At 42.9% G+C, this 288358-nt stretch overlaps 8 protein-coding genes and 2 long non-coding RNA genes across 10 annotated transcripts; 5 read left to right on the top strand and 5 right to left on the bottom strand.

Moving 5' to 3' along the window:
• Positions 1–22634: 22634 nt before the first annotated feature.
• On the top strand, positions 22635–43167 carry oaz1b (ornithine decarboxylase antizyme 1b). Its single transcript, XM_056290605.1, is given in 6 exon segments — positions 22635–22851; positions 34806–34857; positions 34859–34945; positions 39619–39794; positions 40438–40523; positions 40691–43167. Coding segments are annotated over 6 exon segments (657 nt in total). The 5' UTR covers positions 22635–22726; the 3' UTR covers positions 40822–43167.
• LOC130121732 (uncharacterized) lies at positions 28695–33127 on the bottom strand. Its single transcript, XR_008811089.1, has 4 exons — positions 33063–33127; positions 32842–32920; positions 31949–32280; positions 28695–28724 (listed from the first exon to the last, which is right to left on the bottom strand). It is a non-coding gene; the product is annotated as an uncharacterized LOC130121732 (long non-coding RNA).
• An 8028-nt stretch (positions 43168–51195) lies between the features above and the next one.
• Positions 51196–137240, bottom strand: LOC130121935 (E3 ubiquitin-protein ligase UHRF2-like). The gene is made up of 16 exons (XM_056290917.1): positions 136974–137240; positions 126139–126552; positions 90970–91319; positions 69387–69605; positions 67756–67865; positions 66974–67160; positions 60831–60954; positions 59446–59553; positions 57750–57854; positions 57129–57235; positions 56109–56271; positions 54616–54753; positions 53665–53896; positions 53314–53462; positions 51700–51798; positions 51196–51603 (listed from the first exon to the last, which is right to left on the bottom strand). The coding sequence occupies exons 1-16, from the start codon at positions 137124–137126 to the stop codon at positions 51457–51459; spliced, it is 2805 nt and encodes a 934-aa protein (XP_056146892.1). The 5' UTR covers positions 137127–137240; the 3' UTR covers positions 51196–51456.
• A 1093-nt stretch (positions 137241–138333) lies between these two features.
• Positions 138334–149865, top strand: LOC130121580 (uncharacterized protein KIAA2026). Its single transcript, XM_056290426.1, has 11 exons — positions 138334–138401; positions 139406–140155; positions 141035–141235; positions 141363–142999; positions 143237–143298; positions 143486–143575; positions 144201–144316; positions 144477–144676; positions 144814–146309; positions 146421–146859; positions 146996–149865. The coding sequence occupies exons 2-11, from the start codon at positions 139446–139448 to the stop codon at positions 148972–148974; spliced, it is 6930 nt and encodes a 2309-aa protein (XP_056146401.1). The 5' UTR covers positions 138334–138401; positions 139406–139445; the 3' UTR covers positions 148975–149865.
• Positions 149866–150337: 472 nt separating this feature from the next.
• mlana (melan-A) lies at positions 150338–152551 on the bottom strand. Its single transcript, XM_056291228.1, has 4 exons — positions 152463–152551; positions 152186–152282; positions 151006–151113; positions 150338–150406 (listed from the first exon to the last, which is right to left on the bottom strand). The coding sequence occupies exons 1-4, from the start codon at positions 152549–152551 to the stop codon at positions 150338–150340; spliced, it is 363 nt and encodes a 120-aa protein (XP_056147203.1).
• A 10177-nt stretch (positions 152552–162728) lies between these two features.
• On the top strand, positions 162729–219849 carry LOC130121498 (nipped-B-like protein B). The gene is made up of 47 exons (XM_056290316.1): positions 162729–162789; positions 164054–164200; positions 170536–170701; positions 179603–179730; positions 181746–181848; positions 181983–182146; positions 185242–185384; positions 185472–185562; positions 185703–186203; positions 186312–187511; positions 189264–189392; positions 189677–189859; positions 190279–190350; positions 190435–190524; positions 190642–190742; positions 190855–190941; positions 191015–191246; positions 194207–194358; positions 199546–199626; positions 199752–199852; positions 199991–200120; positions 200215–200297; positions 200619–200751; positions 200900–201043; positions 201156–201242; positions 203293–203513; positions 203612–203714; positions 203797–203895; positions 204001–204147; positions 205826–205960; positions 206051–206149; positions 206259–206312; positions 206468–206576; positions 206681–206817; positions 207060–207194; positions 207307–207400; positions 211145–211299; positions 211385–211475; positions 211658–211831; positions 211960–212150; positions 212428–212535; positions 212649–212849; positions 215195–215341; positions 215787–216100; positions 216222–216396; positions 217184–217372; positions 217460–219849. The coding sequence occupies exons 2-47, from the start codon at positions 164137–164139 to the stop codon at positions 217817–217819; spliced, it is 7803 nt and encodes a 2600-aa protein (XP_056146291.1). The 5' UTR covers positions 162729–162789; positions 164054–164136; the 3' UTR covers positions 217820–219849.
• Positions 211947–213234, bottom strand: LOC130121499 (uncharacterized). Its single transcript, XR_008811076.1, has 3 exons — positions 213164–213234; positions 212682–212831; positions 211947–211985 (listed from the first exon to the last, which is right to left on the bottom strand). It is a non-coding gene; the product is annotated as an uncharacterized LOC130121499 (long non-coding RNA).
• A 1987-nt stretch (positions 219850–221836) lies between the features above and the next one.
• On the top strand, positions 221837–257372 carry nup155 (nucleoporin 155). The gene is made up of 34 exons (XM_056290602.1): positions 221837–221935; positions 222386–222618; positions 228267–228404; positions 228526–228622; positions 229572–229642; positions 229724–229816; positions 231420–231692; positions 231783–231856; positions 235995–236086; positions 236225–236322; positions 236428–236595; positions 238031–238131; positions 238246–238416; positions 239737–239847; positions 239955–240049; positions 240143–240228; positions 241818–241959; positions 242155–242221; positions 242320–242435; positions 243880–243977; positions 244722–244855; positions 245086–245277; positions 245585–245723; positions 245800–245935; positions 246021–246174; positions 246261–246365; positions 249054–249208; positions 251617–251746; positions 251865–251978; positions 252132–252252; positions 252375–252485; positions 252821–252957; positions 253106–253212; positions 255778–257372. Exons 1-34 carry the CDS (start codon positions 221904–221906, stop codon positions 255914–255916), a joined length of 4230 nt encoding a protein of 1409 aa, XP_056146577.1. The 5' UTR covers positions 221837–221903; the 3' UTR covers positions 255917–257372.
• A 108-nt stretch (positions 257373–257480) lies between these two features.
• Positions 257481–260579, bottom strand: LOC130121581 (uncharacterized). The gene is given in 7 exon segments (XM_056290427.1): positions 257481–257486; positions 259317–259506; positions 259508–259578; positions 259580–259830; positions 259931–260118; positions 260120–260507; positions 260510–260579. Coding segments are annotated over 7 exon segments (1164 nt in total).
• Positions 260580–264039: 3460 nt separating this feature from the next.
• Positions 264040–280666, top strand: zdhhc8a (zinc finger DHHC-type palmitoyltransferase 8a). Its single transcript, XM_056291013.1, has 10 exons — positions 264040–264143; positions 273279–273400; positions 273506–273663; positions 274524–274696; positions 275644–275746; positions 276035–276126; positions 276218–276341; positions 276540–276654; positions 278632–278744; positions 278880–280666. The coding sequence occupies exons 1-10, from the start codon at positions 264040–264042 to the stop codon at positions 280161–280163; spliced, it is 2388 nt and encodes a 795-aa protein (XP_056146988.1). The 3' UTR covers positions 280164–280666.
• The last annotated feature ends 7692 nt before the right edge of the window (positions 280667–288358 follow it).

The raw sequence follows: 288358 nt of genomic DNA on the forward strand, positions 1-288358 counted from the left end.
GTCCCTGAGGCATGTGCCGTTCAATCTGAGAGGACCTGTGGAGAAAAGATCAAGGAGCTTCTGGACATGGACATTATCGAGCGTGTGGAGGGCGCCACACCATGGGTCAACCCAGTAGTCGTAGTACCCAAAGCGAAGAAAGAGATCAGACTGTGCTTAGACATGAGGCAAGCAAACACAGCAATAGTTCGTGGCAGGTGTCCGATCCCCACTGTCGACAAGCTGCTGCAAGGAATAAACGGGTCAGTAGTATACAGTAAACTATATCTCAAATGGGGGTACCTGTTACGTCTCGCCGCTCCACACCCGCTCTGCAGTGTAACCTTGGCCAAGGCTCAACGTCTCCCCGCTCCACACCCGCTCTGCAGTGTAAGCGTACCCGGAGCTCTGCCAACTCCACCTGATGCCTGTTTCCTCGTTACCCCTCCACTCACCTGTTGGCAATCACCTCCCTATATCTGGCTGTGTCACTCTCAGCTTGTTGCCAGTTCGTGCCGTTCCCTGGGAGAGTACTTGTGCTTGTCCTGCTCATCGAAGTTTGTTTACTTACCTGGATCTTCCCTGGAGATTTCTCTGTTGGACCTTCCTCGTTGCTCCCCTTCCCCTGTGCGCTGCTTTCCGTTTACGAAGAGGATTTCTTCACTCCAGCGTTGCTGTGATTTTCCGTTCTCCTTTGGTATCCTCCTGTTTACCCCCCCCCCCTCCTGCCTGGATTAAGGGCCGACTCCACTGTTCCCGGATTAAAGGGCGACTCCACGGTTCCCGGCTTAAAGGTGGACTTCGCGTTTCCTGGTGAGAGTGGACTTCCTGAGTTTTCTCTTCAATAAATTAGCCTGTTGGTCCCGCTATATTGTGCCTTCTGTGTTTGTGCTCTTGGGGTCGGGTGCAAACCCTAACAGTACGAACTGGCCATGACGACCCCAGCCAGCACAGACGGCACACCCACAGCCAATCCGGTGCAAGCAGCCCTAGTAAAACAAATTCAGATTACCAACGCCCATTCCCAGCAATTACAAGAGGCTTCGGTTGCTGTGCAGGGTCTCCAGTCTCAAGTTCAACCCCTGCAAGCTTCTGTGGAAGCTTTAGCTGTCCAGCAGGCGGCGATGGCGAGTCAGCAGGCAGAGATCATGCAACAACTGCAGACCATTTCAGCAGCTCTTGCCAACCAGCAGCTGAACCAGCCTGTACCGCCAGCAAGTGCGCCCCCTGTGGCCGCCGCTCCAGTAGATCCTCCGGTTCCTGTTTATTTACCCCGTGGAACCATCATTACCAGTCCACGCCCATTTGACGGTAACTTTGAAACTTGCTCTACCTTCATTATGCAGTGTGAGCTTGTTTTCACACACCAGCCCACCGTGTTCTCCAGTGATGCTGTTAAGATCGCTTACGTGACCAACCTGCTCAGTGGTCGAGCAGCGCAGTGGGCTACGTCTTCTTGGTCCATGGGGGCCAGCTACTGTAACTCTTATAGAGACTTTGTCGCAGAGCTACGTAAGGTTTTCCACCATCCGGTAAGCGGTCGGGATTCTGACTCACGACTGAATAACATCCAGCAGGGCGGCGCCAGCGTCACAGATTACTCCGTCGACTTCCGCCTGGCTGCCGTTGAGAGCGGATGGAATGACCAGGCCCTGCGTGCCACTTTTCGTAGAGGATTGAGCGAGGCGGTGAAGGATCAACTTGCTACCCGAGAAGAACCCTCATCTCTGGATGACCTCATTGCTCTCGCTATCCGCATTGATGGACGTATCCGGGAGAGAAAGCGTGAGAAGGCCTTGCGTGGAACTTCCTTCAATCCCAGAACTATCTCTGCGTCAGACCGAACCGCTGTTCCCGTTTCCCCGGCCAATCCCTCCTCTGACTCTTTCGCGACAACGCCACCTGGAGATGTAGAAGAGCGGATGGAGGTAGGACGTGCTAGACTTACTCCTGCTGAACGGGAGAGCCGATTCAAGGCAGGTCTTTGCCTGTACTGTGGTCTTAAGGGGCACCGACTCCGCGACTGTCCCTCACGGCCAAAAGATTAGGCTTACCAGGACCAAGGGAGATCCTAGTAAGCCGCCTTTCCTTCTCCCGTGGGTCCGAATCTCGCGGCCATCTTGTTCCTATTGCTTTAGTCTGGGCGGGCCAGAGACTTTCCCTTGGAGCCCTGATTGATTCCGGAGCAGATGATAGTTTTATGGACCTTGACTTTGCCTCGCAGGCAGACATTCCCCTTGAGTCTCTTGGGACCCCCATTGATGCGTTTGCCTTGGATGACCGGAGATTAGCCTGTATCACACAGCGGACCGTCCCCGTTACTCTCACCGTTGCAGGTAACCACACAGAGACAATGCAATTTTACATCATACGTTCCCCGCTTAATCCAGTTATCTTGGGACGCCCCTGGCTCAGACACCATGAACCCCACATCTCTTGGTCCACAGGCACAGTCCTTGGATGGGGCTCTACTTGCCATGCCCAATGCCTTCGTGCAGCTCCTAGTGCTACGCCTTTGAGCTCGCCTACTCCCCTGCCTCCTGATCTCTCCTCCGTGCCCCCTGTGTATCATGACCTTGGTGAGGTATTTAGCAAGACCCGTGCTAAGTCACTCCCGCCTCACCGCCCGTATGATTGCGCCATTGATCTCCGTCCTGGGGCTACTCTTCCCAGTAGCCGCCTCTACAACTTGTCACTCCCTGAGAAGGCGGCCATGGATGAGTACATCACCGAGTCCCTTGCTGCAGGTCTCATCAAGCCCTCGTCTTCCTCTGTTGCTGCAGGGTTCTTTTTTGTGAAGAAGAAGGACGGGGGACTTCGACCTTGTATTGACTACCGGCAACTGAACGCAATCACCATTAAGAACAAGTACCCGCTTCCACTTATGAGTTCGACTTTTGAGCCTCTCTCACAGGCGACCATCTTCACCAAGCTAGACCTGAGGAGCGCTTACCACCTCGTGCGAATCAGGGAAGGCGATGAGTGGAAGACCGCCTTCAAAACACCCCGAGGCCACTATGAGTACTTGGTGATGCCGTTCGGACTCACAAACGCACCAGCAGTGTTTCAGGCGTTTATGAACGACGTACTCCGTGACATGTTGGATGTGTTTGTCGTCGTTTACCTGGACGACATCCTCATTTTCTCCCAGTCTCTTGAGGAACACGTCCAGCATGTTCGCAGGGTACTGGAGCGCCTCCTCCAGAACCAACTCTACGTCAAGGCGGAGAAGTGCCTGTTTCACTCCCCCTCTGTGGATTACTTGGGATTCATCGTAGAGAAGGGACGGACCAGAGCAGATCCCCGCAAGGTCCAGACAGTGGTGGACTGGCCGGAACCTACCAACCGTAAGGAGCTGCAGAGTTTTCTAGGGTTCGCAAATTTCTACCGGAGATTCATTCGCAACTACAGCCAGCTGGCAGAACCGCTTACTGCGTTGACCTCCCCAGCCAAACCCTTCATCTGGTCTCCTGCTGCCAGCTCTGCTTTCCAAGTCCTCAAGACAAGGTTCACCTCGGCCCCAGTGCTGCTCCATCCTGACCCCAAGAGACAATTCGTGGTAGAGGTTGATGCCTCGGATTCAGGCGTAGGGGGGGTGCTCTCCCAGCGGTCGGCTGAGGACCAGAAACTCCATCCTTGCGCCTTTTTCTCCCGCCGATTTCTGCCGGCCGAGCAGAATTATGACGTTGGAAACCGGGAGTTACTGGCTGTAGTGGCTGCTCTGGAGGAATGGCGCCACTGGCTCGAGGGCGCTGAGCACCCGTTTCTCATCTGGACGGACCACAAGAACTTGACTCACCTGAGGGCAGCCAAACGTCTCAACAGTCGTCAGGCTCGGTGGGCTGGCTTCCTTAGTCGTTTCAACTATGTTCTGACTTACCATCCTGGGACACGCAACGTAAAGGCTGACATCCTGTCTCGGCTACACCCGAAGGAAGGCGCATTTGAAGAGCCTGAACCCATCCTCCCTGCGGCTAGAGTGGTCGGTGTGGTCACTTTTGGTCTTGAGTCGGCTGTTCGCACTGCCCAACGTGCTCAACCCGGTCCGAGTAACGTGCCACCCCGTCGCCTCTTCGTCCCAGATGCTGTTCGGTCTCGAGTTCTTCAGTGGGGTCATAGCAGTCGTTTCTCCTGTCACCCAGGAGTTAGTCGTACCCAGTCGTTCATCGCTCGGCGCTTCTGGTGGCCAACTATGCGGGAGGATGTCAAGAGCTTTGTAGCGGCCTGCACTGTTTGCGCCCGCAGCAAGGCCTCTCACCAGGCGCCATCTGGTCTGTTGCAGCCACTCCCTATTCCTAGCCGCCCCTGGTCTCACGTGGCTTTGGATTTCGTTTCCGGACTACCACCTTCTCGGGGAAACACTGTGGTTCTCACCGTCATAGACCGTTTCAGCAAGGGCGTCCATCTGATAGCCCTTCCCAAACTTCCTTCGGCTGCTGAGACCGCGGACCTCTTGATGCAACATGTCTTCCGGCTTCATGGCCTGCCATCAGATGTAGTCTCCGATAGAGGTCCTCAGTTCACCTCACAAGTGTGGCGTGCATTTTGTAAAGGCATCGGAGCCACAGTAAGTCTGTCTTCGGGCTACCACCCCCAAACAAATGGTCAGACCGAGAGGGCAAACCAGAGCATGGAGACAGCGTTGCGTTGTGTATGTAACAGCAAGCCCTACACCTGGAGTGACTACCTACCGTGGGTAGAGTACGCCACCAATTCCCTGGTCAGCTCTGCATCTGGACTTTCTCCATTCGAGGCATCCCTGGGGTATCAACCTCCCCTGTTCGACCCACAGCAGGATGAAGTGGCCGTTCCCTCCGTACAGCTCCACTTGCGACGCTGTCAGCGTGTCTGGAGGACCATCCGGACAGCACTGCTCAAGGCTGGGGAGCGCGCTCGCAGAGGGGCTGACCGGCGACGTACCCCTGCGCCGGAGTACAAGAAGGGACAGAGGGTCTGGCTGTCCACGAAGGACGTTCCCCTCCAGACAACCAACAAGAAACTCTCGCCCCGCTTCATTGGTCCTTTTGAAGTCCAGAAAGTCCTGAGCCCGGCAGCTGTTCGGCTGAAGCTGCCTTCCTCCATGCACATTCATCCTGTCTTCCACGTCTCTCGAGTTAAGCCCGTCTCCAGCAGTCCTCTTATGCCCCCGGTTCCTGAGCCTCCGCCTCCGGAATTTGTAGATGGTCATCCTCAATGGAAGGTCCGCCGGCTGCTTAAAGTCCGGCGCTGCGGCCGCGGGTTCCAGTATCTCGCGGACTGGGCAGGTTATGGACCTGAGGAGCGCAGTTGGATTTCGCGGAAGCTCATTATGGATCCCTCTCTCCTTGCCGACTTCTACCGTGCCCACCCGGGGGCGCCAGGTCAGTCGCCAGGTGGCTCCCGTAGAGGGGGGGGGGGTACTGTTACGTCTCGCCGCTCCACACCCGCTCTGCAGTGTAACCTTGGCCAAGGCTCAACGTCTCCCCGCTCCACACCCGCTCTGCAGTGTAAGCGTACCCGGAGCTCTGCCAACTCCACCTGATGCCTGTTTCCTCGTTACCCCTCCACTCACCTGTTGGCAATCACCTCCCTATATCTGGCTGTGTCACTCTCAGCTTGTTGCCAGTTCGTGCCGTTCCCTGGGAGAGTACTTGTGCTTGTCCTGCTCATCGAAGTTTGTTTACTTACCTGGATCTTCCCTGGAGATTTCTCTGTTGGACCTTCCTCGTTGCTCCCCTTCCCCTGTGCGCTGCTTTCCGTTTACGAAGAGGATTTCTTCACTCCAGCGTTGCTGTGATTTTCCGTTCTCCTTTGGTATCCTCCTGTTTACCCCCCCCCCCTCCTGCCTGGATTAAGGGCCGACTCCACTGTTCCCGGATTAAAGGGCGACTCCACGGTTCCCGGCTTAAAGGTGGACTTCGCGTTTCCTGGTGAGAGTGGACTTCCTGAGTTTTCTCTTCAATAAATTAGCCTGTTGGTCCCGCTATATTGTGCTCTGTGTTTGTGCTCTTGGGGTCGGGTGCAAACCCTAACAGTACCACGAGCTAGAGTTAGAACCAAAATCACGAGACATAACCACATTCACGACCCTCAACAGCACATACAGGTACAAGAGGCTTATCTTTGGAGTCTCCTCTGCTTGTGAGCAGTATCAACATGAGATCACTACAGCGTTGACAGGCATCAAGGGTGTTGAGAATATCTCGGATGATATCATCATACATGCCTCGGACCAGGAGACTCACGATAAAAGACTACACACTGTACTTCAAAGGCTACAGGATTGTGGTCTCACCCTCAACGCAGAGAAGTGCCAATTCAATATGGACCAGATGGTGTTCATGAGGATTCTTCTGTCGCAGAAGGGCATAGGCCCAACAGCTGAAATGGTGAGAGCTGTGGTGGAAGCCAGGGAGCCTGAGGCGCTGCCAAGGTGCGTAGTTTTCTAGGCTTAGTGAGCTACAGCAGTAGGTTCATACCTCAGTTCACATTGGTCTCAGAGCCACTCCGCCAACTAACAAAGAAAGACACACCTTTCCACTTCGAACTGGAACAGAAGGAAGCATTTAAGACACTAAAACAGGGACTAGCTAGAGCAGGGACGCTCGCTTACTTCGATAAAAATGCTCCGTCAAAGTTATTGCAGATGTAGGCCCCTGTAGGTATAGGTGCTGTACTTGTCCAGGAACAAAAGGGAGAAATTATACCAGTTTGCTATGTGAGTCGTAGTGTATCAGCATGCGAAAGGAGATATTCACAAACAGCGTGAAGCCCTAGCACTAGTATGGGCGTGCGAGAGACTTCACCCTTACATATGTGGCATGAAGTTTGATCTAGTTACAGACCATAAACCACTGGAGGTAATCTACAGCCCATGATCCCAGCCATGCACACACATCGAGCGGTGGGTGCTGAGACTTCAGCCATATGACTTCAAGGTCGTCCACATACCAGGGAAACAGAACATCGCTGATCCGCTGTCACGGCTGCTAGGAAAGACAGCAATGGAGGAATCTCATGGAAACAGGTCAGATGAATATGTGAGATTCGTCGCGATGAATGCAACACCAAACGCACTTACCATAAGGGAGGTGGAAGAAGCATCAGCAGGAGATGTGGAGCTGAGGGAGGTGAGGAAGGCTATTCAGAGTGAGAGTGGGTGTTTTGATAGATGTAAGGCATATGTACCGATAGCAAACGAGCTCTGTACAATAGGGTACTTAGTTCTCAGAGGGACACGTATTGTCCTGCCTCACTCACTCCGCGCAAGGGCACTAGCTTTAGCTCATGAAGTACACTTAGGTATAGTAGGCACGAAACAACACCTAAGGAGCAAAGAGTGGTGGCCTGAAGTCGACAAGGCTGCAGAAAAACACTGCAGCCTGGCCAGACATGCCGGAGCCGCTGAGACCTATGACACTTCCTGATGGGCCGTGGCAGGAGGTAGCTACAGTCTTGTTGGGTCTATTACCCACTGGACATTCAATACTAGTAGTTGTAGACTATTATTGTCTGCAGAGAAGGTCATTGATAGTTTAGAGGCTATCTATAGCTGCCATGGACTACCACTTACCTGTAGAACAGATTGTGGCCCGCAGTTTATGTCAGAGGAGTTTCGGCTATTCTGCAAGGAAAACGGAATTCAGCACGTTAAGACAAAGCCAAAATGGGCTCAAGCGATTGGTGAAGTTGAGTGACAGAATGCCTCCCTCATGAAGCGCATTCGCATTGCGCAGGCCGATGGACTGGACTGGAAGCGCGAACTACGCAAATATGTCACCATCTACAGAGCCATTGATCATCTACCAACAGGCAAGAGTCCAGCCAAGCTACTGTTCAGTTGCAAAATGAGAGGGAAGTTGCCGGATCTTTCCACAACACGAAATGATTTGGACGCGTGTGGCCGCGATGCTGAACAGAAAGGAAAGGCCAAGATGTATGCAGATGAGCACCGCCGAGCAAAACCCTCAAACATAGAGGTAGGAGACCAAGTACTCTTAAAGCAAGAGAAGGTAGATAAGTTCACTACACCTTTCAACAAAGTCCCGCACACTGTCATCAACAAAACAGGAAACAGTGTGATTGTTCAGTCGCCAACGGGCACCAGGTATTCAAGGAACACCACCTGTGTAAAGAGATACCTACCTGAGAGATACCTACCTGAAGACCAAGCTCCGCTAGCACAGGATGCTGCACTCCTGCAAAAGGATGAGAACAGTAGCCCCACAATGGCGCCCCAAAAGATTCCCGAGCTGGAAACACAGATGAGCTGGAAATATAACTCTTTTACGGTACAGAATACAGAATACACTTTATTTGTCATTTGTACATACATACAATGAAATTCACTCTCTGCGTTTAACCCATCCTAGCTGTGTAGCTAGGAGCAGTGGGCAGCCGCCGTGCAGCGCCCGGGGAATGGTTTACTCTTGGTTTACCCTTTCCGGGTACTGACATTGGGTAGACTGTGCCGGGGGATTAAATTACTTTTCCCAGATCTAATGGTTCTAGTTGGTCCCCAGTGGACTTCTTTAGCAAGTTTGTCTTTAAACTTTTTGGGTATTGTTTATTTATTATCTGCTCAAGCTTTTTCAACTTTTTTTTTACATAGATATGGTTAATAATTATATCCAAAAGGATGTGAAATTGCATAATTTTGTTGAAAAATGTAAAATTAGCAGCATTATCACTTCCCTCATTAACAAGCTTTCAGGTGCCCTTAAGCCTTACACTAAATCCCAGCAACCGTGCTGTGTTTGTAGTGAAGCAGCTCCCAGGTGTGAATGTTGGTAAACATGAGAAAATGACTTCATTGTAATGTGTATCACAAGGTACATATGAATTTCTACCAGAGGAGTACAAAACAGTTTTTGAGGTACACATTTCAATTTTTCAAAGTTTAAGACATGTACTTTGAATTAAATAAGGTGCCAGAGTGCATTAAAAAAGTATCAAAATAGAGCTTGTTTATCAGAGGGGGGCTCAAATGCCCCTGCTGTGCTGTAGGAGATGCAATCCTTTGGATGAGACGTACCTAGGTCTTGACTCAGTGTGGTCATTCAAGATCCCATGACACTTACCTCGAAGAGTAGGGGGGTCCCCAGTGTCGTAGCAAAATTCCCAACCTGGCTCTCTCCATCTGGCCACCTAATCATCGCTCCTGGGTAATTGGCTCAATGATTCCTCCCTCCCCACCTCAAGCTGATGTGTGGCGCAAAATGGCTGCCGTGCATCACCCAGGTGGGTGCTACACATTTTGGTGGTGGTTGAAGTGAGTTACCCCCTTCAATGTGAAGCCCTTTGGGTGTCTAGAAAAGTGCTATATAAATATAATATGTTATTATTATTATAAAGTGGATTTTACCTTTTAACTGTTATACCTCTAAGCGGTCCCGTCTAGCAGTGAATAAGACAGGCTACAGTGTACACAAGCCTGTTAGAAGTAGGTCGGTGCAGCGGAGAAAGCATGAGCTGCCTGATAATTAAACCTCCTGTATGAGGTTTGTGCATGAGAGCAGATTGAGGTGCAGTACACTCACGTTCATGTTGAAAATATGGAATAATGACCATTAGTAAATCATGATTTACAACTAACTTGATCAATTAAATAGTTGTTTTTTTAACACTTGTGCAATAACCAAACGTTTTGTTTCCGTGTTTTACGTTTTTCTTTTCTTTTCTGATGTTTCTCTATGGGAAAGTCATCTTAGGTACCATAGCATGAAATTGGCCTATTTTGGCCTACTTTCTGTTGGGAAATCAATTTATCAGTATTATATTTTATAACTAATGAACAATAAATCCTTTCATTATGAAATGACACAGTTGGTTTATAAGCTGTACGGAGTATTTAAAACGTTGAATGGAGTTCCTACATTTTTCACTGACTGACATCCATCCATCCATCCATTATCCAAACCGCTCATCCTGCTCTCAGGGTCGTGGGGGTGCTGGAGCCCAGTAGTCATTGGGAGGCAAACGGGGAGACACCCTGGACAGGCCGCCAGGCCATCACAGGGCCCACACACACACACACACACACACACACACACACACACACACACACACACACACACACACACACACACACACACACACACACACACACACACACACACACACACACACACACATTCAAACCTAGGGACAATTTAGTATGGCCGATTCACCTGACCTGCATGTCTTTGGACTATGGGAAGACCCCAGAGCACCCAGAGGAAACCCACGCAGACACGGGGAGAACATGCAAACTCCACACAGAGGGCGACCCGGGACGACCCCCCCCCAAGGTTGGACTACCCCGGGGCTCAAACCAGGACCTTCTTGCTAGCTTCCTTCGTGCTAACCACTGCTCCACCGTGCCACCACTGACTGAAATATAAAATCTGTTGAGGTAGACATAGATTTAACTAACATCTTTGCTATTTGACCAAAATTTGATTGAATGGTAAAAACAAATTAGTGTTAATGTTTTAAATAGGGTCTCTGATGACCTTTGCAAATTTAATTGCGATCTCAAGTAATAATAAGCTCAGATATAAAATGAAAAGTCACAGGCCACACTTACTGGGAGTATCTAAGACTAAATCAATCCATCCATTTTCTGAACCGCTTATACTGCTCTGAGGGTGGCGGGAATGCTGGAGCTTATCCCAGCAGTCATTGGGCGGCAGGCAGGGAGACACCCTGGACAGGATGCCAGACTGTCACACAGGGCCGACATACACACACACACACACACACACACTCCCACACCCACACCCACACACACATTCATACCTAGTGACAATTTAGTACGGCCGATTCACCTGACCTATATATCTTTGGACTGTGGGAGGAAACTGGAGCCCCCGGAGGAAACCCATGCAGACATGGGGAGAACATGCAAACTCCACACAGGACTACCCCGGGGCTCGAACCCAGGACCTTCTTACTAAGGCAAACACGCTAACCACTGTGCCACCGTGCCGCCCAGACTAAATCTTGGATTGTTAATAGTACTGGGCCCACTAACATGTATAGTAAATTTCATGACATTTGGTCAATACTTTCATTGGACATAAATGTCTGGAATTTTGTGGCATCCCCAACATGAAGATATTGTAATATTTCACACATGCTTATTGAGCACCCTGGCCTTCATAACAATCAAGCAAGATGTCAGTGAGTTTTAGTCATTTTTCTTTAAGGCCACACATCTTTTTTTCATTTTTATTTACTAATATCAAAGCCATCTATCAAAATGTCAAAAATTCCTCCACGATTTAGAAACACCACCAACCTTAGATGACATATGCCAAAAGGGGTCGACATCGAATCAACTTCCTTGGAGGAGAAAGAAAAAGAAGGTATTTAAAAAAAATCAAAAGATGTTACAGGCACTCCAGCTAGCTTCGACCTCAGGCCTGATATTAGCAATACTGTTAGCATAGCTTGATAATGTGGAGTTTATTCATGTCCCTGGAACCGCCCGGTCCATACCAGAAACCCGATTTGTTCTATGCATGTGTCATGTTCTTCTACACTTGTGCCATGTTGTTATTCTCGGTTCGCACAGGTGCAAAGTAAGCATGGTTAAGGTTAGGGTTAGGTTGAGTTTATAACAAATTAGGTTTCCAGTATGGGGATTGCACGTTTGAGCAGGCCTCCGATTGCGTGGCCTAGTTTGCAGTCACCCCTTCTGGCTACCATTTTCTGTGCTCAGTAGCCCTGTTGGTAGTGCTGTTGGCCAGCCTGTCCCTTCTACCTCTTTGGTCACTGCTAAGCAATGCACGCTCGTAATAGTAGACTCCATTATCCGCTGGATAAGATTAGCATCGCCATCCACTGTTCACTGTTTACCTGGGGCCGGGGAGACTGACACTGAAGTAAATCTTAGGGTGCTGCCTGGCATCATGTAGACAGAAACAGGGTACTGAGGCACATGAAGCACACACTAGTTATAGTAATATTGTTATTCATGTCTGCACCAATGATGTTAGGATGAAACAATCTGAGCTCACAAAGAAAAACATAGCCAGGACTTGTGACCTTGCCAGAAAGATGAGTTGGCATCGATTAATTCTATCTGGCCCTTTGCCCCTGGGGGTACTGATGAGATTCATAGTAGGCTATGAAGGTTGCTAAACTCTCTATACTGGTTGAATTGGGCTCAGCCACCATGGGCATCTGGTCAAACATGAGCTAACAACTGGTTCCCTTTAGCACTTTATTTGCGTCACTGATGATTGAATTATTTATGGGCGGCACTGTGGCGCAGTGGTTAGCACGGTCGCCTCACAGCAAGAAGGTTCTGGGTTCTACCCCCGGGGCTGTCCAACCTTGGGAGGAGGTCGTCCTGGGTCATCCTCCATGTGGAGTTTGCATGTTCTCCCCGTGTCTGCGTGGGTTTCCTCCGGGTGCTCCGGTTTCCTCCCACAGTCCAAAGACATGTAGGCCAGGTGAATCGGCCACACTAAATTGCCCCTAGGTATGAATGTGTGTATGTGTGTGTGTGTGTGGGCCCTGTGTGATGACCTGGTAGCCTGTCCAGGGTGTCTCCCCGCCTGCCACCCAATGACTGCTGGGATAAGCTCCAGCATCCCCGCAACCCTGAGGGCAGGATAAGTGGTTCAGATAATTGGATAATTGATGGAATGGATGGCTGGATAGTTGAGTTACATCCTCAAGTATTATGAATGTGGTTTAGCATAATTCACACACAATCTATGCATTAGTTCACTCAACAGAGCAAAATGAAATATGTCTCTTAATCCCAAACTCAGAGCAACACTACTATACCTCTATATTGAGTTATGCTGATTGGCTGACAGGGATTTCCATGGACTAATCAGAAGGCAGATTACACTGGACAGCAAAATTTTTCAAACGTTTTGCTTCCTGAAAAAAAATTAAGAGTATGACAGACAATGTCAAGCTGAACACAAAAATAATTTCAGATTTGCTGTATCGTGTAGGAATTTGGAGAAACATTAAAATAGCTTTTATTGAATGTAACATGCTTAATCGCATAATGATGCTGACACGTTGTGTTAGTTCAGCTGAGCGTAAAATGTTTTGCAGCTGATTCTCGTTTGTACTCATCATCCAGTGCCTCTCGTGTCAGTGTCCAGCAGTAGTCAGCCAGCACTGATGGATTCCAGTTGCCCTGATACCTCTTTTCCATGGTCGCAGTGTCCAGCTCAAACCGTTCACCATGTTCATTACTGACTTCACCAATATCATTTTCAATGGCATCTTGCACATCATGGTTTTGTATGCTTTAAGCGTGTTGTCAAGCAGTTCAATGTAGTTTGGTGCTCTGTATTTGCCACGGAAATTCTCAACATCCTTAAACAACATCCTTTTCCAAATATCACATCTCAGTTGCCTTCAAACCCCAAAACATGCTGCACCAGAAATTGGTCCACCTCAAGGATCGGGTCCCCCTGCACAAACAGAGCAATAAAATGTATGCTGTTAAGCGCTGGTGAGCCCCTGAGAAACAGGGAACAAGCCGAAAGAAGAAGAAGATTGGACCAAAGCTTGGTCCAGTAGGCCAACGTATGGTGAAAATGGAGGAGTTATGATTCAGCCAGGAGGTGCCGCTGCAGCAGCTCCCTTGCTGTCAGAAACCAAGGGTGTTCCTCTTGCAGTTCCATCTTCAACCTGTAGGAATTGTTCCTTCTTTGATGAAATGCATTCGTTGGAGCTGATGTTGTTGTAGTTTCTGTTTTCTGTCCACCAGGGGACGCTATAACCGGTTGCAGTGGAGAATGTCCACTACGACAGTCCAGTAAGTCATCCACTTTATGAATGCTAACCATGGTAGCAGAAGGCGCCGCTATTTTAGGGCAGTTGAGAAACGTTTGATTAACGTGGCAAACCCTCCACCCTATGGCGTCCCAGACTCCCAGCAAGCTTTCATGATCCGGATCAAGGAGTCCTAAAGGTGCGGGAGGATCTATTAACTCATGCAGTAACTCAAGATGAGCTTTTTAAAAGGAGCCATCTTGTGGCCATCTGGAGTCAAACTCAGCCACATGTTCACAAAATGGCATTGTAAAATGGGCCGTACCTGTTATTTCTCCTACCAAGGCCTTGGGCGTGGTTTGTCTTACTTTTTCACAAGTCTTGCCCGCATTCGGAGAGACTGCAAACACTGAAACACTTACACACTTTTTCACTTCTCTATTGTCTGCTTTTCTTTTCCCCCCACAACTCGACACTTTCAATTTCCGCCGCCCGCTTGCCATGAACTTTCGCTGAGGCCCGAGCTTTGGCTGTTTTAATTTATGCCTGAAATCTCTTTGCTACCCTTTTTCTCAGAGTCCTAAGAGGGGCATGGTTGAAACTCCCGTATTGAGCAAATCCTTAATTTTTATGCCACCTTTGCGACAGAGCCATACCTCTCATGCGTCGCCTCAGCTGGAGCCTGAACGGTTTTCTGACAACAACTATTAGCACACATGACATACGGGCTTCCTCTAACGCAAGGGTTCAAACAAACACACAAACAAACAAGTAAGTAAATAAATAAATAAGAGCGTTCTAGCGGTGGCGAAACCTCTATCACACACACACACACACACACACACACACACACACACACACACACACACACACGCTGCCTTTCTTTCACACAGAGAGAGGAAGGGGATACCCACACACATGACTCTGGGGTTTGAAAAAAACACTGCCCCTCTCTCTCTCTCTATTTCTCATGTACCCGGGAGGGAACACACACACACACACACACACACACACACACACACACACACACACACACACACACACACACACACACACACACGCAGCTGCTGATACAGACACACGAACACAAAAGAGCTCTCTTTCTTTTTCTTTTTTTAACACACAAGACCCAGCCTTCTATTTTTTTCCTCTCCTCTGCTAGGCTTCTGTTTTTTTCTTCTTCCCCCTTTAACACGCAAGACCTTTTTTCCGCTTCTAACACAGACCTAACCTTCTATTAACTACAGTGCTTTGCGAAAGTATCCAACCCCCTTGACAGTCATCACTAATCTCTGGATAATAAAAGATACATCTTCCCCCTGAACAATCTCATTTTTGTGAACCCAGAAGCTCTAACAGCATGTTCCCAAAACCAAAATAAGTTATATATTTCACTGACTTTTTGTAAATACATTAAAAACTAAAATATAGTGCTTGCATAAGTATTCAACCCCCACATATCAATAATAATAATAATAATAATAAATCAAACTTTTCTAACACTCAAAGTCACTTTACAATAAATGGGATGAAACAAGACAACAGATAAACATAACACAGACATACAGGGGTGGATGGGAAGGGAGGCTACAAGAGGGAGAGGTGGCAGCCACACACGACGCCAGCAGTACTCTCCCACTTAAATGCATACAAAAGGGCAAGAAAAACAAAAAACAACAGCACAGTGGATGCAGATTGTCTGTAGGGGTTTACTCCCGTAGCCTATTCCTCTCCCGAGGTAGCCACTAGGCGGTGGCACTATTTAACCCATAAGTGGGTGCTGGTTCGTGGGCATCAGGGAATAGCCACACACTGGGCCTGCGTACCGCATGTCTAGGGGCCAGACCTCCTCCGAGTCCCTTGTAGTTCAGCCAGGGTCCAAGATGTACCCAGTTACCGTGTGTAGACGGACTAACGTGCTCAGTTCTCCATTTCTGCTTGCCAGCGGTGAAGGTTGAGAGTGAGATGTGACAGGCACAGAACACTATACCAACACACTCGACACTTCACAACAACCCCACTTCTTACACAAGAATGTCAGACACAATACTTTGTAGAGTACGCTTTTGCTGCAATAACAGCCATGATTCTCTTGGGGTGAGTATGTACAAGCTTTGCACATTCTTCTGAAGCATTTTTTTCTTTTTGGCAGAATGTGTACAGGTCTTGCAGGTTGGTGGGATGGCGTCTCTGGACTGTGATTTTCAGTCTGTGCCACAGATTTTCAACGGGGTTGAGGTCCGGACTTTGACTTGGCCGCTCCGAAACGTTCACTTTTTTGTTGCTGAGCCACGCCATTATTGCTTCAGCCTTGTACTTAAGATCATTGTCCAGCTGGAAGGTGAACCTTCTCCCAAGCTTCAGCTTTATGGCAGCTTTATGGACATATTTAGCTCCATCCATTCTTCCCTCAATTTGAACAAGGTTCCCAGTGCCTGCAGATGAAAAGCAACCCCATAGCATTGTGCTGCCGCCGCCATGCTTCAGTGTAGGGAGGGTGTTTTTTAGGGCACGAGCAGTGTTAGGTTTGCGCCACACATAACGCTTTGAGTTTTGGCCAAAAACCTCAACTTCTGTCTCATCTGACCATAAAACCTTTCCCCACATCCTAACTGGGTCTCTCTCATGCTCGGTAGCAAACACCAAGTGTGTTTTTATATGCATAGTTTTGAGCAACAGCTTCCTTCTTGCCACCCTCCCATAAAGGCGAGATTTATGGAGAGCCCGTGATATGGTTGACTCATTCACATTTACTCCAGTTTCAGCCACTGACCTCTGGAGCTCCTTCAAAGTGATTGCAGGATCATCTGTGGCTTTCCTCACCAGCCCATGTCTTTCTCGGACACTTAGCTTGAGGGATGGCCTGCCCTACAAGGTGTCTGGGTGGTGTGATACAGCTTCCACTTTCTGACAATGGATCCAACAGTGTTCTGTAGGACATCCAAACACCTGGATATTGTTTTGTATCCCTTTCCCACCTTCTGCATTTTAATCACTCTGTCTCTTACTTCAGTATTCTGCTGCGTTGTCTTTATTTTCTGATGGCATTCACGCCTGGCTAATGACCTTTACACAGAGTGCTTTTCATACCCATGAACGAGATCGTTACTTTAATATCTTACAGGTGTAAACTAATTATGTCCAGTTGTATTAACCTGAGTTTGTTTTAGGAATAATTTGTCATTTGTGTAAACTTGGAGCTTTCAGAGCACAAGGGGTTTGAATAGTTATGCAAGCACTATATTTTAGTTTTTAATTTATTAATAAAAAGTCAGTGAAACATGGGGGCATCCGGGGAGCGCCGCGACCATTCCTTTGCATACCAACATGGGTATCACCAGTTCGAATCCCCATGTTACCTGCGGCTTGGTCGGACATCCCTACAGACACAATTGGCCATGTCTGCGGGTGGGAAGCTAGATGTGGGTATGTGTCCTGGTCGCTGCACTAGCGCCTCCTCTGGTCGGTCGGGGTGCCTTTGGGGGGGGGGGTAACAGAGGAATGACATGATCCTTCCACGCGCTACGTCTTCCTGGCGAAACTCTCATTGTAAAACACAATAAATAAGTGAATTTTTGGGCTTAAGAAAACAAGACAAACAACAATGAATTGGACATTAGACAACTGCCCAATGAATTTGAGTTTATCTTTTTTATTTTTTGTTTTTTCTGCGCCTAAAGGCAGGTACAACCAAACTATAACCAACTGCTGCTTTTCTGTGATAGGCTACTGTGAAATAATCTTTCACATATTCATGTATCCTAAAAAAAACACATGCACCAGTGCAATCTAATGTTTGTGTAGGCTTTATTGATGATGCTGAATGTATTGGAGCGACCCTGTACTGCTGGGAGTTCTGATTAGCGGAGTCAGTCTATCACTGTGGAGTCAGTACGATCACTGTGCAACAGACCAGACAAACTTCATCTACTGTTCGGGTAGAACAGAGACTTTTCTTCATCTTGTGTTTTGTGCTTTGCGGAAAGTTGGCTGTTTGGATCAATACCGGCGCCCCGGTGGCTCACCTGGTGGAGGTCATACCACATGAGTCCTTACTGCAGCTGCCTGGGTTTGAATCCGGCTCAGGCCCTTTAGGGGTGGCACAGCGGTGCAGTGGTTGGCATGGTCACCTCACAGCGGGATGGTCCTGGGCTTGGTCTCCGGGGTTGTCTGGCCTTGGGGTACTCCGTGTGGAGTTTGCTTGTTCTCCCCTGTCTGCATGGGTTTCCTCCGGGTGCTCCAGTTTCCTCCTGCAGTCCAAAGACATGTAGGTCAGGTGAATCAGCCATACTACATTGTCCCTAGGTGTGAATGTGTCGGCCCTGTGATGGACTGGCGGCTTGTCCAGGGTGTCTCCTCGCCTGCCGCCCAATGTCTGCTGGGATAGGCTCCAGCATCCTGCAACCCCAATTGGGATAAGCGGCTTGGATAATGGATGGATGGATTGAGTCAGTCTGTCATCCCCCTGCCAATCATGGGAATGCATGTTATATTGGTCAGTGTGGGTGCCTGTGGTTGGTGGAGCAGAGGGGGGGATGGCTGGCCCGCTGGCTACTCATTGGTTTGTTGTTTTAGTTTTTGGAGGGAGATGTTGTTGCACCTTTTACTTTTTTCTCGTCGCTGTTTCGAATGATTTTAATAAACCCAAAGAATTCGAGGATTGAACTTGTCTCCAACTCATAATTGACTCACTACACTGGTATCAGGGTGTACTGCAGTGGGCTTGGAAGAAGCCAGCAATGGGGGGGGGGTGCAGATGGTAATTCCCATGGGCCTGCAGGAGGTGGTCTTAAGGCCATGCATGGAGCCGCAGGTTCTGGGCATTTTGGAGTTACTAAGACACACTGTTGCCTCCACCAGGGTTTCTACTGTGGTCAGTGCAGGAGAGATGCGGAGGATTTTTGCCACCGCCGTGACCCCTGTATAGCACGTAAGGGTACCCCTGGTCGTTCCCACGATCTGCTCCAACAGTTTCCACTGGAGGCCCCAATGGAAAGCGTGGCAGTGGATGTAGTGGGTCCGCTACCTCACTCAGACAAGGGTAACTGCTATGTCCTTTCCGCCATAGACTAGTTCACAAAATGGCCAGAGGCGTATGCCCTCCCAGACCAGGAGGCAGAGACAATCATAGATGCCCTGGTGGAGGGCATGTTCAGCCATTTTGGAGTGCCGGAGGCCATGCACAGTGATCGGGGGAGTAATTCTGAGTCCCGGATGTATGCTTTCATGTGCAAGCGTCTGGCCATACACCCGCACCACCCCTTGCGGCCCCAGAGTGAAGGCTTAGTGGAAAGATTCTATCGCACCATGGGACAGCAGCTGGCCATCCTCACTTCGGAGCACCAGTGGGACTGGGATGAGCATCTACTCTCGGTGCTCGAGGCGTGTTGCTCTGCTGTTCCTTCACGCTTCAAGCTAGCCCACATTTTTGCCTGGGAGCAGCAGCAGAGAGCCAGTGTGAGGCAAAAATGGAACTATGATGTGAAGACACAAGGGAGGCAAGCAATTGAGGCAGGAGGCAGATGTGACCCTGGCACTGGTGAGGGGCTGGCTGGAGATGGGGTGGCACCCCAAGGGGACAGAGGTGGGGTCAGCGCTGGGGCCCAAGGTAAAGGCCTACTACTCTCAATGGGGCAACTTTGAGCTCCATGACGGGTTGGCGTACCGGAGGTGGCAAGCTCCCGGTCGAGGGAACGGCCTCCTGCAACTATTGGTGCCCCGTGTGCTCTGTTCCCAGGTTCTCCAGATGGACCATGGCTCGGTGGGGACGGGGCACTACAGGAATGCCAAAACCCTCCACCGCCTCAGGAGGTGGTTCTACTGGCCTGGCTATCGACGAGACATAGAGTTGCATGTGCACTGCTGCAACTCCTGCGCCTCCCAGAGGGAACTAACCCAGCACTCCCACACACCACTGCAGCAGTACTTGGTGTTCAGGTCCCCGCACAAGCCTGACATTGCCAGGGGAAAAGAGGTGTACTACTTCGGTCTACGACTGTACCTGCCAGGCCCAGGCCAATTCCAGAGCATGGCAGACAAGGACCTATGACACACGGTGCATTGGTCAGGCTTTCGTGCGAGGAGACAAGGTATGGGTGTATTGTCCCGTTCGCAAGAAGGGGATTTCCCCCAAACTTCGCACCCACTGGCAGGGGCCCGGCGAGGTTGTGGGCCGGCTGTCTGAGGTGGTGTACCAAGTGCGCATGCCCAGCTGGGGATGCATGGGGGTGCTACACCAAGACAGACTCGCCTTATATGACCTCCTTGCTGCGTCAATCAGTGTGACTCTCCTCCAGCTGTGCTTCCTGTGAGCCCCAGGCAGCCTGTTTGCCAGCGACGGCACCCTGAGCATATAAGGGACTATGTGTTGGGTGATGGGGTTGTTGAGGACGACTGATCCCTCAGGTGAGGGCTATGTAGCGACCGGAGAGGGCGGTCGCTCTGACTGTCAGCAGTTCTGCTCTGGGGGAATGCAAGGGATCCTGGGATTTTTAACGTTCATGTTAAAATTGTTGTTTTAGTGATGCTGTTCATGTTTTGGCTATTTTGGTTGTGTTGTTTGTTTGGGGGTTCGACTCGGACTAAGTAGACAACTGTTTTACTGACTGACTGACTGACCGCAGGACTGTGACTGAGACTAACGTTTCTGGCAGTGACCTCGAGGGGGGGGGGGAATCATTGTTTTGTAGCCATTTTTGGTGTGCAAATGAAAGAGCATTCACGGGGTCATGTGGTGTATGAGACATGGGAATTGCCATTAAAATGAAATCTCTGGCTCTCGATTCCTTCTTCCACGGTAGCTCGCCACAATATGTTGCCGGGCAGTGGCGATTTTTGTTTCTGTAAGGACATAAAATCCGTTTCATGTTGTCTGAAGAGTATGCAGATTTCCCTCTCAACCTGTCACTGATTTCACCAATTATTCTTGTCCTCCTTGGTTAAAGATGCGGTAATCGGTGAAATCACCTGAAGGAAAAATCCCTCTTGGCACTCGGTTGCATTTGTCCACTGTTGTTCATGTAATTCATATTATGGATGAATTTAAATCGACATGATCTTTTTAACTCAGAGGAACCGCGCAGAGGAGTAGCATAGCTTTTTACCTTGAATGATGATTTATTTAAACAGGGTATAACGTACAGATAAGCCATTGCCAATAATCTGAAGTGATCAACAAATCCACACATCAAATAGCGACCAAATCTCCATATCCATCAGATTACTTGTTACATGTTAGAAAAGGAGTAGGAGGAAGTATACACTTATTTTTTCCTACCCCTTCTCACCTACTCTTGAGTTAATTCAGCTACTATACGTTTCAAACTCAATTCCCACTGTACTGTATAGTTCAAATCCACTGCAAGTTGTGCTGCACAATACAAACTCAACTACTGTGAACAATAAGAGGAAAAGAAAACACATCAAAAACACTAGACTAGTGTGTGTGTGTGTGTGTGTGTGTGTGTGTGTGTGTGTGTGTGTGTGTGTGTGTGTGTGTGTGTGTGTGGGCCCTGTGACGGCCTCGCGGCCTGTCCAGGGTGTCTCCCCCGACTGCCGTCCAATGACTGCTGGGATAGGCGCCAGCATACCCGTGACCCTGAGTAAGGATAAGTGGTTTGGATAATAGATGGATAGATCAAAAACACATGAGAGAAGGAGAAACAAGAAAAGAAAAACACATTGTATTGTCATGTACCAAGAATAAACAGATCTCAATGCTACGTACAACCCAAATATCCACTCGGAGTCATAGAAGGAAAAATGAAGAAAGAAAATATAATAAGAAATGTTTAGAAATAAATGCATCTTAGAAAGTTTATCACAACTCTTCGTCATCCCTATGTCTCTTGATAATTAGTCCTTTGTACTTCTTCTTGTACTTTGTTTGAGTTCCATGCTCAAACTGTTCCACAATGTTACCCCACAGATTGAGATGCTCATGCTATTCAAAATTCAAAGCTGTACGAACACATAATTTCTTGAAGTTTAATTTCCTTCTCAATCTATATTCCCCTTCTCTATCTGAGAATATTTGTGTATATTACTCGGTAGCAGATTGTTTCTTGCTTTGAATATTATTTGTGTTGTGTTAAATTCTATTAAATCCCTGAACTTCCAGGCACTTGACTTCAAAAATAGCTTGTTTTTCACAATATCCTACATTATTAACTACCCTTATGGCTCTTTTTTGTAGTATACATAATGGTTGTAGGTTGGTTTTGTACGTGTTACCCCACACCGCCACACAATAGATCACATATGGTAAAATAAATGAACAATACAGAGTGTACAATGATTTATGATCCAGAATGTGACTTGCATTTCCCATGACTGCAATGCTCCTCGCCAGCTTTGCTCGCTCATATGTTATGTGAGGTTTCCAGCAGATTTTGTGGTCTAGTATCACACCTAGGAATTTATTTTCATATTCTCTTTCTAGTCTGGACCATGCCAATCACTGCTTTTACTTTGGTGTTTATTTTATAATTTCAAAACAACATAAACATTGTTTTGTCCAGATTTGAGGACTTTTTTTTTTGTCAAACCACCGTTTTAATTTTTCCATTTCTGTTGCGGTCACCTCCAAAAGCTGCTATCAGATTTTCCAAAAACCTTTTGGAAATACAGCTTTCTCACGCAAGGACGACGATTCTCACGACGAGATTTACGCAAACCATGGACGTGATTAACTGCGAGACCAGTTCAAATATGCACGCCAACAAACGCCTGCTACGACTATCTTCCCCATGTCTGCTGTCGGATTTACATTTCTAATTAGTGTTAGGTCATTTATTATCTTGTCATCTGTCATATTTAAAACGCTGTGAACATCATTTTCAGTGGGCACGTCTCCAAGGCGAGATGGCTTTTACTTTGAATTTCCTTAAAGAAACTGCAGGCTTGCGTTTCCCCTAATCTGCGTAGCCAAACGGACGCTGCTGACTTGGTCTATTCTCGGTCAACCCTGTTGTTGAGTCGTTCCCCTGCCGACTATTGCGGAGTGCAGCCAGCGCGTCGTGTCTCTATCCGAGGCCGGATGGTAAAATCCAACCTCCAGCGGATCCTAAATAGTCATTGCTTTGCCCGTGAAAAAGAAGGAAAACAACAGCATTTCACTACCATGGTGGATTTGAGTAGTAGCATTTGTGACATGATTGGCAAGTAAGTGAAACGTTGGGGGGAAAGAAAGCTAGCTTGCAGAAGGCAGATGCTATCCGCGGCGTGGGGGATGGGCATGTGAAGTTGCGATAACGTTATCTAGCTTGGTAGCTACGGAAGTGCGAAAGCGGAGGATACGGGGGGGTTATAACTGGAGTAAACAATAGCCTGTCCTTTTAACCGTCTTGTTTTCAATTCGTATTATTTGCGAAGGTGTTTTACGTATTTTCCCTGAATGTACATTTTACGTATTTTCTCCGAATGCGAATGTCTCTTCAACTTGGATGCTGACAAAAACGCTCTGTCCCATTTGCATCAGTTTCAAGGTAGCGAGGTACAACTTGAGTAATTGAAAATAACTTCCCAATTCATCTCGGGTCAAATTCCGTTGGCGTCGTAAACGTTTGTATGGGACTGGGTACAGATAAAAGATTTATTTTAATTGTTATGTCTTTATGAAGCCCAAAGTAACGGGGGAACTAGCCACAACTAGGCGTTTTATTTGAATCTGTCGTCAGGTATGCCACCGAACCATCCGCACGGCGCACTGCACTGCATTTGAATTTACGAAATGCGCTGTATAGACTCAGGCTACGCTCACTAATAAGCTAACGCTGCTGCCGAGGCGAAATTCGTATTTTGCCATGCCAAATATGGGCAGTGCAGGATGTGACGCACACGGAAATCAGTTTGTGGCGTTGTGGTCCGTCTGAGTAGTCGTGGTTTTCGGTCACGCAAGAGCGGTCGGTTTTACGACCGGAAAACGTACACCGAAATCCAGGCAAAGATAAATAAATGTTTCACTTAATTGTCTCACTTGTTCATGTTATCATAGTTTTATGGGCAAACACGAAGGAAGAACATGGTTGTACAAGCTGTGTTTGTCAACCGCGAAATATGAACCGATGTCAGTAATACGTTTTCCGTTTATCAACGTCCGATGACTGGCTGTCGACTCACTGCCAGCCAGGCAGCATCTCTTGAGGAGCGGTTTGTAGCTTTCGCGTGTAATGTCGTACAATACCGGCAGGTTAGACACCGTAACAATGGAAGGCTCCTCTATTCCAGGCACACTAAAAAAAATTGCAGCCGAGTCGGCTCAACCAGACTCCTTTGCAATTGGTTGAAGCTGCGAATTACTCATTTCTATTTTTTTCTTACTTTTGTCATGGCTTACTTCTATTTTTTCGTCTATTTTTTTTGGTTTATCTGGTTAAGTGTGTATTAGAAAGCATGAATAAAACAACAAATTCGTACTAAAAAAGACATTAGACATTGAATTTTTACAAATAAGTAATAATAATAATAATAATAATAAATCAAACTTATATAGCGCTTTTCTAACACTCAAGACAAAGTCCCTTTACAAGACAACAGATAAACAAACAAAAACATACAGGGGTAGATGGGAAGGGGGGCTCCGAGAGGGAGAAGCGGCAGCCAAACACGACGCCAGCAGTACTCTCCCACTTAAACAGATACAAAAGGGCAAGAAAAACAAAAAACAACAGCACTGTGTCTAATAAGGCGTCTGTATGAGAAAAGCTTGGAAAGTCCATCCACCCATTATCCAACCCGCTTATCCTGCTCTCAGGGTCACGGGGATGCTGGAGCCTATCCCAGCAGTCAATGGGCAGCAGGCAGGGAGACACCCTGGACAGGCTGCCAGGCCGTCGCAGGGCTGACACACACACACACACATTCACACCAAAGAACAATTTAGTACGGCTGATTCACCTGACCTGCATGTCATTGAACTGTGGGAGGAAACCGCAGTACCCCAAAGGAAACCCACGTAGACATGGGGAGAACATGCAAACTCACTCCATACAGAGGACGACCCAAGACTACCCCCAAGGTTGGACTACCCCAGGGCTCGAACCGAGGACCTTGCTGTGAGGCAACTACGCTAACCACTGCGCCACCGTGCTGAGCTTAGAAAGTTAACACACAAAATAATTATTTTAATGAAAAGTCAATTTATCAAACAGATGTTAAATAATTAGGCCTAATTAATTAGTTACATCATAAAATAAAATGTATGGTCTATGTATTTATGGCAACTTAACAAGAGGCATTTTATCCATCACACGCCTCTCGAGAGAGCTTGTTACAGCCCGTTTGAACTCTGTTACCTTCAGAGATTCTCCAGCTACAGGTTGTAGGTGCCTGTACATGAGGTTGTGTGTCACCGATAAACCGCTGAGATGCACATGTGTGTCTCACTCCAGAGTGCTGTCGTCACACACTTCAGAGATCTGACTGCTGGCAACATATCTTCATTGTCTGCCAGGTGTCATCAGTAAGTTCCAGGCTCAGTGCATCACCGATTTTGGTGACATTGCTGTCTGACAATGTGGCCGTCACCGCCCATGGTTGCTCATGCAGCTGGTCCAGCATGTCGAACACCAAATTTTGGTGTGTGCGAAATTACTGTATCAGTTTGTGGTTAGGCAAACTCTGAAACTCTTGCTTTCTCTTCAAAGCATCTGTTGCAGTGGAACTATGGTGAAAATGAGGCACTAAATGGCTGCAAGCCACCACCACACGGCTCATATTAGCGCTACCACAACCATAATTTATGGCAAGCTGAAGTGTATGGGCATAACAGCACAATGATTCCCATTCTTCTACCAAAGTCTTGTTTGCAAGAACCGTGTTCTTTGCATTATCATGCATGCATGCACGGACTTTTCCAATCAGTCCCCATTCTTCAGTGACAGTTCGAAGATGTGCGGTGATTTTTTCGGCCGTGTGTCTCTCATCTGTGCTGCGAGTTTGTAGGACAGCAGTTTTGATTTCTAATCCCTCCATGTAGGAACATGATACAGTTATATAAGTCTGTTGTAAGGGCGGTCCACCCATCAGTGGTAAAGGCCATGTTGTTGACAGCACAAAAGGTCTGATTTTAATTCCCCAACTTTGTTGCTGTGTTCTTTCTCAACCCGCGCTGTAATTGTCTTCCATGAGATCATGAAATCCTCCCTCCACAACAAAATTAAGGGGTTTCATCTCGTTCATAATCATTGAAGTGATGAGCTGTGTTATCTGCTCCTTTACTGAACTCACACTTGTGTTGAACAGTAACAAAGGATGCCATACTTGCTTGTTTTCCTTCATCGAGAGATTTGTCATGGTGCTTTTGTTGCGCATGATATCTCTTTGTCGTCGTTGAACTAGTATAACAGTTTGATGCCAAATATCTTGCATTGACCGTAATGACGATCAATCTCTTCAAAATATTTCCACACTCTGCTGCGTGTTCTCTTTTGTGCTGCCGCCATGTTTACCGGGTCCCCCAAAACTTCCAAGATCCCACTGCTAATCTCAGACCACCAATTAAAATAGAACAGAATGCTCCCTTTAAAAGGTATTTGGTTTTTGAAAATATTAATATCAATAGCTAAAGTAATCAGCATGCCTAAAAAAAAGTTGACATTTCAATTAACAGATTAACCATGCCCATCCCTATTACCTACTTAACAAAATAAAAATGAAACTATTTTAGCTTCAGTTTTTTAGCGGCCGGTTGTAATGAAAATGACTTACGGGTGTCCGCTGTCAGTTGTTAAATTGCGTATATTGGCAACAAGAAATATAAACACGTGTATTCAAACTTCGATGGTGATGTTGTTTGTTAGCTCACTATGACTGTGGCATCCAGCATGATCTAAAATGGCCTTTGCCACTTCACACTGCCAGATACAAATAACCCAGATGGGTACTACAAAATCCAACATCCTCGGTAAGTGTCTGCTTCCAGCTGATCTGGAGCTGTCGAGGGTCAACATATTTGAATTGTGGCACTGATCACTGATGTTGACTACGTGGCATATGTCTTATGTGCATTGCCAATAACCCTAGAGTAGAACCATAAAGCTTGGCAATCTTATGTTGCTCAAGTGCTCAACCCTCATATACACTGGCCATAATGAAGACTTTTTTTTTGAAAAATTACTACCTACCTGTTTTTGTGATTTAAATTATCAACTGTAAACAAGGTCAGGTGACTGCAGTCTATAGTGTACTCTACTGTTCAAACATTTTCATGCTGGTTACTGACCTGGTGTACGCCCTCTCGACCATAAAGATCCGCAGGTGGCGCCCTGCTGGTTATTCCCAGGTCTCGGTTTGTTACAAAGGGTGATCGGGCTTTTGCTGTTAGAGCCCCCACACTGTGGAACTCTCTTCCTGTTGAACTAAGACAAACCATGTCTCCAGCTTCTTTTAAATCTCATCTTAAAACTTTTGTTTTTATGAAAGCTTTTACAAATGTTTGATATGTTTTTATTTATTTATATTATTTTTGCCTTGTCTGGTTTTATTTCTTTGTAAAGCACTTTATAACATTGTTTTAGAAAAGTGCAATATAACTAAAGTTATTGTTATTGTTATGTCATTACTGCAGTTAGCAGGTACAGCCAGAAACTCTACACAATATTGAATCATTGGATTTATCATTGTTTCAAATTTAGATACCTTCCACAATACTGTGTGGTTCAATTCACATGGCCTGTAAACTTTATTGAATTCAGACAAGGCAAATAAGATTATATCTACCTCACTATCAGTTAATAATAATAATAACAATAATAATAAGATCATAATAATGAATAAGCCCTGAGACATAACAGACTGAGGAGGTGTCAAATAGGTTAATACTGAATACCTTAAAGTCTGCTGTAGAAAACGGTACTGGAACTACCATAGGTGATTGAGACAATGTAAGTAATTGTTGACAAATGCAACAGTTAGTAAATTTATAAGACGTGGCCTATTTTTTTCATCTTAGATATAACCAGATTTACCCTATAGGTATCAAAGTGCCTTACAGGCATTAGAGGGGTTTGAAAGTCTGAGTGGCTACTGTGGAGATAGCAATATCTTTACATATCTGTGATTGATGCCCTGGCCAATCTGCATCTATACGGCAAGTGGGTTTTCCATCTTTTTGGCACCAGACTGTGGACTGTTTCAAGCCCTCATCTGTAAGTTGGTCTGTAACTAGCACTTTACAGTATCCTGTTCCACTTGTAGCATCACGATAGTGATTGCCGTTTATCCATGACCAATGAATTTTGTCTGGCTGACCAGGGTGAACTGTAGGGTTTATGGTTAACAGCTATCTCTATCACACGTGTCTCTCCTACATAAAAAAGACATTAAACTCCTGCCATCTGCAACTCTGGCAATTTGGCTGTGGTGAGGGCGAAAGGTGGTGGATGAGAATGTAACAGGGGTTGTTGTTACAACATTTTTATCTTGTAGAGAATCCAAAACCCATAAAACGGGACCGACAATCAGAATAGTTATTATTGCGAAACAATACATCGTTCTCCTGAGACCAAACCCCATTCTCATAAAAGGATGCCTGCTTGCTTGCCTGCTGGCCTCATCACTACAAAGTGTCTCAACGGTGCCTTATTTTAATCAGGATCCATTAGATAAAATAACGTTTTCCCCTATAGTGGAGTCAAATTCCATGTTTGTGCAAACCTACACGGCCAATAAACATGATTCTGATTCTGATAGCGTAGCAAACGTTGGCTCTCGGTAAGTTTTTAAACCTCAGTGAGAGCTGGCCACGTCTACTTCTCTTCCTCGTTTGTGAGTGGAGCGGGTCTCTCACCCTGGACCTCCATCTCCAGTGATGGCACCTTCTTGCAGTGGCTGGTGTGTGTCCAGCTGACTCTCCCCTCCAACCTCACCACTGTAGGTGTGGTCAAGATCACTTGGTGGGGCTGGGGCTTCCTCCAATCTTTTCTCTTTAGGTCCTTTATCAGCACCCGATTGTAACGTTGTAACCTCAGCACCCAACCTCCTGGCTTCAGGTCGTGCAGCTGACCCTCTGTTGGCTGTGGAAGTGCTGCTCTCACCTGCATGTGAATGAAGCTCAGTATTTTGTTTAGTTGCACACAATGATTAAGCATTGCATGCTCCCATGAGGTCTGAGCCGAGGACTCGCTTTTGCAGGGGAAGGGCTATTCCAGTGTTCATGCATCTGCCTGTGAGGATTTCAAAAGGTGACAGACCTGTTGCAGCCCTTCCTCTTGCTCTCATGGCAGTCAGCACTAATGCTACTGCCTTTAGCCATGTGAGTCCTGTCTCATCACAACATTTGAGCAGTTTATTTTTAATTGTCCCATTGTCTCTCTCAACTGCTCCACCACTCTGTGGATGATACAATACATGATACAGTGTCTCCTTAGATTGATAACCAAAAATGTTGAAAGTTGCTTAATAGCACTATTTACAAAACGAGTTACATTATCATTGCTGATCTTCCATGGTATCCCCCATCTGGGAATAATCTCTTACCAGCACTTTTGCTACTTGCTAACTGTGGAGACATCTGCCTTTCCTGTAGGGAAAACTTCAACCCACTTAGAAAACATATCAACAATCACAAGACAATATTTCTTTCCCTCACATGGTGTTAGTTCAGTGAAGTCCATATTTAGGTGATCAAATAGGTGGTCAGGGGGAGGGTGACTCGAGGCTTGTGTGATTTGCCCTCTTGTATTATTTTTTAAACAAATTAAACATTTTGAACAAAAATTTTGGAAATAATTTGACGTCCGTCCTCAGACTGCCATACATTATTTACATATGTTCACTTGCATTTTTTTCTTTTTTCTCTTTGTCTGTCTCTGCCTTATCAACACAGACATCATAAAACCTTCTTCTCCATCCACAGTCTGTGTGAATGGTCTGTCTGGGTCAGGCAGTCCTAAAGTGGCCGTGGTAGTCAGTCTGTTTTAGTTGAGTGAGAGCTGCGTCAGCAGCCTCTGTCTACGTCACATTGTCAGCTGGTTTTAGTCCATGGCCATGCATAATAAATAATAGTGGAGCCTCCAGGGATGCATAGTCGCATATCCACTGTCTACAATGGCCTGTTAGCCCTAAAAAATGACATTAATTGCCTAGTGAAAGGTTTTCAGATTTTGAGGATGGCTTCCACTCATTTGGAGTTCAGTGTTTAAACGTTTTTTTTTTTTAGAGATTTCTAGATTTCCTAGAAAGATGACTTTTTCCTAGACAAATTGCAATTTACTCAGACTGGCCTTGTGGCCCTACTCTGCCAGATGTTTTAGCAATTCAGTGGTACCAATCCCACTAGCTTGTTTGTTGATGAACAGCTCATCAAGTTGTCGACATACTCTGTGTCAGCACGCTCCCTGCTGGAAGACCTAAACTCTCTAGACTTGCATGCAAAACCTGCGAGTAGACTGCTGGGGACTCTACTTAACCTTGTGGCATCCTGGTCCACATATATGTTTTACCCTTAAACGTGAAAGCAAACCAATACTGAGAGTCTGGGTGCACACGGACACTGCTGCATTTACTGCTTGTAAATCTTGCATGAATCACCACTCTGCTGGCTGATTCTCCGGCCTTATCCTTTTAACTGGAACGATAGGCATCCTCACTGGTGAATGAGCACATGGGATATTGATTCCTGCTGACAGCAAACTATTAAACACTGGTGTTATACAGCAAACTATTAAACACTGGTGTTATACCCATTACTGCCTCTGGTTTGAGCAGATATTGTGCCTGACATGGATAGTATGCGCTCTTGGGTGTCACATGGAGGGGTTCAGCCCCTTTAACAAACCCCACATTGTAATTAGCTGTTGCCCATAAAATTTGTGGCACTCCTTACAACTCTGTTGAGTCAGTGGTTAACTGAGGGAAATTTTCCCACCCCCTCAAGTTAGCGCTGTCGCTTCACAGCAAGAAGGTCCTAGGTTTGAACCCCAAGGTTGTCCAACCTTGGAGGGGTGGGGGGTGGTCATCCCAGGTCCTTTCTGTGTGGAGTTTGCATGTTCTCCCCGTGTCTGCGGTGGGTTTTCTCCAGGTGCTCCGGTTTCCCCCACCATCAAAAAGACATGCATGTTAGGGTTAATACTCCTTTCTGTGACCCTGACCGAGGCATGGCAAGACGAACTGGAGTTGGTCCCCGGGCGCTGCACAGCGGCTGCCCACTGTTCCTAGCTACACAGCTAGGATGGGTTAAATGCAGAGGAAGAATTTCCCCACAAGACCAATAAAGTAATAAAATAAATTTAAAAACAAAAAGTTGAATTTACTACTTTGTGTTAAATGCACAGCCCATTTTCCTATAAAAGTGCTCTGAAATGGGATATATGCTTACATTTGGGGTGAGTATTGCACTCCTTCTCCCCTAGTCTTCCACATGCGGTCTTGTGAACACTGAGCGACACACGGCCCTAAATCCTTCCACCGGATGTCACGTGTTTTGGCTAGAGACACATGTGGGGTTAAGTTATACACCCAGTGGAGCTGGGCTACGGCGGGGGTCAGCACAACCATCAATGCACACATATCATCAATCATCCCAATCCATCCAATCACTAGTCATAAGATTACTGTCTTTCCCTTGGTTGAACCAGACTTTCTCAAACCCATCAACTCCTTCACTTACATTGGCTGTGACATGCAAGTCAGATTCTTGTATAAAAATGTATTGTGGTGACATGTGAGTGTGTGCTATTTTTAAGCAAACCGGAGGTTATTGATCTTGGCCCTGACGGCGGCAGATCCCATCGATATATGTACAGTGGCTTGCCACGCCCTGATTGTACATACTGACCTGGAATGTTTGATACTTTAGTGACTTTTGATTTGTTCCTCTGTACAATGCAGTATCAAGCCCAATGCACACATAAAATCTCTGGCTAACAGATTTACAGGGCAACATTTGGAAAAGAGGAAAGAGTGTTTTTTTTCTCTCTCTCTTTCTCGCAGTCTTATGTGACAACTGGCAATGATGTGTATAATTATCTTGCTGCAATGCCTGATGCTCCTACAGTGTTAATATATATCTACCACTCAATTTTGGGGGGAAATTGAATGTCATTTTGTTTTATTACTGAACCTGTAGCTTTGGAGTCAACTAAAATGTAATTTTTTTTGTTTTTTATGTTTTCTGCCACTGCTAAAATCATTTCGAATAAAACGTCAAATCTACTAATTTTTATCATGTTGAATGCATCACAGCTGCCGTGTGTGTGTGTGCGCGCGCGTGCATAAGTAAGTGATATGTCGGGGGTGCATTCATCATCAGTGTACACACCGCGTGTGTATCCAGTGGGTCCCGGTCTCTTTCTTGGTTCGGTACAGTCTTTTGCCCAATGATCAGGGGCTAGGGAAACTGTCTCTCATTCTGCCACACAGTCCCTTTACATGGCTGCGATAATCGGCGTTGTCTGTCCAGTTATAATGCCTCGGCTGTACCCGCCTGGTGTGGAGGTGGGCGGTCACCGGGCTCTGTGTGACGGGCTCTGCTGCTGCAGCCAGTTGGTCTTGGGTCTCTTGATATAGATGGGCAGGCTGCTGTGCGGCAGATTGCTGTTGGTCTGCGGGTTTCTGATGAGCGGCTGAGACGGGGAAGAGATCCAGGTCTATCTGTGAAAGCTGAGGACTGTGATTATTTGCCCCCCCCCTTGCATCTCTTTTCAGTATTCTTTTACCTATTGCTCTTTCCTGCCTCCTCTTTCCACATCATGAATGCTTTCCAATCTACTTAACTATCTTTCCCTGTTTCTCTTTCATATTTTTCCATATTATCCTGCAGTTTTTTTTTTTTGCAGCTGTTTTACAGACAAACTACCACTTTAAAGAAATCCAAATTTCTTTCCCCACATTGAAAGCTGTTCACAGGAGTCATCACCATATCTTTAAAACAATTTTCCTCTGCCTCTGTCAGACAAGACTTGTCAGTTAAAAGTTTGCTTGTTTTTCCCCCCCATTCGTTTAACCTGCAGTCACTCTTACCTGGAAATTTCCTGTCCTGACCATTCAATTGACATTATTCATTATTTCCTTCGCCAGTGGGTCATCACCCCAAAGTGAATTTCATTACCTTCAGGCATCTTCCCTTGGTCTTCAGTACTGTATACTCATTTAAATAAAAAGCCATATGACACAGTTCCTGTCTCCACAATCTCACAAACAGTCTCTTCTCACCTCAGGAGTCGGTTACGAGCTGTCCTCAGGGGAGGTAGACTTCCTGGGTCTTAGGCGATTTTTCAACCCCTTCACCAAACTGGCCAGCCAGATTTAAACCGTGCAGAGAATGGTTCAAAGAAGGAAAAGAGTTAGGCTTCCCGGGCGAGCCCTCAAATTGTCGTGGTAATTATTTAATTCCACTCAGACGTTTAATGAGGAGCGAGACAAAAACATCTTACAGTATTGTCACTCTTTAGTCTATGTTAAGTGAAAATGACGCACAAGCCTAGATGTTTGAATCCGCGCCAATCAGTACAGTACAGTCTCTCTTATAGGGTAGTTATCCGTTCTGCAACCTCCTTATCGCATGTTTGCCAGCTCACATCCCACCAAGGCCATTTCTCCAATTACCGTGTATAGTCTTGTCACACTCAATGAGTTTCCCACACATTCCTCTGCTATCAACCAACAGTTAACAATAGGCCTTTATTTGTTCACATGGAGAAGAAACTTTATACATGAACTTTAAGCATTTATCTAAGCAATGTGAAATAAACATGGTATAGGTCATGCATGGTCAAAGATTAAAAGTAAGCAAACAACATATATGAATTGCTCTCACAACTATATGTTCAATAGTGTGTAATACAATACAGTTCAGTACAAATTACCATCCCATCCTTAGCTCAAAAGTGAGCCGTAATCAGATCAAAATCCTAACCTTTCTCAACAACTTGCTCATCTAGCTTTCTGAAATGGGTCTCAAAACTACTTTGCTCTAATGGCTTGTAAATAACATTCATTAATATAATTAACGTGGATTACCAAAAATCCCCTCAAAAGATTAGAGGAAATCAAACACTTCACCCTTGTTAAATGGTTGGCGGTCGTTATATGGTCAGCCCTTGCTATGAGTGGCTCTGACTTCATGTGCTGTTCATGTTATTGGTTAGTAGGTGGAAAATAGGTGTGCAAGAGTTGTCTATATTGTGAATGCTATAACAGACTATGTCATGTGGTCTGTACTGTTGGTCAGTATATATGGTGTTTTGTATGCTTTTAAATCAAAGATATCTGCATCAATCACCTGTCGAACTAACTGCTTGACAGATGGCTGGGAGTCTTAGTTTTGAATGGCACATGTTGTACTCAAACAAACCATATGAATTGTGCAAATCATCCTAACTTAATCTTGGGACTGGGGTGTCCGGGTGGCGTGGCAGCCTATTCTGTTACGTACCAACATGGGGATCGCCAGTTCAAATCCCTGTGCTACCTCCGGCTCGGTCGGGCATCCCTACAGACATAACTGGCCGTGTCTGCGGGTGGGAAACCGGATGTGGGTATGCATCCTGGTCGCTGCACTAGCGCCTCCTCTGGTCAGTCGGGGCAATAGTTCGGGGGGGGGGCTGGGGGGAATAGTGTGATCCTCCCATGTGCTACGCCCCCTGGCGAAACTCCTCACTGTCAGGTGAAAAGAAGCGGCTGGCGACTCCACATGTATTGGAGGAGGCATGTGGTAGAGAGGGTGGAGCAGCGACCAGGATGGCTCTCAAGAGTGGGGTAATTGGCCTACTGTTGAGGAGAAAAGGGGGGGGGGGGGAATCACTAAAGAAATCTTGGGATAAGTTGAAGTATGCAGTATATTGCACTCGCCTACACACCAGGGACACATAAGCATATTTGCCAAAAGCCTGTATCCTTTCAGTGTACATGATACAATGTTACAGCTGTCCTTTGTCTCAAATCACTTACTGATAATGAACTGAATGAGTTTCTTAGATACATTTAAAGTGGTTTTGTATCAGATGCATGCATTTTCTGTGGTCATAGCTGAATGGCAAATACAAGTACAGATTATGGTGGTGTCAAAACCTCTCTCTCTCTCTCTCTCTCTCTCTCTCTCTCTCTCTCTCTCTCTCTCTCTCTCTCTCTCTCTCTCTCTCTCTCTCTCTCTCTCTCTCTACTACCCCCATCTTTAGCCTGTGCCTGCACTGTAGTAGTACCCGCGGCCCGGGGCCTCTGTGGTGCTCCTGATGTCCCTCTCCCACCCCTGAAGATCCCAGGTGGGCGAGGGAATGGTACACGGGATCACACTCCTTCAGCTCAGCCGCTCTACTCCGTGAGTCTGAACACATGCATTCTTTCACACACATAATGGGTACATTGAAAATAAGCTGTTACACATAATAAAAACATGGATCCTGACATGGAAATGTTGCTACTCATGCGGCTGGCTTAAACAACCACAAAGGCAAAAATCAAAAAAGCTACAACGCACCCCCCCCCCTTTCTAAACCATAAATCTTCCAGCACTTTTCCTTGTTAGTCTATTGTGAGCAAGAGCCAGAGTTGATGTTCCAGAAAAGTTGTAATTGTGAGTTGCTGGCTCAAGCCCTCGTAACGTATTTGGAAATTGGAATTTGGTATTATAGTTGGTACAAAGGCTGCATGATTGCCAGGTCATATTCGCAAAGGGCTACGCCAATATACATAAAATGCTTTTATGGGAACCAAAAAACCAATCATGAGGAATACATCTGCAGCTTGCTCACGGCAGGCCTGTCTGTAGCGGGAGATATATTTGTAAACCAGTTAGAGCAATTTCCAGACATTAAAAATGTCTGTACACCATGTCTGGAAATTGGACTGACCTAGAAATAAGAGAGCTACCTTCTGTCCGTGCAGATGCTGAAATTAATAGGCAGCTGTTTGGTACGGTTACAGATACCGTAGTCCTGTGATAAAATAAAGACGTCCTGCACGAATGAGGTGTAATGAGACAGAAGGCTTTGTCGTGTCGTGTGAACAAACGCTATCCCGAAATCTTATCAATAGAAGCTGCGTGTGTAAACAGTGGTGCTGGAAAAGTTATTCTGCCAATGTTAAAGAATGTGCGTGTGAAATAGGTTATGCATACTGGAGATGAAAACAAGTTGGCTATTTTTCTGGAATTGCTTGCATGTAAGCTATCATGGTCATTTTTGTGTTGGCCTACAACAAGCTGTCTTAGATATGCAATGCAAAAAATATCCAGAATGGCCTACTTTACGTCTCGGCGGCAGCTGACCAGTAACTTGATCGCTGTTGTTAGCGACTGCATTATGAACACAAAAAAGCAAATGGGCAAATTATTAGCTTGGTGAGGAGTGCTGTGTAATCACCACATAAAATAAAACATTAAAAGCAGGGATATTTAATGTGCTTATTTCATAATATGTCAAACAATCTAAAGAAGTGGTCCCCAGTGACCGGGCCATAGACTGGTACCGGGCTATGGACCAGCTATTGCCAGGTCCTGAAAACACAAAACATTTATTGCTGGCTGTGCAAACCCCAGAGCAGGGAAAGAAAAAAAGAAATAAAAATCACATCAGATTTGCCACCATCACCATCATGTTTATCCCCCCCCCACTTTTGTATACTTGATACTACCCTCAATTATAGGAATTGGATAAACCTTAAACGGAATATGCAACATCAGTTGTGTTTCATTGCATAGTCATTGCACATCAGGAATCAGGAACATTTATTATTTCATTTCATGTACGCAAGTACATGAAATGAAACAAAATATCGTTTACCCCAGCCCACAGCACTGCAACACAAAACCAAAAGCATATCCAAACTACAACAACACATATATCCAACATGTCAAAAAAAACTTTTTTTTTTTACTGTCAAACGAATGCCAGGATGACTTGGAACTGCTGTTCTGCATGGGCTAGCAGTTAGCTTAGCATGCCCCGCTTCCGCATCCTGTCAGACTACCCTCGGTGTTTCCTCCTTGGGCGCAGCTGCAGGCAGGGCCATGGTGCCGCAGTCCACCGGATGCAGCAGACCAGGCTCCCCCAGCCAGACACATTTGACACACCTCACCACACTACACGTGACGACACCAAAAACACAGTCAACGCTAGGCGAGGCCGCCGTCATACCACCCTCAGTGTTATATGAACTGCTGGTCTGCATGGGCTAGCAGTTAGCTTAGCCTGCCCCGCTTCTGTCTCCTGTCACATATAATATATGTAACTCATACGTAGGTGGCATTTATTCACATGCTTCATGGTTGTTTTGTTTTTAATGACATGCGGACATAGGACTTTGAGCATGGGCAGCACGGTGGCCCAGTGGCCTCACAGCAATTAGGTTCTGGGTTTGAATCCTGGGGCTGTCCAACCTTGGGGGGTCATCTCTGGTCGTCCTCTGTATGGAGTTTGCATGTTCTCCCCGTGTCTGTGGTGGGTTTTCTCCGGGTGTTCCGGTTTGCCCAACCATCAAAAGAAACATGCATGTTAGAGATAATACTCCGGTCTGTGCCCCTGACCAAGGCAGTGGGGAAATAACTGGAGTTGGTCCCCTGTTGCAGCATGAAGGTGGCAGCCCACTGCTCCTAGCTACACAGAGCACAGCTAGGATGGGTTAATTTGCAGTAATTGAATTTCCCTAAGGAAATTAATAAAGGAAACTTAATTAATCAATCAATTAATTAGTTTTCACTGAGCACATCTCCGTCGCCTGTTAGCATTGTAACAATGTATCGTAGTCCTCGTTTTCCCCATCAAAACCTTAAACATAGTATTACAGTGGGTCTGCCTCAGCTTTGTCCCCAGGATGATTCTAACAACAGAAACCGGAGCCAAACTTTACCTTCAGTTATTGAAAACAGCCTTCACTAGAATTAAATATTCTCACAGCTATTCTGATATCCATGTTAGCGAGAATGGAACGTGAGAGAGACCACGAAACTGGAGTAAAATTCCCTGTATGTGCTAACTTACATGGCCAATAAACATGATTCTGATTATTTGATAGGGGATTGTTGTATTATAGCCTATTCAAATGTCAAACATGGTGCTGATATCTATATATTTTTTTTGTATTTTGCGTGCCACAGGAAGAACTCTTTTGGGAGTCCCTGGCTATGCCAATAGTAGTGTAAACTGCTTTATGTATTATTGGCACATAAATGTGTTAAATTAAATTAAAGGGTCTGCGGTGGTGTAGCGGTCTAAGCATCGGCTTTGTGTCGATGCAGTTGCCCACTGGGGACTGGGGTTCTTGCGCCCCGTACTCGTCAGATCTGACTATGGCCGGACTCGATGAAGCAGCAATAATTGGCAACGCTGTCTTCAGGAGGGGGGCGGAGTCGGCTTGTGTTCGTCACATGAATGCGTCTGTGTGTGTCAGAAAAAGCAGTGGTTCAGCCTGGATTCGCCTTGTCACTGAAGTGGGGAGGCGTCTCCTTCGAGACTGCCGGCCGAAGAGATGCAGTTGGCGAACGCATGCAGTACGATGGTGGGTGTTTGAACGAGAATAGGGAGCGATTGGCGACTAAATTGGGGAAAAAAAGGGAAAAATCAGAAATAAAATGTTTTAGAGAAATTAAATTAAAGGGTGGCGCAGTGGTTAGCACGGTCGCCTCACAGCAAGAAGGTTCTGGGTTCAAGCCCTGGGGTAGTCATACCTTGGGGGTCGTCCTCTGTGTGGAGTTTGCATGTTCTTCCAGTGTCTGCTTGGGTTTCCTCCAGGTGCTCCGGTTTCCTCCCACAGTCCAAAGACATGTAGGTCAGGTGAATCGGCCATACTAAATTGTCCCTAGGTGTGAGTGTGTGTGTGTGTGTGTGTGTGGGCCCTGTGGCAGCCTGTCCAGGGTGTCTCCCCGCCTGCCGCCTAATGACCGCTGGGGAGGAGGAGGCATGTGGTAGTCTGCAGCCTCCCCCAGATCGTCAGAGGGGATGGAGCAGTGACCGGGATGGCTCAGAAGAGTGGGGTAATTGGCCGGATACAAAACGGGAGAAAAGGGGGTGAAAAATCCCCCCAAAAAAGAATGACTTATAGTCATTAGTTTTTTCCCTTAAAAAGTGGTTTCAGCCCACAAAAGTACACAAATCTTCTTGTGTGTGTGTGTGTGTGTGTGTGTGTGTGTGTGTGTGTGTGTGTGTGTGTGTGTGTGTGTGTGTGTGTGTCACAGCATTCACAAGTGTGTTGAAACAGGAAAACATAAACAGAGATGATATACGAGGTCTTATTCCATCAGCTGTTGGCTTTTGAAACAGAATGGGACTGTTGCTGTCTGTGGATGTGATTCTTGCTTCTTGTGGTGGTCTGGTGGCCATGACAGCAGTGATGTTGTCACTAACTGTGTAACTGTTTTATGTGTGTGTGTGTGTGTGTGTGTGTACATAGTGTATGGATACAATTTTACTATCATTGACAGCTGTTGCAAGCCAGATTGCCCCGTGGGGACATTAAAGCTCTACTCGAATCATCTACCAAAGAGCAGTGGTTTGTTGCAGCTCGGGAAATGTGATACAAGGACTGATACCACTGCCTGATATTGTGTCGTATTGTGTTTTTTTTCCCTTCCTTTGGGTTCTACAAAAGTGTCAAAAGCTTTCATTGCCACCACTCTCAATGAGGAAAAACTGCTGTAACCACTTCCTGCCATGTGACTACTTGTCAAGAGTTAATTTACTAAGCAGAAGAATGTACACAAGACTGATAACGCTACTGGACTGCCTCATCATAAAAATCTACTCGTGTCAAACCGAAGCTGAGAATTATGGCCTCGGTTTACAAAACATGCTCAATGGGTTGTCGTCCTTTTTTAAATTTTGATTCAGGAAAAACAAGCTGGTGGGCCAATCTGTTTTGCCTTGTAATCATAGTTCAAAATGGAGAGACATCTGTTTTAATGAGGCTAATTTCATACTTTCATTGCTATTAACTCGGACTCTAATATTTTGTGTGTGTCTGTATGTATGTATGTATATATATATATATATATTACAGGATAGGAAGTTGACAGTGACAGAGGAGGCAGCGGGGAATGGTCGTCCAAGGATACTTCACTTCCAAAGCTTCCCCACTGTTAACAAGACGGTACGGTGGGACGCTGTCCTGAGCAGCAGTGTTCTCTACGTGGAGATAGCACCTTTTAACCCACTTCCCGAAGGCAGCAAGGAGAGGTGAGAATAGTTTGGGGCTTATCAGAAGTGAAGGGCCTGAGGTGGGATGTGATGGTTGCTCAAAGCTTAATAAAGTTATCCATAATGTATATCATCATAATTACTATAAAACTGATTTAACTTAAGTATTTAAAAACCTCAATACATTTTATAAAGTGCTTTAAGATCAATAAGTATGAACTTAGAAGATGAGAATTTGAGTGATATGAACAGAAAACAGGTGTCGGGGGGGGGGCAGGGTAAAACATGCAGTCATAATTAGAATTCAGCAAGTGAAAACAAGTGATGTAAAAGGCGGTGTAAGAATTTGTTCAGGTATGATTTTAAATGACTCCCCTAGCCTAAGAATCTCAGACAAGCGATTCAAAAGCCCACCCTAAGCATTGCCTTGCCAGCAAGGGCCCGAGTTTGCAGTCTAGTCAGGGTGGCAAGTCTGAGGTTTTCTGGCTTCCCCCTGGGTCTAAAATAGTACGGACCTTCAATATTTTGGATGAGTTAAGAAGCCATTCATAACCACACTATCAAAAATAGTCAGTAAATTCCTCATTTGAATTAGGGACGCCTCTATTACAAAGAGCCTTCACATCTTGCAATGAGGGACTCTCTTATGTGAGCAAACATAAACTGTCTGTTCTGTTTCCAGTTTTGCAGCTCTCCTTGGATATGCTGAAGAACACCTAAAAGTCGTAAGCGTATTTGTCTGCTTTTACAAGAAAAGAGATGATTTTGGTAAGTGCTAACACCCTACTTTCTTACTTCCAACACTTAAATCAACACTTTTTTCATATTCATCAAGAGACATTTGATAAGTTCATGAATAAGAGATAATGCAATTGTCAGCTTAAATTTCTCATGCAAACTCTGTTGTCCCTGTTGCCACCAAACTAATCTTACAGCTAAGCTGGTGCGTACATTCCGTTTCCTGGGCTTTGAGATTGTGAAACCGGGCCATGCCCTTGTCCCACCTCGACCCGACGTTTTCTTCATGGCCTACAACTTCGACAGGGACTCCTCTGATGAGGAGTAGCTTTCTGCACCACATCTGTGCTCATACACCCCTCCCTTGTTATTTCATAAATCCCTTTTTTCCACAATTTGCCTTTTGCTTTTTCAAACCTTTCAACCCCCATGTAATCCTATTTTCCTGTGCTGCCTCTCCAAACCTCTGCCCCAGTTCACTTATAGCCCCCCTCCCCCTCTTCGTGTCATCCAAGTGCTTACATCAGCTTCAATGAACCCCCAACATTTTGTGCTTAAGTTCCAGTGTTAGAGGGGAAATTCACCGATTTCCACCTTCTCTCTGTCTGTCTGCTACGGTGACAGCACATGAAGAACTCCTGCAGTTGTTCCCAGTCATTTCTGTATCTTTGGGGCAGCAGTGAAACAGTGGCGGTGAGTTTTTTTCTGGCCACCGAGTGACATGTTGTGACGTCAGTTGGCAGCCAGAAAAACTACAGCCTAGCAGGGTTTCTTTTTTTCTTCTGATTTCTCCCAATTTAGTGGCCAATCGATCCCTATTTTAGTTCAAACACCCACCCTCGTACTGCATGCGTTCGCCAACTGCATCTCTAAGGCCGGCAGTCTCAAAGGAGATGCCTCCCCACTTTCGTGACAAGGCGAATCCAGGCCGAACCACTGCTTTTTCCGACACCCCCAGAGACACATTCATGTGACGAACACAAGCTGACTCCGCCCCCCTCCCGAAGACAGCGTTGCCAATTATCGCTGCTTCATCGAGTCCGGCCATAGTCGGATCTGACGAGACCGGGGCGCTAATCCCGGTCCCCAGTGGGCAACTGCATCGACACAAAACCGATGCTTAGACCGCTACACCACCGCGGACCCCCAGCCTAGCAGGGTTTCTGATACTCCAGTGTACTCTAAACACGCTGTTCAAAAACAGCTTCATTCCCTTGGCTGAACTACGTTGCATGAATCTAGCGCAGAGGATTTTATGGCCAGCTATACAAAGGCTTATGCAAAATGCATTCTGGTACGTGTAGGTGCTGTGGGAAGGATGGTGAGATGGAGAACACCGATTTCTCCATCAACAGAGTACACAGTGAGGACTTTATTGCTTCAGTTGACTACATTACTAATTAATATTGATTGTACGTACATACACAAAAAAAATCAGTGAAGGGCGTCTGGGTAGCGTAGCAGTCTAATCCGTTGCCTACAAACATGGGGCTCATCAGTTCGAACCCCCATGTTACCTCTGGCTTGGTTGGGCGTCCATACAGACACAATTGGCTGTGTCTGCGGGTGGGAAGCCGGACGTGGGTATGTGTCCTGGTCGCTGCACTAGCACCTCCTCTGGTCGGTCAGGGCGCCTGTTCAGGGGGGAGGGGCAACTGGGGGGAATAGCGTGATCCTCCCACGCGCTGTGTCCCCCTGGCGAAACTCCTCACTGTAAGGTGAAAAGAAGCAGCTGGCAACATCACGTGTCTCAGAGGAGGCATATGGTAGTCTGCAGCTCTTCCCGGATTGGCAGAGGGGGTGGATCAGTGACCAGGATGGCTCGGAAGAGTGGGGTAATTGGCCGGATACAATTGGGGAGAAAGGGGGGGGGTAAAAAAAATCGGTGAAATTTCCCTTTAAGACTTGTATCTCCAGCTTCATTTATCTCTATGTATCTTTATTATTCGCTTATCATTTAAGAGTAATTGGTATCTTTTTGTTAGTTAAAGAGGGAACCTTTTTGTTTTGGACTTTCGGAGTATATTGCAATTGTCATAGATATCAATGTGTTGTATTCTACTTTTCATATTTTTAGTTTTGTTTGTAATTTTCTAATAATAGGCCTGAGGAGGATTCTTCATTTCTTGAATGTACAACAAAAAAAAGCTCATCAGGTTTAAACTCGGGTACTCCAATTTTGATTTGATTGGCTAAAGGTTGACATCAGCTGTGTCCCACAGTTTCATGTGTTTCAGTAGGATCAATCCAATCATCCAGCATCATTTTCCTCTTAAAAAGTGTGAAGAGTTTGTGAAACATGTTGCTTGTGAGCAACAACCCCAATGATTGGTACTTCATAACTGGATATTAAACCTCCAGACCAGACTAGTAAGATAAGTTGGGAGGGATTGTGAATGCTGTTGTGTGTGACTGATTGTCACTTCAGTTCCAAACTATTGAGTGTATTGGTACAAAGTGAAAGAAAAGTGGATTATCCAAAGTGCTTTTGCCTCTCTGGTGTGTACACCTGATGTTATTGTAGTATCTTGTTTTTAGAGGAACTAAAGAAGTTGATGTGATGTACAGATTTTTTTTCCCTTTGACTGCCATTCCTTTTAACTTTCACTGGTAATGAATTTGTTCACCTGCTTAGTGGTACCTGTTGTGCTTCTGTGATAATAAAACAAACAAAAACAAATATCTTGTCTCTATATATTTACTCACCCATCCCCTTATTTCAAAGTTACTGACGTCAAAGTAAAATTGGATAAAGATTTTTAATCTTGAAACTGGACATGGTTTCATTTTAGCTAAGCAATGCACAAATTGTTAGTGCAGTATTATGTTGAAAAGCAATACATAATTCGGAGAGTGACGTATTGACCTGCTTTAAGAAGTGTTCATCATGAATGAGGGTTGTCTTGAAACCATCTGGTGTTCAGATATATAGCCGCCACTGAGATGAATGTCCTACCTACTCCATTTTAATGCTATGGTGCTTGAACAAGCTCAAGCGAAGGATGCTTATTTCTGAGGAACCAGAAAGGAGCACATGTGGCCCTATGTACCACAAGAGGGCTTTCAGGCACACTCCAAACAAAAAACACTGCTGGACAAAAGCATCCAAGAGGAACATGAACTCCACTTCTTCAGTTTATATTAGTTACTCAGTTTGTAGGACCATTCTGCATCAACACCAAACTGATTTGTTTAAATCATTTTTTATTAAAAGCCAAAATAGCAATGCAAGAGTTGTATCTAAAAATTGCGTTCAAAGTGCTCCAAAGCATCTGATGATGACTCAGATTAACTGCAGCGATGATGCTTCCTTCATGGCATACCTAGCTGAATTTTTGATTTGTGGGTTAAAATTAAGGGCTTTTTGCTATAGATATACATTAAGCCCACCACTTTTAATTTTATTGCTAAACATTCTGGAAATTGGCATGACAGCTTCCAGTTTTAGGCAAAATATCCATACTGTGTATTTTACTTTAGTCCCATTTTAGTCCAGTATTGCGAAATTCAGTTCTGTACAAGTTTCTCCACTTCAAGGTAAATCTCACGAATTTTGAAAATGTATCAAATTTAAATGGGCGTCCGGGTGGCGTGGCGGTCTATTCCGTTGCCTACCAACAAGTGAATCACTAGTTCGAATCCCCCGTGTTACCTCCGGCTTGGTCGGGCGTCCCTACAGACATTGGCCGTGTCTGCGGGGGGGGGGGAAACCGGATGTGGGTATGTGTCGTGGTCGCTGCACTAGCGCCGCGGCGTCTGTTCAGGAGGGAGGGGGAACTGGGGGGAATATCGTGATCCTCCCACGCGCTACGTCCCCCTGGCGAAACTCCTCGCTGCCAGGTGAAAAGAAGCGGCTGGTGACCCCACGTGTATCGGGGGAGGCATGTTATAGTCTACAGCCCTCTCCGGATCGGCAGATGGGGTGGAGCAGCGACCGGGACGGCTCGGAAGAGTGGGGTAATTGGACAGGTACACTTGGGGAGAAAAAGGTACACTTGGGGAGAAAAAGGTACACTTGGGGAGAAAAAGCCACACAAAAAAAGTATTAAATTTAGTCTCCAAACAAAATGAATGATTAGCTGGCTTGCCGTTAGTACCTGTGTGAATAACACTGTAAATTGATTTGACACAGATAAATGCCTTCTTAAAAAGTCCACAATATACAGCTGCGTGTTGTGGACTGTCTTGGATTAGGCTAATATTTGTTACCTGCTGATTTGAATTTGGACAAAGATGGTTCCAAACATCAGCATCAAACTGCTTTTACATTACAAAGAAGGAAAAAATAGGAAACAGTGGTGTTTTCTGGAATCAAAATATTTAATACGTACATATCAAGTATTATAACATGTATAAAATTTCAGATCACAATATGAAGCGATGAAATTCCTCAGGCTGGCGTACACTGCAAAGGTTTTAGGTCGCCACATAAAAATGACTAATGATTAAAATAGAAGCAACTAAAATGATAGAAAAATGCCTTACATACATACATAATAGTAAGCATTATAGGAAAATTAAATGTGACGATTTTTCAAACTTTTTTTTTTCTTCAAGAGAGTGCAATAATAAAAACATAGAACACAACACTGAGGCCAAGCGTCCACAAGACGTCTAAAAAACGATAGTACTGTAGGTCACAGAGGGTAGAAGACAGAAGGAGGAAGAGCTGGAGCATAGCTCACGGTAAAGAAAGGAGAACTATTAGCTTGCCAGTCAATGCAGGAGGAAAATAATGCTTGAGCGAGCTTGAGCAGGTGTAAGTAATGCACATCACAGTTAACTTTAGAGACCATAGTATTATTTGTACTTGCATGTTGTTAAATAAAAAAAAGAACAGTCCTGAATTCTCGAAAAGAAACAAGGACATCACCACAAACTAACAAACAGCCAGCCAACAAAAGGGTAAGGAAGGGAAGGTAAACATCTAGTGTCTGACAGACACCTTTTATTTAAGAATCCATTTGAGATCTGAATTTCAACCAACCAAGAAAGGGATTGGGTGTGTAATAGTAGCGTGTTACAGTTTTTTTTGTGCAAGCATCATCTCTGCTCTTGACTTACCAAATATCGGCCTAGCTACATGCCAGGACGTGGTATGGCTGGAAAATGTTCATGATCAGCCTGAATGTTCCTAAAACCAATTTACCACAAACCCCATCCTTGTGCCATAGGAAGGCTTTGAGATAAATATTATAGAAATGTTACAATTATTTTAGGAAATTCATCTTGACAATAAGTTGTAATGAATGTGCCAGCTCTTCGGGCTAACTGTTCCTCATGACAGATAAAACCCAAAGAGCCTATAATATCTAAACTAGTCTACTGCTGGCTAGGTGAAGGAGTGGATGTGTGAGTGTACTTAGTACCACACCTGCCAACCTGTGACGTTTTTTTGGAGATGAAATGGACAGTGTATATGCCTTTCCTGCAAATGACCAGAGCATCATGCTTTTGACAAGATTATAATTTAACGTTTTTGGGATGTTTACACCTATGGAGCTGGAAGGTCTCCCATTCACATACTAGCCAAGCCCACACCTCCTTAGCTTCTGTGATTCAGCAGATTAGATAACGATAATCCATTATCATTATATAGTCCATCATTATTATTAATTTTAAGAGATAGAAGCTAATATTCAGCTTTACCTGTCTGACGTGTGAGAATAACAAGGATAAAGACAAGGAAGACACCTCACAAGTAAAAAGTTTGTGATGCCGTCCAAAAATTCATTAGGGAGGTATTACGACAAATAGCCTTGTCCCTAAGTAATAATTAAAAAAAACCTTCCAACAACTTCTTTCATGCATTGATCACTAGGGTACAGAAAATAAGTCTTTATTTCAAACAGTAAAAGATTTTTGTTTTTAATAAATGGCATGTGAAAGACGGTAAAACATGAATTTGAAAATGATGAAAAAGTAATAATTTAGCAGAAGCACTAATCATTTATGCAAGTTTTGCAAGTGAATGTCACCAAGTATTTGGGTGATAATTTTCCTAATGGGATAATTTTTTCAATCCTGAGATAATTACATACAAAGAAACGTGATTAAAAAATAGGGAATACAAAAGTCAGAATACATGTTGCGGTATGTTTCCCCAAGCATAATCAACTCGAGATTATAGACCCCAACCAAGTACAACTGAATGTTTAAAAAAACTGTCAGTTCATAGCTGGGGATTTGAAGATGGACTTAAAACTAATACCTGTTTTGTTAATCATGTATCAACTGATGTAATAGACGGGATAACACAAATGAGACCTGAAGGTCTTTTCTTTGGATGTTTGGAAGAAAATTTGCAGTAGGTTTAGGCAATGAACGTACTGTTTGTAAGTGCCATTATTAAAAAAAATGCCAAATGATCCAGTTTAATTAATAGGATCAAGATTTTTTTTTGTTTAATTTTCAATTTAACTTACTCCATGGACCCATACAGACCTCATTGACCTAAGGCGATGGGGACAATTAGTTTAAAATTTAAATTTCTTTTCCCTCTACCCTTTTGAAATATTTGAATATTCAACATATATTTAGTCATTGTAAAACTTTACCCAGCTCTGTTTTTAGCACCAATGTATGGGCGATAGTAAGTGTTTTCTGTGATCATTCAATTGCTTGATCATTGAAATTCTCTGACCTTAAATACGGCATACCTCAGGGCTCGGTTCTTGGCCCTCTACTATTCTCTCTTTATATTTCACCTCTTGGCCAAATTATAAACAGTTATGGAATAAATTTCCATTACTTTTTTTCAGGAGTTGTTCCTCATCTGATGTGAGGGTCTAAGAACAGGATGTTTTATTGCTGTAAAACCCACTGAGGCAAATTTTTAATTTGTAATAATAGCTATACAAATAAACTGACCAATCACAGATTCATTTGCTGATCAGATTAGTGATCCTATTTCAAAAGTATTTCTGTCAATATAACTAAGTGCCTTTTGAGATATAAAGTAGTGCAAAAAGTTTGTCTTTACTGACTGATGCTTAGTCTGACAGCAGCTAGTAATTATCACTGACCGTTAATCGCACATAATTCAGTAACAAGTGGTCATAACAGCTCAACTCCCCCTGATCTCCCCTTTTTTCAAGTATATAATGAATTTAAATGCATGTTTAATAGAGGTATTGTAAAATGATGCAATCATTTAAATGTAAAGCACTTTGTGTCTTCTAAATACAAGGGCACTACAGAAATGCTTTTAATTTCATTTTAATAGTCTACCAAAAGTAGCTTACTGGTTCCAGTAACTGGGTTTAATTGGATTTACTCCTATCAGTTAAGGTGCTAGGCACCTTAACTGATAGGGTTATAGGAATATGCACCATAGTTTATTCAATCTGCTGCTGATTTCTGTTTAGTTTTAAATGCCGGAGTCCACATCGAGTACCAATCTACCGTCACAATGTGTACATGTGTACTGCAGATTCTCCTCAGACTTTTTCAGTGTGTACAATGGCATTGGGTAGGTCAGACTCTCATTTTGAAATTTTGTAAGTTTCTCTCATGGAGTCTTGATCTTTCACTAGTATCCTGAAATCCATTCCCACGTAGTACTACTCAACATTTTCAATAACTTTGTTATCAACAGATTTGTCCTTATTAACTCAGATGCAACTTTTCTATCCACTGTTTAATCGACAAGACACCCAATCAACAAATTTGAAAATAATAGAATTATTTCTATTTTACATTTTCTTCCGAAAATGTGGAATTTTTGGAAGAAAAATTCCAGCAGCTCACTCGGTTTTTGAAATCTAATATCTTTGAGATATTTAAAATTAAATCAATACAAAAACACACTGATTCAAATAGAAATGAAGTTCTGTGATCCACCAACCAGGCCCTTGTGTCAGGCTTTGTTTGGACACTACACCTGATGCAGCTGATAATTGAATTCTCCTTGTTTGTAAAAGTATTTTAGCTTACATATCACCTGTCTTCATGGTTTCCTCTATCCGTATTGATTGCAAATTGTTTTTATTAATGCAAAATATTTTGCCTGCCCTCTTCTTTACCTAAGGTACATAGAAGTACTCCTCAGTGTCTGCTGTCTCCGCTTTGTAACTATTCACCCATTTGGTGACATACAGCTAAAAACTTTGCATATTTCAATTAATATTTAATCGCAATGCATTGATTTATTCATAATTTTAGTCTTTTATGTAAAAGGAAGCTTTTACTCCTTTTTTACAGTTAAAAAGATCAACTTCATGTTCAATGATTAATTTATTTACAGGCGATATACTCAATTGGTATCTAGCCATATTCCAATTTTAACTGGTTAATCAAAATTAATCATACTGTCAACCTCCACAGTCCTCAGGTAGGGTCAGCTGGAAGAGATTGTGGAAGCAGAGTCATACACCTTAAAATGTCCCAAAATGCCAAAAGTGTTGTGAGAAACCTCTTTACAAAACAAACTAGAGGGCTACTAATCACTTGGGTGGGTAATTTATCACCTCCCCCAACCCGGCAACTCTTGTACGCCACCCCACAAATCAAGTTTTTTCAAAATTTGGATTGGATCAAGGGCGTTTGGGTAGCATAGTGGTCTATTCCTTTGCCTACCAATACAGGGATCGGCAGTTTGAATCCCCGCGCTACCTCTGGCTTGGTCGGGCGTCCCTACAGGCACAATTGGCCGCGTCTGCAGGTGGGAAGCCAAATGTGGGTATGTGTCCTGGTCGCTGCACTGGCGCCCCCTCTGGTCAATCAGGGCACCTGTTCAGGAGGAGGGGGAACTAGGGGGAATAGCGTGATCCTCCCATGCGCTACGTCCCCCTGGCGAAACTCTTCACTGTCAGGTGAAAAGAAGCAGCTAGCGACTCCACATGTATCGGAGGAGGCATGTGGTTGTCTGCAGAGGGGGTGGAGCAGTGACCGGGACGGCTCAGAAGACTGGGTTAATTGGTCGGATACAATTGGGGAGAAAAAAAGGGGGGGGGGGTGGATTGGATTGAATAACCTGGAAACAGCGTGTTTCATTACACCGTGATGCTGAACTCTCTGGTGCATCACTAGATAGAGGGATGGTGAAATCATTATTTCAACTAATGTGTTCAGCAGTGCTAGCACATATTAGTTTCAATTAGAAAACTTGTATCCTGTAATTTATTGTTGATAAAGTGCTCTATAGGACATACAAAGTGTGCGATAAAAAAATGTGCTTTATTTCTCAAGTATATTTTTGTTTCTAAATGACTAACCACCTTTTACTTTGGCGCAAAAGGAAAGGCAGTGCAGCTGTAAGAGCCTAGCAGCTCTCTTGGTTGGAAAACGTTGCACGGAATAGCAGGGGTGCCCAACTCCAGGCCTTGAGGGACACAGTGTCTGCGGGTATTTGTTCCAACCATGCACTACACCACCTGATTTAACTAATTAGCTCACCTCTTGGACCAACGAGGGAAAGGAATAAGTTAAATCAGGTGGTGCAGTGCATGGTTGCAACAAATACCCGCAGACACTGTGGCCCTCGAGGCCTGGAGTTGGGCACCCCTGAAATAGAGAGACGGCAGCAGTGGGAGAGGAAGGGAGTCTTCTGAGAGTCTGAAGTGATAATGTGAAGGTGCCAGTGTTCATTTCCCTAAACCACTGGATAGGCCCTGCTCCAATTTACATCATTCATTTATTTTTTTGAATGTTGCAAAAAATATACAGCATATTTTAGTCTAACAACTGATACCAGTATATTTTGATCTTAAAACATGTAGATGGTTCATTTATTTATTTAATGTTCTTATTTTTTTTGGGGGGGGGTCTGATGGCTCATTCAGATGAGAGTGTGGGCTTACCTTTGCTTTTCTCTCTCTCAACACCCTTTATTTCCTGTCTAGCTTCACTGTTGTATCTAAAAGCAAAAATGGCCTAATAAATAATCTTAAAAGATTATAATTTGTGGTACACGAAATGTGTTTAGGTTGGCAGGTATGCAATATTCACATGATTATTTTCATGATATGGCTGGGGGAGTAGATGAATTTCGTGTCATTCGTGGAAACTGTCGACAACACCGCAGCTGGGAAAATTGATGGATACAACCAGAGGTCGCAGGAAGTTGAATCAGCTCATCTGGACAAAACGTTTATTGAGAGAGAAACGTCTCATCACTCATCTGAGTGACCTCTCCAGTCTCAGCTGACTGCAGGTATCCCACCCTTATAAACAATACACTGGCACAACAACTGGAAACAACGATCAGTCTCTTTCAAGGATGAGGATGTGCACATCCTTGATAGGGAGGAACGCTGGTTTGAACGGGCAGTCAAAGAGGCCATCTATGTGAAGAGGGAACGACCATCCCTGAGCCAAGGGGGTCCTAAGAGTACATCTGTCGCCATCTTACAATGCTGTGGTTGAGACCATTCCCAAATCCTCTGTGAATAGTACACATGGCCATTGTAACTAATTAATGTTCATGTCTATTTGCACATGAAACTGATCGTTGTTTTCGGTCATTATGCCACTGTATTGTTTATAAGGGTGGGGGTACCTGCAGTCAGTTGAGACTGAAGAGGTCACTTAGATGAGTGATGAAACGTTTCTCTCTCAATAATCCAGATGAACTGATTCAACTTGCTGGGATTTTTCTTACCTGTATTAATGAGCATGCATAAAGACATACAACCAGAGGGCTTTGGCAGAAGTGGTGGGGTGGGTTGGGGGGGGGGTCAAGAGGGTCACCAGAGTTTGAAATTCAGGCTGGTGATGTTAATGGAGCTAGTCCAAGTTCAACAGGTGAGGTCAGTTCCCTGCTAAGTTTGTTGATGTGTATGAATGATTGCATACATAAATGAAAGTATACACATTGTACATTTGTCTGTAGGTAGATGTGTGTGTGTGTATGTGACGCATTTTAAAGTGGAGCTCAAGGGTACTCAAGGGTACAGGAGGGTGCACAGAATGGATGCAGTTGTGAGTATGTATATGTCTTCTACTAATAAACATGTTTGCGACCTCATCGGCCCTTGCTGTAGCCAGGGAAAAACTGATCGAGCAGCATCTGAAGCGTCTTGTTAAGGGTCATGACGTAGTCCTTTCCGAGGTCATGACGGCAGGCAGGACAGGTGTATACCTCTGCACGGAACGAGCGCTGGAGACAGGTCTGGAAGAGAAGAAGACGGTTACAAAAAAAAGGACGACAAAGACCGGGTTATGCTGGTGGATTCCCCGACGTAGCCACCCAAAACTCGCTGGCTACCTTGCAAACGTTGTGCGAGCAGGTGGTGGTGACGGGCTGGTAGGCTAGCTCCTGGCAGCACACACACATGAAGATCTGCTCCACCTTGCGCAAAAAGTTCTAAAATATGAAAACACACATACAGGCATGGACACACACACACACAACACACAGCGGGACAGCAAATTTATAGCCTTACAATAAGTACAGTTTATAACAATGGTCTTCCTGAAGCGTTACGTAACCAGTAAACATCGGCGAGGGCTGCTGAATGGAGGTGACAGAAATAAAGTTAAAACTCAAGGTCACCCCGCTCCCTCCAATTCTACATTCATTACAGACAGGGATTATGCCGGCCGAGTAGTTTTTGTTGTTGTTTGAATGTCCTTGACGGCTCGCCCCCCTCCAAGGTCTTCGCTCGCACTCACAACCCTTAGCAAACCCAGCAGCCATTGCTGCAAATTAATATTTACTGTAGGTGTTCAGTTATGGCAAATATCAATAAGTGTGCTATATATGTATATGCATCCTTCACTTTTCTGTTTGAATTTGCTTATCTTTGTTTAGATTTGTTGTGTTATTTACACCCGTGAATGAAAAGAGTCAGCGATTAGGTAGAAGTTACACACGACACCTTTCAGACATTTTAACTGCTAACAATTTTCAAGCCCTCCAAAATGGTTCTGGTCCTACTGCAGTAATAACTGGCACAGCCCAGCCAAGGAGAGATTTTTTTTTTTGGCTAAGAGTGCAGCTAACAAACCCGTCCAAGATAGAGATTAGAATGCAAATCTGGTGCAGATGCAACACATTTCATATTGTACTATTACTACTACCACTACTACTAATAATAATAATGCATTTTATTTATATAGCGCTTTTCATTGTACTCAGACGCTTTACATAAATTAGAATAAACTTAAAATCAACACACCAAAAACATGCAACATAACATTAATCACACATGAAAGCATTATTATATTATTATTATTATTATAATATATTATAATAGTATAATATAATATAGTATAATAGTATGTACTAATACTAGTACCAACAGTTACCAATGGGACAAAACAGTTTAGACGTATAGATGTATTCAGATGTTTTGGTTTTCTTTTGGACTTTTTCCCTTTTTCTCCCCAACTGTATCTGTCCAATTACCCCACTCTTCCGAGCCGTCCCGGTCACTGCTCCACCCCCTCTGCTGATCCGGGGAGGGCTGCAGACTACCACATGCCTCCTCCGATACATGTGGAGTCACCAGCCGCTTCTTTTCACCTGACAGTGAGGTGTTTCACCAGGGGGACGTAGTGCATGGGAGGATCACGCTATTCCCCCCAGTCCCCCCCCAAACAGGCGCCCGACAGACCAGAGGAGGCGCTAGTGCAGCGACCAGGACACACACCCACATCCAGCTTTCCACCCGCAGACACAGCCAATTGTGTCTGTAGGTATGCCCGACCAAGCCGGAGGTAACACGGGGATTCGAACCAGCGATCTCCGTGATGGTAGGCAACGGAATAGACCGTCACGCCACCCACATGCCCCTATGTGTTCAGATGTAAATTCAAAACGGTTTATGTGCTTTGGATTCCTTACAAAGACTGTGTTAGGGGACAATGAAATACTGACCGGGCCCTCCCCAAGATGTCCAGTGGCCTCATCCCAGAGCTTTTTGTTGGCTACATCCTCTTGAATCAACTGCTTTTGCTGCTCAGACAGCTGGAAGGCCTCCTCCACCTTCAGCCGCTTAGAAGGGGGCTCCTCAGTTGGTGACAGCTCTGGTGAGGACACACACACACACACACACACACACACACACACACACACACACACACACACACACACACACACACACACACACACACACACACACACACACACACACCACACACACATATGTAACATCTATGTAAGGCTGCCACTAAAGAAAAAAAGAAGATGAGTGAGTTGGTTTTGAGCTTCCACTGCAGAAGTACCCACCGCTCTCCCTCGGTATCTTCTGCCCTCCATTACTCTGTGGCTCCTCCTCATCTTCAGTAGCCATTAGTTGTTCCTCTTCTTCGTCATCGTCCTCGTCTTCCTCCTTAGCCTTGGGGTGTAGTCGCGGCCTGCCCCTCCCAGCATGGCGCTTACCCCGAGTGGACCCTCCACTTTTGATGCTGGCCTCTTTCTTTGTCTTATTTGCCATGGCCTCCAGGTAGCCTGGTGGGTACTGAGAAGACAGGCAGCAGAAGATCAGCACTACATGAACCATCCATCCATCCATTAACCAAACCGCTTATCCTGCTCTCAGGGTCGCAGGGATGCTGGAGCCTGTCCCAGCAGTCATTGGGCGGCAGGTGGGGAGACACCCTGGACAGGCCGCCAGGCCATCACAGGGCCCACACACACACACACATTCACACCTAGGGACAATTTAGTACGGCTGATTCACCTGACCTACATGTCAGAGGAAACCCATGCAGACATGGGGAGAACATGCAAACTCCACACAGAGGACGACCTGGGATGACCCCCCAAGGTTGGACAACCCCAAGGTTCAAACCCAGGACCTTCTTGCTGTGAGGCTCACCACCGTGCCATGAACTAATTCAGCAAAAGAGAAATATTTTGTCGCTGCGTTGACTTTAACATGCATGAAAACTAATCAAAGGCGTGGAAAAAGGATGTAAAATGACGATGTGCTCAGAATCAAAAAAGCAGCAGCGGGTGTGCAAATGAAAGCTCGAGGATCTCAATGCTTGTTTTCAAGCTGCAGGCACCTGTGTGCCTGTATCAAATTGGTACAAAAGGGAAGACACACAACAAGGCCACTTGACATATGGGATAAAATGCATGGAGAGTCATTCAATTTTCTTGATGAGATTTTTATGCAAATATTAACAAAATTTTAATGCAACAGTGTTTGCAATCAATTATAGACACTATCACCTGCACGGATAAGCCCAGTTTCTTGATTCTTTCCAGTCCCTCAGGAGTCCATGGAGCCGGCTCTAAATCATCTCGCCTCAACAAGTACCGCCACACCAGAAAACCACATTTTCCAATCTCTGGCCAGTACTTAACCACCTAGGCAAAGCAAAATATTAAAAACAAATCTGATTCAACTAGCCGTTCAAAATACAAACCATTCATGTAACATTTACACGACATTGACAAGGAATACCTTGTTTCATGTATATTTTTTTATCAGATGAAGTCCCCCCGTGTGTAGGTGTACTGAGTTTCACAACATTCCCTCTTTTTGAGAATGTATTCGAATCTTCTCGATAAAAATCTCCATGGGCCGAAGGATGCTTTCTGCCTAACAATGCCCTCTTTCATTCTGTTATTTTGGTTCTAGATTCATAAACATCAGCAACAAAAAACAAACAAAATACACCCCCCCCACACACACACACATTTGAACCCGAGTTTTAGCTATTTATACTGCATCAGGCGTGGTCAACCGTGTCTGCTTGTTAGTCACAACTTTACTCCTTCAAACAAGGTGCGACCTTTCTTATTCCTCTGCACATGGCCATGACGATGAAGAGGTAAAATGCTATGCACTGTATAATTTTTTTCAGTAACCATTCAAATAAGCAAGTCCAAGGATTTGGGCATTTGTGGTCTGCTGTCTTAAAGCCACCTCTGATATAAAATGTGAAAAGGGACATTTATTTGCATTTAAATCTTCAGGATTGTAGCTTGAAATGTCAATGAATACCAAGGATCAATAAATATACCCCCCTCCCCCAAGAGTTGTCCCCAATTGTATCTGGCCAATTACCCCACTCGTTCGAGCTGTCCCGGTCACTGCTCCACCCCCTCTGCTGATCCGGGGAGGGCTGCAGACTACCACATGCCTCCTCCGATACATGTGGAGTCGCCAGCCGCTTCTTTTTACCTGACAGTGAGGAGTTTCACCAGGGGGACGTAGCACGTGGGAGGATCACGCTATTCCCCCTCCCCCCCGAACAGGCGCCCTGACCGACCAGAGGAGGCGCTAGTGCAGCGACCAGGACACATAACCACATCCCGCTTCCCACCCACAGACACGGCCAATTGTGTCTGTAGGAACGCCCGACCAAGCCGGAGGTAACGCGGGGATTCGAACTGGCGATCTCCGTGTTGGCAGGAAACAGAATAGACTGCCATGCCACCCATATCAATCAATCAAGTTGCATTTTAAATATGCCCCAAATATATATATTTTCTATTGACGAATATAGACTCTGGCCAGTAGTTTAGAATCAGTGGAGAAAAAGGATTGAGATATGGTCATCATCCCACTTCGCTGGGAGATCTGTCATAATATATAATCCACACTGGAGCATTTTCACATGAACATCTCTGGTATGTACTTTACATGTGTCATTTGTAGGAATAAATACAAATGTCTATAACCTAAAATTAAGGTGATTATGTGCCTCTCTCTGTACCTTGTATATACCGTCATAGCGATTTCCCTCCTCAGGAGCATATTTGCTGATGCGTCGGCCCTTGGAGCTGCGCACCACTCTGACTGGCTTCCCTGCCCGCCAGTTTCTGGACTCTGCCCCATCTTTGTCATTCAGGGGTGCATCGCAGTTCAGGGCAAGTGCTCTTCAGATGACATAATAGGGCAAGAGATTCAGAATGAACACAGGAATATCTATTATGTTATAGTGTGTTGAACACAAAAAAGATCTTAAGCCAAGTTCGACAATTTCATCCCAACCTGTACAAAATTCTGGGTAAACCATAGGCATCCGTTTTGAGGCATAAAAACTGTTAGTATTTTGTACATTTTAACATTCCATCCAGTATCCAAACTGCTTATCCTGCTCTCAGGGTCGTGGGATGCTGGAGCCTATCCCAGCAGTCATTGGGCTGCAGGCAGGGAGACACCCTGGACAGGCCGCCAGGCCATCACAGGGCCGACACATTCAAACTTAGGGACAATTTAGTACGGCCGATTCACCTGACCTACATGTCTTTGGACTGTGGGAGGAACCCGGAGCACCCGGAGGAAACCCACGCAGACACGGGGAGAACATGCAAACTCCACACAGAGGACGACCTTGGATGACCCCCAAGGTTGGACTACCCTGGGGCTCGAATCCAGGACCTTCTTGCTGTGAGGCGACCGTGCTAACCACTGCGCCACCGTGCCGCCTACATTTTAACATAATTTTTTTTAACATTTTTATGATTTTAATGATGCATTAAAGTTGATAGTATTTACTATTATACAATACAAGTCCTGAATGTGACCTATTCTTCAGCAGTCTAAGGGATGATTCAACCTGTGCTGAGACCTTTAGGTCAACAGTAATGTCAAGCATCAGTGTGAAGGCAGCAGGGTGGACTTGCCCATTTCTGGTCTAACTTACATTATACATTCTTCTCCTGAGAACAGACTCAGTTATATAGACAGAGCTCTGGATTCAAATGAAACAAAATAAAACTTCTTGTGGTACCTGTTCATATGGGTAAGAGTCTGATCAAAAGAGTGCTCTCCAATCCGTTTGTTTCCTGAAAGGTCACGACCTCCACTTCCTGTATAGGTAAATTCATCTCCCCTGTCCTACAGGGGGCGCCCACAGACACCACAGTGATCAGTGACTGGGAGACTTGCAGAAACTTCAACTATGACACCAAATGCCCATCCAGCAAGGTATTTTTTATACACACAGCCAATAACCAATGATTCAACTCTCAAATCTATTAGCTAAAATAAAAGTAAATACTTTTACTTCCAACTTTAATGTTCTCTCTAAAGCTTCACTGTACATCTCTCTAAAGCTTCACTGTACATCTTCACAAACTAATTCTCAGTGAAAGCCATTATGGGAAATTAGAATAAAGTCAAGGGCTAAATTTTTTAAAGATTTTAGCCATTTGAACTGAACATTTTTATCATATGAAAAACACCAGACAATCCCCTTAATTCAGAAATACGACTTGCACTTGTAGTCTCAGAGGACTCAATACCACACATTTGAATAACTAAAAGTGATAGGGGACTATTATGACATTCACTTAAAAAACAATTTGTCTAATTAAAGAGAAGTTCCAGCAAAACATCATCGACAACCCACCACTTCATCCTCAAAGCCTCCAGCCAACACCAGCGAATAGGAGCCGTCATTACTACGCCCATGGATACCACCCACATGTGGCCTGTGTACCCCTGCCTCGCTCACCTGGAGGAATGCAAAGATAAAGAGACGAGCAGAACAGCAGATAAAAGGCATTAATGGTTATCTATCTATCTATCCATCCATCCATCCATCCATCCATCCATCCATCCATCCATCCATCCATCCATCCATCCAGGATCTACCCATCCATCCATATATACTATATATATATATATATATATATATATATATATATATATATATATATATATATATATATATAGGGTGGCACGGTGGCGCAATGGTTAAAGGTCCTGGGTTCGAGGTTTGAGGGTCGTCCCAGGTCATCCTCTTTTTTTGGGGGGGTTCCCCCTTTTTCTCCCCAGCTGTATTTAGCCAACTACCCCACTCTTCTGAGCCGTCGCTGCTCCACCCACTCTACCGATCCGGGGAGGGCTACAGACTGCCGCGGCTCCTCCAATACATGTGGAGTCACCAGCCACTTCTTTTCACCTGACAGTGAGGCGTTTCGTCAGGGGGACGTAGCTCATGGGAGGATCAAGCTATTCCCCCCCAGTCCCCCCTCCCCCCCAAACAGGCACCCTGACTGACCAGAGGAGGCGCTAGTGCAGCGACCAGGACACATACCCACATCCGGCTTCTCACCCGCAGACATGGCCAATTGTGTCTGTAGGGACGCCCGACCAGGCTGGGCGTAACCTGGGGATTCGAACTGCCGATCCCCGTGTTGGTAGGCAATGGAATAAACCACTACACCTCCGGGTCGTCCTCTGTGTGGAGTTTGCAGGTTCTGCCCGTGTCTGCGTGGGTGTCTTCCAAGTGCTCCGGTTTCCTCCCACAGTCCAAAGACATGTAGGTACTAAACTGTCCCTAGGTGTGAATATGTGTGTGTGTGTGTGTGTGTGTGTGTGTCGGCCCTGTGATGGCCTGGTGGCCTGTCTAGGGTGTCTCCCTGCCTGCTGCATAGTGACGGCTGGGATAGGCTCCAGCATCCCCGCGACTCTAAGAGCAGGATATATCCATCTATTATCCAAACCGCTTATCCTGCTTTCAGGGTCAAGGGGATGCTGGAGTCTATCCCAGCAGTCATTGGGTGGCACGCAGGGAGACACCCTGGACAGGCCGCCAGTCCACCACAGTGCCGACAAAAACACACATTCACACCTAGGGACAATTTAGTACAGCCGATTCACCTGACCTACATGTCTTTGGACTGTGGGAGGAAACCGGAGCACCCGGAGGAAACCCACGCAGACACAGGGAGAACATGCGAACTCCACACAGAGGACGACCTGGGATGACCCCCAAGGTTGGACTACCCTGGGGCTCGAGATGATGACCTTCTTGCTGTGAGGCGACTGTGCTACCCACTGCGCCACCGTGCCAAATGCCAGTAATGCAAAACAATAGCATGGCCAACAATGACATTACATTATTATGCTAACAGTTGGTGAGAAAGTGATGGCTATGACAACAAAGGGGAGAGTTGGCAAGCTAGGAGATTTTACTATATGTTAATCAGATGGGTGATTAGCCTAGAGGTGTTCTGATCAACCTTCGGTCAATGGAATAACTGTTCACACCTTTTGTGATAAATTGCAGATATTTGTGAGATCAAGGTTACACAGCTCACCTGAACCCGAAATTTCCAGGTGGTTCCAACAGGAACGCCGGGTATAGGGCCATAGTGGTTGGAGGGGACAATTGTGCATTCCTTAGTGCGCCCCACACAGGCCATGCCCTGAAGTGACATCAAGTGTTAAGAGAACACTGATTTCACACACTTAAGAGTTGTAGCTTCATATTGTATAAGCATCTTGAGGGTCAAGTTATCCTTTACACACACAAAATCCTTCACGGTACATCTCTACATGTCATTGCAGAAGAGTGTTTCTTTTGTAAGGACAAATTTGCTTCGCGGTTGTGGTGAAAAATACATTTTGAGATAGGAGGGAAATAAACGAGGACATTAATAGGACAAATATTAACAAGCAAAATCGGTTCATTCAGCAGTCATGAAGCTGTGATAATGTAAACCTCAAATAATTGAGGTTGTGTGACTCATAGCGTTTTCGTGCGCCCAAACACCCAGGCTAGGCTGTTTTCAATTAGTTTACTGAAACAGAGAGCATTCTGGTAAGAGAGAAGTTATTTTCCATTACCAGTTCCAGGAAAATGGCTAAGTCATGCTTAATGGCATTGTCCACATTGCGCCATAGAGTTTAGTATTAGAGCGAGCACGTTAAAATAAACAAACAAATGAGACACAATGTGAAAAAAAATCACTCATTCGTTGAAGAAACAATTTAAGAAGTTTATAGATGTGAATACACATCGGTTCGTTTTTATCCTAGTCCCTCTGTTAGGTACTTTGGCAGTTTGAAGGTAGTAATATTCTCAATGTTTTGCCATGCAAATGGCTAAATGCAATTGTCCGTACATTCAGACAATAAAAAAAGACAAAACAAAAACGTGACCTGTGTGTGCAGTCTTTTAATGACTGCATACAGGAGATTAGCTGTCAATTACATGAGGAGGTCCTTATGATTTGCAAATTTTATTTTTTTCCAAACGCTTAAGAATCAAAGTAATCTGGGTGTCTGGGTACAACTGGGGAGAAAAAGGGGAAAAATCAAAAAAGAAAAGAAAAGTAATTTCATTTCATCAGTCTATAGGTAAGCAGACATTAATCAGTGCTGATTTGGTCAAACACTTAAAATTATTGATAGTGTGCACACTTTCTAGTCTTTAAGGCAAGAGGCAGCTGAGTGTGACAAAAAGGCTTTTATTTTGGTAGCCTTTGCTTTTAAAATGTAAGACTGTCGTGTCGTGACAGAGGAGCTCGGGTGAAAAGAGACGGGATGACATGCAACAAGGTTCATAAGTTCTGTTCAACCCAACACTGTTGTGAGTAGTTCAAGCCACCAGGACACCCACATACATAACTCTCGATGTCAAAAACAGAAAGTCTGGGTGATGTGCTGGCTGGCTGTACCTTTGGGTGTTCTCGTGTCTCACCTTTCCCCAGTCCCTTTGACTCTCAGTTGTTGCTGAGGGCATCTTGGCCTTCTTCTTGCTGGCTTTGAGCTTCTCTCCTGCCTTGATCACTTCACTGGTATCATTCTTACAGGTTGGACAGTACCTGAAAAAACACAAGGCGCTTATTTCCTGCTCAGATAAGAGGTGTGTGTGTGTGTGTGTGTGTGTGTGTGTGTGTGTGTGTGTGTGTGTGTGTGTCGGTGTGTGTGTACGCAGATAAGAGGTGTGTGTGTGTGTGTGTGTGTGTGTGTGTGATAGGTGCAACAAAGCAGCGGATGAAAGGAAAATAGTGTTTTCAGATTACAAGTGGTTCCAGCACAACAAAACCTTCCCACTGAAATTGTTAAGGAATTCTGGACAGAATCATTGATGACACTTAATCACTGATTTACAATAAACTCTGGGTTGATGATGCAAAATCTGTGAAGCCAACATGACGACACCTTGATATTCCCTACATGAGTTGTAGTAATGGACTGTTGTATGGTTTGGAGATGGTGGCACTAACAAAAAGACAGGAGGCGGAGCTGGAGGTGGCAGAGCTGAAGATGATAAGATTTTCATTGGGAGTGATGAAGAAGGACAGGATTAGGAACGAGTATATTAGAGGGACAGCTCAGGTTGGACGTTTTGAGACAAAGCAAGAGAGGCAATATTGAGATGGTTTGGACATGTGTGGAAGAGATATGCTGGGTATATTGGGAGAAAGACGCGGAATATGGAGCTGCCAGGGAAGAGGAGAAGAGGAAGGCCAAAGAGGAGGTTTATGGTGAGGGAAGACATGCAGGTGGTTGGCATGACAGAGGAAGATGCAGAGGACAGGAAGGGATGGAAACAGATGATCTGCTGTGGCGACCCCTCATGGGAGCAGTGAGAAGAAGAAGAAGGAAGAGGAGGAGGAGGCTATGTCTGTGGGTGGGCAGCTGAATGTGGGTATGTGTCCTGGTCGCTGCACTAGCGCCTCCTCTGGTCGGTCGGGGCGCCTGTTTGGGGGGAGGGGGAACTGGGGGGAATAGTGTGATCCTCCCACGCACTATGTCCCCCTTGCGAAACTCCTTACTGTCTGGTGAAAAGAAGCAGCTGGCGACTCCACATGTATCGGAGGAGGCATGTGGTAGTCTGCAGCCCTCCTGGATCAGCAGAGGGGGTGGGGTAGTGATCGGGACGGCTCGGAAGAGTAAGGTAATTGGCTGGATACAATTGGAAAGAAGGGGGGGGATGATCAGTTGCATATGCAAATTGCTGTGAGCATTAACTAGAGCAGTCAGCAGGTAAACCGACCACATGAACTCTGTGGAGGACCACATTAAGTTCACCAGGGAGGATGTGAAAAATGACAAGTCAGCCTTCCTCTTCTGTGAAATTGCAATTGGTGATTGTTGAAGTTTACTGTAAACCAACAAATACTGATCAGTACTTAAGATTTGACTCTGATCATCCACTGGAGCACAAACTAGGCGTCATCAGGACGCCGAGCTGACAACGTCCCCACTGACACAGAAGCGGGGAAGGGGAGAAATCCCACATTAAACAGGCCCTGGTTGTGCGGTTATTCTAACTGGGCATTTGCCAAAGCCAGGAAGACACCCAAACAGTGCACCAGCCAGTCAAAGAGAGGAGAAGGACAACAGCTGTCTAAGCACAAACCGGTGGTGATTTCGTATGTGGCGGGAGTGTCGGAAAAGTTGAGAAGCGTGTTTTCCAAACACCACGTCTCAGTTGCTTTCAAACCCCAAAAAACACTGCACAGGAAAATTGGTCCACCCCAAGGATCGGGTCCCCGAGCACAAACAGAGCAATATAGTGTATGCTGTTTAAGTGCCAGGAGGATTGCTGTGACTTGTACATCGGGGAAACCAAACAGACGCTCGCCAAGAGGATGGCACAACACAGGAGAGCTAACATATCAGGCCAGGACTCCACAGTCTACACCATCTACAGGCCAGTGGCCACTCTTTCAAGGATGAAGATGTGCACATCCTTGATAGGGAGGAACGCTGGTTTGAACGGGGAGTCAAAGAGGCCATCTATGTGAAGAGGGAACGACCATCCCTGAGCCGAGGGGGTCCTAAGAGTACATCTGTCGCCATCTTACAATGTTGTGGTTGAGACCATTCCCCAATCCTCTGTGAATAGTACACATGGCCATGGTAACTAATTAATGTTCATGTCTATTTGCACATGAAACTGATCGTTGTTTTCGGTCGTTATGCCACTGTATTGTTTATAAGGGTGGGGGTACCTGCAGTCAGTTGAGACTGAAGAGGATACTTAGATGAGTGATGAAACGTTTCTCCTAATAAATGTTGTGTCCAGATGAGCTGATTCAATGTTCTCTGATATCATTTAGATATCTACTGTAATCTAAACATTCTGAGCTTGGTTAAAGGCAATGGTCATAAAAGAAATACCACATATAATTTCATATCTGTCAATAACAAAAACTAAGTGTCAATAGCTACCTGTTTTGAAGTAAAACCTTCTGAAATGCTACGATCTGGAGTTTGACCTTTGAAGGTCACTCAAAGTGCCCTTGACCACAGGCCATGGTGTACAATTGTGGCCCAAGTTATTCGTTTTATCTGATAAAAATACCATTTACATGGCTATCTGCAGCTTTTTATAAGTCACAAGCTTCTAAAATCCTACAGTATAATCATATAGTCTAAAATCTTTGAGTTTGATCTTTCAAGGTCACTTAAGGTCAAATGTCATGTTGGCAAATTAAAGACCCCGTGGAGCTTCCTACATTTAAATAAAAAAGCCAAAGATCATGGTTCCAAATGAAAGACCACGTGGAACTTCCTGTCAATTATAGTAAGTGGTTATCAGGAGCCATGTTTAAATCATATTGGAATTAAACTTGAACACGTTGAGTGATGACATTGACCCCATAAACTTCAAACAATCAGTCTTCAATATAACATATTTTTTACTAGAGCAAAGGATAGAACTATGTCTTGGAAATAGTATGAGGAACATGTTGGCACTAGTTTGAAGTAAACTGGACAATGTTTGACCAAGTAATGGTGAAAACAAATGGTTGACCTTGGCCATGACCCAATTTTTGTCCAAAATGGAATTATAACCGTCTTGAATGGTCACATGCTATTTGTCATTTTCATTAACTTGGGCCAATAGTATTTCAATAATATTTCTAACACACAAATGAACACACCAACAACCAAGATCAAAATCAATATCCCATCTGTGGGGTGGGTGGGGAAAAGCATAGCCACCAAAACTCACTACCATTAAGTGTTACGCAGAAGATATGTGCTGTATGAACAGAATGTGCATGTACAGTGCATCCGGAAAGTATTCACACCCCTTCACTTTCCCCACATTTTGTTATGTTACAGCCTTATTCCAAAATGGATTAAATTCCTTTTTTTTCCTCATCAATCTACATACAATACCCAATAATGACAAAGCGAAAAAGGTTTTGTAGACATTTTTGCAAATTTATTAAAAATAAATAACTGAAATATTGCATGTACATAAGTATTCACACCCTTTACTCAGTACTTGGTTGAGGGACCCTTGGCAGCGATTACAGCCTCACGTCTTCCTTGGTATGAAGCTACAAGCTTGGCACATCTATATTTGGGGTATCTCTCCCATTCTTCTCTGCAGATCCTCTCAAGCGCTGTAAGGTTAGATGGGGAGCGTCACTGCACAGCTATTTTCAGGTCTTTCCAGAGATGTTCAATGGGGTTCAAGTCTGGTCTCTGGCTGAGCCACTCAAGGACATTCACAGCCTTGTCCCGAAGCCACTCCTTCGTTGTCTTGGCTGTGTGCTTAGGGTTGTTGTCATGTTGAAAGGTAAACCTTCGTCCCAGTCTGAGGTCCTGAGTGCTCTGGAGCAGGTTTTCATCAAGGATCTCTCTGTAATTTGCTCCATTCATCTTTCCCTCGATCCTGACTAGTCTCCCAGTTCCTGCCGCTGAAAAACATCCCCACAGCATGATGCTGCCACCACCATGCTTCACTGTAGGGACGGTATTAGCAAGGTGATGAGAGGTGCTTGGTTTCCTCCAGATGTGACGTTTGGCATTCAGGCCAAAGAGTTCAATCTTGGTTTCATCAGACCAGAGCATCTTGTTTCTCATGGTCTGAGAGTCCTTTACGTGCTTTCTGGCAAACTCCAAGTGGGCTGTCATGTGCCTTTTACTGAGCAGAGGCTTCCGTCTGGCCACTCTACCATAAAGGCCTGATTAGTGGAGTGCTGCAGAGATGGTTGTCCTTCTGGAAGGTCCACAGAGGAACGCTGGAGCTCTGTCAGAGTGACCATCGGGTTCTTGGTCACCTCCCTGACCAAGGCCCTTCTCCCCCGATTGCTCAGTTTGGCTGGGCGGCCAGCTCTAGGAAGAGTCCTGGTGGATCCAAACTTCTTCCATTTACGAATGATGGAGACCACTGTGCTCTTCGAGGCCTTCAAAACTGTAGAATTTTTTTTGTACCCTTCCCCAGATCTGTGCCAGAAAATCCCAGATCTGATACAATCCTGTCTCGGAGGTCAACAGACAATTCCTTTGACTTCATGGCTTGGTTTCTGCTCTGACATGCACTGTCAACAGTGGGACCTTATATAGACAGGTGTGTGCCTTTCCAAATCATGTCCAATCAATTGAATTTACTAGAGGTGGACTCCAATCAAGTGTAGAAACATCTCAAGGATGATCAGTGGAAACAGGATGAACCTGAGCTCAATTTTGAGTATTATAGCAAAGGGTGTGAATACTTATGTACATGCAATATTTCAGCTTTTTATTTTTAATAAATTTGCAAAAAATTCTACAAAACCTTTTTCACTTTGTCATTATGGGGTATTGTGTGAAGATTGATTAGAAAAAAAAAGGAATTTAATAAATTTTGGAATAAGGGTGCAACATAACAAAATGTGGGGAAAGTGAAGGGGTGTGAATACTTTCCGGATGCACTGTATGTGTGTTAATACTTGCATTCTCTCTACAATCCTCTTTTTGAAATGTGGCAAGTAACTAAACGGTAAATGGACTGCATCCATATATAGGGCTTTTCCAGCTACAACAGCCACTCAATACATTTACAAACGTTTTAAAATCAATGAATGCCTCATATTCACCCACATTCATACAGTGCTGTCTGCCTTGCAAGGCACCAACTAGCTCATTGGGAGCGGTTAGGTGCCTTGCTCAAGGACACCTCGACATTTTTGCAAGAAAGAGCCAAGGATTGAGCCAGCAACCCTCCAGTTACCAGGCAACCTGCTTCACCTCCCGAGTCACTGTCGCCTAGCAGTTGCCCAACTAGCTGTGAAGAAGCAAGTACGTGCCTGTATCTGTACTCACAGTTAACAGTTCTAATTCTCAGTCCAAGTTAGCTGAGCCATGTTCAAAATCATGACCATGATCAAAAATACCAAAAAAACAACAACAAAAAAACACACTGCTATGATTTCATTACTCTTTTTTTCTTTTCTTTTTTTTTTAATTTCCCCCCCTTTTCTCCCAATTATATTTGGGAGGGCTGCAGACTACCACATGCCTCCTCTGATACATGTGGAGTCGCCAGCTGCTTCTTTTCACCTGACAGTGAAGAGTTTCGCCAGGGGAATGTAGCACGTGGGAGGATCATGCTATTCCCCCCAGTTCCCACTCCCCCCTGAACAGGCGCCCCGATCGATAAGAGGAGGCGCTAGTGCAGCGACCAGGACACATCTGGCTTCCCACCCGTAGACATGGCCAATTGTGTCTGTAGGGACGCCCGACCAAACCGGAGGTAACACGGGGATTCCAATCGGCGAGCCCCGTGTTGTTAGGCAACGGACTAGACCACTACACTACGCGGATGCCCCGAGTTCATTACTCTTAATTTCAATATGCCACTGATACCTATGCTAAATTAATTATTTATTACTGTATATATAGGGATCAGTTTTGTTAGTTTTTGAAAGTACAACAGCATTGTGCAAAAGTATTACATTGCAAAAAAAAATAAAAAGACATGGAAGAAAAAAAAAAGTTCAAGGGTTAGGATGTAATTTTAGAACTTGTTGCCCCCAGCCCTGCCTAACAAGCCTAATAGCTCACTGTTAAATACGGCTTCTTGTCATTTACTGCCCAAGTATGGTCTCTCACCAGTCCTCATCATCAGGGATGGTGGCGAGGGGTGGGTTGAGACAGTAGATGTGGAAGGCCATGTTACACTCATCACACAGTAACTGCATGTGGGCGTCCTGCTTGCCACCACACACACAGCATGAGCAGAAGCGGCACTCAGCATCCGGGTCCGCCTTGCAGTGCTTACACTCCGGCCCACTCTTCCCTGAAAAAGAGCAGACAAAAAGCACACACACACACACACACACACACACACACACACACACACACACACACACACACACACACACACACACACACACACACACACACAAAAGCAGAATCAAATCCTAGTATACAATGGCACCCAGCATGAACAGAGGGAGAACATGGGGTTGATACAAGGAGGGCAGAAGAACCCAGGTTACAAACTGCATTAAGTTCTTTCTTACTCACTGCACTATTGTATGCCCGACCCACTTCAGGTCACACAAATATCCACTTACAGTGGTGGTATAAAATATGTGAAACCCATGCTTTGACTATTTGCCAATAATGTAAGTTATCAATGTAAACTACAATCTTAAATCCCAATTATAATGCAGAACATAATTGTTAATACTTCTACCAACCAAAATCGCTCTCACGCATGCACGCACACACACGGACACACACGCACACACACACACACACACACACATGCACACACACGCAGATAGTGACACAACTGTCATTATTCTTCTCAATCTAGCATACGTGTACTTGTGTGTGTGTGCGTGTGCGTGTGCGTGTGTGAGAGAGAAGGGGGCACTGGTGCATACTTTTAAATTGTCCATCAGCAGCAGAGAGGGCACAGGCTCCTGGTTTCTCCACTTGGTAGACTTCATCTAGAAACTGAACCTTACAATCCTCTATCACATCTCCAGGACCCCTGGTGAAGGGTGACAGAGATGCCGACATTAAAAGAGGGATGCATGTGCAATAGGAGACAGAAGAAGGGAGAGAAATGGGTGGTTAAAAAGAAAGGTCGTGATACTGAAGGTATCAGACAGAGATCAAATAAAGTCACACAAGATGCTGCAAGTAACTTTCTACCCTTCCAGCCTCCATCAGCTACTCGCTTATGCCTTTGCAGAAAGGCCTAAAAACTTTCCTCTTATAACCTACCTCAATCCTTACATAGTAGTCTCTTATGGCACTTTCCAACAGCCGTGTTCTTAGGTTCTAAGGTTCTAAGGTGTTCTTAGTTTCGATATGTGTTCTTAGTTTGGATATATGTGTTCTAGTTTGGATATATATGTGTTCTTAGTTTGGATATATGTGTTCTAGTTTGGATATATATGTGTTCTTAGTTTGGATATATTTGTTCTTAGTTTGGATTTTTGTGTTCTAGTTTGGATATACGTATGTGTCCTTAGTTTGGATATATGTGTTCTAGTTTGGATATATGTGTTCGTAGTTTGGATATATGTGTTCTTAGTTTGGATATATGTGTTCTAGTTTGGATATATATGTGTTCTTAGTTTGGATATATATGTGTTCTAGTTTGGATATATATGTGTTCTTAGTTTGGATATATGTGTTCTACTTTGGATATATATGTGTTCGTAGTTTGGATATATTTGTTCTTAGTTTGGATATATGTGTTCTAGTTTGGATATACGTATGTGTTCTTAGTTCGGATATATGTGTCCTTAGTTTGGATATGTGTTCTAGTTTGGATATATGTGTTCGTAGTTTGGAGAGATATGTGTTCTTAGTTTGGATATATGTGTTCATAGTTTGGAGATATATGTGTTCTTAGTTTGGATATTTGTGTTCTTGTAGTTTTTGGATATGTGTTTTTGTCTTTGTGTTGCACTGTTGTGGGCTGGGGGAAACAATATTTCATTTCATGTCATGTACTCAAGTACATGACATGAAATGACAAATAAAGTGTTCCTGATTCCTGATTTCAGTGAATTTGCAACAAATAGCTACCAGCTATTACGACTGCACCTGTGCTTGGGCACAAACTTAGTTAAACAATATTATTATTGGTGTCAACTATTGAGCCCTTTTCTACTTGGACTTGACATTTACACGCTGGCATGGCATTATTTTACTGTTTTAATGTTTTGTGGCAATATCAATCTACTTCGTTCATAGTTTGATTTATCTACTCTCCACCTCTTGATTATCTAGATTATCTATTATACATAAATGGACTAAATGCACTCAGCTGTATAGTGCTCTATGATGCCAGCTGGCAACATTTAAATTTATCTACTAGTTGCTGGCTCTCTTGTAAATTTCTTTGGATAAAAGCACCTGCCAAATCAGCAAATATAAACACAAATGTAAATGTATTTTCTAGAAAGGGACACAAACACAAAAGTACCCTTATAAACATCCTAATAAACTCAAAGGAACAATGCCTCCCCTACCATATTTAGCTACCCCTCAGTCTCACCCCAGCAAGATTTTAACACGAAGCTCCTTGTTGGTCCGGGTGGGCTGGTCTAGGGCCTGAACCTCTGCATCAAACCAGAACCCCCTCTCTTCAGGCGTCTCCAGGTTGTAGTTAATCATCACTAGCATGCCCACCCTCAGCTGGTCCCACCGCAGCAGGGTCCTGGCACGGGGCCGAACATCCACGGGTCGCATCTCCACCACGCCATTCTCTGGGTAACTAGGGAATAGAGGACGAGTGAGGGAGGTAAGCAAAATGTCAGATAACTGGTATCATGTTAATGTCTCTCTCCTCTAACACATCTATGCCTTTCTGTTTCCTGAAAGAAGACATTGTTAACGCCAACAAATATATCTCTCATGCCCGGGAAGAGTTCTCCCCCCCTTTTTTCTCGCCAATTGTATTGCCAATTATCCCACTCTTCAAAGCCGTCCCGATCTCTGCTCCACCCCCTCTGCCAATCCGTAGAGGGCTGCAGACGACCACATGCCTCCTCCGACAGATGTGGAGTCGCCAGCCACTTCTTTTCACCTGAGAGTGAGGAGTTTCACCAGGGGGACGTAGTGTGTGGGAGGATCACGGTATTCCTCCCAGTTCCCCCTTCCCCCCGAACAGGTGCCCTGACCGACCAGAGAAGGTGGTGGTGCAACAACGAGGACACATACCCACATCTGGCTTCCCACCCGCAGACACGGCCAACTGTGTGTGTAGGGACGCCCGACCAAGCTGGAGGTAACACGGGGATTCGAACCAGTGAGCCCCGTGTTGGTAGGCAACGGAATAGACTGCCACGCCACCCAGACGCCCCTACCTGGTTGACCAGATTACAAATGCCAATAAAGTCTGTTCAAAAAGGTCTGGCACAACGGTCTGGCATAAGGGATGTCTGGGTAGTGCAGTGGTCGATTCCATTGCCTACCAAAATGGGGATCGCCAGTTCGAATCCTCGTGTTACCTCCGGCTTGGTCTGGCATCCCTACAGACACAATTGCCATGTCTGTGGGTGGGAAGCTGGATGTGGGTATGTGTCCTGGTCACTACACTAGCGCCTCCTCTGGTCGGTTGGGGCGCCTGTTCAGGGGGGAGGGGGAACTGGGGGGAATAGCGTGATCCTCCTACGCGCTACATCCCCCTGGGGAAATTCCTCACTGTCAGGTGAAAAGAAGCAGCTGTTGACTCCACATGTATCAGAGGAGGCATGTGGTAGTCTGCAGCCCTCCCCGGATCGGCAGAGGGGGTGGAGCAGCGGCCGGGACAGCTCAGAGAGAGGGGTGATTGGCCAAGTGCAATTGGGGAGAAAAAAAAAGGGGGGGGACAGGTCTGGTCTTGAAAATGGCTGAATCAACTAAACGCCAGGCATCCACAAAATCCTCTGTGAATAACAGGAAAATAGAGGTGCTGCTGATCTGAGGCAAGCAAAGAAGCAAAAAAGGAGGTGGACAGAAATCATGCAAGGATAATGGTGAACATTGGTTCAGATGCCTACCCACACTGGAAGCAACTTATTATAGGGCTTTTACACTTGTCCACTTTAATTCAGGTGGACTGGATCCACACGTATGTGGATCCATGACCATTTGTATCATTTCTCTGAGCTTTCACACTATACTATAAGTCGGTCACTTGAATTACAGAATTCTGGCGAGTGACTTGCTCCTTTGTAATCAATTGAATTGTTACATCAAAGCATCAGAAAGAACACCTACACTTGGCAACTGTTATTCATTAGATCAGTTTTATAAACACGGATGCATCACGGAACGGTACCGATCCCGGGCCCTTTTACAAAAGGCAAGATAGAGAAGAAAATTATTCTCTTGGTCAAACATTTTCCATTAGTCATCAGTGCCCATGCAGTACTGTGGGTTGAGGGAGTGATCCTCCATTTGGTGGGATGACGTAGTGAACAATGTCTTTAGCATAAGAGATGGGCTGTAAAACTTAAGGATGCGTCAGATAACTTTTAAATGTCTATGCAACACATTGGGATGGAAGACTGAAAGGAAAGACACCAGATTTTGCAGTACAGAAAATTAATTCATATCAATGTAGTAGCCAGTCTGAGCCGATATTATAAAAATTAACTGCTCAATTCACTGGTCCAGTGTTTTATTTACATGCACTATGACAAGCCTTTTGCCAATCGACTTGAAAATATGCTCATTTTTCAGATAATCCTTCAGTTGTTTTGAACATTTTCCTGACCCCAAACATCAAGCAATATGTTTGTCTCCTCATCAGTCCAAGAATCTGCAGCCATACCGGTCATTCCTCTTCTATTATCAATTGGTAATTTAAAGAATTGTTTTTATTTCTTTAATGTTCTACTGGACTCATCCAGATACTGTGCCATTTGTATGCGTTCACGAGCTTTCATGTTTAAAAAAAGCAGATGGTATTGGACTGACGTGGACGCATGCCATAGTGCGAAAGCCCTTTAATTATCTGCAGCTGTACATAGAAGGAAAATAAACTGTGGACAACCTGAGTGAAATAAACAGCAAAAGCAGAATACACATTAGTTTCTGTAATGTGTGCTGTTTTACTTTCTGATTTCATCAATTAATAAATCAAATATTCAATGTACTCCCTTTCAAGTTACCTAGTTGGTTGATGATGCTCTACTGTTGCACTAGTGCACCGCCATCTTAGTAGTTCAAACTTACTTTTTCGGTAACCTCTCGCCAACATTGAAAATACAGCTAGTAGCTGTATTTTCTGACACGCTTGCTTATTATAATATTAAAATGTACACTTTTATTAATACTTTGGTTCGCTGGTGATCATTTTCTTTAGAATATAACAATCAAAACAATTAGCAAAATAGAATATTGTATAGTATACACAATGATGCGTCCGGGTAGCGTAGTGGTCTATTCCGTTGCCTACCAACATGGGGATTGCCAGTTCGAATCCCTGTGTTACTTCCGGTTTGGTCAGCGAACAGATCTCCGTATACATCAGATTATTTGTTACATGTTCGAAAAGGAGTAGGAGGAAGTATACACGTTTTTTTCCTACCCCACCTCACATACTCAAGTCATTTCAGCTACTATACATTTCAAACTCAATTCCCACTGTACTGCGTAGTTCACATCCAACGCAAGTTGTGCTGCACAATATAAACTCAACTACTGTGACCATTAAGAGAACAAAAGAAAAAAAAACCCATCAAAAACACATGAAAGAAAGAAACAAAGAAAAAGAAAAGCACATCCTAATGTCATGTACCAAGAATAAACAGATATCAATGCTACGTACAACCCAAATATCCACTCAGTATCATAGAAAGAAAAATTATACAAAATAAAAAAGAAATGTTTAGAGATAAATAAAACTTCTGTCTGAAACAAAATATATTCGTGTCATCTGCAATAAAACAAATTCCAATATTTTTAGGTACAGAGTGAATAGTTTTGGACCTAAAACCGACCCCTGGGGTACACCACAAGTAATAGCCATGCATGACGATTTATGTTCGCCTATCTTTACAAACTGTTGCCTATTACTTAAATAGCTTCTTAGCCAATTCTGCACCACCCCTCTGACACCATACCTTTCCAATTTGTCTATTAATCTATTTTGATCAATAGTGTCAAAAGTTTTTTTTTTATCTATAGATATTCCCACAGCAAACTTTTTGGTGGATGCAATTAGTTATTCCTTCAATTAATTCAATGAGCGTCAGAGATGTCGATCTGCTTGGTTGAAACCCGTACTGGCTATTTATCAGCAGATTGTGCTTCTCAATGAATTTGTCTAGTCTAGCAGCAAACAGTTTTTCCAATATTTTGGAGAATTGTGACAATAATGAAATCGGTCTGCAGTTTGTAAATTGGTGTCTATCTCCGGTTTTATATAAGAGTATGACATTTGCAATTTTCATTTTGCTTGGAACTTTACCAGATTGAAAAGAGATGTTATAGATGTGGGTTAGTGGTTTTGCAATACCTTCGATTACTTTCTTAACTATTGTCATATCAATATCATTTCAGTCAGTAGATTTTTTGTGCTCATATTTGTTTACAATGTCCACGATTTCCTTCTCTTCTACTGCTCTGAGAAAAATGGAATTTGGATTTCTGTCCCCATAATCACTATCATTCCCCTGTTTGTGTATCATTGATTTTTTTTCTGCCAGTTTTGGGCCCACATTTACAAAGAATCTGTTGAAGCCATTTATCACATCTTCCATGTTATTTATAGTCTTATCATTATCTGTAAAATATATAGATAATCTATACTTCTCCATCAACATTCTCAAAACAAACATTGCATATGTAGTGCTCTTTCATGGCATGAAACAATACTGCTGCTCGCTAATCATCACCTATCCTTTTAACCTAGCTTCCACTCCTCTTTCCCATATCTTCATGCTGTGGCTGATCAACTTTATACCTCTGTAGAGCTGCCAAGCACTGTGGTGTGGGCCTGTAATCCAAGTTCCAGGAAGGCTGAGATTGGTGGTTCAAATGAGCTGGGGAGCTCTATGCTGTAATGGACTATGTCTAGCAGGTGTCCTTTGTAAGTTCAGTATCGATACGGGGATCTTGGGGGAGTCTGAAACCACCAGGAGGGGTGAACCGGCCCATGTCGGATCACGAAGCAGGTCAACCCCCCCCCCCCCCCGGTACTGTCCAGTAGTCGGATAGCACCAGTGAATAGATGTTGCAGTGCTACCTTAGTAACACGTTGATACCCATGCCTCCAGCTCTGCACATTGCCCTTATGCTTGAAAATCGGTACCAGTATGCTTATTGTCCACTCCTCAGATATCCTCTCACTTTCTGAGATTGTGTTAAACAATCTAGTCAAAAACTTCACTGCCATCACTCCCAAACATCTTCATGCCTCCACATGTATGTCATCTGGACCAACTGTTTTACCACTCTTCATAGCTTCCCAGCACACTCTCTCTGCCTAGTTCATCGGTACAAGTCCTTTTCTCCTTCCTTAGTGTCCAACCTCTCATACAACTGACCATAAGCCTTTTACTTTGCCTTCGCCACTTCTCTCTTCACTTTACACCTCATCTCCTTGTACTCCTATACACTTTCTTCATCTCTTTGACTATCTCACTTCTTCTTTACCAACAACTTCCTCTGTATACTTTGCTGTACTTCCTTATTTCACCACCAAGTCTCGTTGCATTCCCTCCTCTCTCCAGATAACACACCAAGTACCTTCCTTGTTTTTCCCAGTAGCTATCGGTAGCTATACCCAGTAGCAGAATTGGTAGATGGTTGAACAACTGAAGTGACAGTGGAAACTCTACCCGGCGAGAGAAAAAGAACCCTGTTGATCGAGGAGGCAAAGAAGGCGAAGAGGGAGACCCGGTTCATGCTTGAGGTGGGGAGACTCAAGACTAGCCACCGCTATTGAGGTTCACCAAACATTAGAGGAAAAGGCGCAGGGGCGGTAAGCTATGATGAACATTTTAGTTGATGAAATGTTAAAACATTTTTTATAGACGAATGTAAGAATCACTCTAGGCATACAACAATGATAAATGAAAATGTTAAAAAAAAACATTACTGGGAGCCACTGGAGAGGGGCAAAAGAGCCGCCATAGGTTGTCAACCTCCGCCCTAGCCAGATAAATGCGTTGGCATGTAAAATGTTAGCTATTGGTTACGATCAGGTTAAGGTAAGCGTTAGGTTAAGTTTAGGGTTTAGCTGAAGTTAAATTAAGGTTAGGTTGAGCTTAGGTTAAAGTGAATCAAGTGTCCCGGTGTTGTGTCGAAATCTGGCTAGGGGGAAACACATCTCGAGGCTTCCAAACTGACATTTAGTTGACATTCTTTCTGCTGGATCAGTAAGTAATACAACCTGCCTACTTATTAATACTACTGGATGTTTTACTTTGCCTTTGTCATAGCACTGAGATTGGGGTTTCTAGTTTAATTTGGGATTCTTATGGTTATTTATTGCTTAGGATTGTAGCCAGGCTGCAAATAAACGGAAAACAATCCGATTGTCTTTGTGACAGCGGTGCAAACAATAAAAACACTTGGAAATGCTAGGGGTGGGGTGGGGTGGGGGGTGTTGAAAAGTTGTCTACATCCGCTTTAAATTTAAAAAAAAAAACAGAAACCAGAAGATGCTGCATTTTATGAAACCAATAGCCTCAGCTATTTCATTCTGGCAACAGTAAACATGCAGTAAACAATATTTTTGAATTATACGAAAGTGCTTTTTCCAAAACTGTATGCTATAGGAACCTTTATGTGGACCATTGTGACTCCTGCAGCATGTCTGAGCACAAATAAACTTCTTACATATCTCCAGCCTGATCTGAGTTAAAAAGTTACATGTAAAACATATATAAAATATACCTTCTACCACATCTTAAGCTCCATTTGCATTTTGGTTTCGAAAATTAGATTTTTACAATGTCATGTATGTCATGATGGTAGGCAATAGGTTGAATGTATTTTCCAAAAGTTTTGGATTAAAGATCCATTTGATAGCAAGATACGCCTATCTATAGGAGCTTGAAAAAAAGAGAAAAAAGCAGAAGAGTCCTTGCGCACTCAGAATGAAAAACACCAATTTACTACCACTACCAAAAACACCAACATAAGAAATACCAATTAACTCAGGGATGTTATTAGTCTTAACTGTTGTAAGGCAACAGTATTTTTACGGGGCAAAAATACAAAAGCACAAACAACGTGGCACACCTTCTTCACAACAAGGGGTTTCATAGTCCTAAAAGCTACTTACGTAGACAACTAAATTTTAATAACTGTTACACAACCCCGAATGCCCTTGTAAAATTGAACCTATCCAAGTAGGACGTCAGAGAAATGCCTTTCCACATCATAAGGCATTTGCTCACATCTGCCCCCTGATTAGGTTTTTGGAGTACAGGATTATGTGGGATTTTCATCACTACACCCTCTCTCTTCAACTCCCTGCTCATCTACATGGACAAAGAATTGAATATTTGTCACTTTGCTGTTGTTGCAAGATGCTTTATTCATTCAAGTTTTGTTCATAGCAGACTAGAGGATTCTCCGATGTTATGATGATGAACCCTTTTAGAGTAATGGGACTAAAATAAAATACAAATAAATTTGGCAGAATAAGGCCCAATTAAAAATCTACAACTTTTGTAAGATTTTAGACAACTGGCAGTAGATGAGTATTGTCTTGCCTGTGACTATGAAAAGTGAATGAATAAAAGTATAAGTGTCAATACATTTTGAAATGACATTTCAAAATTTTGCCATGCCCATATTCAATAAGCCAGTTTTCTTAAGAACGATGTTTCTTAATACGTTTGCTGTTCATTAGGACAATCTATCAATAGGATTTTAATATTAAATTGCAATTCCCAAATAAGGGAAATACATTGTGAATGTTTTCTGAACATTAATAATAACCCCTTTCTTGAGTAAAGCACATTTTAGGGGAATATAAAATCCAGCTGTAAAATGTCAGCTATCTAAGAGGGGTTTTATGCTTGGAATGGATGCAATGTCACCAACCAGTTTTCTTGCCTAGCCTTCATCATTTGGCAGTGGTTATACAGAACTGCATAAGTAATTGATCACTTTCTTGCCAAATACCTTGGCCTGCATCTTTAGTTTGAACAATGTGTTAGCAGCAACGTAATACTGCAAAATAGAAAATGCAATCAGGGCCTCTCAAACTTGAGTAGAATCGATTTTTCAATTCACGAGACAACAGTCTATGTGTGCTTCTATGGCAAGGTTGCATCTAGTGCAAGTGCTTTCTGTGAAATTATGCACTGGCTCTGAACCTGCCACTCCTTGTAGGGCTAAAATTGAAAATTACAAGGCAAAACATTAGCAACAGATACTTTACTATCTGTAACATTTCATTCCATCAGATCATGTTCATGTTCATGTCCTAAGTATTCTAACTAAAAGGCTATGACACAATATGGTGGGCAACTGTAGTGGTCTACAGGTCAGATAGAGCCTGCAGAGCTGGGAATGACCTGTGGGACATAAGTAGTGTATTCCAAGAAGAAGGGGCCAGGGCACGGTGAAGGGATTTCCTTTTTTAGGCCCAAGGGATTACTGGGGCTCTGGAGGGGGGAACAGAAGCAACACACACACACACACACACACACACACACACACACACACACACACACACACACACACACACACACACACACACACACACACGCACACAAAAGCAGAAGCAACCCTAGTGTACAATGGCACCCAGCAGAAACATGGGGGTGATACAAGGAGAGCAGAAGTACCCCAGTTAAAGACCACACAAGTTCTCTCTTATTCAATGTACCATTGTATATTGGACCTGCTTCAGGTCCCACAAATAATAAATTAATGTGCAGTTACCTGAGAGGTACTCAGAAACAAAGATTAGTTTGAGGTCTGAAGTCTGATGTGCACCGCTTTGGTATCCTCACTGCACAGATTTCATTCAAATATGAATTTCTGCCTAAGTTGTCAAAGTAGCAGGTCTCACAATTTGGTACAGATGTGGTCTTTGGGTGAGGGTCCTACCTAGGTCTACGGGAAACAGGATGAAAGTCTTTGAGAAGGAGGTAGGATGTAATGGGAAGAGAAACAAGGGTATATTTCCTTTCCAGTTTTTACTCATTTCAAATGAAAACAATATTTACTATCAGAAGAAAATCTCTTCTTATCCTCTCTGTTTTAGGGTAGTCATAAGGGTTGATTTTGTGTGCTAAGCTGAAGCCCCTCAAAAGACAAGTGAGATCGAGAGAGGGGGAAACAAGTTGAACTTTGTTGATAAGAAGTCAAGTTAGTGATTCTTCAGCTGGCTAAGCCTTAACAGGCCATCTGAATATAATTACTCCACAAAGAAGCAAAGCGACCGCAGTCTCTCTTAACGTCTGCTTAACATATAATTGAGGCCTTAATGGGAAACTTCAGTGTTTTAAAGATTTACCTCATCGACTTTAATCTTATAACAAGACTAGGTCAAAACCTAATTTAAGCCTGGACCATCTTTGGTCAATGTTTGAAATTGTGGCCAACTTGTTACAGGGATAGTCAGTGAAGTGTCGATAATGTGAATTCCTGGATATTAAATGTTCATCTGCAATTTTCTGTAGTGGTCCCAGTAATATTTGTTGTTTAAGTGGACTGAAGTAGCATATCACATGACATGGTTAAGCTACTATGTTCGAGTAAAAAAAAAAAAAAGTCATAAATGCAGTTGCAAGAACAATACTTTCCGCTGATATCTTGCAATGTTTGATCTGAAGTAGAACTTAATTTAATTGTAATTATAACTATTATTATTTTTGCATATCTTTTTGCATTCTTGAATATCTTGGCCCACTACAACTTCTGAAACACATGCACATGAAGTTTTCCCCTCAATAAATTATTTCTAAATACATTATGTAATATGTAAGATATGTATTTAAATAGAAGCTAACTGCACTTTTGAAATAACTAAGGCTGGACCCGAATATCCGAGTATTATTCATTGGTTGGGTTCAATTCGGGTTCAATTTTGGGATTAAGATATTCGGTTTTTTGTTTTGTTTTGTTTTGTTTTGTTTTGCTAAATGCAGGCTATCAATAAAGGAAACTGCAAAATAACATTTATCAGCCTATTCTTGTACTATATTTATACTTTTTAATTGCACTGTTAAAATGTGGAATTATATACTGTCTCAGATTCAGCGCCTTACATCCCTCTCAATCACAGTAGTGACATCACGCTTCAGTTCGCCTTGGCCATTAAAGGGGAGACAAAATAATTGCATTAAAATTGAAAATAAACATAAGAATAAGGAAGCATTAAGTCACCAAATTGTTTTTCTTTCTTTTTATTTAATTTTATTTATTTTTTTATTCAGTTTATATATTTTTTCATTTTAAAGAACACTGTTATATTTCAAATGAGGAATATGTTTTGTTCATTGTGAGTTTGTTTTCTGTTTGACATTTTATGTACATTGCTGTTACATTGATTCCTGTATGTGTATTTTTGCAATTAAAAGAAAAAATTAAAAAATAAATAAAGGGAAGACAAAATGCTGTGAAGACCTCGGCTTTGTGGCGACACTTTAAATTGAGCGATGACAAGGCAGTGTGCCAAATGATACTGGCCTACCACGTTGACACAACAAGCAGGATAAATCACCTGAATGCTGTAACTAGTAGGCTATTCTTACACGATGTAAAAAAACCAAGACTATACTAGCTAGCAAACTTAGCTTAGCTCATGTCTGTTTTCCAGTCGTCATTATCAAGCTGCTTTTATTCGCGGTAAACAGTAACGTTACACATGATAAAAACGTGCACTTACTTTGTTCGGAAAATGGTTGCAACTGATCCAGATAGTTTAAATAAAACATAAGGAGTAATGTGGGAACATCTGGGGCTAAGGCAATAATTGGCATAAAAAAGCCTAATCTGTCCATAGGTACATCCCCAAGCATTGCAGAATCAACATCCTCAATCACACCCAAAACTACACAGCAGACCCTACAGTTCCAAAAAGCAATAACGGAGAAAGGACAGAGAGACATAACAGATGCCATAGTAGAATTCGTCGCTATGGATATGAGACCATTAATGTTGTCGAAGGTGAAGGCTTCAGAAAATTAATGAAGAAGATGGAGCCCGACTACACTGTACCCAAACGCTCCAGTATTTCACACGCCCTGTCTCTGAAGTACAGGGTTAGGGTTAGGGTTAGACCAAATTTGAGATTAAATTTGAACTCTCGTTGAAAACTCAACTACCTTAAGTTTCACACCGGACCTTTGGACCTCGGTGAGTATGGAGGCATACTACATGGTCTAGAAAGTCAATTCAAGAAAATATTCAATATAATAGCTAGATCAGAGACTTGGCTCAGCCCTGAGAAGAATGTGGACTTTGAGTTGAATTGATATGAATTGACGTATATGAACAGGAAAAACGAGAATGGAGGGGGTGTGGCTTTCTACATGGCTAAACGCTTCAATTATAAGGTGGTCGAAAGCATGACAACAGTGGTTGAAGACTTGCTAGAATGCATTACAATAGAAATCTGCATGGAAAAAAAGAAAAATATAATTGTGAGGTGTATATACAGATCACTGGGATCAAATATTGAAACGCTTTAAGGACTGGATACAAGAAACTTATTCAAAAGCAACACAAAAGGATATGTTCATATGTAGGGATTTCAATATAGACCCGATAAATCCAAATAAGTATAAAAAGACTGAAGCATTTATTAATACAATGTATAGTTTGGGTTCATATCCTAAAATCACTAGACCTAGTAGAATCACGACACACTGTGCCACCTTAACAGACAATGTATTCACAAACATTATAGAAGGCAACACAGACAGTGGGCTTTTAATAAATGACATTAGTGACAATCTATGAGTTTTTACTGTCTATGACTGCAATTTTAGGAAGAAAAAGTTCCCAACAATGTTAAATATATAAGAGTAAGAACACTGGAATCCATGTATGCTTTTAAAGATGAATTACTAACACATAACTGGAATATAGTATACAAAGAAAAAGACAGTGATAAAGCTTAAGATTAATTCCTAAACATATTTCAACCCTAATATGACAAAAATTGCCCAGTAAAACAAATGAACAGTAAACGGAAATATAAAGATAGTCCATGGATCACAAAGGGACTACGTGATGCTTGTCATAAAAAGTAAGCTCTCCAAAGAATTAATAAAGCACAGAACCTTCGAAGCTAAAATAAAATACAAAACATATATTAAAACAAGCTAGCTAACATTATGAGGACATGCAAGAAGGAATACTACAACAAAGAATTAGAGACCAATGAAAACAACACCAAAAGTATATGGAATGTGTTCAATAGTATTATTAGAAACGAATCTAGAAGCCCAAGCTGCCCTCAATACTTTACAGATAATAAGATCGCAAATAACATGGTAGATGTGGTCAATGGCTTCAACAGATTCTTTGTAAATGTGGGCCCAAAACTGGCAGTAAAAATCAATGACACACAATCACAGAGGGGAATGATAGTGATAATGGGGACAGAACTCCAAGTTCAATTTTTCTCAAAGCAGTAGAAGAGAAGGAATGTTATTGATATGACAATAGTTAAGAAAGTAATCGAATGTATTGCTAAACCACTAGCCAACATCTATAACATCTCCTTTCAATCTGGTAAAGTTCCAACCAAAATGAAAATAGCAAAAGTTATATCCCTATATAAAACTGGAGATAGCCACTAACTTACAAACTATAGACCAATTTCATTATTGTCACAATTCTCCAAAATACTAGCAAAACAAGTTGCTGCTAGACTTAGACAAATTCATTGAGAAGCACAATTGGTTGCCAGTACGGGTTTCAACTAAACATATCGACATCTCTGGCGCTCACTGAGTTAATTGAAGAAATAACTAATTGCATAGACTAAAAAAAAAGTTTGCCGTGGGAATATTTATAGACCTAAAAAAGCCTTTGACACTGTTGACCACAACAGATTAATAGATAAATTGGAAAGGTATGGTATCAGAGGGTTGGTGCAGAATTGGCTAAGAAGCTACGTATTTAAGTAACACGCAGCAGTTTGTAATGATAGGTGAACATAAATCGTCATGCATCGATATTACTTGTAGTGTACCCCAGGGGTCGGTTTTAGGCCCCAAACCGTTCTTTCTGTACTTTAATCATATATGCAAGATATCAAAAATATTGAAATTTGTTTTATTTGCTGATGACACGACTATATTTTGTTCTGGTGAGAATTTACAGCAGCGTTTGAGGTGACCACAATAGAAATGGAAAAATTAAAACAGTGGTCTGACAAAAACAAATTATCCATAAATCTGGACAAAACAAAGTTTGTTATTTGGAAATCATATAATAAATACCAAAGTAACAAAACACTCACACATAAACACAACACTTTTTAAGATTTTGTTTGTCACCTCCTCCTATCCTGCTCAGTGGTCTAAACTGTTGCATATACTTAATTAAATGGGAATTTGGGGAATTAACAGTTTACCTCATCCTGATACCTTTGCTTGCTATTGGACTATGTTCCCCAGATTCCATGTAAGTACTATCTCTGTAGCGCGTCAGAGTTGCATCCTCAGTGAGTCAGTCTAGTGGTTGGTGTGACTGGTGTCTGCTAGGACCATACGCAGGGGTGCACATAACTTTTTTGGTCTGATTCTCAAGGGAGTACCTAGAGATGTTGCTTGATCCTCAGTCTTTACGCGGCACAGTTATCCTACAAGCTGTCGTCATCACTACCCTCCTGACTGCTCTCCTCGCTGTTTTCCTCTCTTTCAAACATGACACGTGAAGACGTAGGCCTATTTCTTTCTCCTGGGTTGAGTCTAAGATTAGCTGTTTGCACCCATAAGCCAACAGCTGGCTTCAGGTCAAAAGTTTGTGGTCATCTTAGACAAGTGGATGTGCATCAGGGATGAGAGGCGAGAATCTGACAGACAGGATCTGTACTTTCTTTTTTATTATATTGAGAGGTGCAAATCCTCTCTCACATGCAGCACTGTAAGGAAGAACAGAAGGACTTTATGAATGTTGGAGTAACTATCTGGATTACTCATCTTCACTGTGTTGACCAAGTCATGCACAGAGGAGGCTACCAAACGTTTTCCTGCTTGCTTTAAACGCATCCATTCTCTTACAGTGGAGTGTCTGTCAACAGACAAGCTGGCCTCATATTTCTGCAGGATGTCAGAAAGTGTTGTGTTACCAAAACTGTGGAGGTCTCGCATTTCTTGAGGCCAAGCTGATGAATCAAAAATTAAAAGTTGATCACATTACTTAAGGGATTCATATCTGCTTTCAAACTCATGAATTAGACCTCTCAATGCATCAGCCTCGTCCCTGTCAGCATCAGCATTTGAAAAAGTCTTTTTCCTGTATTTGCCTTCACTGTCAAGCAATAGTGTCAGCTGTCCAGCAGCTACGATGAGCCCATCTTTGCATTCGCCAATAGTCAATTTATTTTGCTGGAACCTGAGGGAGGTGAATTGTAAAATGTTTCCAGTGTCACGCATGTTGGCTAGGAAACACTGAAAATGCTCTGTGCAGATGTGTTTTAGGTCACTGTCATCACTTGTAGCCACCTGAATTTGAATGGCAGGTAATAGCCTCCATATTTTCAAGTCTCTTCCCTCCATGCAGACCATCTGTTGTTGTGAAACTATCCTAGCTTCACAAAAGCAATGCCATTCACGTCATATATCTTCTGTAGTTGTTCTGCTCTTTTTGCACCCCCTCTCTGTAAATAAAAGCTCAGCAACTTGACAACGGAGTGATTAAATGTCTCACAGTATGGTACCATGCGATCAGCAGACTTTGTGCAGTTGTCGAGGGTGTGGGCAGTACACAGAATATGCACAAGGGAATCCCCGATCGCCACCATCTGACACAATTTGAGAACGCCCCCATTGTAAACTCCAAAGTTGACTGCTGCTCTGTCTGTACAGTCTGAGACAAAATTCGTCTTCCACCGATCCCCTAAACCATAAGTATGGAAGAGCTGCTCCAGTCTGTTCGCTATGTCCTGTGCCACTCGGTTCATACACAAATTAACCAATCCAAGAAAATCTGAGGTTAACTCTGTGTAGCTAGACACGGACACATTCATTCATTCATTATCCAAGCCGCTTATCCCAATTGGGGTCGCGGGATACTAGAGCCTATCCCAGCAGTCTGAAATTCTCCAGAAGTCTGAAATTGCCCTGTGATGGCTTGGCGGCCTGTCCAGGGTGTCTCCCCGCCTGCCACCCAATGACTGCTGGGATAGGCTCCAGCATCCCGCAACCCCGATACATAATTTCCTGCTCCATTTGTGTTATTCTTCTGATTCCATCACAGAGCATGCCCCAAAATTCAGCTGCCTTCAATTTTTCACTCAATTCTAAACTGATTGCCTGTGCGATGCTCTGCATGATATGGGTCCCCCCCTTTTTGTGAATTGTATGCACAAATTCCCGACATTAACTCCAAGCCTCTTGAAAAGCGCAATATCCTCCTCATATGAATGCATTGGGCGTGCATATTTCACTTTGTGAAAGGCCAACAGAAAAATATTACACAGTGCCTGATGGTGTTCTTCATTCAGTTTGTCCTGCCACATGTCAAGAGGGTGAGTGGATTTCTGATCCAGGCAGCACCTGTTATATTCATGTGCTCTTTATTCTTCTCGTGCTTTTCACAAGCTGGATGACTGAAATGTGTTGTCCCTATATAAAAGGCGCTGCTTTTATCTGGGAGATTGGAATTTTCACGGTATAGTTTGCACCACATCTCTGTGCCGTCATCATCTGTTTGGAGCCAGGCCACTTTTCCGTGAATACACGTTTTTTTATGTACAAGTTCAGCCTGGCATTTCTTTGGAGGTGGTGCAACACCAAAGTAATGACTTAATGTAGCTTGCTTCTTGGACATTTTGATGAATGGACGAAAATCCTAAAACCAGAGAAAAAAGCAAGTTGTAACGTAAGCTAACTATTTGCTGGAGTGCAAGGTTTAACAATTAACCTTGCTAACTTGGAAAAACCCACATCCACTTAATCAAGAATTAAGGATAAAAGTTGCACAACTAACAACTGATTATTAAAATTGACACATTTGTCATAATGACGTTCTTACCAGTGATATATGGGGGAAAAATCCTGTTGTTTCATTAAGTAACTGTGTCCCAAAAATGTTGGTAGCAAAAGCGCCTCTTTTCGTATTATCTGCTACGCATCATTTATTTTGACCACGCATGCGCACCTGTGCACCAGGTATGTGCACCTCTGACCATACAACTAGTCCCGTGACAGATGTCTTGTAAGTAATTTTGTTCAAACAAAGATAAAGTTTATCCAGCAACAGAATAAAAGGTTTAAAAACATAACCAGACTGTGTTTACCGCCTCAAGTGAATTAACTTATCCCTAGCTAGCGAATGTTAGCGAATGTTACATTGATCATACCCACAAAAATTCCCGGGCATGCATTTGTTTCAACAGCGCGGCACACCTGGCCTTTACTAGAGACAGGCCATTATTTAAGACAGGCATTTATAGTGTAGCTATGATCATTAAAAAAATTCTGAGACTCATTCTGGTTTCTGATGGTGAGTGTTTAAATTGGATGTGGAGGAGCTACATCCTACATGGTAACGATCGTCTGGCTACCAAAAACACTTACTTAGCTATTTAAAAGTATGCCAGCTCACATTAGCTAGCTACTGTGAACTTATGGCATATATTATTGTTAGATTATAGTTATGTTATAGTGTATGAATTCCTTCTGTAATTAATCTGCATCCTGTTTGTGTGTGTGTGTGTGTGTGTGTGTGTGTGTGTGTGTGTGTGTGTGTGTGTGTCAGCCAGGTAAAGGTTTACCAAGACATGGCAGAGAAAAGAAAAAAGGTTGACATCAGGACATTTTTTTGCAGGCTCAAAATGCCACTGTGTGAGTGGGAAGACCCCTGTAATATCACAAAAACTAGTTGATAAAGTCCTCATAGAAATTGAATGGAGGGGTAACACAAATGTTCAATAACTGTGCCATTGGAAAACAACAGTAAAACAATCTGTGGAGGGCAGTAGCAGCAACACACAGAGGGACAGAGACAGGCAGTCTCAGGTAAGGTTTCACAGTTGTAGTAAGACACTTGTGTGAGAGGCGCTGTCATTGTAGTAAACAAGTTGCAGAATGAATGGTGCTGTATTTGTGGACGTGTGGCTCTGTAAAATAGGTAAATATGTATAGTAATGGCCTAAAAGTAATTAATTAATATATGTTTTAAGCTACTATTAATGGCTGTGTCTGTTACAGCAAATAGTCTGAGATAAGTTGGTGATATTATTGATGCCCCCCCCCCCAGAAAACACTGTTGAGAAAATTCCATGTTTGTGCCCCCCCCCAACTTATAATTAGATCTGCACCCTTGTTCTAATTATCTGTTAACCCCCCCCCCTCATCAGTTTCTATCTGTGGATGTCTCTTGTTTTTCTGGTCAGAGTGATTGTTACTTGGGCTGCTTTAACTATGTGCTCTCCCGCATACCTCGGCACATGGAGAGCTGTTTTCTCTCCTTCTCTGCTCTGTGCTGGACTGTTACAGTGTGTAATCAGATGTGGAAAGAACAGCAAAATATTCCATTCTTAGCATTTCAGTATTGTCTACGAGCAGCAATACATTCTGTTCATTAGTGTGCAGAACCTATCTTTTTTTTCTCTTTTTTTTTGGCATGCAATATCCTGCCCCCCGTGCCTTTCTCAAAAGTCTGATTACTTGTTTGGCGGTACGGTGGCGCAGTGGTTAGTGCTGTCGCCTCACAGCAAGAAGGTCCTGGGTTCGAACCCCAGAGTTGTCCAACCTTGGGGGTCATCCCAGGTCATCCTCTGTGTGGAGTTTGCATGTGCTCCCCATCTCTGTGGTGGGTTTTCTCCAGGTGGTCCGGTTTCCCCCACCATCAAGAAGACATGCATGTTAGGGTTAATACTCCTGTCTGTGTCCCTGACCGAGGCATGGCAAGACGAACTGGAATTGGTCCGCGGGTGCTGCACGGTGGCTGCCCACTGCTCCTAGCTACACAGCTAGGATGGGTTATATGCAGAAAGCAATTTCCCCATGGGGATTAATAAAGTATCTCAAAATCAAAATCAAAAATATCTATCTGCCGAGCAATCGTGTAACTTTAATGATGTTGTTGTTGACATGATCCAGTGGCCCAATCGTGTCAAACATGATCACTCAGTCAGTCAGTCATTCTAAACATGATCACTCTGCGATATTAGCGGTTGTAGGACTGGCTCGCCGGCCACTCCAGCCAAAAAGAAGAGATAAGGAAGCACAGTGACATCACATGTAAGTACAGGTGAGCCTCTCAGCTGTCATAAAGCACATATCACCACTCTCAAAATAAGTTGCTGAACATTATTTATGGTCTCTCAAGAACCTTGCGGATAGGATGCAAGGAGTAGAGGTGACGAAGGTGTATGAGTTTAAATACTTGGGGTCAACAGTTCAAAGTAACGGGGAGTGTGGAAGAGAGGTGAAGAAGAGAGTGCAGGCAGGGTGGAGAAGAGTGTCAGGAGTTATTTATGACAGAAGGGTACCAGCAAGAGTTAGGGAAGGTTCACAAGGTAGTTGTGAGACAAGCTATGTTATATGGTTTGGCGACGGTGGCAATGACGAAAAGACAGGAGGTGGAGCTGGAGGTGGCAGAGTTGAAGATGCTAAGATTTTCACTGGGAGTGACGAAGAAGGACAGGATTAGGAACGATTATATTAGAGGGACCGCTCAGGTTGGACGGTTTGGAGACAAAGCAAGAGAGGCAAGATTGAGATGGCTTGGACATGTGTGGAGGAGAGATGCTGGGTATATTGGGAGAAGGACGCTGAATATGGAGCTGCCAGGGAAGAAGAAAAGAAGAAGGCAAAAGAGGAGGTTTATGGATGTGGTGAGAGAGGACATGCAGGTGACTGGCGTGACGGAGGAAGATGCAGAGGACAGGAAGAAATGGAAACGGATGATCCGCTGTGGCGACCCCTAACGGCAACAGCCGAAAGTAGTAGTAGATTTCAAAATTGTTCAACCTCTGACCATTTTAACCAAAAGCAGATATCAGGTAGGCCTACCTACCTCTTCACACATCGCAACAGTTTACTGTGTAATATGGCTCAGGCAAAATGAGCATTGAATTGAATGTGAGGTTCGTTTGTTAACAGCATAGGAGTCAGGATGCTAAGGCTTTTTTTTTTAAATCCTAGTATTACATGTGAATAAATACATGTACATACGACAGAGAAAAGGCTTTTAGTGGTATGTTTTTTCTCAAAGTTTACTATGAGGTCAAGAAAGGAAACTGGACACAATATTTCCAAAGTTGAGTCAAAACCACAACCTATAATTTCACTGAGATTTATTGAGGAGACTTGTAGATTTTAAGGAAGAATTGGGACAATATTGAATGGAAATAACCCTTGAACCTCAACACAACTTGCTTAAAATGTAGGAACCAGGCTAAAATTCTCTTCACTTCAGTGGGCTAAAGCACTTTGTTTATATTTCTGTCAAAAAAGTTAATTCTGAAAACTTTTTTTTAGGATTTTTCAGCAGAATAAAGTAAAATTAAGAGATGCATCTAATTACACAAGCACACACCCTGCTCCACTTGTTTTGTTTTTTTTCTTCACCATCAAAATTGCCCTTTTCCTGCTCTGTGCATATTAGTCAATAGGTTGGCATGTGAGACCATCCAGTAATGCATTAAAGATGTAGGTTTACAATCTCTTAAAGTATAAGAATTTGTTCTTCTTTTTTTGTTTTGTTGCCAAAACAGCCTTAAGCAGCTGACAATGACATGATCACCAAGGACATGATACATTCCTACTTCATAAGCGATATTGATAAACAAGTCTGCTGAAAATGCATGAATGAAATAACTCCAATTATGATGAAATGAATAATATGAAAATTATTGTGAAATTTCCAATATGAAAATATTGTGGAGAATGTCATCATAAAATATAAATGTAAAATATCATTCTATTAATTAGCATCCCTTTGATTAAAGCCAAGAGTTGAACCATAAAACCAAAACTGGCTTGTTTTAGAGCAACACTCTCTCTCTCTCTCTCTTTCTCTGCAGTGCCAAGGTGCTGTGGGGAAGAGAATCTCCCAACAACAACCACCCTATGGTTGTTTTTTTTTTTGTTTTTTTGAGGCTCATTACATTCTGGTGAAAAGCTGTCCAAAAATGCTTCATGCAAAGCAGCGCTGCTTCTTTTTGTGGGACTGGTTTTCTGCTTCAGATTATGCAGGCAGGGATACATTTCGTGTGTGTGTGTGTGTGTGTGTGTGTGTGTGTGTGTGTGTGTGTGTGTGTGTGTGTGCCAGCATGCAGGTCTATATAGGTTCATTTTTGCATGTAAGAATCAAACCGAACCTCCATTTTCTTTGGCAAATAATGGAAGAAGCCTGGAATTGCACTCAAAGGCAGAAAATAGTGTTAAGCATCAAAAACATAAAAAGGAATAAAAAAAATAGGCTGAGCGTCCATTTTTTATCATCTCCAAAACATATTGTTCGAGGTCAAGACTGATTTCTGAGAAGTGGCTATTCCACTTCTTCCAGAGAATATTGTTGGTTGCTCTCAGCCTTAGTTTGTCCACATGCCAGGCGGGAGTAAGTCGACTGCCATGGCGGGACTCCTCTGTTATTCCTGCAAAATGTTGAAACATCGACTAAAATACCAGGCAAGATGGAGAAATGTTATATGTCACCTTCTCCGAAAACACATTTTCCCGCTTTACAAGCCTTGACACCGTTTCCATGCTGTGACATTCTTTCACACTAAAACACACACACACACACACACATCACACACACAGATACACATTCAAATAGTGCGAAAGCTACATCTCCACTGCTGACATGTTCACAGCAATTACAGACAAAGTGGAAGCAGGGAAGGGAAGAAGTAATGCTCCCAAGAACTCGCGGGTTGCCATGGTAACAGCTGCTTCTGAATGAATTTTGGTTAGAAACGGGAGTGAAAGAGATGAGCCCAAATTGTCGTATCAACTACACCTACCCCCTCTTGCCATCCCCTGAACTGCAAGAAGGTGGCTGGGGCTGCACGCTTCCAACAAGTGAACTCATCACCATCGACATATGCATGTAAACACAGGCACATATACACAGCATGTACCTTTAGCCAAAGTGTGTGACAATACTATCAATGTATGAATTGTTAACATGTATAGTCAGAGCAGAAAATGAATCGCTAGCTCCAACAGGGTCAGTGATAGGCACCACCCATTGAGTTATAAAGGACTTCTACATGACACACACGCAGAGGCTGACGCACAAGTCGGTGTTCTTTTGGGGAGTATAGGAAATACCAATCGACCAAATCACCCATTATGTCACAATCCAAGGTGATTTCAACTGTGTGAGAGGACAATGCTGCACTGGTATCTTGCAGCAGTCCACCTGAACTGAAAATCTTTCATCGACATACTTTACAGTTATCAGAGCAACTATAATTCAGTTTCATATGAAAATACTGTGTTCTTTTTTCTTTTGGGGGGGTGATTTTTCCTCCCCTTTTCTCCCCAGTTGTACTTGGTCAATCACCCTATTTTCCAAGCCGTCCCAGTCACTGCTCCACCCCCTCTGCCGATCCGGGGAGGGCTGCAGACTACCACATGCTTCCTCCGATACATGTGGAGTCGCCAGCCGCTTATTTTCACCTGACAGTGAGGAGTTTCACCAGGGTGACGTAATGCGTGGGAGGATCACGGTATCCCCCCCCCAAACACGCGCCCCGACCGACCAGAGGAAGCACTAGTGCAGCGACCGGGACACACACCCACATCCGGCTTCCCACCCGCAGACTTGGCCAATTGTGTCTGTAGGGATGCCCGACCAAGCCGGAGGTAACACACGGATTTGAACCTGTGATCCCCATGTTGGTAGGCAACAGAATAGACCACTATGCTACCAAGACGCCTTATACTGTGTTCTGACATTAAGATTTGCATTCACTATTTCTCAGCCTGAAACAATTCAACTGTACTTCCAGCAATGATAAAAGATAAAGGTCCATAACTTACTCGTCGTATTTAATATGGTATATAACGTCCTCTCTCTCCTTGGTCTCTCCTGTAGCAGCAGCTGGGCATTTGGCTGTCACTGTCAAGTCTGTCTGAGAGGTGGAGGCTCCACAACTGTCCGTTTTTAATGAAACATTGTTCCTGTTACTGTCTGTGGTCATGGTGGTTTGACCCTGGCTTTGAGCCTGTCCTGGGTCGGCCTCCAGCTTGCCATTAGTCCTTTTGGGTGGCCGACCCACTTTGCCCTTCGTAGGAGATGTCTGTCCCTTGGGTGCACATGTCACACTTTCGATGGAGGCCTCGAACCAGGCACCAATGCTCACATCTCTGCAGTCGACCAGTTCATTGATCTGAGGAAACACATACAGACACAAAATTAGACACTGTTTCTAGGATTCTTGTGTTGTTGTTTAAGTTTGTTTCAATGTTTGTCTGTTACTATAGGCCAATTAGGAATCCTCTTTGGGAGCAAAATAATTAGTTTGGAAATGATAATTCGATTAATCAATCGGCAGATATTTAATTCATTAAAATGTTGATAATCAATCAATTTAGTCATGTATAAATGAAATACCAAACATTTGCTGGTTACAGGTTCACAAATGCTTTGCTTACTTTTCTCCAGTTTATAACATCATGAAATGAATACATTAGATTGATACTGCTGCTGGTCTAACCAAGTAAACAGCTACGAGACAACATTGTAAGAGATTATATTGAATATAGTTTTCAGACACCACTTTGGTCTCTGAGAATGTGATGGGTATGTGTTATTAGGGGGCCAAGCACCTCAGGTGCTTAGGCACCCTATTGTTTTTGTTCCATTTCTTCTTCTTCTTCTTCTTCTGTCAGTTTGAGGCTGATTTTCACCAGGTTCCCATACATGAAAACTCATGACATTTGGCAGCCTTGTCGGGCTGGTGGGCACCCAGAGATCAACCAAGTCCCAGATCACTGACAGTCTAGGTGGTACGATACGGGACACATTTTTTCAGTTTCAAATAATTTTCATGCCCCCCCCCCATGTGACCTAAATGTACGAGATTCCCTATACATATAGACAAGGTCATATGAACAAATTTGCTCATGGAACCTATAAAGTCTACCATACTGTATTTTTTTTAACCTTGTTTTTCGTACTTCTCCTAGACAGTTAGTCCAAGTTTAACCCCCTTTGGCATGTGTCATCTAGGCATGGTCATCCTTCTAAGTTGCAAAGAACATTTTGAATCTCAAAAGATATATGTGATATCATTAAATAAAAATGAAAAAAAAAATGCTTGTCCATAAAAATGTGTGCTGTAATTGCTGTGAACATGTCAGTAGTGGCGACGAAGCGGGAAGATATTGAATTGGACGGATATCTTAAGGATGGTCAGGACAGGAACAACAGGGTAAACATTTTGCTGTGTCTACACTTGCCTGTGCGATTATGGATCGGACCAAGTTGATTGATGTACTGTTCAACACACACTCACAAGTGGACAACTTGTCAGGGTGTCACAAATCTATGCAAATACATCACATTTAGTGGGACATGGCTATGATTTCCTACGTTAAATGCATTTATTGTAAGTCGCTTTGGATAAAAGCGTCAGCTAAATGACTGTAATGTAATGTAATGCTATCATGCTATGTTCACATGGGGGCAATGGGAAGCAATGAAAATTCACCTCCGTGTGAACATAGTATCACTTTCCTCTTGTGCTCCGCAAACAAATCTCACACTCGTAAATGGTCAAGGTTGCATTATGCTTTGTTCACATGGGGACGAATTTGCACTGCCCGGCACGACAACAGCCACTTGTTGGTGTGTCAGTGTGGGCAGTCCAGATGTGTTCTGATTTTGACTCGCTCTTTTGCAATGCTTCAATAGGATTTCTTTACAGCTTTTATTTTAAATTTTGGAGGGGCAGTTTATCTGGCACTCAAGAACTCCTGCACCTGATTGGACGACTGTGCAATTTACAGGGCTGGCCTTGATATTTGCTTCCCGGTTTTCAAGCCAGAAACAACATGGTGGCTGTTCAGTAAACCTTGTCAAATTTCTCCAAAACTATCCACCAAAATCGGTTTCTTAATCAATTTTAGGTGAGAAATGGGCCATGTAATTACTGAATCATGCTTCATTTCATGCATATACCGCCTAGCTCATAAGTTTGTAGGTTTAGAGAGGCGGCAAGCCGCACCAGCCGCCTGTGATTTACATATTTTGGAAACCAGTCTACTTTATGCAAATGTGGGGGAAGCTGATTTCTCACTGCCTCTAGAATCTAGCTGCATTGCTGAGTCATCATAACCTTAACTTTGGTGACGCACTCAGTAATCACTGTGTTTCTTTTCTTTTCTTTTCCCCCCCCCCCTTTTTCTTCCCAATTGTATCCGGCCAATTACCCCACTCGTCTGAACCGCCCCGGTCTCTGCTCCACCCCCTCTGCCGATCCGGGGAGGGCTGCAGACTACCACATGCCTCCTCCGATACATGTGGAGTTGCCAGCCGCTTCTTTTCACCTGACAGTGAGGAGCTTCGCCAGGGGGAGATAGCATGTGGGAGGATCACGCTACGCCCCCCCCAGTTCCCCCTCCCCCCTGAACAGGCACCCCAACCGACCAGAGGAGGCGCTAGTGCAGCGACCAGGACACATACCCACATCCAGCTTCCCACCCACAGACACGGCCAGTTGTGTCTGTAGGGACACCCAACCAAGCCGGACATAACACGGGGATTCCAACTGGCAATTCCTGTGTTGGCAGGCAACAGAATAGACCGCTACACTACCCAGACACCCCCCATGTGTTTCTTCTTTTTATTAATGACAGCAGGAATTGGATGTTGGTGACATTGTGGCAACATTGATTGGACAATATCATCAATCACAGTGTTAGGCTATAAACTTGTCTTTAGTCTAACCTTGACACTGAAGTTGCTGAAAGACTGCTTGTCTAAAATGTTAATAATATTCAGCAGACCATTAGAACAGTTTTGATATTCATGCTCTAGAACAGTGATACTCTGTGTGGTCTGCGGACCACCAGTGGCCCGCGAGCGCCCCCAAGTGGTCCGCGGGAGAATTGCAAAAAAAATCGTGTTTCTCAAATCACCTTCATCTGCGTTCCAATGCAAAGTTACGAGTACAGCTGTTTTCTAAATGTTTTCTAAATTAAAAGTGAATCAAAATGTAGCCTAAATAAGCCTGAGAATTTTGTTCAATTTGTCTAATGCAAACCTGCGTTTTGAGTCATGTCTCTTCAGTTAGCCTGTGTTACCTAGGTTACCTAGTTAGCTTCCATTCCAATAACAGGATTTTCATATCAAAGACCTCCTGACTATTGTGAAAATTAAGTAGAATCTAACAAAGAGTGAAGTGAACCGTTCAAAATACAAACATCATGGATCGGGGGCTGAAGAGAAAATCCGGAGAAACGACGAACAATGTAAGCAACAAGGTGCAAAGACTTCCTTCTCACATTGAGCGCGACAGTGTTAGCATCGAGTCCCATAGTGCTAACAGTTTGCAGCAGGAGCTAGCTAGCACAACACTCTGAAAAAGCCACTGCAAAAGTGAAACGTAAATACAGTAGCGATTACATTCAATTTGGATTTTTCTGGACTGGAGATGCTGAGGATCCAAACCCTCATTGTGTTGTGTGCTATGACATATTAGCTAATGAAGCAATGAAACCTGCCAAACTCAAGCGTCACTTCGAGTCAAAACGCAAGGAATACACCTGGAAACCTGTGCAATGTTTTGAGAGAAAACGTGAAGAGCTTGAGCGACACACGAGAAAGGAAGCCACACAGTTTTTTATGCCGCAGGGGAAAACGCGAAAGCTACCGAAGCCTCATACAAGGTCTCCCTACTCATTGCGAAAGCTGGCAAACCTCACTCAATCGGCGAGACCTTGGTTAAGCCAGCTGCAAAGGTTATGGCCAACATAATGCTAGGGGAGAAAGCGAGTGAGGAACTTTACAAAGTACCTCTGTCCAATGATACAGTCAAGCGGCGAATAACATCCATGGCTGCAAATGTCCAAGATCAGCTGGTGACGCGTCTGCGTCAGAGTCTTTTTTTCTCTCTCCAACTGGACGAGTCCACGGACATCGGTAACGAGGCTATTCTCCTCTGCTTTGTGCGGTACATACATGCGGGTGCTGTTCACGAGGATTTTCTTTTCTGTCAATCCCTACCAACCAACACCACAGGAGAGGCGATATTTGAGTCCCTAAAGAACTTCATTGTGCAGAATAACATTGATTGGAAGAGGTGTGCTGGCGTGTGCACTGACGGTGCCATGGCGATGACAGCCAAACACAAGGGCCTGGTGACGCGTGTACGCGCTGTCGCTCCCTCTGCCGCATCGACGCACTGCTGTATCCACAGAGAGCAATTGGCAGTAAAAAAAATCACCCGCATCTTTGAACTGCGCGATGAAGTCAAGCTGTTTTTGCATCAAACTGATGAAATTTATGGCAGAATGCATGACTTTCAATGGCTCGCAAAACTAGCCTTTCTTGCTGATGTGTTCAGCACGCTTAATAACCTGAATTTAGCACTGCAAGGAAAAGCGGTCACGGTTTTTACAGTGCAGGACAAAGTTAAAGCCACTCGCATCAAAATGGATCTGTGGTGCGCGCGTCTTGATCGCCAGGAGTTTGACTGTTTCCCAACTCTAGCCGATTTTGTCCTCGAAGCTGAAGAGGTTCTGGATAGCAACACACTTGCAGCCTTCAAGCAACATTTGCAAGGCATTCACGCGCAATTGGGAAGATACTTTCCAGAATTGGATGTGGACCTTGAATGGATCAGAAATCCATTTGGAGACCAACCTCACATTGAGCGCGTCAGTTCCAAACTATCAGCACGGAAGGTGGATAGTCTTGTGGACATTGCATCAGATGGAACACTGAGAATGGCGTTCAGAGAAAATTGCTTGACAGACTTCTGGGTTCTCGTCCAACCTGAACATCCTGAGCTGGCTGAGTCTGCTTTGCAAGTGTTAATGCCGTTTTCAACCACCTACAACTGTGAAGTTGGGTTCTCCACACTGGTTGGTTTGAAAACCAAGCAGAGGAACAAGATCGATGTAGCCCCCTGTATGAGACTGAAACTCTCGAGTGTGGAGCCAGACATTGAGTCAGTGATGCAACAGCAAAAGCAACAGCATTCCTACCATTAGTTGTTGACTGCTGCTACCTGTAAAGCTGTTATGCTTATTTGAAATGTGTAATTTCATAGCTTCACAAGAGCCAGTACAAAGATTTGATTCCTATTAAAACAAATTTTTGTTAAATTAACATTAATAGTTCACTCTTTTAATGATGAATTCACATTGAGTTCACCCTGACAGTGGTATTTCAAATAAATTCCCATGTTTTATTCATCACATCACAACCAAAGGCAATAGCTCTGAACAAAATTAATATGAAACAGTAATTACACATACATCTCACAAAAATCAAGGTCAAGGTATATGGTAGAAGCCTAGCCTAATTTTGCTAGTAGCCTATTTATTACATATTTTGTATTGTAATATTCTGCAGACATAATTTGTAATGTAAAACATAATATGCTATTGTAAGCCTAATACAGACTGTTTTAAAAGGTTTTTTTTGGGGCGGGGGAGGGGGGGTGTTGGCCGGCTGGTTAGGTGGTCCACGGAAATTTTTTTTATGATCAAGTGGTCCTTGGTGTGAAAAAGTTTGAGAACCCCTGCTCTAGAACATTCTTAACCTGGAGGTCATGAGATAATTTTGGGAGAGGGGGTTGGTGATGGTGAAAACAAGCATGAAACCGTCCAGACCCACAGCGCACCTGATGCAAAAAATAGGTGCACTTTCTCTTTAACTGCTGTGCCGTCACAGTATAAAAGGCAGTGCGCTCTGCACTGGCCCTCCACATACGTCAAGAATTCTTTGAGAGAGCAATGTTCAGAATGAAAAAAAAATAAAGGCATTGAATGTTACAGAGATCGAACCCAAATCATTGTCACCTTTAAAAACACATTCAATTTATTGTCATATTATTCACTCGAAGACATACATCAGCAATAACAGCTTCTGCACAAATAATAAGGCTGCATTTTCAGCGTCAGCTTCTTAAGAAGACCTGGTCTTGGTGGCTACTTTGTGTGGAGGAACGGTTTTCAAGAAAATCCAAGGACAATAACAGACTAATAGCAGGTGCAGTCTAGAACAACAAGATTAATGTATATAATTGATATATAAAAGACTAACGTTTACTAGGACGTGCAAGACGTCATCAAGATGACGCCATGGATGGTAGCCTCGGTTCTGCGCTCTCTTGTACTTTTTTAGTTTTTGTTTATTTGTTTAGTTTCCAGCGTCCACTTATTAATCACATACAGCAGGGTAGAACTTCTAAGTCTCCAACTGTCCACTGGACAAAATGAACTGACTTTTTGTTACCGACTTTAATTGAACATTTTAATGAAAGTCTTGCCGAGGTCAAGTGTGCCTGAGTGACAGTGGAAGGTCAATAAGTCCGAATTAGCAGATAACAACCTTAAAAACTAAATGTTAATTCACCAGAAGGCAATTAAGGATGCAAAATCAGCTTACTTCTTTGATTTGAGATCCAGAAATAACCACAATCCTAAAGTTCTCTTTAAAGTAATTGATTGTCATTAATGGTCCCGCCACTTCTCTTTTTGAACCTGATGTTGAGCTGTCCGAAAAATGTCTCACTCAATTTGTAAATAAGGTGGAGAATATCAGGTCCCAAATTCAGCCTGATCTTTCCATTCCCCATGTTAAATCTACCTCTTTTACCCAGTTTCAACCGATTACAATTTCAGTGTTAGAGAGTACATTCTCCAGTATGAACTCCTCCTCCTGTATCTTAGACATCATCCCCACTAAGCTGCTCAAGGGGTTATTTTCAACTGTTATCCTTGTTATTCGGCAAATTCTTTATAATTCTCTGGCCTCTGGTTCTTTTCCAGACAGTTTTAAGCATGCCATTGTTCACCCATTGCTAAAGAAACCTAATTTGGATCCCCTGTCCTCAAGTAACTACAGATCAATCTCCAAATTGTCTTTTTATCTAAGGTTCTGGAGAGAGTAATTTCATCTTAATTGATTTCTTTTATGAACAGTAATACTGTTTTTAACAGTTCTCTGTCTGGTTTTAGAGCACTTGATAGTACCAAGACAGCTCTCGTTACGGTCACTAATGACCTACTGCTGACTGCAGACAGAGCTGACAGCTTGATTTTAGTTCTTTTAGACTTAAGTGCTGCCTTTTATACAGTTCACCACAGTATCCTCTTACATAGCTTAGAGACATGGGTTGGCATCAAGGCCTCGGCTCTTACTTTATTACGCTCTTACCTCTCCAACAGAACTTTTTCTGTTGTTCTGGGTAACTACTTCCTCGATAGCTCAGTTGGGTTGTGATGACCCTCAAGGCTCAGTTCTTGCCTCCCTTCTGATTTCTTTATCCATGCAGCCTCTTGGAGTGATCATTCTAAATCATGATACATTTTACCATTTTTATGCTGATGACACTCCACTAAAACCCACAGATCCTAGCGCCCTAGCAAATCTCACAACCTGCCTCTCTGACATTAAATCCTGAATGACTGAAAATGTTCTTAAATTTAATGATGATAAGTCTGAGGTCATTCTGTTCAGTCTCGAAAATTCCATCAGCTCTTTCGTTACTAATCTTAGTGGTCTGTCAGGTAGTCTTAAGCAGGCTGCTCGGAATCTTGGGGTAATATTTGATGCTAACCTTGGTTTCAAATCAAACATGTTGTTCAGTCATATTTTCTCCAGCTCAAGGTAATCTCTAAAATTAGGTCATTTTTATCAATTGCTGATATGCAAAAAGTTGGACAAATTTTTATCTATTCTCAGCTTGATTATTACAACACACTTTCTTTGGGTATCAGCATGGGCTCCCTCCACCGTCTGCAGTTGGTACAAAACACTGCTGCTTGGCTCATTACTGGGACAAAAAGGCATGACCATATCACTCCTGTGCTTGTCTCCCTACACTGGCTCCCTGTTATATTTCAAATTGATTTTAAAATTTTATTCTCACTTTTAAGGCCTTAAACCAGCGGTGGCTAACCATGTGCCATGGAGAGCCATGTGTATGCAGGTTTTCATTCCAACCTGACTCTACACCAGGTGCTTTCACTGATACATTCTTCCTCTTTTGTTGAAGGGTTGCTAATCAGTGAAATCTCCTGGTGTGGAGTCCGGCTGGAATGAAAACCTGTATACAGTGGTGTGAAAAAGTGTTTGCCCCCTTCCTGATTTCTTATTTTTTTGCATGTTTGTCACACTTAAATGTTTCAGATCATCAAACAAATTTAAATATTAGACAAAGATAACACAAGTTAACACAAAATGCAGTTTTTAAATGAAGGTTTTTATTATTAAGGGGGAAAAAAATCCAAAGCTACATGGTCCTGTGTGGAAAAAGTGATTGCCCCCTAAACCTAATAACTGGTTGGGCCACCCTTAGCAGCAACAACTGCAATCAAGCGTTTGCGATAACTGGCAATGAGTCTTTTACAGCACTTTGGAGGAATTTTGGCCCACTCATCTTTGCAGAATTGTTGTAATTCAGCCACATTGGAGGGTTTTTGAGCATGAACCGCCTTTTTAAGGTCATGCCACAGCATCTCAATCGGATTCAGGTCAGGACTTTGACTAGGCCACTCCAAAGTCTTCATTTTGTTTTTCTTAAGCCATTCAGAGGTGGACTTGCTGGTGTGTTTTGGATCATTGTCCTGCTGCAGAACCCAAGTGCGCTTCAGCTTGAGGTCACGAACAGATGGCCGGACATTCTCCTCCAGGATTTTTTGGTAGACAGCAGAATTCATGGTTCCATTTACCACAGCAAATCTTCCAGGTCCTGAAGCAGCAAAACAGCCCCAGACCATCACACTACAACCACCATATTTTACTGTTGGTATGATGTTCCTTTTCTGAAATGCGGTGTTATTTTTACGCCAGATGTAATGGGACACACACCTTCCAAAAAGTTCAACTTTTGTCTCGTCAGTCCACAGAGTATTTTCCCAAACGTCTTGGGGATCATCAAGATGTTTTCTGGCAAAACTGAGATGAGCCTTTATGTTCTTTTTGCTCAGCAGTGGTTTTCGTCTTGGAACTCTGCCATGCAGGCCATTTTTGCCCAGTCTCTTTCTTATGGTGGAGTCATGAACACTGACCTTAACTAAGGCAAGTGAGGCCTGCAGTTCTTTGGATGTTGTTGTGGGGTCTTTTGTGACCTCTTGGATGAGTTGTCGCTGCGCTCTTGGGGTAAATTGGTCCGCCAGCCACTCCTGGGAAGGTTCCCCACTGTTCCATGTTTTCGCCATTTGTGGATAATGGCTCTCACTGTGGTTCGCTGGAGTCCCAAAGCTTTAGAAATGGCTTTATAACCTTTTCCAGACTGATAGATTTCAATTACTTTGTTTCTCATTTGTTCCTGAATTTCTTTGGATTGCAGCATGATGTCTAGCTTTTGAGAATCTTTTGGTCTACTTCACTTTGTCAGGCAGGCCCTATTTAAGTGATTTCTTGATTGAGAAGAGATGTGGTAGTAATCAGGCCTGGGTATGGCTAGAGAAATTGAACTCAGCTTTCCAAAGATGTGATAAACCACACTTAATTCATATTTTAACAGGGGGGGGGGGCAATCACTTTTTCACACAGGGCCATGTAGGTTTGGATTTTTCTTTTCCCTTAATAATAAAAACCTTCATTAAAAAACTGCATTTTGTGTTTACTTGTGTTATCTTTGTCTAATATTTAAATTAGCTTGATGATCTGAAACATTTAAGTGTGACAAACATGCAAAAAAATAAGAAATCAGGAAGGGGGCAAACACTTTTTCACACCACTGTACACATGGCTCTCCATGGCACATAGTTAGCCATCCCTGCCTTAAATGGTCTTGCCCCTACATAAGTTCCAATTTATTGACCTGGTATACGCCCTCTCGACCATTAAGATCCACAGATGGAGCCCTGCTGATTATTCCCTGGTCCTAGTTGTCACAAAGGGTGATTGGGCTTTGCTCTTAGAGCCCGCACATTATGGAACTCTCTTGCAATTGAACTAAGACAAACCAAGTCTCTAGTGTCTTTTAAATCACATCTTAAAACTTTTCTATTTATGAAAACTTTTACAATGTTTGATATTTGTTTTTATTTATACCGTTTTTATTTTTACTCTTACTTATTTTTGTAATTATTTCAGTTAACAAATTGCTCTCTTTCCTTTTGCTCTTATGGTTTCATTTGTTAGTGCTTTTTAATTCATTCTCTTGCAATGTTTTTTTTGGGGGGGGGGATTCTTAACTGTTTATCCTGTTCTGTGAAACATTTTGTAACCCTGTTTAGAAAAGTGCTACATAAATAAAGTTTATAATTATTATTACTTTGGGCTGTGCTGCTGCTCTGGCTCAGGGCTGTGCTGCTGCTCTGGCTCCGGACTGTTCTGTTGCTGTGGCTTTGGGCTGTGCTGCTGCTCTGGCTCTGGGCTTTGCTGCTGTTGCTCTGAGGTTTACTGCTCTTTGGGGATTTAGCCAACTACATTATATATATTAGCAGACTTTGCATGGGCTATGATACTATCATAACTGCTTTCCAACCCTGAGCTATAGTATAAAAGTGGAATTTGGCAAGTGATACTAAAGACCATCATCAGCTTAAAGTCAAATTGATGACTGCTACCCTTGACCTGACCATGGATACCACAGGCTGCCCTGCACCAGGCCAAATTAGTCTATTACTGTAAACTTTAACACAATACTGCAAACTACCCAGTTCCATAGCCTGCACTTGCATAAACTGTACAGTATTCTCACACAGCCTTTGAATAACACAAAAAAGATTATCATTTAATTTATCGACAAATACACATCACAAAATCAATTAACCAGATATCTTCAACAATACATCATGTACATATCCACTGTCTGATTGAAAAAAAAATCTAAAATGAATTACATCGGAATTCCTCCCACTATTCTCCTCCTCACACACTACTGGCATACTTACGCGTATGCATATGTACCATTCACCTAATGAATATGTTTGTGTAATATGTTCTGCTATTGTATCACACTGTATTGTTTCATAATAATATGTGGAGTGTCTGCTGTTGTCCTTGTATGTATTGGTCATGTAGGTAATAATCGATCTCTCTCACTTCTCTCTCGCTCTCTCTTAGGCAAGCTTTAGATTTCTCCCAGTTTGTCAAATGTCCTTTGCTGAGCAGTTCTTACCCTTGAAAATAATCTGTCATCTTCCTCTTCTGGCCTCTTTCTTCCATCTTTCTCCATTTTTTGAGAGTGAAGTTAGCACACATTAACGTTAATATTGTACTTTCTAACTGGGAAATACACAGCCCAATTTGAAGGCACTTTTCAATCCTCACCCCTGTGCTAGCTCCGCATCTGAGTGGGACCTAACATCAATCTGTCTAGGCTAGCCGAAGTTCTAGATGAAGTGTCAGCTACCGGTAGCTAGCAAGACAGATAGCCAAGTTGCACGCAAAACAGCTTGTCTGTTTGGTGATATTTGTTGAGCTGTATTTGAAACATTGCATTTGAAATCAGAGGAAGTTGAATCAGTTCATCTGGACACAGTTTTTATTGGGAAAAATGCTTCATCACTCATCTCAGTGACCTCTTCAGTCTCAACTGCATCTGAAGTTACCTACCACTTCAGAAAAAGCAACTCTGTTTACGCTTGCTCCCCTTCTGTAGCTATGCTGACGAGAAGTACTGTGACCACGAATTTATGGACATCTACGCACATGATCCCACTGAAGGGAAGGGATGCAAATGGAAAAAGGATGTGTTGAATGTGGGGGTGGGACCGTGGGGTGACACTACTTTCTGATTTGTAGAGTGAGTTTCTCAGTGGCATCAACTGGAAGGAAAATGCCATGATATTGTTCCGATGGCCCATCATTCTTTAACACCAATATTCCAAAAAAATGTCCCATTGGAACGAAAGCCCATTTGTCTGACAAACTGTTATCCCGAAAACAAAAACCTACTGCTCCGAAGGCTAGTTGTTCCTAAAATACACACTCACCCTGCCCTGGGGTTTTTAGTTCAGTGACTGCCGGTGTTACACCAAAATCTTTGACCCGTCAGATTATGTCACCCTGCTCTTAAAATGCGCTATTTCGGCCATCCCCCCCATATGCTAATCCAAATGTTAACCACGCTAGCTTTACATCTAAAATTAACCATCTCCAACAGAATCCCTAATCTTAACCATTTCTAATTTTATTCCTAAATTCAACCGCATCAAACTGACAGCCATATCCTGTGGAAAATAGCGTGTTTTAAAAGCACGGTCACATAATCTGACGGGTCACAGATTTCAGTGTAACACCTGCCCAGTCTCGTTGTGAATCATTGATCTTGACTGGTTACACATAAATACAAGAGAGTTGATATTTCTGGCAGAGATGACATTTTCACAAGTGCTTTTAATGTTACACCTCCTATTCATGTGAATTAGTAGTAAACATTTAACGTAGTAAACGCTTCACATTTGCACGTCAAAATACACTAAGATATCCATCCATTGTTTTAACCGCTTATCCTGCTCTCAAGGTCTTGGGGATGCTGGAGCCCATTCCAGCAGTCGTTGGGCGGCAGGTAGGAAGACACCCTGGACAGGCCACCAGGCCATCACACAGGGCCTATACACACACACACACACACACACACACACACACACACACACACACACACACACACACACACACACACACACACACACACACACACATTCATACCTAGGGGCAAATTAGTATGGCCAATTCACCTGATCTACATGTCTTTGGACTGTGGGAGGAAACCAGAGCACCTGGAGGAAACCCACGCAGAGAACATGCCAACTCCACATGCCAACTCCAGAGGACGACCCAGGATGATTCCCAAGGTTGGACAACCCCGGGATTTGAATCCAGGACCTTCTCGCTGTGAGGCGACCGTGCTAACCACTGCGCCACCGTGCCGCTTTCAGTCCAATGGGACTGTTTTCGGACTGCTGGGGTTTCGGAATAATGGGCTGTCCAAACAATGAGCAGTCCCCTGAAGGAACGCCAGGCTGCAGCAAATGAAAAAATTAACTCGCTTGACATTATTATGTGTGAAGCTGCAAATCAGATTTATTTACTTATTAATCAAAGGTGCGGGAACACCGTTCCGGATCATTCAGGCCCACGTTAAACCCTGGGTGTGCCTAATTGACAGTCTATGCCTATATACCGCAGTGAAGCTGGGACCTGCACTGACAGTGACGAGAACACAGGCACACACAGAACCAGAGAGAGAGAGAGAGAGAGAGAGAGAGAGAGAGAGAGAGAGAGAGAGAGAGAGAGAGACGAGCCAGACGCAGCTTTGAAGAAGAAGAGAGAGCGAGTCAGCAGTGGCGCCAGCACTAGAGTGTACTGGTACATTTCATTAAATAAAATCTGTGTTCTGCCTAAACCGTGCCCTCCTTTGTCTCGATAGTTGCTCAATAAACCATCTAAGGAAATCCCAGAAAGTTGAATCAGTTCATCTGGACACAATATTTGGAAACGTTTTATCACTCATCTAAGTGACTCCGTCAGTCTCAGCTGACTGAAGGTATCCCCAACACTGTAAACAGCACAGTTGTATAACGACTGAAACCAATGATCGGTTTGATTGCTGTGACCATTAAATAGAGCTAAAATGGTCATATGTACTATTCACAGCTGCAATCAAAGCATTGTAAGATGGCAGATGCACACTAAGAGGAAATGTGCCGCCATCATGGTGAGGTGTACCAAAACCATGTGGTGTTTATTCACCAAGACCAAAAAAAAACAAAAAACAAAAAAACAAAAAACAAAAAAAAACAACAACAAAAAAACGAACTACAACAGGGCTGTGGACTGTGGAGAACTGAGTGGTTGCAAATGGCACCCTTGAAGTCTCCGAAGGCTGTCACAGTCATCAGTCCACCGCACACCACACACAAAACTGAGGCTTTGGTCAGGTCATTCAGAACTACAGATCTGGCTGCGAAATCAGAATCAGAATCAGAATACTTCATTTATCCCCGAGGGGAAATTGAGTTCTATTACAGACACTCACGCTCTAATAACTAAAAACTGACAAGATACAAGATAAGAAAATAGAAACAGATGCGGAACAAACTTCTGGTACCAGCCCAGCAGGCCCAGGAAACCTCTAAGCTTCCCTTTGGTGGTGAGAACAGGGAAAGAATGGATGGCCTCTACCTTCTCCAGTTGTGGCTTGATCTTCTCGAATCCAGTGATGAAGTCCAGGTACTCCACGTCCCTTTGGGCAACCTGTACTGCATGGTGGGTCAGTTTCTGTCTCAATGAATTTACCAAGCATTGTTCTCCCGACGAGCTTATAGTGTATAGGTTATTGTCTACCGCAAACTGTTCTCTTCTCTCATGTCTTTTCTCGCTCTCTGAATGTTGTCTTCTCCTTTCTCTTTTTCTGTGTGTGAATGGTGTGATGTGAGTCTCCCTTGTGTGTACGTGCAGTCTGTCCGCCTCCCAGGTCTCCATGGTGATGGTAGTCACCACCTGCTTGGCACCCCCCTCATCAAATTTTCTTTTTATATATTTTATAAATCCATATAATTTTGTTATCCTGCTTTAATGTTATATTCTTCTCTCACTAAGATGTGTATCTATTTATTTTTTTTTTACATGCTGGTTGCGTGGCTCGAGTCCTGGACTGTTATGGTGGCGTCTGGACACTGCTTGGCATCCTCCTCATCATATTCTTCATATATTTTCTAATGCCATTATAATTCCGTTGTCCTCGTTCAATGCTGTATTCTGTAAATTGTGTAAACACAACATCCATTGCACGGTGTCCATCTTGGGAGAGAGATCTGTCCTCTGTTGCTCTCCCAGAGGTTTCTCCCTATTTGCGGTCCCTGTTAAAGGGGTTTTTTTTTTGGAGTTGTTCCTTATCCGATGAGAGGGTCTAAGCACAGGATGTTGTGCTGCTGTAAAGCCCCTTGAGGCAAATTTATAATTTGTGATATTGGGCTATACAAATAAAATTTACTTGACTTGACTTGAATTTGGGCAACAGCACACTTGTGAGGATTAATGGTAAGACCGGCTGCTCTGATTCGCTGTAGAATCTGTTGCAGGTGGAACTTTTGCTCCTCCCAGGATTGGCTGAAAACAACCATTCAAATATACAACAGAGAAGTCAGAAACATCCCTCAGCACATGGTCCATCAGTCTTTGGAATGTGGCTGGTGCCCCTGAAGACCAAATGGCATGACCCTGAACTGATACATACCAAATGGAGTCTTGAAAGTTGTCAGCTCCCTAGTTGCACCTCCCGGTGCAAAGGCTAACTGCCAGTAGCCTTTACTCAGGTCCAACGTAGTGATGTACTGTGCTCTGCCAACCCTCTCCACCAGATCATTGATTTGAGGCATTGGATATGGGTCAAAATTGGACACTGTATTCAGGTACCTGAAATCAATACAAAATCTGAATGATCCACCTTTCTTTGGAACAAACACAATAGGACTACACCACTCACTGCAGGACACCTCGAGTATCCCCAGCTTGAACATCAGCTTGAGTTCCTTCTGCAGCACAGAAATCAACCACTCTGGGATCCTGTAGCTCTTTTGCTGGACTGGGGCGTCTTTTGTCAGATGAATCTTGTGTTGGACCAGAGAGGTGAAACCTGGTGTCTCTCTGAAGAACTCTGCATCAAGTAGGGGTTTGACCTCTGCCTGCTGGGTGGGAGACAGATGTGGCAGATCCACTTTTAGGGTCTCAACTGTAGAGCTGGTGGTTGGAAAGACCTTCTCATGTGTGTCCTCATCCTGGACGACACATACAATTAGCGGCTGACAGCCTTTCCTTTGATTAGCACATTAAATAAACCACCAAGACTGCCTTTTGTCACTCACGTAACATAGCTAAAATTCGGTTTTTCCTGTCTATGGCTGATGCAGAGACTCTAATACATGTGTTTGTTTCATTCAGACTTGATTACTTTAATGTTCTGTTTTCAGGTCTGCTACATGCTTGTACTAAAAGTCTTCAGATGGTTCAAATGCTGCAGCAGAATCCTTACTAAAACGACAAAATTTGACCATATTGCACCAATTCTTCTTCCTATCCAGACTTCAGATCAGACTTCAAGGTGCTTCTGCTGACTTATAAAATCCTAAATTGGCTTGCCCCATCATACTTGTATTCTTCTTCTTCTTCTTTCAGCTTGTTCCCTGTTTCCCACGGAGTCGCCACAGTAGATTTGATAGTTTCCATCAGTACCCTGTGAGGGCACAGCACCAATGGCAGTCTTGTCAATCTGCATAATGATTTGGCATAACCTTATGGACCCCCATATTCGTGGACATACATACGGACCCCATCATACTTGTATGATCTCCTTAAATAGTACATTCCATCTCGAGCGCTCTGCTCTCAAAATACAGGGCTCCTGTGTGTACCCAAAGTTAAAAAGAAGTCAGCTGGCGACAGGGCCTTTTCCTATCGGGCCCCATTCTTGTGGAATAACTTGCCTGCTGCCGTCAGACCATCAGAGGCTGTGGAGTGCTTTAAATCCAAACTTAAAACTCATTTTTTTGCATTAACTTGCCTTTAAATTGAGTACTTCGGTTTCTGTCTCGATGAATTTAACATTGTTGTACTGACGAGATTATAGACTATAGATTGCAAAGTGTTCTCTTCTCTCACGTCTTTTCTCTCTCACTGTCCATGTCTTCTTCTTTCTCTTCCTCTTTTTATATATCTGATAAATCCATATAAATTTGTTATCCTGTTTCAGTGTTATATCCTTCTCTCACTCTGATGTGTGACTAATGTTTTTTCTTGCCTGTTCTCCCACCTATGTGAATGGTGTGATGTGAGTTTCTCCTGTGTGCCTGTGTAGTCTGTCCTCCTATCTGGTCTACATGGTGATGGTGGTCTCGTGGCTCAAGTCCAAGGCTGTTCTGGTGGCATCTGGACACTGCTTCGCATCCTCCTCACCATATTCTTCATATATCTTATAATTCCGTTATAATTCTGTTATCCTCCTTCAATGTTGTATTCTGTAAATTGTGTACAGACAAACGCCATTGCACATTGTCCGTCTTGGTAGGGATCCATCCTCTGTTGCTCTCCCAGAGGTTTCTCCCTATTCCCTGTCCCTATTAAAGGGTTTTTTAGAGGGTTGTTCCTTATCCGATGCGAGGGTCTAAGGACAGGATGTTGTATTGCTGTAAAGCCCACTGAGGCAAATTTAATTTGTGATGGCTTATACAAATAAAGTTTACTTGACTTGACACAGGCTCTGGGACAGACCTGGAACTCTTTGAGCAGACCGACATGAAAATTCTGGTACTTTTTAAGTTTGTCTAGCATATACAGTTCATGTGTGAACTTACCCGCCCATTTGGAGAAGTCGTAAGATCCATGCCATTTAGTCAGCAACTAACTGTCACTGGTTGGCAGCAGTAACAGTACCTTTTGGCCTGGAATGAAGACCCTCTCTCTGGCCTTCCAATCATACCAGGCTTTCTGGTTTTGTTGAGCAGACCTCATGTTTTAATGTGCACACTCTCATCTCCTCCAGTCTCTCCCTCATTTTGACCATATATGCCACCACATTTTCTCCTCCTGGCTTTGCACTTTCCCAGTAGTCTTTTAGACGGTCCAATGGCCCTCTCACCTGGTGGCAAAAAACCTCTTGACACTTGTGGAATTTTCTGATTGGCAAACAACAGGTATGGCAGCCACTTGTCCCAGTCGGTACCTATATGGGAGACAAACTTGCGCAGTGTCTGGTTGTAGCAGTCCATCCATCCGGGGGTGGTAAGGGGTGTTCTTAATGCCCTTCATGCCTAACAACTGATAAACCTGCTTCAACAGTCTGGACACATTTTTTTTTCCCAGTCTGTTAGGACCTGCTTAGGTATGCCTACCCTGGAAAACAGATGTAAGAGGCAGTTTGCTACCTGTCTGGCTTTGATTGACCTGAGACGGAAGGCGTCAGGATAGCAGACTGCATAGTCACTGTAAGGGTAAAATTGATGATTTTTAATAAAGAGTAGGAATGTTCTATTTGTGCTAATCTCACATAGCATTAAATTTCAACTGTGATTCTTTGACATCAAGGCCAAGTAGAAACCAGCTTTTTCTGAGAACAGATAAGACACCAAGGCAGTTGTTATCTCAGACTAACAAGCTCTTGGACATAAATCAGAGAATCTAGTCAAGGACGAAACCTCACCTCACCTTGAACATATCCACTCAAAGCATATTTGTGTACTCATGCCAAGTATAAAAGTGAACTGAAGACAAAGATCGGGGCTCATTCCTTTTAGGGGGGTGAGCCCATATGCATATGTGTGGTTGAGTAAAGCTTTATGAAAAGACAGATTGCTGCAGAACTGGATTCTTGTTCTCGCCAGAGTTGTTAGCAAAATTGCCATGACAATTTGGGGGCTCTGTCCAGGATCCTAAACTTGATCCTTTTTCACTTTTTGGCAGGATCGGATAAAGTGTACAGTCCCGCAGCACCTGGGGTGACTCCATCTTCTACCCTGCTCAAAGGATTGTAAGCAATCCTGGCAGAGAAAGAGAGTAGAGACTCTGCTTTGAGAGTGATTAAGAGATCAATATAGGATTAAAAAAAAACAGAGGGTGAGACAGCAATTTTAGTCAAAAATAGTTTCCCACATTTGAACAGTCATGTTATTTATCTTGCAAGGCAGATAAATCAGGAACTGGGAAAGGCCTAAGAGAAGAAAAGGACTGGCGAGTGGATCAAGACAAAATCGGTAACTACAAGTAAGGTCAATGAAATACCGTCATATGAGGGATGTGCACAGAAAATATATGAGGCGTACAGAGAAGAAGCGGTGACATATTTACCTTTTTGGTACAAACTTGGATTTCCCCAAAATGGCAGTTTCAGCAAAAGACAATTGGAACAGCTAAGATAAAGGTTGGTAAGAGAGTGATAGAGGCAGAAAACATAAGAGAAAATGTGGTTGGAGAGTTTTTCATCTATGGGTGAAAATTGCAGCACATGAAGCGATTAAAAAGATTAGAAATGAATGATGATGAGATTAAAGATGGCAGAAAAGGGGATCAAAATGATGAGGGAAATTCAGAAAGTCAGAAAGAACATCTATTGCAAAATCAACTCTATCCTCAGTGTCCACGTGTGGATCCTGCATGTGAACCAGACTTAACAGTGCCAGGTCGCAGAACCCCACGAGCTCAGGTCGCCGCAAACAATCAACACCAGATAAGGGGGGTAACGGCTTCCCTTCCTCTGTCCTCAGCTGTGAGTTCCGAAGCCTCCACATACTCCACGACCCTGACCGACCCGTCTGCACTCCAGTCACCGGCACACACAAGAACTGGATGCACATACCAGACTGTACCTCTACCTTCACTGCTGGGAAAGAATCCGTTCACCAAACCATTTACTGGTGCCCCTGACCAGCTCCCCGGAGGAAGTTCTTCATCTCCCTATGCTTGAAGTACCAAACCCTGTTTTTGACCCACAGGGAAATTAAAATGCATATAACCAGCCTGTAATGTTGGTGTACAGAGCCTGAACGTTATGAGGATATCAGGCATGTTATGGTGGGCACTGAATACCCGTGTCCAAGGGGGAGAAAGATTTTGCCAAGGACTGACCAGCTTTATCAAACAATACAAACCCACCTTAAGTGAAGTGAAAAGACTGGTCAGATACCGCCTGGGGCTAGATTGGGGACTAGTACAAGAGAAGTTGCCCCCTGAAGACCAGCGCTATGACTGAGGAAATGGCCAGCCATACAAATGGCAGCTGAAGGTCTAAAGGGCAGATTGGGAGCTCAGTTCACACCAAGAATAAACTGGAACAAACTAACTGACTGCATACAAAAAGACGGAGAGACCGTCCAAAAATACATGAAAGGATTAGAGGAATGATTTGCACACAACTCTGGCATGGTGCTACCAGTGGTGCAGGCCATAGGAGAGGCAGTCAACACTCCATATGAGCAGCAGCTAAAAAGCTGTTTCCTGAAAGGGCTTAAGTCCGAGGTCCGGCAGTATGTTCATGTTCACTGTATTGGGCTTAACACCTGCAGACTGCAGACTGTAATAGATTATGCACAACATGGTGAAAAGTTGGGAGAACGGAAAGTGGGCAAGACAAACGAAAAAGATCACATAAGTGACGGAGAAGCTGCAATTAGCGCAAGTCCAGGCAGTGCAAGGAAGGGGGACAGAGAGAGGAGACTCACACAGAGGCAGGAGGCACGGAGGACAGGGACACGGACCTCCCAAGAACGGGAAAGAAAAACCCTATTTTATTTGTGGGGGAAAAAACAGGCCTGTAGGAGCAAATTAGCACTCTATTGCATAAATAGGAACCAATCTTTATCTGGTTAGGTGTTCCGCCCAGAAGGTTAACAGTTTTTGACCACAAACCCAGAGATACATGCTGAGGCAGCTTGTTGCTGCAGTCATTACTTGTGGTTCTGGTTATTACCGTTTATTTGTCTTTGGAAATACGTTCGAGTTTAATGGACACTAACAGTAAATGGACGGAGTGTTCAACTCTCTCGGACTTTGACTGTTAGTGTCCATTAAACTCGAACATATTTTCAAAGACAAACAAACAGTAATATCCAGAACCACAAGTAACAACAAGTAACTGCAGCAACAAGCTGCCTCAGCATGTGTCTCTGGGTGTGTGGTCAAAAACTGTTAACCTTCTGGGCAGAACACCTGACCAGACAAAGATTGGCTCCTATTTATGCAACCGAGTGCTAATTGGCTCCTACAAGGCCATTGGACACAAGAGTGCAGATACAACCTGTTAAATCAAGGGGACAGAAATGAGAATGAGGGGGTGAGCCAGGACTTTGACTGACTAGGCGAGGAGATTGCGAGCGACACTGGTAAGTCATAAAAGACACACACACCACACTCATTAGAATATGATAGAAACTAATATATGCAGCTACTACAGATACAGACACCTTGCCATTAATTATGCTTCTCAGATAAAATAAGCTTAAGTGTCATTTTTGGTAGACTCAGGGGCAACATATGCTGTAATAAAAACTGGCGATTGGCCAGGAGAACTGAAATATAGCGGAAGAAATATTCATGTGGTCGGAGCTGGGGATGTGGTGGTGCCCGAGCGTTTTTCTATACCAATGACAGTGGTTGATGTTGATTCTGAAAAAAAAAGGTCAATAACCCAACTAAGAAAATCAGAGAACGTTGAATCAGTTCATCTGGACACAACGTTTATTGGGAGAGAAAAATTTCATCATTCATCTAAGTGACCTCTTCAGTCTCAACTGACTGCACGTATCCCCACCCTTATAAACAATACAGTGGCATAATGACTGAAAACAATTATCGGTTTCATATGCAAACTGCCGTGACCATTAACTAGAGTTACAATGGCCATGTGTACTATTCACAAAGAAATTAAGGAGTGGTTGCAATCACAGCATTGTAAAATGGCGACAGATGACCACCCTTAACACTGACCAAGTGTGTCTGCTCCTGAAGCTGGGTATTCAGTCCACAGGAGGCAGTACTATGGGCAGAAGCACGGCTGTGCTATGGGTTCCCCAGTTTCACCTATAGTGGCCAACTTGTATATAACTTTGTTGTGTTGTGGTTATGTTATTCTATGTTAAATACACTGAGAGAGCCACGAAACTGGAGTCATATTCCATGTATGTGCCAATAAACATGATTCCATCCATCCATCCATCCATTATCCAAACCGCTTATCCTACACAGGGTCGCGGGGGGATGCTGGAGCATGTCCCAGCACTCATTGGGTGGCAGGCAGGAAGACACCCGGCACAGGCCACCAGGCCATCACAGGACTAAACATGATTCTGATTATTCATTTAAAGGTAGAACGAGTAGGATTTGTTGGTTGCGATTTGTAAATTTATAGCTGGCCACTCTTTCCCAGCTCAACGGCACCAGACGCGCACGCCCCCTGACAGCAGTTGTCAGAACACTAGTGATGGGCAGCCTGATTCATTTCACAGAATCGGTTCCTTCAAGTTGATAAATGTAAATGCATCTAACCTTTCCAGTTTTGACACTTTTTGCAAAATATGGCGTCAGTTTCTCCGTGACGCTCCGTTAGATTAAATGCGTGTACGACAGCTAGAATTGCCCGCCCCACAAAACTTATCTTCAGTGCATTACCAGTCATCATGTATAAGTTAAAATTGATAAAGATAAAAATAATCCAGTCAGTCAAGTAAATTCTTTATGAGACAGTACAAGCTTGTTTCATGCCATAAGCAATCATCAGCTGTCCCAAGGACCCTTTTGCATCAAAGGTGTTCCTAGTAAATTCCTCAGATTTTGGTTGGGTGTGGGAGGGAGAACGAAATGGTGTAACGTTGCTCAATCAGATCTTATTTGCCAGGACAACGGCTGTGGTAGTGTGGTCAAAACAGTTTTAACCCCATGAAGATGTTTGGTCACCCAGAGGTGAAAGCGTTAGCCAAACTGGGAAGTAAATGTGTGACAAATTGGGGTGTCCAGGTAGCATGGCAGTCTATTCTGTTGTCTACCAACACGGGGATCACCGGTTCAAATCCCCGTGTTACCTCCAGCTTGGTCGGGCGTCCCTACAGGCACAATTGGCCATGTCTGGGGGTGGGAAGCCAGATGAGGGTGTGTGTCCTGGTCACTGCACTAGCGCCTCCTCTGGTCGGTTGGGGCGCCTGTTCAGGGGAGGGGGAACTGGGGGGAACAGCGTGATCTTCCCACGCGCTCTGTCCCCCTGGAGAAACTCTTCACTGTCAGGTGAAAAGAAGCGGCTGGCGACTCCACATGTATCAGAGGAGGCATGTGGTAGTTTGCAGCCCTCCCCGGATTGGCAGAGGGGGTGGAGCAGCAACTGGGATGGCTCGAAAGAGTGGGATAATTGGCTGAGTACAATTGGGGAGAAAAGGGGGGGGGGATCTGAAAAAAAGAAAGAAAGAAATGTCACTGACCAACGATCCGTCATTCTTTTTGAGGGGCAAGTAGCAGACGTCCTAGTTTTAGAGAGCAGTTTGTTTAATCTCGTTCAGTTTAATTTGCCATCTGTCTCGATTCGAGTCCGATTCAATCGTTCTAGTTCACTCATAGTATGTCCCAGTTTGAGAGAACGGTTCATTTGATCTCATTCTGTGACTAGCTGCAAGGCTGACTCCAGTCATTGATGTCCTCGTTCGAGACCGATTCCCACTCATTCATTGGTTGTCCCGCTTCCTATGTTTGGAGCTACTGCACCACCGTAGCAGGAAGCCTGAGCAGTACTTACTTCTTCTTTCGGCTTGTTCTCTGTTTTTCAGGGGTCCCCCCAGTGGATTTTATAGTTTCCATCGGTGCCATGTGAGGGCACAGCACCAATGGCGGCCGTTGTTAACCCGGGCCTCGACCAATCCAGTATGGTCTTGTCAATCCGCATACTGATTTGGCAAAATTTTACGTCGATTCACCTTCCCGACATAACCACTAATCCTATGGGCGGGGGCACAGGTAAAGCGCTGGATGCCATCCCAGTATTCATGGACTTGCGCCCATGCCTGTTACATTCTACTAGTCATTTAAACTAAAAATCCGATAAAATCATAACTGTTGGCTTCTCCATAGCCGAATGGCTGCAGCTCATGCCACATGGTCTCAACGGGTTCGATTCCTGCCAGTGACTTTTGTTGCATGTCTTACCTCTCTCTTTCTCTCTACCCCATTTCCTGTCTGCCTCTTCACTGTCTAATAAAGGTAAAAATACCCCAAAATTTAGTCTTAAAAAAAATAAAGAACTGTTACATGTTTCTTCATAGAACAAGGTTTATTCACTTAAAGACACCTTCTACCGCTCAAAATAATAAAAATTTTCACAGAGGAAATTCAAAATAATAAGACTCTTTTTGTTGAGTACTGAACAGACAACACTGATATGACCATATACTGGATGCCTATACTAAACATCCAATAAACTTACAACTATCATTCCCTCATAGAATAGAGTTATTTGCTTAAACCCACCTTTTTCTATTCCTCGAGTAACATTGAGTATTTTCACTGTAGGAGTTCAAGTAACAGCCTCCTTCTGAGATGAATTGCACATTAATACGGACATATACTTATGCTGGTTGCCCATATTTAACATACAAGTTAAAGCTGTTACACGTTCCCTCAACAAATAAAATTTAATTACTTGAATACATCTTTATCTACTGCTCAGAGTAACACTGTAATACTTTACACAACGGCCGGTGTAAAGGCAATGATCTAATAATAACAGGGTGCCGAATGGGAGCAGACTACATACCACAGTGCATGTGGTGTAAAAATCAGTGGGCTTGTGTGTGACAACTAGCTACCCGATCTTCGCCATGCATGAGTGAAAAACCTCAGTGAGCAAGGGGACAGGGCACCATGGCCACGGTAGCCTAATGCCACATGAAACAGTATGGACAAATTGGCTGGAAATGTGAAATTTCTCCCCAGCAAGTAACAATTTCTAAATGTGTATATGCTCCCCTTACGTGCTGCCTGCATATATTTATTTTTCACACTTTACAGACAAAATGGTTAATCAAAAGAAATGATTGATAGATTGGTCAATGACGAAAACAATTGATTTACAGCTCTAAACATGATATTCATAAATTCCACAAATTTTTGAACAAAGCCCTGTCAGTCTCTTAGGGCCAACCTGTAAAATTAGGGGAAACGTCACCGCAGACTCTGTATAAGCTTGTTGAATCGTTTTAGCATTATTGACTTTGCATTCCTTGCGCAAACACAAATGAATGAAAAGTTAAGACTAGCAACGGATTTTTAAAGCCTTTGTGATCCTGACATCCAGTTCAAGTTCAATAATTCCAAAGTCACCTGCTAGGTCATCCATCAACCCAACTGCTAGACCGGCCTGCTGGCACCAGAATAAATCCAGACCAACACATGTAATCCCCAGACGGGTGGGTTAGCCAGCCAGGACAGCACAGCAGACCTGCACATGCCCAGGCTCTGTGTGAATGCTGGGTGGCAAGCCTGTTTATAATGTCTGGTTTGGCATGTGGCTGCATGGCACAACTAGCGGCAGCTTCAGACCCCCTGGGGGTTGGCTGGCCTAGAAGCCCATAATGATGATCGCAAAGCATGTGTCATTCCTCTGGCATCCCTTTATGTGTGTGTGTGTGTGTGTGTGTGTGTGTGTGTGTGTGTGTGTGTGTGTGTGTGTGTGTGTGTGTGTGTGTGTGTATGTGTGTGTAAAATAACTCAATAACTAAAAATAAATAAATAAATCAAAACTGACGCGTAAGGGAGGGCATCACAGTTGCAGACAAACAAATGAGATAGGATCCATATACATTTGCACCAACTCCAAACACAAACAACCACACACACATATACGTGTACATACGGCAGTCGTACTGGTTTTACTATAGTGTCTGAAGACTTACTTTTGCTCTAGAGGGCAGAGAGAAAAAGACAGCAAAGTCAAAACTAAGAAAAACTATATTACAATGACCATAATAAGAAAGGCATAACAGGGCAATCATTTTTTTTTTGGGGGGGGGATTTCCCACTCTTTTTCTCCACAGTTGTTCCTGTCCAATTATTCCACTCTTCTGAGCTATCCCGGTCACTGCTCAACCGCCTCTGCCGATCCGGGGAGGGCTGCAGGCTACCACATGCCTCCTCCGATACATGTGGAGTCGCCAGCCGCTTCTTTTCACCTGACATTGAGGAGTTTTGCCAAGGGGATGTAGCGTGTGGGAGGATCACGTTATTCCCACCAGTTCCCCCTCCCCCACCCCAAACAGTTCCCCCAACTGCCCAGTACACATACCCACATCCGGCTTCCCACCCGCACAGACACGGCCAATTGTTTCTATTGGGATGCCCAACCAAGCTGGAGGTAACATTCGAACCGCCAATCCCTGTGTTGGTAAGCAACGGAATAGACCGCTACGCTACCCGGACGCCCACAGGACAATCACCCGTAAATGCATTTTGTATATTATATGCTACACAAAAATCTTAAAATACAGATTTTAAAGAGGAATTCATTGTACCAAAGATGTCAAAGTACACACTCAAATATCTAGTGTCTAAACTTATACAGAAACCTCATTCCATTTGAGCTACGTACGTACATTGTGCCATTGAAACATATTGTTCAAAATTCAATAATAGATATCAACAAGACAAGTACAATTTCAGGGGAAACTGCGAGGGCTAGCTAAAACCTGACATCATTTGCCAAGCATTGCTGAAAAAATTATTAAATCAGAGCTGAATTAGCTGAAATGCATTGAACTGCTTTGCTTAAATCCTACAAACTTACACTACCGTTCAAAAGTTTGGGATCACATTGAAATGTCCATATTTTTGAAGGAAAAGCACTGTACTTTTCAATGAAGATAACTTTAAACTAGTCTTAACTTTAAAGAAATACACTCTATACATTGCTAATGTGGTAAATGACTATTCTAGCTGCAAATGTCTGGTTTTTGGTGCAATATCTACATAGGTGTATAGAGGCCCATTTCAAGCAACTATCACTCCAGTGTTCTAATGGTACAATGTGTTTGCTCATTGGCTCAGAAGGCTAATTGATGATTAGAAAACCCTTGTGCAATCATGTTCACACATCTGAAAACAGTTTAGCTCGTTACAGAAGCTACAAAACTGACCTTCCTTTGAGCAGATTGAGTTTCTGGAGCATCACATTTGTGGGGTCAATTAAACGCTCAAAATGGCCAGAAAAAGAGAACTTTCATCTGAAACTCGACAGTCTATTCTTGTTCTTAGAAATGAAGGCTATTCCATGCGAGAAATTGCTAAGAAATTGAAGATTTCCTACACCGGTGTGTACTACTCCCTTCAGAGGACAGCACAAACAGGCTCTAACCAGAGTAGAAAAAGAAGTGGGAGGCCGCGTTGCACAACTGAGCAAGAAGATAAGTACATTAGAGTCTCTAGTTTGAGAAACAGACGCCTCACAGGTCCCCAACTGGCATCTTCATTAAATAGTACCCGCAAAACACCAGTGTCAACATCTACAGTGAAGAGGCGGCTGCGAGATTCTGGGCTTCAGGGCAGAGTGGCAAAGAAAAAGCCATATCTGAGACTGACCAATAAAAGAAAAAGATTAAGATGGGCAAAAGAACACAGACATTGGACAGAGGAAGACTGGAAAAAAGTGTTGTGGACGGATGAATCCAAGTTTGAGGTGTTTGGATCACAAAGAAGAACGTTTGTGAGACGCAGAACAAATGAAAAGATGCTGGAAGAATGCCTGACGCCATCTGTTAAGCATGGTGGAGGTAATGTGATGGTCTGGGGTTGCTTTGGTGCTGGTAAGGTGGGAGATTTGTACAGGGTAAAAGGGATTCTGAATAAGGAAGGCTATCACTCCATTTTGCAACGCCATGCCATACCCAGTGGACAGCGCTTGATTGGAGCCAATTTCATCCTACAACAGGACAATGACCCTAAACACACCTCCAAATTGTGCAAGAACTATTTAGAGCAGAAGCAGGCAGCTGGTATTCTATCGGTAATGGAGTGGCCAGCGCAGTCACCAGATCTGAACCCCATTGAGCTGTTGTGGGAGCAGCTTGACCGTATGGTACGCAAGAAGTGCCCATCCAACCAATCCAACTTGTGGGAGCTGCTTCTGGAAGCGTGGGGTGCAATTTCTCCAGATTACCTCAACAAATTAACAGCTAGAATGCCAAAGGTCTGCAATGCTGTAATTGCTGCAAATGGAGGATTCTTTGACGAAAGCAAAGTTTGATGTAAAAAAAATCTTATTTCAAATACAAATCATTATTTCTAACCTTGTCAATGTCTTGACTCTATTTTCTATTCATTTCACAACATATGGTGGTGAATAAGTGTGACTTTTCATGGAAAACACAAAATTGTTTGGGTGATCCCAAACTTTTGAACGGTAGTGTAAGTGTGGTAGTGGCACCATTGGATGCCTGGGTCAGTATGTAAAGTACCTAAAAGTACTTAAAGAACCTGAAAATGCTGGAATCTTAACTGCGCTCGCTGAAAAAACTGAAATAAATCATATCGCTAAAAAAAAAACTGGAAGCTAAACATAATCGCTACTGCCATGCCAGAACCAGGAGAGGAAGTGCATTGGAACCTACGCAGCTGAGAACCTCAACATCTTTGCCTGAGCATGGAGCAGAATGGCATCGCCTGAAGAAGCTGAAAGGCTGAATGACCCGAACAAGAATGTTCCAATTATGAAATAAACAAAAACACAAGTTAAATCTCAAGCAGCTGATTTGAAAATGTGTATATGACCTGAAATTCCCTGAAAGGTGTTGAACTTTCAATTTAAGTTAAGGATTTTTACATCATGTAAGAGCAACATGAATAATAATAAAAGAAATCCCCCCAAATCTAGTTTTTCAGTTGTTTATTCCAATTTTGAGAACACCTGACTTTGACTGCATATAACAGTGCAAATTACTGACATTAGTTAGTAGAGTGCCAGGTAAGGAGGAGGTAAGGAGTAAAAATGGTTGAAGTGTTGGGTAAAGTAAATACGAGTTAGAAAATTGTTTCACTTATTGTATTTGTAACCACTGTTCTCAATGCTTTACCATGTATCCCCCCCCCCACACACACACACATACACACACACACACACACCCACCCTATCATCATCATCATCAGCGGTCACTTGTGGTCAAGTATGATTGTCCTACTTGTGGGTCTTCAGGTGGGCGTAGGGGCAGATCCTGGAGCTGCATATTTTGGAGCAATGTGGGCAAGGATGTGAAGAAGTGGTTGAGGATGTGGTCTGGGCCTTTCTGGTAACTCGATCCTTTATGACTCTGCACTTGGTTTCAGCAGCACAGTGGAGGTCATGGTTGTAGCGCCCAGCACCCTCATGGACAGCCAGTCTCCAGGCCTCCCTGTGTTTTTGCTGCTTGTTCCCAGGTGTAAAGGGTGACGCCAAACCCTTTGATGTGGGACTTGATCTTTATATCACTTCGTTTGTCCTCCTGGGGCACGGCGTCCTGTCCCGAGCTGAGAGTAAACGACTTGTTTCGGGAGGTGAGAGTCAGACAAGCAGAGGACATGGCCAGACATCTCAGCTGATGTTGTGTGATGGTGGCAGTTAAAGTTGGCATGTTGGCCTCCTCGAGGACACTGAAGTTGGTGCGCTTATCCTCCCAGCTGATCTTAAGGATCTTCCTGAGTCATCGCTGTTGGTATGCCTTGAGTGCCTTCAAGTGCCTGCTATATGTGGTCCAGGTTTCTGACCCATACAGTTGGGTGGGCAGCACTACCACTTTGTACACCAGAATTTTATTCTGGCCTGAAGGTCCCAGTTTTCAAAAACCCTTTTACTCAACCTCAAGAAGGCAATACACACCCACTACTACTACTACTACTACTACTACTACTACTACTACTACTACTACTACTACTACTTTCAGCTGCTCCTGTTAGGGGTCACCACAGCGGATCATCTGTTTCCATCTCTTCCTGTCCTGTGTATCTTCCTCTGTCACGCCAGTCACCTGCATGTCCTCCCTCACCACATCCATAAACCTTCTCTTTGGTCTTCCTCTTTTCCTCTTCCCTGGCAGCTCCATGTTAAGCATCATTCTCCAAATACACCCATCATCTCTCCTCCGCACATGACCAAGCCATCTCAATCATGTCTCTCTTGCTTGGTCTCCAAACTGTCCAACCTGAGCTGTCCCTCTAATATACTCGTTCCTAATCCTGCCCTTCTCTGTCACTCCCAATGAAAATCTTAGCATCTTCAACTCTGCCACCTTCAGCTCCGCCTCCTGTCTTTTTGTCATTGCCACTGTCTTCAAACCATACAACACGGTAGCTGGTCTCACTACCATCTTGTAAACCTTCCCTTTAACTCTTGCTGTGGTACCCTTTTGTTGCAAATCACTCCTGACACTCTTCTCCACCCTGCCTGCATTCTCTTCTTCACCGCTCTTCCACACTCCCCGTTACATTGAACAGTTGACTTCAAGTATTTAAACTCACATGCCTTTGTCACCTCTACTGCTTGAATCCTCACCATCCTGCTGTCCTCCCTCTCGTTCACGCATATGTATTCTATGTTGCGCCTACTGACTTTCATACCTCTTCTCTCCAGTGCATACCTCCACCTCTCCAGGCTCTCCTCAACCTGCTCCCTACTCTCACTACAGATCACAATGTCACCCGCAAACATCATAGTCCACATGGACTCCTGCCTGATCTCGTCCGTCAACCTGTCCATCACCATTGCAAACAAGAAAGGGCTCAGAACGGATCTTTGATGTAGTCCCACCTCCACCTTGAACCCATCTATCATTCCAACTGCACACCTCACCATTGTCACACTGTCCTCATACATATCCTGCACCACTCCTACATACTTCTCTGCCACTCCCAACTTCCTCATACAATACCAGACCTCCTCTCACGGCACCCTGTCATACGCTTTCTCTAAATCCACAAACACATAATGTAACTCCTTCTGGCCTTCTCTATACTTCTCCATCAACATTCTCAAAGCAATCATACATATGCACATTATCACATTATACCACATAATTCTTTTGAAGCTCACATCAACAATGTTACTCGGTCTGCATACTTCCACCTACGCAATATTAATCGTATTCACCCGTCACTTACACCTAACAGCACCGCCATACTCATTCACACCCTGGTTACATCCTGTATTGACTACTGCAAATCTATCTTCTTTGGTCTTCCCCTCAAGTGTCTTCATGAACTTCAATTGGTCCAGAATCCAGCTGCACGTGTCATTACCAGAACTCCTTCCATAGATCATATCACTCCTGTTCTTCAGCAACTCGACTGGCTCCCTGTTAAATACCGTATTGACTTCAAGATCCTGCTTCTCACCTTTAAGGCCCTTAATAAGCTAGCTCCTTCATATCTTCCTGAACTCCTTCATATCCACACGCCCTCCCGCACTCTCAGATCCTCTTCTGCTCTCCAACTCACTACACTATCGGCCTGCTTGACTACTATGGGGTCTAGAGCCTTCAGTCATTCTGCCCCCCGCCTATGGAACTCTCTTCCACAAGACATTCTCAACATTGACTCTCTTTCAACCTTCAAATCCCATCTCAAAACGCACCTTTTCAAACTGACATATTCAGTCTGATCCATGCTTCATTGAGTTTTGTGCTGATGATGATTTTATAATCTGCTGTATTAACTTTTTTTTGTCTACCCTGCTTTGTTTTGATTTTATGCTGTCTGATACAGTGCTGATTGTTTTTTTTAATTGTGTTCTGTAAGCTGTCTTTGAGTACTCTGAAAGACTCCCACAAATAAAATGTATTATTATTATTACAATTACGCAGAGACAGTTAACAATAGTTCAGTTATGCCTCAAGCTTCTAGCTGCATTGGTTCGAATTAACCAAGTGGCATACCCCATACAAGTCATTCATTCATCTATTCCCCCCCCCTTTTTTTTCTCCCCAATTGTATCCGGCCAATTATCCCACTCTTCCAAGCCTTCCCGGTCGCTGCTCCACCCCCTCTGCTGATCCGGGAAGGGCTGCAGACTACCACATGCCTCCTCCGATACATGTGGAGCCGCCAGCCACTTCTTTTCACCTGACAGTGAGGAGTTTCACCAGGCGGACATAGCGCATGGGAGGATCACGCTTTTCCTCCCAGTTCCCCCTACCCCCTGAAAAGGTGCCCCAACCAACCAGAGGAGGCACTAGTGCAGCGACCAGGACACATACCCACATCCAGCTTCCCACCCGCAGACATGGCCAATTGTGTCTGTAGGGACGCCTGACCAAGCCAGAGGTAACACGGGAATTCGAACCAATGATGCCCGTGTTGGTAGGCAACAGAACAGACCGCTACACCACCCGGATGCCCCCATTCACTCATTTATTAATTGTCCATACCCACTTAATCCAATACATGGTTGTGGGGGCTGCAGTCTTTCCCAGAAGACATTGAGTGGAGGGCAGGGAGACACCATGGACAGGTTGTAGTCACACAACCATTGCAGGACCAAAACACCAAATCATTTGTACAGCGTTAATACCTGGTCGATAGTCAGTTTTGAGTCTCCAGTTACCTAACATTCACACATATCCACATCCGGCTTCCCACCCGCAGACACGGCCAGTTGTGTCTGTACGGAATAGATCGCTACGCTACCTGGACGCAAAAAGCCTTACTTTTTTTTTTTTGATAGGAAATCATTAAATCACCATCCTTGTAACATATTGTCCCAACACAGCCTCATAAGTTTTGAAAACCTCATTCTGTTTTCAGAAGTTCGGCTGGTATTTAAAGATAACTCACAATGCTGCTCCTCCACCACTGAAGAGCTTTTTTCAGCTCCGCTCTGAGCACATGAGCAGAACCTCTCGATCTGCTCCAGACTCGGATTTAAACATCCCTCTGCGGCAGACTGCCTGTGGACATTCTTCTTTTTCATTTACGGCCGTTAAACACTGGGATATGCTTCCAGCTGAGCTTAAACTTGCACAGACTTTCATTCTTTTGCCCCTGGTGCAAAAAAAAAATGGGATATTGAGCAACCAGTCATGTCCACAATAATTTGACCGTTATTCTGATTTTTTTATTGCAATGAATTTTAATGGTTATAGTTGTGCTGGATTAATGTGCTGACATATGTTGATGTGTGCTTGTAGATTTGTGTGTATAATTGTTAGTGTGATAAAGACTATGTCATGGTGTTGCATGTAAATGAGTGTTTTTAGTGTCTGGTGATTGCTCTGTCTACCTACCCAGGGACCACAGATGGAAAATAGCTAATAGCTAAATCTGGCATAAATCATCTCTTCTATTTTTTTTTTTGATTCCCCCCCCCCCTTTTTCTCTCCAATTGGATCCGGCCAATTACCCCACTTTTCCGAGCCTTCCCGATCTCTGCTCCACCTGCTCTGCCAATCAATGGAGGGCTGCACACTACCACGTGCCTCCTCCGATACATGTGGAGTCGCCAGCCGCTTCTTTTCACCTGACAGTGGGGAGTTTCGCCCCGAACAGGCTCCCCGAACGACCAGCGCAGGCGCTAGTGCAACGACCAGAGTAGAGAGAATGCTGAATGTGACAACTTTTAGACAAATGCTTGTAATCCTAGGTTATAGATAAGTGGATTACAAAGCCACCCTATAGCGGATTTTAAACTCTACTCTATGCTAGTGTCACTTGGAAATACAGAAAGAAAAAAAGGCAAAATCAGAAAACGTCTGATTGGGAAATACTAAACTCGTCACGATAACCTAAATGTGAAGCTGAATTACATATAAAATACACACAAACTCAAGATTCACAACAAGTCAAAGGTGCTGTTGAGTTCAAATGGATACCAAAAATTGATCTTTAAACCATGTATACAATGGTCTTTTTATACTTGTTAACCAGATGTACGACTTTTATAATTGCATTTTTTTAAGTAATATTGTGAGGGAAAAAAATACAAAATGTTAAAAGGCAGAATGACAATAGTACCATACTATGTTTCCTTTTTTAGACCTGAAATATGTAATTTTACTCCATTAATATATTGCTTAATTTATCCATCTGAACCACAGAACTCAGGTTAGATAACACGAACTAGTATGTTTACCATTACAGAAGACAGTTCAGTCTCTGATTACCACTGGTAACAACACCAGTTTGCACCAGCTAGTGCAGCGACAAACTGTATTATTTATAAGGGTGTGGATACCTGCAGTCAGCTGAGACAGACGAAGTTAATTATATGAGTGATGAAACGTTTCTGTCACTAAACATTGTGTGATGAACTGATTCAACTTTCTGGGAGAGTGAGGGGTGTGTTTGGTATGTTAGTGACCAGTTGAAGGTAGTTGTCTGTGCACTGTGTAAAATTATAAAATGGAGTGTTGATAGGATGTGATGGAGTTATTGTCATTAAGTAGTCACAGTATGACCCTGTGATGGTCTGGCGGCCTGTCCAGGGTGTCTTCCCGCCTGCCGCGCAATGACTGCTGGGATAGGCTCCAGCATCCCCCCGACCCTGAGAGCAGGATAAGCGGTTTGGATAATGGATGGATGGATGGATGGATGGATAGTCCCAGTATGGCAGTATCATTACAGTAGTTGTAGTATGTGGCGATGAATGAAGAGCTGGTGTATTAGCACACTGATTGATTAATTGATTAATTGATTAATTGATGGATTTATTGATTGATTGATTGATTGATTGATTGATTGATTGATTGATTGATTGATTGATTGATTGATTTCTTGCTTGCTTGCTTGCTTGCTTGATTGATTGGACTCCTTGCATTAGTTTTGGATCGGATTGGATTGCACTTTATTAATTCCCAAAGGGGAAACTGGGTTGGTCACACACACACAGAATCACAAAAACTATAAGGGACACAAACAACACAATATATACAAGAGGGCATCATCGTTGCTTAAGAATCAACAAGCCTAAAAACAACTGTGATGTCAACGTCTAAACACTGAAAAACTTGGTCCAAGGATCCTATTTTTATGAGGTTAGGAAATACTGCTGAGCTGACGGCATTCGAGTGACAGTGGCTGCTACATTTTTGTAGTCTGAGAAATCAGTTTCAGCAGGTCTTTCTTGCTGTCGCCTACATCGAACAATATTAGAACACAGTTCTAGTGTAATGCTGTTTGTCTGTCCAACAGAACAGCCACATAGCCATCACGCCTCAAATGAATAAAATCACTTAACAGGGAAAAATCACAAATTTTAGTTTTAATGAAATGTAAAACTGAAGGCAAAACCTGAGGCCCAGGTATAAATTTCACTGAAGAATATTAACAGTGACAGTAACTTTCAGTATGATTTATTTATTAGTAAGAATAGGCCCTTTGAAAATATCATGTACTGCAGACAATTTCAGTTTTTGAATAAACGACTTAAGTCTATCTTTTTTCATGAAACCCTTTTAAACATCATATTTGCAGCAATGAGCACATCTTGTGTATCATGCTCAAACTCTGTGATGTAGGATGTGTACCTTCTCGCTGACAAAGAGGAAAATCCAACAATCCAAACAGCTCACCATATTTTACACCAGCAAACGCTATCTTACCTTGTACACTCCAATACCAGGGTCAGTTAGTGTAGTTCTGCTGGATGTGGATGGCTGAATGTCCTGTGCTGGGCTGGAGGTCTTGGATCCATTTTTGGTACTGTCTGAATTACTTGTATCATTGAGATCCAGCTTGGCTATGATACTGGTGCTGGTGGTCATGCTGTTGTTCTTACTGCTGACTGCAGCGATGTCATTTGTGTTGGCGTTGCTCGGCACAGCTGCAGGTGAGATTGGCACTGAGGGGCTCAGGCTTGCAGGCCTGGAACCTGGAGGAGGAGTTGAACTATGGGCTACATCAACACAGTCTTTTGGGGTGGGGCAGTCTGAAGGGTCAGTCTGAGAACGAATCAGCAGCTGGACTATATCATTGAGGCCCACATTGTAGTCAAACAGCGTCTGGCCATCTTCCATCTGAAACAAAAGACACAAACACACATAAATGGTCATGAACAAAGACAGCCTCACACCCATTTGTAATTTTACCCAGGCATAATCGACATGCCAAATACACAGTACACTTACGCACATACATGTGCAAAAATAATGTTCTCTGATTTCTTTCATTCTTGTGATATCAAATGATTGCGCTGCGGTGTGCTTGCGGACAAATATGCTACGCTGCTTGTCAAGGACAAACAAAGAACACAGTTGACAGAGACAACATTCCAGTACTAAGCTCCATAAGAGAAAACAACCATGTGCGGATACCGCTCTTAACAGCATCCACGGGACACAACGAAAACATTTTGCTTGACTAAATCTCTGCACCTTTACGTACACCAAGACTTGTTAAATCTTGTTAAAGCTTGCTTTTAAATACAGACGAAATCGACGGTCTCGGCTCTCCTTTCACAAGTACGCTGGTGGAGTATAATTAGTGATAAACTGCATTTAAAGACTTGAGCCAACTCCGAATGGAATAGCAAGTAGGCTGCCTTGAAAGACAACCATCTACAGTTGTTAAGTTGCTATTTGAACATACCGTTAAGTCATCGTCTGGTTTCTGATAAACATAAACATAGACATGGACATACTCCAGCTTTCAAATCAAAGCAAAAGGTGATGATGCATCTAAACCAACAAAACGGCTTTACGGGGAGAGAACACTAGCCTGGATTTTCCCTCAACCTCCCCTAGTGAGCTCCTCCAAATAATTCTAATATCAGTAATAATATTAATCAACATCATAATAATAACAATCACGATCATATTATCATACAATATAACATACTATTATTCCAGATAAGAAAAGTGGCAGGAATAGATATATGGTTGGGGGGGTGGGGGGTGTTCCGGGTTGCCATGGCGATCAATGTAGAGCCCCACCATCACACTCTCCCCTTGACCCCGTCTTTCTGGTTTTCAGATGGCAAGGCAGCACATTTTCAGTTATGGGGGGTGTCAAAACACAGCTGATTATCGTAGAATAAAGTCTTGAAAACGGACCGCTTTAAGTAGGGGCGCCCATTAGTAATTCCATCATTTTACCACACGGCGGTAAAACATTTACTTTAAAGACAAAGCCATGGAAAAGGAGCTTATAGTGGGACCTGCTAGCTCATTACAGATACCAGCTATTCATTTCATCCCCACACCTGAAAGCCCACACTGTGTCAGCGAGACAAACATGGCCGCCACTCTCGCTTTTCTTCTCCTACTTATTAGAGAGCAACAAGGGAAGTGGCCAAGGGCATAGCGGTGGAGGGAGAAGGAGCGAGCACAATTTCCCCCATTCCACCCTGTTCTTAATAGTCTCATGAAATTTAGATCAGAGGAGCTGCTGCTCAAAAGCGACCATGTAAGTGGGCTACACTCACCTGCCAGTCTCTCTGGCTGGCTTTAGCATTCAACCGGGGTTGTTTGTCTGTCTCTCTGCCAGACTGTGACCATTACGTGAGTCAGTCCCACTCATTGTCTATCCCTCTGCTTTGCCCCACACTGTTTAGTACTATAGACGTGTGTAAAGGACAAACATACAGACAGGAAATTGGTCACAGACTGCTGGACAGACGGGACAGAAATGCTGCTGAACAAAGACTAAGGTATGTCGCACAAACTGCAGCAGGCAGGCCCACTGTGAAAAAGTAAAGCGTAAATAGACAAAGAAAATCAGCCACACAGAAGATAAATCAGTCGTCATCCACAGTTTCAGACCGACATATATTCCATGGCTGGATCAAAGCTCGTAACTGCCCCAGCTTCCCACTGCAACATAATTACGATCAGTATAATGTGTATCCCAGCCCAGAAATAAGTAATAATCTTCTCACCGCCATGTTTTACAGCCTCAACCACAGCTAAATGACAGTCAAACATCCGAACAGGCAGTGTTGCTCAAATTTTCTTAAATATTTTTTGAGGCCGGGATATCTTTTTGGGGTAATGCTGGCATGTGATTACCAGTGACAGAAAATAATTCATACAGCCTTTCTTGTTCATTATAAATAATTCAGCATGATAAAAAAAAATCACATGGCTTCTGGTATCTTCATTCTATGACACTGTGAAGTGTGGATTATAATTAACGTTCCAGTGAGACATTTCAACCCCTAACACTGCATCTTTCAAAATCCTGTAGACCTACTCTGGACGCATGACTAAAAAATGATAACCACAACAAGTAAGATGGAGGAATGGTCAACATTTTTGGCACGCGAAAGAGTCCACATGTCGTAGTTTTAAATACAACAGTTGAAACCTCTAGTGAAACCTGTCAAATTTGTTTCCTGGTATGTTAATAGTTTGTGCAGCCAATTTCTAATCCTGGCAGACAACAAAGTAGAGCATAATAAAGAAAAACAAATTATTTTCAAGTAAAGAGAGAACTGTGGGTATCAAGATACCATAAGAAATAACTTGAACTAAATAGCCAGATAAATCTCTAATTGCATTATAATTTATTTTATGTATGTTCTTTGTTATCATATATATCTTATACACATATCTTATATATGTGATATATATATATATATATCATACATGATATATCATATATCTTATATATCATATATATTAACATATATCTTATATATGCAGGTGGTCTACAGAGAGGGGGGGCTGCTGCAACAAAATGTTCCATATGAAGAAGAATTCTGGGATTTCAGGATTTCTGAGAAGTCATAGCAGACCACAAAATGCTGCTCTTTGCTCAGTCGAGCCATCCAAACCCCCACTCCTCCATCTCCTGCCCAATTCTCCTTCATCCCCCTCCCGGCTCACAGGCCGCCTTAGCGAAGAGGGAAGAGTCAGGCAAGAGTGAAAGAATAAATAGGTCACAATACCAAAAACAATGACACGGTTTGTTTCCGTCCTACAACCACGTACTATCTTTTCCTCTGCTATACCTTCATTCATCACATCATTCTCACACACATCCACTCGTTTTTTGGTTGGCAAATTCATTCTGTAATCATTGTCGATCACCCGTGTAGGCGGCGAGGCATTTTTTTACGCTTCCATGTGTTGCCATCTTCCCTGTCTGACGATTGTTTATGGCTTTTAAGAAATGAATGCCTGAGAAAAATTCTGAGCAGCGCCATTTTAACAACTCAGTAGTGACCCCTTTATCCACGTTGCTCCCATTTGTAATGTGCCGTGCATGTTGCTTAAGCTAATTTAGCTTGTTTACAAGGCATAAGTGTTGTTTTACACACAATAATCACCTGAAACGCAACCACGCTTCAATCTGCTCTTTATTCGAACTACAATATGTAGGAAATCCATGCCACTGACTCTGTACTATATCCACAGGCGTGGGTGAATAAGATAGTGAATAAGATAGTTGTAATAGTATATATAGAATTATAGTAGCATAGCATCGTTATAATGCAAACACAACCTGACTGTCATACCTGGGTACACAGAGTACCATTTTATGTAATGCAACAAAATCCCACTAGCACCGAGGGAGGAAAAAAACTCAACTGTAATTTTATAGTGAATGATACGTGATGCCTATAGCCTAAACTAATCTTGATGGGGGACAAGATAGAATGGAGCAGATGGGGGATACTGTGGCTAGCCGTCAGTGAGCGACAGGCACTGCAGAAATGATCCGGGGATTTGGCTTTGTGGAGGCCAACGTCCATAAAGGCCAGCTCTGTAATTACAGCTCTAAATGGTTAGCAGCAAGTATCACGTTAACTACACATGGAGTTTCTCTTTCAAAGATTCTGAAAAGTACGTTTCTCCGTGACTCATTAAGTCAAGTCAGTTTTATTTGTATAGCCCAATATATCACAAATTACAAATTTGCCTCAAGGGGCTTTACAGCAACACAACATCCTGTCCTTAGACCCTCCCTCGCGTCGGATAAGGAACAACTCCCTAAAAACAAACCTTTAACGGGGAGAAAAAATAGGATGAAACCTCAGGGAGAGCAACAGAGGAGGGATCTCTCTCCCAAGATGGACAATGTGCAATGGATGTTGTGTTTACACAATTTACAGAATACAACATTGAAAGAGGCCTTTACACTGTATAGCTATCCTTATAGGCAGCTAGCCCTGTGCCAAGATATTTTGCCGTTATGGAGTTGAATTTGGGAAATGTCCTCGAGTCTGACAATTGTACGTGGGGATTCGGTGACACCTAGGCTAGTATTGGGTGTGGGGCCGACACCCGGCTAAAACGGAGTATCAGTATCCAAGACTTTAAATGGTAAATGGACTGCATTATGTATAGTGCTTTTCTAGTCTACCGACCACTCAACGTGTTTTACAGTATATGCCTCACACTCACCCATACATACACTGATGGCGGAGGCTGCCATGCAAGGCACCAACCTGCTCATCAGGAGCAGTTAAGGGTTCAGTGTCTTGCTCAAGGACACTTCGACACACTCACCGCAGGAGCCGGGGATCAAACCAGTGACCTTCTGATTACCAGATGACCCGCACTACCTCCTGAGCCACGCCGCCTCTTTACCCAGGACTAAAATTCGATGCCAAGGTCCATTCATAAGATGTTATAAATAAAGGCAAAATGCCCTGATTCACTGCAATTTTTGGCACATAGATGCCGTATTTCTTTAATGGTGGAAAAAAAAACTGATTCCATCTCAGTTAATTTGCTTATTCATTCCAAACGAATGGTCTAAGTTTTTCAGGAAAAGAAATGGATCAGACCGGTACTTGGTATCAGCCGATACTTAGAGATTTGTACTCGGAATCAGTATCAACAGGGAAAAAGTGTAATCAGGACAATCCCAAGTTGTAAGGGGGAAAAAACCCAAATAAACAATCTAACTTTGAGCTAAACAAATCAACATTAGGACAAAAACAAACCAAATGAGAACCAAATAGAGTCTGTTTTCTTCCTTCTATTATATCTTCAGAACTACTGAGAGAGTTGATGATCGTATGAGGTACGATTAAAAATCCTACATACTTGTCCTTAAAATAGCAATTACAATAAACAAATAAACACTAGAAAAACGCTATCTAATACTACATCGATGGCAATCTTGTTCTGAGCTGTAGCCTGCACGAGAACAACACTATGTTTGTCTAAATATCTGAAAGATTTACGTTCACCACTTCGTTTATCTGTGAGTCAGTTTCAAGGATAAAGACGTTCTGCCACAATATGTAGGCACATTTAGTATGTCTAAATGCAACTCCTCTCAATAAACACCCCCCCCCCTTTTCTCCCCAATTGTACTCTGCCAATTACCCTATTTTGCAAGTTGTCCCAGTCTCTGCTCCACCCCCTCTGCCAATCCGGGGAGGGCTGCAGACTACCACATGCCTCTCCGATACATGTGGGGTCGCCAGCCGCTTCTTTTCACCTGACGGTGAAGAGTTTCACCAGGGGGACGTAGCGCGTGGGAGGATCATGCTATTTCCCACATCCGGCTTCCCGTAGACACCGCCAAATGTCTGTAGGGACGCCCGACCAAGCCGAAGGTAACATGGGGATTCAAATTGGCGATCCCTGTGTTGGTAGGCAATGAAATAGACTGCTACGCTACCCGGACGCCCCTGAATACACATCTTACACACATAAATTTCTGGCACTGCAGCCTTAGCAACATAAGTGTTTTAACAGTAAAACAGGACCAAAATAAACAGATGTTCTCAGAGTAGTTTTATTAAATACGATAACAAAGCTATTACACCACTAAAATCCATTATTTAACATTAATCCTCAATCACATGAGCCTTTCTAGATTGAAAATTGCTTTGTTTTGCCATAGCTATAAACTGAGATTTTGTATGTTTAACAAAAATCCCACCATTTTAAGATCCCTACCCAAAGTGAACCTGACTAATCTTTTCATTCTACTTCTATTGGCTCAATATCGAAAGGGGTACATTATTACTCATTGGTATTGGTAAAAGGCCCAAAATAATATCAACGCACAAATACAAATGTGTTTCCTTTTTCGACAACACCTAAAACAACAAGTCGGTGTGGAGAACTAGTAGATTTTACTGTTATTCTTCCTAACGTAGCATACGGTTTAATAATTTCTGCAGCATTTCTCGACGCTTTACAACACAATTGGGTGACGCATGTAGCCTGTGCATCAAGGGTTCTTCATATATATATTTTGCAGGCCTGGATGTGAGGACTCCCCAAAGTGGCACAGCAGCCTCTATATGCAGCAAAGCAAAACAATTACATCTGAAAATAAGTGATTTTTTTTAGGACAATAACCCCTTTCTGCACAAACTGAGACACAAACAAACATACACTAGCTATTCTTCTCTTTATAATAGCTTACTGAACTGGGTTGGCCGAGTCTATCTTGAGGTTTTATAAATAACAACTACTGAACATCCTCCAGTGCCCATTTGGGTTTTTCAATGTGGGTATTTGGTCCGTTCTTTACAACACACTAAACAAAAAAGCAAACGCCACCATCAGTCAAGTGATCGCAAGTGGAGATAAAGGATTTTGTTTTTATCGTGGCACTCTCGACGGCTCACCGAATCCTTTGGCCAACTTTCAAGCAGATCACATTTTTAAGTAGATGACGGTCTGTTTTTCAAAACGTTTCCCTGACTCGATTTTAGCTGTCTGTTTTACACAACTTATTGTATGTGCTGTTTAGTTTTAACATGCAAAGGAATATAAGAGCATTTTTGATGAGCAGTATCTAACACAACCAACTGCAGAGAGGCGAAATTACTTCACGTCAACACCACAGAAAAAATTATATGGAAAAAAAACATGGAAAATGGTAGTGTAAGCAGGTATCGTAGCCAGAGCAGCAGTTTTCGACTATGAGCACCAGTATCCCAGATGGAGAACAGCAGTGGAAACCGTACTTTACACATTTCAGGTCTTACAGCAGATAGACGGCAAATAGAAAGGCTATAATGACCACTTAAATAAGCCGAGGATACTTCAGTAAAAACTTGGAAATGTTTGGGAGTGACATGCACCATGAAATCTGACTCCAGGTCATTGCCTGCCTCCGTCACTAAGGTTCAGCGCCCTGCTTTGTCCAGCGTGCCTCTCGGAGGAGAAGGGTGTGTTTGAGTGCATACACGGCTGCAGCCAAGTCTACTTCCCTGCAAAAACACCATGAAAGCCCAACATGCAACAAGGGCCCACTATTTGAGAAAATAAGATAAAAATCAACCCAAAACTCTACTCCAAGCAAAATTAAATTTCAACAACTTTGAGAGCACACCAACTGTCCAAATACAACGAGAAACATCAGCAGTGCTTTGACTCAACTAATGTTGAGAAAACCACTGGTTCGAACCAGTTGCTCCCTTAATATCCCTTAGTATAAGGAACCTGCAGACTTTTATCTCTAGGAGGGAAATCTGACAAAATCCTTTAAAAAATACACACTTAACACACTTTCTTAGGCAGGGTAAACAATTTAAAGCTATCAAATTAGAGGCCTTCAAAAAGAAAGTGGGCATCGAGCAGCAGGGCTCTACGGTCTATGAAGCCTGTGTCTAAGATACTGTCAATGATAAGGTAAAAACACAAAGCGGGCATGTACAGAAAAGTAAAGCTGAAACAGAAAAAGTGAGGTTGTTAGATTGAGACCCACATCAAGGGCATGCATGTCTATGAACTATTGAGCATACAGGCGCAGCGAGCTTTGGGGAAAAACAAGACGCCATTTTGAAAGGGACTCAGACTGGGTTATTCTGCAACTCTGGCCATATCCTAGGTTGAGTTTACCAGTGTGCGTGCATGTGTGTGTGTGTGTGTGTGTATGTGTGTGTGGGTGTGTGTGTGTGTGTGTGAACCTAAGCGCGCTAGCTAGTGCATGTTACGTGTCGATGCCTCATTCCATGTGCTACTTAGCACATGGAAATCCCCCCCCAATCAACCCTGCCCTTTTATTTTCCTGTGAGATGGAGGAAGCACGGGTCTGAAATGAAATTAAACCTCAGCCCTGGATAGCATGGACACCAGTCATTTCTTTGCTGCTATCACAAAAGTTTTTTGAGTAAGTTGTTTTTTTAAGTAAGGCCCTGCCTGGCTTTCAAATGAATGACGGTGCATTGTCCTTGAGTTTTGAGAAGGCTTCGCTTTTTGAATGTGCACAACTGCCGAGAACCATGTCAATAATGCATCCGGCGAACTGTTTTATGTTTTAACTAGTTCAGTATCATAAAACTCAAATGCCTCTATCTACATTTTAGTTCTCTAAAACGTCATTAGTGTCTCCCTAATATTCTTCTCCGAAACTCATTAGATTCCCAGGAGATTCTTGTAATTATTTTTGCAAAATTTCGCAAACTTTAAACCATTTCTGTTTTTTTCCAAAACATATATTTGGCCTTTAATGGTTCCTTTCTGAAAATAACTACTTTGATACACCGCACCGCTAAAAAAGCAGCACATTCTCAGCAGCGAAATGTGCTTCGCCATAAGTACACAGTAAAATCCGTCCTTTGACTTAAAAGGAGGAAACTTTAACCGTCACGTCCTATTTGAACACTATTAAATAATATATTAATCAGACTTTACTACTTCTGTTTTACACAAAGGTCAGACACGAGTGGTACGTGAGTGAATTCCTTTGGCCATGAAATCTGTATGACATTTTATAGAAAGGAAAAGTGTGATTAAACGCAAAAATTTCGAGAACAATTGTTTTTGTTGGCTTGTTGAGCTGGCTCCTGTTAGGGGTGGGGGTGGGGGGTGATGATCTTGGTCACTTCCTTGTGGGTTACTATTCAAACTATGATATCAGACACCACACTAAAACCATCAAGTGTCCTCATGGCTACCTCAGTGCTTAATACTATGACTAAATTAGTAAAATGAAGGCTGTTGATTAGTCATATACGCCCCATGCAACATGTTGACATGCATGCTACAGGCAGGCCTCTTTCTCACTGTCTCCCTCACACACACACACACACACTCACACACACACACACACACACACATACAAACACACACACGCACGCACACACCTGGGAAAGATATTATAGTCTTTATATCACTGTCTCAAAGTGCTGGCATTTAGTGGTCTCAGTCCTATGTAGCTGGAACAAGGAGCAGACTAAAAACAGTTTATAACAGTATGAATAATTGCATTTCTGTTATGATGTTAGCACAGTAGACAACTGCTGACTCAACAAGGTGAGCCAGTAATAAATCTACTCTGCCAGCAATAAATCTACTCTGTCAAAAGTGGAAAGTCTTCCCATCCGCTTTTGTTCTTGGCAAAAATATTTTGGTCTGTGAATTCTCATTTTACATTGTTAGTATTAAATATGACTCAAAGATACCCCCCCCCCCTCTACACTGTAGATGTTTTGCACGGCCCTGAATGACCACATGTTAAGTTATACCCTTACCAATGTATGCACTGTATGTGTGTATGCATGCAAGAAATGCATGCAATTGTAGGATGTTGTTATGAGAGAGACGATGGATACTGGTAGGGACAAAGACATTACAACTTCAGCCGGAAACGGTTTAGGTCGACAGACAAAACTAACTAATTTGACCACTATGACTATAATGTTGTGCACACAGAAACTCACAACTAATTTGACCACTATGACTATAATGTTGTGCACACAGAATCTCAAAACCATCTTTCTAGGTCTATGGGCCTATAGATATTTTTTTCAATTTTTTTATTATGCAGTGCCAAAATTGAAGGTTGTGTAACATTCAAAGCTAGTCAATTTCAGGTATCTTTCTGAGGATAGCCCTCTCCAAGTGTGCAGTGAAGACGGGAGGGTCAGCACGGAGGCACGCTGGTGTAAACACAACTCCACTTGCATGGATGGCAGGGCACGTGGAGCCACGCTTTCTCCCCTCCCTCACTTAAATTATTGTTAGCATCACCACAACAAACACACATACGCCGCATAAAACGTCACAAAAAGGGATATGCCGTCCAAGAGCTGGGTAGATACGCCGAAAACACCTTTAGCAGTTGCACGTGCGAGACGTTTGAAACAGCCCTGTGGTATAGATTTCTGTACGAGTGGGGCAACACACATGTCGAGCGAGCGATGTAGGCAGGGTATTTGCATCGCCTTCTTTGTATGTGGGAGAGCAGAGGCTGATATTTGACGTAGAGGGCGATGTTCTATTCTCTCGGCAATGTAAACAAACATGTCTATGTCTTAAAGGCATTGTTGCATGCATCTACTCAGTTGCAACAGTGCAACATAAGGTGACAGGTGATGGATGATGTGGCATCATCGTTTTTAAGGGTGGCAAACGGCGTTCCCCCCCAGCTCTTGCGCAAGAACTATTGGCAAATTCCTATCAAAACAGGAAGCTTGGGTCCTTAACACTTAACAAGCCCCTCGCACTTAAGCACCAAATTCTGCAAAGCACAAAATCGACTACTTGCATGACCTTACGCTAGGAAAACGCTTTTTTACCTGCTTTCCCCGGTAAAACAGCCGCTGCTGCTCCGGGTTTACATTGAAGATCTCCTGAATTTTCAACCGTAAAGACTCAATTTTGGTCAGTCTAGAAAGATCCTCAATGGTTCGCGTCTCCTTCCCGTCTATAGTGCGAATCTGAATCCACATCGTTGTATCGCCCCCGCTTCCGCTAAAAAATAAATATTGTATGCTATGAAAGCGAATACAAGGGTTAAGGGGGGGAAAGGGAGGTAAAATCGTAAACGTTTCAGTGCTCCATTGCTTTTTCTCTGCAGGGTAGAACGGTTCATGCAGGAGGTGTCTCACATGGGGATCGCGGCGCCAAGCAAATCTCGCGAAATAACGTTTAAGCGAGAACAATTTGCAATTAAAGGCACAGTTCCTCTGTGACGCATGACAAAGATAATCAGACGAATCTGCTAATGGCCGTGCAGATAGGCCACACTACTCGATGAATTAAGTTGAGAGAGTGACTGTGTTGTGTTGGTTGTTTTTTTTATCGCCGTTAATGTGGTTGTTGTTTTGCATTGTCCCATGTTCATTGCATGTGCAAATGCCCAGCCCTGATTCGCCGTGCAGTCAGGATGCACGGTTAGCTGGTTAGGTTAGTTTATTTGCAGCACTTTACAGTTTGTATTATCTAAACTACATATGTTGTGTTTTCACAGTTAGCTGCAACAATGATGGGTTTAGGAGAGGGTTTTTAAAAGATTTGATGTTTAACACAACAAAAAATTTATGGCATGCAAAAAGACGTATTTTATAATAGAATCGTTGGTCCCGGTGTTATGTGGGATATTTAAGTTTAATGTGGGTAAACATTCCTCAGTTTCTCCCCAACCCCCAATTCCACATAAACAGACTACTCATGTCGCCAACACAACCCAACCACAACATTACGTACATGTTCCTCTGGAGCGTTTCTTTATTATTTAGCGCCACCTATCGGTTTAATATGGAAACAGGTGGGTTTTCAGTCATCTGGATAAAAGATGTCCCTGCCACTCACAAGAATTATAAACCGCCGTTAAACTGATCTTTTTTTGCTATCTACTTTTTCTGCATTGTTCTACGTGATGCAAAAATTAAAGAGAAAAAAAAAAGTACAGCCCGTGTCTCATCAATAATGCATCTTGTTGTATTTGGCTTAAGGTAATAATGTGTCAAAAAACCATTGTAGGCTGAAGAAACGAGCAAGCCCAGTGAACAAGTAGAGTATCGATCAGCATTATAAACAGAAATACAGTCTCTGTACGACACACGACTACGTCAGTTTGCGCACATTTGCATTGGGCACGGGAAGGGGTGGTCACGGACAGCGCACCAAGTGTTCTTCCAGCCAGCCAGAGTAACTATTTTCTATCCGCAAACCCAGCTGTTCACGGATTTCTACCACACGACGTACTTTTTCTCCTAAAAAAAGTAAAAGCAAACAGCCATGTCTACGAGCTATAAAGTAGCTGTCAACTCGCTACAGCTAGCTGGTTAGCCGGGGGGCTATTAACGATGAGCTGAAATCTGTTGTCGGATGGTCAGCTACTCGGGCTAACGCTTGTGTAGCCAACTTGCTGTCACTGGCATCGCTCCGTGCACTTGTTAGGTGGGGATGACCGTGTGGGGGGGTTTTTACGTCAAATACCCAAGTATCACAATTTCAGCAATGCATAACCGACGCCGCTTCGGAGGCCTCACACTGGAGACAATAACCGGCCGAACCTCCCTAGCGAACTGCCGCGGTTGCTAAGCTTGCTAAAGTAGCGTGGAGCCGCGCTGAAAACGACCGAGGTTTGTTGATAAAATAATCCTACCTCTCTGCCCGGCCAGCTTGTCACGGCCTCGTTTTAACACGTGATCAGACGCGGAGACGCAGTGGGCGATTTTCAGTAGATGCCGAAACAGGCGACAGATTTTCCAACTTTCTGCTGTCAGTTTGTTGTGTTTGTTCGTTGCCGTTAGCTGGCTTGCTAACCTCTCGCTAATTTAAAGCTAGGCATCCGATTGTTGCGCTGAAAGAAGCATTGGTTGAGATTGGACGGGGAAAGTTGATTTGCTGTTAAATTGAACACAGCTTGGAACGTGACATTTTTAGAGATGGTATGACAAATTTTGAGTAATATTGGTAGCTGATTTGATTTTCAGAATTATGCTCGCAATTAACTCTGGTAATTACTTTACTAGGGAGGTAAAGCTACTAGGTCTACGATCACACCAGATCGGAAAAGTTCCGGTGAATGTCAGCTCCTTACAATAGAATAACACAGAATAGAACAAGCGATGCTCAGTGGTCTAGGCTTTCCAACCTTCATAGTAGATTTTCTGATACCATATACTAGCACCCCCCCCTCCTTAAATTGTCTGCATGTTAACTAAAAGTTAACACTGTGAAACACTCTAACGACCATTGTAACAACTGTTATTCACATCAGGTGCCTGCACCTGACTTGCATCTCCGCTGGCCACGAGAATATGACAGATGAAGCCGTCTCAACATGTAATCAACAGCTGTTTTCCAGCCAGGACTTGACTGTGGCTGATTCAAGCTCAAGGTCCCAGCAGTCCAATGTCCTCATTATGTCCTCTTCTGAACCAGTACACAATAACATCAGCACTGAATGCACAGACTTGGTCACAGCTGTAGCAAAATTCAGTAATGGCAACTGTGAGATTGAAACTGAGGTGGAGTCTCACTGCGATAGGAGCGGCAGAGATGTTGCCAACATTAGTCATCATATTGCACTTAACAACGAAGGAGTGTCAGAGATATCTACCAGTGACCTGTCATTGCCTGAGGTCTGTATCTCTACCAACAGCACCAGCTTTGAAGAGGATATGAACTATGAGGTCCAGCAAGCTTACAGGATATTTACTGGTTTTCTGCTGGAGAAACACAAAGGAATCACCAGCCCATTCCTCCATCCTATTGGTTACCTGGAGGCCCAGCATGGCATTGAAGGAGTTCGGGGGCGGGGCCAGGCTCAGCTCAGACAGTCCATGTGCCTGCGCAGGATGGAGGAGAAGTTTGTCAGCCAGGAATATGAGACCATCACACAATTTGTTGCAGATTTCAGGCTAATGTTGGAGAATTGCTACCGCTACCACGGAGTGGACCACTGGGTCTCCAAACAGGCCCAGAAGTTGGAAATTATGTTGGAGCAGAAACTTACATTATTGTCCAGGTAAACAAAACAAAATATAATAGCTATGCCACTAAATCACTGAGCAAGTTGCTTCATATGTTCAACACCTCATAAGTTAATTTTGCTTGACAGCAAAAGTATTCCCAGCCTATAGCTTTAAATCCATTTATATAAACCACTAATAAAGCCAAGGCATGAAATAATTTTAAGAATGCAGACCAGGTCATTGGCAAATATTATTTAAACAGTTGCCACTTTTCAACACTTAAGCTCGCATTAATTAGTAAACAACATCAAAAATTTAGTACAGGTGGTTTATATTTAGCTATTAGATGAGAGATATTTAAGTTTAGGTTTGGGTTTGGAGTATTTAAGGTCAGGGTAAGGATCTGGCAGAACCAATTATTAATCATAATCATCTGTGTACGTTAGAGTGAGGGTTGTTTTTTCAGGAGCGTTTTTCCATTTCCTACAGTGTATTTACATTCCCTCCAATGTATCCTCCCCTGCAGTGAAAGTCATTTATTGAAACTAAGTTGTTAAAAGTTCAAATAATTACATTCATAGATAACATCACATCACATGTTGATGTTATCTATGAAACACTGAAGGTTGAATAGCTGTTAAGTAAATGTGATGGCCGAGCCATTGATATGCACACATTCATTTTGTCACTGTGACAGCCATATTGAAACTAAGTTGTTAAAAGTTCAAATAATCTCATAGATAACATCACATCACATGTTGATGTTATCTATGAGACACTGAAGGTTGAATAGCTGTTAAGTAAATATGATGGTGGAGCCATTGATATGCATATATTCATTTTGTCACCCTGGCAGCCGCTGTGAATCAGTGGGACCCATTTGAGATCTTTCCTCATAGTAACAATTCTCTCTTCTCCATTTGTCAAACTAGGGTCTTGCGAGAAAAGACAACATTGGCAGTGACCTCAAAGGGTCGTTTTGGTGTAGAAGAGGAGCGGAGTTCTGGGGGCACTTCCACCAGGAGGAGGTCAGCACCTCGTAGCCTGTCTACAATTACTGTTGGTGGGCACGAATCCATAATGGTCCAAACCCTTCGACTGGAGGAACAACAAAGAGCCAAGGAGGAGAGGAGGTGAGTGAGTATGTAACAGAAAGGAATGATAAATTCTGCTATAGTATGCTAAGGTATTAATGGAAATGTAGTCACTGCAATAAAATTGAATAAGTTCACCATTAATGTCTATTCCCTGGCTTCGTAGACAGCGAGAGCTGGAGAAGAAAGAGGCTGAAGAAATGTCAGCAAAAGAGGTGGAAGAATGGGAGCAGAATTTGTTGTCACTGGCCTCCCCTCACCATGTAGACACCCTATGGGAACTTCCTGCCATTGGACACTTCCTATGCCTGGCCCAGACTGCCCTTAACCTCCCTGAGATCATCTTCTTTGAGCTTGAACGTTGTCTGTTGATGCCCCGTTGCAGCCCCTTTCTTTCCAAGATCATGACCTCTTTGCTGTGCCCACCTCAGAGGAGGGCTACTCTGCACCGCAGACCAGCCTTGCCCTACCGCCGCTGGGAGTCAGAGCTCAGGCAGCGGGTCCTAGGCTGGTATCGTGCTATTGGGGTCTCGCATGATCAGCCAACCCGAGCTGAACAACTAGGGCTATGCCATCAGTTCTTCAGCGTGGTGGGGGAGGAGAGTCCCTTGGAGGAGACACCTTTCCACCTGCTTCCCTTTTACCAGCGAGTATGGCTTCTGAAGGGCTTGTGTGACAATGTGTATGAGACACAAAAGGACGTGCAGGATGCTGTGCTGGCTCAGCCCATCCATGAGTGTAGGGAATCTATTTTGGGCTATGACAGCATGGAGAATGCCTTCATACACTTCCCACATTTCTGTGGGGCAGACTTGAGAATCTACTGCCAGAGTCCCAGCACACTCCCTCCTTTCCCTTTCCCGTCTGTGTGGGTGAGGAGGATTGAAATTGAGCCAAGGGCAGAGGCTGAAGAGTCAGATGGATTGAAGGATGGGGTAAAACAAAATGATGGGGCTTCCTATGTGGCATCCATGGAAACCAGGGAATCTGAAGACTCTGGGCAGGAGAGGGCAAAGAAACCCAGAGTTTTCGAAAGGGAAAACGGGGATAGGGAGAAGGCTGAGAATTTCATTTCATGGTCACCGAAGGAGGAGGATGAGTCCGATTCAGGATCCTCTAATGAGGATGACTCAAATGAAGACTCTAAATCCAACTTGATAGTAAACGCTATCTCCATCTCTTCCTCACACTCTGAAAACTCTCTCAGAGGAAGTGGAAGGAGCACAGATTTGAAGGAAGAGCCATCAGAGTTTGAGTGTCATCCTAATAAACTCACGATAAAGCAGGAGCTGGGCTGCTCAATAGACTCAGGGCGCACTATTACAGCAGAGACACGGGAGCCCTGCTTGAGTGTAGGAGAGCATAGCTATACAGGCAAGTCCCCTGCCCGCTTGAAGAACCTGGCCTCACCAGCCAGAGCAACAAACATTAAAGTGGAGGGAGAAGGACCCAACCTGGGACACCGGATGTGCTCTTGTTTAGAATTTCTTAGGAGCAACACTGTTAACTTTGAGTCTGAGGAGCACAACTGTTGCTGTGGTACCTCAGAGCATGCAGCACGGTTGTCATCTGAGAGCACTCAAAACTCTAGTGAAGAGAGGGTGAGTGACAAGATCAAGACTAAAAAAAAAAGGCGGAAGAAAAAGCGAGAGAGAGAGCAGCTGCTGACAGTGAGGGGTGAGCACAAGCAGCTGTGGAGTCTGGACAGGACAAGGCCCTGCCAGACTCAGGCTGTCAAGACCACCATTCAGAGAGCTGTCACAGCAATCAAGAGAAAAGACAAGAGGAAAAGACAAAAACATGGTGAGAAAAAAAAAAGTTCTGTTCGTTCCACTACAAATAAATTGGCTCCGTGAAGATATAATTATATGCTAATTCACTAGCGTGTAAATTGTATGGTTCACTATATATTTTCCTAGAACCCTCAGAGTCTTTTACGATATTGAAATTATTTTTTTGGGTTGAATATGGTGTCTCCTTGATGAACATGTGAACGTTATTATTCAAATAAGATTAAGACTGTTGTTGTATTTCTGACAGGAAAAAAACTTGACTTGTCAAAGAAAATAAAAGATGAACCCCCAACTGAGCCATCATTTAAGGTAGTCATACTTTTAATGCAATACAATTTGTTTTTCTTCAGCAGCATCTCTATTTGTTTCTACTGTTTCCCATGCTCTTGTATTTCTAACGTGCGTGTGTATCTTGTAATATGTTCTATCCTCTGTTCTTCTTCTTGCTGTCCTTTTGGCTTTCTGTATTTGTGTGTCTTCCTCTTGGTCTGAGTAGTTGGTGTGCACAAGTCTTGAAGAGTTGCGAGATCTGATCAGCAAGACAGAGGATGAGCTTGACGAATTGGAGAGCACCAAAAAGAGATCGGTCAGCATTTCTCAGAGTTCTGTGGATTGTTGTAGTCATTATTTTTTACCTTTACTCTATATAGAGCAACTTAAGGGGAAAATTTGCTGATTGTCAATCTTATCTCTGTCTATCGGCAACAGGGGTAGCACATGAAAAACACATGCAGTTGTTCCAAATCGTTTCTGCGTCACTGAGGTGACAGTGGAAGATTTTTTCTGTCCACCAAGTGACATTGTGGCATCAGTTGGCAGATGAAAAAATTCCAGTGTAGCAGGGTTTCGAATACTCTAATCTACTCCTCTCAGCTATGCTACGCTTCCAATGGTGGAAATGACATCCCACAACACTAGCACAGAGAATGTTATGGACAAGGATAGAGAAGCTTATGCACAATGCATTCTGGTACATGCATGCACTTTGGGGAAGACTTTGTGACCAGGGGAACACTGATTTCTCTGTCAATATACATAATATTGACTACATTACTCATCAGTACTGATTACACATGCGCAAAACCATCAGTGAAATTTTCCTGTAAGGAATAATTATTTTTTTTCTCTTTTTTCATGTCAGTGACATGACTGAACAGCTGTCTGTGTGTTGTTGTTTGTTTGGTTTGGGTTTGTTTTTTTTTTATTGGTAGGGCCGGTGGTATTTCAAGAGAGAAGCAGTTAAGGATCTCCACATCACTCTCATTAGACTACTGAATGAACTTTCACCATGGGAGCCCAAACTGGCCAAGGCCTACCAAAGGAACAGGTAAATTCACTTATATGTAGAGCTGCATTTTCCAGATGGTAGCATTATTCTGTACCAAAATCTGTAGTATTATCCTGATATTACTTAACAATTTTAAATTTGATAGTAAGAAAGAGGAAAATATTTTTTTCTGGCTGTGTTCTTGTGCTGTACACATCAGATTACGCTTGAAGAAGGAATATGATGACTTCAAGAAGCATCCAGACTACAACAACTTTGTGCGTGAAGAGTGTCTGTCATCGTCATCAGATGATGAAGAGAGGGGCATAGGGAGGGAGGTGTGCTCCCTCCCAGAGCAATATAGAGAGGTTGATGAGGAAGAACTAGAGCATGCAGTTCCCAGAAGCCTTTGGACTGGAGGTAATAGTAACAACTTGAATGTGTTATTTTCTTACAAGCATTCACAAGGTTCATTCAAATATTTAAAAGTTCTTATCAAAAAAGAGTTATTTTTATTCACAAAACAAGTGTTTAAACATTGATGATTATTTTTACAGCAGGTTCCAGACAATTTAGGCCTGAGTCCATAGGAGGGAGCATTGCGACCCAGGTTACCACAAACCGCCAACATAAACACCTTCCATACAGTACAGAAGATATAAACCTGCTTCAGAGAGGTCAGACAGGAAATGACAAGCCGACTTCTACTCCTGAGTCTGAATTGGGGCCCAGAGGTGAACTAGATATAAATGACCAATGTAAGGACTCAAACAGAGCATGGGCAACAGCGGCTCCATCTAAGGTTTCACTGGCACTCAGGCCCACTATCTTGCACACTACCATTGGACTACCTAAGGGCTATACGCCCATCCCCACCCTGCTGGCCAAGAGTGTGGGAAACAAAGTGACCTTGATGAAACGGCCTGCTGACTACCTGAAGGATAGTAGTAATGCTGGGCAGAGCACCTTTCTGCCTTCTTCTTTAGTGGTTCCCACAAAATCCTTACAAGCACAAACGTGTCCATCTCAGCCACAGCAGAACTCCCAAAAGATGGACACACAAGGACCACAGCAGATACAAGCAGATGAACTACCAGTTAAAGCTACTTCAACAACAGCTCTTCCAAAAGCTTTGCAGGCCAAACCAACCCAGATGGCTGTTCCAAAGAGTCCTGTCCAAGTGGTTTATAAAGTATCTGAGGGGCTGGGCCACCTTCTAAGCAAAGACAACAGCAACCAAGTCAAGATCTCTGTTCAACCCATCGTTGATCAGAACACTGGGGAGAAAATCATGCAGCAAGTGGTTATTCTTCCCTCAAACCTTCTCATTCAGAAAACAGAGGGAAGGAGATCCCAACCTCAAGAACAGTCTAATAACACCCAGGCCCATGTTCCCAGAGTGACCAGCCCTTTATGTATGTCCACCAGTGTGCCTGGTTTCACCATTCCAGATAGCAGAATCCCTATTCAGGAGGTAGCTCCTCTAACAGATAACAGGATGATGAGGACCCCATCTCCTTCTGTTTCTTGTCAGCAGAACTCGCTAAACACAGCAGGCCTCATGGTGGCAGAGACCTGTCGGCCCCAAGGCAGCACACCACAAAGGGTCATGTCACCCAGCACTACCACCAAAGCAGTTTCTATAGATGCTGTTAAACCCACAGACCCTAAACAGGAGTTAAAGACGGTGTGTATTCGTGATTCACAGTCTATTCTCGTTACCACCAGAGGCGGCAACACAGGCATTGTGAAAGTCCAAACCTCCTCAGACCAAAATGCACCTGGGACATTGCCCAACAGTCCTATCATCACTATATCACCTCAGTTCAAAGCCTTCTTAGTGTCCAAAACATCCCCTCCCCTTTCTCCGTCTGCTCCCTCTAACACTTCATCTTGCGCAATCCCAGCAACGACAAACATCTCAGAAGCCCAGTCTCAGAAGCAAATCCCTTCAGTATTAAAATCTCTCTCAACTGTTGCAACTCCACTGCTCACTGCAGTCACTGGTAACATTCCCCTTCCAGGCCCAAGGAACCAGATCACAGGCACCACTGTTACCTTGAACAAAGGACAACATCAAGGACAAAACATCTCACAGGTATCTCTAGCAAGATCAAAGAGTGGACAAACAGCACAAACATCAGCTGCCAGTTCCCATCTGCAGGCTTCACTAGTAAAAAGCCCTGTGATTGTGCCATCACTTAGCAGCTCCAGTACTCCCATTGTTTCCACACAGACACAGTTAATCAACAAACCTGGTACGAAACGGGCTGGTACAGATGAGCTGTCACAATTTAGCAAATTTATATTGGTTACTCCCTCTTCTTCCTCCTCAAATGTAGCTGTAGCAAAGGTCACTTCCTCTTCCACAACCCCACTTCCAAGTTCAAGAGTCATGCTCATCAGCCAGACCTCAGCAGCATCATCCACCACTACCTCCATGGAAAGCAGAATTCCAAATCAGACACACACGACAGGGGCAACTGCACAACCACTGGCCACATCCTTGTCAAGTGAAGCATTGAAAATAGGCTTGAGCCTTGGCCCACCTGCTTGCAATATCAGCTCATTGTCCAAGATCAAGAATATAACCATGCCTTCAGGTGAGCCAGTTTATTGAATAATCATAATAATAATTGCATCATGTTTTAGAATTCTGAATTTGATTTAGGAAACCAATTTTTTTTTCTGTGATATTACTTATTAATGCCTACTTTTGTTGAATGATCAAATCTGCAGGTGTTCAGATCTGCCTGCCAGGCAGAACAAGCATCGGACCGACCATCAGTGACCTTCCACAGTCTAACTCTAAGAGGACATCAATATCAGTGTCTAAGACGGGGCCTCTGACAGCCACAACCACTGGACTGGTCTTGGTCAAGAGTTCCAATATGACCACCAGCAGTCCTGCCCAAACTTCCTCTCCCTCTGCCTTGATCACCAGCCCTCAACTCCAGGGTATCTCTTCCCCTACCCTGATCCCACAGTCTGACTCGTCCAAGTCTGTGTCATCTGTTGTCACTCCAGCTCCAGGATGCATCATTAAGAAAGACCTTGGTGTGACCAAAGGCCTCCTATCTAACAACACAATTGCTCAAATCACTACCACAGCTCAGCATAGCCAATCCAAGACAACACCAACCACCCTGCTTCACCAGTCTTTAGGTGGGATTGGCAGGGCTTCTCTACCAGTCATACCTGCCCCTCAAACTGCTTCGATTGTCACCCATAAATCTGCTTCCTTAGTAAAGCCTGCCACTACTTCTGGTAACACCAACCTTTTCTCAGCTGCCACCACCACATGTGTTTCTGCCACAACTGCAACTAGCACAATCCAACAGAGGATAGTCATTAACACCACTACAGCCCTTGCTGCTGGCACACAGATCATCCTCAACAACACACGATTTGTGGTTCCTGCCCAAGGGTTGGGACCAGGCAGCCATGTCCTAATAATTTCTAGCCCTGCACCACAAGTGCCTAATGCAAGTACCCCTACCACTACGACAGTATCTCCACTCCAAGTTGCCAGCCCAGTCACTGCTGCCCTGCAAGAACCAGCATTACCTGGACCATCCTTAGCCAGGTTGCCTGGTGGGCCAACCCTAAGCTCACCTGTTGTAGCATGCATACCTACTATTGGATCACCCGTGCTAGCAGCTACTCCCAACATAACACCAGTTAGACTATCTTCCCAAGACCCAGCATCACCTATTGTAGGTGCACCTACCTTGGTCTCAGCCCTAACAAGGCTAAATAGATCACCAGCCCTAGTCACACCAGTGATTACCAGTACACCAGCTTTAGGCCCAGCACTGCCTACAGTCAAGTTACCTGCTGGCACGCCTACACTAGCTCACTGCTCACCTGTTACATCCACCCTCTCACCAACCAGGAGGTTCCCAACATCTCCTTTATCCTCACATGTCTTACCCAGTACACCTGCCATTACTCTGCCCAGTCCAGTTCTGCCGGCTCAAGCCTCAATCCTCCCTACCATAGTTCCGCCTTCAGAAACATCAGGCTCACAAGGTCTAGCTTCTGCTACCCCTGCCCTAACCAGTACGTCAGTAGCTACCCTGAGCCCAGGCATACAACCCCAGCAGAAAGTGCATAGAATTCCAGAATCTTCCACTGCTACCCCGATACAACAGGCATCATTGTACACAGGAATTAACAACACATTAACAGCAACAGTTGTGCAGCCAACACTAGAAGGCACCTGGACACAAGAACTGCCAACAGTGGCTGTCCCACCTGTAGTGAGCACAGTGCCCAGGATGCAGTCACTGCCTGTAGCTACAGTTTTACCAATCGGAAGTGTCTCCAATAATTTTCAAAAATTTCCTGTGGCGAACATGTCTTCATCCAGTGACACTGTACTAATGACTCTGGGTCAACCAGTAAGATCAATAAAAACAAACATCCACCCATCAATCATTCTGGCCAGTCAAGAACTCGGAAAGCCCTCTCTTGAGGCTTCTGCCCCAGCTCAGCCTACCAATGTAGTATCCAAGCTACTCATCAGTCCAGATGGTGCAGTTTTGAACACAGTACAAGGCCCACTCTGTCCTGCTGACCTGGCAGCTTGCCCCAAACCACTGGCTAAATTGGTGGTCTCCACTAGTAGTTCAACTGGTGGAGTACTGTCTAACCCTCTCACAAATAATTCCTCTCTACAGCCTACACAAGCAGGCACAAGTAGCACAGTGAGCTAAGACTTTGAGCCAGCTAAAATGTGACAGAAGAATCTGACACAATTGATTTCCCATCTGCTTAGTATTATGAGGGCTTGTAACCATTATTTCCAGAGGTCCTTGGGTTAGTCAGTAAACTACTTTTCCACTGTAGTTGGACTCAACACTGAAAAATGTATAAGATATGGTTGGAAGGTTAAACCTTGTGGCTGGATGATGCTGTCCATTCGTTAATTTCAAGACAGTGGGCAGGAAAGTTATACTGTGATGGTTGTCCAGTTTCCTATGTAAAAGTAATGGGGGTTTCCCACAGATGAATGTTTGCTGACTTTTTTTTCTCTAATTCATGGCCAGTAATAATAAAAGTTGTAACAAATCAATATATTGGCAAAGAAAAGGAAATGGCTTTCAACTGAAAGTATTTGTAATACATTTCATTTACGTTTTAAACAGGTTCAGCAGGTGATTTATTAGAATTAAACTGGCACAACTTGCTTTATCTTATGTCATTTGCAACAACACAGTACAGCATTTGTGTGTCAGTAACCAAATTCTGTAACATTTTCATTTTTTTCAACCAGTAACTGAACAATAAAACATATTTTAGAATTATAAGTAAACTGATAGTTGAATTTGTAATACATGTTTGAGCCCATATAAATCTTTTGAAGTTACATTTATTTATTTTTACCATAAAAAATTTTCAAAAATATTTAGGGAATACATTTTCATTGAATAAATGTGGACATTTCTGCATGAGAATAAACAATGCAACTGTCCCCTACGAGTGTGTGTCAGGAGCTTCAGTCTAGCCTGGTTCTTTGAGAATACTATTGAAACAACCTAGAGTATACATTGTATGCATGAACTGGATACACTTGATAGTTTTTGTTTTTTTGTTTTCAAATGAATACTGACATTTTACATAATAAAATATTGAATGCATATTTTAAAGATTTAATTTTAATATTTATGCATTAGATGGGATATTGATGGGATGCATTAGATGGGATACATGATTTTTTTTTATGATCAGTGATGTTCAAAGTAGTCATCAGTCAAGCAGGTTGCAGATATTATAAAATGAAGGAGAGGAAAGCCACTTTATTTTGTCATTTTAGGTTACAATGAATGTGTTCTCTGCATTTAAGCCATCCTATTGTACAGGAGCAGTGGGCAGCTGGAGCACCCAGGGACCAACTCCAGTTCTTCTTTCAATTGCCTTGCTCAGGGGCACAGGAAGGAGTATCAACCCTAACATGCATGTCTTTTTGATGGAGGGGGGAAAAAAGAAGGTTTTTAATGACACTGAATAAATGACAGTATATAAAGTTCAGAAATTGGAAGACAGTATTTGCTTGTTTTCATGAAAAGCCAGAGGACTTCAGGGGGAATATGGAGGTGGTAGTGGCCCAGATGATATCTTCTCATAGGCAGGAGGAGCATTAGGAATCTGCAAATAATAGAGGAAGATACTGTTAAATACTCAAAAGATGGACTCTTCTTGAAACTATTGCAAGAGATGTTGATGTGAAGTTTCATTTGATATTTTTTCTTTTCCATTTTTTTCTGTTAATAACCTACTCAAAGTGAAAAACCTTGCCCCCCTTCCTCCCACGCACGCACGCACACACGTGCAAATACACACAATTCCCTTGAGAATGAGAAATTCTAATCCTCTAGTCTGATGACATAATAATCTCTCGCACAAATCCATTGTATCAGCCTCACGTGCTCCATACTGTGCTCACTGCCTTTAAGCTTTGTGGTGAACAGCTACTCTGTGTAATTGGTTTTTAGTTAAAGTGAGTATACATTTTATACCTCCTAATATATGATCACTGGTGAAGAATTAGGTTAAGACGAAAAAATTTGATTCAGGGAAAAGATGCCCCAATGTGTTGGATTTACCATTTCGACGTGCTGTTGCGTTCCCAAGGTCCAACAATCCTGATCATCAGCTCTTACCTGACTCTCTGAATATGCTGAGTTAGAAAAGGTGGAGATTGTGTAAGGGGAAAGTGAAGGTTTGTTTAGTTTCCTGTCTCTTACCACAGATCGGAGGTTGCCAAAGTCACTAAGAGCCATCTTGTTATCTGCTGAGGGTCCTGCCTCACTGTACTGACCACGTGTGTAGCCTGGTGACCCTGTCCTGGGACTCTGCAGACAGATCAAGAGAGGGAGATAAAGAGGTGGATAAAAAAAAAGGAAAATAATGATTGGGGAGAACTAAAAGATAAGATGAAAAGGGGGCACTATTGTAAAAAAAAAGGAGGTGATAAAATTTAAAAACATTTCTAAAATGTGTTGCTCTTGGCTCGATATCAACACAGCATTTAATATTCAGGCTATAATCTGTCAGGTGATGTGACTCAACCAGTGTGGAGATCTCTTAACAGCATGCATGAAATATGCAAAGATTCGGTGAGATTTTTCATGTTGTTCGCATAAACATTTTGAACTAGTGTCAAACCTGGTTCTGCTATAAGGGTATGTGTATAGGAAACGCTGATCAAGAGATTCAAAGAAGGTTGAATCAGTTCATCTGGACACAATGTGTATTGACAGATACGTGTCATCTTTGATTTTCTTACCTGGATTACTGAGCATGCATCAAGACATCTGAGCAAGAGACATTTTGTAGAATACTGTATAAACCAGCCATTGTAAAAAAAACAAAAAAAACGTAGAATTTGAACATTTTAATTGTTAGTCCACTTTTCTTTCATATGCACCTTTGTCATTTCAGGAATAACCGTTGCCACAAAATTACACTGGATGCCATTTTGGCTTTGCTCAGTTTTATTTTTTATTTTTTATAATATTATTATATATAATTTATATATAATCCAGTGAGTCAAGTGTCAAGTAAATTCCTTAATAGACAGTACAAGCCTGTTTCATGCCAGCTGACGATTGCTTAAGGCATGAAACAGAATTTACAGAATTTACTTGACTCACTGGGTTATTTTGCTCCTTATTTGTTGAGCACTTTCCCTACCGTTGAGTGTTTCTTTTAACAAAGTTTATATATATATATAATTTATTTATTTATTTATTTTTATTATTCTATTTTGTTATTTATTTTAGTTTAATTGCGCCATTTAAGCAGTTGATTCAACCGGTACATTGAAACTATACATGGGAACTGTCTCTGTTGCAAACCAAGTTGCCAGGGGAAAATTGACAAATGTCTGGTGACGGAATGAACGTGGAGGAAAAAGCCTCTTACTCTAATCATTTTGTAGCCGCTCCTTCGCCGGAAGTACCAGCAGCCCAGGATGAGGACAGCTGCCAAAATGACCACCAGCAAAGCTACTCCCACTGCCCTGCGGTTTGCCACAACATAGAGCAAGCCAGATACCAAGCACAGAAACCACACCGTCAACTAACATTCGTTAACGAAAACATCAAAAATATGCATATTCTCATTACCGTATAGCGCTATCAGAGACTTCACGTTAATGCGTATATCATGAAAAAAAGAAGAATAAAGAAAAGCCACTGACTCCTCAGCTCTGACATATCCGCCGCGCTTGCCGGCAAAATAAATGCTGAAGTCCCCGCGAGGCATCCCTTCAGTGCGATTGCACGGCATCCACCTAAAATTCAAATTAATATCTAGTAGTTTAAACAGGATATATTAGGAGAACGCACCAAACACGACAGAGACTCGGTCTGAATTATCATCGTCCCACAATCTCCCCAAAATAACGCAGATTTGAAGTGAAATGCAGACTATAGACTAGAGAAACTAAAATTCAAAAACAAATCAAGTGCTTTCATTAGACCAAATTAGTTCTTTACAGATTGCCAAACGACCGCCCTCCCGATATGAAATGTTCATGAAGATTTTGGCGATAATCTACTGAACTAAAAAAAGAAAAGAAAAAAAGCCTAACAAATAGGAAAAGCATCTAATTAGTTTACATATAAATCATCCAATGAGGTGTCAGCGGTATTGCATTACCAGAAAGCTACTTACCCAGATTAGATAATTCAATTGCGGAGGAGAAAAGTTCTTCTCACTTGGTTTGCTTGGGAGTATTAGTTCTCTAAACTCACTCTTTCCTCTGCTGAAATACCCTCACCTCCCAAAACAGAGGAGAGAAGTGAAGGGTCAGGGTTCCCATGATCGTCACGCGCATTCCAGGCTGATGGTTAAGTCCATTGAAGCAGAGTAATTGGCGTGAAACCCTGCGGCCTTCACCAAAGAAAAAAACCTCTAAAAGACTTGTGAAATATAAAGTCTGCTGACTTTCGGATGAAGAAGTGGAGAACACAATTTAATATGCTCTAATCCGCGCGGCTGCAAACAAGTTTTCATTTCGGTCATTTTAGATGATTAGATAAGGATGTGTAAAGGTCGGTGTAAATGGATTAGATGAACTGGTTTAAGTTTAAATATAGTCGCTTTGCATTGTGAGAGGTTGCTCAGCCAACAGTTTCCTTAAGATTAAAAGATGGGTTAACTTGCATTGTTACTTGCACTCTATGTGAGCGCCTGTTGTCCTCTTACCATGTATCCCCCTCCCCTTTTCTCCCCACTTGGCCAACTACCCCACTCTTCCGAGCCGTTCCAGTCGCTGCTCCACCCTCTGCTGATCCGGGGGGGGGGGGGCTGCAGACTACCACATGTCTCCCCCAATATGTGGAGTCACCAGCCGCTTCTGTTCAACCTGATAGTGAGGAGTTTCGCCAGGGGGACGTATAGCGCGTGGGAGGATCACGCTTTCCCCCCCAGTCACCCCCCCAACCAGAGGAGGCGCTATAGTGCAACGACCAGTATAAATACCCACATACAGCTTCCCACCCGCAGAAACGACCAATTGTGTCTGTAGGGACGCCTGACCAAACCGGATCCCCGTGTTGGTAGGCAACGGAATAGACCGCCACGCCACCCGGACGCCCTTACCATGTCATTTTTTTTACAGGACTTCTGTGAAATCTGCTGCGTTCCTAACAGATCCCCACTGCTGTCATCAAAAGAAAGTTCTACACTTTTACTGCGCAACCAAAGTGGTTTTTGGCCTGCTCCTACAAACGCGAATGTCCCTGACTAACTGACTGAGCGACCACCGTTAGCATAACTAAGTGATCATGGTTAGACCACTGATCTACAAAAAAAAAAAGACTGGATCGCGCAACCCATAATTCCGTGCCACCAATTTATGAGGGCCAGTTGAACTTGATCGGCGCCATCTTAGGTAGAGCAAAAACGATCAAATTGCATTGCAATTGCCAGCTAAAATGCCGACTTGCGGAGCATACAAGTGCTATAACCGCAAAGGGTCGAAAAAAGTGACAATTCAAGTAATATAAAATTTCACAAGTTAGTACCCTTTTTTATTTGACTCTTGCATTCAAGATGCCATACATAGCAACTGCTGATTTAAGATGCCTTGATTTGTAAAAAAAAATTCCCGAGCTGGCTCCTCACATGTTCGACACTGCTGTCACGGATAATCATGTTTTTAATCTTATAAAAGTAATCTTGTAATTATTGCAAGATACGACTGCATCGTCTTGGCAAAGAAAGCACTGCAAAGCTAGCTGGCAAGAAGCTGCGAAACAACAGACTCACTGGAAAGTTTAATAGTCTTGCTTGCACATATAGGTGATCGTAAAGTAGCCTAGTATACTGTCATTTTCTTAGGTAGCGAGCTAGCGTGTTGCAGCGATGGCGAGCAACGGCCTGATGAAGCCAGGACGCACCGCTCTCTCCCTCGCGGGCGGACCGCTCTGTTGTCATTCTTTCACGCACTCGTCTGAGGAGCCAGCTCGGGGAAAACATTTTGACAAATCAAGGCATCTTAAAACAGCAGTTGCTATGACATCTTAAATGCAAGAGTCAAATAAAAAAGGGTACTTACTTGTGAAATGTTATATTATCTGAATTGCCACTTTTTTTCGACCCTGTGCAGTTGGAGCACTAGTATGCGCCGCAACTCAACATTTTAGCTGGCAATTCTAACGCAATTGGATCGCTTCTTGGTCTACCTAAGATGGCCGCCAAGTCGCCCATGCCGGCTTCACTTCATATCGCGAGTTGCTCGTTCCAAGTCTTTTTTTTTTTTTAGATCAGAGGTTTAGACCGACCCCAGTGATCATGTCTGACACGATTGGGCCGCTGGATCAGGTGACCAGTAACGTCACTGAAGTTACGCGATTGGTCGGCCGAGCGCCGAGAAGCGTGAGAGAGAGTTCAAAGTTACAGCACCCCAAATAAAAACCACTCAAACAAAACAAGTCACTGGCAAGTTCACAAAAAGGATTGTGCGGCTTTTACGGCTGCACAAACCTGCACAAATAAGACAAAAAGACACCTGCAATTCTCAAAGCACTCGCAAAGGGTGAAATGCGCCCATAACTGCGCTGCCAAGCAAGGTGCTCCGGTGCTATTTGCACTTATTTAAACTGGGAAATATGAATAGGTACATTTGGTGCCAAATTGGCCCCTTTCTATGCAAATGAGCCTCGTTGAGAAAAAAAAGAAAAAAGTCCAATTCAAAAACACCAGCGCAAATAGCCACAAGCAGTTGGAGTGAAAATTAGCGTGTTCAGAGAGTTGGCGGTAATTGACGTCCAGACTTTCCAGAGGCCATGGCAGCAGTGATGGCAGCCAGGCTAAGGCATCGTCATGCCCGTGAGCGGATATTTCGCAGGAGAATATTGCTTTTTGATTTAACGGAGACCGAAATCATTGGCGGATACAGGTTGCCAGGTCTAACAACTCTTGCTGATATCAAGGAAGACATTGAACCAGCTTACTGTGTTCTTGGCGCAAAGCCACCTTTTATACTTTGCCACATGGATGATTGCAATCAGATGCAAAACAAGGGCTGCTAAAACTTTACGGGCGTGTTTGCACGGTAGTATGATTAGCGCCATATCTTTTGTGAATCTTGAGACGGGGCAGATAGCGGTTGCAAGTGATGCACAATGCATGGCGCTATCAGCGGCCGCAAGCCATTCGCCTGTCAACGCAGAGTGAGTCTTAGAAAAACGAGAGACATCTGCAGATAGAAACAGATGAAAGAGGAGGGGGAGTTAACAGATCATTAGAATAGTTATAATTACAATGAAATTAAGTTCTCTTTCAAACATCCCAAGATATGCGTGGAAAGTACTGTTCTTATTGTGATCCATATAATTTTGTTATCCTGTTTTTAAATACCCTTCTCTCACTGAGATGTGTGACTAACTTTTGTCTTTTCTTTTTTTTTTGTCTTTTTTTTTACATGGCGATGCTGGTCGCGTGGCTCAGGTCCTGGACTGTTCCGGTGGCGCCTGGACACTGCTTGGTATCGGCATCCTCCTCGTCATATTCTTCATATGTTTTATAATTCCATTATAATTCTGTTATCCACTTTCAGTGTTGTATTCTGTAAATTGTGCAAACTTAACATCCATTGCACGTCATCCGTTCTGGGAGAGAGATCCTTCCTCTGTTGCTCTCCCTGAGGTTTCTTCCTATTTTTTTCTCCCTGTTAAAGGTTTTTTTCTTTTTCTTTTTCTTTTTTCTTTCTTTTTTGTTTTAATGAGTTGTTCCTTATCCGATGCGAGGGTCTAAGGACAGGATGTTGTGTCGCTATAAAGCCCCTTGAGGCAAATTTGTAATTTGTGATATTGAGCTATACAAATAAAACTGCAACAGCACACTCGTGAGGCCTTACCGTGAGGGTTAATGGTAAGGCCAGCCGCTCTGATTCGCTGTAGAACCGGTTGCAGGTGGAACTTGTGCTCCTCCCAGGATTGGCTGAAAACAACCATCAAAATATACAGCACAGAGGTCAGAAACATCCATCAGTCTGCAACTGCATTGATAACTTTTTTTTAATGGAACGTAGCTTAACTATATCGTGATATGCTACTTCAGTACACTTAAACAACAAATATTAATTGAAGATGAACATTTGATATCCAGGAATTCACATTATAGACACTACCACTGACTATCCCTGTAACAAACTGGCCACAATTTTGAACATTGACCATACACGGTCCAGCCATATACTAGGTTTTGACCTAGTTTTGTTTATACTTTATCACTAAAGACCTGTCTCACTCTGAAAGCATTGGTTTACCCCCACTACACAGCTACGATGCCTTATAGAGTTAAACCATAATTGTATTAACAAAAACCAGGTACGTGAGCTGTAACAGCTATTGCAGCGCAACCGTCCGCTGTAGTTTTTTAAGAACCTATGGTTTCAGTATTGAGGTGTGATTATGAACATTACATTACATTGGTAACTTTTTCCCACACTTAAAATATAGACCCACCTTAAATCAATTGTCTGCTAAGTCACTCCCCAGTTCATTGTTAGGGAAATACCTCTTGGTCTTGTTTTAAGGTAACGGTGGCAAAATAAGAGGGGAGATGGCTGGCGAAGGCAGGCAGGCAGATAAGCATGTGGGAGATGATGCTGACCACACGAGAGGAGACAGCGATTAGCACAGGATAACACGAGAAATACAGGTAAACAAAGCACGAGGAATAACCTCAAAATAATTAGAGAGGCCTGAAACGTTTCATTACCAACTGTAGCTGGGGCGATGAGTGGGTGAAGCGCTGGGGTAGATATAGTGCAGGGGCTGAAGAACTTGATGGAAGACAGATGTGGATGAGTGTGTGTGTTGGAGGGAGGGGGGGACAGGGAAAGGATGCGGCTGATCCCTGTGTAACCGACGAGCCGAGAGGTGTGCATCCACTGGAGGACCTGGGGCCGGACCAACTTGAGTACAAAGAGACAATGAGGAGGGCCAGTTCCTGGGTCTAGTTGGGTTTGCTGAGCCTGTTTTACAAGGGACTATATCTCCCAAGTAACCATGGCTACCACACATGATGAGGGAAGGATGGTGTCTGGGTTGGTAGGACCCTCATCGGGGATATGTTGTCGGGAGAGGGCATCTGCCTTGTTGATGCTTCTTTGATGAATCAGGGGTCATTTGTGCCAGCCAAGCTTTGAAAGCGCTCCTTTAATTACAAAACTTTCCCAAACAGTGTCCTTGGATTTGCCACACTGATGAGGAACAACCACATTTTGACTGACCACGGTGCACCACCGTGTGCTATGACCATTCTTTGATAGGCACGTAAGACGAATAGCAATATATTACTCAGGTTCCCAACCACGCTCTTCATGTGTCCCTATTCTTTAATAAAATTGAAATCTCACAGTAATTAATACAAGGCGGCCCATTTTCATGCTGCTCAACCTTATTTTGGCATCCTGATCAGAGGTTTATTGCTGAGGGTAGACAGGTGTTGTTCCCTATTCAGGCAGTTGTCCACCTTTTCCGGAGACTCTGGTCAAGAACTCTTCTGCAGCATCCATAAATATCAACTTCAACTAACCGAAGAGCCCCTGTCAGTCTTGAAAAAGGCCTTTGACATCGGAACTGTACATGCTTCTCCCCCATGGCTACGCTTTGCTCCACAAGAGGGAGACCAAGGGCTATTTCCTAAATGTTGTCCGTGCTCCATGGCTCTTTTTCATACTGCTGAGAAGTGAGTTATCACAGTAGATATTTATTTCCAGCAGGTCCTATGTAACTTCATGTTATAATAACTTCGTATCCACATAGTTGTCATACCAAAAGGTTTCCTCTTACTATTTCCTACTGTATGTAAGTGAAGATGCACGAGAGTAGGCATACACAGAGGCGAGAAAGCCAACGTGACAGATGCTGAGCTGAGTGCTGAGTGTGTCTGAGAAAAGTTTGGCTCAGTTGTCTGAGATTAATAAATTGGCTGGTGTACAATTACCTCGTACAAAAACCACCGGTCGTATCAGGGTCACGCCACCAGGGGCTGTGGCCCCCAAACTGGGAGAGTGGCTCCAACAGATTCCAGGAACAACATCTGAGGTCTTTGGCCAGAAGAGGAACAGCTAAGATACTGCACAGAACCCTCAAACTCCAAAGCTTCTGGTAGAGGACCCAGGCTTGAGTAAAACACACAGCACCCGAAAAAGGGTGAGAGGCATCCAGGTAGCGTAGCCGGTCTCCAACACGGAGACTGGCGGCTTGAATCCCAGTGTTACCTCTGGCTTGGTCGGGCGTCCCTACAGACACAATTGACTGTGTCTGCAGGTGGGAAGCCAGATGTGGGTATGTGTCCTGGTATGTGTCCTGTTTGGGGGTTTAACTCGGACTGGGTAGAGGACTGTTTACTGACAGACTGACTGACCTTAGGACCGTGACTTAGACTGACGTCACCAGTTGTGGCCTGGGGGGGGGGGGGGAGGGGGGATCACTGCGATGTTATTCTGTTAAATGTTAAGAGGTGTATCAAAATAAAACGCAATCTTATTGGTTATGCGATATATGGGACACAGGTTTGGCATGAAAAAGATATCTCTGCTTCTTGACTCCTTTTTCCACATCAGCTCACCACATCCACCTGGCTCTGCTGTTGGAGGGAAAGGCTTCAATGATGTACCAGTGGAGCAGAGGGCCCTCCAGGCCCTGACCATGACAAGAAGCTAAATTCCATGCCAACTTAATGTTTATGAAAGAAAAAAACCCCCTGCAATACAGGGAAAGGATGGACATTTACCAAACCAAGATTTTTGTATGGAAGCAGGAATCCATGTTAGCCCTAATTAGATACAAACAGAAGCTGCTGAGTAACTCTACGACTTGTGAAGAGCCGAACCACACAAGTACAGCTGAAAAAGATGAAAGCCCTAAGTAATATTTTTGACAAAAAGTGTGTGGGCCCTGTGATGGCCTGGCAGCCTGTCCATGGTGTCTCCCCGCCTGCCGCCCAATGACTGCTGGGATAGGCTCCAGCATCCTGTGACCCTGACAACAAGATAATTGGTTTGGATAATGGATGGATGGATGTTAAAATAACAAAATAAGATATATTGGCAGGAATCCAAAAAAAATGGAAATAGCAGTGAACATATTTTGCAAACTCTCTGTAACAACACAAGTAATAACTAGTCTATGTCCAAAAAGGGCGTAGGATGACGATAAGGACCTTTCTGGTCCTACCCCTTTTTAAAAAAAATACATTATCAATCAAATCAAGCCAAAACAAAACTTTCAAAATAAAACAAGAGTGTGGAAAAAGGAAAAAATAAGACCAATGCATAGAAACCAAAATAAACCAAAATAAACAACAAAATAACCAAAAAATAATCAAAACAGCTTAAGTCAAACAAGGCACCTTACACATCCTGCATGATGGTATGTTATTCCAGTCCACCTCTTTGTTCATCCATCCTATATCTGTTCAATATGTTGCTTTTAAAGAGTTGTTTAAACTTACTTAATATGCTGAATATGGAGCTGCCAGGGAAGAGGGAAAGAGGAAGGCCAAAGAGGAGGTTTATGGATGTGGTGAGAGAGGACATGCAGGTGGTTGGTGTGACAGAGGAAGATGCAGAAGACAGGAAGAGATGGAAACGGACGATCCGCTTTGGCGACCCCTAAAGGGAGCAGCCGGAAGTAGTAGTAGTTTAAATTTACTAATTGACTTACACGCTCTTGTCTACAGTTGTTCCATAGATTAAGTCCTTTGATGGTTATACTATGAAGTTTTGCATTTGTCCTCACTAATTGTTTTTTGGCTGTACATATTCCTCTGAGATCCTGTTTACGTTCCCTCATTTGGAACAACTTTTGAACACCGTTGCTTTTTTACTCTGTACATGAGTTGAATTGTTTTGAAGTCAACCAAATGCTTAAATTTTAGTGCTTTCAGTTTGGTAAGGAGTGGGTTTGTAGGTTGTTTGTAAGTGGTTTTGTTTACAATTCTTATGACTCTTTTTTGAAGGATGAAGATTGGACCTGTGTTTGTTCTGTGTGTTCCCCAACACTTCCTCACAGTAGCCAATATTCTGAAGTGATCAGCAAATCCACGCATCAAACTCAGCGAACAAATCTCCGTATTCATCAGATAAGCTGTTACTGGAAAATGAGCAGGAGGAAGTATACACTTGTTTTTTTTCCTACCCCTTCTCACATACTCTTAAATTAATTCAGCTACTATGCATTTCAAACTCAGTTCCCACTGTACTGTATAGCTCAAATTCAATGCAAGTTGTGCTGCTGCACAATACAAACGCAACGACTGTGAACAATAAGAGGAAAAAACCCCATCAAAACACGAAAGACAAAAAGAAAAGAAAGAAAAAGAAAAGAAAAGAAAAACACGTGATAATTATGTACCAAGAACAAACAGATCTCAATGCTGCTACGTACTGTAACGTGCATGGATAAGAAGACACGTTGGCCGCTGGCTGGCGGGTCTGACTCTTTAGTCGAGCGGTTAGCGATGTCTCCTGCGGTGCGGGCGATACGGGTTCGCTTCCCGGCCGCGGCAGTTCCTGTGGTTGCGTTGTCACCCGAATTCGCTACATTGGTGTCAGAAGTGGGATGGAGCGACCGTAAGGCCATCTGAAGCGTAGGCGCCCTGAGGCGTGAAGGAGCTGATATGCTTAAGCTTCCCGAAGGAGGGGGGTAGTGTAACGCGCATGGCTAAGAAGACACGCTGGCCGCTGGCTGGCGGGTCTGACCCTTTAGTCGAGCGGTTAGCGATGTCTCCTGCGGTCGCTACAGTACAATCCAAATATCCACTCGGTGTCATAGAAAGGAAAAAAGTAATAACAAACGTTTAGAAATACATAAAATTTAGACAGTTAACACAACTCTTCGTCATCCCTAATTTCCCCCTCAGATTACATTCCCATTAAAATATGAGAATGTTTTTGTATATTACTCGGTGGCAGATTGTTTCTTGCTTTGACCATTATTTGTGCTGTGTTAAATCCTACCAAATCCCCGAACTTCGAGGCGCTTGACTTTAAAACTAGCGTGTTAGTGTGTTCACGGTATCCTGCATCATTAACGACCCTCATGGCTCTTTTTGAAGTATACTGTGGTGAAATCGGGGGACAACCCAACCACAGGAACTGCCGCGGCCGGGAAGCGAATCCGTATCGCCCGCGCCGCAGGAGACATCGCTAACCGCTCGACTAAAGGGTCAGACCCGCCAGCCAGCCAGCGGCCAGCGTGTCCACTTATCCATGTACGTTAAACTATCCCCCTCCTTCGGGAAGCGCTTAAGCATATCAGCTCCTTCACGCCGCATACGCTTCCGATGGCCTTACGGTCGCTCCATCCCACTTCTGACACCAATGTAGCGAATTCGGGGTACAGCGCAACCACAGGAACTGCCGCGGCCGGGAAGCGAACCCGTATCAGCCCGCACCGCAGGCGACATCGCTAACCGCTCGACTAAAGGGTCAGATCCGCCCGCCAGCCAGCGGCCAGCGTGTCCTCTTATCCATGCACGGTACAATACATAACGGTTGCCGGTTGGTTTTGTAGGTAGGTGTTACCCCAGGTGTACGAAAGTTAAATAAAACACCCAAAATGTAATGAAAATTTATTTTGTATGTTCAGATGCCCTGTTTGGACAAAGTGCTAGAATCTTATGACATTCAGAGTAAATGAACTACATTTTTCTGAAAGAAAACTTGTAAAGCGGAGGCGTCAACGTTAGCCGGGTTGGCGCCGCACCAGTGGAGGGAGGTATTCCTGCGGTACTGCTTCCGGTCGGCATTTTGTTCTGCTGGAGAGAGACAGCCCGTGGGTCCCCCATTTTTTTTTAATCAGCGCGTCAGTAGCTTTTCTGATTGTCGTAAGTGGCTGTTTTGGCAAACCCGCCGCGGTTCACGCGCGTAGTCCCCCGTGGTCAGTTGTCATTGTCATTGTTAATCGGTAAATGTGTTTGAACTATAGAAAGAAGAGGGAGCCCGGGACTCTGGTCTAGCCCCCTCAGGACCACTTCTCTATCTCATCTCGTCTCATCCCGAGGTAAATACGTCCACGCAAGCATGACTCAACGCCGTCTTTTGTCATTATTAAATCGCCGAAATGCAAATCTGACGAATTTGTGCCGATTCCTCGGTGGGTCGTTGGGTAACGCTTCAGCTGTGGCATTGTCTCCTTGTGTCGTATTTGCACCCAAGGCGTTAGGGTCGAGGTTACGCTTCTTTAGGCAAATCCGAGGTTCAATTGGCAGGAACACGTCGATTTAAGTAAGGCCAGTGGGATTATAAAAACAGAAATCACGACCTGCAGATCTATGAAACCGTTTGATCTGCGGCCGCGACGACGGAGTTGTGCACCGTGTCGTTCAGCGCAACCTGGATTTCACGGTCCTCCAGGCTAAACAACTTTGGAAGCAGCGTACCTAGTCAGCACAGCGCCGGTCATTGATTGCCCGTTGGGGAACACTTGCTACGTACAGGACAGACGAGGGGTGCACATTTATACTCCGCAACCATCTGCTGACGCTCTCCAGTAAAAGAGGCTTGTGACAAACAGGAACTATATCCACTGCACAGGAAGTGAGAGCTGCTGCAACACTAGTTGATAGGTTACATCTCTCTTTATTAAGCTTCACATATCACCTGGCGCCTCAGGTCGCAAGCTGTGGTAGGTTCAGCTAGGGCCCTGAAGAGATCAGCTTGATCAGCATCATTAAATGTCTACCCCACCACAATCGTAACCATTAAAACTTCACTATAGGCGGTAGTTGTGTCACCAGACACATAGGGCTGTAATACATGACAAAGCGCTCAGTCTGGTGCCTTCTATTTTACATATAGAACAGACAATCCATGGTCTTATGAATTGATTTGCAGGTTAAACACCCCTGCCACTGATGAAAATACTGTTGCTTGTTCATTTAAAGGCACAGGAAAGATATGCCTGGAAATGTTCCCGTAACTAGAGGCAATGTTAATTTCCTAAATCCTACCTCAAGTAGGTACGGAAGCCTGGCTAGTAGGCTAGTGTCATCTGGCTGAATCAAGTGGCATCGTCATACTGTCAAAACAACAGTAATGTTTACTTCATAAAATATTGCTTCATTTGAATGAGCTACCATATAAGTTCAGTGTGTGTATACAACAAATTCATCACTTCTTAGAACGGTTAATGTTCAAACATAGTGGCTTCTTCTCTCCTGTTTGTAATCAACATTTCACTCAACCTTCTCGGGGAATCTGCAGTGATGAATAGCTCTTCTTTGTCTGTTTTTACTTATCTGATAAACTTAATTTTGGCTTTGCAGCATTTTGGAGATGTGAGGAACAGACAGGGAGCAGTGACACTGAGCAACCTGTGCTGACACGACTCCTCATCCCCATCTTCAGCATGAATGGGGATATGCCTCATGTTCCCATTACCACTCTTGCTGGAATTGCTAGCCTTACAGACTGTAAGTAGAGGATGCGCTATTACACACCTTTTACATAACTTCACCAAAAATACAAGATGAAATGCTAGCTAAGTTTGATGCTTATTGTTGGTGATTTAATTGCATAAAAAGACAAGAGCGTTTCTTATGTTTCCAGAAGTAAAAAAAAGTTGAAGACACAAAGATTTGAAGTAAGATAAAAACCTTAAAAGAAATGTCTTGTTAAAGCAACCCAGGTAATAACCTCGTGAGACCAGACCCAGTATTCATGCATTAAAGGAACCGAATACATTGTATGAAAGGATTATTTAGTGCAGGGGTCCCCAACCACCGGGCCACAGACTGGCACCGGGCCGCAAAGCATTGCTACTGGGCCGCCAGCAAACAATATGATATACAATATTCAAATAAAAGCCCTAACGCTAGAGGGCTTTTAATTTGAATAAAAAATGTTGCTTGAGAATTTCTTCGGAAGAGGTAGGGGAGATAAAAGGTGTAATGACGATGTTAACGCAGAGACAGCAAAGGCTGAGACAGCAAAAAAGAAAAAGAAAAAAGAAAGCTTCCTTCAATAGGAAGTACGACGAGTCGTACCTAAAATCCGGCTTTCTTGTGACCAGTGACTCGCGTGCTGCAAGCCCCCTGTGTGTGAAATGTGGAGACAAGCTGTCTAATGAGACAATGAAGCTCCCCAAACCTCTTCGGCACCTTGAGTCCAAGCACCCTGCACTTAAAGACAAACCCGTGGAGTTCTTTGACCGAAAACAATGCGAGCAAGCGGGACAGAAGCGCGTGTTGGGAGCCACCACCTCTACACATGCTGCTGCTCAGAGAGCGTCGTACTTAGTGGCTAGCTAGTTGTATTGCTAAGACTAAGAAGCCTTTCACTATCAGCGAAGAATTGCCTGCTGCCAAGGACACGTGCTGTGCACTGTTGGGGGAAGCTGCAGCTAACAAGGTGGCAAAGGTTCCTCTTTCAGCTACCACAGTTTTAAGGAGAATTGATGAAATTGGTGAGTTGCAATGTTGTTATATATATCTGTTATGATAATGTGAGAAAACTATACTCTGTGTGTTTAATATCCAAACGTTACTTCAAATGTTATGATACTATTGACTTATAAGCCTAACCTAGTATATTCCGGTCATTATTAACCCACCCCGCCCCTCCCCTGGTCCGCCAGAATATTGTCAATATTAAACTGGTTCGCGGTGCAAAAGAGGTTGGGGACCCCTGATTTAGTGCAATGTACCCGATGCAAGAGTTTAAAACCCAAAGCTTGAAAGTTAATTCTATAGTTCATTTAGGACTGTTAGGTCATTTCTTGTTTGTTCGTGTAAAATTTTGGAGCCGACAAATACAATTCTCATTTGTTCTCATTTGTTTTCATCTGATCTCTGAAACCACTTTGGTCAACGCAGTTAGACTGTAGAGGAATTGGAATTTAGTCTTGGAACCAAGTTGTTTCTCCCATCTAGCATACATTTCTTACCTCTTGAGCTCCATTTAGCAAAGACATATTCTAAATTATTGCTTTTACGAAGTTGGGATACAATGGTAGGTGAGTCAAGGTTGAAATCTGAAGAATCCAGGTCTTAAGTCTGTGTTTGCTTGAATCAAGCAATCACCCTTTGTTTCCTGTTGTGATAAAACTTTTCCCTCATAGATATTTCAATTTTGATATCTAATCAAGTAAACAACATAATTGCATGTTAGAAATAGGGATACATTGATACTGATACTGGTATCGGATATTGGGCTGATACAAGGCTAAAATGGAGATTTTACCCAAGACTAAAGTCTGACACCAAAAGCCACAAGTAACGTGTAATAAATGAACGAAAACTGGTTTCAGTTACTTCAGTTTCGGTTCACAGGTTATATTTCTTTAAAGTCAGAAAAAAAAAACTATTGTATCTCAATTATTTTGCCCACTGACCCCAAACTAAAGGTCTAAGGCTGCATTGTTCAGGGGAAAAAAAGAAAAAAGGATCGGATCAGTAGTTGGTGTTGGCCAATACTCAAAGGTCCGTTCTCAGAATGGACAGTGAATGGATGGCCATTATTTGTTTTTCTGGCTTCTTCATAGACACTATACAATTAACCTTTTTATTTATTTTTTGTTGTAAATGTGCTTGTTTGATAACAAAGTTCCATGATGTTTGTTATCCTTTTGGGCTGCATGGAAATATAGTTTGCCATTTTGTTTAATGATAAAAGCTGTATCCAGTAGTGTGGCAGTCTATTCTGCTGCCTACCAACACGGGGATCATTGGATCAATTCCCTGTGTTACCTCCAGCTTAGTCGGGCGTCCCTTCAGACACAATTGGCCGTGTCTACGGGTTTGAAGCCGGATGTGGGTATGTGTCCTGGGCGCTGCACTAGCACCTCTTTTGGTTGGTTGGGGTGCCTGTTCAGGGGGGAGGGGCAGCTGGGGGGAATAGGGTGATCCTCCCATGTGCTACGTCCCCCTGGCGAAACGCCTCACTGTTGGGTGAAAAAAAAGCGGCTGGTGACTCCGCATGTATCAGAGGAGGCATGTGGTAGTCTGCAGCCCTCCCTGAATCAGCAGAGGGGGTGGAGCAGTGACCGGGACAGCTCGGAAGAGTGGGGCAGTTGGCCGGATACAGTTGGGGAGAAAAAGGGGGGGGGGAGCTGTATCAGTACCATCTGATCATGGTAAACTTAATTTAGTTATGTGAAAGGTAGCCTATACTGTGTAGCCCATATTTGACCCTATTGATGTAACATATGGGCGGCGCAGTGGTTAGCGTGGTCGCCTCACAGCAAGAAGGTCCTGTGTTCGAGCGCTAGGGTAGTCCAACCTTGAGGGTTGTCCCGGGTCGTCCTCTGTGTGGAGTTTGCGTGTTCTCCCCGTGTCTGCATGGATTCCCCGGGATGCTCCAGTTTTCTTCCACAGTCCAAAGACATGTAGGTCAGGTGAATTGGCGGTACTAAATTATCCCTAGGTGTGAATGTGTGTGTGTGTGTGTGTGTGGGGGGGGGGGCCCTGTGATGGCCTGGCGACCTGTCCAGGGTGTCTCCCTGCCTGCCACCCAATGGCTGCTGGGATAGGCTCCAGCATCCCTGTGACCCTGAGAGCAGGATAAGCGGTTTGGATAATGGATGGATGGATGTAAAATATGTTTGTGGCGTAAACCTCAGTCCTATTCTCTCGTCATAGCCTATATTCAGGTTTGTGTTTTGGAATATTGGATGGTAAATTGGCTCCTTCCCTGACACTCCTCTGGAGACCCAGTCCCCCCATTTAAAGGGTGATGTCATCTGCGTTCTTTTCCAGGTTTTTCAAATGGAAAAGCCCACTCAGCTGTTAGCTAAAAGTAATGATGCGGGTTAGCGCTGATGCTCGACCTCCCCTCCCTCCCCCCACAGACACACATGCAGTTCGCTGACAGTGTAAGCATGGAGAGTGACGAAAGTGTTAAAAGAAAGTGCAGAAACCTATATCAGGTCACACGGGAAAAGTCTTTAGATGGGCTTGGGAAAATAGCATTTTGATCCTAAAACATATGAACTTCAACCGAAATTTGAATATACGGATTTGCATAGGGAACACTAGTGGGAAGCCACAGAACGATAGAAAAACCTAAAAAACACAAAAGATAGGACCCTAGCTCCCCCTTTAAGTATTCAGGTTCACTCAGTTCTGCAGAGGAGAAATTGTGAGAATGGCTGAAAAGAAGCCCGTCGTCAGACTGAAAAACTCCTGGTATGCCACCCAAATAGCCTCAGACTAAAGGGAAAGCTAGGCTTTGATAGAAAGGGATCTCGCTGATCAACGGTCTCAAGAGTGTTAGCCCTGCTGTTGCCCACTTTTCACTACCAGCCCTGCTAACTGGCTAGTTACTCAGCACTATTACACTGCCAAGTGTAAATCTGGCTGGTAGAGACATGAGCTATCTAATTGTTTCCAGTAGCATGCCAATTTGCAGCAAAAGTAATCACTGTAGGCAAGATCCACCTCCTTCAAAGTTGACATTGGCCTACTTTCAGTTTAGGGTATAAGGCAGTATTTTATCCCTCTCTCCTTCTCTTTGTAAATACGGCTGTGTCTGCCTTATCATTCACTATTGTATTTAATGATGTTCTGCACTCATTATCTGACAGGCTTGTGCTTAGCCCTAAGAGGGGAAGGGGTGTGGATGGAGGCAGGCTCTTTGGTTTTCAGATGTCATGCATTCATGGGTGTCAGTCTTACATAATGTACCTTTAAGGTTAATGGGGACAGTTGTGTTAGCACTAAGCTCAAATTGATTAAGGTTTGGGTGAGCAACCCTCAACAGGATTGTAAAGATCGGCATCAAGATCAGGAGCCACTCAGCAGCATCCATAAGAAATGGGCAGTAAAGAAGGCCTCGCAAATAGTAGCTGAAGACACCACACACACCCTCAACACCTATTACAACCTCATGCCCTCCAGATGATGATATAGGTCCCTGCCCCTCGGAACCAGAAGGGCCGCATCTAATTTTGTACCAGCCTCCATCCGTCTACTGAAATCTTAAAATCTTAACCTTCCCCATCCCCACCTGTGCCCTTCAGGATAACAGACTAACAGCCCCCCCACCCTCAACTGACCACCACTAGAGAGTGCACGCACTCTCGCGCTTGTTGCACACACACACCAGCACTACTGCACTGTAGCACTATTGCACTTTTACTGGCCCTGGCTTTTACTCTCATGTTTTTACCCTTAGCTTGGTATCTTAATTGATAAATGAATTAGATATGTATTTTATGTATCATGGCTGCACATAATGATTAACTAATCATGGCCATGACTTTGCTATCATTGTCTGTGATTGTTGTATTTGTGGTGGCACGGTCACGCAGTGGTTAGCGTGGTCGCCTCACAGCAAGAAGGTCCTGGGTTCGAGCCCCAGGGTAGTCCAACCTTGGGGGTCGTCCCGGGTTGTCCTCTGTGTGGAGTTTGTATGTTCTCCCCATGTCTGTGGAGGTTTCCTCCGGGGGCTCCGGTTTCCTCCCACAGTCCAAAGACATGTAGGTCAGGTGAATTGGCTGTACTAAATTGTCCCTAGGTGTGAATGTGAGTGTGTGTGTGTCGGCCCTGTGATGGTCTGGCGGCCTGTCCAGGGTGTCTCCCCACCTGCCGCCCAATGGCTGCTGGGATAGGCTCCAGCATCCCTGCGACCCTGAGAGCAGGATAAACGGTTTGGATAATGGATGGATGGATGGATGTTGTATTTGTGTTATTAGATCACTGCACAAGTGCCTCCCAGAAAATAAAGTAGTTGGACTGAATTAATATTGATTACAAAGGTGATGTTTGTGGTAAAAAAACAAAACAAAACAAACTCTACCATCATTAGGTGCATTTTTGCATCCTTGGAGGCCACTACAAGGCTACAGCCACGCATCACTCAGCTGTATCAAACTAGAGCCCTAGTTTATTTGTTATTTATTGCCCAAATTTAAATAGTACTGTGTTATGGCAATTTTTTAAGTTAAATTCCACTTTGATAATGAATGAAGAGCGAGACAAAATCTCTTACAGTATTGCCACACTTTAATAATGCTTGCAGACATGGCACACATGAGGTCACCCTTACAAGTACGTCAGCACAGTACGATCTCTATTATAGGGCAGTTGTTTGTTTTTTCTCCCACATTCCTTTGCTTATCAACTAACAGTCAACAATGGAGAAGACAACAATAGGCCTCTTGGTTCACATGGAGAAGACACTTTCGACACTACCTTTGCTCTGTTACCTATGCATTTAATAGCATCCATCTAAGCAATATAGACTTATGTTGAACATGGTATAGGTCCTACATAGATAAGGATTAAATGTAAGCAAACATCATACATGATTATATGGCAGTCTCACACACTGGTTATACTATAATCGTTAAATTGCAACTTCCTCCACAACTCACAACCGCCTCCATACTGGCTTTGTTTATATATTGAATTGATGTGTTGAAGACCATTTTCACTTTGACACCTTAGGCTATTTCTTTACCTTTTCATCTTATTTTGAAGTTGTAAAAAGGTTTGTTTATGTTGGTGGGATTGCATTCTAAATAACAAGAATTAACTAAGTTACAAAAAGCAAATCATAAATTCTATCTACAAATCAAGCGCTTCAACACTGTGAGTTTAGCCAAATATTTCTATCAACAAATTGTTTGTGTAAACTTTGATGTGTGTCTTTACTACTGCATTGAACAGACACAAATGTTTTGCCTGAGTTTTTTCAGAATGTCACAGCCCACCTTTAGCAATCCTCAAAACTTTAATCTCATGGATTTCACCAGTCCTGCTTTCACACATTTTCCACCCACTAACCTGTCTATTCATCATCCTCTTAGTGTTGAACCAGCTGCCATTGCCCTCGCCTCTCCCTGCCACCACCACTAAGAGTCTCCTGTACAATGAGAGGATTGCTGAAGAGGTCAGCTGCCTGCTGGCATGCCAGGATGAGAACCTGGGGTCCCAGCTAGCACACAGCCTTAACCAGGTCTCCACTGAGAACATGTGAGTGCCACACTGCCTCTATCTCTTAATGGGCTGCAATGTCTATTTAAAGGGGAAAATCGTTGTCATTCTTGTGGATGTTATTTCAGTGGGAATATTTCTTGAATTTATAAAAGCAAAACAAAAATTCAGATACATCCAGTACTCACTGAGAAAATGCCATTTTCTTACTTACTGTCAAGTTGTGAGTGGATTCAGCCATTCCTATGATACATAAAATTAATTGTGAATGCTGTGGTCTGAGATCCAACCCCCCAGAGCTAAGGCACTACCCTGCTACTCAAGTGTTGTTAGAATGGACAAATAACTGATGACAGACAATGTTACATTACAAACTAATCACATTTCATTATTGATATTTACCATGAGGCATAATTGGTAAGTTAATAGACAAAAAGACAAAAAAAAAGCATGTTGTTTTAACAGTTGCTTTGTTACACAGTATAATCACTTGAAACAACTGGATGTCTAAGAAAGTTATTACATATCCTTAGATAATGTTATATTGTACTTATTTGATGGTCATCCGACCTCTTGGACCTGCTGGTTAAGGTTGCCTTTTCCAGTTTACTTTTGGAATTGTGAAGGCTCCAAAACTGTACTATTGAAGTGCAGGCCAAAACTGTCATGGTTTGTCACTCACACTGGTACTCCCTCTGGCTTTTCTTTTTCATACAACAGAAAGTGCCCTAAATGAAATTCATGGCAACACAGGGGCTATTTCAATTACACATTCGTGCACAGTAGGCTTGGGCTATTGGACGAATATGTTGCGATTGGCTGAGTCCAATGGCCTACATGCATACTCTCTTCCACATTCCGACTCAGCCAGTTTGATCATTTCCGGGCGGCGCTGGAAGTGATATGTCAACACCACTGTATGCATATAGTCCATCGGCAGTTGTTTTTTTTTGGGGGGGGGGCGATTTTTTTGTGAGATTTTTATCCTTTATTTTGTTAATTTAATGGTCTGCCTCCTCAAAAATTCAACTCTGTAAATAATTAATCTGTTGGGTCCGCGGAAGTGTAGTGGTCTTAAGCATTGGCTTTGTGTCGATGCAGTTGCCCACTGGGGACCGGGGTTCGCGCCCCGGTCTCGTCAGATCCGACTATGGCTGGACTCGACAAAGCAGCAATAATTGGCAACGCTGTATTTGGGAGGGGGGCGGAGTCGGCTTGTGTTTGTCACATGAATGCATCTTTGTGTGTCATAAAAAGTGATTCGGCCTGGATTCGCCTTGTCACGGAAGTGGGGAGGCGTCTCCTTCGAGACTGCCGGCTGGAGAGATGCAGTTGATGAACGCATGCAGTACGAGGGTGGGTGTTTGAACTAAAATAGGGATCGATTGGCTACGAAATTGGGAGAAAAAAGGGAAAAATCAGAAATAAATGTATTTTAAAAAAAAGAAATAAACATTTAGAAAAAAAATAAATCTGTGAAGCGCAATTCAAAGTGTGTGCTAACAAGAACTGGCATTTGGAGTTGGGCCATATGTATGTACTTGTTGCACTCATTTCCGACGAGTCTTTCACAAAACAGGGCAGTGACTGCAGTGACTAAATGACAATTAAGTTAAGTTAAGTCAATTTTATTTTTACAGCCCATTATCACAAATTATAAATGTATCTCAGTGGGCTTTATAGCAATACAACATCCTGTCCTAAGACCCCCGCATCGGATAAGGAACAACTCCCTAAAAAAAAAACCCTTTAACAAGGATCACAGAAAGGTGAATCACTTCATTTGGACGCAACGTTGTGTCCAGATGAAGTGATTCACCTCTCTGTGATTTTCTTACCTGGATTATTGAGCATGCATAAAGACACCTTTAACAGGGAGAAAAAATACCTCGAGGAGAGCAACAGAAGAGGGATGGATAGATGTGCAGTGGATGTTGTGTGTACACAATTTACAGAATACGACATTGAAAGAGGATAACAGAATTATAATGGAATTATAAAATATATGAAGAATATGAGGAGGATGCCAAGCAGTGTCCAGATGCCAATGGAACAGCCCAGGACCTGAGCCACATGACCATCATCACCATGTAGACCTGACGGGAGGACAAACTACACATGCACACAAGAGAGACTCAAATCACACCATTCACATACGCGGAAGAAGAGACAAGCAAAAAAACAAACAAAAGCAAAACATTGAAACAGGATAACAAAATTATATGGACTTATAAGATGTATGAAAAGAAAATGTTGATGAGGGGGATGCCAAGCAGTGTCCAGGTGGCAACCATTGTCACCATGGAGACCTGGAAGGAGGACAGACTGCACGTGCACACAAGGGAGACTCACATCACGCCATTCACATACACAGAAGAAGAGAAAGAAGAAGACATTCAGAGAGAGAGAAAAGACGTGAGAGAAGTGAACAGTTTGCAGTAGGCAGTAATCTATACTCTATAATCTCGTCGGCAGAATAGTGCTTGGTAAATTCATTGAGACAGAAACCAACCTGCCATGCAGTACAGGTTGTGAAGCATTGAATTTAAAGGCAACTAATTGTAGGCTAAGCCAAAAAGATGAGTTTTAAGTTTGGATTTAAAGGACTCAACAGATTCTGATTGTCTGACGGCAGCAGGCAGCTTATTCCACAAGAATGGGGCTCGATAGGAAAAGGCCCTGCCACCAGCTGACTTCTTTTTAACTTTGGGTACACACAAGAGCCCTGTATTTTGAGAGCGGAGAGCTTGAAATGGAATGTACTGTTTAAGGAGATCAGACAGGTAAGATGGGGCAAGCCCATTTAGGATTTTATAAGTCAGCAGAAGCACCTTGAAGTCTGATCTAACACAGATAGGAAGCCAATGAAGGGATGCAAGAATTGATGTAATATGGTCAAATGTTCTAGTTTAAGTTAGGATTCCAGCTGCAGTATTTTCAATCACCTGAAGACTTTTAACATTAGCATGTGGCAGACCTGAAAACAGAACATTACAATAATCAAGTCTGGATGAAACAAATGCATGTCTTAGAGTCTCTGTGTCAGCCATAGACAGGAAAGACTGAATTTTAGCTATCTTACATAAGTGAAAAAAGGCAGTCTAGTCTTGGTGATTTCTTTAATGTGCTTACATCAAAATTCTCTCACATTAAGTATGGCATACCTCAGGGCTTAGTTCGTGGCCCTCTACTTTTCTTTCTTTATATTTCACCTTTTGGCCAAATTATAAGCAGTCATGGAATATATTTCCATTGCTATGTGGATGATACTCAGCTTGATGTGCCTACAAGGGCTGATGATCATATTCAAAAGACTAATTTAGAGGCCTGTTTGGCTGCTGTGAAACATTTGATGTTACTAAATTTCCTAGTTTTAAATTCGGATAAAACTCAGATGCTGGTTGTTGGCCCTGCTAGAAACAAACACCAATTTGATCAAGTAACAATTTCAATTGACAACTCTGTGATTTCACAGTGTGGCAGCCAAAAATCTTGGTTAAGGAATACACATATTCTTCCAGATAAGTAGGACATAAGCCAAGAGAGAGCTAAACAAAAGACACCAAAATTACAATTTCCATCCTTCCATTATCCAGACCGCTTATTCTGCTCTCAGGGTCGCACACACACACACACACACACACACACACACACACACACACACACACACACACACACACACACACACACACACACACACACACACACACACACACACACACACAGGGACAATTTAGTATGGCCGATTCACCTGAACTACATGTCTTTGGGCTGTGGGAGAAAACTGGAGCACCCGGAAGAAACCCACACAGACATGGGGAGAACATGCAAACTTCACACAGAGGATGACCCGGGATGACTCCCAAGGTTGGACTACCCTGGGGCTCGAACCCAGGACCTTTTTGCTGTGAGGCGACTGTGCTAACCACTGCGCCACCATGCTGCCCCTGTGCTAATGTATAACATGGAATTATTTACTGAGTAAAATAATTCTACAGCGCTAAGAAAATTACAATTAAAAATTTAGACTTAAACTTTTTTAAATGTTCAACTTAAAAATTACAATTTATTCTGTTTAATAGTATGCTGTGATCAATGGTGACAAAGGCTGTAGTAGAAGCACAGAAGTGGAGTCAGAGTCCATAGCTAGTAGAAGATCATTCCCTACTCTGGTCAGAGCAGTTTCAGTGGAGTGACAGGCCCTGAAAGCCGATGGAAAATGTTCTTATAGATAGTTCTTTTCTATATGGGTTGAAAGTTGATTAGAGACTGGTCGATAGTTAAGAGACCCTGGATCAAGGTGCGGTTGTTTAAGTAGAGGTTTAACCACAGCTGTCTTAAAACTGCTGGGAACAGTGCCAGTAGTAAGTGATAAATTAGCAATGTAGGTTAGAATTGTATTTGCATTGTAGGTTCCAGAGAAGGCCAGAGGTCTTTAAAAATTTTTGCTAGTAAAGGGTCAAGGAGGCAAGTAGTTAGTTTAGAAGCTGACATGAGCTTAGTCAAAGTTTCAAGAGAGATACTGTCAAAAGCTGTAATAACATGGACTATCAGTGACTCATTGTGTAGATATGAATTTGGTAAGACAGGATCTGCAGGAGTAGCTGGAGTTTAAGAACTAATTTTGCTTATGAGCTCATAAACCTAATTGCAGGAAAAATCTAGAAACTCATGGGCCGTGAATGTTGAGCAGCTAATAGACGGCTGCTTTTTAGTAAGTTTAGATACAGTGTCAAAGAGAAATCTGGAGTTATGTTTATTAATATTGATTAAGCGAGAGAGATACTCTGCTTTCATAGCAGATAAGGCACACTTGTATTTAAATAAATACTCATGCCGAGGTAGGTAAAAACTTCTAATTTTGATTTTCGCTATTTATGTTCCAGTCTCCTGCAGGCCCGCTTAAGAGCATGTGTCTCGTTGTTAAACCAGGATGTAGGCCTCTTTAGTTGCCTAGCTCTGGTAGTGAGAGGTGCAACTGAATCGAGGAGACTAGAGAGGTACACATTTAAGTCACTAGGGGAATTTTCAATAGAGTCAGTCTCTACAGTGAAAGGAGCCAAGACTTAAGGCAGCTGCTGACCAAATGCAGCTACAGTGGATGGACCAGTGTTGTGCATGGCAATTACATCTGTGCCGGACATTAACTGGACAGGCCACGGGACAATGAAGATTTTGCTTCCTGAACACTTTTGGGTGTATTTTATGGATTTTGGGCTGCCGATCACCTTGACATTTTCCTATCACATACCGTTTTGTAGATACAACCTGTTTTAGTGATTTGGGGTCATATTTCAAGTCTACTAGTATATTGCCCACCAAGCAAGCTGTTTTGGTCAGTCCAAGCATGCCTGGACATGCACTCAGTGTAGGTGCTATGCAAATGTGACTTAGTCAGGTTAGATGCTGGCAGACAGGCTGTAAAAGCTGTTCACATTTACAGATGCTGTTTGGGCGCATGTTGATGCACATATTCTTCAGGCAGTAGCATAGTGAGTATACTTAACAATAGGATTTATTGTCTTCAGGAAGATTTAATACAGCAGAAATGTCTCGTCGATCTTGCAACAGCTGCAATAAATTCTGTTACATTTGTGGTGAGATTCAAAAAAGGACTCGTTGTTAAAATCCCTAGTGTTTGCACTGCAACAGATTCAGTGGAGATCAAACTGGAGATGTCTGCCAAGGTGACATTGCCACCACCAGGACACATCATCAGTTGTGTACCTCAGCATCACAGGGTGTTTCGGCCTTTTATCACAAGACACCCTCCGCTGAGGCAGGCCCACCACAGGTTGATCGATCCTGGGTGCGTGACCTGTGGTTAGCTGTTCACCCTGGCAGCCCAGACAGCGTCTCTCCTTTTGAGCCAGATCCAGTGGCTAGTCCTCTCAGCAGTGTTGGCTAGCTCTTTGATCACTCTCCTGTGGGCCTGCCCCCTGACTCCTAGTTCCCTCAGCAGTTTTGCTGTGGAGCTGGCAACAAAGCCCCTACAACCCACCTCCACAAGGCGCACCTTCACCTTCCAGCCTCTGTCCTCTGCTTCGGCTGCTAGGTTGGCGTACCGCAGCTTCTTACGCTCGTACGCTTCATCGACTGCATCCTCCCAGGGGACTGTGAGCTCAGTGATGTAAGCGAGCTGGTTAGAATTGGACCAGAGGACGAGGTCTGGTCGCAAGGTGGTTGTTGCGATCTCTGTCGGGAAGATTAGCTTCTGGCCTAAGTCCACTCGCATTTCCCAAGCCCTGGCTGAGTTCAGTGAGCCTAAGTTGGGAATTGAAGGGTTGGCCTTCAGTTTATCCTCCTCTTGAATGAAAGCTGGAAACCGCCGGGGCCCTTCCTGGTTGTTGAAGGGTTGGGCATTGATGGAAACCCTCTTGCAATCGAGTTCAGCTGCCAAGCACCTGAGCACCTGATTGTGTCGCCAGGTGTATCTGCCTTGGGTAAGGCTGGTCTTGCAGCCAACCAAGATATGCTTGAGGGTTGCTGGGGCTGTACACAGGGAGCAAGATGGATTCTCTCCAAACCAGAGATTTAGATTTATGGGAGAGGGCAGGACATCATATGTGGCCTTGATGATGAAACTCAGCCTATTTGATTCCATGCTCCAGAGCTCACTCCATGTGAGTTTCCTCTTTTCAACACCCTCCCACCTCATCTAGCGACCCTGTTTGGCTTGTGCTACGGCTTTAGCACATCTGGCTGCTTCTTCCTGTCGGCGGACCTCCTCAACCACCATAGTTTGCCGTTCGGTAGTAGTCGCCTTTTGCCAGGTAGGTGTTTTTATTCCTAGGCCAAGGCCGCCTCTGCCTTGTTGAACATGGCCTACTACGTCTCGGTGGCGGAGGGCAGATTTCGCCTCCAGTACAGCTGCAGCCGGGGTCCATTTCTTCCCTGTTGCTAGGGTTGGAGCAACTCCTCTCACTACTGGGTCTCGGGATTCTGTGAGGGACATGTCCAGCCTCACTTTGGCACATTTGAATTCCTCAACCAGGCTGGAAATTGGCAGTGCGAGGGCTCCATTGCCGTAGAGTCCAACACTGCTGAGGCACCTTGGCAGTCCAAGCCACTTCCTCACTTGCGAGTTCACTAGCCTCTCCAAGCGATTGGCATGAGATAGTGAGACTTCGTACATGGTTATTGGCCACATGAGTCGGGGTAGCAGCCCAAACTGAAAGCACCAAAGCTTCAACTTCCCGGGCAGTGCAGTGTTGTTTATTTGCCTGAGGCCACTGATTGTATCCTGGCGAAGTTGCTCCAGTTGCTGGGTGTCTTTGAGGTCTGCATTGTACCACCGTCCGAGGCTCTTGATGGGCTTCTCCCGGACTGTGGGGATTGGTTGATCACCAATGCAGAACCGTTCATCTGCTAGTTGGCCTTTGACAATGGAGATGCTGCGAGATTTACTTGGTTTAAACTCCATTCGTGCCCACTTGATGTTCTCCTGGAGTTTCTGCAGCAGGCGCCTGGTGCATGGTTTTGTTGTTGCTATGGTGGTCAAGTCATCCATGTACGCCCAGATTGGTGGAAGACGCAGGCCATTCCTGGACCTTTCGCCTCCCACCACCCATCGAGATGCACGGATGACGAGCTCCATTGCCATGGTGAATGCCAGAGGGGAAATAGTGCAGCCCGCCATAACACTTAAGGCTTAAAGATGCACCATGACTGCACTTATTAAGAAAGCCTATGAGCTCTACTTCAGATGTAACATTGGTGACCAAGAGAAACCCTGGGCTCCTGACATTTGTTGTGCAACATGTTTAGTCAACCTGAGAGCTTGGCTCAGAGGTACTCGGAAGTCAATGCTATTTGGAGTCCCAATGATATGGCGAGAACAGAAGGATCACGTGACGGACTGTTACTGCTGTCTGACCAATGTATCTGGCTTCTGTACTAAAAATAAGAAATCTATTAAATACACCAATCTGCCGTCAGCCATGAGACCAGTGCCACATATAAATAGGGAACAAAAAATTAATTTGTTTAATCACCAATACATCTACAGGCTTCCCTGAAGAGCTACATTTTTGATAGAACGGTCTACTTAAATATTTTTATTTTCATAAAACTTTTTGTTCTTTTGGTGGAGTTGTTGCCTGACAATGTGGCTGGGGAGATTATTTGTTGGATTTTTAGACTTTTTATCTGTAGAAAACCGGTATTTACCGGTTAATGGATACCCTGTTCTGCCTCCTCTTAACAATTATAGATTGTGAAATACAAAATATTAAATTACAAAATGGAACATTCAGTTAATGATTTACTCATAACGGTAGTACATTATTTATTGGCACCAGCAGATAATTGCTGTGCACAATATTTTGGTCAAAAGATTGCTTCTCATACAGCAGTTAATTAGTTAATTGCTGTTTGAGGAGTAGTATGAGCCCTCTAAGTATCATTGTGCTGGATCATTTAGATAGCCATAATGTACTACAATAATAGAAAAGGTAACAAAAGTAGGCTATAGCTGCCAACTATTCCCATCACCTATATTTAACTTTTCATTAGTTAGAGATAAAAACTTTGACCTAAATTCTAATTTTTTATGATGGGTCTATTCAAGGCAGCTAAAGTAGAATTGGTATGTATTATGACTGGCACAAAAACTGATTCAAACTCAAGCTAACTACCTGAGACTAGCTAATGGTAGGCCAATCAAATGCAATAGTTTTATCAAAAGGGTGGCAAGATAGTAATGAGTAATTAGCTTTTAAAATGACCAAAATACTGTTCTGTCAGGCACCACTGGGTTCTGGGATGGGGCTCAGTTTTTTTGTGAGTGCAGGTTACCTTAAGCATGTAATCAATCAAAAAAGCTATATAGAAATGAGGGGAAAATAAAATTACAGCTGTTTCACAAGGTAATGGATGACAAGAGTGTAAAGTAAGGTGTGTTAATAAAGTTTTGACTTAACTCGTGTCTATGTTTTACAGAGAGTTGAAGGACAACCTTGGGAACGATGACCCAGAGGGAGAAATGCCAGTGTTGCTGCAAATGGTGCTGTCCAGGAGCCCTAACATCTTCAGGGAGAAAAGTATGTCTGAAAAATACATGGTTAGAGGTTGTGAGGAGGAGCTATAGATGTTGCTTCTGGCTCTGTACTTAGTGTGTGCTTGCACCCTATGTCTAAAAACAACTTTAAAAATTTTTTTTGTGTTATGTAAAAGAAATTCCGTAATGAAAATGTCCATATGTTAAGTCTATATTTGTTTTTGGCTGGACCGACTAGTGGTCCAGCCCTTCAAACACGAATGCCCGACTGACTGACTGAGCAACCACATTAGGGTGACTGACTGAGCGATCATGTTTGCCATGATTGGGCCGCTGGATCAGGTGACCAACAATGTCACTGAAGTTACAGAAATTGTTCAGCTGAGCGCTGAGAGGCATGAAGGAGAGCGAACAGTTAAAGCACCCCAGATTACAATCACTCTGACAAAACACTCACTAACAAATTCACAAAAGGATTGCATGACTTTTGTGGCTGCTAAGCGTGCACAAATAAGACAAAAAGAAACCATGTAATTCTCAAAGCAGCTGCAAAGGATGAATTGCACCCCTAAATGCGCTGCCAAGCAAATCGCGTCTCGGTGCTCCAGTGCTATTTGCACTTATCTAAATTAGATATTATGCATACATTTGGTGCAAGATTGGCCCCTCTATGCAAATGAGCCTCGTTGCTAAAAAAGTCCACATCTCGAACCCAAGTGCTAATAGCCACACGAGTGAAAATTAGCGTCCTCAGAGAGTTGGTGGTAATTGACACCCAGACTTTCCAGTGATCATGGCAGCAGTGATTGTAGCCAAGAAAAGGAATCGTCGTGCCAAGCATGCTCATGTGCGGACATTTCGAAGGAGAACATCACTTTTTGATTTAACTGAGACTGAAATTATTCACATATACAGGTTGCCAGGTCTAACATTTCTTGCTATATTTGATGACATTAAGGAAGACATTGAACCTGCCTGCTGTGTTCTTGGCACAAAGCCACCATTTATATTTTGCCACACAGATAATTGCCTTCAGACGCAAAACAGGGGCACATTGCACTCAGCTGCAAAAACTTGATGACCGTGTTTGCACTGTAAGTAATATCATTAGTGCAACATCTTTTGTGAATCAGACCTTGAGATGGGGCAGATAGCGGTTGCAAGTGATGTACAATTCATAGTGCTATCAGCAGCCTGAGTTCATTCTTTGTGAATTTGCCTGTGAATAGTGAGTCTTACAAAAATGAGAGACATCCGCAGATAGAAACAGATGAAAGAGGAGGGGGAGTTAACAGATAATTAGAATAGGTGTGCTTGCAATTAAATTTAGTTCTCTTTCAAATCAAACATCCCAAGATATGAGTGGAAAGTGTTCTTGCAACTGCATTTATAGCCCTTTATTTTTACTTGAAAGTTATTTTTACTTGAATGTAGCTTAACCATACCATGTGATATTCTACTTCAGTTCACTTTAACAAAAAATATTACTGGGACGCCTACAGAAAATTGCAGATGAACGTTTAATATCCAGGAATTCACATTATAAACCACTGACTATCCCTCTAACAAATGGGCCACAATTTTGAACATTGACCATACATGGTCCCGCCATATACTAGGTTTTGACCTAGTTTTGTTTAAACATTCAATTTAGACATCCTGGTTTAATCATTTGAGACAGCAGCCAGTACAGACAGCAGTTGAATATATGCATGTGAGAGTCCCTATTTATGCTGTCTAATCCAACCATTTTTTTGTTCTTGATTCAATCTCATTATAAATGAGATTGTAAATACTCAGCATGTAGCGGAACTTGCTCCTTCATACTCTAAATATCTTCAACTGTTTGGTGGGAATTACTTTTATTTTTCAGAACTTAATAAAAGATTTATAATTAATATCTTTTATTGCAGTTACCTCACAGCATTAAAGCATTGAAGATAACCATTTCTAATTCTCTGGGTTCCCATCTCTCACGTCCTTTCTCTGGTTTAGGAGAAGATAGTCTATTTGTGGGAATATACATGAATTGGCTCTTTCTAAGTTGGAATTTATTTCATCAGTGATGCTGTCTGTATCTTCTAGGTATAATGCAGCAGGCAAGGATGCCGCAATACAAGCTATCTCAGAATCCTGGAAGCCCAGCACCTAACTATCAGCCAAGTACTGTCTCACATAGCCCCTCTAGGTAAGTCAATTCCAAAATGCTGCCAGATCTTGAAAAATCTTAAGCATGCAAATAATTCTGCCAAGGCAGGTCAGCTGCTGGTTTCATTTATAAGCTGTTAACTTGCACAATGTTCTCCATAACTTCCTTTGCAGTCACTTTGTTCCACCGCAGTCTGGGTCAGGAGCGCAGTTTTTGCCCCACCAAAATAGCCCCATAACCAGCCCCTACACACCTCAAAGCCCTGAAAACTATATGCAATATCACCCACCCAGTTATCCTCAGCACCAACAAATTCAGCAAGGTGAGTACTTGGCTTGTTGATGAAATGGAAAATGTCAGATGCTACCTGTTTCCTTCTGCTGCTTGAGAACCACGTCACTCTTACATATGTATTTTGAAAGACAAGAAAGAAGTTTATAGTGATAAAAAACCACAGAGAGGTGTCTTTGGTAGGGGTGGGTGATATGACCACAATGTGTTATAACGGTATCTGTATTTCTGTATCATAGTAACAGTATACAGACGTGCTCAAATTTGTTGGTACCTTTACGGCTCATTGAAATAATCCTTCATTCCTCCTGAAAAGTGATGAAATTAAAAGCTATTTTGTCATGTATAATTGCATGCCTTTGGTATGTCATAGAATAAAGCAAAGAAGCTGTGAAAAGAGACTTATTGCTTATCCTACAAAGATATTCTAAAATGGCCTGGACACATTTTTTGGTACCCCTTAGAAAAGACAATGAATAATTGAATTATAGTGATATCTCAAACTAATTAGTTTCTTTAATTAGTATCGCACATGTCTCCAATCTTGAAATCAGTCATTCAGCTTATTTAACACTAGAACAACCGGGATTTTAGTCCTACCTAAAATGACTACGGGCGGTCAAAATGCCCGCCAGTTTTTAAATTTTATATTCGGTCAAGATAAATACCCAATTGAGATATTAATGCATTGCATATGTTAGTATGTCTGTTAGGAAACGACTGACACCAAAATTAACGTTTTAACAACTATAATACTATTTTTAAACAATTTGAACTTTAGAGATATGGTCAAACTTGAATAGCAAAATTGAAAAAGTGAAAATATTACCTGAAAAACAAAACGGAAAACTTATGGCTAATCTAATAAACGTAACCAGGTCTATAAAATGTGAAATGTAAATAAAAGAACTGAAAATAACCATTGAAACAGTCCCAAACAACGATTGAAACTTAAAAACCACTAGAACGACCAGGGGCGATCAAAATGACCGCCACGGTTTTTAAATTTTATATTCTGTCAAGATAAATACCCAACTGAGATATTAATGCACTGCATATGTTAGTATGCCTGTTAAGAAATGGCTGACCAAAATTAAAATTTTAACAAATTTGATACTATTTTTCAACAATTTAAAATCGCTGCTGTCCAATACCTGTAAATACTGCAATGCCTCAGTGGTAGTCATGTTGCGGCTGAAATGCCGGCTGTACCCAGACATGTTGGCAATAATCAAAAATCAAGTTTAGACTATTACTCTGCACTGGAGAATGCTAATGTGTTTCTAGGACAGAGCAATGAACGTTGCGAAGGAAATGATCCGACCAACACGTCATAAATAGTGACATACGAGCCGTCTTTTTGACTGCTCACGGTCGTTTAATGTAGATCTTATTATAACTTTATGTTTTGTGCAATTGATCTAAAACTCATATTAATGCAAATATATGCAATTTTAGGAGCATTCAGGGAGCGGCAGGTCTGTAGTTATTAAACTTTAAAAATCCAAAACTGCCAAATTGATGGCCTTGGTCGTTATAGTGTTAAATGGAGAAAAGTAGTCCTGTGCTGTTTGGTCTCATTGTGTGCACCATACTGAACATGGACCAGAGAAAGCAAAGGACAGAGTTGTCTGAGGAGATCAGAAAGAAAGTAATAGACAAGCATAGTAAGGGTAAAGACTACAAGACCATCTTTAAGCAGCTTGATATTCCTATGACAACAGGAAATTAATTACGTTTAAGGTCCATGGAAATGAAGCCAACCTCCCTGGCCCTGGCTGCAGAAAAAACAACCCCAGATTGAACAGAAGGATAGTGTGAATGGTAGAAAAATAACCAAGGATAACCACCAAAGAGATACAAGCTGAACTTCAAGGTGAAGGTATGCTAGTTTCTGATCGCACCATCTGTCACTTTTTGAGTGAAAGTGGGCTCCATGAAAGAAGACCCAGGAGACTCCACTTTAGAAAGAAAAACAAAAAAGCCAGACTGGAATTTGCCAAAATGCCTGTTGACAAGCCAAAATCCTTCTGAGAGAATGTCCTTTGGACAGATGAGTTAAAACTGGAACTTTTTGGCAGGTCATATCAGCTCTATGTTCACAGACGAAGAAACGAAGCTTTCAAAGAAAAGAACACCATACCTACAGTGAATCATGGAGGAGGCTCAGTTATGTTTTGGGGCTGCTTTGCTGCGCCTGGCAAAGGGTGTCTTGAATCTGTGCAGGGCACAGTGAAATATAAAGGCTATCAAGGCATTCTGGAGCAAAACGTACTGCTCAGTGTCAGAAAGCGGTCTCAGTCGCAGGTCATGGGTCCTCCAACAGGACAATGACCCAAAACACACAGCTAAATGCACCCAAGAATGAATAAGAACAAAACTTTGGACTATTCTGAAGTGGCCCTCTGTTATTCCTGATCTGAATCCTATCGAATAGAATTGCCTCACATATATAAAATATGCTACATATGACTTACATGTACAGTTAGGTCACCAGATATTTGTGCAAAAAAAAAACAAACAAAAAAAACCCGAGGTTATATTTAGAATATGTAGCACAGCAAGGTGATAGTTGGGTTGACATATTTGTACTTTTTCACTCTCCCAGTCTTAATTTATCTGCTCTGTTTATGTTATTGGATGTTACTGAATACCCTACTTTGATCTCAGACATGGTTAAGTAGAATTGTTGAACTTGCCTAACTCACAAAAACAACAGATTGCAGACATTGGCGTTCATGCTTAGCTACTGTTAGGGACAAATAGTTCTTCTTTACCCTCATCTATGCTTTACCGTAGGGGGAAAGTGGAGCAAGAAAAAGACAAACAGAAAGAAAGATAGAGAAAGTTCAGGTTTAGTGCACATAAACATCTCAAAAGCCATATCCTATATTACATAGATTACTAATGCTTGTATCAACTGAGCTGAATATTTTGTTAGCAGTTGGTCCGGAATTCTGGATTTATAAAGATTGTTTTAATAGGTATGAAACTCCTAGGTAGTGATGGCAGCTTTGTTGCAGCAGCAGTCCTTTTTTTGTGTTGTTGAACTTCCCTACACGTAAATAATGTCTGTCTCTTTTAGCCATGCCAATATATAATAGTGGCATCTCACAATTTCAAATTTTTTGTCTTTTTTAGCTGCTAGTCCCCCAGTCCCTGGTGTGAGGAACACCCATGACACCAAGGTTTCTGGACATCTCTCAAACAACTCAGCCAAAAACAATGCCAGACTGGGCTCCGACAATGACTATATCAGCATGGTCAACAAATTGGAAAATGAGGTATTACTAAGAAACAATGTACCTTGAAGTCAACAGCAACATGACATTGACACTAAAGTGTAATTTTGAATGTCTTTTGTTCAGCAGGATAGCGATCCTTCCGTGAGAAATGCCTCATTCCCAATTACATCACCACAGTCTGCCTGTTCACCTGCTGGAAGTGAAGAGACCACAAAAAGTATGCTGCCTCACTCCTTAGCAGCACTTCTTTACCCTGTGAACTTAAAAAGCAAGAAACCAGTCCTTATTTTGTTCTGTTTTCTTTCTAATGCTGTAGTGTTCATTTTCATTGATATTATTTGTTTATTGTTCAAGCAGGGTCGCCCCCTCATATCTTGCAGTCCCCTTGCCCCGATGCACCTCCTGATCTGCTCCTGGTCTCGACAGACTTAAAAAAAAAACGGAAAAGGCTTAACAAAGAGGAAACTGAGCAGATGGACAGCGACGCCTTGGATGACGTTGTTTACTCTCCATCTAAAGACTCTACCAAGCTGACCTTGAAACTGTCCCAGGTCAAGTCTTCAGAGATTGATCAGTCTGGACTGATCCCTCCTAGGACAGATAATGGCTCAGACCAGGATAATGATTTGATCTGCATTAAACAATTGTCTAGGACTGTTCTGGATCCTTCACACAAGTTAAGTGCTGGGGAGCAGACAGGCTGGCAGCAAGATTCTGTTCTCCAAAATACACAGCAGGCAGGGATCATCAATGGAGTCATGCATGATGATGCAGAGCTGAACGCTCTTACAGAGTTTGAGAGAATAGAACGTGATTCAACCAACGAGAGGGAACGATGCTCTAAAGTTCAGGATAAAGGTGATTTACTGTGTGTCCGCCTTTGCCCTGTGCCATCTAGCTTTTGTGTCATACGCTCAATCTGTAAGTTTTTGTAGCGAAACTAAGTTACAGTGTTCTTCATTACAGACAAGCCACTGAAGAAACGGAAGCAAGACTCGTATCCTCAGGAACCTGGTGTTGGAGGTACAGCTTGGTCCAATGGTGGACCTAATGTAGAAGGGGGTAACGTTGGCATCAAGTTGACACCTTCAGAAGATAGTTCTGAGAGTAATGATGCCAGCCGACCAACTCTAATGGTCAGCATTGATCTTCGGCAAGCCGGCAGAGGTAAAGGACAGCCGGATGTGGCCCTGGAAATCAAGCATTTGTGTGAGGACCACTTACGGCTGAAGTCTAAAACAGATAAGATTATACAAAGCAGATCCAGTATGATCAAACCACACACCGATAGCTCCAGAAAACTTTGTCCTGATGGCAGACGAGAAACCTTGAAGCACAAGCATGAACACAGGCGGGACTCTAAGCACCAACATAATGAAAAAGCTGACAGTAGCAAGGGACACAGAGATGGCCGGGGTTCTGATGTACCAGACCAAAAGCCTGAAGGGCGCTGTGATTCTGGTCACAGAGAAGAAAAGCACCAAGACAATGACCCTTCTCGCATCTGCCACATTAAAACTCCAAAATCCTCTAGCAAGCCGGAGAGAGACAGTAAATACAAACAAGATAAGGAAAGGGACAAAGAAAAGGGAAAAGACAGAGACAAAGACAGGAACAAGGAGAGGAAACACAGGACTGAATCTGGAGAAAAACGGAACAGGCACTCTACTGACCAGCGCTCTAAACTTGACATCCCTAGGATAATGCAGGAGAGACGAGGATTAGCAGACCCCAGTGGTCGTCACAGAACAGACTGTTCCAGCTTCCATTCTTCCAGAGGGAAGAACGAGAAGCGGTCTAGGGATGTCAGTCAGAATCGCCAGGATGGAAACAATCAGCAGTCTTTTGAGTCCAAACATAGTGATTTCCCCTTGTACTTACTAGGAGGCAAATCTGGAAGTTTGAAGAACTTTGTGATTCCTAAACTAAAGAGGGATGGGAGGGACAAGGGTCAACAGCCTGGCAAAGAGGTCACACAGGGCTTGAGCCAGCCTCAGGTCAAACTGGAGAGAATTTCTTTGAAAGACAATTTGGGGAAAGCTGCAAAGCCTGTTCTGATGCTTCAGAAACTCACTGTTGATGATGTAAAGAAGATCATTGGGGAGAATAAGGACAAGAATGCACACAGCTCCAAGTCCAGGAACTGGTCCTCCTCTGACAAATCAGGTAATTGTAAGATTTTCTCCATATTTGTTTAACAAAAAAATGCTTGAAGATGATTGTGATATATAGTTTTCAAATACACATTCCAGCAACCTTAAAGGTAGAATGAGTAGGATTTGATGGTTGCTGTTTGTAAACACATAACATTCAAAGTTGGCCCCTCCTCCCCGGCTCAATGACACCAGAAGCACACGCCCCTTGACTGCAGTTTCAGGAACACATCCCAGTGTACAGACCAACTCTGTGTTGCTCTTCAATCAATCAATCAACCAACCAACCAACCAACCAACCAACCAAATCAATCAATCAATCAATCAATCAATCAATCAATCAATCAATCAATCAATCAATCAATCAATCAATCAATCAATCAATCAGCCAATCACTTTATTTGTTCTGAGTGGGGCAATTGGTTATGCAGCAGTGGGACGCATACATTTAGCACACATAAAACACAGGGCACATAAATACAACACTAAGACCAAGAAACATGAATACTCAGTAAAAAAATAAAATAAAAAAAAACAACAACAAAAAAAAACCCCATAACAAATTAAAACATTATGCAAATAACTAACTTTTCTTCCTAGAGTTTAGGAGGGAGATGGTAGAGTGTTTAGTTTTGGTTTTAGCTAGTGGAAATCTGAGGAGGGTACCAGATGGCAGAAACGGAAACTGTTGATGTAAAGGATAAGAACATGGTCATGATGAATCAGACATGATGGATTCTGCTTTATGTAAATGTTGTTGTAAAGATTCCCATTCTCTCCATCAGTGCTCGCCAGCGGGTGAAAGCCAACCCCAGATTCACTGTCGTTTTGGAGCGAGCTTTGTCCAGTTGGCATTTCGCCTCGCTATATTTCATCTTTTCGGCACTGTGTCCGCCATTGTCCTAGCTTCCTTTTGGATGCATGCTTACGACCTCGATCTTGGATCTGGTTGCTACGTTTTTAGAGTTCCACTGCCAAAAGGTTAATGCCCAGAAACGTCCTGTACACAGCAAAATAAGAAAATACAGGCAGAGGACAGGGTTTCTGCAGATAGACACTGCCACACCCATCTAGTGGATCATAAGTGATAATTGAGAGGGATTATTTTTGTGCAAGTCTATTCATTGATTTTTAGGAAACTCCTACTCGTTCTACCATAAGAAAGCAATTATTCCCAACAATGACACATTTTCATTGTTACTCTTTTTTACTGTTTATCTTCGACTTGGATATCTCATTAGAATCGTGGTTAGAATCAAGGTAGCACGGTGGCCCAGGGGTTAGCACTGTTGCCTCACAGCAAGAAGGTCCTGGGTTTGAATCCCCATCCGACCTAGGTCCTTTCAGTGAGGCGTTTGCATGTCCCCCCCCCCCCCGTGTCTGCGTGGGTTTCCTCTGGGTGCTCCGGTTTCCTCCCACCATCAAAGACGTGTGTTAGAGTTAATACTCCTGTCTGTGCCCCTGACCGAGGCATGGTAAAAGAACTGGAGTTGGTCCCCGGGTGCTGCATGGATGCTGCCCACTGCTCCTCGCTACACGGCTTGGCTAGGATGGGTTAAATGCAGAGGATGAATTGCCCCATGGGGATTAATAAAGTATATCTTATCTTATTATCTTGCCTTATTAAAAGTAAAGGAAATGGTGTGGACACTTGTTTGTGTTTTGGTGGCAAGACATTAAGGGTCACGTTTTAAACTGAAAACCACTTGTCTTACTCTCAGAAATTATTCTATACTAAAAAAGATCTCAACTCTTCTTCTTATAGGTAGAGAATCTTCCATACCACTATGTGAAAGTGTGAAAATGAACAAGCGCAAACGTAGTGTAGTCAGCGATGGAACCAAGTATGCTGAGGTGGACTCCAATGGAGGTGAAGGCAATTCTGTGACTGAATGTAAGCAACCAACCTCAATATGACTTAACCATTCACCATAGCTAATTGTTTGAAGAAGAGATTGTCAGTTAAGTAGATTTACTTAACTTCTGCTTACATTTACTTCCCCACTTTTGATGGGATATTACCATAGTTAAACAATATAATCGAAATGAATTGAACCCTCTCAGATTGCTTTGGGTCTTGTATTTTTCAATATTTGGTGGTGAGAGATGGCTGAGATCACATCCAGTTTAATAACATTGTTTGAGTTCTGATCCAATCTTTTGTTCCTCTCAATATAGCTTCACAGAAAAGGCACAAGAAGGACAGGGACAAGGCACGGGAGCAAGAGGAGAGAAGAAGCTCTAGAGAACATTGTCAAAGTGGAGAATTTCATGAGGGTCGCCAGGGGTCCAGAAACCACTACCATGAACGCAGCCCAGAAGACTCGGACAATGGCTCTCCATCACCAAGTATGAGAGATAGTGAGTCTTGTTTGCATAGTCTGTAGTAGATCTGGCACAGGCTGATTGGTTGCACAAAAGAAAAACTACTGTCTTCATTTTCTGACAAATCTGAATGTTTCCAGCAATTTAAGTATTTTCTCTGTGTTAAGATCTTTTGATGATTTTTTTTAAGTAATGTACTTTTGAACCTTTCTTCTCTCGGCTCCCGTTTGAGCAGTGGTCACTTAACACATTGTCCACTCAGTACATGCATGTTCGTTTGCATTTGAAAGTGAACTAAAATGTAACAACTTTTTTCATCACAATATATATAATGGATAAGGTTGCTAGCATAAGCATGCTAGTCTATATAATATGTTCCATAACATCCAAGACTGGACTCTCATTTGTTGCAATCCTACAGTCAATGAATGTTGTCATTGTGTTTTCTTGTTCAGTTGTCAAAAAGATAAAGAAGAAGGAGAAACAGAAAAAGCGAAAGGAGCATGAATCAAAGTCCACACCAGAGGGTAATTTAAGTCCTTTTGACTCATAATATTGTAACAATCTCACAGAAATTTCGATCCAATTTTATTTGTGTCTTTACTTAATAGAGCTAAAGGAGTCCTCATCATTTAAAAGATTCTCAGCAAGTTTGGACAAAATTCTGGAGAAACTTGAGGATGCGGACTTCACTGCCATAGGTGAAAATATAACCTTATTAAATTGCCAATGTTGTAACACCGGAGGGCAGAATTGTTGCAGTTTAAGTATGGAGTTTATAAATGTGAACAGTTTAACTCTTCTTTGTCTTTAAACAGATGATGATGAGATACCTCAGGAACTTCTGCTTGGGAAGCACCAGTTGAGTGAGCTAGGCAGCAAGTCAGCTAAGATTAAAGTCATGGGTATTGCTTATAGGGTAAGAAGAGTATTTGCGTGTGCTGTGGCATTGTTCATTGTTGACAGGAAGCTTATGAAATTTAGCATTTAATGAGGCATAACATTTACAACTACATCTGTTGTATCAACAGCTTCCATCAGACAAGCTAGTGAAACTGTTGAACATCCTGGAGAAAAACATTAAGGATGGGGCCAAACTTGCCACATTAATGAACCCTGTGAGTTGCCATCCTTCTAGAATGTTTTAGCTGGTGAAGTGATATAATTTCACGAGTCTCATCTCTCCTATAGGATAATGGTGCAATGGATGAAGAGCGGTTGTGGCGTGACCTTATTATGGAGCGAGTGACAAAGTCTGCTGATGCCTGTCTGACCTCTCTCAATATTATGACATCACGCAGCATGCCCAAGGCAGTTTACATAGAGGACGTGATTGAGAGGGTGGTGCATTACACCAAATTCCATCTGCAAAACACTCTCTACCCTCAATATGACCCTGTCTACAGAGTAGATCCTCATGGAGGTTAGCAAACTGTTTTATTATTTTATTACTCTTTTTTATCTATTATGAGACTTAAAACAACATCAAATAACTTGGTCAGTGTTCTGCCCCAAATATATTTTATATGTTGAAGAGACACTCAGTAGACTGTTGAAATAAGTTTTTGTATTGTTATATGCATGAATGATTGTGGAACTTTTATTTTGACGCATGCAATGATAGGGAAAACAGGATGTAGGAGGAACCATAAACTGAAAAGGCATGGTTACATCTGTATAGTTTCTCATGTCTAATCCAAATGAATCCATTGTGTGTATCGCTCAGAAAGCAATGGCTTTTCATTTCAGTTCAATGTTGTCATCTTGACTTACCTACTGTGTATGAAGTCATTAAAGGAGCAAGCATGCTCACTCTCCTGGTTCTTGAAAAGGAGTTTGGCTGGCTTTTTTTTTTTTTTAAGGGGGTGGCTTTTTTTTTCTTCTCCTCCCTTTTTCTCCGCAACTGTATCCGGCCAATTACCCTGCTCGTCCGAGCCATCCCGGTCGCTGCTCCAACCCCTCTGCAGATCCGGGGGGGCTGCAGACTACCATATGTCTCCTCCGATACATGTGGAGTCACCAGCCGCTTCTTTTCACCTGACAGTGAAGAGTTTCGCCAGGGGGACATAGTGCGTGGGAGGATCACGCTATTCCCCCCAGTTCCCCCTCCCCCTCCGAACAGGCGCCCCACCTGACCAGAGGAGGCACTAGTGCAGCGACCAGGACACACCCACATCCGGTTTCCCACCCGCAGACACAGCCTATTGCATCTGTAGGGACGCCCAACCAAGTCGGAGCTAACACGGGTATTCGAAACGGGATCCCCGTGTTGGTAGGTAATGGAATAGACTGCTACGCTGTCCGGATGCCCATTGGCTGGCTTTTTATCTACGTTAACACTTGGGAAGTAAAACACATAGAGAGAACAGTAAAGTAAGTTTGTCTTTTTTGCAGTGTGTCCAACCACCTGACTTGAGTCTCACCCTCCACACATGACCACCTTCAAAGTAAAAATACACACCCCCAGGGCATAATGTTGTAAGTCTCACATAAGGAGCAGTTGTGCTCCATGAGCAATATGTCAAAAAGACAGCAAATATGCAATTCTGGGCTAAAACCATTAAGTGTATGTGTTGTTGTATTGGAGCAGTATTTCACTAAAGAAGGCCTTTCATGCCAGGAATAAACAGGGCTACTGAAAAAAAGAAAAGAAAAAAGAAAAAAAGAATACGGTAGTGTTTTGTCATTCATGAATGAATCGTTCAAAAGATTGAATCTTTTGGATAGTGATTCAAGTCATTCATTCACAGGAAGAACGGGGTGTGTTCGAGACATTAAATACACAACTGATTCGGATCGCTAACATTTAGCTGCAATGATTGAACAACATTGGTCTTCTACTGTAATCCAGATATATGACATTATCTTGATTGATATTAATGCATAGGCTAACACACACACATAACATTACTGTATTGAAAAGAGGACAGCTATATGGATACACTCACTGAACTCTGTGTGTGTGTGTTGCTAAGCTGTATATAATAAAAAAGTAATATGGGATATTTTAAGAATACAAAGCAGTCTCAAACTTGGAAGTATACCACTTGCCAGACTCAACACAAGAATTTTTCCACTTTAGGCTACCTGAACTTATCACCCCTATGGTGATTGCAATATATATATATATATATATATATATATAATTTTTTTTCTCCCTTTTGGGAGATTTATAAAGTGTGTGCACAGTTTGCAAATTTAAGAGCACAGTTTATGAATTCAAGGGTATAGATTCATAAACTATGTGCATAGACTTCCAGCATTCCTTTCTTTTTTCTTTTTTTCATACGTTATAGAACACCATAGGCTTTCCTCCCCAACATGCTTCCTGGGTGTTAGCTGTTGGACAGCGAACTCATTTTATTTTGTAGGCGCAAACAGCAAACCATTGCAAACTGAGCAATCAGCACCCAGTTTTGCTGACTGTATATCATTTCAGCATTTGTGATTTGAACATTAAACTAATGAATGACTTCATCAGTCGTCATCACAAATGAAAAATGGAAGCAAAGTGCATGGGCAATTATAAGATGCCATTGTTTTGGAAAAGCACTGTGATGGTAGTTTTTTTGTTGTTGTAAATTTAGTGAATAGGGAGTTTCTTCCAAGTCATCTGAAACATTTTTGCAAGCTGATGACTCATGATCTTATTATGAAAACTATCAAAGGAAGTGTATGGTGTGCAAATAAATTGAAAGATTGAGCTAAGAAAAAAAAATCCGGTTTTGACCTTTCCCCAATTAAGGTAATCAGACAAAAGGGTGTACATAGATTTTTCTAAAACTGGATGATCATGCTCAGTGCAGTTATGAATATAGTTGTCGAAATTTTAATAATCACGAAAATCTTCAGGATTATATTTTTGAGTGATGAAAAGTGAAATTACATGCACAATCCTTAAAAGTAGGCTATAGTTTTAACACATTTTCTGTAATATGCATATCCACCTTCTTCCACCATAGAAGCAGACACACTACAAAAAAGTTAATAAAAATGTTGTCTAAATGTTGGGATTTTGCATGCATTTATGAAAATGTTGGTTAAAAAAAAATTAACAATTGGCTTTGGAGAAGGAGGTTTCCCTTCTGGCACAGACAATAAATAGGTATCCACGAGTTCTTCTGACTATATGTTAGTAGGACATATACTGAAAACCCAGGAAACCAAACTATCCGTTTGATGATTAGGATGATGATTTGAAACATGTTTTACATGAGTTGAAAGTTGCCCATAGAAATAATTTTCACTAAATTTCCCAAATTGCTAAATTTAGAAATTGCTACCATGTATCCAAAACACAATTAAAATTGTTTTCCACGTTTTGTTAAACTACCATTTTACTCACCATTTGTCCGTATTCTCTTCTTTGTTTCTTTTACCAAGGTGGCATGGTCAGCTCAAAGACCAAGAGGGCAAAGTGTTCCTTACATAAACCGAAGGAGATAGTCATGTTATACAACAAAGTGTGTGACATTGTCAGCAACATCTCAGAGCTCCTGGAGATCCAGCTGTTAACTGACACCACAATCCTCCAGGTGAGAATCTGACCAAGGCCTAAGGTCATTCATCAGGCCTCCCTAGTTTTTGAACTTTGACCTCTCAATAACCAGCACCCTATTTCCCACTTTACACAATTGTGCATGGACAACTACCTGCAGCTAATTGTAAAATAAAAGAACTGCACACCCAGTTTACACTACACAGCCCATAACCCCATTTCTCTCAACAATGAGGCTGTGGGGATGATGGAGTGTTCCAGATATCTTGGGCTCACTTGGGAAAATAAACTCAGTTTAAATCAACTGACATCCATAAATGCTGCCAGCAAAAACTGTTCTCCATAAAATCAAACCACTTTTTTTCACCTTCCACCTTCTGTTGCTGCAACAGGATAATACAACATACTGTACTGTTCTTCAGCTTCTTTACCCTGTCAACTGCTGTCAACAAGAAAAAACTCACTGAGGTGGGAAGGCCAGTGATCATTCCAGATCATTGGCCTTCCCACCTCAAAATTCTCAGACCTCATCAGCACTCAATGTTGCACATGAACCCAGGCATGACTCCTCATCTTATTCTTCACAGTACTCCTAACTGGTCATAGGTACAAGTGCATAGCCTAGAGAGTTTCGTCCCCTCTGCAGTAGCAGCTCAAAACAATATCCCCCGCTGAAAATCTTGTCCGTATATGTGTACCCATATCTTGCATGTCCAACTGAATATCAGTATCAGAGTCATGTATCAGTATCAGAGTCATGTTCCACACATGTGGAATTTCACTCCAGTTTCGTGGCTCTCAGTGTACTTAACATAGAATAACAACACTACAACACAACAATCTTCAGATATATATACAAGGATTGACTTATACAGGTGAAATAAGAGGTGATAAGGTGCAATGATGCGGAGAATATATCAGAGATGCTGAAATAGATGTTAGCAGGTTACTTACATACATGCCTGAGGTAGATGGTCATGACAGAGTGTACCAGTATACGTACAATGTACAGTACAGTACATACAAAATGGATGGATTAAAAGACAGGATTAAGCATTAATTTGAATGACCGCCCATGGAAAGAAACTGTTTTTATATCTGGTTGTTTTGGGATGCAGTGCTCTGTAGCACCTGACAGGGGGGAGGAGTTGGAACTGGTTGTGACCAGGGTGTGATGGGTCTGCAGTGATGTTGCCTGCCCGTGTTGTGAGTCTGGAAGTTTATCAGTCCTGAATGGAGGGCAGGTTGGCACCAGTGATTTTCTCTGCAGACCTAACTGTCCATTGTAGTCTGTCCTTGTCCTGTTTGGTGGCCGAACCAAACCAGACAGTGATGGATGTGCAGAGGACCGACTGGATTATTGCAGTGTAGAACTTAATCAACAGTTCCTGAGGCAGGTTGAATTTCTTGAGCTGGCGAAGAAAGTATACATCCTCTGCTGGGCCTTTTTGATGATTGCGTCTATGTTGGATGCCCACCTTAGGTCTTGGGAGATTGTGGAACCCACAAATCTGTAGGTTTACACCATAGACACTGTGCTGTTGAGTATGGTGAGGGGAGGGGGCAGTGTTGGCGGACTCCTCCTGAAGTCCACTGTCATCTCCAAGTTGTTATGGCCACACCAGAGAGCCAGCTGATCAACCTCCCATCTATATACAGACTCACCACCATCCCAGATAAGGCCAATGATGGTTGTGTCATCCGCAAACTTTGGGGGTTTAACAGACAGGTCACCTGAGGTGCAGTCATTTGTGCAGAGGGAGAAGACTAGAGGGGAGCGCACACATCCCTGGGGGGCGCCAGTGCTGATTGACCGAGTGCTGGATGTGATTTTCCCCAGCCTCACCAGCTGCCTCCTGTCTGTCAGAAAGTTGTTTTTTTTTTTGGACCCCCCCTTCTCCCCAATTGTATCTAGCCATTTACCCTATTTTCCGAGCTGTCCTGGTCGCTGCTCCACCCCCTCTGCCAATCTGGGGAGGGCTGGAAACTACCACGTGCCTCCTCCGATACATGTGGAGTCGCCAGCCACTTCTTTTCACCTGACAGTGAGGAGTATCGCCAGGGGGTTGAACGCGTGGGAGGATCAAATGATTCCCCCCAGTTCCTCCTCCCCCCCGAACAGGTGTCTCGACCGACCAGAGGAGGCACTAGTGCAGTGACCAGGACAGATACCCACATCCGGCTTCCCACCTGCAGACACGGCCAGTTGTGTAGGGCAATGGGCCCGTAGTCATTTAATAATGTGATACAGGGTTTCTTGGGGACCGGGATGATAGTGGAGGTTTTGAAGCAGTAGGGGACTTCACACAGCTCCAGTGGTCTGTTGAAGATCAGTGTGAAAATGGGGGCCAGCAGGTCAGCGACAGGAGGGTGACACACCATCCGGGCCCGGTGCCTTTCTGGTCTTGTCTCTGGAGGACCTGGCACACGTCCTCAACACAGTTCCTGAATGCGGGTAGGGGTTCGGTGGAGAGGGGAGGGTGGCTGACAGTGACTGCAGTTGGTTGTGTATTGTGGCTGAAGAGGGTGAGGGGTGTGAAAGTTTGCTTTTCAAACCTGCAATAAAACACATTTAGGTTGTCAGCAAGTTGATGGTTTGCTGCAGTGTGTGTGTGTGTGTGTGGGGGGGGTACCTGTTGTTGGTAATGTCTTTCAAACCGCTCCAGACTGATGATGGGTCATTGGCAGAAAACCCTCTGTTTTTCAACTTTTCAGAGTAGCAGCTTTTTACCACTCTGATCTCCTTTGTGAGTGTATTTCTGGCTACTTCTACCCCTGTAGGCTTTCTCTTTGGCCTGACAAAGCTGCCTGAGTTTTGTTGTGAACCAGGGCTTATTGTTGTTGAAGGTACAGAAGGTTTTGGTGGGAACACACATGTCCTCAAAAGCTAATGTAAGATGTCACAGTGTCAGTAAGTTCATCCAGGTCTGTAGATGCAGCCTCATAGTCAGTGCAGTCGAGGCGGGCCTGGAGCTCCAGTTTTGACTCATTGGTCTGTTTCCTCACAGTTTTAACCACAGGCTTTGCAAATTTTAGTTTCTGCCCATAGGTTGGGATAAGATGAATCAGACAATGATCAGGGAGCCCCAGGGCTGCATGGCAGATAGAGCGATAGGCGTCCTTTAATGTTGTGTAGCAATGATCCAGAGTGTTTTTGTCTCTGGTGGGAGATTTGGACAACATGGTGTCTGTATTCTGGCAGTTTGTGGCTGAGGTTTGCTCTGCTAAAACCCCCAAGGATAATGAGTAAGGAGTCTGGATATTTGCGCTCCATGTTTGTAATTTGATCAGCCAGGTGTTTTATTGCCTCTTCAACACAGGCCTGGGGTGGGATATAGACACCGACCAGAATCAATGATGAAAATTCCCACGGTGAATAGAATGGTTTACAGTCAATGAAAAGGTCTCAAAGTTAGGGCTGCGTGATTTCTTCAACACTGTGACAGCTGTACACCAACCTTCCATTTATGTAGACGCATATACTGCCACCCTGTTTTTTCCTGATAGCTCTGTATCACATATCATGTATGTATCCCAAATATTCTCTGCACCATTGCACCTTATCACTTCTTATTTCGCCTGCATATAGTCAATCCTTGTATATATATACACTACCGTTCAAAAGTTTGGGATCACCCAAACAATTTCGTGTTTTCCATGAAAAGTCACACTTATTCACCACCATATGTTGTGAAATGAATAGAAAATAGAGTCAAGACATTGACACGGTTAGAAATAATGATTTTTATTTGAAATAAGATTTTTTTTACATCAAACTTTGCTTTCGTTAAAGAATCCTCCATTTGCAGCAATTACAGCATTGCAGACCTTTGGCATTCTAGCTGTTAATTTGTTGAGGTAATCTGGAGAAATTGCACCCCACGCTTCCAGAAGCAGCTCCCACAAGTTGGATTGGTTGGATGGGCACTTCTTTGAGCAGATTGAGTTTCTGGAGCATCACATTTGTGGGGTCAATTAAACGCTCAAAATGGCCAGAAAAAGAGAACTTTCATCTGAAACTCGACAGTCTATTCTTGTTCTTAGAAATGAAGGCTATTCCATGCGAGAAATTGCTAAGAAATTGAAGATTTCCTACACCGGTGTGTACTACTCCCTTCAGAGGACAGCACAAACAGGCTCTAACAGGTACTATTTAATGAAGATGCCAGTTGGGGACCTGTGAGGCGTCTGTTTCTCAAACTAGAGACTCTAATGTACTTATCTTCTTGCTCAGTTGTGCAACGCGGCCTCCCACTTCTTTTTCTACTCTGGTTAGAGCCTGTTTGTGCTGTCCTCTGAAGGGAGTAGTACACACCGGTGTAGGAAATCTTCAATTTCTTAGCAATTTCTCGCATGGAATAGCCTTCATTTCTAAGAACAAGAGTAGACTGTCGAGTTTCAGATGAAAGTTCTCTTTTTCTGGCCATTTTGAGCGTTTAATTGACCCCACAAATGTGATGCTCCAGAAACTCAATCTGCTCAAAGAAGTGCCCATCCAACCAATCCAACTTGTGGGAGCTGCTTCTGGAAGCGTGGGGTGCAATTTCTCCAGATTACCTCAACAAATTAACAGCTAGAATGCCAAAGGTCTGCAATGCTGTAATTGCTGCAAATGGAGGATTCTTTGACGAAAGCAAAGTTTGATGTAAAAAAAATCTTATTTCAAATACAAATCATTATTTCTAACCTTGTCAATGTCTTGACTCTATTTTCTATTCATTTCACAACATATGGTGGTGAATAAGTGTGACTTTTCATGGAAAACACAAAATTGTTTGGGTGATCCCAAACTTTTGAACGGTAGTGTATATATATATATGTGTGTGTGTGTGTGTATGTATATATGTATATATATGTGTATATATATATATGTATATGTATATATGTATATGTGTGTATGTATATATGTATATATTTATGTGTATATGTGTATATATTTGAGGTTTGTTGTGTTGTAATGTTGTTATTCTATGTTAAGTACACTGTGAGAGCCATGAAACTGGAGTCAAAGTCCATGTATGTACAAACCTACACGGCCAATAAACATGATTCTTTTTCTGATTCTGGGTATGTTTGTAGTATGTAGTTGCAACTGTGTACACGTTTGAGCGTATGGAGGTAAACTTCTATTTTATTTTAATGTACAGGCTGTGGCAACAAGTTGCCTTGAAGGACAGTAAAGAATCTATCTATACATATTTTTGCTTTTATATGCCACATTTAGGTGTCCTCCTTGGGTATCACACCATTTTTTGTGGAGAATGTCAGTGAATTGCAGTTGCGTGCTATCAAACTAGTGGCAGCAGTAAGTCAACCATTTCATCCAGTTTTGTTGATCTCTTTAAGTATATCATCTTTTTTGGCTTTCTGTATTTATATGCCAACACTAGTTGTGATTGGACTGTTCTTTCGTTGTCTGTTCTTTCTGAGGTGTTCTCTCGTTATGAGAAGCACAGACAGCTCATTCTTGAGGAGATCTTTGCCTCTCTGGACAGACTGCCCACTAGCAAGCGAAACCTCAGGAACTTCAGGTAACTGCATCTCCAGTGAATATTATCTGCTAAAGTGGTTTAAATATAAATTATTTATTATTAATGCTTGTCTGCTGATCAGTGAAAATCGAGTAATTATTTGACCTGACCAATTGCTAATTGTTTATGTTATCCAAGACTAAACAGTGTTGATGCAGATGGAGAGCCCTTACATATCCAAATGGTCACAGCTTTGGTTCTTCAGCTCATTCAGTGTGTTGTGCGCCTCCCCGCTGACAAGGACACAGAAAATGAGAATGACAAGAAGGTATGTGCCAATATTTGAATAATAGTTTGACCTACAAGGTAAAAATAGTTTACACTCGGGGAGTGTTTCACATTATAAATGTTGTTTTTGGTAGGTGGATCGGGGTGTCTACATCACAAACTCCTATGAGACTGCCATGAGGACAGCTCAGAACTTCCTATCCGTTTTTCTGAAGAAGTGAGGCATTTTCTTTCTTTTACAACAATACAAAAATGTACATCCATGATTTTGAACCTTTAGGCAGCTAATGTCAACTACAGACAGAATTATGTTGTTGCTTATTTAAAAAATTCTTGGTGTGACAAACAGAACACTAGTCATTTCTACTTTTAAAATCTTGCGTCAAAGAACTGATGTTGTATGCTGCTGACCAAAAATTCCAAAATTATAAATATGCAAATGTTCTTTGATTTTATTGAAAATTTTGTTGAATCGGATTAGTCTTATGAAATAAGACTAAAATAGTCTTACATGTCTGGCGCTCTTTGCCTGTGCCAGGTGTGGTAGTAAGCAAGGAAAGGAAGACTACCGCCCACTTTTTGAGAACTTTATACAAGACCTGCTGTCTACGGTGAACAAGCCTGAGTGGCCCGCAGCTGAATTACTGCTTAGTTTACTTGGCCGTTTGTTGGTGAGCATAATTAACTCCAAAGAGAAACAAAACAAGTCAATTTCTGGCTGTGCTGCAGTTGATGCGGATTTTGCAAGGATTGAGCTTCTTTGTTGTTGTGGAACAGCGGTTGTTCGACTTATTCCTTCCTCTAAACCCTTTACTCCAGGTACACCAGTTCAGTAACAAGCAGACAGAGATGGCCCTCAGGGTGGTATCTCTAGACTACCTCGGTACTGTTACTTCCCGTCTGCGTAAAGATGCGGTCACCAGCAAAATGGACCAAAAATCCATTGACCGCATACTCAGTGAGGTAGACTGGCTAGTTACAAAATTTTTTGAACGCTTTCCTCTTATTATGTAATAGGTGAAAAGTGTAACTGAAGAGCTTTCATGGTTCTCCTGGCTTATTGATTCCAATCCAGAATCCAGGGAATGATGAAACACAGCAACTTCAGAAGGCTTTGCTGGCCTATCTGGATAAGAACATGGAGATCGACCCATCTCTAGGGGTAAGTGTTTAATTTCTACATTCTAACCTGCACACTGGCATTCTTAGTGTGAGTATTATAGGAGGAATATGTGTCATATTTGACAATATATGTAATAAATTGAATAGAAATAGAAAAAGAAGACAGATACAGAAACATAAATATATCTCCATCCACAAATAAACTATGTTTTACTCGTTATGTAAACCATCATATAAATAAATGTAGCGTCATTCATATTTGATTAAATATATAGATTTTTAGCATTAATGTATTTGTGGTGCCTAAACGGGTGTTTGAAATGTTGAATCTACCTTTTTGAGTGGAGATATATGTATGTGTGGATCATCTTGCATTCTTTTGTGACTGTAAGGTTTTTGATGGTGAAATGTATCTTACTTAACTGAGGATAGCAGTGGCTACTGAGATGTACAACCAGCAGGAAGAAGCACAGCGTGCAAATTGTTGTAGAGCGCTGTCTTTTACTGAGTTGTTGCATTAGCAACAGATATACTTACAGTATTGGGGAGAGACGTAGGTTCCCCTCTTTGGTCTGCCCGGAGCAGTTAGAACTGAACAATGTATCAGTCAATTAGACAGGATCCGTCTTCACTAGATTAACACTTTAAAAAGAACCACTAAACAAACCACTGAACTTAATAATTTGGGTGTGAGTGTATGTGTGTATTTGGAAAAGTGTGTGTAGGAACTGTGCACCCGTTTAGTGAGGGGATGCCTTGCAGCTCCCTCACAGTGACACACAAATTTTGGCTAGGTGTAGTGCTGGATTGCATTATGGAGTGGAGTCTCTGGCAGAGGATCTGTAGAGACACACAGCCACAGCAGCAAAAGAGGGCCAGTGGAATCCCAAATGTATCACATCAGAGTTGGGTTAATTAAAACTAGGATTTTAATTAATATGTTGCTACCTGATTAACTTTGTAGTGGAAATTGGAAATTACATCTTTGGGTTTAAGGTTCAAGATGTATTTGCTTACAGGTTTTATTTGTTTTTGTTTTTGTTTCTTTTTTCTTTTTTTTTACCTGCATCAAAATGACTGATTTTTTTCAGCAAGAAATCTCAGAATAGTACAACAAATTTTGCATTAAACTGAAATAGATTTATATGATCAAATATAGATATTAATGCTTGGCATTGCTGGCCACAGTAAATTGTAAATTGTGTCAGTGTGTTCAAAAGATACTACAACTACTAGTAGTAGTGTTCAAAAGATAAATTGTCTTAATGCATGCTCAATAATCCAGGTTAATGCAAAACTTTCAATTTTGTGCAAATCTTCTTGCACAAATTTGAAATTTCCTGCTGAAAAACCAGTCTTCTTGATGTGGGAAAAAACATCATTCTTACAGTGAATTGAACCAGTGAACTTCTGTAATATCTCAGACAATGTTAAGCACTTCACATGTAAAGATCACATTGTGTTGTGACTACACATTAATGCCTAACAGTGCTTAAGTGGGTGAATGGGAAACATTCAACAGTCCTTCTGCACCCCCCCCCCCATTTCTCTGTGTCTTTCATTGCTGTGGCCATAGGATCCTAAGTATCTACTGCCTCAGAGTCCACTCCATGATCCACTCCAACACTACCCCCACCCTGCTACAGCATGTCGCAAAAGAATACAAATGCAAGCCGATCCACACATGTATCTCCATTCACAAATGCAGAGTCACGATTTAAATGCCCTTTCAGATGCCACAAATATAAGTGTTAAAAATATGAAAATATGTTTAATCACATGTAAACGATGCTACATTTATTTATATGATGGTTTATACAAGTTATATTTATGTTTCTGCAGTTTGCATTAACAGTCTTATTATGGATTTGTGGATTGTAGTATTTACGTGTGGATGGAGAAATATTTTTGAGTCTGATTTTTTGATATTTGAAAATGTTAACACATATTTGTGGGCAGTATTTATCTTTTTCCAGTTATTTATTCCATTATACATTTGACAGAATTCCTCTCAAAGTCTAAGCCATCATGTCAAAAAATATGCATTTTGTTGTTAATAACATTTATTGTGTGGTTTCTGTACCATGCAGTTTGCTAGGAAGTTTTACATTGCTCAGTGGTTCAGGGACACTGCAGCTGAAACAGAAAAAAACATCAGGTCTCAAACCCAAAAAGATAAGGACCTGTCGGTGGACTGGCATCATGCCGATGATGTTGAAACTACTGGTGAAATTATGCGCAGGGATGAGGCACGAAAGAAGTTCCTACACAAAGTCATCAAGACTGCACCATTACAACTCAATGGCCTGAGGTAGATGTCAAATCACTATGAATATCAGACCCCCACTTGATATTGCTGGCTTTTACTTGTTTTAACATTGTCCTCTCTCTTGTTTAACTTTAATTCAGGGTGAATTCTGACACTGTCGACTATGAGGACTCCTGTCTCATTGTCCGATATCTGGCCTCTATGAGGCCTTTTGCACAATGCTTTGACATTTATTTAACACAGGTAAGATAGTCATCGCAATTTTAAATATGATGGGGATAATGTGATGCATGTGCTCGCTTAAAGGGATATTTTCTCCTGACAGATCCTGAGAGTGTTGGGTGAGAGTGCTATTGCAGTTCGTACTAAAGCCATTAAGTGTCTGTCTGAGGTAGTTGCTGTAGACCCAAGTATTCTTGCACGGGTAAGTGCTCTTTTGTCTGCTGCTTTGTAGACCACTGGTAGTTCTTTATCTCTATCTGACTTTTATATTTGTATATATATTCATGTGTTCCTGTTTGATCCTCAGCTGGACATGCAGCGCGGGGTTCATGGCCGCCTCATGGACAGCTCATCTAGTGTGAGAGAGGCAGCTGTGGATCTACTAGGTCGCTTCGTCCTGAGTCGACCTCAACTCACTGAGCAGTACTACGACATGCTTATCGAAAGGATATTGGTAAATTTCTTAATTTACTTCCACCCATTGGACACATGACGGTTATGTAGTCTAAGGGGCTGTTCACACAGAGACATGTCGCCAGGACAGAAACACTTTCCAATTTCTTTGGAAGGATGCCTCTCAGCATTCTGCTGGCTTGGCAGAGAACTGTGACAAGGCTGCATTTTTTTGTCAGTGCATGGTGGAAAAAGTTGAAAATAGTCCCACTTTTGAGGAGACGCGGCGCAGATCAACTGTTGGACTGCAACGAGCAACCAATGAGTGACAAGGGGGCTGGGACATTTGTCAAACAAAAAATAAAAAAAATTTTTGAACTAAGACGAGGGAGAGCCCGAAGCTGAAATGTGAGCTATATTCCTCACATTCCTGCACCAGCCTAGATATTCTTGTTATGGTATAAACAAGTGAGTGAAGCTGCAGTTTGCAGGAAATTGTTGTTTTGCAGAGCCACTTTTAATGCATTGGATGCTTGTTTACTAATTAGGTCAGTACACTGATGAGCCAAAACATTATGACCACTCACAGGTGAACCGAATAACGTTGATCGTCTCTGAACAAGGGCACATGTCAAGGCCTGGGTAGATCAGATGGTAAACAAACAATCGGTTCTCGTAGTCAGCGTGTTGGGTGCAGGAGAAATGGGCAGGAGTAGAGACCTGAGCGAGTTTGACAAGGGCCATATTGTTATGGCCAGATGACTGGGTGAGAGCATCTCTGAAACGGCAAGACTTGTGGGGTGCTCCGCAGTGATCAGTACCTACCGACAGTCGTCCGAGGAGGCACAAACCACGAATCAGCAACAGGAAGCGATCCACATATACTTAGCACAAAAAGTAAGGAAATTTGTGTTTGGTAGATTGTTTCTTTGTTGTAACAATGCTTCTTGGCAATAAATCTTATACCGTTGGAAAGCCTGTTTATTTCCCTTTTAAATGGTGCCACATTTGTAAGGAACACACATTTGTGGGATAAGCAGCAGAGTTGAGTATGTGGGTTGCACCCATGAAAAATTTGCAAAATATTCTCTGCCAATGTCAAACAGCTTATTTTGCTGTTGCTATTGACTCTTGTTTTGAGCTTCTGGTACCCCAGGTGCTGACAATCAGGTGCCTGATATAAGATATATTGCCAAGAAGCATTGTTACAACAAAGAAATAATCTACCAAACACAAATTTCCTTACTTTTTGTGCTAAGTTTATGTGCAAAACCCGTTTCACATGTACAAATGGATCCACAAATGCATATATATCACTTTACATGTATTTGTTGTGATGAAACTATATTTGTAAAACCTATAATATGTGAAATTAAAATATGTGTTTACAAAGTAAGCTATGCATATTTGCAAAGCACTCTGTATTTCTGGGCTTTACACAACACAACACATGTTTGTGGGTATTAAAATATTTGTTAATCATGGTACACATTTGTGGATTGTCTTCTGTGGGTTACAACTAATAAAGTCCAATAAAAACTTCCATAACCACCCACTTTATGCTAGGGTAGTCAATATTTTGCCTGTAACTGATTCAGGTGCTCATCACAGTATTTACACCAAGTCAAATTTATTTCATGTGTAAAACTTACTTGGCAACTGGCAAAACTTCAACTTGATACATATAAGGAGTTTTGGCTGTTTGTGAATGATCTGCATCCCATGTTGTTTTCTCGTAGGATACAGGTATTAGTGTAAGGAAGAGGGTCATCAAAATCCTAAGGGATATCTGCCTGGAGCAGCCCGGCTTCCACAAAATCACAGAGATATGTGTAAAGATGATCCGAAGGGTCAGCGATGAGGAGGGAATCAAGGTGTGTGGTTTTATGTACATACTAATTATGATTGATGATTCTTCACTTTCTAAAAATGACAAGAATAAACTAACCTTTTGGCACTTGCAGAAACTGGTAAATGAGACTTTCCAGAAACTCTGGTTCACCCCAACACCCAGTCATGATAAAGATGCCATGACCAGAAAGATTCTCAACATCACAGATGTGGTGAGTGCCATCCAACCAGCTTGTCTCTTTCATTGTTGGTCAAATGAGAGAATATAAAAAGAAAAAAATCTTTTCTTGGTTTAAGTAATGTGCTCTGATTTCAATTCAGGTGTCTGCATGCAAAGATACAGGCTATGACTGGTTTGAGCAGCTTCTCCAAAATGTAAGTCTTTCAGCTTGCAGTATATTCTCTCTCTCCCTCCCCCCCCCCTCTCTATCTATCTCTTTCCTTCTCTATATATTTTCTCTCTATATATTTGTTTTATCCTCTCAAAGTTTTATGTACATATTTTATTAGTATATCACTTTGCTCTTTAGCTGCTTAAGTCAGAGGACGACGCTTCTTATAAACCAGCCAAGAAGGCCTGTATTCAGTTGGTGGACACTCTTGTGGCTGACATACTCACAGATGAGGATTCTCTCACAGGTAGATCATTCTTGCTTTTTACTATATGTTTTATAAAGTTTTTTTTGTGCAATTATTTTGTCGCTCCGAAATATGTCATTTATTTATATTCGTGTGTGTTTCAGACTGTGAGACGAAAGGGATCAACTCTGATCGTATAGTGGCGTGCATCACCACCCTTTACCTGTTTAGCAAGATCAGCGCTCATTTTATGGTCAAACATGCCATGACTGTGCAGCCTTACCTGACCAGGAAGTGTAGTGTAAGAACTGTGGCATGTTTCAAGCTTTTTGTACTCTTGTATTGTAAACTGCTTCCTGGTTTCAATCATTCACTTTAAAGAATGCTTGACTTACTCAAATAGAGTACTGTAGTACTATGTAATGGTCGGTTGATGAAAACACACATCCCACAATTAAATATTCGACTTTTTTTGGGTCACCATGAAAAGTCAGCTAAATTTTAAGCTTTCTCATAGCCATGTTTTTGTTTTATTCTGCACAGAATGACTTCATGGTGATATGTAATGTTGCAAAGATCTTGGAGCTGGTAGTGCCCCTGATGGAACATCCAAGTGAGACTTTCCTCACCTCTCTCGAAGAAGACCTCATGAAGCTCATTATCAAATCTGGCATGGCGGTCAGTTTCATATGCATCTTATTTTCTGAGATATTGCTCACAAATACAGACAAAAATAATTTGCAAGTATCGTCTTTCTAAAAATATATCATTTTGTGGTGTGTTTACTCAGGTTGTTCAACACTGTGTAAGCTGTCTTGGTGCTGTTGTGAACAAGGTCACACAAAATTACAAGTTGGTTTGGAGTTGTTTCAATTGCTACTGTGGTAAGGCTAATAAAAACAATGACATAGTTTGATGTTATGGGTACACTTAAACCAAAGTTGAATCAGTTGATCTGTACACAACATTTATTGTGAGAGGAACGTTTCATCACTCATCTAGGTGACCTCTTCAGTCTCAGCTGACTGCAGGTATCCCCATCCTAATAAACAATACAGTGGCATAATGACCGAAAACGATCAGTTTCATATGCAAATTGCTGTGAGCATTAACTAGAATTTCAATGGCCATGTGTACTATTCACAGAGGATTTGGGAATGGTTGCAATCACAGCATTATGAGATGCCGACAGATGTACTCTTAGGTCCCCCCTCGGTTCAGGGATGGTCATTCTCTCTTCACATAGATGGCCTCTTTGACTCCCCATTTAAACTAGCATTCCTCCCTATCAAGGATGTGCACGTCCTGATCCTTGAAAGAGTGGCCACTGGCCTGTAGATGGGTGTAGACTGTGGAGTCCTTGCCTGACGTGTTAGCTCTTCTGTGTTGTGCCATCCTCTTGGCCAGCATCTGTTTGGTTTCCCCAATGTACAAGTCACGGCAATCATCCCAGCACTTAACAGCGTACACTATATTGCTCTGTTTGTGCTGGGGGACCCGATCCTTGGGGTGGACCAATTTGTGGAGCAGCATGTTTTGGAGTTTGAGAGCAACTGAGATGCGACGTTTGGAAAATACGCATCTCAACTTTTCCGACAATCCTGCCACATACGGAATCACCACCGGTTTACGCTTAGGCAGCTGTTGCGCCTCTCCTCTCTTCAATCGGCTGGTGCACTTTTTGGGCATCCACTGGAGCACAAACTAGGAGTCATCAGGACGCTGTACCACCGAGCTGACAATGTCCCCACCGACACAGCGGCCGGGGAAGGGGAGAAATCCCACATTAACCAGGCCCTGGTTAAGTGTGATTATCCTAACTGGGCGTTTGTCAAAGCAAGGAAGATGCCTCAACTGTGCACCAGCCGATCGAAGGGAGGAGAAGGACAAGGACTCTAGTTAATGCTCACAGCAGTTTGCACACTAAACCGATTGTTGTCGGTCGTTATGCCACTGTATTGTTCATAAGGGTGGGGTACCTGCAGTCAGTTCAGACTGAAATGGTCACTTAGATGAGTGATGAAACGTTTGTCTCTCAATAAACGTTGTGTCCAGATCAACTGATTCAACTTTCTTTGATTTGCTTACCTGGATTATTGAGCATGCATCAAGGTACACTAGAATATTTTATGTGAAATGACCAAAGGATGACAAGTTTCAAGGGGGAACAGTTAACTTTAATTTTAAGGTATTGTAATCAATATCAGAACAACCAATTGAAATCCTTGAACCTTTTCTCCTCAGGTTTAGGGCAAGTTTACACAGCATGCAGAAAGGCCGCAAAGCATTGTCTGCTCCCATTTGATACCCATGTTAGTAGATTGCAGTGAATGTGCACTGGCAAGCAACTTTCTCCACCCTCAACGCTGGGAAACACTACGGCAATGTATTTTTGACGATTCATGGGTGTATCAAACCTGTGTGAAGGCGGCTTTTCCAAGATAACACATTTTGCTACTGAAACATGTTTGTACACTGCCCGTAGAATTAATTCATCAAATATCAAGTTCTTCACCTTCCATTGAGTCCAACCATTTTGGCCATTGCTGCCTATGGAACTCCCCGTTTCAGCTTGTATCAATATTTATACAGCACAGGGATACAGGCCACTGCAGCTGTTAACTTTTCCTCCATGTTTTCCACTTTGGAATGTGGATCAGATGTCAATCAAAGAAATACAAGGTATTTCTTTTCTCAACGCCAGCGCCAGATGCCTCAGATTTGCATAAAGTTGACCAGAGCTGTGCTTTTTTTTCTCCCCAATTGTATCCGGCCAATTACCCCACTCTTCCCAGCTCCCCCCCGCTGATCCAGGGAGGGCTGCAGACAACCACATGCCTCCTCCGATACATGTGGAGTTGTCAGCCGCTTCTTTTCACCTGACAGTGAGGAGTTTCGCCAGGGAGACGTAGTGAGTGAGAGGATCACACTATTCCCTGCAGTTCCCCCTCCCCCCTGAACAGGCGCCCCCACTGACCAGAGGAGGTGCTAGTGCAGTGACCAGGACACATACCCACATCCGGCTCCCCACCCGCAGACACGGTGTCTGTAGGGAAACCCGACCAAGCCGGAGGTAACACAGGGATTTGAACCGGCGATCCCCGTGTTGGTAGGCAATGGAATAGACTGCCACGCCACCCGGACGCCCTCAGAGCTCTAATTTTGACCCTTCCCCTCGCTGCTATGCCTCAATAATTTTAGACCCTCACCTTTTGACCGTCCATACTTTCAGACTATCCTCCATGACATTTCTACGCGAGCCCCACTACATGTGAAAAATCTGGTTTGTGTCGTGGCCGCACTGACAAGCTGGCCGCATGTGGGCGTGTTGACTATTGGTGCTAGTCTTATCTCAGGAAGTGGGGTAACTAGTAAACAGGGTTTGTTTCATCTGTTCAAAATGAGTAAGTGACAGATTTGAATCCTTCTACTCCAGTTAAATAAAGTACCATAAATGTGTCACAGAAAGTTTAATCAGTTCATCCTGACACAACTTTTATGAACCGATTCAACTTTCTGGGATTTTCTCACCTGGATTATTGAGCATGCTTTAAGGCAGACCGTAAATTTAAAACATCAGTAATATTTTCATCATTGCATATCTATAATATGTTGGGGAATTCCTGGTTCCATCAATAAATATCTTTTTGACTCAACTGTTGTACAAGAATATATTGGACACATTCAAATATCATATTACATTACAGACATTTGTCAGTGATTTGGAGATTTCAATCTTTATAAATGGTGTTCCTACAAGCACAAACTGTTACACAAGAGAATTTTAGTGTAATTAAGAGATTCGCTGAAAAAAACAATTTTTGCATACTGAGAACATCAGCTAAGACACAAAATGTACACTATACTCACACTTTTCGCTGGGGGCATTTCCTGGTTGTACAGAGTGAAAGTATTGCAACTCTCCTCTTGACATGCGGCAACTGCACTGAATTTGCATTAAGTTAAATATTTTCCACTCTTGTCCCGCCCCTCCACTGCTCCGGGGCCTCTGCTCACACCACAAGCTATCCCAACATGCTTTGCACTGTGGAATGGGCGTATCTACTCACGAATACCACCCCCTCTGTCGATCCAGGGAGGGCTGCAGACTACCACATGCCTCCTCTGATACATGTGGAGTCACCAACCGCTTCTTTTCACCTGACAATGAGGAGTTTCACCAGGGGGATGTAGCACATGGGAGGATCACGCTATTCCCCCCAGTTCCCCTGCCCATACGAACAGGCGCCCCAACTGAACAGAGGAGGCGCTTGTGCAGTGACCTGCAGATAGGGCCAATTGTATCTGTGGGGACGCCCAACCAACCCGTTTGTAACATGGGGATTTGAACCAGAGATCCCTGTGTTGGTAGGAAATGAAATAGATCACTACACTACTCGGACGCCCACAAAAATCTATTCTAAACTCTTATTCTACGGCCATTCTGCACACTGTGTCAACCCGGCCTCAGCCATGTATTGCATACTGCCTTTTCAGAAATTTAGAACAAAGCATTCATCTAAGTTTTACCATCCAAATACTTATGGAGTTTACTGTATTACCTGAAAGAACAATTGTGATGGACAAGAGTTTGATTTTTCTCACTATCTGTGCAAATTATTTTCAAGGTGCTCTGACAAATCTCAAGATCCAGATCCAAGAGAACCCAAGCAGCTCTGCTCTGACTGCAAATAAACCCGCTCTGCTGCGTTCACTCTTTACTGTGGGGGCTCTCTGTCGTTACTTTGATTTTGACCAAGAGAAGTTCAAGGGCAATATTAAGGTAAAATTTGTATGCCAAAAAATAGAGCAAAACTACGAAGAAAACGACATAATTCACCATCGCTATCTTGTCCTGTGTCCCAAAGGTGGTCGTTAAGGATAAAGTGTTGGAGCTTCTGCTGTTCTTTACCACACATGAAGATGAGGAGGTTCAGATCAAAGCTCTCATTGGTCTAGGTATATTTAATCTAATAGAGATTGATTCTGTGTTTCTCTAAAGCATATCAAGCATATTTTATCAATAAAGGATATAATCTATTCACACATTTTCAGCAAAAAATACCTCTGTCTTGTCTTCACCACTTTTGACAGTAGTATTTTATTAACTTCTATTTTTCATCTCTGTTGTCTCCTTCAAGGCTTCCAGTTCATCATGCACCCAGCTCTGATGTTTGTACAAGACATAAAAACTCTCTACAATGGCATCCTATCAGAGAGCAAGAGTTTGGTTACACTGAAGGTCCAGGTGCTAAAGAACCTTCAAAATTACCTACAGGAGGAGGACTCACGAATGCAGGAGGCAGACCGCGAGTGTGAGTTCGTCACAACCTTCTCATGCTTTATTTCTTACCTCCCACATTTACCTATTTGTAATCATCAGCATTAGATTATAGTGTGTAGGGTCAACACATGGATTCTCAAACTGTCCTTGTTTCTTCAGGGAAGAACACCTCAAAGCAAGAAGATCTGAAAGAGATGGGAGATATTACATCAGGCATGAGCAGCTCCATTATTCAGCTGTACTTGAAGCAGGTGCTGGAGGCCTTTTTCCACGCACAGTCCACAGTTAGGCACTTTGCCCTGAGTGTTGTTACACTGACACTTAAACAAGGCCTTATCCATCCTGTACAGGTATGTTCTCAACCCTGATGAGTGTTGACGAAAAGCAAAACGATTTTTCAAATAATCACGTAGCTAGCATTGGATTTTCTTCTATGAAACAATGTTACATTTCTTTGATTTGGCTACAACAGTAGGCAATAGCATTACTTTTGTAATCTTATCCTTACCTGAAAAACACCAAGCCACAATGGGACACTTATATCACTCTTCAGTGCACATGTCTTGTATAAAACTGGGGGGGGGGGGGGGGAACCTATTCACAGATATGGGACTTTTTGTCTTACAGTGTGTGCCCTACTTGATTGCCATGGGAACAGACCCTGAGCCCACTATGAGGAATGTGGCTGATCAACAGCTTTTGGAAATTGATAAGAAATACACAGGCTTCATCCACGTAAGTGGCTTTAGCTGGCTTATGATATATTTTGCTCTGAAACTGTCGATGTTATCTCAAACATTTTCAAAGTTTTCATGTGTAATGTGTTTTATCTGCATGTGTGTCCACAGATGAAAGCTGTAGCAGGGTTGAAGATGTCTTACCAGGTGCAGCAGGCCATCACTGGATCCAAAGATACAGTCATCCGAGGTTACCGTCAAGATGAGACAACCTTGGCTCTATGCTCTCATCTCTTCACCATGGTCCGTGGGAATCGACAACACAGACGTGCTTTTCTTATCTCACTGCTCAACCTGTTTGATGACAGTTCTGTAAGTTCATGCTCTCCATCAAACAAGTCCCATGTGATTTTACAGCTTCAACAGCACATTTGCAATAATCCTTTGTTCTAAAGTGACATAATTTGGTTGACATAATGTGCCTCTCACAAGCAGTAAAGGTATTTTTTTGTCCCATCTCTTTTACATGATGATGGATTTGACCACGACGTAAGTCGCTTACTTTATTATAAGATAATGAGGTACATGTTAACTGACTTGCTACTTCAACATTAACTCACCTTTTTTCAATCATATATGCCTAAAAACAAATATTAAACATGCTGGTAATTATAAATCGGTACTACCTTATTTTATTTTGTGGGCTGAAGAGGACCTTCTCCATTGTTCAAGGGGCCATTGCTGGTGAACGTTTGCCCATTCGGGAGGGTTAGGGTGCCAAACAGCATTCTGGGGTGGATCCTGGTTAGGACATTGAGCATGCGTAGAAGAACCTCCTTAAGGCAGTTTCTGACTGTTTGATTAGAAGTTCTTCACTTGTGCAAACTAACTGTTTCATCAGCTGTCTGTGTAGCTGGTCTCAGATAATCCCGCAGGTGCAGAAACCAGAGTGGTCCTGGACTGTTGTGGTCACATGTAGTCTACAGTTGTGAGGCCAGTTTGCCGTACTGTCAAAACCTTCGAAATGACTCTGGAGGTGGCTTATTGTAGAGAAATAGATATTCAATATTCTGGCACAGTTCTAGTGGACATCCCTGCAATCGGCATGCTAATTGGTCGATCTCTCAACATTTGTGGCCTCTCTGACATGATGTTGTGCAGCAAAAACTGCACATTTTGGCACGTCCTTTTATTCTACCCATCATAATGAACACCTGTGTGATCATGCTATTTAATCAGCATGTTGCTGTCACACCTGTCAGATAGGTGGATTATGTTGGCAATAGTTGAAATAAGATGAAATGTATACACATTTGTATGCATAATCTGAGAATTCAGTTTTTAGAACACATAGAAAAAAATCTGGAATTTGCAACAGAAGGGTACCAGCAAAATTTAAAGGGAAGGTTTACAAAATGGTTGTGAGACCAGCTATGTTATATGGTTTGGAGACAGTGGCACTGATGAAAAGACAGGAGGCAGAGCTGGAGATGGCTGAGTTGAAGATGCTAAGATTTTCATTGGGAGTGATGAAGAAGGACAGGATTAGGAACGATTATATTAGAGGTACAGCTCAGGTTGGACGGTTTGGAGACAAAGCAAGAGAGGCAAGCTTGAGATGGCTTGGACATGTGTGGAGGAGAGATGCTGGGTATACTGAGAAAAGGATGCTGAATATGGAGCTGCCAGGGAAAAGGAAAAGAGGAAGGCCAAAGAGGAGGTTTATGGATGTGGTGAGAAAGGACATGCAGGTGGCTGGTGTGACAGAGTGACATGCAGAGGACAGGAAGAGATGGAAACGGATGATTCGCTGTGGCAACCCCTAATGGGTGCAGCCGAAAGTAGTAGTAGTAGTTGTGGGAAAAAATCTGGAATCATTTACTTCAGCACATGAAATATAGGGGCAAAAACAGAAGTGTTGCACTTAAACTTTTGCTCAGTGTAATCTAAGTACTGTGGTACATATTATAAAATAATGCAGATGTAAAAAAACAACAACAAGTAATTGCAAGTTGCATGCATTCACACAGGCATTAAGTGGTTAACAAACACCTCTACTGTGGAGGCCCTTTGCGCTTGCGCACTTGACTACATGTGTGGCTACTACACACGTAGTCAAGTGCTCAAGTGTAGTCCCACATTGGACTACCACAAGGAATTTGCAGGTTTTTAAAGACCCAGGACACATGCACAGGCGTTTTCAGTTGAGTTGGCTGATTAGATCTTTTTTCAGGTCTGTCTCAGCTTGTACACACCTCTCTACTTTTGGTGCACCTGTTGTGAGGGACAACTTGCCCTACTGGTCCTTCTGAGTTAATGGTACAAGCTGACCTCACTTTGTGCCAAACGTAGCTCCACCCAAACCTCAACCTCAGAAGACGTCTAATCAGCTTAAGTAACCAAAAGCACCTATGCATGTGTACTGAGTGTTTAATGTATTTTCACATGGAAATCGGTATAAATATAATCAATGGAAAAGTTACTATGGTGGCAAATCATCTATCTGAGTTTGCTAATCCATCCATCCATCCAATATCCAAACCGCTTATCCTGACTCAGGGTCGCGGGGATGCTGGAGCCTATCCCAGCAGTCATTGGGCAGCAAGTGGGGAGACACCCTGGACAAGCCGCCAGTCCATCACAGGGCCACCAATATTATTATATAACTATGATACAGAGAACCTTGTAATTTATATTTCCCACTCTGCCCCCTGCAGAAGACGGAGCTGGACATGCTGCTGTTCATTGCGGACAACCTTGCCTGTTTTCCCTACCAGTGCCATGAGGAACCTCTTTTCATCATGCATCATGTAGACATCAGGCTGTCTGTCTCTGGTACCAATCTGTTACAGTCTTTCAAAGAGGTAAGAACTATTCATGGCAAAGAACATTTGCTGAAGTGCATAGCTTATCCATGTTGCTTCTGGTTCCACCAACCAGTTAGAACATTGGGGGGCTGGACCAGAGAGTCACTAGATATATTTTGCCAAAGCTGAGAGGAGAAACAAAAATAAATCAGTCAATAGGTTTGATAACTGGAAACACCTGTTTATTTGACATATAAGTATTTTCACAATATGATTCAAGAGAAAGCATGAGGAACTTTTTTGTTGTGAAACCAACCACCAAGCAGCTCATCACAGGTAGCCTAACAATGATTTGTTAAATTTTACATTATGCTTTATGTGTGCTTTACTCGTGAATTCTTTTCAGCAATTTTGTTTTCACTTTCAACTCCCAACTCGCACTGAAAAGTGTTAAACTAGAGCTCTATCAAATATGTATGTCTTTGCCTTGCTTTCTATGTAGTCATTACACAAAGAGCCAGTTCGGCAGAAGAAGAAAAAGTCACCTCGAGAAAGGAAGCATTGCTCTGAGGATGAGCAGGAAAGTAGCACGTCTGACAGTAGTGATGGGGATGATGAGGTGGTCCAAAGGCGAAAGAAGCCCTCACAGCATATGGAGTCTGACTCTGACTCTGACATGGAAGATGTGGAAAAGGTGATGGAGCGTCTGCCTGATAACCCTATTCCTTTACGAGACTTTGCAAATGCGTCCCAAGGAATCCTGCTGCTGGTGGTCCTGAAACAGCATCTCAAGAGCCTCTATGGTTTCTCAGAAAGGTAGGCCGCAGCTTAGAACATGATCCAGCAACACATTGAACAAATTAATTATCACAACTGCCAATGTCCCCATCACTCCCTAACTGAATCTGAACTGAATCTTTTTCTCTTTGCACTTTAGTAAAATCCAGAAGTATTCGCCGACAGAGTCAGCCAAGGTGTATGACAAGGCATTGAACAGGAAATCTAATGTGCACTTCAACCCTCAGCAAACACTGGACTTCCTAAACAGTGATCTGGCCGGATCCAATCTCAGCCGCGAAATCAAGAGGAGTATTGTCAAACAGTACTTAAATGTAAGCAATGGGCACTACTATACTGCATTTCCCTTGTTAAAAAGATATCTTTCTAGGTTTTTTTCTTGAAAAATATGTTTTTTTCTTAACATTGTATGCTGATTGCTACAGTTTAGCCTAAAACTGAGACTGCAAGATGCAAAATTAAAGGATTGCATACAAATTCAGTCTCTAATATCAGCTTAAAGATGAACTACATCCTATGCCACTTTTGTGAGTTTGCTACCATCTAAATGTGAAAAGCATCAATAAGTGCTGGGCTGATCTTGGAACAACTGATGTTAACACAGCAGGATAAACACAATTATGGCAAATAAAAGTAGCGAGTAGCGATGGTTCTGTTAAATTTAGGTGTGGAAATTACCCAGAAATGACAACAGTCAATAATTTTATCAATGCTTGCCCTTTGCTACACCTAAATCAAGCAGATCTAGACAAAAGCAGGTAGAATGACAGTACACATCAGTCATATTCAGTTTGGTTCTCAATTGAATCAGTTAGTTTTTCAATGTTAGGCCAAAGCCGTTGTCCAAAACTAATCGGCTCTCCCCAAAAAATACTTGGTCAGCAAAATTAATTTTTCTGTTCCTCTAATCTTGATGATGATGATAATAATTATGATCATAATAATAATATTAATAATTATAAATGTCAAAATAATTTGTTCTTTTTGAACATATTTGAAAGCAGCTTTCAGCACGACTCTTAACAACAGCTTGATTTTTCTTAAGTTCAAATTAAATAGAGCATACATGGTTAATAGATGATCGGTTGACTTGTCTCTCAGTTCAAGTTACTGATAGAACATTTGGATCCTGATGAAGAAGATGAGGAGGTAGAAGAAGGTTCCAATGCTAGAAACAAAGCCATTTCTTCACTATTGGGTGACCCCAACTCCCAGAACCATAATCCTCACCCCCAAACTGCTCCAGAGAAGTCAGACGAGGAGGAGAGTGATGATGAGGAAAAACCAGGGGTAAGTGCTTTAAAGATCCTTTAGGAAGTGAGATAACCTTGGCGTGATGGTCTTCTAAGCACTAATGCTCTACTACATTTTCCACAGCGGCTATCAAAGAAAGTTGGAGAGTCTGCTGAGGCTTTGGGTCACATGGATGAGAAGGTAGAGGCCATGGACATCATTGCTATTTGCTGTCCTAAATACAAAGACCGCCCACAGATTGCAAAGGTTATCAAGAAGACCAGCACTGGCTACCGTGTGCACTGGATGGCTGGCTCTTACTCTGGGTCTTGGGCTGAGACCAAGAAACGTGACGGTCGCAAACTGGTGCCTTGGGTGGACACTATCAAGGAGTCAGACATTATTTGCAAGAAAATATCCTTGACAAGTGGACACAAGCTTACAAACAGGGTGGTCGCAACTTTACGAGCACTTTATGCTTCCAAGGAGGGGACCACCCACTGACAGCTGTTGGTGATATTGGGTGGGTGGGCTAACAAAGGATACACATTATACCCATCAATAGTTCACGCTGCAGCAACAGTGGCATCACATCGGAGATACCAAGTTACAGCAATGACACTACTCACTCTGTATCTCTCTTTCTCTGTCTCTGTCTCTCTCTTGCTTTCTTCTCTCTCTCTCTCTCTCTCTCTCTCTCTCTCTCTCTCTCTCTCTCGCTCTCTCTCTCTCTCACACATACACACACACACACACACACACACACACACACACACACACACACACACACACACACACACACACACACACACACAGGTTTCCTAATAATTTTGGATAAATGTTTCAAATCCACAGTTCTTGTTGGGTCCAAGCCGTGTCTCCTCCACAAAGCAAGCATGGGAAACAGAAGTGAATTCTTAGCTACACTTGCTGTGAGCCAGTTCTTTCATTGAAACCAAGTAACATGAACTTACGATTTTGTCGTTTGTCCTTTTGTGTTATTTGAACGTCATTTGGATGATATGTCCCCCAGTCTCACTTCCAGATTTTCCTCCAAAGACATCGAAGAAAATGATTGATATATTAAATAATCCACCTTGTTCATGCTAACACCCGCGCTCACTTTCCCCTCCCCACTCACACAAGTAGCAGCTCACTGTCTGTACCGTTACTCTGTACATCCATTGTCATTTGTTGAAATTCAGCGGCCTGAAGGCTGAATGAATCTAGCCCAAAAGATCAGCAAATCAAAGGGGCGTGCCATGACGCCTGTCACTCTGTACGTCTGCTGTCATTTGTGAAACGTCAGCGGCCTGAGGGCTGTGTTTGGGCTGTAAAAAATAAGCCGATTTAGATATTTCCTGTCACTGTGTTTTTCTTGTGACTATTTGGTGCTGTTGCTTTTCTAGGTTCCACCAAAATTTAAAACAATCTGTTCTTTTTTTTGGGGGGGGGGGGCATTCTCTGCTTTAATTTGATAACAGTAGTCGAAAGAGAGATGGGAATGGCAGGGAAGAGAGAGGGGTGACATGTAGCAAAGGTCATGGGCCGGATTAGAACCCAGGCCGCTACGGTAAGGACTCAGCTTTATGTGGTATGTGCTCGGGTGAGCCACCAGAGCGCCCCCTAAAGTTTTTTTTAACAATAATATTTCTCATGGTTATTGTAGAAGATAGGGAGGGCTTAGCCCTGTCAGTCTATTTATACCATGCGTCCTTTGGACCACCAGTTAATTAATCCAAGATACTCAGACTTTTTGATTTCAGAGTCAAACTCTACGTGGACTTAATATTTTCTAAAGAGAAAATATGAACCTTGCTAGGATAAGAGATGTAAGGACCTAGCAGAGGAGCGTTGTGATCGCTTATCTTTGGAATAAAATCCAGGATGTGTTAAGTTTATAGGAAAAGCAAACACGTTTAGGAAAATGTTTAGAAAACGTGGGAGCTCATTCGCTGGTGTGCAGCAACTTGGTCTTCTGATTTTTACTCCCAATGTATTGTGTTATAACTACAATCAAATGTTTATATATCTGAAAAAAATCTGTAAAAAACAGTAAATGTGGGGCGACCCGGTGGCTCACCTGGTAGAGCGTGTACCACATAAGGCTGAGTCCCGGGTTTGAATCCGGCCCGGGCCCTTTGCTGCATGTCTCCCATGCCTTTCCTGTCTCTCTCTCTCTACTATAACTATCCAATAAAGGGGGAAAAATGCCAAAAAATAATCTTAAAAAAAACAGTTAATGTTGGAAATTAGTCTGATGTTGTTAATAAAGTGTTCATGGAGTTTAACCTAGCACCGAATATTACTTTAGCTTGACTCACTTCCAGCAATTTTGAAATGTTTCGTTCATTTCACTTTAATTTTGTTTACCAACACTGTTTAATGGTGTCTGTTTGATGTAACTTATTCTGCTAAAAATAATGCAATATCTGTGCCTATATGCAGGGGAACATATTTTGTTTTATCTGTAGATTTTTATGTAATAGTTAACCAAGAAAGAGAGAAAGAATCCCCAGCACTTTGTGCGGAGCAAATACTGTAATAAATTTTTTACTTCTCTTTTTTACTTGCCTTGTTTCCACTTGACATTTTATTTTTCAACATAATGTATCACACAGCATTATCAAGAATCAAAGTCTCTTTTGGTTCCCTTTATCTTTTACATTCAGGCAGTAAGAAATCACAATTTGCTCTGGTAAAATATTAAAGCAGCCACACATGAGCCACAATTAGGTTACTATATACAGAAGCACAGTTATCACTGATCAAACAAACATGGATCTATTCTTTATTCCCTTCCTCCATTAAAGTGAATGAAATTAAATTCCTGCATATAATTTTTATTCGTTTGATAGTTTGCATTTTATAATTCAATCAAGTGTCATGAATTTGTCTCCTTGAATTAATTGATACTAGAGCTACAAGTCAAGTCAAGTAGGTTTAATTTGTCCCCAGAAGGGCAATTGTTGTGTAGCAGCGGCAACATTTAAACACACAAACACTCCACATAGCACATAAGGCAAATAACTACAAATAAATACATTTAGTGAGGAGAACAAAGCCAACGAAAAGCAATGCAGCAGTAAACAGTGTTAACAGTGTTTACCGAGGTGGAGCTGGTATTACCTCTTACAATTGGAGTTTAGCAGAGAAAAGCCTGAGGAGTGAACCTCGCTGTCGCCTCACAGCAAGAAGGCCCTGGATTCGAACCACCCCGGGGTCATCGCAGGTCGTCCTCTGTGTGGAGTCTGCATGTTCTCTCTGTGTCTGCGGTGGGTTTTCTCTGGGTGCCCTGGCGCTGGCGCTGGCGCTGCACGGCGGCTGTCCACTACCCACCGGCCGACCAGAGGAGGCGCTAGTGCAGCGACCAGGACACATACCCACATCCGGCTTCCCACCCTCAAACACGGCCCAGTTGTGTCTGTAGGGACGCCGACAAAGCCGGGGGTAACATGGAGATTCGAACTGGCGATCCCCGTATTGGCAGGCCCGCCGCGCCACCTGGACGCCCCTGCAAATCCACCTTTACATTGGGAGTTGTGGTATTATCCTGTGATGGCGGGATTACCACAACAGCAAATTAATTAACCTCAGACTAGCTGACGCTGTAAAGAGCAAACAGATGTTACACATTTTATTTTAAGGTAACAGTATCTCGTTGAACAATTCAGTGTCTTTTAAACAGAGAAGAAAAGCTTTCCACTTTACACACCGACAGGCATGGAAAGTCACAAGGGTCTTATTTCGCCATAGAACTGACTAGTTTTACATCCAGCATTTTTCCATGAAAGACAAAATACTACTTACGCATGGTTAGAACCTGTTGGTTGTTATGGGTTGTTTATTTATTTAATGATTAAACACAAGGTAACACAGGGACCCATGCTAGGACAGTTTGTACACAGACACCACCAGTCAGTGCAGAGTGTCTCACAGTAAATATGTGGTATTACAGTAAAAAGTTGCTGTGCTTTTCCGGTGGAGACAGAGGACCGCTCCACGTTGGATCAAAGCTCAGAAATGAAACTTAACTCTCAATTTCTCAGCATTAGATCTTCCGCCACACATTGACATCAGAAACGTATTTGGACCGTGGAAGCAATGTTTCTGCAGAAAACACTGGAAACTCTGCTGGTGGAGTTATTGGCAACAGTTAAGATTCAATTAAAGGAAAAAGGCGAACATAAAGGTTTTTAGCCTTTTTGAAAGTAGCCAGAGTTGGGGCAGATCTAACATCTGTAGCATAATAACTGAATGCTGCTTCACCACGTTTTGTAAGTAGATGTTATCTGCATCAACTCTGGCTGGGTCTCTGGGGTACAGAACGGACAATGTCGTGAATGGGATCACTTCGGGCGCACAATGTAAATAATCAGTGCTGTGAAGTTCTTACGTTCCAGTAGGGGGCGGTAATGCGACATTTCGGATGCTAACCGCCAATATAAAGCCAACAAGATGAAGAGGAAGAATACGACTCCTGACCTTTCAACCTGCACAGTTTACTGGGTTGGCGGGCTGGTGGCATCGTGTACGGCGGTGTCGTCTGTCGTCACGGTATATTTTTACACAATTTCTCCATCCGTACATGTTCCCAGCGCACGACGTCTTTCCACTCAGGTAAACTAGTCAGTTTATTTATAAAATGTGGTCTCGGCACCATCTTGTAGCATTTAGCCTGCCCGTTGAGTTGAAATTCACGCTGTCCATGCTAGCCTGGGTAGCTGAGAGCTGCCTGTCTCTCTGGCTTCACCCAGCTGCTACTCGTTCACTACAATTGCTACCCTGATTGCCTCTATTACCTTAGAAACGAGAATGTTATCTTTTAGAGAGAGATAAATGTTGGCGACACGTCTCCGTGCTGTACGACAAACGCTCTTAAAGTCGACTGCTTTTCTCAAACGTCTCTGAAAAAAATGTATGTATCTGAAGATTGTTGTTGTATTGTAATGTTGTTATTTTATGTTAAGTACCCTGAGAGAGCCACGAAATCGTAGCCAGATTCCATGTTGTGCAGACCTACATGGCCAGTAAATATGATTCTGATTCCGATTCTGATTCTGATATTAGTGGCGTAGCCATGCCGTCCAGCTTTGGGCCCAGCAGCCCTGCTACTACGCCTGCTGAGGCGCTGGAGAACTCTCGTCGGATCATTGACCGACACCTCCAGGAGGACCGCTGTTTTCCTGATTTGTCCACGCCTGCTGAGGCGCTGGAGAACGCTGGTCGGATCATTGACCGACACCTCCAGGAGGACCGCTGTTTTCCTGATTTGTCAGAGCTGCTCAGTGTCCCATCTCACAGTAAGTGATGCATTTCACAGTTTCCCATTTGGCAAACGCTTCTATCTAAGGTATATTCTAAGAGAGCCAGGAGTTAGCAGATGAACTCGAATATGACCAGTTGTCATAGTATCAGTCACAAGCAATCATGATATCAGCGATACACACCAGCCTAGCTGTGTGTTAGTGATGCGTGGGTCAGGGTTTTTTAATACCCGCGTCCACCCGACGCGTTATTAGAGCCAATCTGACCTGCTAAAATATGCGTTAATTAACCACCCGAACTCAACCCGAAAACCTCCAAATTGAGCCAAGGTTACAGCAAATTGGGCAGTGTTGCACTCTTTCTTTTTTGGGCTGTTTGCCCGGCATGATACACTGATTGCAAGGCATAGCCTGTTGAATATTAATTAGCCTGTTTTTAACTTTTCTCTGATTGAGTCCGTCATATCGTCAGTGGTAGCCTCTTCTTTCTCACCAGAAAGAGTTTTGGCACTGAAACAAAAGCTTACAGATACCACTTAGGGAAAAATCCCATACGGAAGCCTCAACACTAGAACACATGTGTTGCCCGAAAACCACAATCTCAAACCGATGATAAAACTGCTTGTGTGTGTGCGTGCATGTGTGTGTTTGAGAGAGAGAGAGGGTGACAGAGAGAGAGTAAGAGAAAGAGTAACAGTAAGAGACTAGTAATGCACAGTCTAGCCTATTGCGCACAGTATTTCTGTAAGTTATTTATAACTGACTCGGAACGCTGCTTTGTCACTTTTTGACCCGACCCGCCTGAACCTGTGGTATTTTCTAGTAAGGCCGACCTGAACCTGCGGGAACCGCGGGTTGTGGGTCGACCCACGCATCACTACTGTGTAGTCATTAACAACAGGGCATGTCAAATGAAACTTAGTGTAAATGCACCTTGTCAAGTCAGGTTTATTTGTCAAGTGAAGTCACTTTTATTTGTATAGCCCATTATCACAAATAACATTTGCCTCAGTGGGCTATATAGCAATACAACATCCTGTCTTTAGACCCTTGCATCGGGAAAGGAACAACTCCCTAAAAAAACCCTTTTAACAGGGAGAAAAAATAGGAAGAAACCTCAGGGAGAACAAGAGTAGACAAACATGCAATGGATGTTGTGTACACAATTTACAGAATACAATGCTGAAAGAGTGTCTTTATGCATGCTCAATAATCCATGTAATACAATCAAAGAAAGTTGAATCAGTTCATCTGGACACGTTTATTGAGAAACGTTTCATGAGTGATGAAACGTTTCACTGTCACCTCCACTGTTTTGAGCATGTTCAGCTCCAGGTTGTTATGGCCGCACCAGAGGGCCAGCTGATCAACCTCTCGGCAATATGCAGACTCGTCACCATCCCGGATAAGGCCAGTGTTGGTTGTGTCATCCTCAAACTTCAGGAGTTTAACAGACAGGTCACCTGAGGTACAGTCATTTGTGTAGAGGGAGAAGAGTAGAGGGGAGAGCACACATCCCTAGGGGTCGCCAGTACTGATTGTCCGGCTGCAGGATGTGATTTTCCCCAGCCTTACCAGTTGCCTGCTGTCTGTCAGAAAGTTTTCAATCAACTGGCAGATGGGGGCTGGTACAGTGAGCCGGGTGAGTTTGGAGTGGAGGATATCTGGGATGATGGTGTTGAATTCTGAGCTGAAGTCCACAAACAGGACCCTTGCATATTTCCCTGGGGAGTCAAGGTGTTGGAAGATATAGTGCAATTCCATGTTGACTGCATCCTCCACTGACCTGTTTGCTTGGTAGGAAAACTGCAGGGGGTTGAGTAGAGAGTCTGATTTTCTTCAGGTGGGCAAACACCAGTCTCTCAAAGGATTTCATGACCACAGATGTTAGGGCAATGGGCCTGTAGTCATTAAATCCTGTGATACGGGATTTCTTGGTGACCGGGATGATAATGAAGGTCTTGAAGCAGGAGGGGACTTCACACAGCTCCAGTGATCTGTTGAAGATCAGTTTGAAAATGGGGGTCAGCTGATCAGCACAGATTTTCAGACAGGAGGGTAACACACCATCCTGGCCTGGTGCCTTCCTGGTCTTCTGTCTCTGGAAGCGCTGGCGCACGTCTTCAACACAGATCTTGAGTGCAGGTGGGGGTTCAGTGGGGACGGGAGAGTGGCTGGCACGGAGTGCAGTTGGTTGTGTATTGTGGCTGAAGAGGGTGAGGGGTTTGAAAGTTTGCTTTTCAAAATGCCTTCATGTACGCTCAGTAATCCAGGTAAGAAAATCAAAGAAGGTTGAATCAGTTCATCTGGTTCCTCTTTGTCCTTATAAACATATAAGGGTGGGGATACTTGCATTCAGTTTAGACTGAAGAGGTCAGAAAGAAAGACTTATTGTTGTTAAAGGCACAGAAAGTTTTGGTGGATACACACATATCCTCACACAAGCTGATGTAAGATGTCACAGTGTCAGTAAGTTCATCCAGATTTGTAGATGCAGCCTCAAAAACACTCCAGTCAGCGCAGTCGAGGCAGGCCTGGAGCTCCAGTTTTGACTCATTGGTCTGTTTCCTCACAGCTTTAACCACAGGCTTTGCAATTTTAGTTTCTGCTTGTAGGTTGGGATAAGATGAATCAGACAGTGACCAGAGAGCCCCAGGGCTGCATGGGGGACAGAGCAATAGGCGTGCTTTAATATTGTGTAGCAATGATCCAGAGTGTTTTTGTCTCTGGTGGGACATTTGGATAACACGCGTATTTTGGCATTTCGTGGCTGAGGTTTGCTCAGTTAAAATCCCCAAGGATAATGCTCAATGTTTGTAATTTGATCAGTCAGGTGTTTTAATGCATCTTTAACACTGGCCTGGGGTGGGATATAGACACCGACCAGAATAGATTATGAAAATTCCCGCGGTGAATAGAATGGTTTACAGTCAATGAAATAGGTCTCTAAGTGAGGGCTGCATTATTTTTTCAACACTGGGACAGCCGTACACCAACCTTCATTCATGTAGAAGCACATGTCGCCACTCGGTTTTTTTCCCCTGATAGCTCCGTTTTGCGGCCCACCCAGAGGAGCTGGAACTGCGGCAGATGAAGTGTACTTTCCGTGTTATGCTTACTAAGCCAGGTTTCAGTGAGACACAGGGCAGCAGATCTGGAAAAGTCCTGAGTTTTTTCCATTTAGGGGTAGCAGTTGGTCCATCTTTTTGGCCAGAGAGCAGACATTTGCCAGGCGGATTGATGGGAGAACAGTTCTTAATCCCCGCTGGCAGCAGTTCAACGAACGCTCCAGCTTGTTACCCCTTCGGCGTCTTTGTCACAGTCTGTACAGGGCTGTCCCGATCAAGACCTCTAACACTTTCATTAAAATGTTCAATTAAGGTCGGTAAAAATGTCTGTGCAGTTTGTCCAGTGGACAGTTGGAGACTTAAAAGTTCTTCCCTTGCTGTATGTGATCAGTGAGTGGGTGCTGGAAACTAAACAAATAAACAAAAACAGAAAAGAAAAGGTACAAGAGAGTGCAGAGCCGAGGTTACCGCCCACGGCACCATCTTGATGCCTCCTTAGATGAGGCAACTCTTCAGATGGAGTTCCTGGAGATGGGAACATTTGAAGAGATGTTCCCATCTCCAGGAACTCTGCTACTAGTACTACTACGAGTAGTAGAAATAATTATAATAATTGTAATAGCAGCAACAACAACATCTGCACATAAAACAACTTTTGCTGGCACTATGAAAAAAACCACCGGATGTGTTGGCCCTCAGCTTGACATGCATGACATGATTTTTAGGGGTGTAAGAAAATATTGATACACTCGAGTATCGCGATATTATCTTTTGTGATACTGTATCGATTCTCAAAACCACTATATTGATTTTTAATTGTTTACATGTAAAGGTTCGTGACAAACATTTTGTTTGTAACCCCACAACTGCTAGATAACAGTGTCGTAATCTATCTTCAGCCATTTAACTCTTCCACTCCAACCCAACAATGTAAACTAAGACAGGAAGTAGCGTAAGCACAAAGAACACAAGCCTATGAAATTGCAATATATCGCCTTTCTTACAGTATTGCAATATTTCATGATATATAGAATCATAACCCCTGTATTGTGATACACATCGTATCGCCAGATTCTCGCCAAGACACAGACCTACATTTGGCCCTAGGGGAAAACTAATTTGGGAACTCTGCTCTATGTTTTCAAAATGGGTGTACACCCATTACTTTCAGTTTATCAAAGAAAAGGACAAGAACATAATTTATCACACTTTGATTCTTTGTCTGCCTACCCATCCCTGTGCCCAAGGCCATTCGTTTATTTAAAATGCCCAGGCTATTTAATTGTTCTATATCATGGCGCTATTGTTAATATAAGTGGTTAATATAAGATGTTTCAGGTCTACGGCTTCATTAGGTTGTACAATTTTGCCCACCACTGGATTTGTAATGAACTGCAATAAATTTGAGCTTCTCTGCTTTGATTACCTGCTATGAAACAACATTACTGAGCCACGCGGCCACCATCACCATATAGACCTGGCAGAAGGACAGACTACCTATGGACACAGGCGAGACTCACGTCACACCATTTACATCCACGGGGGAAGAGACAGGAGAAGACATCATTCAGAGAGAGAGAAAAGAGAACAGTTGCAATTAGTCAATCTATACTCTATAACCTTGTCGGCAGAACAGTGCTTGGTAAATTCATTGAGACAGAAATCTGACCTGCCATGTAGTACACAGGTTGTGAAGTACTCAATTTAAAGACAAATAAGGACTCAATAAACTGGTTGTCTGATGGCAGCAAGCAGGCTATTCCACAAGAAAGGGGCTGAGAGGAAAAGGCCCTGCCACCAGGTGACTTCTTTTTGTAAAAAATGTTTTTGTCCCAAAGGGCTTTACAATCAGTATAATATACGACAATATTCGACATCCTCTATCCTTGGACTTAGACATGAATGAGGAAAAACTCCTTAGCCTCCACATTAGCCCCATAAGCTTGCCATAGACTGACATTGGGAATAAAATTAAAAGGTCTTTTTTTTTTTCAACCTGTTTTCAATCAGCTATTGCATTGTTGAAGGTATGCTCGTGTTCTCAAAGGTTTCTGTAGGCTCATAAAGTGTTTAGTTGGGGTGTAGAAAAGGTTTAAATCACTTATTTTGATTGCCTGTGCTGTTGATTTTGAGTTTGAAGATAGCTCTGTCTCCTGAACTTGTTTGCTGTGTGTAACAACAAGATAAAGTGAATTTTGAAGACGGAGCATTTGCTGTGTCTGCTGCACTTTTGTTATCGTAATGTACTGCGGAGAAGTGGGGTCACATATGGGCAAGGTGCACCTTGGAGCATAAAGAGGCGGACAATGAGATACAAGTGGAAAGAAGGTTAATATTGCCACAAAACATTAAAAACTGGGAAATTATGCTATAAAATGTCCAGTGCGAATAGAAAAGGGCCAACTTGTTAGACACCAATGATAATGGCGTTTAAGTAAGGATGCAAAAGTAACAGCTGGTGCAAATCAGTATTAAGGTAGGCCCTGAAGAGGAATATTTTTAGGGCTTTCTTGAAGGATGTAAGTGGTTACAAATTAGTGGCTTTATTTATACTCAAATCAGTGAATTTGAGAATAGTATCATTTAGGAGTGTTGCTGTGAATTCATATTTTGCAGACATGCCGTCTCTTTCTGGAGTGTCAGACATGGACTACCCCCTTCAAGGACCAGGTTTCCTGTGTGTGCCAAATCTCCCAGAGCTCAGTGCATTCCATCGAGTTCCTCTACCATCTGAACTGGTAGAGCAGTTCACTCGTATCCTTTTCATCAATTTCAAAATAAACAAATTGAGTTTAACCTGGGGATGTTCCTTTTACTATGACAGTGAATCTTAAAATGTATCATCAGTGTAAACCCACCTTAACGGTCATAATAGATATGCAGTCTAATTGCATGATGGGAGTATTTCCTGAGATAAATCGAGCATGGCTTACTGTTGACAATAGTATCTTCATGTGGAATTATGAAGATGGGTGAGTACATTTACATTTTAGGCAGTTGACTGATAATGTTAGACATTATTCACAACAATCTTGTTTTTTTTAATTGATCTAATTACCAGTTAACCAACTGAAAATTATTTGGACCCTGTGAAATCCATTTTTGGTTTTCCCCAAATTTTATTTGATTTTTTTCCTTATTTTCAGTTTTTTTTTCATTTGGACTTTTTACCCATTTTTACTCTAAGAATGTTTGTAATCAGCAGCAACAATAAAAACAAAAAATGGCATTTTGAATTCATTTTAAGCAAGTGTTTGCATAAGTGATTTACAGTACAAACAAAAGCATGAATTAAAGCGTCTTTGTTACCGGTAAACTCATTCTCATCCCATGGCATCATATAGACACTTTTGCCAAAATGTCAATATGACATGTAAGGTACCCTTCTGTGTCTATATAGATGTGCTGGATAGCGAGATTTGCCAGTGTAGTTAACTTTAGCCCTAAATCAAACCCATACCTAACCTGTTTTTTTTTATATAAAAAAAAACATTAATTTATTAGGCCAAACCAAATGTCTTCTGTGGTGCTGGTTACTTTGACATTTATTTCTCTATCCTATACAGCAAACCCACATACATTTACTTACATGTGCTCATTCTGATGTGCACACTCATGCATAAAGACACAAGCGTGGCAGGGTTTCTGTGAAAGGAGAGCGACAGATGGTCTAAAGATAAATTGTCTGAAATTCCTGATACATTATCAAATTTTGTAATCTTCCAAATTCTCCAAATTATTTGTGCTTCCGTTTTTTTTAATCTGAAATGCGTTTTCATGTCTCAGTTTTGTGATTTTGTCCATGTTTTCCACATTGTGGAATTGTAGGGCCCTGATTTATGTATTTTCATTTTACATTTTGAACATGGCAAAGATGAAGTGAGGACATTTGTTGATACATCCCTATTTCATTTCTTGCAGAGGTGATGTTGTATATTTTGAGGGTGCCATTGAAACCATCTTGTCAATTGGTCTGGTGAAACCAAAACCAGGTAGATATTATACTCCAACTATTGAATTTTCCTTCTCCCTTTTATTTTGTCTGTCTTATTACTGTTTCCTCTTCCTTCTAGGGATTTTACAGCCCGATATCTGCTACCTCTTAGTAGTGGCAACTTTTCTGGAAGTATTGATCCTTGGGCTCAAGTTCCCAAGAGGCCAGACTGGTGAGTCCCCCAAGCCTCAACCAATGTGCACACTGGGTTACTTGAATAACCTTGGCATGGAGTATTTGTGAATTTGTTGGTGTTGGCGACCCCTAATGGGAGCAGCCAAAAGTAGTAGTAGTAGTCAGTTAGGCTGATCTAGTTTTACATGTTGGAGACCTGCAGCAGAGATTTCCTCACTACATTTGATGGGTGTATGCAGTATCTAATTTCCATGCTAGCTAAAATAGCTTCTGGGAGTAAGGGTAAAAAATCAGGGCATTAAATCTGAGAATGCCAGTTCTTGATATTAATATGCTATAAATGTTTTTTATAGCAGTGTTATTAATACCTACGCCAATTAGCCAAAACATTAAAATCACGGGCCTAATATTGTGTAGGTCACGCTCATGCTGCCAAAACAGGTCTGACCCATTGTGGCACGGACTCCACAAGACTTTTGAAGGCGTCCTCTGGTATCTGGCACCAAAACATTAGCAGCAGATTCTTTTAGTCCTGTAAGTTGCGAGGTGGGGCCTCCATGGATTGGAATTGTTTTTTCCAGCACATCCCACAGATATTGCTTGATCGGCTTGAGATCTGTAGACTTTAGAGGCCAAGTTAACACCTTGAACTCTTTGTCATGTTCCTCAAACCATTCCTGAAAAAATATGTGCTGTGTAGCAGTGTGCATTATCCTGCTAAAGAGACCACTGCCATCAGGGAATACCGATAACATGAAGAGGTGTAACTGGTCTGCAACAGTTTTTAAGTAGGTGGTATGTGCCAAAGTAACATCCACATTAATACCAAGACCAAAGGTTTCCCAGCAAAACATTGACCAGAGCATCACAATGCCTCCGGCAGCTTGCCTTCTTCCCATAGTGCATCCTGGTGCCATCTCTTCCCCAGATAAACGACGCACATGCACCCGGCCATCCACATGATTTGAAAGAAAATGTGATCAATCAGTCCAGGCCATCTTCTTCTGTTGCTCCATGGTCCAGTTCTGACGCTCACGTGCCCATTGTAGGCGCTTTCAGCAGTGAAAAGGGGTCATCATGGGCACTGTGACCGGTCTGCGGCTACGCAGCTCCATACGCAGAAAGCTGCGATGCACTGTGTTCTGACACCTGTCTGTCATAGCCAGCATTAACTTTTTGAGCAATTTGAGCTGCAGTAGCTCAGGAGGAGCAAGCAGACGGGCTAGCCTTTGTTCCCCACATGCATCAATGAGCCGTGGGTGCCCATGACCCTGTTGCCAGTTCACCGGTTGTCCTTCCTTGGACCACTTTTGGTAGGCACTGACCACTGCATCCCGGGAACACCCCACAAGATCTGCCGTTTTGGAGATGCGCTGACCCAGTCGTTAGCCATCACAATTTGGCCCTTGTCAAAGTCGCTCAGATCCTTAAGCTTGCCCATCTTCCCTGCTTCCAACACATCAACTTCAAGAACTGACTGTTCACTTTTGCCTAGTGTATCTGACCCCTTGATAGGTGCCATTGTAACAAGATAATGTTATTCACTTAGCTATAAGTGGTTTTAATGTTTTGGCTGATTGGTGTATATACTTCTTTTGTTGGTTTGCCTCAGTCATGATTTTGCCTCTCTTTTTGTGTAGGTTTAAATGACAGCATGCCTGGTGGGATTCAGCTGCTGCCAGACCCTCTTTACTCGCTTCCCACAGACAGCACCTACATCATGGCCATCACCTCTACAGACCTGGGTCGCATCTTTATGGCAGGCAATGATGGCTGCTTGTATGAGATTGCTTACCAGGCTGAGGCAGGCTGGTTTACCCAGCGTTGCAAAAAGATCAACCACTCCAAAAGTAGCCTTTCCTTCCTCGTCCCCGCTGTCGTACAGTTCTCCTTCTCCTCCTTCTATGAAGATGGTAAGGGAAGGAACTCAAATCAATGTGAAAAGATGTTGTCTGTCCTCCACTTTAATTTAATGTAGATATTCTTGTTGTTGTCCTTCCAAGATCCCATTGTGCAGATTGCCATTGACAACTCCCGTAATGTACTCTACACACGCTCAAAAAAAGGAGTCCTTCAGGTATATCTTCATGTCACATCAGTATTTCAGACGTATGGCTGTCTTTCAGCAACTGTGAAATTGACATACAGTACCTTGCAAAAGTATTCAACCCCTTGACAGTGATCACTAATTTCTGGATTATAAAATATACTCACATATCTGTTCCTGAACAATATCATTTTTGTGAACCCATAAGCTCTAACAGCATGTTCTCAAAGCCAAAATAGGTTGTTTCGCTGACTTTTTGTGAATAAATTAAAAACTGAAATATAGTGCTTGCATAAGTATTCAACCCCCACATATCAATACTTTGTAGAGTACCCTTTTGCTGCAATAGCAGCCATGATTCTCTAGGGCAGGGGTCGGGAACCTTTTTGACTGGGAGAGCCATAAAAGCCAAATATTTCTAAATATATTTCATTGAGAGCCATATAGTATTTTTAACGTATAATAAATTAAATATGTCTTACTTCTAATGCGACTTCTGGTGCTGCATGGTTTTGCTGATGGCCTTGTCTGGTTCATACGTGGTGAGGTTGAGCTTCATGCAGGCGTTGAGGCTTCCATCAGTTAAACGTGAGCGTAGGTTGGTCTTAATGTTCCTCATATGCGAGAAAGACTGTTCACATGCATATGTAGAGCCAAACATGGTCAATACGGCAATACTCACACGCTGCATTGTGTGGTATGTCACAGGAAGCTCGTTCCAAGTTTTAAGAATCAGCTGGTCTTCAGGTTGAAGATTTTTAATTTCTGTCCACTTGTGTTCCCTCGCCAGCTCTGCTCGCTGTCGCGCAAGACTTTCCAACTCTCCATTAAGTGACTTGAACTTACTCATCCACATGTCTGATGCCTTCAGGTCAGCAACTTCCAGCTCAAAGTCTCCGATAGAGACCCCGGGGATGCATGTCAGGTCGATTTTGTCCACTGCACACTCATGTGGATGAGTGATGAACTTGAAAAGACCAGTGCGCGCACGAAATTCTCCAAAACGTGCTTTGAATGACTGCAGGAGATTGAACGTAAAGCCAGCTAGCTGCTGGAGATCCAGATGTTGAGTGGAGTCACTTGCTAAGCATGCATCTCTAAATTGTTGCAGTCTTTCAAAGTGCAGAAGACGACCTGTTTCAATGTCCCTGAGAAAGACTTCCAGCTTGCTTTCAAATGCAAACACTGCTTGTTGAAGGGATGAGATTGTATTTCCAATACCTTGCATTTTCACATTGAGCTGGTTCAGATGGCCAGTTATGTCCACGAGATAGTGAAACTGCAGGAGCCAGTCAGTGTTGTCTAGCTCAGGATGCTTGACGCCTTTCATTTCAAGAAAAGTCCGGATTTCACTCAGGCAAGCTGCAAAACGGCTGAGCACCTTCCCCCTTGACAACCAACGCACGTTGCTGTGTAAAAGCAGACCGGGATAATGATTCCCAACTTCTTCTAACAGAGCTTTAAACTGGCGATCATTTAAAGCTCGGGCAACAATAAAGTTGACCACTCGAATGACCAGAGACATCACCTCGCCAAGCTCCTGGCCACACGTCTGAGCGCAAAGCGCCTCCTGGTGCAGGATGCAATGAAAACTTAGGATGGCTCTCTTTTCATGTTCACGGAAGCGCTACAAATCCTTTGTTCTTCCCCAACATACAGGGTGCACCATCAGTACAGACAGAAATAAGTTTATCCATCGGTAGTTTTTTTTCTTTAGCAAACTCCATGAAAGACATGAATAAATCCTCTCCTCTTGTTGTCCCTTTCATTGGCAAAACAGCCAAGCTTTCCTCACGCAGTGTGTCACCTGCAGCATACCTGGCAATGATACTGCACTGAGATAGATGGCTAACGTCTGTTGACTCATCTAACGCGAGAGAAAAGTATGTCCCAGCGTTTATGTCCTTAATTTGTGTTTCCTCGACTTGATTTGCCATCATGATGCTACGATCGTGCACAGTTCTTGCTGACAGGGGCATGTCTTTTATTCGTTTGATTATCTTGTCTTTATTTGGAAGTCATCAAACAGTTCATTGGCCACATCAAGCATGAATGTTTTGGCATACTCGCCATCTGTGAATGACTTTCCATTCCTTACTATTGCCAAAGCCCCCGCAAAGCTAGCGGAATTCCCGTCACCTTGCTTGGTCCACACACGTAGTTGCTGCTGACTCGTCTGCACTCTCCGCTGTAGCTCCTCGCATGCCCTTTTCCTGCTGTCCCCCGCTGGATATTTCGATGCAAATGAAGCATGGTGCGTATCGAAGTGCCGCTTTATATTTGACCGTTTCATCGATGCAATTTTATCATTGCATATTAGACATACCGCAGATCCTGCTCTCTCCACAAATGCAAATTCCTCTGTCCACGCAGCCTGGAATGCACGGTAATCATCGTCTTTTTTTCTTTTCGCCATCTTTTCCGTTACAAGGGTTGAAGCGGATAAACTAGTTGGCTATCTGATAAAATTGATTTCTTCACCTTTACAATGACCCGGACATGCTCGCGAGCCATTGGTTCCCGACCCGACCCACGGGTGACCCGTGACCCGTGAAATTTATCTTCAAAACTAATTTCTGTTTACTTTAAAATGACACAGTATTATTAAGAAATATCACAAGTATTTTAAAATCAGTTCCAAACTGATTTTTTTGAAAAAAAAAATAATTTTCAACTCAAAATTGTCTGGGAGCCATATGCCGTCACCGGAAGAGCCATATATGGCTCGCGAGCCATAGGTTCCCGACCGCTGCTCTAGGGGTAAGTATGTATAAGCTTTGCACATTCTTGTGGAGTAATTTTTGCCCATTCTTCCTGGCAGAATTTGTACAGGTCTTGCAGATTGGTGGAATGGCCCCTCTGGACTGTGCTTTTCAGTCTATGTCACAGATTTTCAATGGGGTTGAGCCACTCCAAAACGTTGACCTTTTTGTTGCTGAACCATGCCATTGTTGCTTTAGCGTTGTGCTTAGGATCATTGTCCTGGAAGGTGAACCGTCTCCCAAGCTGTAGTTTTATGGCACACTGCAGCAGGTTTTTTTTTTCTCCAGTATTTCCCTGTATTTTGCTCCATCCATTCTTCCCTCAATTTGAACAAGGTTCCCAGTGCCTGCAGATGAAAAGCAACCCCATAGCATTATGCCGCCACCACCATGCTTCACTGTAGGGAGGGTGTTTTTAGGGCATGAGCAGTGTTAGGTTTGTGCCACACATAACGGTTTGAGTTTTGGCCAAAAAGCTCAACGTCTGTCTCATCTGACCACAAAACCTTTACCCACATCCTGACTGGGTCTCTCTCATGCTTGGTAGCAAACTCCAAGCGTGCTTTTATATGCATAGTTCTGAGCAACGGTCTCTTTCTTGCCACCCTCCCATACAGGCCAGCTTTATGGAGAGCGCGTGATATGGTTGACTCATGCACATTTACTTCAGTTTCAGCCACTGACCTCTGCAGCTCCTTCAAAGTGATTGCAGGATCTTCTGTGGCTTTTCTCACCAGCCCATGTCTTGCTTGGACACTTAGCTTTGAGGGACGGCCTGTCCTACAAAGTGTCTGGGTGGTGTGATGCAGCTTCCACTTTCTGACAATGGATCCAACAGTGTTCCGTGGGATATCCAAACACTTGGATATTGTTTTGTATCCCTTTCCCACCTTCTGCATTTTAATCACTTTGTCTCTTATTTCAGTATTCTGCTCCTTTGTCTTCATTTTCTGATGGAGTTCACGCCCGCCTAATGACCTTTACACAGAGTGCTTTTTATACCCATAAATGAGACTGTTACTTTAATGTCTTACAGGTGCAGACTAATAATTTCTAATTGTGTTAACCTGAGTTTGTTTGAGGAATAATTTGTCAGTTGTGTAAACTTGGAGCACAAGGGGTTGAATACTTATGCCAGCACTATATTTTAGTTTATTAATAAAAAATCAGCAAAACATAACTTATTTTGGCTTTGGGAACATGCTGTTAGAGCTTATGGGTTTTTATAAATAATATTGTTCAGGAACAGATGTGTGAGTATCTTTCATAATCCAGAAATTAGTGATGACTGTCGAGGGGGTTGAATACTTTTGCAAGGCACTGCACATTCAAAGTTTGAAATAAATGGTTAAAGTTGCACTGATGAGTTATTGTGCTGTTAGTTCAATAACTGGTGTGTATGTCAGGTGTATGACCTGGGTGCAGATGGACAAGGTATGAGTCGCGTGGCAACTATGTCTCAGAACTCCATTGTGGCAACTGCTGGAAACATTGCCAGGTGGGTTAGTGTTTGTTGCTCCTCACACATTTCTTCCAGTCATGATTGCCATAGTTGTTCTTTCTAGAAGACAAAGCATTATGATCTGAAAGTGTGTATATTGATTCTTTGCTATTTGCATCTCTCCTGTCTTCACAGGACAATTGATCGTTCTGTCTTCAAACCCATTGTCCAGATTTCTGTGATTGACAGATCAGAGTCCTCAGACTGCCACCTGCTGGCCATCACCGATGCAGGTGTGGGGAAGAAACCAGTATTGATGAGCAGAGATTGTAATTTCACTCTCTCCATCCAGCTTCTTTGTTTTTCTGTGACTTAAAATCTGTCTTTATCATTTTCAGGTGTACGTCTCTACTTCAGCACCACACCCTTTGCCCCACCACATCAAAAACATGTTGGTGCTCGACCAAGCCTGCTAGCCTTGGTCCATGTCCGTCTTCCACCAGGGTTTTCCGCCTCTTCTACCTCACAAAAGCCTTCAAAGGTCCATAAGGCTTTACACAGCAAAGGTAAAATCATTAGGTCTGTTCCCTTTTGACACAGTGTACTATCTAACATGTTATATAACCTGCTATTTTGTTGACAGTATTGCCATACATTTCCTACCGCATCAAGGCCTCATACATTTTTAGCATGGCTGGAAACAATGGGAATCAACCTCCTAAAGGCCAAGACATGCTTCCCTGAAGGTAGAAAAGGTTTCAGGGTAACCTTGGCTTGCAGAGACATAGATACTCATATCTCTGAAATCTCAGCAACATGATGGCCATATCTTCGGGAATTAAATGCCATACCAATGCTGATTGGTCAAGCAAGAAAAGGCATCCAGTACTTTTCAGCAAAACGCTCAAACAACTCATTCTCTATTGCAGTATAAACATGTATGTCGTGGTTAAGTACGGGGGGCTGTACAATAATCAAATTAAATAAATTACAGCCTTTGACTATATAAAAACTAAATTGCTCAGATATTTGCTATTATTATTTAATTATGTCTTCATCAGATGATATATTTAGGCTGTTTTTGTAATTATTATGCTGTTGAAAGACGGAGGCAAAATCAGACTTCGAGGTATTTGTTTTTGTTGAAATGAACAGACTACAAAAACACTTTTATTAATTTATTAATTAATTTGTAGTAGTTTTTAAGTTCCAATCATGTTTGGGACTGTTTCAATATTTAGTTTAAGTTCTTTTTTTTACATTTAATGTTTTACAAGCCTTGTTACGTTTGTTAGATTAGCAATATGTGTTTTCCGTTTTGTTTTTCCAGGTAATATTTTAACTTTTTCTATTTTGCTATTCAAGTTCAACCATGTCTGAAGTTTATAAATTGTTTAAAAATAGTATTATAGTGGTTAAAATGTAAATTTTGGTGTCAGTCGTTTCCTAACAGACATACTAACACATGCAATGCATTAATATCTCATTTGGACATTTATCTGGACAGAATATAGAGTTTAAAAATTGGTGGTCATTTTGACAGCCCATGGTCATTATAGGTAGGGGTGAAATCCCGGTCATTCTAGTGTTTAAGGTTTTTTTTAAGGAGTTGTTCGTTATCCGATGTGAGGGTCTAAGGACAGGATGTTGTATTGCTTTAAAGTCCACTGAGGCAAATTTGTAATTTGTGATGATGGGCTCTACAAAATCAAATTGACTTGACTCAACTACAGTCCTGGGTTTTTACTGGGATCACGTTTGACATGTAAGGGTCCATGACTCACAATCCCAAGAAATTTTCTGTATGGTACAGCAGTCTTCCCTTCATTTTAATAGTATTGTCACTCCTTCAGCCCTTTCAGTGAACGGGGCTTAACAGAAAGCCCAGGGTTGGAAAAATGAGAATAGCAGGATTTTGTTAATGATGCTTTAAATATAGTCTAAATCTAGCCTTAGGCAAGGTGGCTGATTTGCCTGTAATACAGATTTTTATCCTTGTAGGGGTTTCGCTGATGGCTGCTTCTGATACCGGGGACAGTGACATCCTGTGGTGCATCAACCATGATTCCTTTCCCTTCAAAAAACCTCTGATGGAAGCTCAAGTAGGACTTTAATGTGCTTTCATATCATGGGTCAAAATTTTAGGGACAAAATATTACATTATGCATTTCTTTTCTGTGGTATTTTTTTTAAAGATTTTGTGTATTAAATTGCAGATGACGTCCAATATAGATGGTTACTCCTGGGCCCTTTGTGCCATTAATGAGGAGAGGAAAACCAATATCTCTACTCCCCTAAACAAGGACCAGGTCCCTCTCACTGATCCTCCTGTGGTGGTCCAACAACACAATGTTGCTCGACAGAAGTTTGTCCTTCTAACTTCAAAGGTGATTGTCTTATCTTCTCTATGACCAATATTTGAGTGGCTTAAAATATATACACTGATCAGCCAAAACATTAGAACCACTGACAGGTAAGTGAATAACATTGAGTATCTCGTTATAATAGCACCTGTCAAGGGGTGGGATATATTAGGAAGACAGCGAACAGTCAGTTCTTGAAGTTGATGTGTTGGAAGCAGGAAAAATGGGCAAGCGTAAGGATCTGAGCAACTTTGACAAGGGCCAAAGTGTGATGGCCAACGACTGGGTCAGAGCATCTCCAAAACGGCAGGTCTTGTGGGGTGTTCCCATCTGGTCCGATCCCACAGAAGAGCTTCTATAGCTCAGATTGCTGGAAAAGTTAATGCTGGCTATGATAGACAGGTGTCAGAACACATCTTGCATCACACCCTGCTGTGTATGGAGCCGCGTAGCCACAGGCTGGCCAGAGCACCCATGCTGACCCCTGTCCACAGCCGAAAGTGCCTTCAGTGGGCATGTGAGTGTCAGAACTGGACAATGGAGCAATGGAAGATTGTGGCCCGGTGTTATAAATCATGTTTTCTTTTACATCATGTGGACAACTTGGTGCGTGTGCACTGTTTACCTGGGGAAGAGATGGCACCAGGAATGCACTATGGGAAGACTGCAAGCCACCGGAGGCAGTGTGGGCAATGTTCTGCTGGGAAACCTTGGATCCTGGCATTCATGTGGATGTTTCTTTGACATTGTTGTAGACCAAGTAAACACCCTCATGGCAACAGTATTCCCTGATGGCAGTGGCCTCTTCCAGCGGAATAATTTGCCCTGCCACACTGCAAAAATTGTTCAGGAATGGCTTGAGGAAGATGAAAAAGAGTGCAAGGTGTTGCTTTGGCTTCCAAATTCACCAGCTCTCAATCTTATCAATTTTCTGTGGGATGTGCTGGAAAAACAAGTCCAATCCATGAAGGCCCCACCTTGCAACTTACAGCACTTAAAGGATCTGCTGCTCATGTCTTGGTGCAAGATCTCAATCTGATCAATTTTCTGTGGGATGTGCTGGAAAAACAAGTCCAATCCATGAAGGCCCCACCTCGCAATTTACAGGACTTAAAGGATCTGCTGCTCAAGTCTTGGTGCCAGATACCAGAGGACACCTTAAGAATCTTGTGGAGTCCATGACTTGACAGGTCAGAGCTGTTTTGGCAGCACGAGGGGCACCTACACAATATTAGGCTGGTGGTTTTAATGTTTTGGCTGATTGGTGCGTGCGTGTGTGCATGCGTGCGTGAGTGTGTGCGAACCTTTAAAAAAACTTAATGTAATGTTTTCATTGAACTACAGGGAAGTCACATCATTGAGAAGCTGCGGCCAGTGGACCAACTTCGCCACCTTCTTGTCAGCTGTGCTGGAGGAGAAAGTGAAGATATAGAACGTTTTTTCAAGATGCATAGGGTAAGAAGTGTTTATTTCCCCATCCAATAACACACACTCACATAAACAAACACATGTATACATATGTAACGTTACCTTTCCACAAGGCTTCACTTTATATTCCACAGGAGGAGCAAGCATGTGCCACCGCTCTGATCTTGGCTTGTTCCAGTGCTGCTTGTGACAGAGAGGTTTCACTGTGGGCCGCCAGAGCCTTCTTCAGGTCATACTTTGTTTTATTTATTTACTTACACACACACTCACACACACTTACACAGTGTGCAGGAACATAAGGCAGTTTTTATATTTTAATTAGGTATGGAGGAGAAGCACAGATGAAGATCCCTGCAACTATCACATCTCTTAGTGACATTGGACCCATGTTTAGCTCTCCGATGGAAGGTAATTTTTAGTATGACAGAGCAAGGATTTACATGTGCTTGGGTTATATCAATGGTGCCCAATTACATGCCACAGAAGACCAATTGTATACAGATTTTAATTCCAGTCCAATATCAAAGAGGGTTGAATCAGTTCATCTGGATATGTTGTTTATTGACAGATACGTTTCATCACTCAATTAAGTGACCTCTGCAGGTATCCCCACCCTTATAAACAATACAGTTGCATAATGACCGAAACCAACGGCCAGTTTCATATGCAAATATGGGTGTGACCATTAACTAGAGTTTAATGGCCATGTGTACTATTCACAGAGGATTTGGAAATGTTTGCAATCATGGCATTGTAAGATGGTGACAGATGTACTCTTAGGTCCCCCACTCAGTTTAGGGATGGTCGTTCCCATTTCACATAGATGGCCTCTTTGACTCCCCATTCAAACCAGCGTTCCTCCCTATCAAAGATGTGCACATCCTCATCCTTGAAAGAGTGGTCACTGGCCTGTAGATGGGCCAGTGTCATGTCGATTTTATTTGTATAGCTATGGCCCGTGTCTAGCTGTGGTGAGGTTGTTTGCATTTGTCTCAATCTATTTCTCTCACTCTCACTTGGAGTCAAATGGTGACGAGAGAACATGCTGTATAGTCAAGTCAATTTTATTTGCATAGCCCATTATCATAAATGACAAATTTGTGTCAGTGGGCTTTACAGCAACACAACATCCTGTCCGTAGACCCTCACATTGGATACGGAACAACTCTCTAAAAAAAAAAAAAAAAACCTTTAACAGAGAGAAAAAATAGAAAGCAACCTCAGGGAGAGCAACAGAGGAGGGGTCTCTCTCCCAAGACGGACAACATGCAATGGATGTTGTGTTTACACAATTTCACAGAATACAACATTGAAAGAGGATAACAGAATCATAATGGAATTGTAAAATATATGAAGAATATGATGAGGAGGATGCAAAGCAGTGTCCAGATGCCACCGGAACAGCTCAGGACCTGAGCCACGCGACCAGCATGACCATTAAAAAAAAAAAACCCAACAACAGTCACACATCTAACAAAATTATATGAACTCCTGGCCGGATGTGTTGGCGCTTCTGCGTTGTACCATCCCTGAACTGGGGTGGGGATGGGGGGTGGAACAGTACATCTGTCACCATTTTACAATGCTGTGATTGCAAAAATTCCCAAATCCTCTGACTAGTACACGTGGCAATTGAAACTCTAGTTAATGGTCACGCCAATTTGCGTATGAAACTGATCGTTGGTTTCGGTCGTTATGCAACTGTATTGTTTATAAGGGTAGGGATACCTGCAGTCAGTTGAGACTGAAGACGTCACTTAGATGAGTGATGAAACGGTTCTCCCAATAAACGTTGTGTCCAGATGAACTGATTCAACTTTCTTTGATATTCTTTCCTGGATTATTGAGCATGCATAAAGACATTGTTATCATGTTATCAGAAAATAATAATTGTTCAGGTGATGATATATTTGATTAGGGTTGGCCCCACAATTTAATAATGTGTGTAAAGCTGTCAAATAATTTGTCACTGATGGTTTCTTTTAATATGCCCTCAGGTCATGCAGCCCCATTTCTCTCCACATCCTTTGTGCATTCTCCGTCTGTCATTGACCCCATCACTGCTATGTCAGCTGGACCAGAAGTAATCTTCTCAGGAAAACACAATGGCATCAGCATCTATTTTGCTCGTATTCTAGGGTTTGTTAAAAATCACATTGCAGTTCCTGCATGTATTTGGCATTTTTGTACATTTTGAGTGATTTGCATTTATTTATTTTGTATTGCCCTAATGATTTAGGCTCCTCATTGTAGCTGAAGCTATTGGTCCTGATCATGTAATAATGAAGGCTCTCTTTTTTTCGCTTGGATGACCTTTTAACATAATTGTAACAGAAATGTTTGGGATGGAAACCTTGCCATTGAGAAGACCTTGAGCAAAGAAAATCAAACCATTACTATTGTAAGTATTGTGATGTAACGCTGTCCCCCCTCCCTCAATTTCTTTAGCAGGAAATTGGTGCTAAGAGGTGCTAATCGATGCTATAATTTTCCCCACAGCTGGAGAGCGTTATGAGCTCAACTGATATACAATTGATCCTTATGGAGCTATGCGGTTTGAGGGATTTCCTTGATAAAAATTCTCAGTTCAGCCCCTCATCTTTGGGTGTTGCCAGGTAACGTTATAACTGTCATTTTGATCTTACAGTTGTCCTGATGCCTAGAATGCTTACTAGCACTTGAGGCCCAGTATGTGCCACCTTCATTGGTCCTCATTCTTCAACCAATTATGACTATCCCCAGTCCTGTAGTGGGTTGTTTTTCACCTAATCTAGCCATTCACTTGATTTAGATTTTTTTTTTTGAGATACTTTATTGATCCCCATAGGGAAATTGTGCTCTGCATTTAACCCATCCTAGCTGTGTAGCTAGGAGCAGTCGACAGCTGCTGTGCAGCACCCGGGGACTAACTCCAGTTCCTCTTGATATGCTTCGGACAAGGGCACAGACAGGAGTACTAACCCTAACTTGCATGTCTTTTTTGATGGTGGAGGAAACCAGAGCACCCAGAGAAAACCCTCTGCAGACATGGGGAGAACACCCAGGTCGTCCACACAGAGGACGACCTTGGATGACCCCCAAGGTTGGACAACCCCAGGGTTCGAATCCAGGACCTTCTTGCTGTGAGGTGACAGTACTAACCACTGCACCACTGTACTGCAGTGATAGGGTTTATAAAAACATGAACTTTGTTCATGTTTATGCCCTGGCCTGGAACCTCCCTGCATAGTTTGCATGTTCTTGTGTTCACATTGGGTTTCATCCGGGCGCTTTGGTTTCCTCTCAAATCAGAACACATGCAGTCTTAGGTGATACTCCTGCCAATTGTCCTTGTTAGCATTGGTCAAATATAGAGGGAATAATTTCCCCATAGAGATTAATTAAGTGTAATTTAATATATTTGATCTTCACAAATTAAATGTCTGAAGGGTTTTTTCATATACAACCTGCCTCAGAAAATATGAGGATTATAAGGAAAGAACTGCCGTGCCGGTCCATTATCCCAGTTTCTGTTAATTTTACAAGGATTGTAGAAATATGCTAAAAATAGCTGCAGTCAGAGACTAGAGAAGGAAAGCAGAGCTGTTAAATGATAGATGGAAAAGCAAAAGAGACAGCGATGCGGGATTACTTGATTAAAAGTCTTTGGTTAGTTTGAGTTGCTTGGTGAAGGTTAGTGACTAGGGATTCACATACTTGTATCCTTTGTAAGGAGTGGCTTACCCTGACACAAATTGTACTGAGTACAGATCAGGCCTGACAACCACAAGCAACTTTGTCAATCTGCTTCAGCGTGCATGTAATGCTGTCAGTCTCCTCGTTTGTGGGGTAAAATTTACCTGTACTTGTAATGAGAATACAAATAAAGTGGGTTGAGGCCCGAGAGTGCAGACTTCTCCTTACTAAAAATAAATTGCTGTAAGTAACTTGTTGACGAGCACAATAAAAGTGATTTGTCATTTGACACGATTAATTTCAAGTTGGTCTGTATTGGAACTTTAAATGTTGTGACCATTTTCTGCTGAACAACATGTGTGCTGCTCCCTGTCCCTGTTTCAGCTCTCCTGCCAACTTACACCAGAGGCCGCTGGGCTTTATGCGGCCTGATGGTGCCAGCTCCCAGCAGGTCCAGCAGGAACTTATGAGGAAATATCATAGTGAGTAATGAGTACTTGCTTCTCTTATGGAGAGTGTACTTGGGGTAGTGAAGGTAGATCAAAAAGGGGTTTCAAAATTAACAACATTTTTTTTTTTGGATCCCCGCCCCCCTTTTCTCCCCAATTGCACTTGGCCAATTACACACACTCCGAGTTGTCCCAGTCGCTGCTTCACCCCCTCTGCTGATCTGGTGAGGGCTACAGACTACCACATGCCTCCTCCGATACATCCCAGTCGCTGCTTCACCCCCTCTGCTGATCTGGTGAGGGCTACAGACTACCACATGCCTCCTCCGATACATGTGGAGTTGCCTGCCGCTTCTTTTCACCTGACAGTGAGGAGTTTTGCCAGGGGGACATAGCGCGTGGGAGGATCACGCTATTTCCCCCAGTTCCCCCTTCCCCGTGAACAGGCACCCCGACCAACCAGAGGAGGCACTAGTGCAGCGACCAGGACACATACCCACATCCGGCTTCCCACCCGCAGACACGGCCAATTGTGTCTGTAGGGATGCCCGACCAAGCCAGAGGTTAACACGGGGCTTTGAACCAGCGATCCCTGTGTTGGTAGGCAACGGAATAGACTGCCATGCTACCGTGATGCCAACAACAGCATTTAAATGACCCAAAACAAAAAGTTGACTGTTTGAATCATTTGTGGTCGTTCCCCCCCATTTCCAATCATGACACTTTTTGGTCATTTAGTCACTTTCCGTCCCTGATTTATCCTTGCTCTTTTTTCAGTGGAGGCTCAGGTCTGTGAGAAGATGTCCCTGCAGGCACTCCAGCAGTTAGTTTATCGCTCCTGTCAGACATTGGCCCTCTGGAAACTCCTCTGTGACCATCAGTTCAGCCTCATTATGTCAGAACTGCCAAAGGTTGGTGCCACAATACACACACACACACTCACATTTATTATGTCCTGTTTACTTTCATAATGGACAGGCTTACCTGTATTGTATTGTATTGTCTTGTCTTGTTTTGTTTTTTTCAACCACTGGCTAACCTCAACATTAACCCTTTTCTATTCCAGAAGTTGGCATAGAATATTTGAGCCATTATTTCAGGGATCATCTTCTGACTGTGCTCTGAATGTACTGGTTTATAGGAGTTCCAGGAGCAGATGAAGGGCGTGAGTTTTAAAGATGTACTGATCCGGGGCAAGGAGCTAACTGGAGCTCTCGTCACAGCGCTCATCAATGTTTACATCAAGGACAATGCCTCCGTAGATGCCATCAGCAATCATCTCCGGGATATCTGCCCACAGCTATACAGCAGTGATGACAGCGTCTGCTCCAAAGTATACATACACAGTTTTTGATGTTGTAAACATTTTCCCTACATCTCGGTACTCTTATTCGCAATCTCCATATTTTCTTTCCATCTTTCCTTCTTTTAAGATAAGATAAGATAAGATAAGATGTACTTTTAATAATCCCCATGGTGCAATGCATTCTCTGCATTTAACCCATCCCAACACACACTGAAACTAGGAGCAACGGGCAGCTGCCTTGCAGCTCCCAGGAACTGACTCCAGTTCTTCTTGCCCTACCTCGGTCAGGGGCACAGACAAGAGTATTAACCTATGCATGTCTTTTGGTTTCCAGGCTAATGAGTTGCTCCAGAGCTCCAGGCAGATGCAGAACAAGGCAGATAAAGAAAGAACCCTTAGAGAGTCACTACGTCTCTACCAGCAAATTAGCCACAGCACAGATCTGCCTCTAGTGTGCTCCCAGTACAGACATGGTAGGAACACAAACACACTCTGTGCTACTTATCCGATCTAGTTTGTGTGTATGCTAATGATGTTTGACTCTCTCAGCCCGTTTCTATGAGGGTGTCCTGGAGCTGTGCCTCACAGCTGCAGACAAGAAGGATCCTCAGATGCTGGGGCCTCACTTCTACAAAAACAGAGAGCCAGAGGAGGACAGGGCTGGACAACTGGCCTTTCAGGAAAGGTAACAGGAAATAGCAAAAAGGATCAGCTAGCTATCACATAGTTCATTTCACTGTTATCATCTTTTGCCCCTCTGTGCTCCCTAGATTATCCTGTTATAAGTGCATCACAGACACAATGCAGGAATTGGTAAACCAGAGCAATGCTGCCCCCCAGTCCCCCAGTGTCCCTAAGCATCCTGGGCCTCCAGTCATTACCTCAGATCCTAATATGCTCAGTAATGAAGATGCCACTGCCCATGTGAGTACACCTGACACATTTCTGGCTAAACAAGCATCAATGATCGGCATATTAAGGTCCTCACTTTTCCTTCCCTGTTCTCTTAGTTTGAGCAGATGCTTGGCCTGGCTCAGAGGTCTCAGGATGAGCTGTTTCACATAGCCCTCTTCAACTGGCTGATTCAAGCAGATCTCACTGACAAGCTACTGCAGGTAAGAGTCTAGCCTAGTATATGTGTGGTGGTTAACATTTGAATCTTGTATCTCACGTCTGAAACTGAAATGTGTGAATTCCTTTACTGATGGGTTGTTTTTAATATTTTTGCTTTCACAAACAGCCCCAGAAATATATTTTATAATATTGTGTGTGTATGTGTGTGTATATATATATATATATATATATACATACACACACACACACACACACACACATAACTTTGTTTAAAGACACACTCAACGTTAGGGAAAGTGCTCAACAAATAAGGAGCAAAATATTCCAGTTAGTCAAGTAAATTCTTTATGAGGTAGTACAAGCCTGTTTCATGCCATAAGCAATCATCAGCTGTCTCATAAAGAATTAACTTGAATCACTGGAATATATATATATATATATATATATAACATTTAATTTATAATATATAATTATATAAAATAAAGCTTTGTTTCCCCCTTCAGGGCTTGACACTTCCTTTTTTCGCTCCTAAATTGAAAAATTTAGGCGCGCATAAAGAACTTAAGCAGCATAATGAAAATTTATCAGATGTTTTTCCTTAATTAAGGGATACGAGGAGACATTTACAAGCAAAATGATTTACTTTATGTGAATACAAAAAGTAAACTAGGTTTTTAATTATTTTTGCTTCAAACTATTTAATTAATAATTATGTAATTATACTTTAAGCTATATAAACGGTATGAGTGGTATGAACACGTCTATAATAGACTATTAATTCTTACCGGGAATCTCCATTGGAAGCAAGGTGTGAGTGGTACGCATTCTGTCATAAAATCCACACTGACTCTGTCTTCTGTAAACGGCTACCCATCCCGGCTGTCAGCAGCACCTCCTGGGGAGTTAAGTGGACAGTGGCTGGCTAACCTGCCTTCAGCAGGCAGCCCGACAGCAGAAATTTACTGAATCGAAATAGTTTACATGTCAGCCCCATGGGAAGAAATCAACAGTTTGTATGTATTGATTCACTGATTTTATTTCCACACCCACCGTAGCGAGTCAGGGGACTCTGCCTATAGGGAAACGGGCAAACTCACAGACAGACTGGGATCCTTGATCAGTCAATGTAGATATGGTTATAAAGTTCAAAACACACATACAGCAGGATATTTGTGTGATTTAAACAGCTGTCTTTGCAGATTACGCTTCAAGAAATGTGACAAAAATAGACTCGAAGCGTAAAAAAACAGAGGGTCCTGTGGATTGATGCACTTAATAAAATGGAAGTGTATCTGTTCCATGAGATGCACGACTGATGGACGTCAAAAACGCTTCTAAAAACTTTTTCTATGTGATTCTGCTTAGTCCGTTTAGACACCAAGGATATCACTGGCCCAGCAGCTTTTGTAAGCAGTGCATTTACCGTGCATTTACCGCTATCGTTGTTGTGTCATTAACCTTTTTGTCAGGGAAAAAAAAAATTAGAGGCTGCTTGGGCTGAATTTTTTATTCACGCACATGCGCCTAAATTCATTTTACAGTTCGCACACATCTATTTTTTAGTCACAAATGCGAGTGAAATGCTGGCACTGTCAAGTCCTGCACTTGTCCAAATGTTAGGTTGTCAGTGGGCAAGATTTTGCTGGGGTTCATACTTGTCTTTATCTAATGCTCAATAGTTTTACATGCATGTCTGCGTTGGCTAGTTTGCAGCGCAGGTTCAATGGGTAAAATGATAATGAACTCACCATTCTGAAACCTGTCAGCCATAATGTGAATTGAGGGGAGTGTCATCTGGTTCTTTAACTTCAGGTTTCTCAGGTTCTTACAAATAAGACTTTATGCCTTTTGTTACTTGTGTATACCAATTTTGTACTGTCTATAGCATATAGTAACCCAGCAATAAGGAATTGCAAATGTCCTACAGATATGCTTCCCTGTCCACACCTGCTGAGCAGGTTGTGATTATAGTTTATCACAACTTAATGGTTACAATTGGGTTAAAAATTTTATGAACCATTAAAAAGACACAGTTATCCCCTCAGGAATATAAGCACTCTTTGAATTCAGTTTCCCAGACATTTAATATTCCTTTAATATTTGCATGTAAGTAAGCATGAATATATTACTTGAAACTTCATTATCATTATTTGTGATGGCATGATGGATGCTTTCGCTTAGATGCACTCATGTGGCAATATCCACAAACAAAATTTTTTTTTTTACACTGACACCAGCTCTTTAAGCTCGACTCAAGGCGGGCACTCTTGAATAATGCCTTGGTGACAATAAAAGCTTTGCCATAATTTTTGGCAGCGAAGTAAGAAATTGATCTTTCATAATGAACTTGGCTCTGAGTCAGCAAGTGTAAAGCCAGCTGTCACATATTAGGGCTTAAGTTCAGATGCCAACTTCAACTTTGATGTACAGGTAAAGAAAGAAGCTACCCTCAGTTTAGAAAAATCTCAAATACTACTACTAACATTACAACTACCAATACTACTACTGCTTCTACTGCTACCACTATTACTACCACCACCACTACTACTACTACCACCACTACGACTACCACTACTACTACTAATATTACTACTACCACCAGTACTACTAAACCAAGCCATTTTTATTGAGTGTCACTTCCCTAAGTCTCTTGATTGACACCAGAGTAAGGGGGGATATCAGCATTCGTATATTATTCCTTCCAATTGTATGCTTTCTCTATGATTTAGGTGAATTCCCCATACCTGGAAGAACACTTGATGCACATGATAAAAAAGGACCAGAATAAGGTGCGCAACATGGACCTGTTATGGCGCTACTATGAAAAGAGCTGCAACTTTGGGAAGGCGGCTCATGTACTGGCACGGCTTGCTGAAATGCGCAGGTTGGCCCGTTTATTTCATTCTAGTGGAAGTTATTCAGTTTTTCTTTACCATATTTACCAAGTTTAAAACATCTTCAACACATCTGTCGTTACCACTTTGATTCCTTTTTTATGTATGGCTCCACTTTCCCCTACAGGCTTTTTTACCGCTAACTTTAAATTGTTTGTTATATTTACCGTTCTGCTAGTAGACACTATGGCATTCACGATTACTGCATTGTAGTAGTAATCAACTATTCCCAAAAAGTAGTCAGTAACGGGAGATGTATCATCTTTTTCTCGACCAATAACAACAATCAATTCTCATCAAAAAGATCTTAAATACATCAAGTAAAGGGTTAACTAATGTAGGCGGGACGAACTTGGGGGTAGATGAAATAGCAGAGTCCCCGATTGGCTCCGAGAGGCTGGTTACAAATGAGCCGCAATCTGATTGGACTAAACCCCCAGCAAGCCTGTCTGAGCTGTTAAATGATTGAATATGGGTCACTTTCCGATTGAGGATAAAAGTATAAAATACAGCTGCGGTTCTTTTCCCACATAATAAGAAACGTTCTGAGAGGTGAATGAGTCTTGCTGAGCACAATTTAACTTATGTAAATGGTTAGCATATATATTAACCACATATGAGTGTGTATTTAAAATTGGTTAAAGTAAAATGAAAGGCTTTTAGGGAAGCAGAGTCCTTGATAGAGTCTGAGAGGCTGTTTACAAATGAGCCACAATTTGATTGTACTAAATGATTGAATATGGGTCACTTTCTGGTATAAAATACCGCTGCATTGCCAGCTGCTGTTTGTTTCCCACATTTTAAGAAACTTGGCGAGAGGTGAATGAGTCTTGCTGAGCACAGTTTAACTTACGTACCGGGTTAGCGTAGATATTAAACACAGATGAGTGTGTATTTAAAATTGATTAAAGTAAAATTAAAGGCTTTTAGGAGGACACTACATGCTCTGTTCCTGTTTTCAACAGCTGCCGTCACTAAAGTCACCAGTCAAAGGGAAAGTTGCCGATTTTTAACCTCAGGTCCGTCCATATATTAATCTCAGTGTTGACTTCTCTATAATGTATGCAATACTAGTCAATGTTGTCTGCATCGCCGTAGCCCGCTGTAGCGACCTGGCTTCTGGCACCAGTAACGTCAGCGGTGAACATCAGCTCTGTTGGCAGGAAAATGTCAATTTCTCTGTCAAAATGATTTGCATTTAAACGGTTATAGTTTCAAAAGACTACACAGACCACTAGCACATACTGGACATGCAGATTATTAGGGGCAGATACCATCGTAATACTGGCCAAAAACGATGCCAATGGCGGTGTTACACCCATGGCCTGCCGGACAGCATCCGGGAAACTAGACCTGCCAGGTGATGGTGATCTGGCGGCATTATACCCATTACCCGCCAAGATTGCCACCGTTGGCATTGTTTATGGTTGTTAAACCCAAACACAGGGATAGTGGGAGTCTTTCCTCCTCTACATACATTAAATTCTTTTTATGTAACATGGCATAAGGTAGAAAACGATTGTTCAGACAACTCTGTTCAACAACAGCCAAAGTTATGACCACCTTCAGTCGTGAGCAGGCCATCTCAAAAGCTCTGATTACATGCTCAGTTGGAAATACAAGATCAACTTCGGATATAACTAAACTACTGTAGCAGTCTTGCCAATAAACACGAATGTCCACAGGTTGCATAAAGTTTACCCACAGCACCCCCGGCTGCATTTCTGCTGTAGATCCATTGCCGCTGCTTTATTACTGCACAGTGCAAAAACCACAGATGAACAATTAGTCTTAATCAGTGGTTCCCAAACTGGGGGGTGCGCCCCCTAGGGGGTCCCCAGAGTTATAAGGGGGAGTTAAATATACATCACTTTGGGTGGACACTGTGAAGTTGTTATACTCCAGCAGATGGCAGTAATGCAAAATTTATGGATGCCAACCACTGTACAACAGCTTGAAAATAGTTTTATTTATAAAGGGGGGGGCTGCAGAAAGAGTTTGGGAAATACTGATCTACAGCTATGCACGGTGTCGGCTAGTGGTTTTGGTAGTCAACTATTCTGTGAAACCCTAGTACACACAGCTGAGTGCTGCAAGATGGTCCTGAAACATTGACTTGAAAGATATTGACTATAAGTGGAGTCATGCTTCAAATTGTGTTTCAGTGGCTACACAGAAACAGCCATAGTCACAACCAGCAGTTCTCACAAGAGAATGTTGATTGCTATTAGTTTATCCTTTTCTTTAATTGTAAGCATTATTTAACATCAGATGCCCAGGACAACAGATTTTGGTACCGTATTGTTTTTCATCATGTGTTTGTTAGAAAGTGAATTATTGCACAAAAGTAAAACTCTAAAACCCATTTGCTTATTTGTTGCCTCCGGTGAACACACAGCACTGAGATCTCCTTGAAACAGCGTTTGGGATACATTTCAAGGGCTATCCTGTCTGCCAAGAGTTCCTTCAGCATCTCTGGCCAGGGAACTCACGGGGAATTCCTCCATGAGCTGGGGGAAAAGATGGAGGTATTGGGATAGATAGACTTGAGCCTATTGTGAAATACAACATGATTCATATTTATATTCAAAATGATAATTTTGAAGACATATTTCTTTCTATTTATCTGCTTTCTCCTTATCCTAGGTGGCACGTATCCAAATACAGATCCAGGAGACCCTAATTGAACGGTACCCCTTTCATTCCTCAGTGATGAATGCTGTTTCTCAGTTGGACTCAGAACTTATGGATATTACCAAGGTATTAAACAATTATCTATTGGGAACTGACCATAAAATATTACCCGGGCTGGTGGTTATTGATATGTATTTAAGATCACCCAGTTTGTATTTTGTCCATTTACCTACCTTACGAAATAAGGAATTGTCTTTTTTTTCATATATTTTTGTGTAGCTCTATGGAGACTTTGCTTGTGGTTTCAATTTGTCGGAATGCAAGCTAGCCATCATTCACTGTGCTGGACACTCGGACCCAGTTCTAGTTCGTGGACTGTGGCAGGAGATCATGGAGAAAGGTTTGTATCATATCTTATACACCTTAGACAAGTCTATCCTGTAAGATACTGTGGATAATACTTTTTTATGCAGTATTCTGTATTAGATATAGCTAAAACATGTTGTATATCCTGTATTTCAGAGCTGGGTGATAAGGTAGCCATGAGCCCAGCAGACAGAATGAGGGCTCTCAGTTTAAAACTGGTGTCATTGGGTAAAATCTACATTGGAACCCCAAGATACTTTCCTTTAGGTATGTATCCTCATCTAACTACAGTAAAGCCTACTTTTCTCTCCTCATGATGATTATTCACTATCCTGCTTACAATTTTTTTTAGTATTTTTAACAGGCAATTACATCATTTAGGTCAACATGTACTATACTCCTATGGGTACTATGGTGTTCTCCTATGGGATAATGCAGGTATTCTTGGCAGTTGTCTAATTTTCCTCCAGTGGCTTGGAGAGAAGGCTTTGTTGTATACACATACACGCACATACAAACACATACAAACACACACACACACACACACACACACATTAAAGAGTATACATTGCTAGCAAGTGCCTACCTGTATGTTTTTCCAGAGTTCCTGGTTACATTTTTGGAAAAGGAGGTATGCCGACTGGATTTGGATCCTGGCTTTGTCACCCACACCATGCAGGAGATAGGAGTGCAATTGCCTCGTCTTTTGGAGGTCTATGACCAGCTCTTCAAAGCACGGGTACACTGTTTAAAAAATTATTTGTCGTTATTTCTGATATTATTGTAGTAGTTGTATTTGTGGAAATGGAAAAGAATACTAATTTCATCTTTTGATTTAATGACTAGTCCATAAAACATTTGTCCTTGTTTGTGACTTCTGCCTCTAGGATCCCTTTTGGCAGCGTCATAAAAAGCCTCGTCACTTGGTAGAGTGCATCCATGTGCTTCTGTCGGGATATGTGAATGACCCCAGTAGAGTACCAACCTATGACAGGTATAACATCCCTCAGTGTTTTGACCCAAGTTTCTGGGCTGTTGTGTTGCTCAACACATGTCAGGGGCATCCATATAATGTGTACACCGATCAGCCAAAACATTAAAACCACTGATAGGTCAGTGAATAACATTGATTATCACGTTACAATGGCACCTGTCGGGGTGGGATATATTAGGTGGCAAGGTAACAGCCAGTTCTTGAAGTGGGTGTGTTGGAAGCAAGAAAAATTGGCAAGCGTAAGGATCTGAGCAACGTTGACAAGGGCCAGATTGTGATGGCTAGACGACTCGGTCAGAGCATCCCCAAAACGGCAGGTCTTGTGGGGTTTTCCCGGTATGCAGTGGTCAGTACTTACCAAAAATGGTCCAAGGCAGGACAACTGGTGATCTGGCGACAGGGTCATGGGCGCCCAAAGCTCATCGATGTGCATGGGGAATGAAGGCTAGCCCATCTGGTCTGATCCCACAGAAGAGCTACTGTAGCTCAAAATGCTGAAAAAGTAAATACTTGCTATGATAGGTGTCAGAACACAGTGCATCACAGCTGTCTGTCTATGGGGCTGTGTAGGTGCAGAGTGCCCATGATGACCCCTGTTCACCACTGAAAGCACCTAAAATGGGCACGTGAGTGTCAGAACTTGACCACGGAGCAGTGGAAGAAGGTGGCTCGGTCTGATGAATCTTTTTTTTGTTTTTGCGTCATGTGGATGGCCGGGTGCGTGTGCGTCGTTTACCTGGAGAAGAGATGGCACCAGGATACATTATGGGAAGAAGGCAACCTGGCGGAGGCATTGTGATGCTCTGGTCAATGTTCTGCTGGGAAACCTTGGGTTCTGTCATTCATGTGGATGTTACTTTGACATGTGCCACCTACCTAAACATAGTTGCAGACCAGGTACACCCCTTCATGGCAAATGGTATTCCCCATTGGCAGTGGCCTCTTTCAGCAGGATAATGCACCCTGACACACTGTAAAAATTGTTAAGGAATGGTTTGAGGAACATGACAAAGAGTTCAAGGTGTTTTCTTGGCCTCCAAATACCCCAGCCAATTGATCATCTGTGGGATGTGCTGGAAAAACAAGTCCGATCCATGGAGGCCCCACCTTGCAACTTGCAGGACTTAAAAGATCTGTTGCTAATGTCTTGGTGCCAGATACCAAAGGACACCTACAGAGGTCTTGTGGAGTCCATGCTTGGATGGGTCAGAGATGTTTTGGTGGCACAAAGGGGACATACACAGTATTAGGCAGGTGGTTTTAATGTTTTGGCTGGTCAGTGTAGTTATTTATGATGGGTATAACATATAGTTATGTGGTACAATGTCTGCTTACAAGCTTCATCTGTTGATATTGAGTTCCATTTTACCTGACACTTAAATCAAGCTGAGTCGCTTCAAGAAGAATGAGGTTTCAGTCATCAGAATGGATTGCCTTGGAGACTGAAGAGGGTTTTGTGGAACTTGATGAAAATCCAATATAGAGTTTAGCATGCATTACCTTACAGGTCTTAACAATTTCCATATTCATAATACCTAGTCCTGGTCAATTTGCCAGTTTCAATGTACAGAATACAAACTTATCTGCAGTCGTCTTGAACTGGCATAATGATACACATGGCCTACATGTCTGACCAGTGTATGGGTTTGTAGGCCATGCATCACATTTGAATAAAATGCGTTGATGCTGGCATTAAATGCTGTATTGATGTGGTTAATTATCATATCAATACACTCGTCTTACAGAATGACACATTCACTTTTCAATGAACAAGTATAGCCCGTAACAGTAATGACTAATCACAGAACGGTGAATCAGTTGTCTGGTTTCATATGAAACCAATCATTGTTTTCGGTTGTTATGGCACTGTATTGTTTATAAGGGTGGGATACCTGCAGCCAGTTGAGACAGAAGATGAGTGATGAAACGTTTCCGTCTAGAAACTTTGTGTTGAGACGAGCTGATTCAGCTCTCTGTGATTTCCTTACCTGGATTATTAAGCATGCAGAAAGACAGTAATGACTAATTGTCCCGTTTGCAGTCTGTATTTTTTGAAAATACTATGCTCTAAGTAATAAAAATTGAATTTAATTGCTTAAGATGAAATCAAATGTTATTTTTTTGGTGAGTTGGTAGATGATTTGTCAAATTTAAAAGCAAATTGAGAAGTAATGATGAAACTACTCAGTACAGTAGTCAACAGTCAAGTGGTGTTTTAGAAGTCTGTCTGTACCAGTAATGAAAAGTAGTTGAGCAAGGCACATATCAACCCTGAGCCCTCTCTTGACTGATTTGCGTTGTGTGGTACGTGACTCCAGGATATCATCTTGCTCTGTTATGGGTAACAATGTTATGAGTAACATAAATTTGATCAAGTGCACAAGCCATTTTTAAGGATGCTCTTCAGAAATAACATCATTAAATGTAGTACATAGACATACAACAGTAACTCACTATTAAAGGATGATCTTATAAACTTGAAAACTAACTCCTTCAATACTTTTTTCACAAAACGGTGAGAAATTGTGTCCATTGGTTAACTTTGCCTAATAACCTGTGTTGCAGACGGCGATTTACAAATGTTTGCCTTGACAACATTTGCGGTTACCTGGTGGATCTGCAGTCCCTGAGCCCAGACTCTGCCTTACAACAAACTATCAGCAACTTTAAGGCCCTTCAAGCTAAGCTGGAGAAAATTCACTGAGGTCACGAAGAATCATCGTAAGAGCACATAGGCGGCAGTTGGAGCCTACAAGCACTGTTGGCGATGTAGATGGATTAACGTCACTATAGCATGACATAAAGGTCTGTTTCCCATACATGTGTTCGTTTGATTTCCTTTGCGCTTATCTGCCTATTGTTTTATACTTGTTTTTAATAGATACTTGATCATTAAAGTGAGTTCAGTTCAGCCTTTGATGGAGACATCAAATTTTAACTTTAACCAGTCTGCTGTTTTTTTAATTTTTTTTTTAAAGTAGTTATTTTAATGTGTGTATTTGTGCTACATTTAAAAGCTAAGTTGACATACATATTTGAAAAGGAAGCTGCTTTTGGCCACCATTTTTATTGGTTTTACATAACAGCTGATTGACTTAAAGTGAAAGTATTTAATAACATCGGTGAAAGTCTGCTCACTGTTGACTTCCAGGTAAAGGCTTTTAATGTAAATTTAATACACACTTATTGCAGATTAATTGCCCCAAGATGTTCAGGTTTGAATTTACTTGGGACCCACTGATTTTGATAAGTGAAGCGCCCCTCTTAACAGCAGTCAGATAAGTGTTGAGTTGTAATAAAAATTTGCACATATGGCACTCAACTGCTAATGACTGGCGACACCTGGCAGGGGTGTATTTTTTAAAACTTCTTTGTAAAACTTGACAGTTGTGTTTTTCTTGTAAGCGAGTGAGTTTTATTGTTCGCGTGTCTTTTAATACTTTTTCATCTACAACATTTTTTTTTGGCATTCCCCCCCAATTGTACTTGGCCAATTAATTACCCTATTTTCCAAGCCGTCTTGGTCGCTGCTCCAACTCCTCTGCTGATCTGGGGAGGGCTGCAGACTACCACATGCCTCCTCCGATACATGTGGAGTCACCAACCGCTTTTCACCTGACAATGAGGAGTTTCGCCAGGGGGACGTAGCACATGGGAGGATCACGCTATTCCCCCCAGTTCCTCCTCCCCCCTGAACAGGCTCCCTGACCGACCAGAGGAGGCGCTAGTGCAGTGACCAGGACACATACCCACATTCAGCTTCCACATTCAGCTTCCCACCCACAGACACGGCCAATTGTGTCTGTAGGGACGCTCGACCAGCCCGGGGGTACCACGGGGATTTGAACCGGCGATCCCTGTGTTGGTAGGCAACAGAATAGACTGCTACACTACCCGGACGCCGTTATCTACAAATATTTTTGCTTTGATATACTTGTGTGTATATATTATGTCCACAATGGCCTCTTCAGCCAAAGCTTTATTATGTTGCGTCTAACTTCGGTGTTCCTCACCATTTGCAGTGAATACATCTTATTCATTATATATTCATTTCTAAGATGTGGATGAGTGCTTTGTGGTTAGATTTTTTTAATCTGAATTGCTATATTGATAATTTGATATTTTTAAATTTGATATTGATAATTTTTGATCAAATAAAACTTTTGTTCTATTGTCTTATGTTGAATTATTGAAAACAAAAATGACTCCCTAAATATTTACTCCCTTCGAAGGTCTTTTTTTTAAGAGAAGAGAAAAGACTACTTGTCTTACAGCTAGAAGACAGACACATGCAGGGAGTGGTGGTTGAAGAAATGTTCCTTCTGCATTTTTCCCCATCCTGCTGTCCGTACTCAGCCAGGAGCAGTGGGGCAGCCCTTTCCTTCGGCCCCCGGGGACCAATTTCTATCCTCCAGGATAGTAGGGCATTCTGCATGTTTTTATTTGGGATTCTTTTTTGATGTTGGAGAAAACCCATGTGAGCATGGGGAGAGGATGCAAACTCCACACAGAAAGGCCCCTAGTCAAGAGATAATCCACCTGAGCACAGCGAGAACATGCGGAGTACACACAGACAGCCGCTGCACACTGGATGGCCTGGGGAGAACACACGAACTCCCCCAGTGCCAACCAATTGAACTCAGGACCTTCTTGCTGTGAAGCAGCTGGGCACTGTGCCACAATCACATTCACTCATATCAGAAATTTAGAGGCATGCTTGTCAGCAGTGAAAATATCATCTAACCTCTTACTACTTAGTTCTGAAAAAAAAATAGATGCTGGTTATTGACCCTGCTAGACATGACCAAGTAACAGTATCTCTTGACAACGCTAATCTCCCAAAGTTCCCAGCCAAAAATCTGGGAAGTTTTTTTTTTTTTTAATCATCCCTATCTTATGAATTTCACATTAGAGAAATCACCAAGATCTTCCTTTTCCATCTACGAAAAAGTGGCATAATTCGGTCTTTTCTGTCCACGGCTGATGCTGAGATGCAGATCCATGCTTTTGTTGTCATCCAGATTAGGTTGCTGTAATGGTCCTTTTTCCAGCCTGCTGTACGCCAGCACTAAAAACCTTCAGTTGGTCCAGAATGATGCTGCTGGAATATTAACTAATTATAAAGAAGTTGATCATGTCACACTGATTCCAGCCTCCCTTCATTGGCTCCCTATTCATGCAGGATCTGACTTTATAGTACTACTACTAATTTATGAAATATAGTAGTACTATTGAAATCAGTCTTTTTGATGGTGGCAGAAATTGTGTATGTTTGTCAAGGTCAAATGTTGCCACAAACTTTAGGATAGATTGAATGCAGTTTATGCTGCATGTTTATTTAATTTTTATGAATGCCCTGTGATGGCCTGGTGGCCTGTCCATGGTGTCTCCCTGCCTGCCGCCCAATGGCTGCTGGGATAGGCTCCAGCATCCCGTGAGCCTGAGAGCAGGATAAGCGGTTTGGATAATGGATGGATGGAAAAGTATTCGTACTGTACCTCCCTCTGAGCACAAGTGCCAGTGCCTACTATGATGACAATTTACTACAGATAAAAAGAACAGTCTAGGTACAGGTAGTATAGGTAGTGTCATGGTAACTTACAAGGATATGGACCTAATGAGTCATTGACAAGCAATGCAAAATAATCAATCATCCTAGAAGTTTGATAAAACCAGTCGCTGATTTTGTTTTGAACCCTTTGTGACTCATATCTCAACACAAACCAAATTTCCACATCATTAAAGTTTCTATGAATCAGATTTTTTTCCCAAATTGACTTACACACTGAATTGTAATGAGGCAAAAGAAAATATTACTAACAAACCTTAAAAACATTAAATTGAAATTTTGATGTTTCAGATTTTCATGACTTGTGATTGGTTGAGTGGAGTGGTTCATCTTGCTTTTGATATATATGTATATGAATCCTGATTTTTTTTTACAACTTAAGTCACATGACTGTGAAATGTTAACTAAATGTAAAGCTATTTGCTTTGAAATGTAGTGAAGCATAAGTCAAAAGCCTCCCAAATTTGGTATACTTAATCAGGTACACATGCCTGAAAAATGTACTGAAGTGCTGTAAAAACTTGTACTTCCTTACTTTCCACCCCTTGCAGATAATCCTTTTCTTAACAGAGCAGCCTATCAACAGCAGAATGAAACAGTACAGCAGAACAGACATCACAGATGGTTTCTGCCCCCTGCATGAGCAAGAAAGCTTTTTAACTCCGTGGAGGACCATGTAAGGGATGATGCAGGTGTAGGAGGCTGCAAGATAGCCTGCCACCTCTCACTACTAACGAGGTGTGGATGTTGCTGGTGATATGCAGAAGGAGATGAGTCAGCCAGCAGACCAGGAACACTGGCAGCAGCAGCAGCCACACTTTTGGCTGCCCTCACCTGTGAACTTGAACTTGGATTGGAGTTAGCTGGAAGCTGACTTAGTTGTGCAGGATTTGGCGGGACTCTCCCTGTTAACTGCACTGTGGAAGGGTGAGCGGGGGTAAGTATGACCAGATGGTCTCTCATCAGTACAGGAAGTAGCGTGTTAGTGCGGGAAGTAGACAGGAAGTAGAATGTTAGCGAAGGAGGAAGAATGCGGTCACTGGAAGTACCTGGAATCCCCGGGTCACCGGCTCCGCTCAAACTTATCATATTTTTTTTTCTCTGACTATTGTCATCCTCAGCTGTGCCTGTGTTTTTTTCAGTTATGACCCCGTATGTGTTTCTGATTTTGTAGTTGAGTGATGACAATCTGGACACTGGCGTAGACTGTCCTAGCAATAGGAATAACATTAGCTACAGTTGATACCTCATAGGTTTGTCTAACAAATGGGTGAGGGAAATCATCTACACAGTCTTCATGGCTCTCGTTCACACCCTCCACTGTGACAAAAAAAAAGTGGGATACTGAAGTCCACTGTCACTGTCCATCTACCAGCTAGCAAGCAGGCCACCAGACGAAGGCTGTCCAGCAGCACCGGCACACCTCCACGCTCCAGAGAACCGACCAGCTTCTGACACTGATCAATGAGGTAGAGAAGATGCTGCTGGTTTCTGACAGATTTGGCCATGGCAGACTGCGGACTGATGGTTTCTGGGAGAAATGTAATGGTTGGCATAACCATGCCACAGTAAAATTCTCCCAGAAACCATCGGTCCGCAAAGTCTGCAGTGGTGTCAGGAAGGTCTACCAGGTAGTTAGTGATGAGGCTGCAAACCGCCAGACTGATGAAAAGAACTTCACAGGTGCGTATTGGGGACTTGGGCCCTGGTATGGAACAGATGGCCAGTTATTTCCAAGGATTCCCACAAGAAACATCCCTCCTCTGATAATGGATTCAGTCCACTCCTCTGCATCCATCATTTGATAAGCAACTGATTCCGAATGATGTTTCAAATTACTGTAACTGATCTTGCAGTTTTCCAGCTGAGGGTTGTTCCCATTTCCCCGTACTGTGAGATGCTTTGTTCACGAGTTATTTATCAAGGAGGCTAACAAGCTAAGTCCAATCAGATTGCCGGGTTCAAAGCACGTGGCTCATATTTTGTTCAGTTTTAACACCACAGAGCTTTGATCAGGTAGTCCCTCTGAGACTAAGCATTTCTTTAATGCTATATCTACCATTTAAGTGTCATCCAATGGTATGTTGTCCAAACAACAAAATGTAAACAAACAGAATTTGAAAGGGTCAAGTGATTTTTTTGTATAGGTTTACATCCATCCATCCATCCATTATCCAAACCGCTTATCTTGCTCTCAGGGTCACATGGAGGTTGGAGCCTAACCCACCAGTCATTGGGCAGCAGGCAGGGAGACACCCTGGACAAGCTGCCAGACCACCACAAGGCCGACACACATTCACACCTAGGGACAATTTAGTACGGCCGATTCACCTGACCTACATGTAACTTGTGAGGAAGGGAAAATGGGAGAAACCTCTGGGTGAGCAACAGGAGAGATCCCTCTTCCTCTTATATATCTATCTCTCTATTTATGTTCAAGTTCAACTTTATTGTTATATGTATTTGGAATACAATGAAGTTCTTGAACTCTGGCTGTCTGCCTTCACACAAGGACACCCCCCCAAAAAAAACAAACAGAGTATGTACACATGAATTCATACATTATATAGACAATATACAGTACATGATAACACAACAATGTAAGGTGCATATGGGTGCATCAGCTGTTCAGCAACCTGACTGCCTGTGGAAAGAAACTATTACTGAGACGGGTGGTGTGTGATCTGATGCTCTGGTAAGGTTTTTAGATGGATGGAGCGAGAACAGAACACAAGCAGGGTGGCTGGTGTCCATAATGATGTTTTGGGCTTTCCTTTCGCAGTGAATATGATGAAGCTGTGGTAGTTCCATGCCAGTGATTTTTGCTGATGTCTTCACAGTCCTTTGCAGCAGTCTGCAGTCCTGAGCAGCCAGGCTGCCAAACCACACTGTGATACAGCCTGTCAACACACTCTCCATGGTACTGCCATAAAAGTTCATAAGACGCCTCAGAAAATACAGTCTCTGCTGTGTCTTCTTGAGGATGCAGTTGGTGTTGAGAGACCACGTGAGCGTGTCTGTGATATGTACACAGAGAAATCTAGAACTGTCCGCAATTTCAACAGATGAACCGTTGATTGAAATAGGAATATGATAATCTATGATCTTTCTAATGTCAACAATGATTTATTTTGCCTTGCTGACATTTAGAGAGGGGTTGTTATCATGGCACCATATGGTTAAACCTTCCAATTCCCTCCTATAGGCCCTCTCATCACTGTCACTTAGTAGTCCAATCACTGTGGTGTCATCTGTGAATTTAATGATGCTGTTGTTGTCACATTTGGCAACACAGTTGTGTGTAAACAGACTGCACAATAGGGGACTGAGACAGCAGCCCTGAGGTGTGCCGGTCTTAAGAACTAATGTGGATGAATATGTTTTATCTCTTCTCACAGTCTGGGGCCTGCCTGTCAGGAAATCAAATAGCCAATTACAGATAGCGTTGCCCAGACCAAGACCTATGAGTTTCAGCACCAGTTTGGATGGTACAATTGAATTAAAAGCAGAACTGTAATCGATGAACAACATTCTGACATATTTTTCTTTTCAAGGTGTACTAAAGCAGTATGCAGAAGTGAGATAGTGCCATCTAAAGATCTATTGGAACAATAGGCAATCTGTAATGGGTCATGGGTAGCAGGAATGTTATATTTTATATATGATATTACCAATCTTTCCAGGCCCTTCATAATAACAGAGGTCAAAACAACAGGTCAGTAATCATTTAGGAAGGAGATGGGTGTTTTCTTAGGTACAGGCACAGTAGTGGTTTTCCTAAAACACAGTGGAACCACCCATAACGACAGGGATAGAGTAAAAATGTCAGTAAAAACCCGAGATAGTTGAGTTTAACATGCCTTGAGGACACGAGAAGGGATGCCGTCTGGGTAGGTTTTACTTACATCAGCCTCTGTCGCCTGTAGATGGACTTCATCCGGTAGGCACTGTGCTGCTGTCACTGGGTCCATGTTGTGAGCTTCAAAGTGCGCATACAAGTTGTGAAGCTCATCCAGCAGAGAGGCAGAGGTGTTGATAGTCACGCTGGGTTTTAGATTTATAGTCTGTAATCACCTGCAGCCCCCTCCACATGCCCCACTAGTCACAGCCACTGCAGTCATTTTCCTGTTTGTCCCTATCTAGCCAAGATAGATTTGTCCCTATCTAGCCAAGATAGATAAATGGATAGCTGATCGATCTTCAAAAGAGAAAGTGTAACTGTTGTACAAGTCCCCCAACAACTGTAAATATCAATATTAAACGTCAGTTAAAATGTATCTAATGTGCGCATTGAAACTGACCAGGCACAAGTGTATTTATTGAATGGCGTTTACCCACCGATACCAACGCCACCCTTCAATCTGATTTTAGTAGTACTTATTGTGAAATACTGAGTAATGATGAATAGAATAAAAGATACAGGTGGAGACAAGGACAGCTGAATGATCCTATCAAAGTTTCGACTTGCCCCATAAAGCCATCTGAACGGTGTCTTGACGCATGCTCGATATTCCAGGTAAGAAGATCAAAGACGGTTGAATCAGTTCATCTGGATACAATGTTGACAGATAGGTTTCACTCATCTAGGTGACCTCTTCAGTCATGACCTCTTCAGTGATGAAACGTAACCAAGCAGTTACACACGTGATTCTGTTGGTCAACCAATAGTCTTGTTCCAACCAAGCGGTTACACACCTGAGTACCAATCAAGGTCCTTAGCAAAGACTATTGGTTAGACTGAGATGTGTAACTGCTTGGTTGGAACAAAGACCTGCACCCACACTGGTCCTTTCTGGATCATGTCGCCCACCGCGGATGCGTGATGGCATTAGGAGTGTTGTTTCCCCACTCTTGTGTTTGTATCCGCAGAAAATAAGGGTTTCCACTACTCAACCAAACACTTTTTTTTTAATCATAAAAAAAACCAAAGATAAAAGGCCACTAGAACAAAGCGAGGGGCTCAACCGTAGTGGACTTGTAGTAGCGCCTGGCGTCATTCATCGTTAAGGCTCCACCTTGAACGGGCGTAGATCCGCGCAGACGCTCATCCAGCACTACTGCTCCGCCGGCTACGACGCGCAAGACGCACAGAAGTAAGCAGGGCAGAGCAGTCCCCCCCCCCCCCTCCAGCCTTTCTATGGATTGCGTCCTCGTTTTTCCCTTTTGTCAACGGAAGATGAAACCATCCCCAAAGTACTTACCACATTTCTGTTGTCGTTTTGGTCAGATGAGTCACTAATGACTGTGGGAAGGACAGAATGCCCACCAGCGGCGCCAAGCGACTGAAACCCAGAGCCTTCATCCCGGTGTCCGCGGCCGCCTGTCTCCTCGTCGGATCAACTTCTTTGTTTTTCGTCTTCACGTGAGTTTGACCACCGTGTCCCGAAAATGACACAAGCACGCCCGCGGAGCCTTCACGCGTCTCACCGGCAGCCCGGTTTCTCTTTGCAGGTTGCGCCCATGCCTGGGCTGCGTCCTACGACCCGTCTGCTCGTTTGTCTTTCCACTGATCTAAAATACAAGGAGGCTTCTATAGTTTATTAATGGGTATTCTCCTACTTAAATCGTGTATTTATGTATGTATTTATTTATTTGTCTTGAAGAACATGTTGAAATGTTGGCCAGCCCCTCGGTGGCATCTGTCCTATTTGTTCATCTGAGCGAACTGAAGCAACAAATGGGCAGAAAAGAAAGGTGTTACAAATTACATTGTTATTCCCCAACTGTACTCTCGGGTTGGCAAACAGCTAAAATCTGACCTGATTGGCTCTCACTCCCGTCTGGGTGCCTGCCCACCTCCCAGGCATCGCTTCAAGACCCACTGAGCACAGTTTTAGAGCTAGATTGAAGACGTGCAACATTGTATCAACGCATCATTAAGATCCGTTTCCCACCACAGCTCGAGCTATAACAGCACTTAATAGCATATAACATTTGACATATGTGTAAACTCGACACAGAAAAAGTGGGGGAAAAAAGGGTGACTGATTTTTTTCCCTCCCTTTTCTGAGCATGTGCCTAAATATTTGGCCTCCGGGTTTGACATATTTAACAGAAAAGGGAAAATGAAGGGGACTTTTGGAATAAATAAAAGATGTAGGCCTACATTCACGCCTGTTATGAGCTTTAGCCAAAATCTGCATGCAGCAAGAACATTATCTTAGTTTTCTAGCTTTTATTTTTATTTATTTCTAAATTCCTGTATCTTCCAGAGTCTGTGTGTTTGTGGCTGGTACTTACAGCTTTGTTTAATTAATTTCCTGGCTGTCAGGCTACAAGCGTATCCTTAAAACAATTTAATGTTTGAAACAGTCACTTGTGATTAAGACGGAGGTTATAAGGATCCTTTAATTTGATATGGCCCTCATACTCTTCACTGCCCAAATGGTCAGATTCAATGGGATCTGCATGAGGAGGTCTATGGTACATCTACTGACCCTTGACTCGAGTAGTCTGTCCTATGTTTTCCTGTATTTTCCAACCTTGCACTGCATCAGTTGAGTTTTGACACCAGATTCGGGAGTATGAGATTAGGATCCTCTGGCCGATGACTTTTAATTCCCATCTAGGAAATATGGAGTTGGAATGTTTACATTTTCCACCAGCTATTTAAGGTTTTTCTTTTCTAAACCACTTGATTATTGATTATACTTCTGTTGGGCTGCTTTTCTGTGATAACATGAAAACTGTTTTCCCAAATAGTGGAAAACCCCAGTCAGAGCTAATGTTTGTCATGGAAAATGCCTGATGGTATCTTAAATAAGACAGTGGAAAAAAATGTTTTCAGTGATGTGACAGATATTCAATTTGAAATGCATTTTTCTGTATGATGCATGGGTTGTACTGTCGGCCTATGCAAGTTTAAGGTGCAGGGCAATATAGATACAGACTGTCTTTATGCATGCTCAACAATCCAGGTCAAAAAATGAAACGTATCCATCAATAAACGTTGTATCCAGATGAACCGATTCAACTTTCTTTGATGGATACAAGCTCTTAATGATAAGTGATGTCAAGTGAAATAATGAATCGCTTCCCACCGCTCATCCTATTTTTATGTCTTGCAGCACTGTTGTAACACAAAAGGGCTATGGACAAGGATCCTATCTTATACAATAAACAGATAATTCATTATGGTTTTGCTGAAATTGCCTGTAAAAATAAGCTAAAATTTTTGTTTGGTGTCAAAGAAATGTGGTATGATTCATTAGTGGGGGGGGGGGCAGAAGCGTGTCACTATTTTGATTATAGTGACAATGCCCACCGATCAAGAACATCTGGTAAGAAAGTAAATTAATAAAAATAAAAAGTAAATCAAGCGTAAACTGTATGGTAATCCTAAAAAGTTTTTGTCCACTGTACCAAAGAAATACTACGAACAGGTTTATTATATTCATATTGCTGGCCTGCTGATTTCATGATTTGAACTCATTTTTTATTTCTTTTTTAACTGGGAGTGTAAAGCTAAACTCGTGGTTTGTATAGATAAAAAAGTAATTGCATTATAGTGAATATTATTCGATTGGAATGGAACGGATTTAATCGGCAGTAACTGGAAACCCATATATTGGCAATTTATTGTGGTATGACTGTGTAAAGGAAATGAGTGCTACAAAACAACCTAATGGTTACTTTAAGAACAAGAGCTCGAAATGAGTCTACAGTGTATTCCTGTATTTCTTTCTTTCTTTTTTTGGGGGGGGGATTTTTCTCCCCAATTGTATCCAGCCAGATTCCTGTATTTCTATCCATGAGAGAAAATAATCCCAAACATCATTCACAAAATTAATACTGGCAGTGTGATATCCTGCTATGTAATAAGATCTGAGGGTTTATTATATTTTGCAGTGCATGTCTTACTTCAAATAATACAGCAGCTATTATTGTCATTCACAAGCTATTCATTTCTTGCCACTTTAATACAGAAGTAATCAAACCGATACCTATTTATATCAGCATACGACAGGAAGCCAGGCTCGTTCTTTTACAAGGGAAGAGGAGTGTGTCAGTGTGCTCTACCATTAACAAAATGCAGTCTGTTTTGATAGCAACAAACACTACAACAACTTCAAAGAAAGTCGAATCAGTTTCATCTGGTTACAATGTTTATTGCCAGATACATTTCATCACTCATCTAAGGGACATGATTTCCCTTTACATGAGTGAGGAAATGTATCTGTCAATAAACATTGTATCCAGATGAATGGATTCAACCTTCTTTTATTTTCTTACCTGGCTTGTTGAGCATGCATAAAGACACTGCAACAATTTACTTCTACAAGGGAAAACGTGGGGCAAAGGCTGAACACGTGTGCACTTTGTAACTGTACCATGTTGTAAAACTTTACTGTTGCCTGTAGCATTTGTTCAATCACTGACTTCTATGTGTAGTGGGTTCTTTGCGTGAAATGAGTCAAATGCTCTCGTCTGTACCTCCATTGCAACTCTGGTTTAGCTGGCAATTGACATCTAAAACTAGCTTTCAGCTTTCCTCAAGAAAGTTATAGAGGTCTCAGACAAACTTCCTGCTTTTGTTCTGGCGTTGAACCTTTGTCTGCTTCACTGTTTCGAATTGTTAATTCAGGCGGGTCACCTACGCCCAGTGACCTTAAACGCCTCTGGAGAAATGTCGCTTGTTGTCTACGTAGTTCATTACAATGCTGAGTCCACGTGATATTGATATAGGTGTCGTAGAGCTGTGTTAAGTGGTGGTCTTGGGAATAAAGATAGTTTCGAAAAAATCAAAAAGTTCAGAGAAACGTGCAAACAATATGCCAAAACTTATTCAAACATGAAATAAACATTCGGATTTAAATAATTTTAGGTTGCATTCATCAGTGAGAAAAATCTGATCTATTAAGATCTCTGTTTTTTGAGATGGTGATTGTGACACTTACATTGTTAAAATTAACAGCGCGATTTCCCCAATGTCAGATTTTTAAGCCATTTCTCCATTCCATTATTGCACAGTATACAGCCGGGACAGAAAAGAGAAGGGGGACGAGATGTGGCACAAATCACAAGCTGGAGATAAATCCTCAACATTAAGAGTAGATGGTGGATTGTGTCTGACCTATCGAGCATACGTTGTCATACTTTTGTGTCCCTGATGTTGTGCATTGAGTTATCAGTCGTCGTCTTCATTTTGCTTATAGAAAACATTGACAAAGGGTATAATAGCAATGGCATTTATCGGACTATTTACCATATTTTATAAGTATCTCAGCAATAAAACCGACAGTTCCCACAGCTGTGAAGAGTCCTTGGCTGTGTTTGCTGTCTGACTGACTGAGTGATGGCTGTTCCACTAACCCAGTACTGCAGGACAGCAGTGTGCAGATTGCAGAGCAGCTTACCATCCTGTGTGATTTAATACAGCTCTGGCTGCACTGTTTCATTAGGTGGGGCTTGTCTTGCCACAGTGCAGCGTAATGAACTTCCCTGTGGTCCAGATGGTCTCAGACCGATGATGGAGCCTGGCCGTTCATATGCAGGCATCCAAACTATAATCCTTTTCCACAAGAAATCAGTCAGACCACCTCTTACAGGCCTACCCCTACCCTCCCCCTGCCCCCCCCCCCCCGTTCACCTCCTCATTCATCCTCACTATGGCAAGTAAACTGAACCGGGCCTATTTGGAAAGGCAGCTTTGTATTTTGTAATCGTACCACATTTTACCTCTTTTGGGTATTTTTAAATGTTGTGAAATACAGAAATAAGCCTTGTTAACGCATCAAGCTGAAGAGCAGGGGACTTTATTAAGGACGAGGCATAAGGAAACCAATTGCTGCAGTATGACTCCAAATTATACCAAAAATACTGTTCCAGGATGAGCAAACATGACTATGTGAAATTATAGATGACATTTCTTTTTGTTAGATATCACTGTAAGAATGTATGGCTTTTAAGGCCGAAGAGGTTAAATCTGGAAAGAGTAATACACTTAGAAAAAGCAATACACTGAAAAGAGAATAAACACCAGCGTTACAAAGATTTTTGCCATAATCCAGCCATTAAGTCAGTGTGTCTGTGCTCTGCTTGTTGGCACCTATACGTTCTGTCGCACTTGACCTTTGCTTTATGACACTTGCTGGTGTTGTTCTCCTCTGACTAGATCATTGCTTGTGTTGTATCAGCTCTCAGATGTATGTGGCTTTGGATAAAAGCATCTGCTACATGAAATTGTAAATTGTAGATAATTACGGAGTAATTTAAGATTATATTATTTAGCCAGCCCTCCAAATTTAGTCTTTTCACATGATCTTTGCTTTTTTTATTTTTATTTTTTTGCTATCTTGCTTAATATAATGAAAGGAGCACTGTTACACTGGGTTAATTACGTAGCTTGTGTTACATAGCTTAATGTAAGTGATATCAGATATGACAGTTTAAGGACATGTCTAACATGGCCATACTTAGTGAAGAGGACTTGGGTACAAATCCTTCATACGAGCTTTAGGGGGATCATATTATCCTTAATCTTTTTGAAGCACAATGTACTGGTTCTCAAGGCTTCTATAACATAATTATGTTAAATTTACTCATATCTGTAAAGGAAAGCCTATTCTGTTTGCAACATTTAGTCATCAAACTGATTGCCTAATCTATGATAATGATTGACATAGTAGTAACTATTGCAGAATGGATTATTATGCAGTTATAAACCCACACCTGGCTTTGCCAGTAGCAGCACAGCGTGGCTTGTGATGTATGGTAAGTCATGACTAGATGCTCTGTGTGGTTGGTTTCTAATGTGAGGATTCCGCATTTCACTGAACTGGCAGAATGGTCTGTAATCCAGAGTTCATAATCCAGGGATTACTGGGTTTGCATCTGGCATGGCATCACCAGGCATTCCTCTGGGGGGGTACCCCTCCCCCATAATCTACAGCCTGCGGGGGGGAGTTTGGGGATTTGAATGCGAGGCTTGAGGTTTGAGACTGAGGCGAGCGATTCTTCTTGTTCAAGAGTTTTGATTGATGATCTGCCTGAATGTGCTCGGTTAAATTCAGCACTCATAGGTCCCACTGGGGTCCCCACCTTGCAGTCACAGCTGTAAATAATTTATATGATGATTTTAGCAAACTATAATTGGAGTAGCTAGAAAGTGGAGTCCATAATTAAAAAAAAGCCTTGGTCTGTCTCTTCTCAGTGTAATTCAGATAAATATTTTATTGTAATTGACACTTTACTCGTCCAGCAGTGCAGAAATCCATTTACATAAAAGAAACTGCATAGACGGGCCCAGATGGGAGTGTTGGCCCTATTGCGCATGTCTTTTGATGTCTTTTTAGCTACTATGTGAGATTTGCTCCAACCGTGGCTGCTTTTAAATCCATATTAAAAACATTCATGTCTACCATTGGTTTCTTCTAAACTGCAAACCTGGCACTTTGACTTTTGCAAAGTTGTAAACCTTGCATTACATTTTGATTTTATTATTCTATTCTTTAATTTAAATATATTTATGAATTAGTTGTAAAAAAAATTCATTGTGTAATTTTTACAATTTTTTTATTTTCTATTTTTTTATATGAAGCACGTTGATTCTGCCTCGTGCATAAAATGTGCTATTTAAATAAAGTTGGCTTGCCTTGCATGAGATAGCCGACTGTACCACATCACATTTGGCTCTTAACATTCCTTTTAGAGATAGCTACAGTGAGAAAATATCATATGTAACTTTTTACTACTGAAACAGACAGTTTGCATACAGTAAATAGGTTAAGAGTGTGACATTCAATCTAACAGTGTTGAAATAATCCAGTGAACCTTCCCCTGTCAGTCCACCATCATAACCTGATTACAGCGTCCCATGCTCTAATATCACACCGTGCAGATATTATCAGGCTCCTATTCAGTTTAATTCAACTGTTTTAAACAGTGCTTGAGTCAGGGGGAAGTTGTAATGATCCCCTAAGATTCAAGGCCGAAGATGCACGCACAAAAAGCTTTTCTATATGTTGAATGTGTGATCGGGCTGTGGGTTGTGTTGACTGTGATGGTGGTTAATGCTGATTGACATTACTCAGGGATATTGAGATGCATCTGTGGTATGTACAGGGATTAAAATGATTGTCTTTTACCAATTGAAATGCTTCAAATATGAAGTTGGATGATTACTTTTTCACACCCAGCCAAGCGAAACAACAACAAATGGCAGCTTCCTACTAAATAATATTATGTTGTGTTATTGTGAAATTGACAAAATTAGTTTCACAGAGGCGGGCAAGCTAGAAGAGAAACGTAACACTGACTTCCCAGAAAGGTTGAATCAGTTCATCTGGACACAGCGTTTATTGATAGGTAGCTAAGTGTCATCGTTAATCTAAGTTACCTCTTCAGTCTCAACGTACCCCCACCCTTATAAACAATACAAGTGGTCCTCAACCTACGAATGCCCGTACTTACAAACCGACCCCCTTAAAGCCTATTATTTAAAAAAAATAAAAAAAATCGAGTTACACATAATGGTTCGTACTAATGAACGGGCGGACTACTTTGCTCGAAACACTACGCGTTTTCGGTGGTTCGTCGGCCTGAGGGAGAGCAATGCCACGCCGTCGTCGCCCTTTTAAGTTGGATCACGTAAACCTTGTGTGCGTTGTGTTTAGACTTACGTTTTTCACATGTTTACCCTCACAATCATGGCTTTAAAGCATAAAGCTGATGCAAGTGGTGGTGATGCCTCCGCCTGTCGCGACCCGCTCCCGGGACATTGGCAGGTGGGGAGTTTGCAATGTAAGAAGTGTTTCTTTAATGTTTTTTTTAAATACCGATACACACATTCTCTCTCTCAATACTGTGCTGTAGTTACATTTATTATTATTACGGCATTATTATATTTATGAAGTTTTAGGTAAAATATATACTATAGACCAAGACAAACATTTGACTAATTGACGCTAGATGTGAGCTGTACGTAACTGTTCCAACTTACATAAAAATTCGATTTACGAACGGGTTCAAAACGGACCTTTTTCGTAACCTGGGGACTTCCTGTACAGTGGCATAACGACCGAAAACAATGATCAGTTTCATATACAAATTACCACGGGCATGAGGGTGGGGATACTTGCAGTCAGTTTAGACCGAAGAGGTCACTTAGATGGGTGATGAAACGTTTCTCTCAATAAACGTGTCCAGATGAACTGATTCAACTTTCTGTGGTTTTCTTACCTGGATTATTGGGCATGCATAAAGGCACCATAACACTTACTTTACTTTTAAAAATGGCTTGCGATTGCAAATACTTCCGTGGAGAAAAGATATGTATTCTTGACAGTTAATTTCAATCTTAGGAATTGAAGTCAGACATGAGGTATTGGGGGAAAAAAAATCCGAATGGGGCAGTTAAATTTTCATTAGAAGGTTAAACAATCCTGGGCAATTTTTAGCAGTGCTTGGCATAACATGGTGGTGGTGCAGGTTTTTCTTGACGAGTGAATTGAAGTTGTACTTTGTATTTTTGGATCATATCATCAGTTACTCAGTTTGATTTTCTGACTAGTTTGTTTCCCCCCCCTGCACAATATTATTTACTTCCTTGCATTCTTTGAAAATATGTTCTATTGAAGAGATTTTTGATTAGTGAAATCTCTCACATTGGAAGGATGGCTTTACAAGAGTTAGATTAGCTATTACTGTTACAGTGATCCCATTGAAACATGCTTTAATTAAAAACAAAAAGCACATTATTTGCATTGTAATTCATTCATTTTAGTATTAAGAAGCCCGAACTCAGACACTTTTTGCAATTCAGAGCAGTTGAAGTGTTGCATAACATAAAAAGTAATTTGTCTGTGTGGAACATAATCCAGACATCCTAACTTCAAAGTTTTACATGTGACTCATGGGGAACTTTCAGAATGTCATCTGAGATGGCGCTCTCCGTTGTCGTTATAGGAGCACAGTAGTGCAAGTGTCCAGACTGGTTTTGATGATTGCTGTAGAGTCTGAACGCCAGCAAGATGCATCAACATGTTGCTAAAAGAAGCATTTTGGGGTTTCCGGGTAGCTTAGCGGTCCATTCCGTTGCCTCCCAAAACAGGTTCGAATCCCCGTGTTACCTCTGGCTTGGTCGGGCATCCCTACAGACACAATTGGCTGTGTCTGCGGGTGGGAAGCCAGATGTGGGTATGTGTCCTGGTCGCTGCACTAGCGCCTTCTCTGGTCAGTTGGGGCGCCTGTTCAGGGGGAGGGGGAACTGGGGGAATAGTGTGATCCTCCAACGCGCTACATCCCCCTGGTGAAACTCCTCACTTTCAGGTGAAAAGAAGCGGCTGGCGACTCCACATGTATTGGAGGAGGCATGTGGTAGTCTGCAGCCTTCAGAAGAGTGGGGTAATTAGCCGGATACAATTGGGGAGAAAAATAAGGGGAAAATCCCCCCCCCCATTAAAAAAAAAGGCATTTTGAGTTGAATCTATGTTGATGGCAGCTGTCGTTTTTAAATGAACTTGTTTCTCATACACCCTTTTCCCATGTTTATATTTAGGTGCCCATGGCTGGCTGTGACCATCTCCCCTGCTGTACCGTCATGTTGCGGTGTCCTCTTTCTTTTCATGCTGGCCAACTTTACCATGGCAACCTTCATGGATGCAGGTGTATTCCCAATAGGTTAGTATAGAAAAAAAAAGAAAAAAAGATAGGTTACCTTTAAGGAAAGATAACAAATTTTAAATGTGGCAGCTGGCATTGTACCATTGTATATGTCTGTTCCAGCTAATGAAGATGAGGACAAGGACGATGACTTCCGCGCTCCGCTGTACAAGAATGTGGACGTGAAGGGGATCCAAGTGCGGATGAAGTGGTGTGCTTCATGCCACTTTTATAGACCGCCGCGTTGCTCCCACTGCAGTGTCTGCGATCACTGTGTGGAGGTTAGCAAAAGGGAATGATGGACAGATTAAGGGATGGGATGAAAAGTGGATAGGCCTAATCAAAATCGGTGGTCAGTAAAGGAGACTCGTTCCAATGCTGGATGTAGAAAGTAATGGAGTGGAAAAAAAATGTAAATGGGGAAATGAGTGTAGAGTGAGAAGGATGGGAATAAAGGCATAGAATAAAGTGAGTGGAGCTGATGAGTGCGGCTGACAGTGTAGCAGTGTGTAAATAAAAGGGGGTGTGCAGAGAAGGGGGGATGATGGGCAGAGTGTGTGTTGGAGAGATGGAGACAGATCCCATTAATCAGGTTAATCCTCTCCGCAGATCCTTTGTGGTCTCTGTAGAAATGAAATCTGAAAAGGGGTTTGGACCGAGTGTGTTGAACAAGGTAGATCTATAGACTGTACGGAAAATATGCAATGCTAAATTAAAAAAAAAAAAAAAAAAAGAAGCAGAGGAGCAGGCTGGGACTAGCAATATTGAGCGAAGTCTTGGCTCAGTTTGGTGTCCCAGTGTGCCTCCTCCATGTGGGGGATATAAGTCTGTCACTATGACCGTGTGCAAGACTTGATCCTGTAGCTGCTGTGGCAGTAGAGGTTAGAGTTAAGCATCACTGGTGGACAAGGCTCCCCCACCAGAAGGCAGAGCGAGAAATGACTTCTTGGAGAATAAATTGAGAATATGTAAAAAAAAACAAAAAAACTCAAATCCACTTATTGTTACTACATAACCCCATTTGTCACTATTCTGGCCAGCATCCATGAATGCTGTTTTATAAAGATCGAGCGAATTGGTATCTCATTTCCTTTTGCAGGGGGATGTTTCATTTGTCCTTTTCTTTCTCGACTGCATGTAGGATTTCGACCATCACTGTCCCTGGGTGAACAATTGCATTGGAAGACGAAACTACCGCTATTTCTTTCTGTTTCTGCTGTCGCTAACTGTCCACATGGTGGGTGTCTTCACCTTCGGCCTCCTGTATATCCTGAACCACCTGGAAGACCTGGGAAAGCTGCACTGCACTGTCACGTATCCTAATGAATGTGTTTGTGTGTCTGAGTCTGTGTGTGTGTGTGTGTGTGTTTTTGTTTATCTTCATTCATTAGGACCTAATGTTCTCGTAAGGACAGTAAAAGTCCAGACCACATTCGTTCTGGGGAACTTTTTTAGGTCCCCACAAGGAAAATAGTTATTTCGGGGCTTGGGGTTAAGTTTAGGTTTTGGGTTACAGTTGAGATTATGGTTAGGCTTAGGTTTAGTATTTTTTATTTTTTTTGGATTTCCCCCCCCAATTGTATCTGGCCACTCCCCTGAGCCATCCCGGTGGCTGAGCCACCCTCCCGGCCAATCCAGGGAGGGCTGCAGACTACCACATGCCTCCTCTGATACATGTGGAGTTGCCAGCCGTTTCTTTTCACCTGACAGTGAGGAGTTTCGCCAGGGGGATGTAGCACGTGGGAGGATCATGCTATTCCCCCCAGTTCCCCCTTCCTCCCGAACAGGCGCCCTGACCGGCCGACCAGAGGAGGCGCTAGTGCAGCGATCAGGACATATACCCACATCCGGCTTCCCACCCGCAGACACGGCCAACTGTGTCTGTAGGGACACCCAGCCAAGCCAAAGGTAACACAGGGATTCGAACCGGTGATCCCCGTGTTGGTAGGCAACGGAATAGACTGCTACGCTACCTGGACGCCCAGGTTTAGTATTTAAGCAAGGCGTTAGAATTAGGTGCAAGGTTAAGTTAAAATTTGTGGTGGTTTGGGGTCATCTTAGGGTTAGGGAGAGTGTTAGTGAAAGGTTTAACCTTAGGGGGATTTTTAGGGTTTGGGGTAAGGGAATTAGGATTTGAAAATTGTTGCCCCCACAAGGACAAACAAACAAACAAGCGACTGTGTGTGGTGTTTGGTGGTGTCATTTGGCAGTGTTAACCATGTAAATATTATAAAAGAAAAATTTCCTGATAGTATCTCTAGATTGGTGGTAATAAGTATATCAGGGCTATTCTTTATACCAGTCCTAGGACTGACTGGTTTCCATCTGTATCTGGTATCCAGAGGACGCACCACTAATGAGCAGGTCAGTTGGGGCTGATGATAATTCCAATTCCAAGAGAACTGTTGAGCTCTAACAGTAAAGAATGCAATTTTATTTTTTTTAAATTTAACAATGACTACATTAAAAGTTATTAACCTATGGAATGCTAATGTGTTAATACTAATGCTAATGGAATGCTAACCTTAATAATTACAGTGAAATTACATGTTTACTTTGTGAGATTTTCCCTTTTTCCACTATTTTTTTTACAATGATATAACACCAAAATGTAAGGGTTAAGTGTACTTATAATGACTTGCCTTTCCCCAGGTAACTGGGAAATTTCAAGGAGGAATCAATCCTTTTACACGAGGCTGCTGTCACAACTTGGAATATCTGTTCTGCAGTCCAATTTCTCCAAAGTAAGAAACATTATGTTCTTAATCGACTGTATTTCAGGTAAAATGGCATGTCACTAGCAGTTACTTCACTCGCTCTGTCCCTTCACACCAGTTATATGGGGCGAGATGGGAAGAAAACGACAGTCCATGTTCACCCTCCGTTACTGAAACCAGAGACTGACAAACAAACGCCAGTGAAAGTCGGGGACAATGGCATTCACAATCTCCAAAATAAAGTATGCATGCACAAATTACTAGCCTATTACTTATTATTATTATTATTACTTATTAGTATTACTAGCGCTTTGGGTGTCTTGAAAAGTGCTATATAAATGTTATTATTATTATTATTAGGGATACAAGTACTATTTCTCCTTACTTTACTAAGGGTTATACCTAAAACTCTGATGTGCCCCTATCTTTTCTTCTGTCAGCATTCCTCCTCTGGCACTCTTGAAATGCAACACATCAACCGGCTGAATACTCCCCCACCGCTGCCCCCTAAGCCAGACCACAGCCTGCTGAAAGGTCACCTAACATCCATAGATGGTAGGATCATACCTCTCTTCTGATAATAAGACACGACCCAGGCCAATGCTTATTCATTTATAGGGCTGTAGCCAGCCAACCAGAAAGGGTTGGTCTTTCTCCCCTCAAAGTATATTTTTTTTTATTCGTTGTACAGGATATCCTGTGGACCCTGGTGTTTGACTGGCCTTAAGTTACCAAAACACTTTAACATGGCAAACGTGATAATTTCCCTCTGTTTGTTCTTGCACAAGGCAGAGTATATCTCTGAATATATGTATATGCATGCAGCACATTTTCCCTGCTCCAAAAAGCTCAAGTGCATCCATTATTTCTCAGTCTGTTTTGCAATGAGATTGTTGTAAAACTATAACTGAACCATTAGATTTTGTGGACGGTTCACCAAATAATGAATATTTCAATACTCTAAAGCATTATGTAGTGCTGACTTTAAGTAACTATACGAAATAAGGCTCTGGCTGACTGGTGAACGTAAATTAAAGGCCCGTCCACCAGTGGAGCTCTGGCCAGAGAGCAGATGTCGAGCACAGACACAGGTAGGCATTTATGGTTTATTCAAATTTAGTTGTTGGTTTAAGCTGCAGGATTACATCAAGGTAAACTGGTGTGATTGAGGTAAGGAAAGCAAAATGATTGAGGTAAGGAAAGCAGTTGGTGGTTGCAGTGGTGGTGGTCTGTCTTGTTCCATGAGACAAGGGCAGTATTAATAGTAATACACATCAAATTACAATTTGATGAATATGAAGGCATAATTTTGAAAAATGGGGATCAACAGGTTTTAAGGCAAAACAGTTTGCATACAGTGTACCAACAAAGGAGAGCATTAACATAAATAAAAGGTGCTAATAAGCTAATTGAACATACAGGTTATTTGTATCATTATAACATTAGTTATTTAAGGGGGCGTCGGGGTAGCATGGCGGTCTTTTCCATTGCCTACCAACATGGGGATCGCCGGTTCGAATCCCTTTGTTACCTGCGGCTTGGTCAGGCAGCACTATGACACAATTAGCTGTGTCTGCGGGCGGGAAACGGGATGTGGGTATGTGTCCAGGTCACTGTACTAGCGCCTCTTCTGGTTGGTCGGGGCGCCTGTTAAGGGGGGAGGGGGAACTGGGGGGAATGGCGTGATCCTCCCAAGTGCTATGTCCTCCTGGCGCAACTCCTCACTGTCAGGGGAAAAGAAGTGGCTGACGACTCCGCATGCATTGGAGGAGGCATGTGGTAGGTGGTCTGCAGCCCTCCCCGGATCAGCAGAGGGAGTGGAGCAGTGAACAGGAAGGCCCAGAAGAGTGGGGTAATTGGCCAAGTACAATTTGGGATAAAAGGGGGGATAAAAAAAAACAGTTATTCAAAAAGAAATAAGCGCCCAGATACATAGTCATATTTTAATGACTACTCCCACACTGGAATGTGGGAAAGAAAGTGTTAATAGTACTGTACTACAGTTTAAATCACACATCTTTCTATACAAATCCAATCCTGTAACATTAATTGTACTCTTACTAACACAATAAATGATTACCCAACTCACTTTTGTCAAGGACACATGCATAAGAGTGGGGAAATAGATGCAAGTAACCAAAAATGTACGCTGACTGGGGTCTGCTGAAGTTTTCCATTTGCTTAGAGGCCCCAGGCACAGTTTAGAGACTTTTATGGATGGAGCGGCATTGGTAACAATTTGACCCAGTGACTATACAGGCAAACTAAGGGAATTATTATTATTATTATTATTATTATTATTGTTATTGTTATTGTTATTATTATTTTAATAATCCCCAATTTCTTTGTGACTTTTAAAAGATTTTACTAAAGCAATGTTCTTATTGTATTTATTATCGCTTATTGTATTTGTGGAGTTTTTATGGGATAGCCGTCTGTCCAAAACATGCTGCTATACACTCAACTCTTACTTTCAAACTTAAAAAAAATTATTCAGGTAACCTAATGTAAATAATGTTATTTCCTTTCCAGAAGTTGCACATCATAACAAAACTATAATTCCCGCATCAATTCCAACTGTGCCACAGCTCCGACCTGTCCTGGAGGCCATATCCAGAGGGTCATCTCCCATTCCCCCAGCACAGGTGTTGATAAGAAAGATATTTAAGATATAATAAGATCTATGAATAGAAAACACAAGCTATTCTCTTATCATATGTATATATGAATGCTTTTGATAACCCAGCCATTTCTGTTTGACATTGTTTTGTGTTGTTTAGCTGGTGAAAACATCAGAGCAGCAAGGGAATAAAAGTCCTGACTTCACCACTGAGTTTAAATGCAGCCCTGGAAGAGTCCGCCAGCAAGACAATCTGCCCATGCAGCAGCCCTTCCAGGCCCACACAGTATCCAACCCACTACAGTTAAACTCCCTTACATTCAACTCCCGCTCACTCACCCTCAAACAAAGCTACCGCCATGGCAACAAGTCCCAGCTGCCTGCAACGCATCCTGAGGGTCTGCTGACCAGTCCCTCTGCCGGCATGTTCCCTCCCACCAGTGTGTTAGCCAACCGCAACAGCCTCTCCTATGATAATCTCATCAAACAGGGAGATGCTCAGTGCTTGGCCCAGAGAGGGATGCCCCCTGTAAGCTACCATTCCCACTTTATGACCCTTGGCTCAGAAGGGTCTGTGGTGCAGAGGCCAGCTCCTCATACCTATAGTCCAGTTTTTATGGGGGTCTCCAGACAGTCCCCCCAGCCCAGAGACCCCTCACCCTCTCTGCAGACAATCACCACCAGAGATCCCTCACCTTCCTTACAGGGTCTTGTCCAGAGAGACCCTTCACCCTCTTTTCAAGGGTTGATGCCAAGAGACTTTACACAACAAGGCATTACCTCGCGAGACCTCAACCCTCTGGGTCTGACCTTAAGAGATATTACTGCATCAAGCCTGACAGCCCGAGATCACAACTCAGAGGGTCTGAATCCTCCTATGTCTGCTGCTGTGCGCTTTGATAACCTGTCAAAAACCATCATGGTATCCATTCAGGAGCGGAGAGAACTGGAAGAGAGGGAGAGGATGCTACGTCTGCAAGCCAGATCCCAGGCTCTTTATGGCCTAGACACAGGGGTCTACGACACCCCTAGCAGGCGAAGTCTACCACCAGACAATATCCGACCCTCTGGCTCACGCGGCCCAACCCCTCCTGCCTATGGATCTCGGGAATTCATGATGAGCACTGGTCTACTAGGTTATGGGACTAGGAGCTCGCCCCTCTCCAGTTGCTCTACATCCTCCCTTAGTCGAGGTTCCAAAACATGCAGTTCCCCTTTGCGGAGCAGCAGCTTGCAAAACAAGGGCAGGTCTTCCTCTCCAGGATACTGTCCACCAGACAGACAGACTCAACCTTTCCCATCTTCAACATCCACCTTGCCTCGATTACCCTCACTTTCCGCCTCATCTGCAGCCTCTTATACCCCCTATGGCACCACAAAAAGGTCCTCTCTCAACTACTCCATAGAGGGGAAAGACCACTCCCCCATAGGGACTTTGAAATAATATATGTATGTATGTATGTATGTATGTATGTATGTATGTATGTATGTATGTATGTATGTATGTATATATATATATATATATATATATATATATATACACACACACACACACACACATATACATATATTCCATCTCTCTAATGCTGTCAGTGACACGTCCATACAGTGTTAGTCAGTTTTCACAGTTTTCCAACACTTTGTAAATAAGAAGCCATTTAGGGTGTTCCTATTTGGGAGGGTGTGAGAAACATGCATTTACTGTGAAAGGAACACAATTTTTGTGGGTTTTCATGCAATAACTTACAATGGACAAGACTAGTGATTGAATGTTGACAGTTGCAAAATACATCATCCAAAATTGTGATTCTCAGGACAGCTGTGCTTCCTCTTACTGAAAGAAATACGAAGATATGTGTGAAGAATATAGGTGAACGTATTGTTGGGTTGTATGGTTTTGATATTGCTTTTATGAATCTATGTAATACCACACCATTTGTCTGCAGATAAAACCCTATAAGTAAATATTTTGTAGTTGTTTGTATAAATAAAAAAATATTTGTACTTCTTTCTGATTCCATTTTATTTTATTTTTTATTTTTTGCTGATTTACATTCAATATTTGAGACGGTTAACTGAATGTAAAATTTACTGCCAACTTCTAAGGCGTGTAAAGACGATATAAACTGTTAAATTGGGCTGTAGATGTAAAAAAATTTTTTTAAAAAAATCAAGAGTTCCAGCAGCTGCTAGGAAGCTGCAATTCCATCATAAAGTTTATGATGGTTTCCTTCTTTAACTTGTCTATTGTGTTATATCGAACAGCTGGTGACCTCATATATTATTTTGGTGCAATAACATCAAATTGAATTGAGAGTAAGTGCTGTGCTCCGTGGAATTCACTGGAAGGGGTCTCTGTGCTTTGCTTTTTTTTATAAATGCAGCTGTTTGATGGTTTAAACCAAGAGCTGTGAGAATACAAATACAGTACTAACGATATTTAATAAAGGAGAATAAAAAAGGAAGTGATTAATTAAAGACAAGGAAGATTTTTGGCATCTTTTAAGGTCATGCAAGCCAGTACACTCAGTTGTTCCAGGACGAAGCAAATATTCTGAAGTAGTACAATGCAGTGGGTTTTAGAGCTGTGTTTGTATATAGCACCCTCTAGTGAACATATTTAATCCAACGCCATCATAAGTAAATCACCGCCATAATCCACTAGATGTCGCTATTCTGTGTTAAAGTCCTAAGAGCAACGTCTAGTGCAGGTTTTCCCCAAGGGCCAAATTACGTCATGCATGCCAAGCCAAGGGCCAAAACATCCGGGTTTTTTTTTCATTGCTCCACCAAAAGTTTTTTTATTTGCAGATGCTGTTGTTGTTATTATGATTATGATCATGATGATTATTATTATTAGTGGTAGTAGTGGTGGTGGTAGTAAGGCTCGGGATTCTGAAAGCCTGTATTGAGGGGCACACAAGAAAAAAAAATGCTCTCTTGAAGCAAGATAAGTCCAAAACCAACCATTTAATTATGGACAAGCGGACAAAAATAAATCACAGAAAGTTGAATCAGTTCATCTGGACATAACATTTATTGAGCGAAACGTTTCATCACTCACTTAAGTGACCCCTTCAGTCTCAACTGACTGCAGGTATCCCACCCTTATAAACAATACAGTGGCATAATGACCGAAACCAACAACCAATTTCATATACAAACATAGGCGTGACTATTAACTAGAGTTTCAATGGCCATGTGTACTATTCACAGAGGATATGGGAATGTCTGCAATCACAGCATTTTAAGATGGCAACTGATGTACACTTACCCCCCCCCCCCGGTTCAGGGATGATTGTTCCCTCTTCACATAGATGGCCTCTTTTACTCCCCATTCAAACAAGCGTTCCTCCCTATCAAGGATGTGCACATCCTGATCCTTGAAAGAGTGGCCACTGGTCTGTAGATGGTGCAGACTGTGGAGTCCTGGCCTGACGTGTTAGCTCTCCTGTGTTGTGCCATCCTCTTAGCCAGCGTCTGTTTAGTTTCCCCAACGTACAAGTCACAGCAATCTTCCCGTACACTATATTGCTCTTTTTGTGCTGGGGGACTCGATCCTTGGGGTGGACCACTTTCTGGTGCAGCGTGTTTTGGGGTTTGAAAGCAACTGAGACACGGTGTTGGGAAAGTATGCATCTCAACTGTTCTGACAGTCCTGCCACATATGGAATCACCACTGGTTGATGCTAAGGCAGCTGTTGTCCTTCTCCTCTCTTCGATTGGCTGGTGCACTGTTTGGGCATCTTCCTGGCGTTGAGAAACGCCCAGTTAGGATAAACACACTTAACCAGGGCCTGTTTAATGTGGGATTTCTGCCCTTCCCCGGCTGCTGTGTCGGTGGGGACGTTGTCAGCTCAGTGGTACAGCGTCCTGATGACTCCTACTTTGTGCTCCAGTGGATGATGAGAGTCAAACCTTAAGTAATGATCAGTATGTGTTGGTTTATGGTAAACATCAACGATCAAATGTCAAAATGCATTGTGTTAAAGTGCCACTTGAGATTATCTGCTTTGCAGACAGCTACAGTCTTCATGCATATCAAGCATGTTGGTTTGGCATTGGCGTGGTCCAGAAAAGTAAAACAAGCGTCAGACATGTTTTAATTAAGTTTCCTTTATCAATCCTCTTGGAGAAATTCAGTTACTGTAATTAAACCCATCCTAGCAGTGATCTGTGTAGCTAGGGGCAGTGGGCTGCCGCCTTCATACTACGCGTGGGGACAAACTTCAGTTCTTTTCCCATCGCCTCGGTCAGGGGCACAGACAGGAGTATAAACCTTACCATTCATGTCTTGTTGATGGTGGGGGAAACTGGAGCACCCGGAGAAAACCCACCACAGACATGGGGAGAACGCGCAAACTCCACACAGAGGACAACCTGGTATGACCCCTAAGGTTGGACAAGCCCGGGGTTCGAACCCAGGACCTTCTTGCTGTGAGGCGACAGCACTAACCACTGGGCCACCATGCTGCTTAAGTTAGCCTATTTATCCAAAACAACAACGTGGAAGTGAAAACGTAACTGAGACTAATACACATGTTACTTCTTTATGGCTATTATATGATATGATATGATATCATAACCAATATGCAAAATGGCAGAAACTAAGAAAATAAGACCAAGTTTGTAAAACACTGGAATTACCCTTTAAGGCCATTAGCTTCTGGGGTTTAGCGTTCCTCGTGTATCACTAGTCAAGGGTCAAATGAAAAAAAAACTATTTACAGAATACACGTGTACAAGTGCCGTTAGGTTGTCAAGGGTTATCATTTGGGCCGTTTTTCTTCTATTAAATATTGTTTGTTGTACCTGCTAATGGATCCCGTTTTCAAATTGCCACCTGTAAAACTGATTCATATCACCTTCCATGAACTTGCATTGAGCAGGAAGCGAAGTGATTGTGCTGCCAATGCAGCCACAGATGAACTAGCTCTCCTCTAGCGAGCTCAACATTTAAGCAGTCTTTAACATGACAGACAGATACCGAACTCTAGACTTAATACAAACAAATAGAGCTTAGTAGGGGCAGTCTAGTTTACTAATACACACCAGGGTATCTATGCTAGCTGCTCTTTAAAACTGAAAAGCAACTTTTCCTTGTTAATGACTTTTAGTGCAACTATACGAAGAATTTAAACTGTGTTTCTCATAGATCAGAGATGTCTATTATCTCTTTCGAACTTCAGTATGTTCAGTAATTTCTAGTAAAGGTGTTGTAAATAAGAGATGTAGTGGTAAATTCTTCTCATTTGGGAAAATGGAGTTGATTTGAAATCGATGGTCATACCCTCATTCAAATTCCTTTTTACTCATTGATTGTTTTACAAAAAATATTAATTTTACTTTCATAAAACTTTTTTTTGTATTCTGCCAGGCACATAATTAATTTGTAGTAACCAACTGCAGTAAGATGTTTGATAGACCTGTTTGATCCTTCTTTTACCTCAATTCTTTTTGATCAGGAGTTTCTTAAATTTTTCGTTCATACTGGGGGCTTACAATTTTCCCTGCAATCATCGTCGTCCTTTTAGATGAGAGACATAAACAGCTTGCTGCTATATGTTCAGTAAAGGAGTCCTGCCAGAGAAGTCTGATGCAATGAGGGTAATCAGGATGGAGCAGAAATTAAGTCCTCCTAATTCCTGCTCTATATTGATTACTTTCATTTCAAAAATGATGTTTACTCATTTATTTATCCAATCTATCCAGTCTAGAGCTGGTGCTAAATCCCCTATTCATGCATTTGATACATCCAGTCTACATTATTGCATTGTTTTCATCTACAGCCTGACGCAGGCAAGTATACAAATCCTCCAGATGGTACCAAATGTGATGACTTAAATGCTGCAGCGGCTCTAAGAGTAAGGGGTACCGTACTGTATAATGTCATTCATACTTTTGACTTCTCTTGGAGTTTGTAATGCGACCTGTGAGACTTTGGGATATAGGGTAGTGCAAATAAACTTCACTAAACATGCTAAACACCTTCTGGTGAAGCATTTGATCACCTGTCAACACTACTCCAAGAAATTGTGGGACGTGTTTGTCATTCATCAGTGGCGGTTATCAGAAAATGAACTTAATTACTATTTATATTACTATTTAGAGGCAACTGTATTACATACAAAGACAGTTTCTTACAAATCCCCCCCACCCTTTTCTCCCCAATTGTATCCGGCCAATTACCCCACTCTTCCGAGCCGTCCCGGTCGCTGCTCCACCCCCTCTGCCGATCCGGGGAGGGTTGCAGACTACCACATGCCTCCTCCCATACATGTGGAGTCGCCAGCCGCTTCTTTTCACCTGACAGTGAGGATCTTCCCACGCTATTCCACCCAGTCCCCCTCCCCCCCTTGATCAGGTTCCCCGACCGACCAGAGGAGGCGCTAGTGCAGTGACCAGGACACACACTCACATCCGGCTTCCCACCCGCAGACACGGCCGACACGGTGTCTGTAGGGATGCCCGGCCAAGCCGGAGGTAACACGAGGATTCGAACCGGCGATCCCCATGTTAGTAGGCAATGGAATAGACTGCTATGCTACCCGGACGCCCCACAAAGACAGTTTCTTGATGACGTTAGATGTTCCTTGGTCTTATAAGTTGATCTCACCTACAAATAAATCAAAAGGATCAGAGCGCTGACGCACCGTAGTTATACTCAGTAGTTGTACAAAGGTCTCTCAGCATCACGGAGACCAACGTTAACAGCCTCCTAATATACAGAGAGCAGCACACCGCCATCCAAATGTGTTCTGACAAAGCCGGTTTTACCGGACCTCATGGAGCGCTAAAATGGACAGCATTTTATATAGCACCCGCAACAGCCACTAAAAGCGGTTTAAAATTTGTTAATGCCTCATATTCACGATTCACCTACACACACACACGCACGCACACGCACGCACACGCACACGCGCGCACACGCACACACACGCACACACCGATGCCGGTGTCAAACGTGGAACGTAACAACCAGCTCAGCGGGAGCACTTCGGGGCTAGGTATCTTGCTCAGGGGCGCCTCGGCATTTTTGTCAGGGGGAGCCAAGGATCGAACTGGCAACCTTCCAGTTACTAGACAACCCGCTCCACCTCCTGAGCTATTGCCGCTCCAGCATTTATGATTTTGGCATAATTCATCCCGCATCACTGTAGGCCCATTTCGCTATGTCTCAGGCCGGGGAGAAAATAGATGGCTACACAGAGAAGCATGTATAAAATCTACATCCCATAATAAGAGAAGTGTGCTCAGTGTGATTAAAGGTCACAATAACCGTTAACTCAGGGTCATGCTAATAATGCTAAATGGTTAGAGCTCTCAGGGAGAATTAGAGTTTATACTAGTAGCAGGGTGGTAAATAAAAGGCCATTTGCCAAGCTCTCGGGGGACCGCGGTGGACAGCAGGGACGATGAAGAGCAGTGGTGTTGTGTACCTTATCAGTGACAGGGTCAACAACACGGCCACAGATTGTCACACAGTCCTGACACACAAACAGTGTGGAACGATTTGGTTTTCAACCATCATTTGCAAGCTACCGAGGCTCTGATCTGCATAATACACAGGGAATTGAAAACATGGCCTTGGCCAACCTTGTTTGTAATTTCAAAGAACCATCCAATTGATTTCTTTTATTTTTGTCAGGGCTCTATTTTGTTGTTTCTGTTTTGTTGTAGAAGCTCCGTAACAGCTTTTTACATACATTAAAATGATTCTTGTTTACTTACATTCTCTGCACTTTGTGTGTTTCTTTTAAAAAACAACGATTTGTTATTTTCGGCACAGTGGCACAGTGGTTAGCGTGGTCGCCTCGCTGCAAGAAGGTCCTGGGTTCGAGCCCCGGGGTCGTCCTCTTTGTGGAGTTTGCATGTTCTCCCTGTGTCTGAGTGGGTTTCCTCCGAGTGCTCCGGTTTCCTTCCACAGTCCAAAGACATGTAGGTCAGGTGAATAGGCCGTACTACATTTTCCCTGGGTGTGTGTGTGTGTGTGTGTGTGTGTGTGTGTGTGTGTGTGTGTGTGTGTGTGTGTGTGTGTGTGGGCCCTGTGATGGTCTGGTGGTCTGTCCAGGGTGTCTCTTCGCCTGCTGTCCAATTACTGCTGGGACAGGCTCCAGCATCCCGTGACCCCGATTGGGATAAGCGGCTTGGATAATGGCTGGATGGATGGATTTCTCCCAGTTGTACTTGGACAATTACTCCACTCCTTCGAGCCGTCCCGGTCGCTGCCCCCCCCCCCCTGCCGATCCGGGGAGGACTACAGACTACCACATGCCCCCTCCGATACATGTGGAGCTGCCAGCTGCTTCTTTTCACCTGACAGTGAGGAGTTTCACCAGGGGGATGTAGCGCGCCCCTACTGACCAAAGGAGGCACTAGTGCAGCCACCAGGACACATACCCACATCCGGCTTCCCACCCACGGACATGGCCAGTTGTGTCTGTAGGGACGATTGACCAAGCCGGAGGTAACACAGGGATTCGAACCGGCGATCCCCGTGTTGGTAGGCAATGGAATAGACTGCTACACTACCCGGACTCCCTTCAGTTTGTATTTTGAAAGGAGAGCAGAATCAAACTGAATTGGTGTCCTTCTCGATGTCACACTGAACCTTTCTCTTTCCGAACTGAGTTAAGGTGCTTAAAAAGGAAGCGCGGGCTCTTCTGATCCTGGGCTGGCAGCCCTACACTACACCATACCAGTCATTATACACTCACTACGTGACATGTAGACATGACATCCCTTTGAAGGGCAGCAAACAAGTACTTGTTTTCGCTGTACATGACATCTCTAGCTATGGGGTGTGTCTAGCTGTAGGGAGGTTGTTTGGATTTTGTTTGTCTGTCTCACATCTTTTGCATTTGTCTCAATCTATTTCTCTCACTCTCACTTGGAGTCAAATGGTGATGAGAGAGCATGCTGTATTGTCAAGTAAATTTTCTTTGTATAGCCCATTATCATAAATTACAAATTTGCCTCAGTGGGCTTTACAGCAACACAACATCCTGTCCTTAGACCCTCTCATCGGATAAGGAACAACTCCCTAAAAAACCTTTAACAGGGAGAGAACAGGAAGAAACCTCAGGGAGAGCAACAGAGGAGGGATCTCTCTCCCAAGATGGACGACGTGCAATGGATGTTGTGTTGACACAATTTTACAGAACACAACATTGAAAGAGGAAAACAGAATTATAACGGAATTATAAAATATATGAAGAATATGATGAGGAGGATGCCAAGCAGAGTCCAGACACCACTGGAACAGCCCAGGACTCGAGCCACGCCACCAGCATCACCATGTAAAAAAAAAGAAAAAAGCACATTAGTCACACGTCTGAGTGAGAGAAGGATATAACATTGAAAAAGGACAACAAAATTAATGGATTCTAAAAAGAAATCGTGTTGAGGGGGATTCCAAGCAGTGTCCGGATGGTGACCACCATCGCCATGGAGACCTGGGAGGAGGGCAGACTGCACGTGCACACAAGGGAGACTCACATCGCACCATTCACACACACACAGAAGAAGAGAAGGGAGAAGACATCATTCAGAGAGAGAGAAAAGACATGTGAGAGAAGAGAACACTTTGCAATAGTCAATAAGTACTCGGTAACCTCGCCGGCAGAACGGTGCTTGGGT

This window comes from Lampris incognitus, chromosome 12 (genome assembly GCF_029633865.1).
Source record: "Lampris incognitus isolate fLamInc1 chromosome 12, fLamInc1.hap2, whole genome shotgun sequence".
Taxonomy (NCBI): domain Eukaryota; kingdom Metazoa; phylum Chordata; class Actinopteri; order Lampriformes; family Lampridae; genus Lampris; species Lampris incognitus.

Excerpts from the sequence above, each read along its gene's own strand:
- LOC130121935 (XM_056290917.1), bottom strand. The coding sequence starts at position 137,126 with ATGTGGATTCAGATTCGCACTATAGACGGGAAGGAGACGCGAACCATT. Across the intron at positions 69,606-90,969 it reads TACCATATTAAATACGACGA|TTACCCAGAGAATGGCGTGG; the intron begins GTAAGTTATGGA and ends TCTATTCCCTAG. Across the intron at positions 51,799-53,313 it reads GACATCTTGGGGAGGGCCCG|AACTTTTTGCGCAAGGTGGA; the intron begins GTCAGTATTTCA and ends TTCATATTTTAG.
- LOC130121580 (XM_056290426.1), top strand. The coding sequence starts at position 139,446 with ATGACAGATGAAGCCGTCTCAACATGTAATCAACAGCTGTTTTCCAGC. Across the intron at positions 143,576-144,200 it reads AGAGCACCAAAAAGAGATCG|GGCCGGTGGTATTTCAAGAG; the intron begins GTCAGCATTTCT and ends TTTTATTGGTAG. Across the intron at positions 146,860-146,995 it reads GAATATAACCATGCCTTCAG|GTGTTCAGATCTGCCTGCCA; the intron begins GTGAGCCAGTTT and ends TCAAATCTGCAG.
- mlana (XM_056291228.1), bottom strand. The coding sequence starts at position 152,551 with ATGCCGTGCAATCGCACTGAAGGGATGCCTCGCGGGGACTTCAGCATT. Across the intron at positions 152,283-152,462 it reads GGATATGTCAGAGCTGAGGA|GGCAGTGGGAGTAGCTTTGC; the intron begins GTCAGTGGCTTT and ends GGCAAACCGCAG. Across the intron at positions 151,114-152,185 it reads GCGGCTACAAAATGATTAGA|AGTCCCAGGACAGGGTCACC; the intron begins GTAAGAGGCTTT and ends ATCTGTCTGCAG.
- LOC130121498 (XM_056290316.1), top strand. The coding sequence starts at position 164,137 with ATGAATGGGGATATGCCTCATGTTCCCATTACCACTCTTGCTGGAATT. Across the intron at positions 185,385-185,471 it reads TCAACAAATTGGAAAATGAG|GATAGCGATCCTTCCGTGAG; the intron begins GTATTACTAAGA and ends TTTGTTCAGCAG. Across the intron at positions 203,896-204,000 it reads ACCCAAGTATTCTTGCACGG|CTGGACATGCAGCGCGGGGT; the intron begins GTAAGTGCTCTT and ends TTTGATCCTCAG.
- nup155 (XM_056290602.1), top strand. The coding sequence starts at position 221,904 with ATGTTCCCAGCGCACGACGTCTTTCCACTCAG. Across the intron at positions 241,960-242,154 it reads TATTTTGCTCGTATTCTAGG|AAATGTTTGGGATGGAAACC; the intron begins GTTTGTTAAAAA and ends TAATTGTAACAG. Across the intron at positions 243,978-244,721 it reads ACTTATGAGGAAATATCATA|TGGAGGCTCAGGTCTGTGAG; the intron begins GTGAGTAATGAG and ends CTCTTTTTTCAG.
- zdhhc8a (XM_056291013.1), top strand. The coding sequence starts at position 264,040 with ATGCCCACCAGCGGCGCCAAGCGACTGAAACCCAGAGCCTTCATCCCG. Across the intron at positions 264,144-273,278 it reads TCTTTGTTTTTCGTCTTCAC|GTGCCCATGGCTGGCTGTGA; the intron begins GTGAGTTTGACC and ends GTTTATATTTAG. Across the intron at positions 273,401-273,505 it reads TGCAGGTGTATTCCCAATAG|CTAATGAAGATGAGGACAAG; the intron begins GTTAGTATAGAA and ends TGTCTGTTCCAG.